Source organism: Cydia fagiglandana, chromosome 5 (assembly GCF_963556715.1).
Source record: "Cydia fagiglandana chromosome 5, ilCydFagi1.1, whole genome shotgun sequence".
NCBI classification, from domain to species: Eukaryota; Metazoa; Arthropoda; class Insecta; order Lepidoptera; family Tortricidae; genus Cydia; species Cydia fagiglandana.
In genome coordinates, this window is record NC_085936.1 from 9,520,351 (window position 1) to 9,748,610 (window position 228,260).

The 228,260-nt window shown below is 37.0% G+C and overlaps 2 protein-coding genes across 6 annotated transcripts; one reads left to right on the forward strand and one right to left on the reverse strand.

Moving 5' to 3' along the window:
- Positions 1-1,991: 1,991 nt before the first annotated feature.
- Positions 1,992-222,102, reverse strand: LOC134664441 (uncharacterized). 5 transcript variants are annotated; one of them, XM_063521098.1, is made up of 7 exons: positions 221,933-222,102; positions 152,611-152,702; positions 150,947-151,106; positions 144,503-144,605; positions 141,989-142,154; positions 136,496-136,625; positions 8,124-8,342 (listed from the first exon to the last, which is right to left on the reverse strand). In XM_063521098.1, exons 2-7 carry the CDS (start codon positions 152,629-152,631, stop codon positions 8,257-8,259), a joined length of 666 nt encoding a protein of 221 aa, XP_063377168.1. In that variant the 5' UTR covers positions 152,632-152,702; positions 221,933-222,102; the 3' UTR covers positions 8,124-8,256. The 5 variants fall into 5 exon arrangements, with proteins under 5 accessions (XP_063377165.1, XP_063377168.1, XP_063377169.1 ...); XM_063521099.1 differs by having other exon boundaries at positions 141,989-142,139; positions 221,933-222,101; XM_063521095.1 differs by lacking the exons at positions 136,496-136,625; positions 141,989-142,154; positions 144,503-144,605; ... (1 more) ...; positions 152,611-152,702; positions 221,933-222,102 and adding an exon at positions 74,854-76,020 and having other exon boundaries at positions 1,992-8,342.
- LOC134664431 (uncharacterized) lies at positions 177,610-179,624 on the forward strand. The gene is made up of 2 exons (XM_063521077.1): positions 177,610-178,593; positions 178,967-179,624. Exons 1-2 carry the CDS (start codon positions 177,766-177,768, stop codon positions 178,982-178,984), a joined length of 846 nt encoding a protein of 281 aa, XP_063377147.1. The 5' UTR covers positions 177,610-177,765; the 3' UTR covers positions 178,985-179,624.
- Positions 222,103-228,260: the final 6,158 nt, after the last annotated feature.

Below are 228,260 nucleotides of genomic sequence, written 5' to 3' on the forward strand. Positions count from 1 at the left end.
TTGGATTGCAGCCACGCAATTTGGACTGTCAGAAGGCTCGTCAGTGGCCACCTGTTTGTTTAACTCAACCTACACTCTACTATCGGGGTTATCCGCAGATGGTCTAGAACGCAAAATGACTGACTAGTATGTTGTTTTGCCTAAATCGAAATTAGTCTACATCACAAACGGTCTAGAACGCAAAATGCCCACTTTTTATATCACATACTTTTTATATTACATAGGTAAATATAAATAGGTTAGGTTCGTTAGGTATCTTCAAATGGCCGAAGGCCACACAGCAAAGAATAGGAGCCCTCTAAAGTTAAAATAAAACGGAAAAAATAATTCGGGCATTTTGCGTTCTAGACCGTTTGCGATGTAGACTAATTGCTATTTAGGCAAAACGACACACTAGTCATTTTGCGTTCTAGACCATCTGCGGATAACCCTACTATCGCAGATATAGGGCACGAAACATACGTTTCATGGTCGGTAAAGGTAAATGACATAAACACAATATTTATAAAGATATTTTATTAAACATTTTTTTTGTAAAATAGATTAATTAAAACTGACATTTACAACAAACAACTATAAAATTCTTTGTATTCTTGCTCTAACACTAATTACATTAATAGGTCTTGTTTAATATAATTATTTGGAATTGATCTCTAGTTTGAAATTAAAAATGCATTGACAATTGCGCCGTAGCGAAGAGACGAATTCAGATTTTAGAAATATAATAGCAGCTCGATTTCAATGTTAGTTCGTAGATTGAGCTGCTAATAAAATTGGTATCACATTTATAATACCTGAATATGTCTCCTGTAATGTCTACCCAAATGGGGCATTATCTATGAAAAGGGACCTTATTGTCGATGGCGCTTACGCCGCACAGCGTCGCGCGGCATTGTATTTATATCAGAGCATCGTTAATAATGGCGTAAGGGCCATTGACAATAAGGTCCCTTTTCATAGATAACGTCACAATTAAAAATATTTTGAACACGAACTTATTGTATCACACGAGGAGGGGAGGGATGAGCGATTCTACCAAGTAGGGCCTCATTATAATAACCGTTTTAATTTTGTACAAATAGATATTCAATTAGTTTAAGCGCTGGTGGCCTAGCGGTAAGAGCGTGCAACTTTCAATCCGGAGGTCGCGGGTTCAAACCCCGGCTCGTACCAATGAGTTTTTCGGAACTTATATACTGAAAACCAGCGCCATGGCTAAGGACATTAGTCATCGGCATATGCTGATTGGCATCCATTTTGATGTCTTGTACTAGAATATTATAGGTTAAGCATGTATTTCAACACCAAATAAACCATTTCTATTCTATTCTATTCTATAAATATCAATTGATATTTGCCAGTCGCTTTTCGGTGAAGGAATACATCGTGAGGAAACCGGACTAATCCCAATAAGGCCTAGTATCCCCTCTGTGTTGGAAGGTCAGACGGCAGTCGCTTTCGTAAAAGCTACACTGAGAGAAAAATCATCACCAGGAATTAAAAAACAGTTCTGTACTGGGGGAAAAATGAAGTTTTAGTAATAATTATGGACGTCTCACTATTTCTGTAAAGTTTATTTATTTCTACAAACAGCTCAGTAATCCCAAATATAATTTCAACAAACAGATAATAGAAATTGCAAGAACTAATAGAAATTGCAAAAGTCAATTTGTTCCTATTAGTTAACTCTCCTTGTCCCCGGATTAAGTTTATTTTTGTAATTCTAAGTGTGTTTTTGTTGTACTTTTCTCTCAGTGTAGTGCCTACGTCAAATCCTGGGATTAGTTGTCAAGCGGACCCCAGGCTCCCATGAGCCGTGGCAAAATGCCGGGATAACGCGAGGAGGAAGGAGGAGATATTCAATTAGGTGCACTTGTTACAGTAAAGTTTGGCTTAAAAAGGGTTATTTATTTGCAAATGTGTGTACGAGTATGTGTCTTGATGTAACATTCAACATATTATAAATCTCCAAAATATATTTGCCGTGCAGCGGATTTGTTAATATTCCCAAAATATATATATAAAATCCTGAATGTGCCTTTAAAATACAGATGTAGTGCATAATTATTTTGCTTCGTATTTTTACGGAAATGCACGAATGTGTCTTGATACTTCAGTCAGTCTCGGTACAAAAAGGACTGAGGTTGACTGAAGTGGCATGGCAAATACGAACCTTTCCGAGAAAATACGAAGGAAAACAATAATTATGCACTACATCTGTATTGCGATTGGATTGAAAACGATAATATTGGAGCGCCGCGGATTGGGTGTTGGTTTGCACTGGTTGCCATTGTACGCAGCAGCAGCAACAGTTGTTTAAATGACATCTATCAGGCACAAAAAATAGAGTAACTGCCGGATTCGAACTTTAAGATACGTCAATTAATAGAACTGACGTATTTGTTTGAAGAAACGTCACATTTGACACTGACATATCTAATCCATATCGTTTCTAGACCTATTAGTTGACGTATCTTAAAGTTAGAATCGGGCCGTCATTAATTACACAACGCTTGCTCAGTGGTCACTTGTTCAGGAAGACAGTTAAAGTTAAGTGTTACTTTTGGTACCATCTTAATATCACAAAATGTGTTACTTACAAAGAATTGTTCTTCGTATTGTCTGTAATATTAAATAGAAATAGTCCTTACTGACATCTGATAAAACGGCACTTTATGCTTTAAACCCACCATATGTACATGCAGACCTTTATTAAAAACGCAGCAAAGCGCATGGCATAAACTCATGTTTTAAGAACTGGTAGAATCACTCGGATGCGAGACGCATTTTACTATATTATACATACATATACTTGCTCTCACATATAACATAACTACTTCTTACACTAGTAACATCTAACACAAGCCTCAGCCGCAGTGCTGTGCGTGCGGCCTGGCGAGTACAGTACGAGGAAATGCAGGTGCCGCAATGATATTGTACAATTTCCTTTAGGTAAAAATTAGTACCTACTTAAAAAAAGTAAGTGGTTAAGGGGTATGACTCTTTCCCGCCTACCCAAAGCATATAAATAAATAATAATAAGAAAGAAAGTGATGTGAAAGAAAACTTACATGGTTTGAGTTTGAGCAAATTACAGATTTGCATTAGGAGCAATATATATATATACTCATTATTTATGTAGGTATGTCCACGGTATATCTCAAATATTCATACGACATGCGATGCGCGATTATATTTTACTAAAACAATGTTTTACAATATTTATTCCGTGCTACTCCAGACGTCGATAAGAACACTAGGAAAGGATTTTGGTCGAAATTTATGAAGGCGCGTTGGATGCTTTGCTTAGATTTAGGAGGGGATGATCATGCATGGTATCATGTCTCTAAATCTCATCTCTTATTGTATGCTTATCTAGCTGCTTTGCACACATACCCATTTCTATGAAGATACATGGATACTTAGATTATTACATGTACAAAATGTATCTCTACCTGCGTAGATAAAACGTTATACAGCTTCCAATAGTTCCAATTACAAAATCAATATATATCTTTAAATTTTAATAATATTTAAACTCAAACCAAAAATAAATATAATCCTTAATTATGAGTACCTAAGTAGATTTACTAACGTGATTAACAACATACCTATAATTATAATTTTGTTACAATATCATTGCGACCCGCCACAAGTGGTTAGCACACGGCCCATTTTAACGGTTTGAAACCGATTACAGATTTTCCAGGTCAAAATGTAAGCCTGCATAACTCCAGCTTGCATTTCGCAATAAAATTACATTATCGTGCACGAACGTGCCTGAAATTCTTCGTTGCGTCTTCATACTTCCCTAGCTTTTGATGAGAGAACTCGAAAATTATAGCCAGTTAAGTACTTAAATAGATAATGTGCTGTGGTAGTCCGAATTGAGATTAAAGAAAACATTAAGTATTGTCTTTCAATTCTTAAGGTACAAAAAAAATCCAGGACTATGATTTAGATAGGTAAGTAAGTAGGTACTGAACAGGAACAGTTTATAGGAACACCGTCCGCCCAACACACGTACACTCTCTGGAGTATTTTGAACTTAAACAATTTAAACACAGTGTACATATTTACTTGGCAGGGTGTCATTCCACACACAAACGAATCTAATGCTCAGGCGATCTCCGATTACACATAATTGTTACTATTGTTACAAACTCGAATCTTATGTGTCGATATCAAAGAAGAACAAGACTCAGTTTTAGGAGTTTCTGAGCTTAAGAGTTTTAGTCGTGACTAGATTCCTTTTATGAGTATTTTTGGAATGAACTGGAACCCTGTATCTCTATCTAATAAGAGTAATGAAATTTCAATTACAATTGTAAGTAAGAATCTAAACTATAAACTGTATGTAGGTAAAGCTAAATCACAAAAATGTTGAGTCATCTTAGGGACGGATCCGGGTACCTATATATAACAGCAGACAGGCTTATAATAACTGAAAGTTTTGACTAAGTAGAGTAGACTAAAAATCTGAGTCAAGCCCCATAGATTCAAATAATCGAATCTGTGTCAGCAATAACTGTTCAGAATTTCGAAGCCACCGTTTCCATTGTTTACCTGAGCATTTGAATGGCCCAACCATTGAGCGTACGGATTTTTTAGATGCTTGCTGTTTCAACATTCCAATATTTTTATTAGGTACGCAAGCGCTGGCGAATAGGATTCATGAATAAACTTATGCACCTAAAATGTGATATAGATAGAAATGGATAACATACAATAAAGAAAGTTACCAAGTCCGCCGGTCGGTGGCCGAAGCGGGAATTGAACCCGGGTTCTGTTTAGGTTAAAATGTGATTTCGATATCCATGATGAGCGTTATCAGAAAACTCACTTGTCCTAGTTTGTCTTAGTATCCGATTTCTCCACACTCTTGGCAAGCGACTGGAATGTTACAAATGTAAGCGAGAATTTCCGTCAAGAGGTGGGTCGTGAGAGCTTTACCGCGCTCATTATAAGACGGCCATAAGTTGAGACACGCTTCCTGATTTATATCGTTAATGTGATTTAACCTCAATTCATAACTACATTTAGGCTTAAAAGCTTAAGATTCTGTAGATAGGAGTTAAATAAAACATTATGGCAAGTGATTGTCAGAAACTAACTGCTGGGTTTAGGTAACCTCAGGTAGTTTAAAAATTTACACGTATTTTTATCAGTGACTTTAATCTCCTAGGCCCCTAGGGCAATAATCAAATTACTGTACAGCCCTGCGAGCTTTATATTGATTTAATGATTGATGAATTTACATCAATTAAGGTCGACAGTTTTGGGTTTCGTCATGGGATTTAAGGGTTAGCCATCATTGAAGCGGAATATACCTAAAATTAATTACGTTGGGTCGTTAAGTTAGATGAACAAATTATCAAGCGTTTAAAGTATGTACTTACCTGCAAATATATTAGGCGTTAAACTAAACTGATTCACGAAACAAAATTACTTTGAAAAAGCAGTAGGTACTTATTCCCTCTTTTATTTATGAATTATTTTTGAATTATACTCTATTAGCAGGTGTTAAAATAATATTAGGGTGTGTAATTTCCTCCCGTCCTAGCTAAACAATGCATAAATATTAATAAAAAAAAACAAACGTGCTGGTATTAAGTTCGAATATGTTTGGAATCTCTAACAACTATTGATTTGCGCAACACTGCGTAAAATGAAATACTTTCCCCGTCCTACCTGTACATTTTATTGAACATCCGAGTGCATCGTAATATAATCGAAAATAGGTGGAATCGACAACGTCTGTAAGATGGAGCTATGACGCAATACCGACAGAATAGTAACGTACTAACTTGCATGGGCGCATTCAAGTTAGTTGGAATTGCGATGGAACCACTGGGCCGTGCGCTCTGATTCTGCTATTTTCAAGCCCGCTCTTATATTGTTCTTTTAATTTAACTAGATACAAGTTTGTTTTTCAATATATTAGAGCAGTAAGTGGAAATAGACACAAAATGAATGGCAGGAATAAAATGAAACATATATAACATTTCTTTCAAGTCATAATAACAGAGATGGTATTACAATAATCAAGATGTGAACGGTTTAGACTTTGTATTAAATAAATAACACTGTGGAGTACGTATTTAAAAATCTTAACCAAGTTACCCTTTTAATGTACGGTTAATATTTATTTATTACCCCAATACTTGTATGTACTGCGGAAATAGAAGTTTTATGTATCCACTTTACTGTCATCTGTTCCGAATCCTCGTTGCATAATTATTAATTATCTACAACATCTACATCGTAGTATCCTTATAAAAAGCTCTTATGTTTAACAGCTTAAGCACAGTGTTGAAAGCTCGTTCCGTCTAAATCCTTAGGGTGATCAGTATCAAAGTAATTCATTATAATTACTTACGATATTATAACATTAGTGGTAACATCTAGTGGGGATTTTGATAAAAGGGTATGTCAAAGATTAAAAAGGATGTCGAAGATTAGTACCATTATCGAGAATTTTAAGCATGTCTCTACATATTTGATCATCAACACATTTAAAAATCACTAAACAACAACAAATTTCGCATTTAGCTATGCGTTAAAAATGAAATGTTTGGCAAGTTTAAAAAAAAAAACTTGAGTAACAACTTCTTGTTCTTCACAAAATCAGAAACAATATAATACTATGCCTTTTCAGCATAATGAGATTGTCAGTATGTTTGTATAAAACGACCTTAGCAGTATAAGAAGTGCTAAAGACGTGACTAATGCTTTATCTGACAATTCAGTATTAATTAGCAGACGTATTAAATAAAAACTAAAAAAAACTATTTTTACAAAAAGCCACGACGCTCACAAAATTAAATCAGAGTGAGTTCGGCAAAGCACAGCCTACTCTTGGACGGGAGATAGTAAGCATTAAGTTTAGTAATAGAATAGTGACCGATAGAAAATAGAAGTCTCCATATAAAATGTATTCAAAACCCCCAGTATCTGTACCCTGAGCTTCATTATGTAACTCAAATAGCATAACTACATATTTTAACAGTTAAGTTACATAATAAAGCTTCTGTGTATGAAATTGATGAGTTACGATTAATATCATTCATATAGTCGAATGTAAATAATTATTGAGCTGGTGCTGTGACAAAGGTTCAGGTATTTATGATTTGCATAATTAAATAACAATATATCTATAATTATTTAGTACAGCCCTTCCCTATAAACGACCGGGTAACAACTATGTTGTATGGGTACAGTTATATAGTAATAATATTAAAATATTTATCGCTATACATACAGGGCATTACGACTCTTTTTATTTGTAACATTTGTCGTAAATAGGGATCGTTCAATGTTCAGTATCCTTAAAACAAGTACTGCCAAAGAAAGAAATTTAATCTGTTTAAAAGTTTAATAATTACAGTAATTGATCCCATTGATCCGCTAACCTTTGAGTAATGGTCGTTTCTCTAGACAGTCCTCGTTAGCAGCTTACACAGGCCGTTAACATTCAATGATTACGTGTATCTAACAAAACCGGCGTTCCAAAAACACTGTGGAAGTGGCAGGAACATTTGACGAGGGTGAAACTGTACACTTAACTCATCGTCACATTCTCAAAACAGAATTAGGTATAAATAATTATAATTTTTATTTAATTATTCGCATCACACCTTTCCTTTTTTACCAATTAAGCAGTTTCTCTTCTAATTAAATTTCTCCCTCTGGCACAAAATATACTAACATCTAACATTTTAGACAATCTGCGATTTATTCTATCGTAGATTATTGACATTGTCTTTTAAATCCTATCCTGATACAATTCAACAAACAACATTGCATTCTTTACTAATTTATTCACAATTTCACATTATCTACCTACATCTTCCATCACTTTCAATTCACGAACAAGTAACTAACGTGTATGCTTAAGTCGAGTAACATATAATTCTCTCTGTTCACATTCGTGTCACAGCTCGGCGCATTTGGTTGCCACTGGCAGTTTTGTGCGTTCACAATTCGTTTCAACACTAGAACAGACACGGGTCTGGAGCAGGCCGAAGCGGAGACCGGAGACCGGGGTCGGGACTCACGTGAGGCCCGCTAGGCCTTGGCTCACCGAAGCGCTGCTATTTTCTCTAAGGGTTGGCGGGCTAAGGGAGTGGACGAGGGCCTCGGCGTGGGCCTCGGGAGCGTCAGAGTCAGCGTCGGGCTGATCAGGTTCGGGTTCCTCTGGTGGGGCGGCGGCGGGGCGCACGTTGTCCAGCCGCGGCTTCGGCGAGTAGCGCGGCGTCAGCGCAATGCCCCCGACAACTGGGTGCGATTTCCAGGCGGGAGCTGGAGGACGTCGTGCATCATACGCTCGTTCTCCTGGCGTACTGCGAACAAGGAGATGAAAGGCTTAACCATTGTACACACGAGTGACATTAGGACCGGGAGTTTGCTGGGAGCCACACTCGAGAGGGGCCGGGGAACATGTCATGGACACTTTATGTGGGTGTCTACAATGGGTCCTAATTTTGGTGAAGGTCTTAACATTGGGTGGGTCGCCTATTGCATGGAAACTAGATTAGAAACTTACCGTCATATTTCGAAACGATTAAAATATCTAAGACATTTTTTAGGGGAGACACTTCCTCTGGGTGTATGCGTCTGTCTACATGGGTCCTAATTTTGGTGAAGGTCCTAGCATTGGGTGGGTCGCCTAGTGCTTGGAATCTAGATTAGAAACATATCGTCGTTCGAAACGATTAGGATATCTAAGACATTCTTTAGGGGAGAATAGAGTCGGGTGCGTACTGATTCCTACGCAATAACATTTATTGGACTGATTTATATACAAATAATTAATGTATTATTCTGTTAGTGGTATTCGAGCGTGAAAATTAGTAAACTGTTATTTTGTAATTCAATTTATTTGGTGAGTAGGTACATAACGCTTGCAAGTACGGCATAAGTATAATAATTTATTTAGCTTACACTCTTACCATAATTATGTAATTTCTTATATGGAAACATTGTTGCAAAAAATGTGGGCTTTTGTATGTAAGTAGTAAACGCTGGAATAAGTTCCATAAATACCTTAAAGTTTATTTTAAGTACCGGTGTACTGATCACATACACTTGGTGAGTTCACTACCTACACCGAAAGGCATCAAACGCGTAAAAGTTTCCAACATGATGACACCTAAAACGACATTAATTTAGCCTGAACAAATAAAGTGGAATGAGCCGGGACTCCGCCTGGCCAGGGATAACGTCATTAAAACTCTACAAAAGACGCTTAACCGAACTAAAAATTATTTCGGTTTGCTATTTTGTAGCTAAATCAGCATTCAAAGGGAAAGAAGAAACACAAAATTCCTTACGTTATTCACAATGTTTTTTTTTTTCAATTTACTTACATGCTCACCAGTTCAATAAAACGAGCGCCGATTCAATTTATTGATAAATAATATTATTTTTGGGTGATAATTTGTATTTCAAAACACCGGCTCCTCAGTATTCAAGTTTTATTGAGTGATTAGAATATCATATTTAAACATTATATCATTATTGAATGTGTATAAAACGCGAGGTTTAAAGTGTTATATTATATCATTTATCTGATAAAATTAATTGCATTTTTGTGCATCCAAATCCACATGAGGTTTATCGATTAAATCCAGTAGGTACAGATGTAGCGCATATAATTCTTTACCATCGTATTTGCAGGGAAACGCACAAAGGAGGTTGACTGAAATAGCATGACAAATACAAACTTTTCAGAGAAAACCGATGGTAAAGGATTATGCACTACATCTGTAAGTCCATATTCAAATTTACCTTAATTAGGTAACCATTTCCGTTGAAATAGTTCTTGATGATTTCTTTTAAGTATCTCAACTTACAACGAAAACGCTACAAAATTTATGGTGTCTGATGATAGCAGTCTACGTAAGACGAACAAGATGTCGTTGAAAATGCATCATTCTCAAGGAATTATGATCGCGGATTCATCGTCACGGGCTGAGTGCTCGGCAAATAACCTGCTCTCCGCTGCAGTGCCGGGAATCTAACAACGTTTCAACCAGGAAAGGAATGGACAATTCAATTTCTCATGTTCTCTAAAGATTTCAGTCATGATTTGAGTAACAGATGGTATTAAATTTACACGCTCGGTAGGTAATTTAGGTAAATAACCCAAAATGTACCTAAAAAATATACTTATGGGAGAAAGCTTCACAAAACTGTAAATATTGGCGCATTTATTAAAACTTTCCCGATTCTGAGCAGAATTATGTAACATAAAATACTATTTTTGGTGCGTTTTTGAGAAAAAGCTCAGTATTTTTTTCGCAAAATATCTAAAAAAATATTAATAACTAGATAAAACCACTGAATTAAAATTCTATGTACCTACCTATATTACAAATATGTATTGTATTCGTAATACCTACGTAAAATAAAATCGAAACTAGTTAGCTACTTAGTTAATGGTTAAATTAAAAATTGTTTCAGAGTTTGTTTTTATTTTCATGCTGAAACAGGTTTAGATTTAGCAATGAGGAGAATACAATTTCATGGCTGGTGGCTTCCATTTTATATAATCCGATGAATAAAAATTAAATAAAACCTCTTTGCGGCCCCAAAAACTCTCCCGACGGGATAATGGAATCCTTTAATTTTCCCGTAGAATTGTCAGAGATTTAAATAGATCCAACTAACTGTCGTTGATCGTTTTAAAGATTCTGGTGGGTTTTTTTTACTCATAAATAACGTAGATTTTGTATGTAGGTCTTCTTCTTCTTCGTTACACTCTTGACAGAGTGGTCGTGGCCATTATGTATGTAAACTTAGTAGAGCTGCTTTCCCTGAGCATTCGCTTACCCTCTAGCCGCCCCATAACGTCAAACCTTGCCAAGCAAAATTAAATTTTATCTTGTCAACACAAAACTCAAATTAGAATGGAACAGGAGACTTTTTATAGGTCTCTGGGCGGCTAGAGGTTATTGTGGCCGACACGCTGGCTTTGATTTAGTCGGTCCATCTCATTGGCGATCTTCCCCTAGCCCTGTCACCTTCCACTCTTCCTTGCTTCCTTTGTGTGTAGGTGCAATGTTTTTTCCTCCTCCTCAGTCGTTCACTCTTGACAGAGTGGTCGTGGTTGTATGATGAGACGTATCTATTGTGGATAACGCAGCCCTCGCAATGTGCCTCCATTTGCCACGGTCTTCGGCGTTACGGGAACATTGGACTATGGTGGTTTGTGTCGCAGATTTTATCAGGTCTGTCCAGCGCGTAGGTGACCGACCTCGTGACCGCTTGCCTTCAACTCGTCCCTGGACAACGAGACGTTCCATGGAGTTTTGGTTTCGTGTAACGTGCCCGAAGTATTTGAGGATTCGTATTTGAACAGTCGACGATAATCTCTCCTTCACTTTGAGTTCTTCCAAGATCGAAACATTGGTCCGAAACGCAGTCCAAGGAATACGCAGTAGTCTCCGCCAGCACCACATTTCGAGTGCGTCAATTTTGCGTCGGTCTTTCAGACGCACCGTCCACGTTTCTGCGCCATAAAGAAATATTGGGAAGACTAAGCTTCTCATCAGGCGGACTTTCGTGGTTTTAGTGATGTTGCGGTTGCGCCAGACTCTGTTCAGCTTGTCAACGGCAGATCTTGTGATAGCACATCTCCTGCGGATCTCGTCCTCGCACCCACCATTGTTCGTGATCGTGGAGCCGAGGTATATGTAGCTTTGGACAACCTCACAGTTGCCAATCATGGAGACATCAGGTTGATTTAGTTCCGCTCGATCCACGACCATCATTTTGGTCTTATCTCTGTTGATCGCGAGTCCGAAGGAGAGGCTTGTTGTCTCTAGGCGTTCCAACAACAGTTCTATGTCTTCTTTTGTTTGAGCGAGAAGAGTTGTGTCATCAGCGTATCTCAAGTTCGATGTTTTCCGCCCTCCCACTGAAATTCCCTTGTCCCATTGCTCCAGAACAATTCTCATAATACATTCTGTATAAATATTAAACAACAGTGGAGAGAGAATGCACCCCTGCCGAACACCAGCGTGTGTCTGGAAACTTTTCGAGTCGACGTCGTCAATTCGAACTGTCGCAGTTCCGTCCTCGTAGAGTCGACGTATGAGGCGGACCAAGTGGCTAGGTACTCCCATATGAAGTAGAACGTCCCAGAGCTTGTCCCATTTCACGGTCTCGAAGGCCTTGCGAAAGTCAACAAAGCAGATATAGAGTGGGATGTTAAACTCTCTAGACTTTTCGATAATTTGTCGAAGAATTAAGATCTGCTCCCTTGTTCCACGACCTTCGACAAATCCTGCTTGCTCCTGAGCTATCTCCGGATTCAGAAAAGCTTTCAGTCTGGTGTTGATGATATGGAGAAGTACTTTGCTGGCGTGCGAAATCAAAGCTATAAGTCTGTAGTTGCTACATTTTTTTGTAGATCCCTTCTTGTGCAGTGGTACGAATACGGAGTGTGCCCAGTCCTTAGGCCATTTTTCTATCTCCCAGACACGATTGCAGATTACGTGCAGTATTTCAACTCCGTATTCGCCCATTGCCTTGAAAACCTCTATCGGAATGTTATCACCTCCTACAGCTTTGTTTTTCTTCAGGTGATAGATTGCAGCTCGAATTTCACTCATCAGCACACAAGGTTCTTTATCATTATCCTGGGCACTCTCCAAAAAACCACTATTGTTATCCGATGATGTGCTGCTGTCGGTAAAAAGATGCTCGCAATATTCTTGCCATACACCCACAATGTCCCCGATCTCCGTTACAGTCGCTCCACTTGAGTTCTCAATAGCCCAGGTTTTGGGTTTGAATTGGCGAGTAATGCAACGAATCTTCTTAAATAAATCTTTCGTTTCGTGGCGCTCTGCATTTTTTTCCAACTCTAGACAGATGTTTTTGAGATGGTTATTACGATCTCTGCGAGAAGAAGATTGAATTTGAGCACTCATTAAATTCAAATCCTGAACAGACGCACCTTTGGCTTTCATCTCACGCCGGTGTTCTACAAGAGACCAGGTGTCATCTGACATCCAGTGTTGATGTTTCCCTTTAGGTTGCATGGGCTGCGATGAGCGTACGGTGATTTTTATTTGCTCTTTTGCAGACTGCCAGAGTGAGTCAGGGTCATCATTTAGTGCTCTTATTAACTATTATTAGAGGTTCTTATTAACTTTACGAGGTATAGAGTTTCGTAACTTCAGTTTGAGATTGCACACAAGGAATTGATGGTCAGACTGACAGTCGGCTCCGGGCAATGTATGTGCGTTCATAATCGAACTTCGCCATCTAGATCTAACAAGTATGTAGTCAATCTGATTCCTGTGCTTACCATCAGGGGACGTCCAGGTGTATAACCGTCTGCGGTGTTGTTGGAATACGGTATTCATTATAGTGAGGTTATTGTCGGCAGCGAATTGGAGTAATCTCTCCCCTCGAGCATTCCTCTGGCCGAGACCATAGCTACCCACAATATGCCGCAGACCATCATCCATGCGCGTATCCCCCACTTTAGCATTGAAATCGCCAAGTATAACTAGCAATTCTTTTCTTGGTATTTTTGCAATTGAAGATTCAATGTCATTGTAAAAACTTTCTACATCTTTGGCTTCCGCCGCGCTGGTGGGTGCATACACCTGTACAATGTTCAATGGGGTGGGCGATGCATCGAGCTTCATTGTTATAATTCTATTGCTGACGGGGTTGTAACCTAGCACCGCTTTAGTCCAATGTTTAGGAATTGCAACGGCTACTCCGGCATAACTGGTAGTATCGTCTCCTGAATAATAGATGGTATGTTTATTCAAGTCCCGGTGGCCACTACTTCTCCAGTGAGTCTCGCTTAATCCGGTAATAATGGAGTCGCATCGCTGGAGCTCTGTATCCAAGATGTGTAATTTGCCTTCATCGAGGAGCCCACGCACGTTCCAAGTGCCTATACGGATGTTCCTGCGCAATTGGATTTTCCTTCCAGTCGCATAATTTCCGAGGGATGCCTGGTTGCCTACATTCCCACGGCCGGTAGCCAATTTCACACTTTGAGTCCCGGAAAACTCAGAGCGCCGGTTGCTACGCGGATCGTCAGGCGAACGTACATTTGTATTATTGGACATTTTCATCATCATCATTCAACTCTCATGGGAATAGATAATGTAGTAGTATCCCGTTGCTTTCTACATCGCGGTACTACGAACTCAGTGTCCATAGAATTCTGTTAGTGAACCGGTTCAGAATAAACTTCCTTACGCTTCACCACAGTACTGATGGCTACCGCTGCCCTCCATCAGGATTCAGACACAAAGCCTCTGTGGCTCGCCCCTTCCGCTGCACTGGCCGTATTGACATCCTTTGTCTCCGCCCAATCCACCGTTGAGGTCTTCACCCGTAACCCTGGGCAAGGGCTCTGCGATATACCCCGCAGGACTGGGTCCCTGCTGAACTTCGCCACCTACACACTCCGGCCTACTAGAGTGTAAGGTGCCCACCCCCGCGACATGGACGCGCCAGACAGGAATTGCCCAGTGAAGAGTATAGAAGGTGACTCTACTCTCCCAGGGGCCGGGTTAATGGACGTGTATGTATCCACGCCCAAGGGCAATGTTTTTTACCACGAAGAAATAATGTTGTTGGTTCATAGGCGTCCTTTTTTCATAAAAAATATGAGATTAGCCAAGTCGACTGGTTAATCGTTTAAGCCTTAAACGAAAGATTTTTGAATTTCATGGAAAACGGCGAAATAATAATTATATAATTTTTAAAATATGAGCGATAGAAATTGTCTAGTGGTATTGGCCACTCTTTTTCAATTCTATTAGTAGAATTTAAATGCCTAGTAGTGGAAATATTATTGCGCGAAATACACGAAATCGAGCGGTCGAATTTCAAAAATCGGCCCCGTGTTTTCTTTCCGCACAGACTCTATATACATAGATATAAAAACGTAGAAATGGGGTTTGGGGGTCGCGAAAAAAATTTCGTGGTCATAAAGGGCCGTGACACCATAAAGTTTGAAAAACACTGGTTTAAGGGTCATTAAAAAAGAATAAATAAGGGATCAAATGTTTTAGACCTGGCTATTTTCCTGTAGCCTTATGGAACCCTCCCGGTTTATAGCCCACCTTTTTAGATTATATCTCAGAGGTCATAAGTATAAGTAATTTGATAATATGCCATTATTTTGGTGGCCGACAAAGTTTTTTTTAAATAGTATGTACAGCGGTCTCTAAAAGTGCATGAATATTGTGTTTCTTTGTAATTATGCGGTTCGGGGCACGATGTACGTAGGAGTCGTAGATACGAGTACAGCTACAATCAGTTTGGCACTAACATAATCGCCAGCGTGAACGTAACTTACTTTTTATATATCTCGCTCGTACTCGCATAATAGCTAGTGCAAGCGTGATATACTTATAGAAAGTATATTATGTAGATATTAGCATATTGACAGTGTGGACAACTCTCAGTGACGCATGGTACGGGTAGAGGTCCAATAGGTTTAAACAAACGCTGTCACGTACACTACGTACACTACAAGAAAATACTTACTTGCTTACACTATTCCCGAAGTAAAGAAGTCCAATTTTCGTTTTGCGTTTTGTACCAGGTTCAATTTTTATTTAAATTATTGGATCGAAATTGATTTCATAGTTCCTATTATGTTCTAAAACGATTTATTTTACTGCTAACCCAATCGAGTTAACGAGTTTCTTGAGTAATCAGAAGTTGACTCACGGCATTTGGCAGCGATATGGCCAAAAAATATTTAAATTTCAGCCTGTCTTCCGAACGGTTGACTCTTACAAGAATATTTAAAAGTATCGATATCGAGTGTCCCTTTGTCTGACATTTTTCATAACACGAGTGATAAATGCGCTCCCTTCTCGCACCTTTATTTTACGCGTTAAAATGATTTACGTGATACGTTTTATTGGAAATATATCACATGTACCTTTTCCATCCGTATCAGATAACTTTGTTGACGACATAAAAATATAAGAAGAGTTTTGTACGAAAAGCTTTTCGGATATAACAGGTACCTAATAATATCCGTGAGTGTTAAAAGGAAACACGGTGCTTCTGAGCTTAAACACATTTGCGATACAGGGTAACCCCAAATAGGTTTGGACGGAAAGCTTTTAGCGTAAATGTTGGCATGGGAGCCACAAATACCAGCACTGACCGATAAAAAAAACAATGGTCAACGCTTCCGTTTGGTGCTTAACCCTTAAGCCCCGTAATGGCCCGATAGTTCGCCGGGCACTGATAGGGTTGTCCAAACTTGTTAACGAAGCCCTTCGGAGCTATCGACACTCGTGGTCTAAGAGCTAGCTACGGAAATAGGTTTGCAATTTATAGAGCAACGAAATCCCTCTGGTTAGTGTGCCATACTATCATTATTAATTAATCCGGGCGCCTGGCAACTGTTCAGCGGTGGGTGTGACAGTGGCTGGGCAACAAAGGGTTTTGGGGCAATTAGGGTAATTGAAGGTGTGAAATTTATAGAGGGGACCGAAAACGGGACCGTATAGTAATAAGGTCCTGTTTTCACCCTATGGGTAACGAAACACGATAAAATTTGACCCAGTAAATGAGATGACATGGCACTTTTTCGCGTATCGTGGACGTCACCTGGCACTATTTTTCCCCAATTAAAACGCCTGGCAATGTTATATTCGAATTAAATATATAATTAGTTATTATATCTCACCAAACTCAGAGGTACACCTTCAATTTATTTTACACCTCCCACACCCACCGCTGAACAGCTGCCAGGCGTCCGAATTAATTAATAAAGATAGTAGGGCACACTAACTAGAGGAATTTCGTTGCTCTATAAATTGCAAACCTACTTCCGTAGCTAGCTCTCCGTCTATCAGGGGTTGTTGAGCGCTAATCGACTAAACCGATCTCGATTTCACATTGGGTGCTATTAGGAACGTATCCATAGGTATGAAGCCGTGTTGTCTCGGCAAAGATTTATAGATCGCGTCAATACCATGTTCGAGGCGGGTCAAACACGTCGTGCGAGTAGGTAATTTATCACTAGCACTACTCGCAAAAGGTTGTCGCCACTACACGTGTCACGCTCGATAAGAGACAGTTAACGAACTAGAACGGACCGCATTGGCCCCACAAAATCGCTGATTAGGCTTTCTTTACATACCTACATATGGAACGTGCATTGGCGATGCGACTTGGCAATCGAGAGTCAACGAGGTGGATGTAATTTTCTCGACTATCGACTACCAGGGTCAATTTCACCAAACGAGCATTTTTGTCTAATTTCCATGGAATTTTGAAATACCAACATTACACAAAAAAAAATATGCTGAGAATTTGATAAAAAATATAATAAATATTAATTTTCTTATGGGATAAAAATATTCATAAAACTATAAAAGTTATTTAAATTTAAAATTTTGGTCAGGGCACGGGAATTAGTGTGTCCATGGAAATTAGATTTTACTAGGACGGAAATTAAAACACGGCACGGGAATTGTTTTCTTAACTTATTTTGGTACTTAAAACTATTATTTATGAATATTTTAATCTACAATAATATACTGCAACCATACTGAAGTGGCATCGGACATATTTACCTTCTTTAATTTTAGTTTCGAACGACAAATCTACGAAAGTATGTTACACTAAAAACTACGTATATGACTAATCCTTTCCTTTATTTTAATGGCAACTAATCTCTCTTTCTTAGTAAAATGTACATATTTCAAAACAATACTTTGAGTAGTTTCGTAAACTTGTCCGCCTTTACATACAAAACTATTCATTAAAAAGTGTAATTATGTATCTGCATTTAGATAGGTACAAGGTGTATGATCTGGTATATGGTCTTATAGGAAATGATACTAAGAAATAAATAGGGGCACAGTGAGAAGAAGTTATTGTGTAAGTTAATCTGAAGAAATCGAATATGCTGCCTTCATAAATTAATAACCCAAAAAATTGTTTGAACACATATGAGGTAAGGTGGGGTAAGACTATCACCGGGGTAAGACTATCACTTATATGGAATCCTCATACTGTTAGTCTTGCCCCGATCAAAATAAACTAAGTTAGTCTTACCCCGCCTTACTTTACACATAGGTATACGGGGTGTCCCTGCCCTGCGGGAAAATCTTCAAAGCGTAGGTTGGTTAAGTAATTTCTCAAAAATATCATAATCTTCCTAAAAAAAACTTGCTTACAAAATACCCCCTGGCACTGACTAAAATAACCGACTTGATTTCACATTACATCCCAAAACTTTTTTGTAGTAGAGTAGAAGAACTGCGTTGCGAGATTTGCATCTTTTTACATGAATTGAAATGATCCCATCTCTTTTTGTAGGCTGTCCTTCTTTTCGGGTAAACATACCCATACCATACTGATACTATGTATATACATATCATAATACATCTTTATTCATACTCACATCGTCCATCGTAGTGTACCTTTATTTTCCCTACTAATTGTAAGAACTAAATGGTAACGTTGTTATCGCATATATTTCTATAGGATTACAAACTTAATTATGCATTTATCTTTAGAAAGTGACTAATATTGCAGTATTATTAGATTTTTATTGGCTTAAAAAGCTAAAACCTAATTACGTTTCAAATTTGGAACTTGTGGGTATGTTAGAAGTACCTTAAAATAATATTGATTGAGAGTGATTGTGCCAGTGACAAAACTAAGGGATTTTAAAGTGTATTAATTCTTAGACTACATGCTCAAATTAAATGTTATTTAGATAGAATGTTATTGAGATTTGATGGTACGGCCGTGCCACTTTGTTTTGCTCGACTTGGCGGCGGCACTGCCGTGCCCCCAGATCCTTTGTCCTTCTTCAGGCCTCAAACTATCTCCATGCCAAATATGTATCATCAAGATGATATTGTTTCAGCGGCTTAAGCGTGACGAGATAACAGACAGACAGGCAGAGATACTTTCGCATTTATAATATAGTAAGAATAGGATATATTTATTTTTTCTTGTACCTATTAGAAAAGCTAATTTATAACAAATAATCTATTAAACGAGCAATTCTTGTATATATTTCGGGGATCTCGGAAACAGCTCTAACGATTTCGATGAAATTTGATCATATATATGGGCGTTTTCTGGGATAAAAAATCGATCTAGCTAGTTGTCTCTGGGAAAACGCGCATTTTTGAGTTTTTAGGTAGGTATATGTTTTCCGAGCAAAGCTCGGTCTCCCAGATATTTCAATTTTATACGGCTTACGCTGTCAGCTGTCAAATTTACAAAATAAAACCATTGTAAATTTGATTCATTTTGTTTCATGTAACCTTAGGTACGGGTATTATAATATGTAATAATTCCAAAAATAGTTTTATGTTTATATAATATTTTAATATTATAATATGATAAATGAATAAGTTAAGGTGGCGCAAGACTAACAGTACGAGGATTCCATACAAGTGATAGTCTTACCCCAGTGTCGTCTTACCCCACCTTACCTTACGTATTAAAATTGCCCGGGTTATTCCGGTCCACCCTGTAAGTATGTACTATAGTACTTATACTAAAAAACCGTTCATAGATTTTTGTGCATTCTCTGAGATTTCCTTAAATGTAAAATAGAAAGATATACGTCATATTATTATTACATATAATATATATTCAATGCCAATATATATATATGTAATAATAATATGACGTAAACATTACCAATTAACTTACAGTGCCCCCAATTAAAAATTTGTTGACAATAAATGTAATACTTTCTAATTCCCGTGCCACTTAATCAGCTGTTTTAGGTAAATATTCTATGGGAATTAGGGCACGGAAATTAGAATTCGTAATAAAAAAATTCGCCAAAAATTTAAATCGTTTTTAACCAAACTGTTATGTTATCGCTTACATAAAGATACATAAAGGGCTCCTAAATATGACAATTGTTTTTGAAAAGCTATGTGGGAAATAAAATTTATAAGGGGCATCGAAATTAGAAAAAAATTGTCGCCCACCCGGATTCCGAAATACTTATGCGATTTGCTCGAACACGCCGCGGCTTGACGTACATCCGCTTGCTTTAAGAATCAGCCGAATATTGCCAGTACAGGTGAGGCGGGACACGAGGCGGTTCAGATACAGACGTCGGCTGTGAGAGCCCTTTGAGTTTTGCCGACGAAATTTTACTCGCGCGCTCGGACAAAATTTAAACTTCGATCACGAGTTATTTACCACAATGAAGTTAATAGTGTATGTGCTCAGTGATAGTAAATATCATCTAGTTTAAGTATTTGACCCTAAATTAGTGATACTAATGTAGAATTTTTCGTAGGATTTTTCATTATGCTCAAAAGTAGATTCCGGACAGGGCACGGGAGTAGTAATTTGAGCCTTTAGGTATTTTTAAGTGTACTCTAAAAACCAATTAATCAGTGAATTCATATGGAACCCGGTGTAAAAGTGTGGCTTCTTTATGTAAAAAAAAAATGGTAAGTATTATTTGATGCTAACCCGCGATTTTCATCACGGACAGAAAAAAAATCGTGTTCAGAAATTGACCCACCACATACAAATAGGTACATTTTCTTTCTTTGCATGCTTAGCCAATTAATTAGTGCCGATAATTACAATTACTTTGTACTTTTTGTAAAGGACGTACCTACCTACTAGTACATAGTTAGCTCACATAATATTTATTTCAAAGATTTTTTTCACCACACTAGCTCGGAAAGGCTTACTTTGCACTTCAAAAACTGATAGCAAAGTTGCATTTTATTCGCAAGTGAGGCAAAGTACCTAATCAAATGCAAATTTTGAGTTGTTGTCTTATGCTTACTGGTACAATTGACTTTTAAATGATGATTTTGGATGATAAATATTTAATAACATTTATTTAGATTTTATTTGGTTTGGTTTTTATATTTTACCTTTAAAATTTGCTTCGGGTTGGTGTGGTGAAAAATTTAGTTTCACTCGGGGGCAAATTTTGCGCGTTATTCAAACGTCGTTTCAAAGCACGTGCTTTGAAACCTTCGCAACGCTCAAGATTCCATTTTTCGAACCACTTGCTACGCTCGTGGTTTAATTTTGGAATTTTTCGCTTGCTCGGGTATCAATATTAGCACGAGCTGTTAAACAACAACTTTGCTCCCTTATAAAACAAATAACTATTAAGATCTTTTAGCTTACATATCGGCCGGTATATGTAGGGTGACCACTGACTACTCTATAAATGAACTGTCCTGTCCATTACCTCACGGTCAGGCAACCTAGCCAAGGTTACAATCGCTATCGCTTCGACAACGAAAAGCATTGTCTCTCTATCACTCTTCCATATTAGTGCGACAGTGACAGTTGCGTTTCGATCGCTACGGAGCGTAAGCGATCGGCATCTTGGCTACGCGGCCAGTTGCTCTCAAGTCGGAGTGCACTACACGAAAGCTGTTTCCGACCACGCGCACTGGCGGCTCTCCAAACTCTTTCTGATAGGTGCTACTAGTAATACTCACACGGTCACCCATCCTGGCTATTTTGTACGCGAGTGTGTTTTTTAGGGTTCCGTACCCAATGGGTAAAGCCGTCCGTCCGTCTGTCACCAGGCTGTATCTCACGAACCGTGATAGCTAGACAGTTGAAATTTTCACAGATGATGTATTTCTGTTGCCGCTATAACAACAAATATTAAAAAACAGAATAAAATAAAGATTTAAATGGGGCTCCCATACAACAAACGTGATTTTTGACCAAAGTTAAGCAACGTCGGGAGTGGTCAGTACTTGGATGGGTGACCGTTCTTTTTTGCTTTTTTTTTTTGCATTATGGTACGGAACCCTTTGTGCGCGAGTCAGACTCGCACTTGCCCGGTTTTTAAGTTACCTATAGACTTATGGGGATACGATAGCACATTATTTTTAATTCTATCGGTAACTTGTAGCTTCATATAAAAGTATGTATCTAGAAAATAAACCTGATCTAAAGTAATGATTGTTGTGTATAAAATGTTTCGATAATGAAACCTTCCTAGCTATTGAAAATGAGGTAGACTAAGGAGTTTCTTTTGTTTGTCTTTACGTAAAATTGTAAACATTGGGTGAGCTCGAGTATAATAGACTCAATATTTTCCGATTAATTAATCTTCTTTGGACGAACGCTACGTCAGATACTGCTACGCTACGTTAAACATCACTTAACATTATTTAACCTTTATATATATGTGTAGGATTTTTACTCCATGTTTACATACTCGTACGAATGGCGAAACGAATGACGCATGATTCACTCAGGGTTTATGGCTCCTCTACACGATGGGCCAGCGCCGGCCACTCCAAGGGACGCATTTATGCGTTAGAGGGAGCAAGTGATATTGCTATCTCATTCTACCGCATGGCTGCGTCCCTTGGAGTGGCCGGCGCTGGCCCATCGTGTAGAGGAGCCATTACATACTCGTATTATTCGCGCTACGCCTCTTCAGCTCGTCACATTTTAACAAGGCTCGGAACCGGTTCATACAAAAAATACCGGTATTATTAGATTATTATGTTCTTTGGTTTATACAAAGGCAGAAGGCACTATAAAACAAAAGGCAGATGAAATTGCAAGGGTTACAAACGAGTGAATATGAAAAACTACCACCAATATGGCTAGTGAAGTTGGTAAGTTTATATTGAGTCGTTCATATATTGCTGCATTTGTACTAGACGTGTGCGCCGAATATAAAATGATCGGTGGCGGCGTTTGCCAAAAAATCGGCGGCGGCGGCGTGTTTTCGGCGTGAAATCGGCGTGACCTTGACTTTTCGGTTCCTTAAGAAAAATCATTAATTTGTTGTTTTTCTTGAAAATTTGAATAGGCCGTGAGTAAAATAGAGTTTGTAAATTGATATAGGATAAATATAATAACTTGAATTCCCTAGTAACTGGCTTGCTGTAAGCGGTCACCTGGTCCCAATGACCTATGATCCGATCTGTAACTCTCCGTTTTTTCATGCTTTTCATGAGTTATCGTATTAAAATGAGGTAAGTACGATATCAAAATAAAACATCACATATCCTAGATATGCGGACTGCTATTGTGTCTTCCCTTTAATGGTTTTCCTATCGTACAAGAACCAGGCTCACTGAGATGTATCTTTTTCTTTCTCGATTTTTCATTGCTTTTTTGCGTTTGAGCATTGCTGAGGGTCACGACATGTAATTTGTCTCCATTTCGTGCGGTCATAAGCCGTGTGGACTGCACATCTGTACACTTCTTCACAACGTTCGACCATCTCACACATGCTCCACTCCAAATATGTTTGCCATTCGCCATTCCATCATTCATCCATTCATGCGTTGGAAACCGCATAATAATTATGTCCGAAGAATCTAAAGGCTCGTCCATGGCATGTTGTGGAGAGCCAAGTGGCAATATTCTCTCTAAGAATTGGACGTAGTTTAGCGTAAAAGATCCATCCTCTAAAATTTGTGATTTAAATGAATGACTTTTCCGTTTGACATAAAGTTCAAATTTTATTAACAGATTTTTGTGGATTGGATCTTTTACCCTAAACTACGTCCAATTAAGGGGTTTGTTCTTTTGTTCTAGCTGTCCTAGGTAGAAGCAGCAATCTTCGTCAACATCACATCTCAAAAGCACCTTTCTGCCCTCCTAAGCCGAATAGCGCTATCTCAAAAACAAATGATTTTGAAAATGGAATTCTCAGTAATAGAAATAAAAGTTTAAGTTAGCAATGATTTTTGTTTTTAGATAGCGCTCTTCGGCTTAGCAGGTCAGCTTTGCACGTCACACTTTTTAAGGCTCCACTTTGCGGCACCATACTGGCATACTGAAAAGACAAGAGCTCGTATCAACCGCACATAGTTGCACGTCGAATACCTCTGTTCTTCCAGATCTTGTCGAAGTTAGCCATAGCACTCTTAGCCATGCCAGCTCTGCGGCGTATCTAGGCGGTGCAACCACCGGCACTGGTTACTATCCCAAGATATTATACTAGCTAGCTTTTCTGTAATCGCCGAGTGCGTCGGTAAGCATGTTGCTCTGTTTACTACCATTACATTACTTTGGTCTTGAAATGGTTGATATTAACTCCTCTCTAGAACTTTCATCTTCAGTTTTCATCAAAAGAGCCACCATTTCGATGTTTTTCATTCTAAAATTCAAATTAAGAGTTGAAAGCGAATTCACAACATACTATTTATAGGAAAACATACTACTTCATATATCGCTCACTCATCTTTCTTGACGCTGAAAACTGAGGATTACTCAGTTTAAATTAAAGTAATTTTCTGTTTCATTCTATAAATAATTGGTATAAATTTGACAACTGTTACATATATAATGAAAAACATCCAGATTATAATCCAAAAACCAAGTTGGAATAGCTAATTAACAACACTCAAGGTCACGCCGATCATTTATCGGCGGCGGCGGCGTGGCAAAAAAGCCCGGCGGCGGCGGCGCGCCGGCGCGGCGCACACGTATAATTTGTACCATGGCTTAATATAATATTTTAATTACTTATAAAGCTCACCCAATTCCATTTCAAACCCGTAGCTTATTTTTTATAAATAACAGCTAATATTAATAGGAATGTTGATATATATTAGCACTAAAATAATGTACTTAGTCGGTTTAATCAAATAAAATAAAACTTATACATTATCTAGTTATTTTGAAAGAAAACACACCAAAACACTGAATAGAAAATTCCTTAATATTTTTTAAATACTCATTATGTAGCAAAATGCTTTATAAACCATAAGCAAAGAAAAACGTGAAAAAGTTTTAGTCGCGGTATGTTCGCGTTCTATGAATAGAACGTAAATTGGAACAAACTGCAACGTCGGCGGGTGTTCATACGGGTTTCTCGCTAATATGGAAAGTGATACTTTTCAACGCGACCCGCTAACCTGAGGATACGTCCTTTGTGAACAAACTGACTTTAAATGATGTTTTACACTTTGTCAAAAAAATTTTATTTACCAATAACAAATAAAGTGATAATAAAAACAACATTAAAATTAAAACTAAAATTTAACAGAACTTATAAATAAATAATTTGGCCAAGTCCGAGATAGCTCGAGGCATTTAGTGTTCCGTACGGCTACCATCAGTTTGGCATTGACATAAACGATATCGTGAACGTAATTTACTTCCTATAGGTATATCTCTTTCGCACTAATATATCAGTACGAGCGAGATGCATAGAAAGTAAATTACGTTCACGCCCACGGTAGCGTTTATGTCAATGCCAAACTGATGGTAGCCGTACCGCTCGCATCATTACATTTTACTGAGGTTGTTTGCCTGTTTTTAGGATACCGTATTCAACTACACACACAGAACAATAGTACAAAGTGTCTAAGTGCGAAGGCCGAAGGCCGAGCTTTAGCAAAATGTCATCGCTTTAGCACAGAGCAATAGTACAAGTGTCTAAATGTGAAGGCCAAAGGCCGACCTCCGCGTAGCCCGAAGGCCCGAAGCGTCCAGGATGTCAGTGCTTTAATACAGAACAATAGTACAAGTGTCTAAATGCGAAGGCCGAAGGCCGAGCTCCGCGTAGGGCCGAAGGCCCGAAGCGTCCAGGCTGTCAGTTCTGTGTATAACCACTGACATCTTGCAGGCTTCAGGCCTTCGGCCCTACGCGGAGCTCGGCCTCCAGCCTTCGCATTTAGACACTTGTATTAATTACCTGTGTTTAGAACTGACCTCCTGGATGCTTCGGGCTTTCGGCCCAATGCGACTTCAGCCTTTGGATCTTGCGACTTAGACACTTATACTTAAAAATACTTGGAAAAGTTACGGGAGGCGCGCGTCTGTCGGACGCTTCGGATCTTCGAATCGCTCCTTCGGCCTTTGCATTTAGTTAGATTCTTGTACTATTGCTTTGTGTTTGAATACCGAAGTCGAGCATCTCGCGAATGCTTGATGTATTATAATAATTTAGAGTAAGGCCAAGCGCGCACCACGATTTTTTGTCCTGCGATAATTTTGTCGCAAAAATGCAACGTATGTGTTTATATGTTAGTGCGCGCATATGCGACAAAAAAATCGCAGCGATTTTAAAATTGTGATTTGTCACATTTTTCCGCGATTGTTCGCGACGCGATTGTCGCAAAGTGAATTGCAGCATGCGGAGTTGTATGGCCCCGCGCGCACTATGATAATAAAATCGCACCCCGGCCGGACCTCAGTCGGCATTTCGCTCTCCAAACCCCAACATCATCTCAAAATGAGACGCTAGATGTTGACCATTTAATTATGGAAATAGACGGGGATCACCTTTGTGTTGTAAATGCTCAAAGTCATACAGCAATCGCATATTAAAGACACGTTTCATGACAAGCGACTGGTACGAAATCCATGTTGAGAATGAACAAATCGTCGACTTTTTTATCGCAGTGCGCGCAGTGAATTTTCTGCGATATATTTCAGTGCGATTCTAAAATCGTGTCGCAAAAATTAATATCGTGGTGCGCGCTTGGCCTATAATACCTTAAATGTATACTCCTTCAATTTGAATTTAGAACTCATTATTATTTTTTATTTGATTTTGTTTCTAGTTCTATGCCATATATATAGACTTTAATATTATTTAGAACTGCTAAGAAACAAGATCGGCTTACTTTAAATATTTCGTCAATTTTACCTTTGTTTCTAAAAACTGTGATATTTAACTGTCATAAACTATTAATGTCTTCCAAAATTATTTTTTCGTAACAGGACTGAGGGGCTACCGCGAAAACCGAAATTCGCAATTTGCGGGGATCTTTCTCTTTTACTCCAATGAAGGCGTAATTAGAGTGACAGAGAAAAATGCTCGCAATTTGCGAACTTCTATTTTCGCGGTTATAGCCCTGAATCTTGTTGCTCACCGATCCGTTCAAAAATATACATAAGTACTGAATATAATTAATAGATATTATAATTATACAATTAATACAGAAATGTAATGGTACTTAATGAAAAGGAATATTGTGTATATTGTTTCGACGAATCAGATACTCTCTATAAAATCTATACATGAGGCCAAAGCTGTTCATAAATATTAAATGACTTTATTATCTCTATACGCCTTACTAACTCTATGTGTCCTATTGTGGAAAAAAAAACACAACGACAGTCAAGAACGGAATTCTTAATTTGAATTTTTCACATTTTTGAGATGCCTAGTCCATTGGTTGGAAAGCCCGTTCGAAATTGAAACTTATTTGCAATATAATAAGGTCGTATTTTGTAGATCTCTCTCATACTTATAGTAGGCTATTGAGATAAAATTAAATATCCCACAAAAATAAGCAAGCAGAATTAAACTTTTGTGTCAAAGACATAAGTCATAAATTTCAATGCCAAAGTTTTAACTAAGGATGTTTCTCGCCTAATATGAATTGACCAGTGTAAGCATCAGTTAGCTAGCCCTAAGCAACCAAAGGTCAAGCTGCAGTTGAAAAACTAATAAAGATAAAGTTAAGCTGATAATTTTCCCGCCGTCTCCATGCTTCTTTAAGTTGGGTATTGACTGGTCAGCTGCCTGTTAGCTATAGTTTTCGCGAAAATCGCCAGGACAGAGGTGAAAATTTTTGTATGAAAACTTGCAACTTTAAATGCATTTTTTGACGAAACTATTGCAGTCTAAAATGAAGTCAAAATCAGTCCATCGACTCAATTTTTTGCAAGCTTTCTAATGGTACCCCACACGATTCTTACAAATGAAAAAAGTTTCAGCCTACCCCTCTCAACCCCCTAAATTTCCCCCTTTAATAAGAAATAAGCAGTTTTGACTTATTTACAATATGAGTGGTGGTAATTGCTATAACTGTTCCAAATTTTAGGTATCTATGTCAAACGGTCTCTGAAAAAAACGTATTTAACTGATTTGCAAGACCGAAGTGATCCCATAAGTGTTCCGTAAACAAAGTTTTGTACGGAACACTAAAAATGCTCCCCAGGTTTACACTTTTAAACGACCTACATTTGTATGTTTACAAATACTTATAATATGAAAGAAATCGACAAGGGAATGGAAGAAAATGTCAACGGAATGAAAAAATGTAGCGAAATGAAACCAAATAATGGCAAGAGAATGAGAAAATTGAAGGGAGGAAAATTACAGCACATTGAAAAATTTGGAAATCAGATTGATTCTACTATATTGACATACAATTCTAAGGTTTTTAGGGTTCCGTACCTCAAAAGGAAAAAACGGAACCCTTATAGGATCACTCGTGCGTCTGTCTGTCTGTCTGTCCGTCTGTCACAGCCGATTTTCTCCGGAACTACTGGACCAATTAAGTTGAAATTTGGAACACATATGAAAGTTTGTGACCCAAAGACGGACATGTAACGTAAACGAATGAATTTTAAACATGGGGGCCACTTTTGGGGGGTAAATGAGAAAAGTAAAAAATAAAGTTTTTCAAACTATATCGTGTTACATATCAAATGAAAGAACTCATTGTAAGAATCTCAAATATATTTTTTTTATAACTTTAGAATAAACAGTTTAGAAGTAATTCAAGAAAATAGGCAAAAAATGATCATTCCCCCCCCCCCCCCCCCTTATCTCCGAAACTACTGGGTCTAAACTTTTGGAAAAAATACATAAAATAGGTCTTTACCTATAGATGACAGGAAAACCTATTAGAAATGTACAGTCAAGCGTGAGTCGGACTTAATTACTTAGTTTTTGATCCGACCCCTACGGATTTTTTAAAGACATTTCACTCACGTTTCACATAAAAAAAATACATTCGATGCGGCAGCGCAAAACCCAAACTTACTGCCAGTGGTTTACGAGTCATATACTTCCCGTATTGAGAATGCCAAATTTGCGGCACGACCTACTTTTTCCCGTATCATGTCCATGTACAGGTTTCAACAGACCTGGAATGTTATCGATTTGACCTGAAAGTCGTTCTGATCAATAGACTATATCCTTGTGTATATACATGCAGCCGCCGCCCGCGGATCTGTATACTTAAAATTCCAAAATATATTCCATTTTTCAAAACCCTTAATTTTACGGGAATATACTTCCCTTGCCGCACAGGCCGCATATAATGGGATACTAAAGAATCGATAATGAGTTTTATAATCGACAAAATATTTATTATCGTCATCGTGTCTGTACGTGTTCAAAACAAATATTATTCATCCTCATATAATTATAAAAAGGGGTCGGACTTTTAGAGTACCGTAAATCAGGGTGAGTAGGTTTCGCGGGAAGAGGTGGGTTATGAATGGGGAGAGGTTTGAGAGGGGGGGGGGAAGAAATTTTAAGGTTACTGCTACAAAATAATGTATTCCAATTTAAAATGGAGCTACCTATAGTAATACGCATAATAAAAAAAGTTTTGTACGGAACACTAATAAATCCAACCAACAATCTTCCAAAATCACCTTTGTATGAAAAACCCTCTCACCCCAATACGAGGCACTACGGGGTGAGGTGGGTTTTTCTCTTTACCGTCAAAGTTATGAAATGTTACTACCCAAAATAAAATACAAACTAAAATACAAACGTTCGAACCACTTATTATATACACCATTCAATTTTCACGTGTAAAAATAAAATTTTATCGAGGTTTGAAAGTCAAATTTCACCCAACTCACCCCATTTTACGGTAGGTAATTTTCAATATAGATGTCATAGATTTAATTGGCGCATTAATAAAATGTCGATGTCGCGGAATCGTGAACAATGCGCAGCACTATGACATGACCAATCTGAGCGCTGCGTGCCCGCCTTTCGGTGCGGTACGGGGTGATGGAATACGGACAAATAGTACCCGTGCCGCGCTAAAGAAAAAAAATACCTTTCAGTGCGTTACGCAAAAATACTTCCCATACATTTTTCTTTTGAAATAGAATATACTTGAAGTACGAATATCGAGAGTATAGTGACTGAACAGGTCATCTTTTTCTTACTCACACGAGAACATATAAAAACCACCGCCACACTGGGGGTAAGACAAGCGCTGATAGCTGCCGCACCGGCGGAAAGTCAAATACGGCCAAATGCTTCCCGTAACGCAGCGAATGTGTTACAAATTGTGTAATGTACGGAACCCTTGGAACGCGAGTCCGACTCGCACTTGTTTTTAAATATAGTGATCGAATTCTCAAAAGCAAAACTAAAATGTTCAATACCTGGAGGGAAAAGTTGACAAATAATATTACATGTTTGGATTTTCAGTCCGGGCTGAGCATGATCATCTAGATATTTGAATTAAATTAGTTAAATAGGCAAAGTACTGGTGGAACTCAGCACAGATAAAATAAGAACTAGTAATAAGAAGTTCTGATATTCATTACCACAATATTATTAAAAAGAGAATTATTATTTATCAATTACCTATAGGTAAATATGTAATTATAGTAGCTGTCGACTAAACTAAAGTTATGGTTTCAAAATTGCAATTGCAACATTTGTTGTGAGCATATTTTAAAAGACAGAAAAGTATTACGATTATACTCATATTCAATAATTTAAAATAGCCTACCATCCTGCTACATTAAGAAAACTTTCTTGCATCCCAGCCAGTTGATTAAACCTATACTCTTGTACAGGTTCCGCTTGAAAGTTGAGCAGTCTAAAAACTTAGTCAACAGTTTCAAGTGTAAGCAATCCTAGGCTATGTGATTGCTTGGCCGCAGTCCAAGTGAGTCCGCGCGGATTACCGAAGTGGGGCTTCCAATTGTGACCTCTTTTTAAGGTTCCGTACCTCAAAAGGAAAAACAGAATCCTTATAGGGTTGCTCGTGCGTCTGCCTGTTCGACCATCCCCCCCCCCCTTTATCTCCAAAACCACTGGGTTAAAATTTTTGAAAAAAAATATACACAAAATAGTTCTGGTCGTTTCTCAAAAAGTTGGCACCGCCACCTGTAAATAGGTTTATGTTAGAACTTTTTTTTCGTTATGTACTATTTTTATATATAAAAAATTAATACATATTTAGAGAGACTTTTTACACAGAGGCCTAATACATTGAAAAAAATTTAATAAATATTGATTACAAAAAAAAATATTGTAACTACGTTTATCCGTTAACCTGCCGTGTCCCAACGCGAGGTACTGATGTTCCGAGCTATGAAAACCACACAAAATATTAACTTAATTTAACGGCATTACCGTATTTTATTAACATATATCCTTAAGTTTTAAAGTATTACTATCGCATAACAATATTATACTTATATTTTAAGTTATTCGGCGTCAAAGTTTGTCCAAGGCAATTCTTAACAGTCACCTGGCGCGTCACATTCACGACGATTGTATAACCCCCACCGCACCTTTCCCGTCTCACTCCGCACGAGCTGAAGCCGTCACTCATCAGCTATCACCTGGTAGGACGAAGACGTGGTTATTGTGCTTCGCAAATAAAACACAAACGACAAAGTATCGGAAATTGGAGTTTGTAATGGGTAAGTACTCTTTATCCTGGAGTCGATATCTTGCTAATTATGTAACCTATCGCATTACTATCAAGATATGTAACGTAAACAATAGTTTAGTTTTATATGCCTAAGTATGGAGTTCATCAAGCTAATACATTTTGTGTATTCGCGATATAACTGCCATTTTCCCCATCACCTGCATATCGTCCACCTGGCTAAAACTGCCAGGTGGATGAGATTTTGCGGCAGGTTAATGTCACTGATACCACAACTAATACTCGTAACTATATAATTATATAGCGGTTATATCGCTTTTGTGTGTTAATTTAGGAATAAAAACTATCCTGTCTGTTAAAGCTGCATATTATTGAAATTTTTGTACTTTTGTCTTAAGTCTCGTTAACCTGTCCAAAAAAGTCAGGTGAATGATGCAATGGCAGGTGAACGAAGCGTCCTTCACCTGCCATATGACAGGTGATCGATAATTATTTAAAATCCACGTTACATATACTCAAACTAGATTTGTGACGTCCCACGGGAAAAGGTACCTTATGAGGGTTTTTAGTTTTAGACATATATTAAAATGTTTTGTAAAAAGTATAAGTATATGCAGATTAGTCCCGTTCTTGTCAAAACCCAGTTATGATGATGGGATCTATGAAGAATCGAGGGAACTCCTCAAATCTTAAAGGCATACATATAGTGATTTTTGTGTTTTTATTTACAAATCAAGCATATACATTCACAAAAGTGACATTGGATGAAGTGGAACTGCTGATGAAGATCAGAACGAAACTCTTCAACGACGCATAGTTCACGTTTGGCGATTTGTCCTCTTCGTTATGTTTGTTAAGCAAGATAAGTTTATAAGCTGCATTTTTGTCAATCTCGAGTTCTGATGATGGGATCCATGAGGAATCGAGGGAACTCCTCAAATCTTAAAGGCATACATATAGTGATTTTTGTGTTTTTATTTACAAATCAAGCATATACATTCACAAAAGTGACATTGGATGAAGTGGAACTGCCGATGAAGATCAGAACGGAACTCTTCAACGATGCATAGTTCACGTTTGGCGATTTGTCCTCTTCGTTATGTTTGTTAAGCAAGACAAGTTTATAAGCTGCATTTTTGTCAATCTCGAGTTCTGATGATGGGATCCATGAGGAATCGAGGGAACTCCTCAAACCTTAAAGGCATGCGTATAGTGACTTTTGGATTTACATCAGAAAATCAAGCATTTTCATTAAAAACTGTCGCATTTGATGAAGTGGAACTGCTGATGATGATTAGAACAGAACTCTTCAACGATGCATAGTACACGTTTGGCGATTTAGATTTTGACTTGGATTGGGACTGGGGCTGGGACCCGGACCCAGACTCGGGCCCGGACTCGGACCCGGACTGTGACTCAGACCCGGACCTAGACTCAAACCCGGAGTCGGACCTGGACCTGGATCCCGGCTCTTATCTGAACCTGAACCCGGACCTAACCTGACCTGACCTTGCACCAAACCTGAGTTCCACTACGTGCTGCGAGGGTTCAACATCAGCTCTATCTTGGGTACTGCGCTCCCAAGTGCTCATCAAGACGTGTCGAATGACCAAAACAGCATGTGTCTATGTTGCATCAAACCTGAGTTCCAGTAGGTACTGCGAGGGTTCAGCATCAGCTCTATCTTGGGTACTGCTTTCCCAAGTGCTCATCAAGACGTGTCGAATGACCAAAACAGCGTGTGTCTATGTTGCACCAAACCTGAGTTCCACTAGGTACTGCGAGGGTTCAGCATCAGCTCTATCTCAGTAACCACTTTTCCAAGTGCTCATCAAGACGTGTCGAATGACCAAAACAGCATGTGTCTATGTTGCATCAAACCTGAGTTCCAGTAGGTACTGCGAGGGTTCATCATCAGCTCTATCTTGGGTACTGCTTTCCCAAGTCCTCATCAAGACGTGTCGAATGACCAAAACAGCGTGTGTCTATGTTGCACCAAACCTGAGTTCCACTACGTGCTGCGAGGGTTCAGCATCAGCTCTATCTTGGGTACTGCCCTCCCAAGTCCTCATCAAAACGTGTCGAATGACCAAAACAGCGTGTGTCTATGTTGCACCAAACCTGAGTTCCACTAGGTGCTGCGAGGGTTCAGCATCAGCTCTATCTTGGGTACTGCTCTCCCAAGTCCTCATCAAGACGTGTCGAATGACCAAAACAGCGTGTGTCTATGTTGCACCAAACCTGAGTTCCACTAGGTACTGCGAGGGTTTAGCATCAGCTCTATCTTGGGTACTGCTCTCCCAAGTCCTCATCGAGACGTGTCGAATGACCAAAACAGCGTGTGTCTATGTTGCACCAAACCTGAGTTCCACTAGGTGCTGCGAGGGTTCAGCATCAGCTCTATCTTGGGTACTGCCCTCCCAAGTCCTCATCAAAACGTGTCGAATGACCAAAACAGCGTGTGCCTATGTTGCACCAAACCTGAGTTCCACTAGGTGTTGCGAGGGTTCAGCATCAGCTGTATCTTGGGTACTGCCCTCCTAAGTCCTCATCAAGACGTGTCGAATGACCAAAACAGCGTATGTCTATGTTGTACCAAACCTGAGTTCCACTAGGTACTGCGAGGGTTCAGCATCAGCTCTATCTTGGGTACTGCTCTTCCAAGTGCTCATCATGACGTGTTGGATGACCAAAACAGCGTGTGTCTATGTTGCACCAAACCTGAGTTCCACTACGTGCTGCGAGGGTTCAGCATCAGCTCTATCTTGGGTACTGCCCTCCCAAGTCCTCATCAAAACGTGTCGAATGACCAAAACAGCGTGTGTCTATGTTGCACCAAACCTGAGTTCCACTAGGTGCTGCGAGGGTTCAGCATCAGCTGTATCTTGGGTACTGCCCTCCCAAGTCCTCATCAAGACGTGTCGAATGACCAGAACAGCGTGTGTCTATGTTGCAACAAAACTGAGTTCCACTAGGTACTGCGAGGGTTCAGCATCAACTCTATCTGGGGTACTGCTCTCTCAAGTGCTCATCAAGACGTGTTGGATGACCAAAACAGTGTGTGTCTATGTTGCACCAAACCTGAGTTCCACTAGGTGCTGCGAGGGTTCAGCATCAGCTCTATCTTGGGTACTGCTCTTCCAAGTGCTCATCAAGACGTGTTGGATGACCAAAACAGCATGTGTCTATGTTGCACCAAACCTGAGTTCCACTAGGTGCTGCGAGGGTTCAGCATCAGCTCTATCTTGGGTACTGCCCTCCCAAGTCCTCATCAAAACGTGTCGAATGACCAAAACAGCGTGTGTCTATGTTGCACCAAACCTGAGTTCCACTAGTTACTGCGAGGGTTCAGCATCAGCTCTATCTTGGATACTGCTCTTCCAAGTGCTCATCAAGACGTGTTGGATGACCAAAACAGCGTGTGTCTATGTTGCACCAAACCTGAGTTCCACTAGGTGCTGCGAGGGTTCAGCATCAGCTCGATCTTGGGTACTGCCCTCCCAAGTCCTCATCAAAACGTGTCGAATGACCAAAACAGCGTGTGTCTATGTTGCACCAAACCTGAGTTCCACTAGGTGCTGCGAGGGTTCAGCATCAGCTGTATCTTGGGTACTGCCCTCCCAAGTCCTCATCAAGACGTGTCGAATGACCAAAACAGCGTGTGTCTATGTTGCACCAAACCTGAGTTCCACTAGGTACTGCGAGGGTTCAGCATCAGCTCTATCTTGGGTACTGCCCTCCCAAGTCCTCATGAAGACGTGTCGAATGACCAAAACAGCGTGTGTCTATGTTGCATCAAACCTGAGTTCCACTAGGTACTGCGATGGTCCAGCATCAGCTCTATCTTGAGTTCTGCTCTCCCAAGTGCTCACCAAGACGAGTTGGATGACCAAAACTGCATGTGCCTATGTTGCACCAAACCTGAGTTCCACTAGGTACTGCCAGGGTGAATAGACAGTAAGATTGAATGTTTACTTATTTACAGAAACTTGTTGTTAAATTGGGAATCGAATCGAAGGTGAGGTGGGTCAGAATCCAAAATTTTTATCATCATGGTGGACAATAAGGTCCCTTTTTACAGAAGATGACACATTTTTCGATTATTTTTAGAAGGCATTGAAAATGATGTGGTGGACAGGTGGATGACACTCATTACAGGTGAACGATGACAAGAAACCAGGTTAACGGCAACGGACACAGGTTAATGACGCCTCTCGATAACCTGTCAATATTTTCATTGGAATTTGTACTTATTTCTCGATAACCTGCTTCTACTATCGATAACCTGGAGACAAAATATCTTTCACCTGTCCTTGATATCATTAACCTGAATTTCAAACGCCTATATCTCCTAAACTAATTGAAGGAATTGCTTCCCTTCCACATTTTCTAATAGTTAAAGTTGCCTTTTAACGATCCCAATAAAAAAAAATGCGAAAATGCAAAATTTTTGAAAAACGTTAACGTTAACCTGGCGGTGCCAACTTTTTGAGAAACGACCTTCTTTACCTATAGATGTCAGGAAAACCTATTAGACATGTGCAGTTAAGCGTGAGTCGGACTTAATTACTTAGTTTTTGATCCGACCCCTACGGGTTTTTTAAAGACATTTCATTCAACTTCCACATCAAAAATACACTGTTAAAAATTGGATAGTGTACGGAACGCTTGGAATGCGAGTTCGACTCGCACTTTGAACATTTTTTCCATAGTGGTTTGCCACCTGGTGCAAAATGATGTTTGGATTAGGAGCTCGTTTGTTTATATGCTACACTGTGGCTTCTTTGTACTTTTGAATACCGTGTTGTTTCATCCCGTAATGAGGTTGTTTTGTATTTAAATTTTAATTAAAAAGTAATGCCAGAATTTCGCGAAGCAAATTTAAATTTTACTTTTAATAACTTAGCTATAGCCTATAATATATGATTTTTAAGTGTGCTAAAAGAAATATTATAATTTAGTAAAGGAAATGGTGTAGGATATAAATTAAAATAGGTACCATTTGTTATAAGAAAAAGGATTCAACCCACCAAAATTCGTTATAAGAATTATAAAACCATGTTCGGACTGGATAATGGGTATGGAGAGATAATGTATAACTTTAGCAAATCTACGTCCTAGCTAAGTCAGTGATTATTAGACTCAATGATATGAGTAATTTGACGATTCCACATTCAACGAGATTACAGTATGGTAAAAATATTATCCTTCTCATATGGTAAAAATATTATTCTTCTCATATAAGTCTCCCTTTATTAACATGTTTCTACGTTTTCTCATTATAATTTACTTTAATATTATATTCCATACCGGGTGTGGCCTGTAACATGAGCAAAAAATTTAACTGTAGGCTGTACTCCTCATACTGACCAACATTTGTTCAGCAAGTTTTAAAAATAACTTGTGGTTTGATTTTTAATACACTATTTAAAGTTTATTCTAAGACGCAATGTATTGCGAATTTTTTTATGTTTAAGGCGTGACAAGCAACGTCAATCACAATGATATGGCATAGCGATGACGTCCATAGAAGATAATATTTATTTTGTATGAAAAATAGGGAGTCTAAATACTTCATAATTTTTAAAAGTTGTTGAACATTAGTGTCACCGTTTGAGGAGTAAGTACAATCTATGTTTTAATTATTTGCTCTTGTTACAGGCCACACCCGGTATATTTATGCCTTAATCAAAAATATATTTTTCTAATGTTTGTCATCATATGTCATTATCCATTCTGGACTTCAACGTTAGTCGAAACATAAGTACCTATACATATATATTAATAAATCTATACAACCCCGTTAGCAAAGATCTTGCACCCTACCCTAGCAAGTCTAGCAACCCTTTGCTTATACGTTTACCGTGGCTTCCTCTGCATTACTAGGTACGTTTTACGTTATAATATATCCATTTAATATCATATTATCTGATATCGAAGCTCATAATATAATTACTTACCAGAATTACACGGCATATTCCAAAGTTTATAGTATTAATTAGCTTGTGCTGCTTTAGCGTGTAGACGGTGATGATGGTACACTGGCGTTCCAAAGTGCATGGAGATATTTCAACCGTAATATTAAGGCATTACGGTCGACATCTAGTCATTCACTATCAAACACCACTATACCTAGGTAATTAGGTATATGCGAAATTTGTATAGGATTGACAACGTAATATTCAGTTAAAACTGAACGGTCGAAAGAGAAACGTCAAGTGTATTTTACTATAAAACGTGCACATATTACGTGTTATAATGTAACCTATGCTTTGTATCTACGAGATGAAACGGAGGTTTTCTTCATTAGAGCTCGCATACACTGTCAAATTACATTAGGTCCGGTTCGTTAGTCTATAGGCCAGTCATATTTAACACAAAAAATTGCTAAATTCGCAAGCTAACGGCTAGTTCTGATTTTTTAATATGTTGTTAGGATCACTACCAGCATTGTAAATCCAAGTTTGCAGCTTCGAAAGACCTGTGCTAACTTTGCACCACTCGAAAAACCGCGAAATTTTCATACTTTTTTTAGTATTCTCAATATAGCTCCTAAACTATTCATTTTTTACCAAAAACGTCTATGAATAAACTAAAGTTAACTAAAATTGCTACAATTTAAGATCAGAATCAATTCTGTGAGTTCAATACTTACCGAGATACTGCTCTGCAAAAATGGGCAATTTTATCCAGTATAGCGAAATATTAAGATTTGTTCTATTTTCGACCCCGAAATCAGGGAAAATACTCATTTTACGGCTAAAATAATAAAACGATGTTCTAGAAAATGTAATTAGGGGAGACCGAGGTCAGTTGTGACAGAGGAGAGTTGTGACATTGTCGATTTTTTGGAATCTATTAACTAGAAACTAGGTCGCAACAGTGTGCGTTTGTTAGCTCGTAACTTGAACTAACAAACGCTCACTATTGCGACCTAGTTTCTAGTTAATAGATTCCAAAAAATTTACGATGTCACAACTCTCCTCTGTCACAACTCTCCTCGGTCTCCCCTACCATTAATTGAAGCACAGAACGACATCTCTAGACCATACCGTTTATCTTATCTTATTGTATTCGGGGGCCCTTGCGGATACACTTCGACCTATAGGGATTTTTTGTGCAATTACCCCCTAGAGAAAATCCGTGAACTACTCAAGAGCTTTTCCCACCATATCCAAGTGTCGGATGATGGAACTCATGGGTAGCGTTTTGAAGTCCTTGGGTTCCAGATACCGTTTACACACACATCTTAAAAGTCCAAAAAATGGGAAAACTGCTTTTTTCGCAAATTTGCTCTGCTTAGTTAGCTCCACCCCCCACGGCATTGTTCACAGAAGAGGGTTCGTTGTTCGACTCAGCTTTCACTCCGCTACCTCAAAGCATCTCAGTAGGAGCCGACATGATTGTTGTGGTAGATGGGTGTTTCTTACTGCACAAGGTGATATGGCATCGTAACAACTCCGTGAGGAATATCGTTGCAGGGTACGTCAAAAGTGGCAGTGGTGACTCTGGCCCCATACAATATTCTTCAACTTCATTTAATCGCGGAGATTTGGAAATTCCTCCAGGATTCGAGTTCTTTCTCCCCGCCTTCACTGGGTGTGACACTACCTCTGCCCTTTTCTGGCATGTGAGGAACAAACTGTGTAGCGCCGTTAAGAAGAACGTTGAGCTTATCACCATAGCTGAAGTATTCCTGCAACCTAATGCAGCCTACCCAGCCATCGCAGATGCCGGAGCAAAATGCCTAGTAGCTTTATATGGAGGGGACTACACAAAAAATACACTCCATGCTCCATAGCTTACGCTACAAAAAAAATATAAGAACAGCCGCCTTCGCTAAGGTTGACTTGGCCCGTTTACCTCCAACGGAAGATGGTGCAACATTCCATGCTTACCGAACTTAGCACCAAATTCAGAAGTGGTTGGGGGTGGAAAACGTTGCAACTCAATGGGGATGGGAAAAGACCAAACATCATCATTCTCATTCCAATAAAAATGACGAGTGAAGTAGTGGCACCTCCGGTCCTTTTGAAATTTTGCGGGTACAAGACAGGCTGTAGCGGAGGCGGCTGTACCTGCATAAAAGCAGCAGGCCTTAAATGCTCAGAGTTATGCAAATTTTTCTCCGGTGTCTCTTGTCACAACGTCGCCAAGCTTCAAATCGCAGAAGAAATTGAAGACGACGTCGGTATGCCTATTTTTTAGACTGAATTATCTCAAAATGAACAGCTCTAACTAAATGTTATTTTTGATACCTTTTAAATATGTTTAATAAATATTTATAATTCATACTACCCTCAAACCATTGTGAGAACTAAACAGAGCAAATTTGCGAAAAATGCAGTTTTCCCACTTTTTGGATTTTTAAGCTTAGTGAGTAAACGGTACCCACAGTCAAGCGATATCATTGTTTGCTGAATATTAAAGGTAATTACATTTGCTACAACATCGTTTTATTAAATTACCCGTAAAATAAGTATTTTTTTCTGATTTCGGGGTCGAAAATTGCCCGAATGTTAAAATTTCACTATACTGGATAAAATTGCCCATTTTTGCAGAGCGGTATCTCGGTAAGTATTGAACTTACAAAGTTGATTTTAGTCTCAAATTGTAGCAATTTTAGTTAACTTTAGTTAGTTCCTAGACCTTTTTGATAAAAAATGCATAGTTTAGGATTTATATAGATAATACCCAAAAAAGTACGAAAATTTCGCGGTTTTTTGAGTGGTGCAAAATTAGCACAGGTCTTTCGAAGCTGCAAACTTGGATTTACAATGCTGGTAGTGATCCTAACAACATATGAAAAAATCAGAACTAGCCGTTAGCTTGCGAATTTAATGTTCGATATGACTGGCCTACTAATAGTGATTTAGTAACCTACGTCCGAACGTATAAAAACGTCATTATTTATAAGTGGATCAGGTAACTGTGGACTAGAGTAACTATTTTCTTGGTTTATTTAGGTACTAAAGTAAAGTATGGGTAGGTAGCGGAGACCGAGGCGAGTTTAGACAGAGGCGAGTTGTGACGTTGTCGAATTTTTTGGAATCTAATGACTGTTAGCGAGCTCGCAACAGTGTGCGTTTGTTAGCTCGTAACTTGAACTGACAAACGCGCGCTATGCGACCTAGTTTTTAGTTATAGCAGAGATATATATAACTCCGTATAAGATAAATAAAGTCTAAGAAAAAAACGTGCCTCGGATGTCAAGCAAAAGTCACTCTCGAATAGATGGCGCCATATACCTTTGGCCTATTGTCGGTTAGATGGCGTTGGCGACACCGTTTGATATTTAACAATTTTAACACGTATCAGTGAAAGAACATGGGTCAGTGTGGAACAATAAAAATTAATAATCATATATCCGTAAACATATTTTAATTCATTTATACATTTTCAATTTTATTTTAAGTTTTAATCGTGTGTCGATAGATGGCAGTAAATGTACCGTGACTACAAAATTTACTTTGACAGGACCCCTCTATACTATCTATTCTTTTTGGTTATAGATTCCAAAAAATCAACGATGTTAGAACTGTCCTCTGTCACAACTCACCTCGGTCTCTCCTAAATTTTGGACAATAATTAAAAGTATTTATTGTACCCAGATTCAAACACTAAAATACAAACTTGAAGCATTATTTAAGGTTGCGTCTTTGTTTTACAGACTTTCTGAGGCCTTCAGTGCCCATCATCAATCATCATACCTTTGCTAAATTATAATTCAAATCTCTGCGGTCCTAAATAATTAATAAACTACTTTAGTGAAATACACACATAAATGCGTGCAAGTATAAACTGGTAAACTAACATTACTTTTTCCCAAAAATATTTGTAACAAAAACGCCAAGAGTTTCATGAACCCTTTTGACATACTACAAAGGGTTGTCTACCTAAACGTGGCAGAAAATTTTATTCACACTTCAAAGAACTTCGCTTCTCCTGTTTTCGTCCATTTCCATTTCCCTGCAACGAGGGGCTGTTTAGCGCTACCGCTGCTTAACATTTCTTCCTTCAAAAAAGTAATATCTGCGGAATTTGTTTTCTTTCAAAGATTGTTTTTATGTCAATAATGATTGAATAGCCAAGCTTTCCGTGCGTTTTGTTGATAGGTACTTTACTTCCATTTAATAGGTTATTCTTTTTTTTGTCTCTCAACCCGCTATAAGTAAATAAAAAACGTAGTTATGCAATATTGTTATCGCAAAATACATTAATTAGAAACCTTCTGAATTTAAAACTTTCAGGAGTAATATCGGTAGGTACCTATATTTGATAGATTTTGTTACACATTACTAACAACTAAAGAACTAAACTAACTACTAAAACTAAAGGTTGTCTGGAAAAGATCGCTCTTTAGCGATAAGACCGTCCTTTGTCTGACTCTACATTTAATCAATTGTTCTTTTCTTTTGTATATTTGCGTGTGCCAATATTCTATCTATCTTTCTAACTAATGAAGCAAATATACGATTAACAAGTATAAAGATATTTCGGAGGCTCCAAAATGTTTTGTATACCTAGTATAAGTATTTTAATTTCCAATTCCCACGAGGATTATATCTGAAGCGAGAAACAAAGTAAAATGTAAATGTTGCCAATCTGTTTGAGATTACTTAAGAGTTTAAGTGCCAGCCTCCTTGAGGATTTGCCTTGACCATAATCGGTATTAACTTTTCTTTTCCAGCAGTTCAACTGCTCAGATTCGGGAGTAAAATTAATTGACAAGTTAAAGCGCTATATTTGACAGTTATCTGTCGTAGATAATAAGCCGCATAGTTTGTATTTATCTTGCGTGCCCTCGGGAATACGATATACGACCGTATGCGAACAATGCTTATAAGATATCACAGCGATACGATAACGACCCATCAGTGACGTTTTTGGTTGAAGAAATATCACTTCGGACACTGATAGATCGGTATCGTATCGCTGTGACAACTTATAAGCATTGTTAGAATACGGCCGATAGGCTTTATCAAAATAACCTAAGGCTGCGTTGCGATTCAAGCAATATAATAACTTCATTCGTTTAAAAAACAAATCCCTCGCAACGTATCCTCGCACATCTTTGGTCGCAACGTACCCTAAATTGTACAAACAGAATTAACCTTAATATCCTGATAGGTACTTCATACAATTTAGCAATCGAAATTGTATTTATGTTTCTCATAATAGAATTACTGTTGCTCATATTGTACATAATAATATTTCGATATTGCTATCATTCTAAACTTCAGCATCGATCCAACATGCACCTATGATTATCTAAGAATGCGAAGTAGAATTACGAGTATTCAGGAATATACTTACTGTCTATCTTTGAACAATTTATTAGGTACCTATCCATTTAAATGTTGTTGTACTTGCAGTCTTTAAGGTACATTTAAATAAAATGTAGCGGTTTGTGAGTGAAAGATTAACGATCTGCCGAAGATAGATGCCGGACGAAGGAGGCGCCTTCAGATTTTAGCAATATTATACCAAAATGATAACAATTTTAAGGATCCCTCTGGCATCAATCCATTAGTGTCCTTTAAAATGTTGTAGGTAACAATGTTACCAATTAAGGCATGGAAATTGATTCTAAAAATGTTATTATTGAGAGAACTCATGGATTACTTTTTTTTGTTAAAACTTATAACAAATTAAAAAATTTAAAACACGATATCCATGGTCCGAGCACGCACATTCACCTCGCTCACGCTTAAACTCAATAAGAGTGAGAGAAGAACACGAACCTATGAGGTCTTAAAAAAGTGTTAGTATCGTATTTTGTAAAATATGAATACGCCTCAAGAAGTGCAAACAGCTGATCGTGGCCGCGGTACTTCTCATGGATATCAGCAAACAGACTATTTGTTCATAGGAATTGGAACTCTAGCCAAAGCTATGATATTGACTACTGACTGATACACTATATTTTAGTAACTATGGTATTATATTAAAGTGCGTCATAAGATATTACGTAATTTATAAGTGGGGATTCATTAGGATGCCGGCGTTTGGATATATGTCGGCACATTATGGCTCCTCTACGCGATGGGCCAGCGCCGGCCACTCCAAGGGACGCAGCCATGCAGTAGAATGAGATAGCAATATCACTTGCGTAATAAAAAATAAATGCGTCCCTTGGAGTGGCCGGTGTTGGCCCATCGTGTAGAGGAGCCATTAGCTATTGAAATATGTGACTGTACCAAATTACTAATTATTTTGATTTGTGTTTTTAAGTAGTCACTAGTCACACTATACAAGTAGGTATTTTCTTCTTCGTGTCTAAATGATTATCCTGTACTAATACCTACTGAAGGAGCATTCCACGGGCTGCCCCGTGTCCCGTACAGACGCATTTTATTTCCCGTGTTGCGCCATTTTTTCGGCATTAAAGCAGACTATTATTTTTTTGTGCATATTTTCGACCATTTTTCATGGAAAAGGAAACTCTTGTACATGCAAATATTGCAAATCTCCAGAAAATTCGCATTTGTGCGGGACAACTGTAGACAATTTCATAGAATGCTCCTGAAACAGAAGTTTCCGTTTTTAGTCAAAATATCAAGTTTACAACGGTATTGCTACGTAAGGTAAGAGGAACTTTTTGCGGAAATTGCGCTTTCTCGGTTACGAACAACGAAACCCGATGTATGTAGAAAGTTTGCAAAATCTCCACCTGAATTTAAAGTTGACTTTAAAGTAGAGATCTGACGGCGCGATTCGAACTTTAAGATATCGCGCCGTTAGACATTCACTAAATATGAAATAGTAAAGATATGTGACGTTCCACGGCAAAAGGTACCTTATGGCAGCTGGCGCTTACGCTTATTATTAACGCCGCTCCAATATTCAGTCGGGGTAATGGTACCTTTCGCCGTGGAACGTCACATATCTTTACTATATCTTATCTAGTGCATCTCTAATTCATTTCCCGAATCGCGCCGTGTAAAACTGTTTTCAGACGTGGTGTCTTGCAGATTTGACCTGCAAGACACCACGTCTGAAAACAGTTTTACTAGAACGCGTATGCCCAACTATCAAAGATATACTAAATGTAGGTATTAGGTACATATTTTAGGCTCGACAATACGAGTAGGTACTTTGACTTTTACAACTGTGAAAACTGTAGGCATTTCTAATAACCGTCTTTCCTAGTTTAACTTTAATTTCTAGGTATCTTCTATAAAAAAATACTCCCAATTAGGTACCAACCCACGCAAAACCTCAGGTTATCTGTATTTTAATACCGTTGTGAAAGAATTCTCGCTATTTTATTCACAAGTTTCTATAGAATGTAAATGCGAAACGAGTCACAAAAGAGCCCAGTTAGCAGTTAGTTAAAATCACCGCACGAAGTTTGGCCTACTTGTGCTGAGTTCATTTTGATATACATCTAGTGGAAGATTGAAACAAGAATCAAACAGACTTTGAACCTTTATTACCTTATTTTGATTCACCCCAGTTTTCCTCCTTCTTTATCCATTATTTGCTTATTTAAATGCGTCTATTTTTATGCTTTTCACAAATAAACAGAACGATAAACAATAGACAAGTTAAGTGTAAGTCATCCAAATAGTTGAAGATGTGTTTCAAATAAACCATTAAATTCGGTATGCCCAGTATACCTAATCATAGTGTAATCACATTAAACTAAACGTAAATGATTAAACAACAGAAATATGTAACTCTGGCTCGAATAATTCAACCAAATTATTAACAGGCATTTACTAAAATTTCATTAGGTGCGTTGTTGAATAATCCGCAATCAAACCGGCTCACAGTTTAGTGAAAGATTAATTTATGATATTTGATTTTCATTAGGTAATAAATTAAAATGTTGCTTATGTTGCATAACGTTCAATCCTCGATAGATATCAGAATGGTAATGATGATATTTATTTCATATATAACATTTTAAATATAAAATAACTTATTAAAATAAACTAAAACTACAATCAAATTAAAATTAATACTAAAATGGCAATTAGAGGTGAGATGATCTTACTTAAAAAATAATGAAAAATTCAAAGAGTTTAAGGTACAGGTCTTTGTTTCATTTATCCTTGCTTCAATTTGAAGATATGCATATTACTATTGTGTTCTTCATCAGCACAAACTCCTTAAATTGTTTAGAAATTCCTGACCACTTAGCAGAAAGTTTTCGAGCTTTATACGCGATGTTTCCAAAGAAATTTGTAAGTTTGTTTCAGGAGAGTCCGTCTAAATTCTTGGTGACAAGATCTTGGGTGACGATAATTTATCACGAATTTATTTTAAAGTTATACAAAGTAAATAATAATTACCAATTTTTTTGTGAAACACAATAGGTGCCTAGTAGATTCAATCGGGTCAAGAAATCATTCTCGGTCAGTCAGATATTGGTTATTATATGGATGATAATAGGAGAATACAATAGATATTGAAGGATTACAAATAGGTTGGAAACTTGATACCGATAACAATAATGGACCTTGTTCATATAACTTCAATGGTGCTTCACAGGGCTCGAGGGACGAAGTTAAGCCGATAAAGTGGCCAATCAAAAACGACGTCGTACTGGTAGGTATATTTATCTGGATTATTACCTAATCATGGAAACGGGATAAGGATGTTCTTACATAATATTTTTATCACATATCAAGCACACTTTATTTTGTAACATGCCTACATAACCTACATTGCAGGAGAACATTAGGTGATGTAACCTAATTAGTCGCATAATCAATACCTACTTGCAATCTAAATATTATGTTTCACTTGACGTGAAACCGACCGTAGTTCTTAATGAGAAATGGGTGCTTTAGTAATAGCTTTAAGTAAAAATTTTGCGTGCCAATTTGATTATAATTAAGTAGGTACTTAGGTACTTCTTGCTAAATTTTCGCGCCACGTGCCCAAACAACTTTGGCATTAAAATCCTCTTGGGCCCATTTTGCAAGGACCTGAGGTATTTTTACAGGAAATGGTTTGTATAATACTTACAAAATGTCTTTTAGCTTATCTCAAAAGATCGTAGCGTAATTACTTTAAAGTCGCGGTGTAAAAAATATGAGTTTTAACATGAAGTAGACCTTGTCGTAGCGGTGTTATGTAGGTAGTAAATACCCTAGCATCTATACCGAACCACTTACTGCGAATGTTGGAGAGATCGTTAAGTAAGAACGGGTAAAAGAGCCCACGGGTATGAGAGGGCCTTAAGGTTGACTGGTAGAGAATGCCTTATGGCATTAAGTCCGCCTTTTGTACTATAAGATTTTTCTTTTGTGCAATAAAGATTAAATTAATAAATAAATAAAAAACGAATTCTATGTAACTCAAGTACCTACTTACCCGGAACTTGATCAGGAGGAAGGTAATTATGTTTATAGTTTAACTGTAATAAACAGGCATGTTAATTTATAAGGCCTAACCTAATATATATACAGTGAACAGTGAAGATTCGATGATTGATAATCAACCGAAAAAAGTTAAAACTTTTTATTTATAAAGTTATATATAACAGTTTTTTGAAGCGTCACCTATGTACACTACATTTGTGTTAGTAAACGGAGCACTAAATGTATAAGCTATTATTCTGATTCTAGGTTGGTCAAAATTGTTCGACTTATCCCTCTGTTATGACTATCATAGTAGAATTATAATGTCGTTTGACCCGAGATGTCAGAGAATAATGGCGTTTGACCCGAGAAGTCAAAACTCTCGAAGAAGGGAGATCACTTACAGGAACAGCCCGGTATGAGTAGATAGATAGTCTCAATAATTCAGCAATAGATCGTAGCTTAGTAGTATGTAAAGGTATGCGTGGCTTATTAAGCTAGCTATGTTTGGCCAGTTTGTTGCTTACAATATTGGACGATAAATTTATTATCTTGTGGGACTTGGCGACCGTAACCGGACAACTAGTTAACTTGAAACTTAGTTTATTGGACTGTTTGCAGCTTAAGTTGCTTCGTATTTGTTGCACAGTAATATGATTTTATGATCTGCTTTTTTAAATTAGTTAAATGCAAAATATCTCTACCCTACGAGTATCAACATTAATATTAAAAGATAAAGACGATAAAAACGTGTAGATGCACCTGACATTACTAGGTACTATAGATACTTATCACTTACTCAAACATTGCTACTTTACTGTAGTAAACAATTGAGTCGCTTAACTTCAAACTCGGGTAAATCCATCTGTCAGATTATGCGATTTTGGTATTAAGAAAATGTAATAGGGTAGATATTTGCTGAGAGGATCCAATGGATTTACCCGAGTTTGAAGTTAAGCGACACAATTTGTCTTTGGAACCATACATTATAAAAAAAGAAGCTATTATGTGTCCTTTGAGGGAGGAAATTACGTGTCTATCAAGCGCGATTTTTACGATTCAAATGTAAGACGAACAAAAGTTACGTCGTAATTTTTCCCGTAAATAAAATGAGCACCGGGAGAGATCTCAGTCGTTGTTATGAACCTACCTACGTATAATATGGTATAATATAAAAAATATGCATGCTTTATTGTTATATTTTTGGTATAATTGTCACAATTGTGGTATAATACAAACCTAATTACTTTCTTTACTTATGTAATACCAAATTTTTCATACAGTACTTATTTATTACAAAGATTCGATTCTACTCTTTACTACCTGACTGATAAAAGAGAACGGATAATGTTTTACTAGTGCATAAATGTATTTGCTAATATTTAAATATATGAAATGTAGTAGCCCTGTAAAAAAAAGAAATATTGCTTTTTCAAGTTTTATATGATTCTTTTTATTTATTACATAATTACATGATCTCTGTAGCCCATTCCATCCTAAATACTGCTAATGTGATTTATATGAATTAATCATTACAATGAGTAGTTAATTTTAAACATAATGTTTCAAAATAAGTAAACCAAAAGTTTCAACTGTGCAATAAAAGTCCATATTTCAGAGTGCTTGACCCTTAATGTGACGGTTGAAAAGAGAGTGCATGTAGCGGAGATGAGAATGTTGAGATGGATTAGTGGCGCGACGAGAATGGATAGGATAAGGAATGAGAATGTAAGTGGAAGTCTGAAAGTTGCACCCATAAGGGAAAAAGTAAGGGCGAATCGCATGTGATGCGGATGGGTCTCTATTGGTTCCCATAATTTTTTTGTTCCGATTTATTCAGTCCATAACGTTTTCCATCATAATTTTTATTAGTCATATTGTCAATAGTCATAAATTTTAACAATATAAATTGCAGTTCCGATTTTTGCAGGTCATTATTATTGTTAGTCATAAAATTTGTTACTCATAATATTCAAAATCCAGAAGGTATACCATTACATAATGTTGAAGGCAATAAACTTGCTTACAATAGTCGTTGTAAGGTCTTTTATCGCAGGTTATAATGATAAGTAGGGGCTCTATTACATTCCCTAAATTTTAAGTTCCAATTTTTTTAGACCATAACGTTTTCCATCATAAGTTTTATTAGTCATATTGTCAATAGTTATAAAATTAAACAAAACAAATTGCATGTTTGTCTGCCTACCTGGGGATTCTTTTTTATTTGGCTTACTGATTTCCCTTCCATTTCTTATTTTTCATGTAGTTTATTAAGCCATTTCGTCCCGTCAACGAGTCGACGGAGCCCCGCTTCGCGGGGCTCCTATTTCCGCTCTGAGGGACACAAGGTAACTAACGAACCTACCTGAGAAAACAGATTTTTTATTGTTTGGTTTACTGATTTCCCGCCATTTCTTATTTTTCATGTAGCTTATTAAGCCATTTCGTCCCGCCAATGAGTCGACGGAGCCCCGCTTCGCGGGGCTCCTATTTCCGCTCTGAGGGACACAAGATAACTAACGAACCTACCTGAGGAAACAGATTTTTTATTGTTTGGTTTACTGATTTCCCGCCATTTCTTATTTTTCATGTAGCTTATTAAGCCATTTCGTCCCGCCAATGAGTCGACGGTCTAACGAACCTACCTGAGAAAACAGATTTCATTTTTCTTTACTTATATGAAGGATGTCATTAATAGTACATTACTACAGAGGCCGGGACGAAAGGGGTTGCCGGCCGAAGACATATAGACGGCCGAGCGAAGCGAGGCCGGATAGGTCTGAGCGCGGGCAACCCCATTTCCCGCCGAGGTATGTATAGTGCTTTTCTCAAACATGCAATGAAATAAATAAAATAAAAAATCCACGAAACCCAAGTTTTATTTATGTATAGAAAAAACTAAAAGTAAACTACACCCAAAATATAACCAACACGTACCTATATCACTATCACGCGTATGTTTTACACGAGTCGTATATATTTACTACCCGTATACTTTCATGTATCTTTGATTTTTTCGCCTTGTATCCGTCTGACTGTCGTTTTCGTCACATAAGTTTACAATAGTCTCTCATGTTGATATCATGTTTCACATACATCGTTGCTTTATGCATGGAGTACTTAAATAAGTATAATTTCCACAGTGTTGACGAATTTGTAGTTACATTCATTTAGAATATGCCACAAAACTGTTTCTAATAAACTGTAAGCCATTTTTCTTAGTTTCTCAAATAATAAAATTGCCATAAGCAACCATATACATACTTCGTCTTTGACTTGGCGGCAGAGGCAGCAAGTTATTTAAAATCAATTCTGCTTACGCTGCCAATTCCAACACCTACGATTACAATTAATATTAATTTCATTATTTCGTCGGAACTCATATTATATGTAGTAAAAAAATCAACAACGCACCATAAATCCAATAAAACAGAATGAACATTTTTCAACTTTACCTCCATAACAATTAAAAAAAAATAACTACGCGTGTTTGAGTAGACCTTTTTACCGCTAACGTTTAGATAAAATATTTTAAATGTTTTTATTTGTGTAGTTAAATTTATAATTTAAAATTATAGAATTTGGTTAATAATGTATTATTTATTAAATTCATGTTGATTTTATACAAATAAAACTGCAAATTATAGCAAACATTGTTTTTTGTTTTTTTTTTACAGGCGTAGTGGCAGAGTGTCATTACGAACCATAAAGTAAATACTGCCTCTAGTTTTTTTTAAATGGATGAATGCCACGATGCTGTGTCACAAATATCTGTGAAATGAAAATTAAAAAAGAGGACTTTGCCGGCCTAGGCCTGCAAGATTTGTATGAAATTCCATTATCTACCTTTTGTCCTAGCCGCACCTGAAACGTCATACTTCGCAGCCTATTATACGGAACATAACATCAATATTTCATTGCATGTTTGAGAAAAATAGCATTTTGTTTGACATAATTGTATTTTATTATGTAATTAGTTTTAAATGTTTATAATCACATATGGATTATTTCTGGAATAAAATTTCATTCATTCATTCATTCATTCATTCATTCATTCATTCATTCATTCATTCATTCATTCATTCATTCATTCATAATTATTGAAAGTCATAATGTTTAATATTATAGCTCCTAAATATTAGAATATTAGAGGATATCATTTTCTGACTATCGAAATTCGAAACAGTAAGTTTATGGGGAACAAAGAGATGACATTAAAACGATATGATTAACGACCATTAGTCCGATAAAATATATGCCTTAAAATATTTCTGAATAATTATTGATATACCTTTGAATGTTATACTCAACAATTTTATAACTTTTGAGATTACAGCGTTTAATATTATAGATGTTTATCATTAGAACTATGAAACGTTATACTTAACAAAAATTATGACTATTGATGTTTATGTCCATAAATTATATGGATATCAATTTCTGACTATCGAAATTCGAAACAATAAGTTTATGGGAAACAAAGGGATCCCGATGCGGGTGGATGAAAGTCATGTAACGAGAAAGGTATTACGAAAGAATATGGAGGGAGGTACGAGGAAAGAGTGGATGGACTGTGTGGTGTGAGAGATGATTATGAAACGAACGCAAGTGAATGAGACGACGGGCGAGAGGTATAAAAGAAAAATACAATGCTTGGCCGACCCCAAGTGAATGGGACAAGGTCAAGCAAATGATGATAATTGCAGTAACTCGTTTACAACTTTCAAAAACTTGCAAAGCCGAATCGAGGTAAAATATAACTTCCGAAAATCCCTAACATATTTTATTACTCCTGCTAACTAAAATGCAAATGTTTATTGATATATTATTATATCGTCTTGTTTTTAGGCGAAATATTTATAACGATATTTAGCAGAGGGATTTTCCGTGCGCAAATTGTTCATTTTACTTTTCTAACATTCTCCAGACGTTAGGGTTTGAGTTACTGACACAAGGCCATTATACTATTATTATGTACATAAGTAGCAAAAAGAAGAAATACTAATAAAATATAGATCCGAAAGTAAAGGTTTCCGAACCAAACAAATATAATTATTTCTCGGGTCGGGAAGCTTTTTGTTATCGGGGTCATTTGTGTCATGTACCTAAATGTATAAATCATTTCTGTATTCGTGGGGATGATAAAAAGAAAATCAGAAGGATGATTCATTGCACAAGTAAATATTTATATTTTGTACAGATTTGACTGGAAATATTTCGTAATTTACGTGTCTAGTAACTTAGTTGATTGTTTAGCTACGTATACTTATCAACATTAATTACATAACGGGGTCCTCTGATCTTAAGTCTTAACAGACGTAGGTGTGTATTCTGTATGTGGCCAAAGAGCCCTAATAGTATTTCTGCGGGTTCGTTAAGTCGTATTTTTTTTCTATTAAAAATGATACTTATAGTAATTTTTAACCACCCCATATAAAGAGACGAGTATAGTTTATTTATTCTTCTGCTACCCTACTGGCAAAATAGGTTTGCCAGACTGTAGTTGTGTCGTTTCTCTTGGGTATTTTCTGGGGTTATATAGTTTTATAGTGGCAGCTATGTGGGCGGTAATCTTATTAGCAACAGTACGACAATTCTTGAAATAAAATATCTAGTGTCAGGAGACACGCGAATAGTTTAGTAGCACCGGAGCACGAACGCTATTTCGTTTAGTTTAGTGCCTTTGCGACTGGTACAAAACACAACTAAGTACAAAAGTACCTACTTATTCATACATCCCTTATATATATTTAAAACACGCCAGCCCTAATTTACATAATGTATAGAAAGTTCATCGATTTAATATACGTTATCACGATAAAAAAGTAAAAAACGTATTGTATACACAAAATGTATGGAAATGGCCATACATAATTAACAGTGATCGGGGAATTGAATTGCCACTCGGAGAAAATGACCTAATTTTTTTTGTCGTATATTTTATAAATGTATTACCTACACTTAAATAACATTTTGTCTAACAGTTTCAAAGGTAGGTATCGCGGGTAAAGGTGTATCCATATTTTAACTTGATATACCGCGGTGTGGCATCCAAAACCCCAATCACTGATTGAAAACTCCTACCTCCTACCTAAGTACCTAGTAGGTACTGGATGCGATATTTTTGCATGTAGGTACATTTTTCTCGAGTAGCATCAAAAACACGTTAGGTTTTTATGCCAAAACAAATGTTATTGCTGTACATAAACAACAAGTTAGTTTAAAATGTAATTTGATCAATTTTTACCAACTTTACTACTACGAATTCGATTTTAATTAGAACAATTCACAATAACAAAAACAACGCTTATATAATCCGTAAACAAAATTAATATTGTTGTAACTAGGCTCTACGGGTCCAATATTATTTGAATTTAAGAAACAATAATAACTGCCTAATAAACGTAAATGCGTCTAAAATTAATTGATATGCATTATTATGTATTCACCTCTAAATGAAATATAAGTAATATTTATAACTAATCAAAATATCAAATTTAGAAATACTGTATACATTCTGAATAGTTAGATTAAATGAAGTCTCAGATTTCGAATAATAAAACCTATTTTACTAGTTCGGATCTAATAAGTGAATATTACGAATTATATTACACTTATTACGAAATATAATTATACTAGTATGCAAGCTATTTAACTTATGTGTAGTACCTATGCAGTATGCTGGCTATGTCCATCAGTATCTGTACCTAGTTCCTACCTGAGGGTCTACCGCGAAAATCGAAATTCGCGAATTGCGAGGATCTTTTTCTTTTACTCCAATGAAGGCGTAATTACAGTAAACAGAGAAAGCAGCCCGCAATTTGCGAACTTAGGTTTTCGCGGTGATATGCGTATCTAACATCTGAAGATGCAAACTTTCCCATAAATATTATATCTCTACACTAACTACAATGTTCAATACATTATATAGTAGCAGTATGTTCGGATGTTTTAGGTACCTAATACTGGCCGAGCTGAGCACTAGTACTCCATCGCATCGCAGCTGCTCGTTTGAAGGGGACACTTGTTGCGGATCCACCCACTCTGCGGGGCCTCGCTAGTCTACACATAAGTATAGCATGCGGTACTCTCGTTTAGCAAGCATTCATAAAGTGACGACAAAATAGGTTGCTGAATATTTTAGTGGCGAAGAATTTTCATGACTATAACGGCCGATTTTTACACTTTGCTAGTTGAAAATAATAATTGCAAATTGCAATGCCCTTTATTTAATAGAATGTAGTTGTGCGTGTTAACAATGTTGAAAAACTACTATTTGAGTGAATTGCAAAAAAAATGTACGTAATTAAGAAGCTGTGATTAGTCTTAACTTAATTGATTCATTTGTGTTAAGAAAATTAAGTACCTATGTAAATTGTATTGTATTGTACTTAATTCGTACACATATAAATCTATAGCATGCGCTAAGACACTTTCATGCATTTAACTTAAATAGAAATGGCTTATTAACTGTGGTAACACAATGGAATCAATTAACTTTAGACTAAGTACAGGTGCTTAACTATGTACAAATTCTTTGCAATTCACTCATTTGGTAGCATTTTTACAGAACATACCTACAATACTTACTTTACGATTACGTAATAATTTATGTCTTTATTTGGATAGATAGTTTAGTTTTCTTGAGTAAACGATGAAAGATTGTGTTTGTTGTGAAATATTTCTCCATTTATTTGTGCGGGAAACAGTCCTCGGGAATATTTTCCTATACAAAATAATATGTGATATAAGAGCATGGCCAATAATGACAAAGTCAACATTTACATATAATATGCTCCAGATACAAAACATCGATGTTAAAATATCATAAACATTTTCCTGACTTTGAAGTAGGTAGTTCAAGTGAATAATATTTACAAACCACACCCCAACCCGAAATTAACTAGTACATTTTCTAGGAATAACGAACTAAGGGATATTGTATATATATATGTCATGCTCATGTCTAGAAAAAAAAATTGGCCATGTTTTTTTTGACTACTGCTCAAGTAAAAATTTGAATTTTACGAAAAACTGTCATAGCACTGAAAAAAGAAATGTGCGCAAATTAAAATTTCTAGGTCTGGGAAGATAGCAAATGACTCAACCTATCTGCCGTTTTAATTTGGCAAACGATGTACCAAACACCCTGTATAAATTAATTCGACCTGTAAAAACCGACATGTAAAAAATATAGATAGATATGTATTTCTATCTAGGGATTTATATATTATACTTTTGTGAGAAAAGAATTGCTGTGGGAATCCAATACTGCACAAAGAACAAAAGGGAGGGGGAGATGTAGAAACTTAATCAGAACTGAATCCACGAGAGACTATTGTTTTGTGGCAGTCATGATCAAAATACGAGTAGGTAAGTACCTAGGTATTTTAGCCTCTGCCCGTGAATTCGTCCACGTATATAACAATAAACTGCCTACAGTCATATTATTTAAATTTTAACCCATTTTTTTATAGGACTTGTAGGAAAAGTACATATAAATTAGTAAGTATGGTATGTACAAGTTTTATTCCACTTTATAAAGTTTTACTAGGTAGATATTTCTCCGATTTCCTTTATTTTATCGAACAGGGTTGAAGTCTAACAGAACATATTTTGTAATTTTTCTTATTATATAGTTTTTTCTGTTATTTTTTTCTCAAGTATAATTCATTTTCGACGAAATACGAAATATCACAGAAAGACAAATAATTAATTATACAAAAAAGTGTCTCAAATCCGCCTTAAATCCAATTCCGAATATTGCGGAAGGTGTCCAAAAGTTATTTAATAAGGAGAGTAAGTATAATTTCCCGACTCTGTCCAATATTAGAGCACTCACATTTTTATTTATATGTAGACAAGTATATATACTTATGGACAAGTATATATTTAGTAGAAATTTACCCAGTCATAGAATTCGTAGTAAAATAGAGCTTGGCTGGTCTAATTATAACTTGCTGACTAGTCGACCTAACAGTGTTCTGTTGAATAAATGGGACCTTACCAGAATACGATAAGGTCGTGTTTTAAATAACGAAAAATGAAATGAGATACGAGATTTTTGCACGACGTTCCTCGAAATGCGTTAATTCGCGCGTTGTTCGACCGGCCGGGCATTTCTCTACTTGTTGCTGTTAAGCCGGCTTTTGATGTCAGATTTCAAAGCTAAGTCGCCATAAGACGATTAACGTAAAATGGCGTGATTACTGAAATCGTTAAAATTTGTCAACGGTGACAAATAATTTGAACGACCAAAGCTTTCATTTCAACCTGATGATTTTATACGATAACATTGGGGAGTAAATATTAACAAACGTATAGAAATAAATCTAGATATAATTTAATGCTAGGTAGGCAAATATCAAAAGATAAACAGTGGAACAACAAACATATGTACAAAAAAATGCAAAAATAACTTTTTAAACAACATGCCTTTTTTCTATCTTCGTAAACCTATGAGTTTCAAATAAATTTATTACATACATACATACATTAATTAATGTACCCGTAATAGGACAAAAAACAATGCAAAAATTTTGTAACTATGATAGTAGAAATAATATATCCAAGTCTAATCTCATTTTTCTCGCAAGTTTTTAAACTTATTTGGCTTAAACAAAAGAATATGAAAGAACAAGGTTGAGATAAGGTTGATGAACAAGTGAACGATAATTTAACGACACAACGTCTATAAAAGAAACCCCGCAAATTTCATCTCGGACAGAAAATGGGCAATAAGTGTAAACTGCTCTAACAAGCAACTCTATAAAGTAAATTGGTGTCGATGAACTTTGCTAATAAAGTCTTTTTGAAAAAAAAAACATACGGTACGCTAACTTTGCCGCATCTCTTTCTTATACCGGGTGTGGCCTGTAATATGAGCAAAAAATTTACCTGTAGGCTGTACTCCTCATACTGACCAACATTTGTTCAGCGACTTTTAAAAATAACTTGTGGTTTGATTTTTAATACACTTTAAAGTTTATTCTAAGACGCAATGTATTGCGAATTTTTTTATGTTTAAGGCGTGACAAGCAACGTCAATCACAATGATATGGCGTGGCAATGGCGTCCATTGAAGATAAAAAAAAATTTGTATGAAAAATAGGGAGTCTAAATACTTCATAGTTTTTAAAAGTTGTTGAACAAAAGTGTCACCGTTTGAGGATTACAATCTATGTTTTAATTATTTGCTCGTGTTTTAGGCCACACCCGGTATACGTGTTCTTATACTGTAATAAGGACATAAAATACCGGTATCACATACCACTTTCGAACTGGAAGCTCAAAGCGACCACTATTGGTTATCGGTTGCGGCAATAAAGCCTGATTCGATTTAATGCCAATAAAATGAAAAGTAACGATCAAGTGGATAAGCTTTCCCAAGGAAGGAAACCCTGGAGTTAATCTCACAGAGTAGATTGTTTTCTCATCGAGTCTTAAATAAAAATGTATGTTCTTATGAATGTATCGTGTGAAGTGTAGCAATTAAAAAATATACTATTAATAACAATAGGTAACATATTGGGAGGAGTTGTGGCACCATGAGTTATAAAATCAACTATTATTGATTTCTATGTTAAATTATATAAATTATTAGATAAATTATTATGGGTATTGGTAAATAAATTACAGCCCTACGGAAACTACATATGTGCATTTTATGTTTCAGTTCATTATAATATTATATGCGTACAAGTATTTCCCGCTTAAAACTTCGAACAATGATCTATACAAACGTATAAAACAATATCACTTTACGTATAAAATTATTATTTTCTACCAGAATTCACAAATCCTATTTTGTAACCCATGTCATCAATGTCATCAACTCATCATATATGGCGTTATGAAGATATTGAGTTACTATACGTTCCAAACGGATGCACATGTTAGATGGCTCGGCGGTCGGCTCATAATATGTACACATAATAATTATGACACGCCCATCGAATGACGTCATAACTTTTATGTAGGTCCCAAGTGCCAAGCTCGGCACTATTAAACAGACTGCCGTATTCGAACGTCAAGATATTCATTAGAGACGACACGTACTAGATCCATTCTAGATACTTTATAGTTTAGATATCAACTAGTTCTCTTTTGCAGCGCAATTCAGGCAACCAATGTCACTTTTACGTTAGATAGATTAAGATATCTATTAGATGTGAATTAGATCTCTAAGTCGTATCCTGTGGAAATCGTTCAAGGGTATCTCCAGAATCGCGCAAATGTCAAATTTGACAGGTTAGATCTTAAACATATCGTTATCGTATCATGGTGATGTCTAAAAGATGTCTAATAGATGGCTATTTCATAATCCGAATCGGGCCCAGAGTTATGGCACAGGGTGCATCCATCACTGTTCGCCTGCATAGAGAATGAGGTTAGGTAAAGGAAGGTGCGCCATTTGTGCTAATAAGCTAAGGTACAGGAACAACAAACGACGAACATGAACGTTCCTAAAGTGTCATTCTATGGAACTTGATAACTATGTAAACAAACCGCCATATTGAAATTGTCTCTGAATTATGGATTTACTAGTGACTTTTGTTTACATAGTTTGCAAGTTCCATAGAATGACACTTTATACGCAAGTTAGTTTTGCCAAGAAAGACTCGGCCTTTTTTATTCTTATATGAGGCATGAACTATGGTTTACTTTTCATTCTGATTTAGCTTATATGTAGATAATAACATAAAGCAAATATGTTCAATATATTATATTCTTGAAAAAAAGTCCAATAAAAAACTTTTAAAGTTACAGTTAAAATTACACAGTATATATTTTAGTTTAATTTGACATATGTGAAAATATACGCTTTATTTTGACGAAACCTGAGGTGGATGAGCTGTCTATATGATGACGCAGCCTGCACTGTGGATCTGAAGCTGAATATTCTGTTATTATTATGTTGGGTTTTTTTGGGACAATACTTGAATTTGACATTATTTATGTAGTGAACGCATTCATACCAGGTAGGTATATATATATTTACATATAGCTTATTACCAAAATAAAGACGCGCTTTGGTCACCAGAAACTAATAGTTACTACAGTATAAATAAAACATAAAATGTACCAATATCATAAGAGCAATATCAAAATTCACTACTGAAATGTTCAGCTTTCACACTGTAATTTTCCCTTGCACAAGTAACATGAAACAGTAATTGCTGGACTGAAATGAAAGATTCGCTTTGAGTTGAAAAGTTGTTTACAGGAAATGAGTCGTCTGGTGGTCATGTTGATTACACTATGCTATGATTTAAGAGTAAATTTCTCGGTGCCATTGAAAATATGGATATAGATACCTAAGTATGAGAACGATTTCAATTGCCCGCTCAAAAATAAAATATTTATAAAATCATAGTCGACAAGTAAGTCAAATTGAATTTATTATAAATTTTATAAGGATTTCCCAAGACTTAAAAAATATTTGTCACCGGTCTTACTTGTCTTATCTCAAACTGTTTTGAAATAGAGCCCTGTGCCACACACTCGTATTATGTACCTACACATTTGCGTGCGGAATAGACAATGCTGATTTAAAATTTCGCGCTCATACCCGTCCTTAATCCCTACACGGAAAATGCTGTTCACGTATCCCTACATACGAAGAATGTTAGCATTTTTTCTCTGTTATAATCCATCATTCAATTGGCAGTTAACGTGAGTTCGCGGCATGTAGGCGATCACAGAGACGGAGCTCCGAATCAAGCGTGAAATTAAAAAAGTTCCATATTCCTCTGGTATTTATGAGCGCTTGAGTGCACTAGGGCGCTAGTGCCTGCTTTCCTTGTTGTGGCGCCCCACAACTGTGGCTAGTTCGTTGAATGCTGTTGAAAATAGTAACAAAGTATTTAAATTTTTAAAGGGGGTTATCCGCAGATGGTCTAGAACGCAAAATGACTAATAGTGTGTTGTTTTGCCTAAATCGCAATTAATCTACATCGCAAACGGTCTAGAACGTAAAATGCCTGAATTATTTTTTCCGTTTTATCTTATCTTATTGCTATGTCGACGCTTCCGCGGGGCTCCTATTCTTTGCTGTTTGGCCTTCGGCCATTTGAAGAAACCTAACGAACCTAACCTACCTATGTAAAATGTGGTGATATAAAAAGTGGGCATTTTGCGTTCTAGACCGTTTGCGATGTAAACTAATTGCGATTTAGGCTAAACAACACACTGAGTCATTTTGCGTTATAGACCATCTGCGGATAACCCTTTTAAAGTAGGTAAATATCCGATAAAAACAAGCAACATGGTTTTATAGTTTCGCCCTGACGCCTGGAACTAAGAAAAAGAAAAGAATTGGCAGTTGGGTATGTCGAATTTTAAACCAAAAGCAGAGAGGATATAGGGTATACGGAGAGGATATACGGAGTTATATATGTCTCTGCCAATAGCCAAGATGAAAATCCTACATCGGCAAACGCCAAATCAAAAGAAGAAATGTATCGGGATGACAGATGCTACGAAAAGTCGGAGCGTTTTCTGTCAACCACCAATGTTTGTGTAAACATTCATTCATTAGGGAATTACACCGGCATTTTATTAAAAAAGTACCTACATAGGATCACATGGCACAGCATTAAACAAATAACTTGGATCAAATAAATAATGCTGAGGCTGGCAGTCGTTTTCTTCCACATTTGGGTCAAAAAGTCGCTTTTATTGGCCATCACAAACCTAGGAGTCCAGTGGGTCTTCTCCATTACCGCGTCGTTAAATCCAAATTGCTCCACGACCTCTCTGCTCGGTTAGTCCTAATGGATACGGGGCCTAGGTTTAAAATGAGCGCCATTTAAAACCGCTCCAACGTATTACTTTTACTACCCGTTATAAACAAGGAATCTAAGCACTGGAAAAAACATTTTACATCAGTTAAGTAAAGCACTATCGGTTTAAGTACAAATAACTATATTATCTCGGAGTTTTTACTGCTTTCTTAATCTCTTCTTAGTGCGTGGAAACTAAGTGTAATAAATCTGTAATATATCCTCCTTTTTAACTTTCCCCAGCTGAGGCTTGTCTCTTATTCCAGTATCGTTTATCATAGTGCTAATTTCTAAACTTTTTTGGAAATACTCGCTATTTCCCCGGATGTTATTTTGTAAATTTGAACGTATTTTCCTTCTTAGGTACCTACTTATCGATAGAAGTGAAATTCAATGGTTCAAAGATGACTCCTAATTCTTAAGATTGCGACTTAAGAAGAAAATTAATCTCGACGGCCGTGCCTACGGTATCGGATTGGGAAGATATTTTAATTCAGTTCGTCCGTTGACTTTTCTTTTTATATAGAGACCTGTAAAAGGTACACCGCTCCTCTCCCTCGTATTATGTAAACAGGCAAAGGGCATATTTTGAGACGACATTCTCTGAAACCGCGCTTTAGTAACATTTTTATGATGCATTCATACGACGCACTAGTATATATATGTATGAAATAATTATTTACTTATAGCTGGCAATTATGTTTTTAATGCACGAGATAAATTAATTGTAGACATTTTATTATGTCATATTGAACTAATCAAATATTAAATTACGCGTAAAGTATGAGTAGGTAAGTTAGCTAAATATAATTTTGTGTAATTGGTACTATCAAAACCGCAAATTATAAAGTTTAATTTGTTTCAATTATAATTTATCCGAACAATAGACGCCTATCTTAATACAAAACTACAAACTTTTCGATGAATACAAAGCTCGTTAATCTCTAATTAACGTGTCTTTAAGCAAAAACTTTGTCCGGCGTTTCCTTTTAAACAATCCTTATAATTAAGTTTATCAAAAAAGGACCGCTTTCAAAACAGCTAGTGAACAACCGACTGCCGGTTAGCAACTCGAAATACTTATCCCTACTATTGTTTATAGGTACATCTTATAAAAGATTCCCCCGTCGCGTCTGTATATATGCCTGTATAGGTACTATGTATGTTCGCGATATACTCAAAAACTACTTAACGGATTTTCACCTAATCAATAGAGTGATTTATGAGGAAGGTTTAGGTTCGGTTTTATACACCTATCCCGGTTTTATACACCTATCCCGGTTTCACAAGGGTAAACCTTAAAAAATTATACAATTTGTTAAGGTTTACAAATATTAAGAATTATTAAAAATAAGGATTCGTTTCATATTTAAGTTACATACTTACTCTATACTACATAACAATTATTTTAAATCAATAGGGTTATTAAAACTTCTTTGCTTTTAACAAATTAAGGTGGTTCGACTAGGTTTTTTTAGTACCGAACATTGAACATGACAGCTAAAATAAAAATTATTTACATGATAATTATTCCATTCATTTCATTTTATTCATAAACCATATTTTCACGGTAATCTACTGAGAAATACTTAATTATTGTGCTTAATACTTAATTTCAAACTGTGAAGTTTGAAATTTGACAGAATTACGGAGAACACAGAATTCGTAAAATACTTCTGAGAGTAATAAATACTTTAGATGAGCCACTAACTTGACATTGTGACGGGCTTAAAATGGTTACACTATAATCGTCCATCACCGTAGTATGCTTCCCGTACTGTAATTAACCTAACCCGATTGAAAATAAATGAAAAAACGTATTTATTAATGTACAAGACCGAAGTGATCCCATAAGTGTCCGTGATCAAAGTTTTGTACGGAACACTAAAAATAATATAAATATTAAGCCGTCTGTAGGTACATGTTAAACTAAAAAATAAATAACCTCGACGTTTTTACCGGTCCCTCAAGACCATTAGGTTCGATATTTAAACCAGTGCAACATAATAATTCAATTGAACAAGAAAGCCTAAACAACTTAGAAGTTCATACAGAAACATCGAGCGAAAGCTGCAAGTTTGATATTGGAACAAGGCATGTAAAGATGAAGTTTGAACTACACGGCAAGCACCGTTAAATTCTAAATATTCACAGCCATCTCAGGTGAACGGGTGCAGACGGACCTTTTACAATTTATCGACATATTATGTTTAAATATGAACCTTATCCTAAATTAGCAAGGACGGTTATGTTATTATCAAAATTTTGCAAGGTAAGGCCTGCCATTGGTATGGCAGAAGGTAAGGGTCGGTACCTCTTATGGGACGCCACGTGTGTCAGTAGGTTCGTGCGACCGTCCTATCCGAGCCATTGGTGTGAAATATGAACCATTAGATCCACTTGTTTAGCTGCAGTGTATGCGACCAAGCTACAGCCTATTGCGGATTTTTTCATTGTTTTGTATAATATACTTATAGTCTTTGAATTTCTATTAGTTTTTAACGCTTTAGAAATAAGTCGGGCCCTCATAATCCTTGGCCTTGCCGGTGAAGTATTATTCATCATTTATTAAGTTTTATCAGGTAATCGAACTGATATCCAACTGAACTCTTTAGTTTCTGATAAGACATTATATTAACCTTTTCTTTGGCGTGATTCATCAACGTACAACGCTATCTATTTTTGTTATTCCCCTTTCCCCTGTATGTTCCCTTCAATTCTCTCTTCTTCTTCCTAGCGTTATCCCGGCATTTCGCCACGGCTCATGAGAGCCTGGGGTTCGCTTGACAACTAATCCCATGATTTGACGTAGGCACTAGTTTTTACGAAAGCGACTGCCATCTGACCTTCCAACCCAGAGGGTAAACTAGGCCTTATTGGGATTAGTCCGGTTTCCTCACGATGTTTTCCTTCACCGAAAAGTGACTGGTAAATATCAAATGATATTTCGTACATAAGTTCCGAAAAACTCATTGGTACGAGCCGGGTCTGAACCCGCGACCTCCAGATTGCAAGTCGCACGCTCTCACCGCTAGGCCACCAGTGCTTCCCTATGTTCCCGTATGTTCCCTTCAATTATATTACATAAATAATTGCCATTTTGTTGGCATCATATTGCATCCTTTCTGTCCTTTAAATTAAATCATCTTTAAATAGGAAAACGCTTCATACTCTCAAATTCGCAATCTTTCTTCTCATTGTTCGTCTTTCTCTCCCATTTATACACACATACCGTCCTCATATTCTCATTTCATACACAGTTGAGACAGTGAGAAGTGAGCAGTGCAAAAGCGAGAAGTGTGTGTGGACATTTCGCCTACATCGCACGACGCGCAGGCGGCCGACGGAATCCTCGTAAATTGCAGCACTCAAAGTGCTCAAACACTTCAGTTATTATTGGATATGGCTTAATATAGGACGTCTTATGGTATTTTGACTTTGATTCTAGTTGTTTACATGCTTCGTTAGGTACTTGAAAAGTACGATATCTTTATTAGACATATTTTGAGTTATTTATAACGTAGAGGGTCCAGGGTCTCAAGGGTCCAAGGTCACGTCTCATATAAGATATCGGTTAGACATCGGTTACACGCTAATTCTGGCGTCAGTTCCGTCCATCATTCCATTCGAGTTTTGACTGATGCCAGAATGATGAAAAATGGACACGGTTAGACGATCAGTCCAGAATGACGACAGACTGATAAAATTACGACACAGACATCCGTTACACGCTAATTATGGCGTCAGTTCCGTCCATCATTCCATTGTTGCATGGACGATGACTGACGCGAGAATGACACAAAGAGGTTACACGATTAGTCACCTATCAGTTTTCTGTCATTCAAAACGGACTGACGAATATTATCAAAAACATTTTATCAGTTCAGACCATCAGTCCATCAGTCCGCGTGTTACACGATAATTCTCCCGTCATTCTGACCAGAATGATTAACTGAACTGACGCTAGAATTAGCGTGTAACCGATGATGTCTAATGATTACTATGAGAATTCGGTTGGTACAATTTTCAGTATACCTACAGAAAAAAAGAAACGTACTTAAGTGGCTTGCAAGACCGAAGTGATCCCATAAGTGTTCCGCGAACAAAGGATTGTGAAGAACACTAAAAAGCAAACTGCCCGTTCTATATTTCTCGTTGTTTAATAAACAATTATGGTGTGTTCTAGTCACATATCTGTAATATGATGAAACTTAAATTTGGTATTCAAAGGGGCTTATGAAGTTTTATCAATATTGAGGCTTAGACATCACCTGTCTGCGCTATTTGCTCCTACTTAGTTAATACGAGTAATATAATATACCTACGAGCGAGTAATATATACATACATGGTAAACGTTAGAGGCTTCAGTTTACAATGATTAAGTATATGTAACGTAATCAATTAATGAGTGGGTGACGTGGAGCAAATAATGCCAATTAACAATATTACCTACCTACCTAATAGATGATATTGCCATGATTGGTTACGTATAACATTTAATACAATGTTATTAATAGAGATGCACCGGATATTCGGTTACTATCCGGTATCCAGCCAATCCAGCCACTATTTTAATATCCGGCCGGATACCGGATAGTAACATTACTTGATTGTGAAGTAAACAAAATTGAATTTAAGAGACAGTGACAGTCAATATACATTTCATTATTAAAAAAAATTAAATATTCCACAGACATACACGCGCACTCATTTCGAACTTAGAAATGAGTTCGCGCGAACGTTCACTACGGAACCGGTCAAAATCTGCACAATGCGCAACTGAAAATCCGAAATGTATGTATAGTTCCGCCGCCCGAATATTCGGCGGTCGGATAGGTACCGAATATCCGACCGATGGGCAGGCCGAATATCCGGTATCCAGCCAAACAACTATCCGTTGCATTTCTAGTTATTAATTTGTTATTTATAAATGTTTAGTTATTAATGATGAATATTATTTATAAAAGTAATGTCACCAACTGTCAAATTTTGCTTTTTGAATAGCATATGTAAAATAAGTTACATAGAAGTGACCATAAACCAAACGTAATACGTAAATATTTCACAACAATTTCTATATCATCGGACAATTCGCTGCCAAAACAAAACAGAATCGCAATTCAGTTACAAAGATTTTTTGCTAAATCAATTAAGTAATATGACAAGAAATTCCGATACCCTAAACTCAAAAGTTACTTCGCATACTGAAAGCGTATTGAAAGGAGCGTGCTAATTTTATCCACTTCCCCTCATTTCCGACTCCGTGGAACACACTCGGAATTACAAAATATTGGCAGAGTGCGATTTCGACTTCATTTAACTTAGGAGATAGGATACGTGTTGGAGGCCAATTCGAACTTACATTGTGACATCAAAATTATGTCAGTCGCCCGTCCGTCTCGCTCGTAATAATACATGAATGGAAAAGTGCGAGCGGAATGCTTGCGCGACTACCTTCATTTACTCGTAGTATCATATTTATGCATTATGCAACCATAAAAGTTTGAATTGGCCTCTTGGTCTTTGGAATCGGTTTCGAGATTTATCGACTTCGACATAACTTTTATTAAAATCGGCAGGAAGTGTTGCACAATGACTGGCCCACCGGTTATCTCGCGGCAACGATATTAGAAAAGTATTTCTGAACGGAAATGTGCCGCAAAAATATTCACAATATAGCTCTAGGAATATTCCCTAAACAAAGGAACATTCAATCCCTACTCTGAACACAAAATAATTTATTTACTATTATCATTATGTTGAAAAGTGCAAAATTTAATAATAACCGGGCTTAAAAACCCGAGAGTTTGTAACGGAGATACAAATAATAATAATTTCAGCCTATATACGTCCCACTGCTGAGCCTCCTCTCATGCGCGAGAGGGCTTGGGCTGTAGTCCCCACGCTAGTCCAATGCGTATTGGGGACTTCACATACACCTTTGAATTTCTTCGCAGATGTATGCAGGTTTTCTCACGATGTTTGCAAAATTTAATTACCTATCCTTTAATCTTTAAGAAATCAAAATGGCACATCATTGTGTCTGAAGTCCATTTACATAACTGCTGAAAATCATGTTGCGTCAGTACGTATGTTTATAGGATATGTAAATATTAAAGCTAACCACATCCGTGTCTGTCGATTTTCGCTGTCAAAAATATCTCTGACGGTGGATCGTATTGTCTGGAACCGGAGTGTTTATAATTTGTGTGATCGACGTACTTTTTGGGCCGCAAATGTACGTTTGTCTATAGTTGTGTGACGATCGATGTTTACTGCGGTCTACTGATGCGTGTGTTACTGTTGATGGTCAACATTGACAACTCCCGTCAGTAATCCCATTCAAGTAGTGTGAGTAGATGGCGTTAATATTGATATTTAACAAGTTAACACATATCAGTGGAAGAATAAGGATCAAAGTCAAATGGCGTTCTAACAGTTTTAATCTTCTGTCGAAAGATGGCAGTATATTTACTGTGACTACATAATTTACTTTGACAATCCGCCTCTATTTCAAATTATTTTTGCCTGTGTGTTAATTATTTAATGTACTCATTACAGGGTTTAAGCCTAAAATGATGTCACAACCGAAGGAATACATACTCGTATAGGGGAGGAAGAGGAGAGGACCATTGGGCAGTCGGGAGGCTCGGGCATCCCATTTGTAAATCGTCCTGATTTAGTCCCGAGGCTGCCGACCCGACTGTTCGATGGTCCGGTCCGCTAACTCTCCTAGTTATACTAGGCTTCTACCCTTACTTCACAAGAGTAGTCCTTTTATGCTTTTAACGCCATTTTGAACTCCTTAGGGTTGAATGTCAACAAATGATGTAACGAATTAGGAAGTTGTGTACAAAAAAAGAACGCGTAGGTATCACGACTGCGGTAGGTACTCAAGACGAATTAGTAGAAGCCCCGGAATCCCGGAGATCCTCTACTTACAAAGTTTACAAGGAGTGAAGTTCAGTACGAGTACACGGCGATGGTTACACGTGTCCTAAATCCTGTTACAGTACTCACAAGCAAGTAATCAAGACTTGCGGGGAATCCGAGGAAATCTTTCACCGGAAATCAACCTTGGCTTTGGTATGCACTCGAGACCACAAATCCACTTCGAATACATTTTAAATTCAGTCTTTGCTCAAGCGTGAACGAGTGTTTGTGACCAATATTGCTTCTATGCAATCTGAATACTGCAATAGAAATTCGAGAATACTCTTTGGTGTAATAAATATGTGTTCATGGTACCATTGATACCTACTTTACTTATTTATATACACAAAGCACAAAAATATTTTACGCAGTCAGAAATTCAAAACATTTTTGCAGCCCAAATTGAAATCAAGTTTTTTTGTTAATTTCAGTAAATATTTAAGCCAAAATACTTACTGACGGGTATCATTTTATTGTATTATTGGTATTAATAAAACAATTTTTCACCAATAACGAAGGCATTTTTTTTAATTTTGGATAAATTGGTACGTGGAATATTGTCAATAATTAGTCGAGAACCGACTGAAACCGTCAAGTCGAAGCGCTAAATTTAAATGTCGATATATTTTCTTAGAGACACCATCTCCTGTTATCTCTTTGTGTTCAATCAACTCATTATTATTAGAAGTGACTTGATCTGTCGATAATATTCTATGTTACATATCAATTTACTTCCCTTACCTGACCCCACAAATAATACTCGTATAATAGCTGAGCGGCCTCCACAAAATGACCAAACGGACATGGGCGCAGAAAACGTTAATCATAATGGAAAATTAGCTTCTGGTCCGACGGCCTTCTTTCTGCCGACGACAAATGAATCGGTACGATTTGAAAGGTGCCTTTTGCGCTGCTTTTAATGTCGGCGCTTGACGCTTTTATTTACAACGTTCGCGTAAAAAATATTGGAGACATTGAAAACAAATATTACGAGAAATTGGCATCGTAGACTTTCAAGAAGGTTTGACGCGTAATACTTTGCGAGTATTATTCAATTATCATTGTTTGTATAACTTTTTGATTTTTTTTAAATATTCGTTTCGTTTACTTGTTCTCTGGTATGGCGGCATCTGTTTTCTGGTAAAGAAAATTAACGGGTAGACTTTATTTTTTGTGAAGAAGCGTCATGAACATGGTTTAGTCGTTTTTGTCGTCTTTAGGGTCTTTAGAGTTCAAGGTTTCTTCAGACAACTATAAAATTTTAAAATGGACTTATGTTTTGACTAAGTTTGGTCGTAACTCCTAATGAACAAAACTGAGTCAAGGCGTAAATTTCAGCTAAGTAGTTAAATGTGCACTACTTAATTACTTTTGTACAATTCGGCATAGGTAATAAATTAAGTAAGATAATTGTAGACGTTGTAATTCACATGTTTGATAAGAAAAGATATCCAAAATATTTACACCATTGTCTCAAACTATCGAAAAACTTTGTGGAATTGCGACCCGGATTAGATCAGACAACATCGATGCGTGACCAGGGGTCGAAGAAGGTTCGGAACACGCGTGGCATTAGTCCCTCAGGCCGATTCTGTTTTGATCTTATTCTTATAATTACCGTGGAATGGGGTTACTTTGAATCCTGGGTTTACTTTGATAAAAACTTTACTTCGTGTTCAAATCAAACTCGAATATTGCGCTTTCTGAACGCACCCTGTGGATTGTTGTTTTTACGGTTGGCAAGATTGAACGTCACTGTCAGTAAGTGATTTGTGTCCGTGGGATCAAGCACGTCGATCGATGGGAAAAATATTAAAATATGCAAGTATCCGTTTTGTGTACTTTTAATAGCCTGTATAACTTCTAATATACAATGTTCTATATAAGTATCAAATACATAAATTTCATGTAATCCATTGAATCAGGCATGTATCGGCCTATAACATCGATTCTTGTTGCAAATCATAATCATGGCGGCCAAAATGGCGACCAAAGTATCTCGGTTTTTGTGGCATGGGGTGTCATTGATCGCCTATAAGGGTTTACTTTGATCACTGATCAATGACAACCGACGACATATAGTTTTTATAGATTATTTAGATATTGAAGGGTTTTTAACTGATTTTTGTATTATTGTTTTAGAATAATGCCTGAGCATATAGGAACTGCTCTGAAAAAGTTTTAAACCGGGCTGTGACAGGAGTGGTCGAAGGTAGGCCGTCGATACGCCAAGCATCCGTACATCATCGTATTGTTATTACATATTGTTAACCAATTTTGATAGGTTTTTATTGTTCAATTATACTTCTAACCTTAAATAAGTAAAATATGAGACTGTTTTGCAATAAAGTTGATTTTTTCTAAGCTAACCTTTTTTCTCTTTGTCAAAGTAACCCCAAAGGCAATAAAATCCTTATAAATCCTAAACCTGCGAACGGATTTTTTTGTAATGTTTTGAAGTTTTAGTCCCTATAGGGGTTACTATCAAATTCCGTCGAAAAAAAGGGGGGTATTAAAGTAACCCCAAATTAAGTTTGAAGTTGATCACCACTTTAGAATTTTTTTTCAAAGAACACATTAGTATTTAAAAAAATATTATTGGTGAAATCGATAGAGGAGCAAAAACCGATATTTTAATTTTTTTATCTTTATTTTTAGATTCCATATTCGGGGAGATAATTAAATATTAACTTTGAAATTGATCAAAGTAACCCCATTCCACGGTATGGTTTTTATATTTAATCGTATAAGACCTTGACCGTGAGCACCAGTTACGAAATGTAATCAGGAATGATCTCATAAGGCATTTTACTAGCACTTTTGGCCGTGCGGAAGATGCCTGATAAGACGACTTCTGTTCGTATCAAAATGAGATGAAAAACATAACATATTTTAAAATAGAATCAGCCTCCCTCTTTTTCTCTTTTCTCACACTGGTTTAGTAGCCAGTAAAAGTAAGATCTCAAGATCCTTACAACAATGTGTAATCGAAGATTATACTTAAACTGGTTCACTTGAGCTGAGGTAAAGATCCAGCGGCAGGAATAAGCCCTAATCGTCCGTAATCGGCCAGATCAAACAAATCCGAACTTCTTGTCCCCATAGATAAAAAGTAGTTCATTCCAATGTTTAAGGATAATAAACATTTCTGGTTGTTTGTTTCTTAAAGATCAGATTAGCGAATATGGCCATGAACTTGTAGTATAGATAGGTACCTATTATATATCATCATCATCATCATATTAATGGATACAAAGGGGTGAGTGAAAGAGAAAGAACGCCCTACGTTTTATTCCCAGTGAAGTGATTGTAGTTTATGGATTTCACATCACATTTATGATTTCGCAAATGTATGTTAAGTACCTATTTTACAAGCTTTTATTTAACTTGCAATGTACCTATGTAAGTATGTATGTAATTAAATTTGCACGATTTGACCCGTACAAACATAGTTATACTGTTTGTACGGGTCAAATCGTGCAAATTTAATTTGACCCACTTCCCGATTTCCAATGAAGCTAAAAATTTGCATACAGATGAAAGTCGGGCGACAATACAATATTATGGTACCATCAAGCTGAACTGATGATGGAGACAGGAGATGGCCATAGGAACTCGGTGATAAAACACCGCATCCTAATTGTGTTTGGGGTTTTTAGAATTGTCTCGATAAGTATTAGTTGCTTGTGGAGAGAAACGTACAGTCAGCAATACAAGCTTGTACCAAAAATGATTTGTTTGCAAAAAACTTATTATGATTGATAATAAACAGCCTATAATACTCGTATGTGTATAAGTATTTAACTAAAACTTAATGAAGCAGCTAATATCATCTTTCAGCATTTGAACACTCGCTTCAACCAGATGGGCTGGAGTTCCGAGACCTATCTATTTACGGACGGGTATGGGATCGCACGCTGATAATAGTTTATTAATAATTAGGTCAAAAAATGTTCGTATTATGAAATCAATCGAGCACCGCAATCATGTAGAGTTTGCATTCAATACGCATTCGGTTTGATTGAATATTTGAATAAGCTAGCCTTGATCGAGTTGGGTCTAGTCTAGTTTATAAAATTATTTATTTACTATTTAATGATATTATTAAATTATAATAATATACATTTCTACTTTATATTATGAATTTTAATCATAAAATCTTTATGTTCTCCATGTTTGCTATTACAAGAGTCCCTAAAACCGAGTTTTGAGAAACTAAGTTAATTTCTTTAACCTTGTTAGCATTTACATTAAGAAATACGTATAAATGTAAATAAAATAATATTAGTTTGTGTGTGACGTTATTAATATCTTACTTTGTCAAGAATGTTGCAATTTTGTGCGATGTCAAAACTAATGAGAAAACTGTTTCTCTCCCCCTTTGCAGAAAAGGCACGTCTCTTATTACATATTATTTACTTTAGGGGTAGGAGTACATCAGAATGTATCTCAATCCAAAAAAATCACGTTCTTTAAGTTATATTCTTTAGTTTGTTATCTCTCCTTTAATGTCTACAAAACTCTATTATACGCAACATATTTTTGGTCAAATCCTGTGGTATGTGATTAGCACCAAGTAATTTTCATATTTTGGTTAGGTAATTCATACTTAGGTAGAATATTTGACGATTCTTTAGACGAAAACAAGTAAATTAATCGGCTAGGAAAGCAAACGGATTGTGTCGTCGGAAAAATAAATTTCTACATTTAGCACGAAACATTTTCTATTGAATTGGCGCGAAGTCTTATAAACGGAAACTTGTAAGACAAAAATAGTATACGATTGCAATTCATTGCGCGCTTTTTTCTTCAGTAATTTTCTAGAAACTTGCAATTAATGTTTAATTTCGATAATAATCGGGGATTAATATTACGAGTTCCTATTTCAAACCTATAACATGTTTTTTTTCGATAATGATGTCATCTACAATCTCAATTTGTCAAAATATTAAATTTTACGGGGTGTGCCGTAAATATTGCGTTATTTGACATCAATAAATATGCCTTTTTTGTAGACTTTTAAGGAAGATTTAGGGGTTGTCAACACTTACGGCAAAGTGATTTCCCTACTAAGGTTACAAAAACATGGACCTCTCTAATTTACAGGTAAGCAAACATTGGAATCGCTATAACATTTTCTTTCTTAATAATTATTCACTTCACGTTTTAATTTTATCATTACTAACTTCTGTACTACTTACTTTACTGCTGAATATCGACGTTTATCTCAAAACTTTTTCATGTTTGGGATATACATAAACTGGTATGACCCATCTCAAGTTTATTATTGGTCGGCCGGCGAAGTGGAGTGTTTTTAGTCGCCTGGGGAGTAGTTCCAATCGTTTCGCGCGGGTATGTCAATAGCAAAGATGTTTTTGATCTCTGACAACTTGAAGTTATAAATTGAAACTGATACATCTCAAGGTCACGGTACAGCCTGCAAGTCTGCAGTTGAAGTTCCTAAGCGGGCGAGGTGTTCAAAATCATCTTGATGACTTTATAGTAAAGGGAATAAAAGAGTTTGCAGATGATTTTCAATACCTTGCCCACTTGGCTACACTACACTTTTCGCTGCCGAATGTAATCGGTTCCCTTGAGAGTTCCACTCGCCCACGCTCGCGCCAACAACAGAAATATTTCCTGATGGGTGCTTACGCGGTGCTTACTCTAAATAAAACCTTTGAATGCATACAGGGTGTCCCAGAATTCGACGTCAAGCCGTAAACGGATGATAGACCAAGTCATAACAGGCCGCGTAGCCAAAATGCCAATCGCTTACGCTCCGTAGCGATCGAAACGCAACTGTCACTGTCGCGCTAATATGGAAGAGTGATAGAGAGACATAATGCTTTTCGTTGTCGAAGCGATAGCGATTGTGACCTTGGCTAGGCCAGTAGTTATCATAAAAATACAAAAAAAAAACCAACTCATGTTCTTTAAAAATTATGGTCACTTTAAAAATTCACTAATAAATCCACACCCTGTAATGGTTCTTTAACTCTTGTTACTACAAATTCCATAATTTATTCTAATTTTTTTATTATTGTGTAATCTTGAATAATTACAGGGTGTGGATTTTTAGTGAATTTTTAAAGTGACCATAATTTTTAAAGAACATGAGTTGGAATTTTTTTTCGTATTTTTATGATAACTGTTATGACTTGGTCTATCATCCGTTTACGGCTTGACGTCGAATTCTGGGACACCCTGTATTTCCTGATGGGTGCTCACGTGGTGCTTACTCTAAATAAAACCTTTGAATGCATATAAACGCGGGATAAACGTGCTGATATATTTAACGAGTGATTTAAGTACGCAAGATATGTTACTTACGGCGCTGGGATGGTTGAGTTTACTCAGATGTGCATTACGGGCTGTACTTACTCGTGTGTAAAGAGGAATCGTGGCCTGATTTACTTAGCACGCGCATTAGGATTAAATTCAAAGAAAATATTTTAAATCGTCTGTTTAGCATCTCTCGCATCTTAGGGCTTATCTCGATTGCGTCTTCAATTGCTACTTCGGAGCCAAGAGTGTGTTGAATTCGTCTTAGGTGTATTATTTGTTTTTTACAATTAGAGACATTGTATTTTTAGATTGAATATATTATCGTCACGTTTGGACTAAGAGTTTTTGATACATACCGGGAAATCAATGCTACGGGCTACGGCGTAGCACTACGGGCAGAGTTTAATCATGGGGATAAAATATATAAGTATTTAAAGAAAATGTATAATGCTGTGTGTAGCTATATGTTGGCAAATTTTATGCATATTAGGACTAATGGACAATAAATAGGTTATCAATTGTGTAATTATGGTCTGGCTTCGGAGTATACCGCGAGGACAGGGTGTATCGGATTAGACCTCGCCCTATTAACTAAAGACAAATGAGCAGACACCCGACAACCTATAAATTAATAACACCAGTATACCGAGGCTACGCAATAGGCGTACGTATTAGTGTTAGTCTTATAATTAACAGTTATATACCATCACAAACACTTGACATCTACTTTAACTAATCATGCAGAAGGGGGGTTGCGAACGTGCGTACATGTGTAGTCAGTTTACTGAGGCTTAATTCGACAAAGGCTCAGCGTTACCGCTCCGATTTTAATCTACACTCCTCTGTAAACCATGATCCCGAAACTTTTCGGAAGCTTTCTAACTCTAACCTCAATTCGTTCCAAATGCATTATAAACTCAGATCCGTGTAGTATAAAGGTGGTGTTTAATGAGAGCCAGGTGAACGCTTAGCATTTGTTTAAGCCCGGGAGTTGTTCGTGTATGAACTGCACAATATGTACCGCATGTGGTGGCGGTGTGGCGCAGGCACCCGGCGACGTTCGCAGCCCCTGGCACTCAGGGTCGGAGACAGTCGCATGCGAAGCGGGATGGGCGACGGTGGGGCAACATGAACGGGGCTCACTGAGAGGATGGTGCGGCGGCACGGAGAACGTGTAGTACTTGGCCGTTTGGTTGTGAGCGCGGAGCACAGAGCTGTGGGTCAGCGTGACCACCACCACGAGGACCGACGCCACCGCCAGCGCGAAGAAGGACGCGGCGACGGCAGCCACCACCCGCCGCCGGCGCGCCTCCTTGCCGGCGTCCTCGGGCGGCACCTCCGGCTCGGGCGGCGGCGGCTGCGGCTCCGGCGACCGGCTGCGGACCGACGGCCCGCGGCTGTGCGGCAGCTCCAGCGTGTGCCGGCGCGAGCGGCGTGCCCGATCGCATTCGGCAGCCGAAGAGTGGTGCCGGCGCAGCCGGTGGGGCGCTCCTGGAGCCACGCGGCATGATGCTGAGCGCAGCGTGCGCACGGGCACCATTAAATCATCGCTAGCGGCCCGCGGCACCCGAGCTGAATGCACTGACCGAAATGAGTGATCGCGTGCTGAGCTACTCGGAAAGGCTAAATCTACGGAAGCGCGCGAAGAATGCCTCGAGAATCTGTCTCGGTCACGATGGTCTACGCGCACCGACATCGTGCGGGCGGAGCGCGCGGCGGCGGCCGCGCGAGTGACGCGACCCTCCCCGCCTGATCTCGACGCCGCCGCCGCCGAGCCGCGCACTCGTGTTTACACTCGTTCTCGATCGCACAAAGAACGCTTGCAAATATTCCCATACATCACTACGGTAACGTGAAAAGTGATGTCTCGAAATGGAAGTGGCCGATTCCGAAATGTTTGCTCACCGTCTCTCGAGTTCGGACTCATTCAGCGCCTAACTCTGAGCAAATGTTTATGCAATCATGTGATTTAACAATCCAAACTCCGAAAAGGAATGTAATCATTTCACCCTTTAGCGTGGAATTTTACTGTACGGGCATCAGGTAAACAAGCAAGCGACTTCGTGACCCACTTTTGCTCTAGTGCAGATGCTTGAATGAAAAAGGTGTAATATAAAGCATTAAGGTGGCTTTGTGGTGGAATGAAAATTATGTAACATTAATATCGTTAGGAGAGCGTTTAATATCTGAAGTTCTCATGCTAGTAGAGAGTGGAGCTCAGCGGTAAATGGGGCGAGGCGGCTTTTGTTACGGAGTCCACGTTGTCAAGTTAAATTGTCTCGGAGCCGGGAAACGAAACAGATAGTCGAGAAGTTGTCGCGGGGCCGCTACATCGACACTATTCAATACGGCGCGGCGCTTCGACACGCTGCGGGTACGGGTAGGTATCGGCACACGGAGTGTGACTACGACAACTGTTGCCTGCGCTCCATACCGTGACCTATTACAGTGCGAAATTATCAACAACTTTATCATCTAATATTGAATATCCACGAACTTTCATCTCTTTTTTATATGTATAACTAAGATGTAAACTTCGACGTCAAAGTTTGCAAAAGTTTTTATAGATACCTTAAACGCTAATGGCACCTAAACCTAAAGTTTATCGTATGATATTAGTTACGGTTAAATAAGCATTACGTACTACTATTTTACATGTAACTTTGAAAAGGATATTTGCGGTACTAACTTCATTAAAATTACAGACTTGTGTGGTGAATAACTAAATGAAATGTGCAATTTACATGCAAGCTGTGGCAGCGAAATTCTATGAGTCGCCCTCAGTGTATTCACCCAAACCGGGCTTGTTCAAAATATAAATACATACGTACCTATCAATATCTTAAAATTCAATTAATGTACCTAGTAAATCATAATTTTCCAATTTCATTACAATAAATTCAAAATAGTCGCCACGAAACTGCGAGACTACTTACCTAAGCAATATACCGTCACTTCTTGGCAATACAGCAGAGCCAGGTTTAAATTAATGTTCCGAGAAAGATGACACACAACAGTCCTAAGTATTCAGTGTCTCCGCCGACGGGCCGCGATTGAAACGCAACTGACGTACAATACCCAACAACACAATGCCACGCTATCGGACCCAGAGATAAGATACAAAGCTCCGTTCCGAACCTTTGACGTGTGGAACTCAACTCAAACCAATACTCGTGACAGCGGAAAAGTAGGACTTGGAAAACTTTTGGTTGTAACTTCACTTCGCTTCATTATGAGCCTTAATGTACGTTTATAACAAGCCATGGCTATCAATCTCGCGTGGGATATTATAGGATTACGTTGTCACGTTGTCAAGTTACAGCGGTAACATTAGTCAGTGAAAGAGCCACTAATTCTTGCTTAGTGAGACTGAGATATATAACGTGTAGTGTAGGTATTAAAATGGGTCACTCGCGTTTTTTAAGTTTAAAATTTGCTTGACATGTTTCGCTACATGAAATTACACACAAAATTATAAAACCGCACAATTATAACAACTAAATATATAAAAAGGAGATAATTTCCTACCCCGTAGGCTATTACTATGGCTAAAAGTCCAAATGTGCCTACCGAAATCTGTCCGCAGTCATATCTGTACCAGAGATAGTTTGACAGGTTTTCCCATCAGATACATCTGCCATCTGCCAGACAGATTCTAGTACGTAGGTACCTATTGTATATATACCTAGCTATTAGGCATTATGAGTACCTATGCAGTATGCAAGCAAATTCTACGAAATTTTTTACACAAAAATTTGTTATAATTTTACAATACAATAGGTATTTCTACATACATAAGTAAATCAGGGCACCCCAACAACAATTATAAATTATCAAGGCTGACATCCCCTAATCGCGTTATCCCGACGGTGTTATAAATACACGGCGCATAATCTGCCTTATGAATGACTTAGGCGTTCCCGCCTTTACAATAAGCAAGTTTTGATTGTAGCTTTGCACACATAATTTCTGATTAAATTGTTATACAATTTCGGGAATCGGAAAAACGTAAACCGTTCACTCAATTTATACGATATCAGAAATGTAGATTTGTGCGAAATAAAAATAACAATACCGCGTCTCTGTACATGTTCATAAAACTATTTTATCATAGATACATAGGACCAATTATAATGAAAAGATACTGTAACGGTACAAAAGTGACAACATTTTTGAATGTTCGGTACCTGAATCGACAACAACAAAATGCAACGAAACCCAGAATAAAATAAATGACCTAGTTTCAACTCATTCAAATGGAATGTATCGATAGAAACTCAAACATCGTAACTCAGCGACCAGTTTATACTCAATGAATGAACATATTTTTGGTATAAGTACGCTATTTTTATACATTTTATTTACGCTGGCGGTAAGAGATAAAGATAGCGTGAAAGCTTGTAAAATAAATACATACCTAAATAAAGAGTTTTATAACGCAAAACATTGTTATTCTGAATTGCTAAACTACAATTTGTTCAGGTTGAGGGATGAAGCTGAAAAGAAACGAGTGAAAAAAATATCAAGTGGTTGTTTTGCAAAATATTTAACTACGGACACTTGAACAGTCGGGAGACTTAAACTATTTTTTATTTAATCAATAGATACTTTCACAAGTAAAAAGATGACAATACATATCACAGGTCAGTAATTATATAAAGTAGGCAGTATTTTGAATGATTAATTGAAATAAAATCATTAATTTAAGGCCTCAAAGGCACACACACATCTATAGTTATAATATGCCAATCAATATTATTGACTGTAAGTAGCGTTAACCCAAATTAAATTTCAAAACAATGTTGTAAGATGGTGCAAATTTCCCACCCGGGTATCCTTCAATACCCTACTAAATACAGTAATACTCGTACCTACTATGTAGCTACGACAAAAACACACCCACCTAATATTTAGTGTGAGTTCGGTTTACGTTATTAAAAACACACCCACCTAATATTTAGTGTGAGTTCGGTTTACGTTATTAAAAACACACCCACCTAATATTTAGTGTGAGTTCGGTTTACTTTATTTTAAAGTTCACATACCTACTTTCTATATCAGTTTGTGTGAGTAAAACCAAAGCTGCACAATGAACTAGCTTTATTTCCTGCGGCCATTGCGACGTCAGATATTATGTTTCCCGCCACACAATCCCCTAGTTAATGACGGTAGTTCTACTCGAAACAAATTTACCTCCCCTCAATGACCCGAACACCCTTTTTCAACAACCACTGTTGGAACAGTGACAGTTATTGGATTCCTCGCAGTTGAATAATGCATAAGGTCAGAATACTCATTCCGTTCTAGTATAAAAAGAGCATTATAACACCGAGCCTACTTCTGTTCAGCAAACTCGGCGAACTTTGGAGAGAGAAAAACTGAAGCGAAAGCAAACTTTGCGGTATGCGTGAGTAATATAACAGTTAAGAGCTAAACATTTTTAAATTGTTGTACAATTGTGTTCACAAGCGAAAACTTTGTTTAAATAAAAAGCAACAGTGTTTGTTTACATTTAAATTTATAACCCTAGCGCAGGCGGTAATCTGGTGAGCATCATTCGTGGCGTTTTCTAATTTAATGTGGGAAGTTATTTTGGTGGTCTTTAGGATTCCGTATACGACTTGAAGACACGCAATTATTAAATGTATAACGTCTGTGACCAGTGTTGCCAACTTGGCATAAATGATGCCGGATCTGGCATATTTTCACTCGCCAAAATTTTCCATTTAGCATCTGGCATATTTTTAGCATAATTTAGTCTAAACCAAGTTTGCACCAAAGTGTACTTTTGGCAGCAACAATATGCGCCATCGCCTTATTTTCATATGAATTTTGACTTTTGTGGATGGATGGACGTCGACGGACTATATAAAGTTGGTCAAGGAGATCCTGTCAGTAGAAAAAGGCGGCAAATTTTAAAAATGTATGTGTTTTAAGTGTTTAATTTCAAGTGACATTTTAGCATATTATTTCAAGAATCTTTGGCATAATTTTGGCATAATCTAGACATTAGTCTAGCATTTTTTCAAAATTGGAGTTGGCAACACTGTCTGTGACATATCTAGCCAAAACCGTAAAAAACAAACTTACTTACGAGCTATGGTGGATGGATATCAAAAATATGTAGGTATGACACTACGTTGTTTTTATTTGTTGCATCTTAAAGATAGAGTACCTATAAGCAAAGCTCCAATACATGGAGCATTATAGAAGAATGAGATACTTATTTGTAGAATGGTCCTCTTTATTACAAGCTTTTATTTACTTTCACCTGATCGTTGTCTGTCTGTAATCAAATCTTGCAAGTTAAATTTGATCCACTTCCCGGTTTTCAATTGAGCTGAAATTTTGCATGCATGTATAAATCAAATGACAATGCAATATTATGGTACCATCGAGCTGATCTGGTGATGGAGACAGGAGGTGGACATAGGAACTCTATGATGAAACAACGCAACCTAATTGTGTTAGGGGTTTTTAGAATTGTCTCGATGAGTATTAGTTGTCTGTCGTAAGAAAAGTACATTCAGCGATAAAAGCTTGTACCAAAAATGAAATTTATGCCAAAAACTTATTTATTATTCCACCATTGAACGCAAGGGCAAATACGTAATATAAATAATAATATTAATAAATAATTATGGAGAAATATAAAGATTGTATTCTCGGAACCTTCGGTGCACGAAAATGACTCGTACTTGGCTTCTGTAACATAGTTGACCTTGTAATCAAGCCATGCACATACACACACGCACACACACACTCACACATTGACACAAAATGTCAATATATGAAGTCAACTCTACCTACAACTTACTAGTAGTAGGTAGTTACTAAATTGTTAGTTATTATATGTATACTCTCATACTCTCATTTAATTTTGGCAGTAGATTTATCTCGAACTCTGGAATGAAAAGTTGCATTAAGAAGGTTTGTTTTCCGGTAAGAACATTATATAAATAGGTTTTGAAAAGAAATTATAATATTTTAGGCAAAAGTAATTAGCTGCAATAATTATTAATATAGGTAATAAAACCATCATAATTATCTACCCGAGCATTGTGTGATAAAACGTAGAATTTTATAAGGAAGCTTTCCAGAATCCAATTATGTAAATTGCGAACTCTTAAAATGTACCCACACCTGCTCACTGGCTACATAAAGACCTCTGGCCTACTTACATATCGATTAAAAATAACGGACAACACATAACGAGATATTACAACATTGAGGACGGATTGGGAGATTTGGGGCTGGATTGGAATCTTAATGAAAATATATATGCCACCCCAACATTGTTCTGTGAAACTTAAGCCCAATATTAAAATTGTTTTTGGGAACTTTGTGACATTGCCAATTTATGGGACAACAATATAGCGAGTGCCATTTTATCTTTAGCTTGAATAAAAATTCTATAAAACTAAAAATATATTTCTAATTTTAGAGGAACTGGGTAGAGTGAGTAAAAGACTCCGTGGACTGGTAATCTTAGACTGATTTATTCAATCATACCTAGGCGTTTTATACATCCTGTTATCTTTACGACACATACAATATCTCAACTGAATCAGCGCGTGCTCTATTTAATCTATACTAAGCTATCGACACGCGCTGATTATATGTATGTATAGCTGATGCTGACCGCCATACTAATGTTACCCCCTGTTGCACGGTGCCGAGGTTGTTGGCAATATTTCCCGCTGAATTGCAATACCCATGCTGCCAAATGTAGGTATCTCAAAAGAAAATTCATTGCTAACTTATTAGATAGTTTATTAAATTTAGTCTATATGGTTTATTTGTTTACTAATGAAAGATAATTTTATGTTTAATGTAACAAATAGGTATGTCAGATATTTTAACTAATTAACTTATTTAAATATGTATTTTTAAAGAAGAAGCTTTATAAGAATTAATATTTTGTAAGTACCTAAAGGGTTTGTTGGTTTGTTATTTGGGTATTATATAAAAAAAATCCTAACATGTGACATGACATGACCCTAAAAGCGGTAAGACTTACTACTTGGTTACGGGCTCAAGAGACTCATCATACGGTGCATTAACCGCCGAATCGTTTTAGGGTTCCATTCTCCTCCTTGTTGTCGTTGCTTCTTCGCAATTATTTATAGAGATCGCCAAGACAATAATAGAGCATAATTTCTCCTTTAATAAATAAAAAAACATTATTCCGAGTACGTAAACAAAATACAAATTTGTTTTTTTGCTCACCGACAAAAAAAGTACTTCCTTGAATTAAAAATAATAAAATTTTTAGGTAATCATCGATACCAATGAATTTAATGTACTTAATTAACTATTAGAGGCCTGCCACAAATAGTCCTAAACTTCAACCTAGTTCTAAACTAAGCTAGACTTGAGCAACGGGTCTTGTGCAAAAGTTTATTAATAGGTTTCAGAACTTGAAAACTTTAAATCTGAATTAGGCACTACCAACGCCTACACCATATTGTACATGTACAAGTACCATTCCTAAGCGCTTATCTTTAGGTTTAGGCAGCTTGACGACGAGAAAGGTAGCAGCGTTCGACTATTTTCTGGCGCAAACAATATACCTACGAAATAACAAAACCATTCGCGTCAAATAGCCCCATGCGCCGACGATATAGTCGCGGTATCACAAAGGGCACACCATACCAATATGTGCTTGTATAGTGCTGCATTAGCATATAAACAAGTGCAAGTTCATCCATTTAAAGCACCCTGTGGTCTCTCGAGTTTCATCAAACAATATAGACCTGTTCAAATAGAGGTTAACTCGAGTTAGTAAGAAACTCAAAGTTAACCAAGACCTGCCTTAATGGCTCTATATCACGAAAACTTGTTGCGTCGTAAAACTTGCTTGAAAGTAATGGCTTATGTAAGGAAAGATAATTCTGTTTATTCGTTACATTATGTTATTTGAATAGGTAGTTAGGTACTATTAACCCCTCGTATCCGGCCTGTCAAATATAATCATTGAAAAAGTGACCTTGACATTTAAAACAATAGATTTAAATTCACACGCACGGATCCGTGTCTAAGTATACGAGGGATTAAGTAATCATGAGTCTGGATCATAAATTATGATAAAATAAAAGCAATGAGACTGTATGTTACTTAAGAATTTATTATTTAAGACACTTTCTTTTGGGCTATATAGTAGAATATACACGTCGTAACCTTTCACAAAATAAGTTCAATAGTACGTTTACACTATGTACCGGCAATATTGAAATAAGTATTACATAAAAACGTTTAAAGTGTACTTAGTACAGGAATAAATTATGTGTTCGCAATGTTAGAAAGTGTTTGATCAAGAGCAGGAGCATCTAATTTGTTTCCGCAATTTTCACCATCGTCTCTGTCCGTAGCATAGCTAATCTCATATATTAAATAGTCATTATTGCCACAAAATATTGGCAACAAAGCGATCGTTATGCCGAATCCAATTTCCTTTAATACTTGGATACTGCACGTTCATCCAATCGTTGCTGGAGTCAGTGTTTGCCCTCTCTGATTAGATCCTTATTCCAAATTGTACAAACACGGAATTAAGTGGCCTGATTCAATTTACGCAGCTTATTCATCATTCTTTGAAGTGATTCTTGTAAAAAAATTAACAGTATCTGTAAGCTGTAAGCATAATGGAATCTAATGGATTAGGTACGCAACTAAGTGGATCCACGTGTAGCTTTTAATACTTAGTTGTACTGGGCGTATCATAAGTTAAATTTGATCTGTATAATAACCCAATGTTATTATGGAATAATATTAACATCAATAAATTGCTCTGATAATTAGATTAAGATTAATTACGATTCATAAGAGCTTGTTGCTAGGCCTACATGAATAAAGTATATTTTGAGTTTGAGTTTGAGTTATCTAAGATTTTGTTTATTGTCAACGAAATATCTGTAAACAGAACAACGTACCTTGTTAATGATCAGTAAAACGAATCAAGACAGGGCATCTAAATACACCATCTACAACTTCGACCAAGAAATAAATTACATTAAAAGCATAACACAAGGATAGGCAGGGGGACCTGAAAGCTTTTCGCGCTAGTTTTTCGATATACATAAATCTCAGTTTCTTTTACATAAACCGGTCACTTTGAGGGCAATAAAGAGGTCCGTTTACTTTCATTTGACCTTATGGAGCTAACACGTCACGGCAAGAAAGAATCCACAGTTTCTCCCATAAATATACAACTTCGCTGAGACTAAATAAGGAGAAAGACGAAGAAACAAACGCCGTTTACCGTAGGGGCCTACACCTACAACATTAAGCAAAATATTAAACTGCAGACAGTACTCCTTAAACTGACCAACATTTGTTCAGCAACTTGTAGAAATAGCTTGTGTTTTGATTTCTAGACCACTTTAAAGTTTATTCTAAGACGCATTGTATTATTTGAAGTTGGAATCTCGACACAATGCGAATTTTAATTCGTTTGTGGTGAGCGTTCCGACTGATCATCTAGCGACCTTCACCAAGGAGGAGTTTTGGCCGAAGGGTGTCAAGTTTCGGCGGTTCCGCGGCCGGCTCCCTGACACTGCGGGGTTGCGTAATGCATCGCAGCCATAATGTGATTTGTAGTGTTTAGTTTAAAAATATATTTTGATAATATGTATGCTAGTTTTAAGGTATTTATGTATGGGCCACTAGTTGCCTGAAATAAAGATTTTCATTCATTCATTCATTCATTATTAGTATTATTACAACTACAACAAAAAAATAGGTATTACCTATATAATTACAACGATGATGATGAACAGTGTACGTCATTGAAGACAATGTTTGAAGGGATATTTACAAAAACAACATAACTAAAAAATTTTACGGATTTGTTTTTTTGATGCCATCATGTTCGTCTCCAAAGGGGCTACGAAAGGTGAAAAAATGCTTGTCCAAAAACCATTCGTGTATCGAAATATTTCCTGCATAGAAATAATATCCTTAAAAAGTGAATATAAAAACAGCAGAATTAAGAATTTCAATAAAATGCACATGTTGTTTTTAAAGAACTATGCAAAAAGCTCATCAATTTTATCGGTTGGCAAGCTGGCAGCTTTCTCTCGCAGTGCATTAGTATTGCCATTCGGCGAGGGAATGCTGTCGGCATCTTTGGCACAATGCCGTGGGGGCCTTATTTAGACGTAGGTATTTTAATTTAGATTAGTTTAGTTTTTAATTTTATTATAAAGTAGTTTTATATAAGTATTTCAGATACATTGCTTGTTGACACTTTAAAATTATTTAATTAATTATAATTAAAGATCCCTTACCGGGTTCGAACCCGGGACCATCGACATCATATGCAGGGTCGTGGCAGGGGCACTACCCACTAGACCGGTCATTCGAATAGTCCGAATAGTTCCAAAACTGAGCATATTCATGCCTCTGAATGAAGACTAATGCTTATAAATTCTTTTGAGAGCTTTTCAAAGATTAAAAGTTCAATGTTAACACGAAAGTATGTCCATCTAAGAATCCCGAGAGATTCTGAAGAATCCGCTCAACTCTTAAAAATATTTCAAGTAGGTAATCGGAAATGGCTAGAATTAATATTTCAACTAAATGAATGTTCGAGAATGTCGAATGTACATATTGTACATACCTTTATTGAAATATATAATTTATTGGTTTAGAAGAAAACAATTTTGATAGTATAAAGTTTTGCAATGTTCCATATATTTTTGCAATGTGATATTTTTAATGATTACTAAAATATTTAGAACGACTCGGTAGTTTAAATTTATGCGACAAGTAGGTAGGAGCGAAGAAAATATGTCAAATTTTAGTAAAAGGTAAATATTTACAAACACTTGAAAAACATTACACATTCTTTTCTGTTAGTCGTGTAAAAAGTCCCATTATTTTTACATAGGAAGCTACGTAGGTATACATTCCTTCACCGATATCTGTGTAAAAGAAACCCGATAGTAGGTAGTTAGCAATAAAACACGGCAGTCTCTCGCGAGGTATTTAATTAAATCACTGCTCACTTAAGCCCGAATACCACAAATAGCTTTTAACTTTATGGTGCGATTTCAATTTGTAGGTAATAGGAGGCAAGGTCGGGCGATTCGTCTTGATCGAAATGTTACTTATGTTGTGAAGGGGATGACTGTGTTTTGTTTTGTGATACGTCCTCTTTTTACTTACTACGAGCTAAATACTATGTTTTGAAATTAAAACCTTTTATTCCTGATTCATCTTTCATGTAGAAAACCTTCAGAAGACCAGATATAGATTTGGGGTTTAGCAATAACATCATTAAATATACTGAACTAATTAACTCATGGCTGTTTTAGCTCATGGCAATCCAGAGAGATTATTTGCTTCGGAAACGAGAATATAATTATTTTGCTTAAATCCTTGCATGTTTAGTCACGATATCCGTAGTTAGATATTTCAGGTTCAATAATACTCGTAGTTGTAGAGATATAATACATTAAATAACATAATGATAATTTAGCCTATATGCGTCCCACTGCTGGGCACAGCATAAAAATTAAGAAATCCTAAAAATGGACAATGGATAAGTAACCAAAAATGATTGCTATTCAGCAATTCTCCCTCCATATATTTAAGCGCCAATAAAATATTTCATAAATGTCGTCACTGCGTTAATAATAAAACTTGATGACCGTACATTTAAACCCCATTAAAATAGGCACATTAAACATTATTGTTCCGGTTAAATTATGCACTCGGACTATTTCTAATTTTAAGTTCAATTCTATTTCCGCGGAATTAAACAGAAATACTTTCATCAACAACAACGGGTGAAGAACCTAAGTATTAGATAGTGTGGGTGGTTAGAAAAGTTTAATTTATATTTCCCATAAGTACATCGGTGTAAAAAGCGTCACGTATGAGTCTGTCTAGTATGAATCCTAAGATACGTTTTCTCGTAATCTGAAAAGAAAACTATTTGTAGCTTGCTAAGTACCTGCTAGGTGAGTATGAACAAGTTTCTACTTATATTTAAGCTGAAAATTCTTAAGATTTTATAACATGATGGATAAAAGGAAGATCTAGTGTTTTAAATGTTAAATCGTGGTTATAGTATAATTGGGTAGTTTCATAGTATATAAAACTGCAATGCTGTGTAATTATTAAATAACTGAAATGAAATCTAACTAAACACTAAAAACACAGTTTTAAGTCGACCGCCAGGTGGCTTGGGTTCGACGACGGTGCCGCCCTTCCACACATCGATTGAAACCACTTTTCTACCCTACCCACATATGTATTACCTAACCCTTTGCCTATGTACTTATGATTGTTTTAATGTAATAAATTTTTGTTGTTTAACACAAAAAACAAGCTTTCCAAATGGCAATTTTTGCGCTTATCAAAAAGTGCGTTGCCTTGCAAAATGAATAATAATATTAATTCATGACGTTCTATACTAGAAATATAGTTAAGTAAATTCAATGACTTTAATCGAATTTTTATGTCTCAAAGATTTCGGGGAACCATCTGTCATTAAATCCTGTAAGAAAACGCCACAACCCAGCCGTTTTTAAAATAAATATCAAGCTAAGACTGCAAGTAAGTGTCGACGTCACGTTATTAAACTGCAGATAAACATATTTTTGCTGCACAACTTTAAAGCAAACAGACGCTTTGATGCAACTTTTTTCATTTACAGTGTGAAAGAAAGTGCAGAAAATAGTTTTTATAACCAACATTTGATACTCTTTTAAATGTAGTTTCAGCTTAAAAAATTAAAAATCAGCTTACAGCATAGTGTAACATTGGGACTTGTCCTTAATTTGTGTACCTACTGTGTGTTGTGTTTTCTAATCCAGTAAGTATTTCTCGGGAAATATTTCTTGCACTCTACTATTTTACATGAGAGCTTAAAATATCGAATATTTTGATAGGACCACGTAATTAAAACTCCATTAGAAAAGATTTACCTATATGTTTGAGACTCATAAAAGCTATAGTTTATAGTTTGCTTTTCAACAGCATTTGCAAACCATGACCATAGTACTTACGTGAACAGCCCATATTTAAGCCCTGTAATCTCTGCTAGCTTTTGAGAGCTAAAACCGGCGGATATTGGACCGGACTCACAAGAGAGAGCTAACGCAAAATTCAATTGTTACACGTTTTTGGGTCAAACAGATCACTGTGTTACGTTCTTTCCTGTGGACATACACAAAGTTAAGGGCTATAAAGGTTAATTTTCTTATTTAACCCTAACCCACCTAAAAAGGTCCTCCTTTTATTTACAGAACTATGATAAAATCTTTACTTACATGGCCACAAGCTGTTAACTATTGCCCACAGGGGAGAAAAATGTACAGTTCGCGCGAACACGCTAGTTTTCTCTCCTGTGGGCAATAGTTAACAGCTTGTGGGCATGTAAGTAATGATTTTATCATAGTTCTGTAAATAAAAGGAGGACCTTTTTACGTGGATAAGGGTTAAATAAGAAAATTAATCTTTATAGCCCTTAACTTTGTGTATGTCCACAGGAAAGAACGTAACACAGTGATCTGTTTGACCCTTTTACAAAGCCGAATGCCACGACATACCACGCGGAAGTTCGATTATATTTGCAAGGGCAGACTCCAACATAAACTTTAGTAGGTTAAAGTTGGCTTGATTTTTACATAATTAGATAAAAACGCTCTCAATCTAGATGCGCAAGATAATCTGCCGTATTCGAACTTCAAGATATTCACAAGAGACGACACGTACTAGATCCATTCTAGATACGTTATAGTTTAGATATCAACTAGTTCTCTTTTGCAGCGCAATTCTGGCAACCAATGTCACTTTTACGTTAGATAGCGTAAGATATCTATTAGATGTGAATTGGATCTCTAAGTCATATCCTGAGGAAATCGTTCAAGACTATCTCCAGAATCGCGCAAATGTCAAATTTGACAGGTTAGATCTTAAACATATCGTTATCGTATCTTGGTCATGTCTAAAAGATATCTAATAGATGTCTATTTCAAAATCCGAATCGGGCCCAATATCGTTCTAGAGACGCTGTTTTCAGTAAAACCCTGAGTCCTGCACGCTATATCTAAGTTTCTTTACAACAACAACAACAACACGCTACGGTAATTAGCTAGAATTACGTTACCATATTTCAAGAATACTCAGAAGCTTGAAAACTACTTTATAACAGCAACACACTTAACTGTCCATCGGTGGGCCTTATTACAAAACGCATAAGGTCCAACGTTGGACAGTTACGAATGTGGGCGTGGGTTTAATTTTGCGACGTAATAAAAACCTTATTTTTAAAAATATAGCAAAAATCTATAAAATAACTACGCACTACGCAGTTCACTTCATAAAGGATGATAGAATATTGTATTCACTACAATACCAAGATGTTTGTCATCCAGCCACTCTTGAAACGCAGAGAAGCGAGAGCGTTCCATGGCGCAATCTATAGAGACGTCTCTCCAATTAAACGGAGTGCCAGAAACACGCGAAATACAAAGCTTAATAGGCCCGAGACAACGCTGTTGAAATAAACCTAACTGGCATATCTATTAGCGGAAGCGACTGAATAAAATCGCAACCGCAGACGAAGACAGAAATCTGTGCAGCGGTAAAGGAATATGTTCGAGCATGTGGTGTAGCCTATCATGTATATGTCATGAACAGCGACTGCGGAACTCGTCCGAAAATTCATATCAGTATCCTTGTAATTAAGGCTTCATATCGTGGCTGAGATGTAGATATATACTCTATGAATCCGTATAGGTATTTCAATGAAAGTTTAATTTTGAGTCGGAATATTTTTTACCATTGTCGCTATTTAAATAAAACATTACGTAGGTAATTTCTGCGGCATTAATCAAATGTGTCTTTTTTATAAATTGGTTTATCCAAAATGCTCAAGTTATTACATAAGAGTAATTACGGGCAAATAATAATTGAATATCAGTTAATTCAAGTAACGTTACTGTAAAATAACACAACGGCTCTCCGATATCAACACCAGAAAGGCAGACTTTATATTATTTATGTAAGTATTCTATTATTAGCGTGAATTTTTTGGTCATCCCCACAACCGTCTGCCGCCGGTCAGACACGTGATTCAAAAATACCTTTACGTCCACTGAGTGCCTACCACAATAAATTATTACAACTCATTCACATGACCTTTTAAGGAAGTACAGTAACTTAAAGAAACTAAAAAACTTACATGATTTTAAAACAAGTACAGATTTAAAAAAGTTATCATCGTTCATAGAATTTGCCTTGTCTATTGTACTAGTTTGTGTCCCCTTACTGGTACTTCGTCCACTAAAAGCATTTTAACACATTCAGGGCCAAGAACCGGACTGTCGGGTACGCTGTTCGTAGCGACCACGCGCTACATACGGCGAAACCGTGGCTACTCGCTACGAGCGTAACCCGTAGCACTTAGTGGCAACTGGCAATGAATGTATTAAAGAAACTTCTATATTATCTAGGCAGAAACCACAAAAATGAATAAATTAAAATATTCTTTAATTAGAACATTAGGCAGGCCGAGGTTAAACCTAGGAAGCATTAAATGTCGATATCTGCATAATGTTTAGATGATTCGTGTCTTTTGACTATGTTTGAGAATAATCAGATCTTCATAACTTTCATCAGAACTTTTGTGTACTTATTTGAATAATTTTGTGAACCGCCATTATTAATAACCACATATAACATGTTTTCTGTTACGCCACGAATATCGAACGAACGTACTTTATTTTGTTGGTACGGACTAAGAACACATTACGGGGGCCATTTCGGCCCGCCATATTAAAACCTGCTGACTGTCCACTCTGTCCAGGAGCGGCAAACGAATTTTTAAAATCTGATTTGGATTTGATATTATAGTGCATCTAGTTCATAGTATAATAAACTTCTTCTGATTAACCGGCCTAACTTGAACAACGCATATTTGATGTTCTCTTAATATTTATTCGAGGTATTCAATCCTGCGATACCTATACTAGCGACACGCCCCAGCTTCACACGGGTGCAATTTAAGTACTAAGCATCGTCATATTTCAACCAATTTTACACACATTTTACAATTTTACACATCTGAACTCACTACACTATTCTGTCACTGATAGTTGTTATTGGTGATTGCATTAACCTCTAGCCGCCCAGAGAACTATAAAAAGGTCTCCTGTCCTATTCTAATTTGAAGTTTGTGTTGACAAAATAAAATTTCATTTTGCTTGGCAAGGTTTGACGTATGGGCGGCTAGAGGTTAAGATCCCTAGCATAGTTTAAAATTTTAAGCATACAGACAAACGCAGCAACTTTGTTTTATACCTACTACGTAGTTTATTGAAACCTCTAGATCCTTACACTTTAAAGTGTAACAATTTATATTTCTTTCCAGTCCTATATTATACCTACTGAATATTTTTTACATAGATTCTTTACATTTAACTTGGATAAAAATAAGTACCTAATTTCAAATGTTTTACTCTGCTTGACTGTTCTTTAAAGTTCGATGGTTATGAAGGATATCAAGGTCCCTGTTGACGCTTCCCTACTTATATTAATAAACTTTCGCTCATAATTGGTACACGTGCAATTTTGCACGTGGAACTTTAAAAATCAAATCGTAATTTAATATTAATTTGAAAGCAGTGCATTCCACTCGTACTTAAATTGACACGAGGGAGATGTACAGTCAGCAGCAGAAGTTGCTTAGTGGGCGAGGTGTTCAAAATGAGGTTGACGCGACTTTATTGTTAAGAGAATAAGAGCGTATCAAGTCAAGCAAATTTTGAACACCTCGCCCGCTTAACAACTTCTGCTGCGGACTGTACGGCGGGTAATTTTTTTTTATTATGAATGGGATTACTCATGGCCACTCATGGCCAATTAATTTACTCATTTAATAAGACTTATATTAGGTATACAGCATGACAGCTAGGCAAAAATATGCTGTACTCAGTAATATCATATCAAGATCAGATTTTTAGAGCACCGTACAGAACTTTGTTCACGGTACTCTTATGGGATCACTTCGGTCTTGCAAATCGGTTAAATGCGTCTTTCTCAAAGACCGTTTGATGTAGGTACCTGAAATTTGGAATAGTTATGGCAAGTACCATCACTAACACTGTGAATAAGTCGAAACGGCTTATTTCTGATTTTAGGGGGAAATTTAGGGGTTAAGAGGGGTAGGCTGAATTTTATTTTCAATTGTAAGAATCGTGTGAGGTACCATTAGAAAGCTTGCAAAAAATTGAGTCGATGGACTGATTTTGACTTCATTTTAGAATGCAATAGTTTCGTTAAAAAATGCATTTAAAGTTGCAAGTTTTCATACAAAAATTTTCACCTCTGTCCTGGCGATTTTCGGGAAAACTATAGCTAACAGGCAGCTGACCAGTCAATATCCAACTAAAACGAGTATGGAGACGGCGGGAAAATTATCAGGTTAACTCTAACTTTATTAGTTTTTAAACTGCAGCCTGATCTTTGGTTGCTTAGGGCTAGCTAACTGATGCTTACACTGGTCATTCATATTAAGAAGTAGTTTTAGTAAGTAAGATCCTTACTTAAAACTTTGGCATTGAAATTTATGACTTATGTCTTTGATACAAAGTTTAATTCTACTTACTTACTTTTGTGAGATATTTCATTTTTTTTCTGAATAGCCTACTATAAGTATGAGAGAGTAAAAGACCTGCAAAATGCAACCTTGTTAGAAAGCAAATAAGTTTAAATTTCGAACGGGCTTTCCAACCAATGGACTATCGCAGTGTGCTCAGTAAAGAATCATATTTATTAATGGAGTTTATCAGTTCAAATTTAAATTAAGAATTCCGTTCTTCACTGTCGTTGTGTTTTTTTTTTTCACATTAGAGCACATAGAGTTAGTAAAGCGAATAGAGATAATAAAGTCATTCAATATTTATTAACAGCTATGGCGTCATCTACCTATAGATTTTACTGAGAGTATCTGATTCGTGGGAACATTACCTATTCCTTTTCATTAAGTACCATTACATTTATGTATTAATTGTATAATGTACCGTAAAACGGGGTGAAAAGACACGATTTTCAACTTCAAGGACGATTTTCACCAATAATCCAAACGATAAAAGTAAAAATTTAGACATCATTTTATGAGTCTTGGTTAGTTCTTCAATTTTGCATTTGTGAAATCAATTTTGACCCACCCAATTCAGAGAAAATCAAAGAAAACTGCCTGTTTTCTCCATATCCTTAAAACGGGGTCGATAGACACATGAAAGAGGTGAATAAAAAGATAAAGATAAAAGATAAAAATCAATTTATTCAAGTAGGATCTGTTGGATCGCCTTTGCATCGTCAATGTCTACATTTTATGTTAAACATGCACAGTTACAATAAATTTAATTAAAAGGAGTCAATAATTTAGAAGGAAATGTCAAAAAAAAATCGCAAATAAGAATAAATACATTACAATTTGGAAATGATGAAAGGAAAGTACCTACTTAATACTAAACTAAAAATTAAAACATGCAAAAATGCGATTACCTAATGGTAGTTATGTCATTGTGTATTTACAATAATTTAATCTCATGCAACATCAGAATATATAAAAATTATAAATTATACCTACCTAGTTGTACAATGGCTGAATCAGCAATGTGCATCGTCAAAAATAAAATCATAAGCGCAATAATCAAATAATCTAACATAAATAGGTACATAATTGAATTTTCAATAATTTCCAAAACAAACAGGAGAAGAAGTTTAGGTACATAACAACAGTTATTTAAAGGTCTAATTTCTATAACTATAATTAATCACTAAGCCTCATGCAGTCGTTCTTATTTTGGTTCAATTTAGGCCAAGCAGTTTTATCGTTAAGGTACTCTTCGACACTGTAGTATCCTTTTTTCATTAAGGAGGTTTTTAAATATTTTTTTAAAGTGAGCATTGGCAAATTAAGCACCTCTTTGGGCAATTTGTTATAAAATAATATACATTGCCCCAAAAATGATTTATATATTTTACGCACACGAAACTTGTGCATTGCAATTTTATGCTTATGTCTAGAACTACTCATTTTCTTAAACGAATCTATGTGCTTTAGAGCATAAACAATACACTCGTAAATATATTGAGATGCTGTTGTTAGGATATTTATTTCTTTAAATCGGGCTCTTAATGATTCTCGAGACCCCATCTTGTAAATAGACCGGATGGCTCTTTTTTGTAGAACAAATATTGTTTGTATATCCGCTGCCTTACCCCACAGTAAAATTCCATATGCCATTAAACTATGAAATTGGCTGAAATACACTAAACGTGCCGTCTCTACGTCAGTCAACTGCCTTATTTTCCTAACTGCAAAAGCTGCAGAACTTAATTTACTAGCTAATGACGATATGTGAGGACTCCACTGCAAATTTGTGTCCAAAGTTAAACCTAAAAAGATGGTTTTATCTACTAACTCCAAGCGGTCTCCATTCAAATGAACATTTATATTTTTGTCAAGCTTAACATTAGGTAATGTGAATCGCATGCACTTGGTTTTTTGGGGATTAAGTAGCAGGTTGTTCCTTGTAAACCAGTTTAAAACTTTCGAAAGAATATCATTGATGCTATCGTAATCAGTTGTATTTCTATTCACTTTAAAAATTAAAGATGTATCGTCTGCAAATAGAACAATTTTGCAACAGTTTTCGACAATGGAGGGTAAATCATTAATATAAACTAAAAAAAGAAAAGGCCCTAAAATAGAGCCTTGAGGCACTCCTAATTTGACAGGCGCTCCGCTAGATTGTGTTCTATTTATGACTACTGTTTGAGACCTATAACTAAGATATGATGAAATTAATTTTAAAGCATTTGCAGACAACCCGTAGTGCTTCAGTTTTAATAGAAGAGTACAATGTTCAACGCAGTCAAACGCCTTTGAAAGGTCGCAAAATACGCCTATTGCGTCGCAAGAATCCTCCCATATGCTATAAATATATTTAATAAGTTCTGAAGCAGCATCAGTTGTAGAACATCCCTTCCTGAATCCAAACTGTTGGCAGTGAAATAGATCATTGGCTTTAAAATAACTCTGTAACTGTTCCAGCATAATTTTTTCAAAGATTTTACTCAAGGCGGGCAGAATTGATATAGGACGAAAGTTTGTTACATTGTTTCTTTCGCCTGATTTGTATAAAGGTACAACTTTGCTTATTTTCATTAAGTCTGGAAACACTCCCTGTTTCACACAACCATTAAAAATATATGTTAAATAAGGAGAAAGTACATCAATTACGCTATCAAGAATTTTCACAGATGTTCCCCACAAGTCTTCGGTACTTTTTTTCTTAATTGTTTTAAAATGTTTGATTAATGTAAAGGGGTCAACGGTATTAAAATCGAAGATATTATTACATTCATTAACACTTGAGCACATCAGAGCTTCAGCCTGCGCAGATGATGACTTAAGAGCCTTAGTAGTGTTAGTTGCTATATTTGAGAAGAACTCTTCAAATGTCGTTGCCACTGCAAAATCTGAATTTATGACTTTACCGTTGCTAAGTAGGTTAAACTCACACTTTTTTCCCTTACATTTACCACTTTCACTATTAATGATTTTCCAAGTCATCTTCGTTTTATTATCCGATCTTAACAGCTGAGATTTAATATAATTTGATTTTGCGGCAGTACAAACTTTTTTAAAGATACGTGAATACGATTTAACATACTCGATAAAATTCTCGTTTTTATTATATTCTCTCATGCCATATAGCTCATAAAGCCTATCTCTACTTTTGCGTATCCCCGCAGTAGCCCAATCACTAAACTTCTTAGTTTTGCATTCCGAAGTTGTTTTTACCTTAAATATTCCATTAAAATTTTCAATTATTACATCCAAGAGAAGTCGGTATGCTTCGTTACAGTCGTTGTGGGAAAAGGATACTGATGGTAAAATACTTTGAATAACATTTTTAAATTTATCTAGTTTACTATCTGTTATAGGTCTATATGTTATTGACTGTCTTGTATTTTCAACTGTACTTTGGATCGTAATCATTTGCCCGCAGTGGTCTGAATTAAAACAATTAAGAAGTTTTTTGTTGAGATAGTTACAGTTGCAAAATATATTGTCTAGACATGTGGCACTAGTTGTTGAGACTCGCGTTGGCTCAAGGAACACATTACTTAGATTAAATGAGTGAAATAAACTCACTAACCTAACGCTAAATCCTGTCGGATCCAACAAGTCGACATTGAAGTCCCCACATACTATAATATGTTTTCTACATTTAGAAGCTACATTTAACGCGTTCTCCATTGCCGATTCAAATATACAGTAATTTCCCGATGGTGGTCTAATAGAAATAGGAAGTTTTACTTAGTTGTCATAGGCATCGAATTTGGTCATTATTTTGTTGATACTCAATTGGCATATAGTATATATATCTGTTAAACAGTTATTTGATACAAAAATATTTTTTCGAGTCTTTTAACCCCCAAGGCGTGTTTTTTCACCCCTTTATGGTATCTAATCACCCCATATGCGTGTCCACTGACCCCTTTTTCACGTAAAAGTGCTTGTTGATAATTATTTGCAAAAAAATGCTTAATTGTAGAGAAAATTGGTGATATTATTTATTATTTAGGTACTACAGATACTATATTACCAGGTTAGCTTACTTTAACTACGTTAATGTCACTACATTTACCGCTAGAACAAAGTTCAGACAGGCTTCATTTCTTACCTCGGTGAGGTCTTCCTTTAGAGTCAAAAAAATCTAACTTTTAGGCAGTTTGATTAACTTCTTTTGGTATCAATGTAGAGAATAAATAGTCTACTATATACGTATTCCACAAAATCTAATTTTAGAGATGTACGTTTTTAAATATAACAACTTGAAAGAAAAAGCTCAAAGTTTCTCTATTCACCCCGCGATTTCTGTTGACCCCGTTTTACGGTACCTATGTATATATTTGAACTGATCGGTGAGAGCAGCAACTAGATACTGTTCTGTTACGAAAAAAAAAAATTAAAAATCACAATTCACAGTTTTTGGAAACAAAGGTAAAGTTGACGAAATATAAAGTAAGCCGATCTTGTTCAAACTTGTTTGAGTGACAAAAATGTCAGTTAAGATTTGGTACTCATGAATTCCAGTTCTACTAAAATATTTTTGTTTTTAAAAACTGATGTACAATAAGTCCAAAATTGTCCGGTAAGTTAGGTTTATATTCAAATTATACGCAATTCTTTGTAGTAACTCCGCCAAGTGGACGGAAACAGGTACTGGACGGCAACCTGACGCAGTTACCCTACTTGAACTAAAACTTAGACATTCTCTTTATTCATAATTCTTCTTAGGCTAGGGTTTTTATAATATGAATATAAAAGTAAAATATAAAAACACTTACAAAACAATAAAAAATACATATAAACATTTTAAAAAACCTAACCTAGGGTGCCGCCGGCAAACTTAGACATTTATTATTAGGTACTTATTTCTATGACTTTTATGAAACATGAGCAAATTGATTAATACTTTACGTTAATTACATTTTGAGTCAGAAACAAGCCTAACGTCAAAAACCGAGAAATGCCGAATCACAGACTTACCTAATTGTAATATTATTCCTTTTTGAGTCGTGCCTGCCCAGTCTACAAGTTTAAAATACAACAATTGCGACTATATCAAAGATTATGAGGCTGTATGTATACCCAGTATTTTTGACGGATTTATTAGTTTTTCATGCTCGAAGTTGCCTGTCAACTCTGACGTATATTAAATTGTCAACTATTTTGGTGTTTGAAAGAATCAATAATTGGCAAAGTGCCGTGGCAGAAAAAGCCATTCTCACAAAAAAAGAATCAATAATAATGAAAATGTTCAGACAAGTGGAAGAATATACATACTTCAATATGTTATGGATGCTAGTTTAAGATGTAAAAACAACAGTTTAGCGGGATGTCAGTTTACGAAATGGTTTGTACAAATTACAGAGAAATTCATAATAATTTGTTTCTACTAGAAATGTGCCTTCACCAAACGTTTTAGATAAACGGTATTAGGCCTATATTATATAAACGTTCTTGATTTCGGTTGGCCGAAATGGGACTTACGATTTTTCCCCTTTTCACCTCCAAGATGAGGTTGATTGTTAGTGTTAGAAAGCTGTAATTTGGTATGGATATACAATCAACCCGACAAGGTGGTAAATAAAATCTTTAATCTCAAAAAAATATATTTAAGGTAGAAGCTTTGTAACTTCTACATTACCTATACTAGCCCAGAGGACTTTAATAAAAGTCCAAACTCCAAGGTCCCAGAGCTCCCAGACATTACCTTCTTATTTCCTAGTCAATAAAATGTACTTATGGGATAAATTAGTATTAGTATCCAAACTTAAAACCACCTAGGGATGTGTCGTACGGTGCTCTGAACACCGTAGTCTTGACTTCGTGCTTGGCCAATTATTAAAGTTAGAATGCTACTCTAGGGCCAAACTCACGCGCGGCCCTTGCTTGCACGTGTTCCAAAATATTTACCTATACCGGAACCGGTTAGACGAACTTTATCTGAAAGTTAAATTGCTGTTTCTACGGTTTTTCATCGCGTTTTTATGCTAGGGATATTTGCAATCCTGTGTGACTGAAAAAAAGAACTATAACGAGTTTTGCAATTTAATGTTGTTCAACAATTTCATTTAAACTCTGTTTCATATTAGGTATTAAACTGAATCCTAAAATATTGTCACTTTTACCAAATCCTTAATAGTATTTTTAGAACGGCCTAATTAAGTACCCTCATTCATAATCTCACCGTATACTCTTTGAAGTACTTGTTACTTACGGCTCGATTCGAAAAAAGACTTACGCTACGTCTTACGTAGGCGAACAACGCGCGAACGCGGCGCGGCGCGGCGCGGCGAAATCAATCCTTTGATGCCCATAGAAGTGTCCTACGTAAGCGATCTCGTTGCGAACGCGGTGCGGCGCGATTTGCACGCGAATGTCAGGCGGCGCGGCGCGGCGCGGCGCGGCGGCGGCCGCTTTCGCCGCGCCGCGCCGCGCCGCGTTCGCGCGTTGTTCGCCTACGTAAGACGTAGCGTTAGATTTCTACTAGACTTCAACAAGTTACGATACGGATAATTTAAAGATATTTGTAAGATAGGTATGTCAAATTGGACGTTTCCACGATTCTGGAGGTCCTCTTGAACGATTTCGACAAGTTATGACTTAGATATCCGAGTCACATCTAGTCGATATCGAATGTAGATCTAGTTGATCTCTAAGTCGTCTCAAGATCTTGTGATTATCTTGAAATCCGAATAGGCCTGTTAATAGTTTGGTCGATCTAAAGTTGAAAAAGGTAACATAAAATTTTCATCACAAAACTATCCGTCCCACTGTGAGCGTAGGCGCTCACAAAACAAATATTTTGGTCTCTAGTTTCTACGCTATACGATTCGAACCAATCCCATCAATGTCAAATATTTAAACTTAACTTTATCCACCGTAACCTGACGACAACCAAACTGCCGTATTCGAACTTCAAGATATTCACAAGAGACGACACGTACTAGATCCATTCTAGATACGTTATAGCTTAGATATCAACTAGTTCTCTTTTGCAGCGCAATTCGGCCAACCAATGTCACTTTTACGTTAGATAGAGTAAGATATTTATTAGATGTGAATTGGATCTCTAAGTCATATCCTGTGGAAATCGTTCAAGAGTATCCCCAGAATCGCGCAAATGTCAAATTTGACAGGTTAGATCTTAGACATATCGTTATCGTGTCTTGGTGATCTTTAAAAGATATCTATTCAAAATCCGAATCGGGCCCAAAGTCATCTTATAACTGAATTGATTGAGACTAAACATGACAGAGGCCTAACTACATCCATTTCCACTTTATTCATCAAAAATATAAAGCAGCTGCTGTCATTGGCCGAGCTCTCAACAGGTCCTTGTGACAGACACGTTAGGACATGTTTTATTCATGAGGGCGTGCCCAGCTGGCGACGTACCCCTTACCCTGGATACAGTCTGCGTGTTACAGAGTCGAGGTATTATTAGGCCAGTATATCGTGACCTGTAGTGTAGGTATTATGTATGAGTATATCTATCATCATTGTATAGCTCATATTAGGTGAACTCATCGGCTTAGGGTGATGGTATAGTTTTGTAAGTTTTATTATGTTTGTTTATTTCTTTCTTTGTTTTTATCAATAAAGTACATGTCCACAATTTATTGAATTTTAACGGCGTTTAACGTTAGTCAGGCTTTCTCCGAAATCACGAGGACAATGACCTCCTCTAAACGTTGGAGATATTTTTAAAGGATAATAGTGACTTTAATTAGATTTTTTGCTATTAAATACATTTTTAGAATTCTATTTCTCTGAAACTGAGACTGCCCGAGACTGACTGTTTGCCGGACGATAATATATCAGCCTGTCAGTTAAACTCAAAAGGTGACAGTTCCGAACAACTGACAGGCCGATATCGTCCGACGAACTGGTAATCTGTGGGTCATTTAAAAGGCGTTTTTAATCGAGATGCAAAAATGTTAGCCGCCAATGCCGCTATATTATAGCTTTGTCGCTGGATAGTCAACAAATACGACAACATGTGAACAAAAACAACGTCTTGACTGAGTTCTGACGCGTTTGATGCTGATAAGATCACGTGCTGTGTGCAGTCGACGTCAAATATATGTTTACAGTTTTGCACCTTACTCCTTTGTAATAAGGCGAAATATGTAAACATATCTTTGACGTCGACTGTACTACTGACAATGGCGTCAGAGGCAAAAGGGTAGCCCTTTGGGGTCATCCATTAATTACGTCACACGTTTAGGGGGAGGGAGGGGGTCAAGAAAATGTGACATATTGTGACATGGGGGAGGAAAATTATTTAGTTCGCTGTACATTTAAATAACAAGTTTTTAAAACGAAAATAGTTTTTAATCGTTTAATTTTCTTTCCTAAGAGGTTTTGGGTTATAAAATTACTAATATTTATATCGTCAAAAATATTTTGATAACATATTAATAATACTTAGGTATTTACTTAATTCGATTTGGCGATTCCGTAGAAAAAATGTGACGTCACACTAGGAGGGAGGGGTTTGCCAAATGTGACCAAGTGTGACAAGGGGGGGAGGGTTCAAAAAACCTAGAAATTGGTGTGACGTAATTAATGGATGACCCCTTTTCAGTCTCTGTACTACACATACCAAATAATGATTCTTTACTCGTAAAGCGGAAAATATAAATAAGTGTATATTCTGATGTGATATTATATTATTTTGTGTAAGTTCTCTCATATTTGAAAATATCTGGATTCAGAACTTCATCCTTCAAATTATATTAGTCACGCCTAAGCTAAGATATTCAAGTAAATTCTCGACCTTGTGGGTGGTTTTATGTTAGTAAAATTAAGTAAATACCCTAACATAATAACTAATCTAACTTGCTAAGCATTTGGAATGATAGCCCTGGACGCCGCGATATTAAACACCACAAACACTAGATCACGGATTATCGATGTATTATTCATGGAGAAACCAGATGCTTAACTATTTAGTAGTGAGGAGTCAGGATATTAAGAAGCTTTACATGTGAGTCTGATATGTAAATGTAGTTTAGTTAATAGGAACTTGATCGATCGGCTTCTATAAGTAGTTCGTTTTTTTAGCATTAGAAAAAAGGTAAACAATCTTGACGTGCCTTTTTATTGAAAAAACACTTTTGAAAAATAAGTCACGGCAATATGTAACAATTATGAATCATATACGATTATTTACATTCTTTTGCTTTAATAAGAAATAGTTATTGATTATTAAAAAGCCTTTTCAATTAAAAGACACGCCAAGATCGCGTATAGTCTTTTTCTAATGCTAAAAAAAACGAACTATAGCCAAGTGTCGCTTTATACAGTAAGTTACAATCATATTCTTTTAAGTCAATAATAAGGCTGGCGTCCACTAGACTCGCCGAGGCGAATCGAATCGAATTGCAATATTTCGCCTCTTATATTTTCTATGCAACTGCGTCCATTGACGAATAGCTGCGGCGCGCCGATTCGACTCTCCGCGCGTATTGCTCGTCAGGCGAATTTCTGCGGCTACGCGTTTCGACTCGACTCGGCGAGTCTAGTGGACGCCAGCCTATATCATAGTTTCTTAACAAGTCAAATCAGCATAATATACTATGCATATGTACCTAGAAAACATGTAGAATAAATTGTGTATAATTTGTTATCCCGTGCAAAGCCAGGGCGCGTCGCTATTAGTCTAATATAAGTATAAGTGTAAGCATTACATTTATGTATTCCAAAAAATGTATACAAGTACATATTTGTGTTTAAATTAGCTATAGCAGTGATGTGATAAATATGTTTGCAGAAAACAAACAGTAATAAATTTCATTGGCTTGATAAAGCTATTCAGTTATCTGAGCCATGGTGTTGACATCTGAATTATGGAATGTCGGCAACGTCCAGGTAAATTAACAGCTCGCAGCCAGGCCGGAGATGGAGATTTGCGGTACTAGCCAATCATATTCGGTCGCCAAGATTAACCAGATTGTTAACGATAAACGTACCTACGTTTAGGGAAAAAATATAATAAATTTTGATTTAAATTGGTATATTTTTTTCTTCCTCGCATTATCCCGGCATTTTGCCGCGGCTCATGGGAGCCTGGGGTCCGCTTGATAACTAATCTCATGATTTGACATAGGCACTAGTTTTTACGAAAGGGACTGCCATCTGACCTTCCAACCCAGAGGGGAAACTAAGTCTTATTGGGATTAAGTCCGGTTTCCTCACGATGTTTTCCTTCACCGAAAAGTAACTGGCAAGTATCTATAATAGAAGAACTCATTGGTACGAGCCGGGGTTTGAACCCACGACCTCCGGATTGAAAGAGTCACACGCTCTTACCGCTAGGCCACCAGAGCTTTAATTTGAATTGGTATATTAAAATTTGAAAATAAGGTCTTCAATTTGAATTGGTATATTAATATTTTAAAATAGTACGCCTTGAGGATGACTCACGCTAGACCGGGTCGGGACCGGGCCGGAGGTTCGTTTTCTATGGAAAGCACCACGTGATCACCAATCAGTCATCATAGAAAATGACGGTCATCCTTTATTCGACCAATATTTGTCAGGTAAATGTTTGTTTAATGTATGTTCAATTATAAGCGCCACTTGCACCATTCCACTAACCCGGGGTTAACCGGTTAAATCTGGAGTTACCATGGTTACCAGTACAATTTTACACTGGGTTAACGGTTTAACCGGTTAATCCCGGGTGGGATGGTGCAAGTAGCGCTTAGACGAATTAACAATCAAGAAACAAAATTTAAGTGACAGGACACTACTTACGACACTGTCGTTATTTTGGTGTCGTTGTATAAATGGAGGTCACCCTGAAATCTGAAGAAACAGTGTAGTAAACAGTTTCTTTTAAACCACCCTGAGCGCAACTAACTTACAATATTATGACGTAGGTAACTGTATGAGTAGGTAAGTTGTGTTAAACGGTGAACTAAACCCTCACAAATTGGCACTTCATTCGCACAGTTACATTTCCTATGCAAGCTTGAAGGACTACCCCTAATGAGCACTTGGACGCGATTAAGCAAGAAACGAGTGGGTGCCGTGAAGACGCCGGACCTCGTTAGCGGGTCGTCTCGTCGCCGACAGCACGTCGGCAAACCGCGCGATACGTGACAAGAATGTTAAATGTCATTTTAAAAGTACAGAAAACTAATAATAAAAGATGGCTAGGTTTATTGGTATCGACTTCTGTATTTTCCAAGTGTCAAAAAATGGCAAAAATTATTATTGTCACAGTGTCGGAACTACGTCCATATTGTAGAAAACTAATATACGGAAGCCACGAAAATAATCTTAGAGTGAAACGGTCTTTAAACATTTACCAAACATATAACATATAATATAGGTACTAAACATACATTTCGAGGTCTGTAAAAATTACATATTTTACTTCTTGAAGATATGACGTTTATTATGACATTCCCACACTTTGTTGTATTAAAGCCGGTCCAGAAGCTTAGACGAACTCTAGGGTTGAAATCAAAATAAATCGCTACGCACGAGCAGACGTACTTAGATTTTAGAACTTTTAACTGAAATAGCAAAATTATTAGTCGACTCATATGAGGACCCGTCATAAGTCATAACGTATGTGGTGCCATAATGGTGAGAGGGTGTACCTACTGCAAGCTCCAATAACATGGGATAAATGCATCACCCTTCTAACCTGTCACTGCTATTGATGACCGCAATATATCTAGTCTAATGAGTAGAGCGTTTCCATTACGAATAAAACGAATGTCTAATTTAATCATCTTTGCTTTTTATATTTTTTACAATGACAGTAAAGATTGTGTAAGTAAATTGTTTCCTAAAATTTTGACACTAAGAAAAAAATTACGAGTTAGTGCATGTTTGTTTGTTTCTTTGGCATGTCTTGTAATATAAACAGCGAGAAGCATAATGATTTGTGTGTCATAAGTGATAACTTGTTTTTATTTTTCATATCGACCATTGTATGTCTATTTTGAAAAACATTGACTTCTGATAGTAGGTAGGAGTTAATAATAGTTTCGATTAATTGTTGTAATGATTTGGCCCCAACTTTTAAAACACTACTACAAATAATATATTCTTTATTAATGCGTATAATAAGCCTAACTTCGGCATTACCCGTACTTGGTTATTATCTCAAAGTGATTAGTTCAGCTGTCTTATTATTTAGCTTTAAGTAATAAATAAGAGCAAACAAATAGGTATTTCTAATCTATCACAAACATAATTAATGACCAACTAAAAATATTATAATATTTGTTTAAATTTGCTAGATATTTGTAGGACAATAGTGGCAAAATGATGTCCATTTTGATTTTGCAACACAAGAGCTCTAATTGCACATTTCACCGCACATACTTAATGATAACTGTTAAATCATGTTGTGCTCTAGAAATAGGTCTATAAATTCTATAATACACAATACTCGTACCTTTCTAGAGTTGAAACGGTGTATTCATTTAAATCCATACCGTAATATTTCATTGATAATCAATTTAGTCATATTTCCAGTTATTAAAATGTATGTAAATAAAAGAATAATAACTCTATTATTAAAACAACTGATCGAATTTTGGCATAACCAGCCTCATTAAAATACAGATTTGTCGATAGTGCCATGTAAGTAATAACAGTAGTAGGTACAGTCACCTGCAATAATATGTTACTCTCCGAAGGCCGCAAAAATATGTCACATGCTCTTATGGCTCTACAAATAAGATCGTGTCAGATATTTTTGCGGCCTTTATTGTGAAACGTATTATTGCAGGTGACTGTACATTGTCGAAGATTACATAATACGGGGTGGAAAGATAAGTTGGGCCCTGGAGGGAAACTACCTTAAATCCTTAAGCTGGCTCATTTTATTTAAAGGAGACATTCCTTTATTTTTAAAAAGAAACAAAACTACATTGAAAGATTTTCCTAAACTCGCTTGCCTCGCCCGGGACTCGAACCGACTAAAAATTCCAAAAAATAAAAACTCGCAATTTTATTCTACTAGTCTATAAAGTTAATGTTAATGATAACATTTCCCCACGAAACATTAGGTCTTACACTCATTTGTCGTACAAAATATCCATATAATCTAATTTTTAGTTACGATTTTTTTAGACAAGCCAAATTGAAGAAAAGAAGAAAAATACTTTGAATGCAGTTTTGTTTCTTTTTAAAAATAAAGGAATGTCTCCTTTAAGTAAAATGAGCCAGCTTAAGGATTTAAGGTAGTTTCCCTCCAGGGCCCGACTTATCTTTCCACCCTGTATACCTACAAGTATAAGTACCTAACACCGTTACACATTTGGTAACCTACATCCAATTTAATTGCAAAAACAACTTCAGTTTTACTTAACTATCTAAAAATCCAAGCGCAATCGTTTTGATTGGAGTATTTATACAACAGCCATACCGCACATTCTGCCTACGTTGCTACGCCGTAGCAGCGTAGCTCGCTGGCGGTGCTACGCGAGCGATGTAGCCTTCCCTAGGAATTCTAACGACAATATGCAACGCTACACATTTTGGGCTGTGCCTTATACGCTGAGAAATATCTGATTTTTGGTTCAAAATGGTTTGACTAATTTCAAAGCGAGAGATATTGACTGTCTGATAAAGATAAGTATTATTTTTGCCCTCAAGCAGGCGTGGCTCACTCCGCGATTTCGTCGCTTTGCTACAGGTAGCTAAAAGTGCATCCGTTCGACCCCAATTTTGGGGGGTTTGCCATAAGCCGCGCGTGGCGCTGTCGCCACCTAGCGGCCATATCTATGCTGATCGTGACAGACGCGTTTTGTTAGAGAGTGAGTCTTCTGTACCTAGTACTATTATTTATTCTGTGCCTCAAGTAATAAAATAATGAGAGCTTTAGTTAATGGCAGATAAATACTTATCTTATTGAACAACCAGACCCAAGAGTAATACAATTTGGTGACAAAAAAGATAAAATCAATTTATTGTTTGCCAGCACAAGTATTTTACTCTTCACAAAATAAGTAAACATACATATTACAGCATACCTACTCACTGCCAGAGCTATTTCTAATTCAGCTCATAACTTTGGCTTGATCCTATCAAAAATGGAACCGCGCGCCTACGACTGTTTCGCCTTTAACATTCATTAAACGAACGCTGTGGGTACGAGTAACAGTATGCCTTTAATATTGCCACATATTGCCAATTCTCTGGAGCCCAAGCTTGAAAAGACGCTAGCTGCCGACGACGTCGATGTGGTTATTTCTGTACTACACTGGGGGCCCGATTCGGATTTTGAAATAGACATCTATTAGATATCTTTTAGTCATCACCAAGATAAGATAACGATATGTTTAAGATCTAACCTGTCAAATTTGACATTTGCGCAATTCTGGAGATACTCTTGAACGTTTTCCACAGGATATGACTTAGAGATCCAATTCACATCTAATAGATCTTCTTCTTCGTCGTTATCCTCACAGCTGAGGGTCGTGACCACCATAAGTAGCTCTGGCTATAAGAAGCCTCCAGGCTGCTCTGTTCTGAGCCTGAAGAAGTGCGGACTGTGTGCCACTATTAATTGCCTCCAGGAGTGGATCCGTCCAGCGAGTTGGAGCTCTGCCTCTACTTCTTGTTCCCTCGACACGGCCAATCATTATGATTTTCTCGAGGTTGTGTGATTCTCGTCTCGCCACGTGTCCAAAGAAAGAAAGAGCTCTCCTCAAGCAGATTACAGAGAGAGGAGTGAGGACTTTTAGTTGGCTTCGGATTGAAGCATTGGTGCGGCGTTCAGTCCACGACACTCCCAGCATTTTACGCCAGCACCACATCTCGAATGCGTCAATCCTATCCCTTAGCCTAGCTTTCAGCGTCCATGTTTCGGAGGCGTATAGGAAGATAGAGAATATGAGTGTACGCATTAGTTTAACTTTTGTACTGCGGTAGATGTTGCGATTCCTCCATATCTTCTCTAGGCGCGTTACTGCCGCCTTTGCAATCTGAGCTCGACGTACCACTTCGCTCTCGCAGTCTCCATCATTACGAATCAAAGATCCCAAGTAAACAAACTGTTCTACAGACTCTAGTTCGCGCAACTGGAACGTTCTCTGGGATTTTCCCGCTCGGTCGACAAACATCAGTTTGGTTTTGTTCCGATTTATCCTTAATCCGTACTCCACACTAATGGATTCCAACTTTTCCAGCAGTTCCGCTATCTCACTTTCGTTTGCGCCAATGATAGTGGTGTCATCAGCAAACCGCAAGTTGTTGATAAGGTGACCACCGACTCGGATACCACCCTTCCAACCTTCCAACACTCTGCGCATTATGTGCTCGCCAATGAGGTTGAATAACTGCGGGGAGAGGATGCAACCTTGTCTTACGCCACGTTCGGTTTTAAAAGAATGAGACAACGCATCATCGAGTCTGACTTTCGATTGCCCGTCAGCATAGACGTTCTGCACTAAAAAGGTCAGGTGTTCCGGTACTCCCATCTCCGACATGATTTTAAACATAACAGCCCAACTGATACAGTCAAACGCTTTAGCATAGTCAATAAAACAGAGAGCCATTGGGATGTTAAATTCGCGTACTTTCTGTATCAGTTGCCTCATATTCAAAATTTGTTCCCGAGTTCCTCTATTCTTCACGAATCCAGCCTGCTCTCTAGCTATTTGTCCGCTTATATAGCATTCCAGTCTTCTGTTTATAATATATAGCAGAACTTTAGCCGCGTGCGAGATGAGGGAGATGGTGCGATAGTTCTCACACTTACGTGTGGAGCCTTTTTTGTGCACAGGAACAATAATGGATTCTGTCCAGTCATCAGGCCACTGCCCAGTCCTCCATACCTTATTACATATACTGTGAAGGATTTTATTGCCTTCTGGGCCTAGATTTTTGATCAGCTGTGCAGTGATTCCGTCGCCTCCGCTAGCTTTCCTTTTGAGCTTGTTAATCGCAGCCTCCACTTCGTGCAATAAAATGTCAGGCTCTCTCTCTTTGAAATCCATCCTTTGCACTGAAGTTGTGTCTTCATTTACACTATAAAGTTGTTGACAGTAATTTCTCCATCCTTCCAGCACCTGTTGCTGGTCTATTATAGTTCTTCCTTTGTGGTCGTCAATTGTCCAACAACACAACTTCCTCTCTCTTGTAAGGAGTTTTATCTTCTGGAACATATCCCTTGAGTGGTTTGTTTTGTTGGTCCTCTCTATCTCCTCACATATGGAATCAATTTGAGCATTCCTGTCTCTTCTGCAAAGGCATTGCACTTGGGTGTTAAGCTCGAAATACCGTTGTCTTTCGCTTTCAGTGTCAAGACCACGTTCTCTCAGGGCTCTTCTTTCAGTAACGGCCGCCCAGGTTTCCTCCTGCATCCATTCTGCTCTCGGTTCAGCCTGCCGTGTGCTCTTATTGACCGTTAGGGCGCAGTCCTTAATAACATTTTTTAGCCGTTCCCACGTCGTATTAGAAGATTCCCAGGGGTCCTGGTCTATTTGTGTCAGTCTCTGTTGCAGGAGATCCTCGAACGGTAATTCATCTCCTTCGCGCAATCGGAGGGTTCTCTCCGGCTTTGCCTTCTTGACAACTTTAAGCCGTGTTTTAAATTGTGCAACGAGCAACTGATGGTCACTTCCGCAATCAGCTCCTGGACGAGTTTTTGTTGATATTATTGATGATTATTTATCTAATAGATATCTTACTCTATCTAACGTAAAAGTGACATTGGTTGCCCGAATTGTGCTGCAAAAGAGAACTAGTTGATATCTAAACTATAACGTATCTAGAATGGATCTAGTACGTGTTGTCTCTTGTGAATATCTTGAAGTTCGAATACGGCAGTGGAAAGCTAACCGTGGCTGGTTATAAATTTAAACCTAAGGTTGTAAACACAAGTAAGGGCCACTTGCACCATTCACTAACGGGGTTAAATGGTTAAACCTGGAGTTACCATGGTTACCAGTACAATTTGACACTGGAGTAACGTTTATCCGGTTAACCCCTGGTTAGTGGGATGGTGCAAGTAGCGCTAGGTAATGGAGCCGTCTGTAGTAAAAATCATCAGTACCCGGTGCCTGAAAAACGACGATTATTGGCTGATAAGGTGTATCTAAAATCTAAATATTCACTTTTGGTAAACTAGAAGGGTGTCGCAATTTGTATGTAATTTATTTCCAACATTTTCATAGAAGTTTGTAGGTATGCATATACTGTTGCTGACTGTACGTAGAAAAAGCTGCCTGCGTCTCGCGAGGTTTATTGTACTATTAGTATATGGGCTAAAAATTGGGGCAACTCATATAGATCTTAAAAACTTATGAAATAAAACGGTATAAGTTTCGATTTTTGAGAAAAATATCGACGATAGAAACTGGAAGTCGAAGTTTTTCTATATAGAAAACGAAAACGATAAAAATGGTCAATGATGTTCGATAGGGTTGAAATAAGGAACCGAAAACATTCCTTATTTCTTGTGGTAAGCCCCAAATAAATATTGGAACAGTCCACTTGAATAGGGCTTTTACTTTTTCATGCTTCGAGTAGGTAGTATTTTGCGAGGACTGGTTAAAATCCACTGATTGTATTTCAAAGGAAGGAATATAAGAAAGGAATTCTGGGAAAAAGGGCGAATAGAAGGCAAAAAGTAGAGATCTTTTCATTGAAGCCTTTTGATAACCACTAGATTTAAATATAGACTAAGACTTTTAGCCTACCTATATTTAAATTTAGTCTCGGAGATGTCTGAGAATCTTAAAACTGCTTACTTTTTTAAATACACGACTTTTTGGATATAAAGAATAAACTGGTGCCTATTATAAAACGCAAAGCATAGTAAAATGTAACAAATCTTAACATGTTAAGTATTGGATAGGGTTCCCAAATAGTTTTAAGTCATAACGTATTGTTTGTCCGAATTTAGTCATAATTGGTTTTTCTCAGAAACGCGTAACTTTTCAGGATTGCCATAAAACAAACCTAACCTAACCTAACCCATCTATAGAATAACCTTACGAAAATCCTGAAAAGTTAACGGTTTCAGTTTTATGACTAACGATAATATGACAAACAATACATTATGGCTTTAAACTTTATGGGAAACAAAGGGATCCCATTGGATAGGTACCTACTTAGCATTTACGAGTAAGTAGGTACAAACAGCTCTTAACTGTCCATCGGTGGACCTTATGCCTTTTGTAATAAGGTTTACGAACTGTCAGTTAACAGTGTGAGCGATGATACGAGTTCATTTACCTATAAAACATTAGCGTAATGTTTCATTACATTCCGGAGACGTCAAGGGTTGCCGAATGAATACTAAACGAAATGCTTTTTGACAGCTCTCGTCGTGCTCTGAATTAATGTAGAGGTTTGTCAATCTAGTTTTGATTAAGATTTCAAGTAATTTTTGCGCATAATCAACTCCCATGACACTCCACACTTTGTTCTTTTCAAGTCGCTGCAAAATTAGCTTAGACGGACTCTACCAAACGAACAACTCAAAAATATCGGCAGTTAAAGTCTGTTCAGAAAGAGAAGATTCGTGGAATATATTGGGCCCCATACATTACACGACTCATCTCTTTCCGCAATAACTCTAGCATGTTAAGAATATAATTATTATGCTTACGGCACTTTAAACTCTCGCGTTTTGTACACATAATTAAGAACCGAATTAGCATAATGACACAAACGTTACTTTGCCTTGGCTTGTGCCCTGAAAAGATAACCTCAAAGTTATCCCAGTTTGTTTGTCTCACCATTGTTCCGGACAACAGAAGGAATGTCAGGCGCAGGCATTCAGCGCGACCCGATCGAGACCTCTATAATGGCGCCGTTATCATTCGTTTTCGATCATACTGACTTGTTTTTACAAGCTTTGCCTTTAAGCATATAAACATGCTTTTGCAACTTTACCTACTACTAAACCTGCCGGCGTATTATGAATAACTTTATCCATCTTTATCCACGTGATAAAACAACTGTCACTTTTTAACACCATGGGATAGAAAGTGACGGACACCGTTTTATCACGCTGTCATGTAGACAAGAACGACCATCATATCCGCACTGGAGGTCAATTCTGATATCATGCATCTCGCACAGCTTATTCGCAAGCGAGACGCGCTCATGAATAATAATAAAATGATATCAATTTGACATCGGACTGTGAGCTTGAATTAACCTAAGTTCAAATGCATTATCAATTCGAAACACTAACAAATTGATTCAAATGATTCAACCGTGTATTTCGGCCCTACCATATCGGTGCAAGCAAGATTAAATGCGAGTACATCAATCAAAAATCTAAAAAAGATATAAATTGAAATTAATCTCTAAAAAATCTCTACAGAAAGAACTCGGCCTTCTGAATCACAGAAATGTTTCAGTGTTTATTCCTGTGGTTGATCAAATTAGAAGCCGAACCAAACGAACCACTCATCTTTTTAATCGAAAGCGAAAAAAGGCCGAGTGGATTGAAGTAATTAAAATTTCTCCAAACAGATGTTGTGAGGTAGATAAATTATGGTTCACGTCGGGCCCTGCAAGTCAGCGGGGAGATAACGTCACTCATCCGGGGTACCTGGCCATGTTTGGAGCGTAGACTACATCCTTAGACTGCGCATTATGGTAACATTCCATTTCTAACCGCAGCTGCACTACCGGTACTGAACGCGTCGCTGTCATTGTCAATGTCCATAGTAAAATGAACAGTAGTGCAGCTGTCGTTGGAAATGGACTGTCACCTTTATGATGGGTGTGCAAAGAATCGCGGTCACAACAAAAAGGTGCTCTTATACATGAATAGTGTATATTAGCCATCTATACTCGTATATTGGATTGACGGTACGTCTCTATTTTCAAAGCGTTTGTCGTCGTTTATAACCGATGTTTAACTGTGGTACTAAATTAGTTCGTATTATTAATGTCCTATCTTGAACGCAACTGAAATGAGCGGTCGATCAACGGATAGCAGCCGCATTAGTACGTAAACATTTTAACCATTTGACCCCCAAAGACATCAACTGACGCGCGCGGCCCTATACATACACAATTACACAGCGTGTTTGGTACATCGTTTGCCAAATTAAAACGGCAGATAGGTTGAGTCATTTCCTATCCTCTCAGGCCTAGAAATTTTTAATTTGGCGCACATTTTTTTTCACTTCTATTCCAGTTTTTCGTAAATTTCAAATTTTTACTCGCGTAGTAGTAAAAAAAAACCATGGCCAATTTTGTTTTTCTAGGCATGAGTAGATAGCAAATGACTCAACCTATCGGCCTTATTTGACAAACGATGTACCAAACACCCTGTATATCAACTTTCGTGCATTCCGACAAGGTTTACGTTGACGAGCACTATAGGCGTGGCATTCAAAGGGTTAATAAGTTTGAATGCGAATCTAGCGCAAATCGTCTTCCCTGCTGCGTCTATTTGGCCAGTGATCTGTGATTTAGAGCTTCTTTACAGAATCCAGATAATTGTGATGAGTGCCTACAGCTTTGGCCTTTCCTTTGCGTCGGCAAACACGGCGTAATTATCTCGGTAGCGTAGCCTTTAGGGCTTAGACAATTCTTAATCTCTCTGCCCATTAATAATAGAAGTCGTCGTCACTGGGATTACGGCTATAGTTTTTACTCGATAGGTATTTTTGGGATAGACAGGATTCAAGTTACAAGGAAGGTTACGGGGCGTGCCGGGCCGAGGCGTCCGACATGTAATTTTCTATGACGGCTGATCGGTGATCACGTGGTCATCATAGAAAACGAAGCTCCGGAAGCTCCAGCCCGGCCACAGCCCGGTCTAACGTGAGTCATCCTTTAATAATACGTGAGTGACCCGTTTAAAATAATTTCAATAACACAAGGAGCGTTTCAAATAAAGCACTTTAATTTTATTTTAACGTGAGAAAGGAACATTCATTGCTGTGCGTGAGATGCCTAATGCCATCAATAACAAATTGTTACATCAGAATTGGCCTCTGTGTACGGTGCAATTTTTATGTGCGTCGGATTAAATCGCGCGCCCGTGACGTCCCACGGGTAAAGGTAGCTTAGGGCGGTTGGCGCTTTCGCTATTAATAACGTCGCTCCAATATTATTGCGGCGCTATGTGAATCTCTAATTAATTTTCCCGAACCGCGGCGCCAGCCGCCATAAGGCATCTTTTGCCGTGGAACGTCACATATCTTTACTATTTCATATCTAGTGAATCTCTAATTCATTTCCCGAATCGAGACGTCAGTGTTTAAACGGACTACATATTATGATTCTCCATGAAGTTGCACACACGCGTTTTGACGCGCTCTCAACACCTGACATGTGGAAGCACCCTTATGTAGGTTGCGTTTGGATTAGGTATACATACATACATATAATTCAACGTTTCCTCTTTGTGACTAACAGACGGGCTGATTACAGTGATTTATATTACTTAGCCAATGTTTACGGCATTTCGTTGGGTTTAAAATGTTAAATTCGAAAATTTTTAGTTTTTTTTTTTAACTTTAAATAGGTACGGATTTTAAATTCATAGGACACAAATTATTTATCATTCACTTTGGTGTGTCGTAAAGAGGCAAAATTAATGTCAAATAAAAATTAACACATTTATTTAAAAAAAAAAATTAAACAGTAGAGTTAGACAAAGAAAAGTCTGTAACGATTTTGATAGCACACTCAGTGCAAGTGTCATTTTAAACGTCAAACTTCTATGAAATTATGACGTATAAATAACACTTGCACTGCACTATCAAAATCGTTGCAGACTTTTCTTGGTCTAACTCTAGGTAGGTTTGAACCAACATACTCGTATAAATAAATACTTACGATTTAATATTTGTCGTCTATGAAAAAGAACGCAATTTGCAGCACTAACGAGATTTATTTACAAGATAAACCTCACATACGCCCGTATAACATAAAAATCCACTAGGAACGCAGAAAACGAGCGCAAACACAAATAAAAATGTTACAAAGGAATCTTTTCTACTTGCGCTTGTGTTTGTAAATGCTGAACTTAAAAATTACTGATAACTCTGCTACTTATTCCGATGTTTTCTACATTCTTGTAGAAATTAAAGACTAAAGTTTATAAAATATTACGTATTTCTTTAAAAAAAAACTTGCTTTATGGTTTACCCGTTCTGTTAATGCTAGAGTTATCAGATGAAAAATATGAACTCATAAGTTTAATCTTAATTAGATATAATATCTCGATAATTGTACTTATTTTATTCAGCGAATCTATTCTCAAATATGCTTTTCACATTGTCTTTTAAGTCTCCCATTCTTTCATAAGTAGGTATCAAACAGAAATGACACTAATATGCATTCGAAGCGTGTAATGACAATGATAGTAGTATACAATACAAAATTACCGTCCATGTAGCATGGTCATACTAATTCAATATGCAGTTCGCATGAATGTCGGATAGACGTCTGCGTTCCTAACTCGACCGAGAGTTAACCCGCTCTGAATAGGACGTGATTATATACAGCCGACTTCCCAACAATTTACCATCACTATAGTGGCTTTAACTCATTTTGTGATACTAGTTTAATATCAGGCAATATCCGAAGTTGCTGTTGACAAAGTCAAACTTGTAATTAAGTCGGCAGTCTAAATAGGTACAATTATATATTTAGGTAACATATAACTTGACTTGTACTATGAAATTAATTTGAGAGTTAAATCTCTTCTATAACTAGCAAAGGGCCCCGAGGGTTTTGATTGATATTTAATATCTATTATCCACGACTTTGACTTACAGCAATGTTTACAAAAGTCAATGTGCACCGGAATGTAAATTTTAAAAGCAAAGAAGAACATTTTAAATAATCAAAAAATATGTTATGGGCTTACCAAAACGCGTACTAAACGAGATATTTGTACCGAGGTGTCAAGCTATCTATTCTTAAGGTTCTATAAGAGATAATTAAGGACTTATTATTTACATTTTAATCAATTTATTGAACGTGTATTAATTATGACATTGGCGCAAACATTGATGTTAGCATTGATTCCAGCACTCGTCTTCTCCTCACTTTAGTATTAGGTATTACCGTGCTATAAAAACGCCAACGCCTGGACTTCACATACCCTGAACCGTGTTTTCTAAACTTTCAAATTGTTCGGAGTATTTATCTCTGTTTTAACAGTATTTATTTTTATTCACACGCCTAATTACTACATATTTTTAAACTCCTGTAAGATAACCGACTTCGTGCAAATCCGTTGAAGGTACTTTACATAGCAGTACCTAAGTAAGTCGCTAGTTATTACTACACTATTCATTTTCAGAGAAGTATTTAAAGTAGTTATATAAAAATAGTCGTCGTCAAAGTCGAAATATGTTTTGAATTTCAACTGGGATTGTACAATAATTTAAGTTTTAAGTAAGCATCTGCTTACAGAAACGCGTAATGCAAAATTTTAAGTTCTTAACATTAACGTGGCATAAATAAAACTAATATATATTCACCCTCAAAATAACAATTCAGTCGGACTATTGTTAACCTCCGAAGAAACTTATTACTGGAACGAAATTACAATTACCAAAGCAAATACAAGAAGCCTTTAAAACCCGAGCGCTGTTTACACCTACTTTCACATAATTTAACTTTGAGATTGAAAATTTAATAAAGTGTAGGGAGCTTTGCATCAACCCGCACTATGGACTCATATCCGCGAAATAAATGAAGAACGCTCCATCAAATTACCTACTTGAACCAAAGATAATTTGAAATAGATAGTTACTGTCATGGTAAATTATGTAGCTACAGTACATTTACTGCCATCTTACGACAGACGATTAAAACTATTAGAACGCCATTTGACTTTGCTCATTATTCTTTCACTGATATTGTTTTAACTTGTTAAATATTAATATTAACCCATCTATTCGAGAGTTGGCTGAAGGTTATGGCGCCATCGCTCGAAAAGATTGCACCATACCTTTGGCCTATAGTCGAGTAGATGGCTTTAATATTAAATAAGTTAACATATATCAGTGTAAAAATAAGGATCAAAGTCAAATGGCGTCCTAAGAGTTTTATGTTCTGTCGAAAGATGGCAGTAAATCTACAGTGGCTACATAATTTACTTTGACAATCCGTCTCTATACACTCTATTTTCCTTGCTTGAACGTAAAAGAGTGGTAGCAAAAGTGAAGCTTGGATCTTGTATCTATACACTCTATTCTCCTTGCTTGAACGTAACAGAATGGTAGCAAAAGTGAAGCTTGGATCTTGTATAATGTAGGTACCTAATGAGTATGAAAGGTGGTTGGTACAAAAAGTACCTAATGCTGTGGTCATATTGTATGCAAGTACTTACCTATTATGAAAATTGCAACCCGCTTCACAAAACTTAAAGAAGACTTACAGAAGAAGAAGAAGATCTCTTTCTTACAAATCTTTGGAAATTGGCAGGAAACAGGATCGGGAAAAGATCGGGAAAAGTGTACAAATGTCAAATACACAAGTCAAAATAGAATTTATTTGGATTTTTTATTTTAAATGTTGTACAATGAGTCTTTTCCATGCGTTTGTGTGATGAAAAGTTTTGTTTTTCATTCGCTCGTGGTTCAATTCTTCAATCTTTCGCTTGCTCGAGTTTCAATATTAGCATGAGGAGATAAACAACAAATTTGCCGCTTTGTAAAACAAATCAATATTATCCAGTATAATCAAATCTACTAAGTATCTTGTACAGTTGCATGTAAATATTTTGCAGAAGTGCAATGATATTAGCGCGATTTTCAACAATCTGTATTTGTTAAGGAATAAACAGTTTTCAGAGTTTTTTAATATGAACATTTTCGAAATATTTTCTACTAGGTAAAATTTTTGAATGGTCGTTTAACAAAAAGTTCAATAAATGTTGTGTTCGTACCGAAATTTATCATCCGTTAAAAAAGTTAAAGCGAGTTTTTTAAATCAAAATAATTGGAATTCCGTGGGCTGTTTTCTAACTACGTAGGTATCTAAGTGCCTATGTATAAACCTATAATGTCACGAGGTGTGTCGTGGAATACATTCAAATATTCCAACGTGAGAAGTATTTATAAAACTTTGCGAACTCAATTTTCGCATCAATTAAAAGGTAACATGTCTACTTATAAACTCATATACCTAGTGATAATGATAATAATTTTACTCAGTATCTTCATAATCAGATAGGTATCTATCTAAAAACTGTCTAATAACCTCATCACCTTAGTACATAGTAGATTAAGTTTTGGCTCAAAATTTAATTTAAACACATGTATACATTTTGGACTATTATTTGCTTACAAATAGGTAAACTAAACGCTTTGTTTAAGAGAAAAGGGGACTACCAAAATGAAAGGAAGGGGCATAGCTAAATATGATCCATATACATTACATACAGCGGTCGTCTACTATTGTCTTAATCAAGCCACGGCTGATTTGCTATCAAGCAGATTACAAGACTTTCGGCAAAATTAAACCGACAGAAACGTCGGTGTTTGTTCCGTATTGTTTTGTACGTGCCGGTGTACAGTCGACGTCAAAAATATGTTTACACTTTTCGCCTTATTACAAAGGAGTAAGGTGCAAAAGTGTAAACATATCTTTGAAGTCGACTGTACGCTTTATTGAAGTTAAATTAACGCTCAGAAGTAAATGAGGAATTTAAACTCGTAACTTCTAAAGACGACCGAATTAATTCAATCCTCTTCGGATGTTTTCATTTCGGGAAATGTAAACAAACAGCAAAGTTGTATTATTATGATTATAATCTACTGGCGCGACAGTATCTCGCCGCGAGATAGACTTGGCCCTTAATAATTATTAATACAGTTAGTAAAAGACGGGTAGTCTATCTCGCGGCGAGATACTGTCGCGCCAATCATGTGCTAGCCCGGCTGATTTGGATAAATAGATGCTACCTAAAGCTTGTCCCAGAAAAAAATGTCGTCTGTATTCGCACCGTGTGCACATCGGACTTCTGACCAAAAGGCAAAAGGAGATTGTCATATGTAAAAAATACCTGTTTTCTTATTCTTTATAACATAATTAACTAACGCCATATCAGTTAAAAACTTTAAACCGAAATTGAAAAATGCTTAAATATGAATAACGGAGTCCTATGTACAAAACCTGATGACAGGCATTACAACAAAATCACGAAATTTCTGGAGTAATAAAGTCTAAAACTGCAAAAAAAGCGTACATACACGTTGTTTATTATATTTCTAACAAGAATATACAATAAAATAGTTGGTTTTTAACTGTTTTGTAAGATTTTGTGAAAAATAACATGCGTCATTTTTTTCTGGGACAAGCTTTAAATATGTGCAAGTTTCTTACTCTCTCGTCGTAATGCTAATAAGTCGTAGTCCGTTGAAAATTATTTGAATTCGAAATTAGTTGGTCCATTTTTAGGGTTCCGTACCCAAAGGGTAAAACGGGACCCTATTACTAAGACTTCGCTGTCCGTCCGTCCGTCCGTCTGTCCGTCTGTCTGTCACCAGGCTGTATCTCACGAACCGTGATAGCTAGACAGTTGAAATTTTCACAGATGATGTATTTCTTTTGCCGCTATAACAACAAATACTAAAAACAGAATAAAATAAAGATTTAAGTGGGGCTCCCATACAGCAAACGTGATTTTTGACCAAAGTTAAGCAACGTCGGGCGGGCGTGGTCAGTACTTGAATGGGTGACCGTTTTCTTTTTGCATTTTTTTCCGTTTTATTTTTGCTTTATGGTACGGAACCCTTCGTGCGCGAGTCCGACTCGCACTTGCCCGGTTTTTATTCAATATGCTAATGATACTTAGAGCATACTGAAAATTCCTGGATTGGCCACTTAGAAAAAATAAGTCTTCTCGTCTATCAGAATCCAGAAACTTTCAGTATGGCCCACGATTGTAATAGGGTGAATCTACTTTTTCTTGTCACTAGTTGCCATGGTTACGGTCTCCTGGGTCACTCTTAAAATACTAATTATTTTGTATTTAAATGAACCAAACTTGTATGTTTTGGTAGTTACTCGTATAAGGTCTTTCCATAATGGGACATCTACCAAGCATGTTTGTAGAACATGGTACAGCAGTTCTTTTAAGAAACTATGCTACTATTGTCTCCTGGCTGATGGGACCAGGGACCGTATAACCGGTTTTATTAAATACCTGTATATAAACTGTCAAACGAATACCGGTTAAAATGTTATACCTATATTCGAATTAGAGGTATTGCTGTCATTCCGTTTTTGTCTTTATCGCTAAACTACACTAATTGACATAATGAAATACCGGTATTCATTAATACCTCAATAATAACAGGTATTCAGTATACCGGTAATGGTTATCGTATTTAATACCGGTATTCATTGCACTTGATCAAAGAGTAACCAAAAACTTTGCGACAAGAGGTTAAAGTTGTTGTTAAGTCCTCATGCTAATATTGATCGCAGTACAAGCGAAATATTTCATAATTTAACCACGAGCGTAGCAAGTGGTTCGAAATTGCGACCGTTTCAAAGCACGAGGTTAATGAATGAATTAATGAAAAGAATTAACCCCAGAAAACATTTCCATATGAAATATGAGCGCCGCGCCGGCGCGCCGCCGCCGCCATCAAAATTTTCGCGCCGCCGCCGCCGCCAAAATTTTCGCGTCGCCGCTGCCGACACTGCTCTATCGCCGTGGCATCGGCGTGACCTTGTTAGATACTAGAGTCTGTCTAAGCTAACTTTGCACCGATTTGAACAGAACAAAGTGAGGGAGTGTTATTATAATATAAACGTCATATTTTCATAGAAATTTGACATTAACGATGATATTTACACACGTTGTCGTTGCAAATGCTATGCAGATTAGTTTGATCGGGAATTTATTGCTTTTATATAAGGTGCTAACAAATTACAGCTTGGCAAAAAAGAGTAGAAATTAAAAAGTGGCAACACTGTAGTGTCGTCCCGTTTTCTTATATAAATTGGTTTGAAAGGGACGACACTACAATGTTGCCACTTTTTAATTTCTACTCTTTTTTGCCAAGCTGTAGGTATCGATATTTTAAGAGATGGTACTTTATATAAAAACAGTTAACTTTAAATAGAAATCAAGAAAACTTTTCATATCATATTTTTGTTTTATTTACCGAACAAAAAAATAAATTAAAATTATATTAATAAAATTAATTAAAAATAATCATTACGTGCATTTAACCACATAAAGAAATAATTGGCCAAGCACGAAGTCAAGACTACGGTGTTCAGAGCACCGTACGACACATCCCTAGGTGGTTTTAAGTTTGGATACTAATACTAATTTATCCCATAAGTACATTTTATTGACTAGGAAATAAGAAGGTAATGTCTGGGAGCTCTGGGACCTTGGAGTTTGGACTTTTATTAAAGTCCTCTGGGCTAGTATAGGTAATGTAGAAGTTACAAAGCTTCTACCTTAAATATATTTTTTTGAGATTAAAGATTTTATTTACCACCTTGTCGGGTTGATTGTATATCCATACCAAATTACAGCTTTCTAACACTAACAATCAACCTCATCTTGGAGGTGAAAAGGGGAAAAATCGTAAGTCCCATTTCGGCCAACCGAAATCAAGAACGTTTATATAATATAGGCCTAATACCGTTTATCTAAAACGTTTGGTGAAGGCACATTTCTAGTAGAAACAAATTATTATGAATTTCTCTGTAATTTGTACAAACCATTTCGTAAACTGACATCCCGCTAAACTGTTGTTTTTACATCTTAAACTAGCATCCATAACATATTGAAGTATGTATATTCTTCCACTTGTCTGAACATTTTCATTATTATTGATTCTTTTTTTGTGAGAATGGCTTTTTCTGCCACGGCACTTTGCCAATTATTGATTCTTTCAAACACCAAAATAGTTGACAATTTAATATACGTCAGAGTTGACAGGCAACTTCGAGCATGAAAAACTAATAAATCCGTCAAAAATACTGGGTATACATACAGCCTCATAATCTTTGATATAGTCGCAATTGTTGTATTTTAAACTTGTAGACTGGGCAGGCACGACTACTCAAAAAGGAATAATATTACAATTAGGTAAGTCTGTGATTCGGCATTTCTCGGTTTTTGACGTTAGGCTTGTTTCTGACTCAAAATGTAATTAACGTAAAGTATTAATCAATTTGCTCATGTTTCATAAAAGTCATAGAAATAAGTACCTAATAATAAATGTCTAAGTTTGCCGGCGGCACCCTAGGTTAGGTTTTTTTGTGTATTTTTTATGATAAAATGTTTATATGTATTTTTTATTGTTTTGTAAGTGTTTTTATATTTTACTTTTATATTCATATTATAAAAACCCTAGCCTAAGAAGAATTATGAATAAAGAGAATGTCTAAGTTTTAGTTCAAGTAGGGTAACTGCGTCAGGTTGCCGTCCAGTACCTGTTTCCGTCCACTTGGCGGAGTTACTACAAAGAATTGCGTATAATTTGAATATAAACCTAACTTACCGGACAATTTTGGACTTATTGTACATCAGTTTTTAAAAGCAAAAATATTTTAGTAGAACTGGAATTCATGAGTACCAAATCTTAACTGACATTTTTGTCACTCAAACAAGTTTGAACAAGATCGGCTTACTTTATATTTCGTCAACTTTACCTTTGTTTCCAAAAACTGTGAATTGTGATTTTTAATTTTTTTTTTCGTAACAGAACAGTATCTAGTTGCTGCTCTCACCGATCGGTTCAAATATATACATAGGTACCGTAAAACGGGGTCAACAGAAATCGCGGGGTGAATAGAGAAATTTTGAGCTTTTTCTTTCAAGTTGTTATATTTAAAAACGTACATCTCTAAAATCAGATTTTGTGGAATACGTATATAGTAGACTATTTATTCTCTACATTGATACCAAAAGAAGTTAATCAAACTGCCTAAAAGTTAGATTTTTTTGACTCTAAAGGAAGACCTCACCGAGGTAAGAAATGAAGCCTGTCTGAACTTTGTTCTAGCGGTAAATGTAGTGACATTAACGTAGTTAAAGTAAGCTAACCTGGTAATATAGTATCTGTAGTACCTAAATAATAAATAATATCACCAATTTTCTCTACAATTAAGCATTTTTTTGCAAATAACTATCAACAAGCACTTTTACGTGAAAAAGGGGTCAGTGGACACGCATATGGGGTGATTAGATACCATAAAGGGGTGAAAAAACACGCCTTGGGGGTTAAAAGACTCGAAAAAATATTTTTGTATCAAATAACTGTTTAACAGATATATATACTATATGCCAATTGAGTATCAACAAAATAATGACCAAATTCGATGCCTATGACAACTAAGTAAAACTTCCTATTTCTATTCACCTCTTTCATGTGTCTATCGACCCCGTTTTAAGGATATGGAGAAAACAGGCAGTTTTCTTTGATTTTCTCTGAATTGGGTGGGTCAAAATTGATTTCACAAATGCAAAATTGAAGAACTAACCAAGACTCATAAAATGATGTCTAAATTTTTACTTTTATCGTTTGGATTATTGGTGAAAATCGTCCTTGAAGTTGAAAATCGTGTCTTTTCACCCCGTTTTACGGTACATTATACAATTAATACATAAATGTAATGGTACTTAATGAAAAGGAATAGGTAATGTTCCCACGAATCAGATACTCTCAGTAAAATCTATAGGTAGATGACGCCATAGCTGTTAATAAATATTGAATGACTTTATTATCTCTATTCGCTTTACTAACTCTATGTGCTCTAATGTGAAAAAAAAAACACAACGACAGTGAAGAACGGAATTCTTAATTTAAATTTGAACTGATAAACTCCATTAATAAATATGATTCTTTACTGAGCACACTGCGATAGTCCATTGGTTGGAAAGCCCGTTCGAAATTTAAACTTATTTGCTTTCTAACAAGGTTGCATTTTGCAGGTCTTTTACTCTCTCATACTTATAGTAGGCTATTCAGAAAAAAAATGAAATATCTCACAAAAGTAAGTAAGTAGAATTAAACTTTGTATCAAAGACATAAGTCATAAATTTCAATGCCAAAGTTTTAAGTAAGGATCTTACTTACTAAAACTACTTCTTAATATGAATGACCAGTGTAAGCATCAGTTAGCTAGCCCTAAGCAACCAAAGATCAGGCTGCAGTTTAAAAACTAATAAAGTTAGAGTTAACCTGATAATTTTCCCGCCGTCTCCATACTCGTTTTAGTTGGATATTGACTGGTCAGCTGCCTGTTAGCTATAGTTTTCCCGAAAATCGCCAGGACAGAGGTGAAAATTTTTGTATGAAAACTTGCAACTTTAAATGCATTTTTTAACGAAACTATTGCATTCTAAAATGAAGTCAAAATCAGTCCATCGACTCAATTTTTTGCAAGCTTTCTAATGGTACCTCACACGATTCTTACAATTGAAAATAAAATTCAGCCTACCCCTCTTAACCCCTAAATTTCCCCCTAAAATCAGAAATAAGCCGTTTCGACTTATTCACAGTGTTAGTGATGGTACTTGCCATAACTATTCCAAATTTCAGGTACCTACATCAAACGGTCTTTGAGAAAAACGCATTTAACCGATTTGCAAGACCGAAGTGATCCCATAAGAGCACCGTGAACAAAGTTCTGTACGGTGCTCTAAAAATACATAGAGTGCTCATGCTCACTCCATACATTAGTTTTGGTACCAAAAATACTATTCTTTTCGTAGTCAACATTAGTATCGAGTAACGGAATTATCAGTACTGCTACTTGACAATAGATGTTGCACCGACCGAAAAGTCTAATGCTCAACAACTTTCAGCTAATATTAAACAAGGATTAACTGGAACTTATTTTCAACTCCTTCTGCATTAATATTAGTTGTAAATAGTTGTTCAATACAATTTTCGTGAGTCGCGACATTTGAGACATCTAGTATCAAGTAGCGGTACTGATAATTCCGCTACTCGATGCTAAATGTCAATTACGAAAATAATAGTCTTTTTGGTACCAAAACTGATGTATGGAGTGAGCACTCTATGCTTACTATATTTGTCTATGATTTAACTGACAAGATGTTTAACACTTTCTGTTTTGCCAACAATTGTTTGTGTTAAATGTCATTATCAGGGGTCGGACAAAAAGTGCGGATGACGTAAAAATGACGTAATCTTGCACACAGGATGATGTTTGAGTTTGTATTTAAACTTCCGTGTCACGTACCTCCAAAAACGGAAAATTGCCACAATATTCGAGTAAAGATGACATTTTAGAGCGTTTTCTTATACATTAGTAAATATAAATTTTAGCTAAATATAATCGTGAAGATACAATAGCTAAACAATAACGAAGTCAATTTATTGTTCATCTGATTGACAATGTGTCAGTCAAAAACGTACTTACTCATTTCAAGTGACGATATCGTTTAATAAAGAGGTTGATAAATGATAAGTGATAATTGTTTATGAAAATTAAAAATACTATTTGAAATCATCCTATAAGTGGTTTGACGTCATCCGCACTTTTTGTACGACCCCTGGTCATTATCATCAACGTGTCATTTCATTTATCAACGTGAAGTGGCCAGTTAAAAAGAGGTCTCATTACTCTCATTTAATTATCTCATTAACAGGGTGTTTTTACGTAGCAAATTTGTTTTCCAATTTTCTCAAAGAACATCATAAAACCTAAATGTTTCATACTTAAATATACTCCAGGAGTCGAGTATTATCAGCTGTAAAAATATTGGTAGCTAATTTGTTAGCACCTTATATTAAGTTCGGATATATAACTTTTTTGGCTAATAAGTATATATTAGACTGCATGCTTTCTCTTGTCTATGCTTAAGCTAAACATGTGGCAGTAGTTAGCGATTCGGTGGCCAGGCAATGTCAATGAATAAGAAATAGGTGATATGGAGTCTAACCTAATACGTCTATTCCAGAACATATCCTCAACAATTGAATGTAAAGGTATGAGCACGATAGTTGAAGTCACGCACACAACAACAAAATCATGTAATGACAGTGAGATTTTGAAATTAATATTCTTTTTAGGCTTCCGTATTTCGTACCAATATCAAGTTGATATCAACTGTAAAAAAGTTTCTTGAAGGTTTTTTTTATAGGCTTTTAATATCGTACGTTTAAGTCGCATTCACTCATTGATTCATTCATACTATTTTTGCGATTAGTAGGTACTCTGTGCGAGCAGTGTGTGTAATCATTCACCTCTCCTGGCGATACGTACATATAATAACTATTATATTTGACTATAGCTACCCGCACTGACTTCGCACGGATAACACAAAACCTTAACAAATTGTACACCTAAACTAAAGCTTCCTCAAAAATCTTTCTATTGATAGCTGAAATCCGCATGAAAATCAGTTGAGTAGGTTTTGAGTTCATCGTGAACATACATTCATATAGTTACAGACAGACGCGGCGGGAGACTTTGTTTTATAAGGTGTAGTGAATTAGTGATAAATTCAATTAACAGTAACCTCACAATATAAAGATGTTCATTGTGCTGCTTATCTACAGTTCATGGCATGAAAAACTTTTTTCCTACCATAATTCAATAAATAATCCTTGAAATTAAAAGGTTTGAATTCTCTTCGCATAAACCAAGTTTTCAAGGCTACGCCGCCGATTCGCCGCCACCGCCAACCAATTTTGACCGGCGAACCGTCGCCGGCTAAATGCCTATCGGGCGGCGCTAGACGTGCGCGCCGGTCGAAAATAATTGGGCAACGGCGCGCCACCAAAAAATCCACGGCGGCGGCGTGGAATTTTTCAACTTTTCAATATTAAGACGTATAATGAAAAGTCATGCTTAACCCTTAAATCGACAAGGGAAAAAAATCTTAAAAAACTGTTTTAGTATCATTTTTTCGGTGTTATTATCTTATTAGATATGTGGTTGTTTATTGTAGAAAAATCATGAAAAAAATCTATTTATAATAGTTTCGAAAAAAACATAGGTATGACAAATATGTTGGATGTTGCCAGGTTCGGTGTAAATAAAAAGATACGCTGCATAATGAAAAGACGTCTAGTATTTTGGACGTTGCCGAATATACAGTACTTTATATGCATAAGGTTTTTTTTTTGTCAATATCATGTTTTTTTTTAAATTATTATAGAATAATTGCTTTAATTACAAATACACTTACTGATAATGTCAACTTATGTTATGAACTAAAGTAAAACCTACTATTTTTATATTTTTCCAAAAAGTTTATAGCTCGTAGGTGGTAAAATTTTACCAGTCATTGGCGTCATTTTATTAACATTAAATCAAACTTAGCGGGGTATCGTAGGATGCAGCAACATCTGAACAATGGTATACAATAATGCATGTAATTTTATCAATATTTTCGTAAGAACTTTCTTAAATGAAATCGGGTCTGTCTCTTGATGTCTTGATGAACGCACAGGAAAAAAAATCCGTAATAATATTTTTTTATCTATTTGGTTCATTACGTTGTAATAAGACAAATAATGACTTAGTATGGTGTTGGTGCGACATAAAATAGTAGAAATTCAATTATATAACCAGAAAAATTCCGTAAGTACGTAATTATTGCCATTTTTAAGTAAGTATTTTACGTCAAAAATGTGAGAGTTACGTAGGAAGTGGCGCCCGCAATAATTTTCAACTATTTCTTATCGGACTATAACCTATTACATATTTTAACGCTGCATAATACTGTCTTATAAAAAAATATTCGGCGCGAATTTTAAACTACCGGCGGCGGCGGCGGCGCGCGTACTCCTTATGGCGGCGGCGCGCACGTCTAATCAGCGCTCATATCTTTGAGATTATAAACTACATACATAATAAAATACAATTAAATCAACAATTAAAAAACAATTAAAAGAATCAAATGAACGCTATTAAAAATGTATTCGTCAAAATCATCACCTAACAGCTAATTTCACCAGCAACATGAAAACGGGCATTCTAAGATCCGAATCTTAAGTATTTACAACTTTACAAGCGGGCCGGACAACGTCCTTGACGAGTAGCGAAGGAACGAATCGTGGTACTACTACAACCGGTATTGGCACTTACTTATTACCGGTAATAGCTTTAGGAGTAAACTATCAAATAGTGGTATTTGTTGTCAATTGGCTAAACCGATAACACTATTGAATACCGGTATTCGAATACCTCTATTCGGAGCTTAAGTGATATAAATACCCAAATTCAAATTACACCGGTTATACCTCAATAATAACCTGTAGTCAGAATACCGGTAACGGTCCCTGGATGGGACAGAATAACAACAAGAAATAGTTGATTGACCCAATAATATTATAAATGCATAAGTACGGTTAATAACACGTGCTCGCTGCTAATGAAATCGGATATCTGTGTCATAAAGGGAAGGGAATTAAACTCGAATTATATGGCTTATTCCTGAATGCGGGCTATCGAGATTATTTTGCATTTGAATACCGTGGAAATCTGAAATTCATGATCGCAATTATTACGTAAGTATTATGATAAATCGTAATATAACACGTAATTATTGTGATCATTGGGGCTTTAGGTACTAATTACAATAACAAGGGAGAAAAAGAAATCAACAGTGCATAAGTATAATAAAGTTTTGATCATCGTTACAATATTAGGGATTTTATGTCACTCTTCTTCTTCCTGGCGTTATCCCGGCATTTTGCCACGGCTCATGGGAGCCTGGGGTCCGCTTGACAACTAATCCCATGATTTGACGTAGGTACTAGTTTTTACGAAAGCGACTGCCATCTGACCTTCCAACCCAGAGGGGAAACTAGGCTTTATTGGGGTTAGTCCGGTTTCCTCACGATGTTTTCCTTCACCGAAAAGCGACTGGCAAATATCAATAGTACATTACTACAGAGGCCGGGACGAAAGGGGTTGCCGGCCGAAGACATATAGACCGGATAGGTCTGAGCGCGGGCAACCCCATTTCCCGCCGAGGTATGTATAGTGCTTTTCTCAAACATGCAATGAAATAAATGAAATAAAAAATCCACGAAACCCAAGTTTTATTTATAGAAAAAACTAAAAGTAAACTACACCCAAAATATAACCAACACGTACCTATATCATTATCACGCGTATGTTTTACACGAGTCGTGTATTTTTACTACCCGTATATTTTCATGTATCTTTGATTTTTTCGCCTTGTATCCGTCTGACTGTCGTTTTCGTCACATAAGTTTACATAGTCTTTCATATTGATATCATGTTTCACATACATCGTTGCTTTATACAAGGAGTAAAGAATTATAATTTCCACAGTGTTGACGAATTTGTAGTTACATTCATTTAAAATATGCCACAAAACTGTTTCTAATAAACTGTAAGCCATTTTTCTTAGTTTCTCAAATAATAAAATTGCCATAAGCAACCATATACATACTTCGTCTTTGACTTGGCGGCAGAGGCAGCAAGTTATTTAAAATCAATTCTGCTTACGCTGCCAATTCCAACACCTACGATTACAATTCATATTAATTTCATTATTTCGTCGGAACTCATATTAAAGTCAAAAAATCAACAACGCACCATAAATCCAATAAAACAGAATGAATATTTTTCAACTTTACCTCCATAACAATTTAAAAAATATAACTACGCGTGTTTGAGTAGACCGTTTTACCACTAACGTTTAGATGAAATATTTTAAATGTTTTTATTTGTGTAGTTAAATTTATAATTTAAAATTATAAAATTATAGAATGTATTATTTATTAAGTTTATGTTGATTTTATACAAATAAAAGTGCAAATTATAGCAAACATTGTTTTTTGTTTTTTTTTTATAGGCGTAGTGGCAGAGTGTCATTACGAACCATAAAGCAAATACTGCCTCTAGTTTTTTTTTAATGGATGAATGCCACGATGCTGTGTCACAAATATCTGTGAATTGAAAATTAAAAAAGAGGACTTTGCCGGCCTAGGCCTGCAAGATGTGTATGAAATTCCATTAACGACCTTTTGTCCTAGCCGCACCTGAAACGTCATACTTCGCAGCCTATTATAAGGAACATAACATCAATATTTCATTGCATGTTTGAGAAAATGATATTTAGTACATAAGTTCCGAAAAACTCATTGGTACGAGCCGGGGTTTGAACCCGCGACCTCCAGATTGAAAGTCGCACGCTCTTACCGCTAGGCCACCAGCGCTTCGCCCAGGGATTTTATGTCACTATTTTATAAAATTGAAACCATCTCAAATGTATTATGAAAATAGTAAATGATTAAAAACTGCAATAATTCCTTAACTGTGTTCAAACTTTTCTATAGTCAATTATATAATCCATGTAGCAGTAACTAATAGAAAATAGTATGGAACGGTCATCAGTATCTTGCATAGAAAATGCATGGCATAGTTTTAGTAGGTAGTACTTTATAGTTAAAAAATAAGTTTTTAGCAAACATTTCTTTTTTGGTACAAGCTTTTATATCAATCAATGACGACCGGTCTGGCCTAGTGGGTAGTGACCCTGCCTATGAAGCCGATGGTCCTGGGTTCGAATCCTGGTAAGGGCATTATTTGTATGATGATACAGATATTTGTTCCTGAGTCATGGTTGTTTTCTATGTATTTAAGTATGTATATATTATATATATCGTTGTCTGAGTACCCACAACACAAGCTTTCTTGAGCTTACCGTGAGGCCCAGTCAATTTGTGTAATAATGTCCTGTAATATTTATTTATTTATTTTATCACTGACTGTACTTTTCTTTTCACAGGCAACGAATATTCATCAAGACAATTCTAAAAATACGAAACACAATTAGGTTGCGTTGTTTTATCACAAAGTTCCTATCGTCACCTTCTGTGTCCCTCATCAGATCAGCTCAATGGTACCGTAATATTGCATTGTAACCAGACTTACATAATAACTATCTATGTAAGCAAATTTTCACCTTCATCGGAAAACCGGGAAGTGGGTCAAATTTAACTTTTTAAGATTTGACCCTTACAAATATACATACTTACATACATAACTATGTACATAGTTACATTGCAAGTTGAATAAAAGCTTGTAAAAACCGACTAAGTATATAATTATCTTATCGCTTAATTTAAATATTTTAGGGTCATTAAGTGATTTTGAAAAATTCTGTTACACAATAACGAATCTCGATATACCTACGTACTCGTACTTATTTCTTAGACGAGATTATACCTAAACGAAATGGTTTTATCGCGGTTTGTCCAGCGAACAGTGAATTTCCGAAACTCGGCCATCGAAACCCGTGATCGGATTAGCAGCCCTTGCGGTCGTGAAGGCTCGCCCGACACACACTTACCCAGTAAACATCGGCTACCAAATGTTGTTTAGGATTTTTACTGGGTTTTATTAAACTTTATTGCACACATCAAAGAAAACAGTTTCAGTGAAACTCAATTGATTAAAGGCAGACAACTGGCGGTCATAACGTTCAACAGCCATCTCTTCCAGACAACCTTTGAGTAGCGAAATCAGAGAATTTTAGTCAAGCAGGTGTTGCAAAATCGTTTATGAAATCTACACACAAATATACAGTATACACGTTTTAAGTACGAGTAAATAATTATTTGTTTGACGAAAATCGTAATAACTTTTTGGTTTTCAATTAACTCTGTTCACAGCACACCAGGACGCTGATTTTGTTTTACCAATTTCATTTGGTTTACATCTCATTTTGATACGACCTTGTCTAAGCATCGCTGTAATGAATATTCTGTACAGTCAGCCAAGAAAGTGATTTACCACTTTTCGACTCTATCAACTGATTGCCTTATGAGAAAACTTTTGATTGCATTTCGTCGCAACAGGCGAGTCAATATACGAAAATCTATGTGAAAAACGTCTCTTCATTGCTTCAAATAATTGACACTGAAAATACCAGTTATTGCAATCTATTACCTTAAAATAAAGTTGAAGGTGCCAAGTATAGGCGTGCCTTTATTTATTCGCTTTCCATCGTTCACCTGAATCTGATAGCCTACGAAGGAGGCGAAGCGGATAATATAAGTTTGTGAGGCCATCACTATGACACGCGTCTTAAACTTAAATGCAGTTTCTGTAGCACATGTCAAGTTTTAACGGCAACACCCAAACTCAAAAGTGGATTGTATCTACAGAACTTGTATATAACCCTTAAGGATAACTCACGCTAGACCGGGCCGTGGCCGGACCGGGGCGGGCCGGAGCGAGCCGACACAGGGGTTAATTGTCAGGAGCGCCACCGTGACCGGGCCGTTCCGGGGCCGGGGCGTCAGGGCCACCCGACACTAGTTTATTACATTAACACTAGTGCTGTCCGAGCAATGTCCGAGCCTCTAGTGTTTGTAGGAACTCGAGTTCTTTTGAGTCTGAATTTGTAGAACAGCTTTTTACAAGACTCTGCGCTTAGAAAACTTCTCCCGAGTAGAGTCCTTTGTAGTCTTTTTTAAGAGCAAATGTACCTAATCAAGTTAGGTACGTAGGCGACAATGTTCAAACAGCAACCATAAGCCGTGTTTTTATTGCGTAAATAAAGAAAATTAAAGTCAGGTAATAGCGGCATAAAACAGTGTTACTTGTCGCGTGTAAAACTTTATATTATTTTTCTAACAGCTTCATCTACGGTTGTGAGTAGCTCTCGCCACGCAGTTAGCTCTTTAGGTGTTCATAAAATGTCCATTAAATGATGATAGAAAGTACAATCAGAGTAATATGGGTAGGTACTCCATTTCAAATAAAGTCATTGCCGTCGAAAAAGAAATGGACACTTTATTATTTAACTTGATTATTTTAATTTAATTTGATTATTTTATTGACATCACCTTATCGAAATCTAATGTAAATAGCAATGCAAAGAATGTAACAAATAATATTAATAATTATTCCTCTTCAATATTCTTAAGACCTGCTGATGCCAAAGAAGTTTTTAAAATCATAATGTCACTTAAAAATAGTAGGAGCTCTGGGTATGATGATATTACAACATATATTCTTAAGTTGATTGCGCCATGGATATGTCAACCTATAGCTTATATTATAAACCTTTCGTTTGATCAAGCGGTTTTTCCCGAGCAGTTGAAGCTGTCCGTGGTGAAGCCCTTATTTAAAAAAGGAGACCGTAAAGACCCGAATAACTATAGGCCCATAACAATTGTTCCAGTTATTTCGAAAATAATTGAGAAAGCAATGTGTGAAAGGTTAACGGGATTTTTAGAAAAAAACGGTCTATTGCAGGCAGAGCAGTATGGTTTTAGAAGAGGACACTCAACTGAATTGGCTTGCTTTGATTTAGTAAAATATGTATCTGAAAGCCTGAATAGCAAAATACCAGTATTATCAATATTTTTAGACTTAAGTAAGGCGTTTGACTGTGTTGAACATGGCAAACTTCTTGCAAAACTTGAATGTTATGGGATTAGAGGAGTTGCACTTGATTGGATAAAAAGCTACTTATCACAAAGGAAACAATGTACTGAAGTAGTTAGAATAGAAAAAGTAGGTAAGAGTTTTGTTAAAGTCAAATATCGTTCAGATTTTCGTGAAGTACAACTAGGTGTTCCTCAAGGGAGCAACTTAGGTCCCCTATTATTTTTGGTATACGTCAATGATCTACCTCGGGCTATCTCGCATACTAGCCCCGATGCATATGTTTTCGTCTAGTTCCGCGCAACAATTTTGTTTATTTTAATAAATTTTACACATGAACATATAATGACCCAGTAATGGGAACCATAATAAATATGTTTAATGTAGTTTATTTTGATCGTATAATAAAATTGCATAAGACTTTTATTGCTGAAAAAAAGGACTTTTCAAAAACGTTGTACAAATCATATTGTCCTCTCTTACAGCACTGCTGCATGCATGGGCTCGAAACAAAATTGTCAGTACATTGGCAGAGCCCTATTGTTTTCCCTGGTAATAGCCCTTTTCACATATGTTGTAATCCTACCCGTCAAAAAAAATATATAAAATCATTTTTTTTTTCTTTCAGTACAAACGGTATTTCTTGTATTTGGATTTAGTTATTGCAGAGTATTACCATATACAATTAAATTACATTAGTATAAGCATTAAATATTAGTAATTATTAAACAAAAACATTAGTTTTGAACAAACGCGAGAACCTCAAAAAATGGGGTCACCTGACGAAAACATATGCATCGGGGCTCGTAAATGTATACTTTTTGCAGATGACACAACTTTACTCATAAGGGGTGAGAAAGTTGAGACATATGAGACTATTGTAAATAATGCACTAGCTGACATTAACAATTGGACATGTACAAATAATTTAAATATCAATTTGGCAAAGACATTTTTTATTCAATTCTACTCATATAATAGTAATCCAATTCAATTAAATATCAATTACAATAATTTATCTATATCAAAATGTGAAAATATTAAATTTTTAGGATTATTCATTGACCAGCATCTAAACTGGAAGGAACATGTAAATGCGGTGTGTAGTAGATTAGATCGGTTCGTCTTTGCAATACGAAAATTAAGAAATACTGTTAACTTTGAGGCAGCTGTCACAGCCTATCACGGTGTGGTATCGTCAGTGCTAAATTATGGGCTATTACTATGGGGAAATTCGGTAGATATCGAAAGAGCATTTATATTGCAGAAAAAATGTGTCCGTGCAATATTGAGAGCCTGGGTAATTGATAGCTGCCGACCACTATTTCAGAAATTAAAAATATTACCTTTAGCATGTATGTATATTAAAAAAGCATGTTTACTTGTAAAAAACCGTCCCGATTTGTTTAAAATGAGATCTGAATTCTTCTCAAGCCAGAGAACTCAATATCAGAATCTTCTACACCAACCTCGATGCAACTTAGATATATATAAGAAGAATGCTTACAATATGTGCATAGTTCTTTACAACAACTTGCCCAACAGTATAAAGCTACTAAACGCTATGGAATATAAGAAAACATTAACTATTTTTTGTTAGAGCACTGTTTCTATAGCGTGAAGGAATATTTAGAATATAATTTGCATGAAAGTATTTAATATAAACTATTTTTATTATTAACTAATTAATTATTATGACATTTAATATTTTAATTTTAATCGGTTACAATATTTAATAGTAATTAGTAAATATATAAATATTTTTTGTAAAATTTGCATGTCGTTGTGTGCGACTGAATACTGTACATACCACATAACAAAACATCACCTTTGTATTCTAGAATAAGTATTCTTGCAAATAAAAAATCTTTATCTTTATCTTTAACAAATCAGAGAAATAATTTAAGTTGTTTTAAATGCAGCTCGCGATTGTGTTTGCAAAAAATAGATGATGTCAAATCAAGTATAAAAGAGATATACGATAATATTCACTTATAATATTATGTAATCCACTTAGCTTCAGTAAGACACAAGTCTTAATAAAAAAAAACCGGACAAGTGCGAGTCGGACTCGCGCCCGAAGGGTCCCGTACCATAATGCAAAAAAAAAAGAAAAAAAAAACGGTCACCCATCCAAGTACTGACCACTCCCGACGTTGCTTAACTTTGGTCAAAAATCACGTTTGTTGTATGGGAGCCCCATTTAAATCTTTATTTTATTCTGTTTTTAGTATTTGTTGTTATAGCGGCAACAGAAATACATCATCTGTGAAAATTTCAACTGTCTAGCTATCACGGGTCGTGAGATACAGCCTGGTGACAGACGGACGGACGGACGGATGGACGGACGGACGGACTGACGGACGGACGGACAGCGAAGTCTTAGTAATAGGGTCCCGTTTTACCCTTTGGGTACGGAACCCTAAAAAGATATAATACGCAAGGACGTAGGCATATAGTCATAGGTACGTATTAACCCTTTAACCGCCAGAGTCTGATATATAAGACATTACATATCCAGCTCATTTCGCCAAAGTCTGATAAATAAGACAAAGATCTGATTTGGTTTTTACAGCACATTTATAACTCCCGTAACTATGCCAACCTTACTCCGCGTGGTACAATTACTGTCGGTGGCGACACGAGCACGCTCGATCAAAAATTGCTGGCGGTTAAAAGGTTAAAGGCAAAATGAGTGAATATTTACCACGGCCCTTAACTGTTCACTCTGCTACCTACAAATAGAATATACTTACGTAATATAAAGAATAGGAACACATAAGAAAAAAGGGCCCACGTGTATTCCCTACATAATATTCTTATTATAAAAGTCCCGCATACAATATACGATGATATTTGAAAAGAGGGAAAATATTAAACCGTTTCCCCATTTCCAGACTTTGACTCACAGACAACCTCCCAAAGACTTTCCATTATGAAGCTTATGTGAAGACTTGGAAATGGATTTCAAGGCGTTTATTAGTTCCAGTGTTGGCCGAACGTTAATTGCAATTGACCATTAACCATTACAAATTGAACCGTAAACGGTATCGGACGGTTACAGCTGACGGTTCAATTTGTACTGGATAATGGATAATGGTTAAGAATTTTCAATTGCATTAACGTTTCGGCCAACACTGATTAGTTCTTTATAAAATGTCCATTATCCAATGGTAAAAAATTACAACCGGAGTACATACTGTAATGCTGTAAAATTTGATTTCAATAAATATCAATATCAATACTCTCCTTCGAACGATAAAATAACATGTACGTATTTAACTGAGATAAATTAAGAGGAAATTAAACTTGTATTTAATTTCATAACCTAAGTTGAGATTAAAATAATTGTACTTGTCCAAAGTACGACACGCCATGGATGTCCCATCTAGTGTATGTGACAGATGAATCCGGTATATTCTGTTCAGTTACAATGTTGACTCGAAGGTTTTTTATGCTTAATTGTAGGGCGAGTTAATAACTTATAATGCTTAATAGTAATCTTACACTTATGATATGATATGATACAGCCAAATCAAAGAAACCACTGCCACTGCTAGGAAATCGTTTGTTGTGAATTCTATTTCATTTAATTTTGTAAGGCATAACGAATATTTTACAGAATAATGATTTGGTCTTTACCCTTAGAAAAATAACAGCATGTGCAAGTTGAGAAAAAATTAAAATTCTAGAAAATTTCAGGAAGTTTTTACAGGAAACGATTCTTATACAAATTATAAGAAGTTTTCGAAATCTTACCCTTGTGGATTATTCGCAATTTTAAAAAGTTTACGACGGCCCATCAGTAATGTTGGTTGGTACTAGCAGAGATATATAAGTATAACTCCGTATCTATTCTTTTTGGCACTAGGCAGCTCAGTAGGGCCCTGGGCCTTGTGGGAACACCTAAATTATGTACTTACCCATATCATCGATGAGAGGCGCCATCCGCAAGGTGACGCCGACTAACAGCAGGCAGAGGAAGAGCAGGAGGCAGGCGGTCACCATGATGGTGTAGCGGGCCCGCCGAGGAAGCTCGTCGGGGTCAAGGACCTGTAGGAACAAACAGGATTGGAAACGATTGGGAAGTCAATATGGGCATAGTCTAATATAACATGGTCTTCTCTTCCCAGAGTGACACAAGCCTACCTACGTCACGATAACATGGCCGCTATATATAGCGCTATCGCACAATAATATAGCGCTATCGCATGATGACGTAGGCTTGTGTCAGTCACGTGACCACGAAAAGACGCGAAGAGCCAGGTGGAGTATATTATTATACCATGAATATGGGCCTTTGGGTAAGCATTTTTTTTTTCAGATTGATCAAACGGATGGCAAAATGATGATCTGGCGCACTTTCGTCGAGGCGACCGAGAAATTTGAAAAAGATTCAGACTCTAAAAGAACTGTAAAGAAAAATTAACGCAATTAGGATGGAAATAAATTGTTTACTTAGCGATTGTTTGTTGATAAATCGTGAACGCTTCTAAAGCAGGCCACTGACGAGCCTTCCAAATGGATTTACATGTCCGTTACAATGGATTCATCCAAATGGACGGCATCCTAATATTAAACATTGTACGTTTTCACGGACCGATTTTGGATTGCAGCCACGCTATTTGGACTGTTTGGCTCGTCAGTGGCCACCTTGTTTAATATAAGTATTAAGTGCAAGAATTAAGCTACGAAGCAACATTCCTTTAAACTTTTTGTGTGGACATTGCAATTGTTAGTAAAGAGTAGAATTATTGATTTATAGAGGCTTGCTGAGGCTTGCAATATTTTTAAGTTCATTCTTACAAAGTTGCTAGGGTGTTCTAAAAATATTGAACTATTTTTGATACATCACAAAAACAAGGGAGCCAAGCCATCGTAAAATATACTGCTTAAAACTTTGAAACAAGGCTTCGGAACGGAACGTGCATTTCGCTTAAAATTAATTCACTGGAAATTATTAGCATGAAGGTAGGTAGCTACCTACATTTATAACCACCTCTTATTACAAGTATTCGTAGACACGCCTGAAAACCATTTTTAGGGTTCCGTATACCTCAAAAGGAAAAAACGGAACCCTTATAGGATCCCCCCCTCCCGTTTATCTCTGAAACTAGGTACTGGGCCTAAAAATTTGAAAAAAAAATACACAAAATAGTACTTTACCTATAGATGACAGGAAAAACTATTAGAAATATGCAGTCAAGCGTGAGTCGGACTTATGTACGGAACCCTTGGAACGCGAGTCCTACTCGCGCTTGACCGGTTTTTTTAATCAACCCCTATTCTAGTTCCACCCTCAAAAATCAGACGCGGTTAATGCGATGTTATATTCCCGCTAGGGAACGGACAGTTGTATATAATATTCAAGACACGCATACCCATCAACGACAACTCATCAAAACCTTTTATAATAACTTCAATGTAATTACTGAGGTTACAATCAATAAATGATGTGCCCGTATTACCTACGGAACGGATGTAATGCCTACGTACATACGACCAATAGATTTTGGCGCTCAGCATCATAAGTGAACCTCAGAACTGCATTAAGCTATTACAGCGCGCCCACACCCTCTCTCGAGAGGAATCAATTTATAGTATATTATGTAATATTTATAAGGTCCCTTTTAAGGGCAACATTTATTGCGAACTTGGCCGTCGCGCTCACGTGAGTATCAATTTAACACAACGTTTTATAAATTGGACGTAGTTTAGCGTAAAAGATCCATCCTCTATAATTTGTCATTTAAGTAAATGAACGACTTTTGCGTTTGACAGAAAGTTCAAATTTTTTTAACAGTTTTTTGTGGATTGGATCTTTTACCCTAAATTACGTCCAATTATTTTTAAATTTTTTAAATTTTCTCGTTCAGTTTTTTCGTTTAATAAATTTTTTTATTGTAAAAGTTTTCGTTTTAGGCAAAAACGTTCTACATTGAAGATTACATTATGTAGGTACAACATAAATAAATTTGATTACAAATAGACGAGGGAACTAAATAATAATTTAAACAAGAACATAGCTTGTATTTGTATTCGTATACTCCGTCCATTGGGTATTGCTTTTGGTATATTTGGCATCTTTGGCATAAATACTGCGCGATACCACAGAATAAATAATACATAGTACTAAGTAGCGATACTAATAACCCACTTCGAAGATTAGTTACTTGTAAACATCGCTATTACAAATATACACACATGACGAAACTGACAAGCTCATTAAATTATGGGGGGTTATGCGAGTAAGCACGAGTAGGTATATGAAGCGCAATTTACATAATTAGTAATTTAATTATGTAGTTCATATTAGTTAAGATCACGCAGTTTCTCAAATATCAATAACAGATATTGCAGTATATCGAAGTAATATCGAAATTAGAATCCAAAATGTTATTATATCGAAGGTTTTCTCCAAAACCATATCAAGTTTCCAGACTTAACCCTCGTCCTGCTAACTTTTCTAAAATAATATTGACACGCCCTTGTGTGTTGGGAGTTCAAAATTAACCTCTCAAAAGTTTGCGTGAACTTAACACTTCGAAGTTCAAAGTAGATTGTAGATTGCGTTTAAACTTCGCCTTTACATCAGTTTGTTTAATAGACAGCGTTTACAATACCTAATTAACTTAATTTCGTAGTGGTTAGGTTAAAGGACGACTCACGGTAGACCGGGCCGGAACCGGGCTGTAGCTTCCAGCGCTTTGTTTTCTACTGAAAGCACCACGTGATTACCGATCAGCCAATGCATCATAAAAAATCAACTGTCTAGCTATCACGGTTCGTGAGATACAGCCTGGTGACAGACGGACGGACGGACGGACAGCAGATTCTTAGTAATAGGGTCCCGTTTTACCCTTTGGGTACGGAACCCTAAAAATGACGTGTCGGACGCATCGGCCCGGGCACGGCCCGGTCTAGCGTGAGTCATCCTTAAAATATTGCAATTTAAATGTCAGTTATTAGGGTTATGCTGTTTGACTTTTTTTGAGTAAAGATCAGTTTCTAATGTGTTTAATAAATTTGATAGCTTCTCTCTAGATTTGCATTACAAGTAGATGCTTTTGTACAATCTCTATGCAAAAGTGCTTGCCTTCTCCTAAGTATAAAGTCTTAAGACTCTTTAAGTTTTTGTCATTATGGCTACGGAATCCGAATAAGTTGAAAAGCTTTAGCAGCTGCATTTTCCGACAAACATTTTAATCTTATCTGTTTCTTCAGTGCTCCACGCTCTTATAAAATACTCAACCCGAGCGAAAAATGGCGGCACGGTGTTTTTTTAAGGCCCACTTGCACCGTCCCACTAACCCAGGGTTAAGCGTTTAAACCGTTAACCCAGTGTCAAATCGTATTGGTATCCATGGTAACTCCAGGTTTCACCAGTTAACCCCGGGTTAGTGGAATGGCGCAAGTGGCCCTAAGTCCGTTAATTTCAAGGGTATTTGTATTTGTAATGACTCCTCTATACGATGGGCCAACGCCGGCCACTCCAAGGGACGCATCTATACGTTAGAGGGAGCAAGTGATATCGCTATCTCATTCTACCGCATGGCTGCGTCCCTTGGAGTGGCCTGCGTAGGCCCATCGTGTAGAGGAGCCATAAGAAGCACGTCAAACAAGCAGTGACCTCTAGTGTATATTCACGCAAACTAGGCAAATGTAATATGTTGTAAGCCTGTAAGGTATATATTTGGTATATACAGGGCGTCCCACGGCGATGCCACATGGAGGGAAAGTACCTTAAATATCATAGATAGCATATTTTGCTGAAAGAAGACTTCATTTTATTTTTAAAACTTAGTTAAATTGCATTCATACTTTTTTAATTTTTTTTTTTTTAATGTATGGAAAAAAATTATTGCGTCATTGGAGGAAAAGTACGTTAATTATTGTAAATGAACATCTGACTGAAAGAAGACATTATTTCGATTTAAAAAAACAAGTTGAATTGCATTTTAAATAATTTCATGGTTAAACCGGGAATCGAACCCGCTACACGAGAAAAAAAAATACCTTGTACCAAAAAAATAATTCTCACATTGAAGCCTTTCGATCGGTATGACAAAGCTACAAGGTATTTTTTTTTCTCGTGTAGCGGGTTCGATTCCCGGTTTAACCATGAAATTATTTAAAATGCAATTCAACTTGTTTTTTTAAATCGAAATAATGTCTTCTTTCAGTCAGATGTTCATTTACAATAATTAAGGTACTTTTCCTCCAATGACGCGATCATTTTTATCCATACATTTTTTTTTTTAATTAAAAAAGTATGAATGCAATTTAACTAAGTTTTAAAAATAAAATGAAGTCTTTTTTCAGCAAAATATGCTATCTATGATATTTAAGGTACTTTCCCTCCATGTGGCATCGCCGTGGGACGCCCTGTATGCTTAGTGAGCGCCATCTGGTTAAAAACGCTTTTAACTAAAGCAACTCAGAGTTCACTCTATGTATACCCAAGTCATGCATATTCCGCTAGATGGCGCCTTTAAAAATGTAATATTATGTCAGTACAGAAATTGTATAAATGCAATTAATTTACTACAGAGGTCGCTACTATCGAATACTGGCAGGAATACCGGCTTGGCACGTAAGCCACTCAATAAGTTCTTTGAATTTTTCGAAGCGTGAAGCTTTTGTTATCAATGTAGCCCCGTACAAGGCAAGTAGATGAAGTATGTAGGTCATAGGTTGAAGTGCCTGGAATAAAAATTGTCAATAATAACAGTTTTACAGTGACTAATATTCGTTAGGCATGGCTCACTCCGCGATTTCGTCGCTTTGCTACAGGTAGCTAAAAGTACATCCGTTCCACCCCAATTTTTGGGAAAGCCATAAGCCGAGCGTGGCGCTGTCGCCACCTAGCGGCCATATCTGTGCTGATCGTAACAGACGCGTTTTATTAGAGAGTGAGTCTTCTGAACCTAGTACTATTATTTATTCTGTGTTAAGGGCTACGTGAATGGTCTAAATCTCAAAAGATTCGTCTTAACAAGGGCTATAATATGGTGAAAAAATATTCTGAAAAAGTCAAAAACTCCTTTCGGAAATCTCAAAAATGTAGAAAAATTACGCATTCGGTGTCTTGTCGCACTAAATCGACAATTAATCGAAAAAGAAAAGCGATATCGAAAAAATGAAAAAAAGCCCTAGGGTGGTGTGGAAGAGCGTGACACGGTGCTCCTTGCGTCAGCGCCGTCGCCATTCCCCCCATTCCAGCTCGAATACTTTCGGACTGTCCAGGCCGCGTAGCCAAGATGCCAATCGCTTACGCTCCGTAGCGATCGAAACGCAACTGTCACTGTCGCGCTAATATGGAAGAGTGATAGAGAGATATAATGATTTTCGTTGTCGAAACGATAGCGATTGTAACCTTGGCTAGGCCGGCAGGACTATTATAATATATCTCTTACGTGTATAACTTTAGCCTGTTCGTCGATGGCGGAGACAAGCAGCGTGCGGTGTTTCCTCGGCTGCGCGGCGGCGGCGGCGGCGGCGCGCTGTCGCCGTTTACGCCGACGCCGTCGCCGCTCCAGCTCGAGCGCCTCCGGACTGTCCAGATCACTGTCGAACATAACACTGTTTCATGTTAAAATAGGTCATAGACAAAATTCTCTTTGAATAGGTTTATCAATCTTACTTCATACTAAGTACGCAAAATCTCAGTAGACACGTAATTCACGAATAGATTATTTAATGTACATTTGCTAAACGTCTAAATGCCATGGTTGCACAGATTGATCAACATCATTTAACGGTGAACTTACAAAACATTCCATACACTTTTTAGTGAACGTTTTACGTAATATCAAGAGGTTAAATCAGAAATATCATGTGGAAATTAAAACTTTGGTAAGGAAAACATTTTTCTCAAAAATGGACGGCAAAGTCGACTTTGCCGTCTAAAAAATCGGTCGCGAAGCGCGTAGTTTATGGTTAGTCAAAAATTAAAAAGTTAAAAACATTGCAGTCTCGATTTTGGGACTGCAATGTTGCATACAAATTCCATTATTTGTCGAGTTCCAAACTTTTTGAAAGTTGAAATGGCCATATCAAATGAAGGCACAGGCCCAATAAACAGCCAAACAGATGATTAGTACCGCGACTATTTAGGTGTCTCAAATAGGTTGGCGTATTTTTGGCAGAAAAATACACTTCTATTTTTTTATTAAAAAAATAAAAAGGCGGCAACGGCTTTTCTCTGTGAAAATATATACGCAAGAACGTTGCTTTTATAAAATTATATTTCTTGCACCATTTTTGAGAAAAGCACTATATATGACTCGGCTGGAAGGCTACTTGCTGGCTTCGGATTCAATTAAACGGACTCCCAAGGTCGTCCGTTTAAAACGAATCCTCAGCCTGCAAGTAGCTACTTCCGAGCCTCGACAATAATGTACTATTATCGCCTTCGCAAATAACCATTTATTTTTGAAGGTTCTTAAATACGAGTATATTAGACCACCCCCGGTTACTGGTGAGTCCGATGAGCAGTAGCGCTATAGGGACCGTGCGCGTTGGTAGGTCTGCCATCTACCGTTCTCGTCGGTACGTATTTTTTCTCAAAAATGGACGGCAAAGTCGACTTTGCCGTCTAAAAAATAGGTCGCGAAGCGCGGAGTTTATGGACAGTCAAAAATTAAAAAGTTAAAAACATTGCAGTCTCGATTTTGGGACTGCAATGTTGCATACAAATTCCATTATTTGTCGAGTTCCAAACTTTTTAAAAGTTCAATTGGCCATATCAAATGAAGGCACAGGCCCATTAAACAGCCAAACAGATGATTAGTACCGCGACTATTTAGCTGTCTCAAATAGTTTGGCGTATTTTCGGCAGAAAAATACACTTCTATTTTTTTATTAAAAAAAATAAAAAGGCGGCAAGGGCTTTTCTCTGTGAGGATATATACGTAAGAACGTTGCTTTTGTAAAATATTTCTATTATATTTATGTTTCTTGCACCATTTTTGAGAAAAGCACTATACAGGGCGTCCCACGGCTATGCCACATGGAGGGAAAGTACCCTCAATATTGTAGATGGAACATTTTACTGAAAGAAGACATTATTTTAATTTAAAAAACAATTTAAACTGCATTCATAGATTTTTAAATAATTACATGGTTGAACCGGGAATCAAACCCGCTACATCAGAAAAAAAATCACCCTGTAGCTTTATCATACCGATCCAAAGGCATCATCATAAGGATTATTTTTTGCTAAATAACATAGTGTCAGAAACAAAAGGAAGACCATGAATTTTAACATTTGATGTGAAATTTAGCGAAATAATCAAAAGAGTGCGGCTATGTATTCAACAGATTGAGACTCATTTTGAGGATTAATAAATTAAATTGATTAATTTGGAATTAAAAATGTTAAAATTCATGGGCTTCCTTTTATTTCTGACACTATGTTATTTAGCAAAAAATAATCCTTATGATGAAGCCTTTCGATCGGTATGATAAAGCTACAGGTTGATTTTTCTTCTGATGTAGCGGGTTTGATTCCCGGTTCAATCATGTAATTATTTAAAAATCTATGAATGCAGTTTAAATTGTTTTTTAAATTAAAATAATGTCTTCTTTCAGTAAAATGTTCCATCTACAATATTCAGGGTACTTTCCCTCCATGTGGCATAGCCGTGGGACGCCCTGTATATGACTCGGCTGGAAGGCTACTTGCTGGCTTCGGATTCAATTAAACGGACTCCCAAGGTCGTCCGTTTAAAACGAATCCTCAGCCTGCAAGTAGCTACTTCCGAGCCTCGACAATAATGTACTATTATGCATAGTAGGTTCTGCCATCTTGTGGGCTACATCGGAAGCATAAACGACACATTTATGCCTCGCGCCAAAAATCTGGTTGCTTTTATGCTGCCCCCTATAATTCATGCACGGGGCCTATAGTTGATGATGCATATACATACTCGGGGTGCATGTGCAGCTTGAGGTTCTTATGCTTGCGGTGCTCGTGCTCGCACCAGTGGGAAGGCAGCATGTCGCCAGGGCTGCCCACCATCGACGCCTCTTCTGAAACATCAAACCTTGCTATTATTACTAGGGATGTACCGACTAGTCGCCGACTAGTCGGCAAAGCCGACTATCCGGCCACATTTGTAGTCGGCGATTAGTCGGCGACTAGTCGGCAAAAATGGCCGATTAGTCGGCACTTTATCAGTGAAAGAAAAACAGAAAAAAACGAAATCAACAGTCAATATTTACCATATGTTTTAAGTTTATTTTACTAAAATACCAATATTCAGGGTGCATACGAAAACTTTTGTTCATATAATTGACCGTTTGATCATTATCATATGTTGGTGCTGGGCTGGTGTTTTCCTCTACAGGTCAATCTCAATGGATTCTCGTGTAATTCCATGTGCAAGTTCTAGAGTTAATTTTTTTTATTACTATTCAGTTTTGTTTTTTTTTTAAATGGTGGAGCCATTACTTTTCTATGACATGATAGGTGATCACGAGCATCACGTGATCGCCTGTCATGTCATAGACCACAGAAAACGATGCGCCGGAAGCTCCGGGCCGGACACGGCCCGGCCTAACGTGAGTCATCCTTTAATGTTATTGCAAAATTTAGAGACTTAGTCAGGGCACGTTGCTCGTAAAGACGCTGACCACAGGGGATAGGTTCTTAACTGGCGACTACGTACGGGAAATAGAGCCTTGGAAATACCTCCTACAAGCTGTACTGACGGTCTGCTCAGAAAAAACTAAAGACAGAAATTGAACGAGGATTCTTTTGATAGGTCTTTGAACCTGTAGAGAACACTTTTTTGCCAAGCTAAATTATGATAAATAGCGCAACCAAGGGAGCAAAACTATTCTTTTCACCTGAACTTATACGAAACTAAGGATCTGGCCGACTAGCCGACTAATCGGCCATTCGAGCGCCGATTAGTCGGCTAGTCGGCTAGTCGGCCAAATCAATAGTCGGTACATCACTAATTATTACTCATTACTGACTTACGCTCCGCAGCGATCGAAACGCAACTGTCACTGTCGCACTAATGTGGAAGAGTGATAGAGAGATATAATGCTTTTCGTTGTCGAAGCGATAGCGATTGTAACCTTGGCTAGGCCGGCAGTAATTCATTACAATTATTATTATTTATTCAGCGTTTCAGCACGCAGACCAGGATTCGAGATATGATAACAAACACCAAAGGAAAAGAAAAAATGTGTCGGGATGACAGATGCTACGAAAAGTCACGTGATTGATTCTGTAGTCACGTATCATCGGCTTCATAGGCAGGGTCACTAGGCCAGACCGGTCGTCAAATCGTTGTCGTTATCTAGAGATTCACGCGTATTCGGGAAACGAGATAATCACAAGATCTAGAAACGTAATAGAGATCAACTAGATTTACATTAGATATCGACTAGATGTGACTTGGATATTTAAGTCATAACTTGTCGAAATCGTACAAGAGGACCTCCAGAATCGCGGCAACGTCAAATTTGACATATCTATCTTGTCGAAATCGTTCAAGAGGACCTCCAGAATCGCGGAAACGTCAAATTTGACATATCTATCTTACAAATATCTTTAAATTATCCATATCGTAACTTGCTGAGGTCTAGTAGAGATCTAATACATTTTCAGAATCGAGCCGTCAGTCCATGAAAAGTCTGCCACGTGTTACCTATTTTAAACGTCTAACTTCTAAGAAATTATGACGTATAAATGACAGCAGACTTTTCTTGGTCCGACTCTATTTAAGTTTCGATTGCGGTTTTTTCATCAACTTGGCTTGCAATATCTGACCCTATAGTACTGGCTGTTGCGAAGCGCCTTCCCATCCACATTGCTCGGCGTGCAGCGCGCGCCAGTACCGCGCCACACCCGTGTCCTCCGTGTATAGGTACTATTAAATAGTTAAAGTGCTACTCTCTGTCGTATAGACTACAGGGTACCGACCGTCCACATAGCTAGGGTTCTAAGTGACAAAAAAAGGTCGAACCTTTTTTTTCTTGATTAAAGCATGAAACTTGGCACAGTTGTTCCTTATATCAAAACAAGCCGATTTCGATCGGTAGCCCGAAGGAGCCTCCCCTCTGGGGCCCGAGAGGGGGGGGGTCAAAGTACCGCTCCGCCCGGCTTCATTCTTAAAATTCTAACAGGCACCGTTTAGCTAATAGGTCATATTTGGTATCAATTTCGGATAAATCAATAACGTAGAATTCATTTCTGGTATAAAAATTTAGCGATTTGTAGAAAAAACAAAAAAAAAACTCATGGTATCTAATTTTTTAATTGTAATTTTTGTTTCTTATTTATTGTCAAAATTAAACTGCCTGGTTTTTCTACATTAAAAAAATATGATGATAAAGCCTATTTAATGCAGATTTTAAAAACATAACTTTTACATACCTTTATTTAGAGGAAATCGCATAAAAAAAACTTATATCGTCTCGCGCCGGTGAATATCTTTTTACTGACATCGGCATCGATATAGACAACATCCGAAGTACACACTCTGGAGACCGATTAAAAGTATTGTTTATTGTTGTAGATCCTATTATAAAGATAGAAAAGCGTACAAATATTTTTTTATGTGTCGTTCAGTGAAAAAAGGGACCTTGGAAAAAATTATCACAGAGCCTCGCGTTTGTATAGAAGCATACTCGTATTTAGTTAGTGCCAACCACTCCATGGACTCCATGGTCGCTGTTCTCAATATGGGATATTACTGCAATGTTCTGCCGCCAGAGTGCAGCACTACCGACTCTGGTAAATTCATAGACTAACTTATACATGTAGATGTAGATGTAGTGTAGGGACGCCCGGTCAGAAGCAGGCGCGCTGTCGATCGCTTGTCGTGTTCATTCAGCCCAGTTCCCTGGAGTTGGAGCTTCAGGTTACTGTCCCGGCGGCATTCCCACACTATTCTCCTCAAATCTTCTTGTTTTCCTGCAGAATAAAAGGACATCTTTGAGTTCGACGTCCTTTAGTTCGTTTTCTTTTAGTGTGTCTCTACCGAATGTATTATATCGCGGTGCCGCGTACATAGTACATTCTGCTAGTAAGTGTAAGCTAGTCTCCTCCTTACTACAATGTGGATAGGAGGCGTCTCTACTAATTTCCATTATCTTGAGGTGTCTGTTGAGAGTATTGTGACCTGTAATGATACCTGTCAATAGTCTCAGACTGCTCTTACCTAGTTTCAGAAGATACCTGGTTCTCCTGTGGTCTATACCTTTGATCATCATCTTCGACTGTCTGCATCCAGTCTCTTCTTCCCATTTTCTCTGTGCTTCCATCTCTTTTATCTTCTCTATGACTCCCTTCGTGACATCCGCTGGCATAGGCAGAGCCGGTTCCGGACCTATGTATTCCGTCTCCGCCCTTATCCTCGCCAGCTCGTCAGCTTTCTCGTTTCCCGTTACTCCCTGGTGTCCTGGAACCCAAGCCACCGTGACACTTCTTTGCTTGCCTATCAAGTTGAGCTCCTCTCGACATTCTCTCACGAGAGAGGAGGTAACTGCGGTTTTTTAGTGCCTTTAGTGCTGCCTGGCTGTCTGTGTATATTACGACAGCGCCCTCTTGTTTTACGCTCTTCTTGATTATGCTTGCGCAGCGCGTTATAGCACATACCTCGGCTTGGAACACGCTAGCATATCTACCCAGTGGTACTGATTCTCTCCCAGTTTGAGGATCACTATGCCCGCTCCTGCTAGTTTCATCGAGCTTCTTCTTGAGCCATCCGTGAAGCAGATGGTCGTCGGGTGTCCGACTTCCACCTTCCAGTTTTCTCTGTCTCCTATGTGTATTCTATATTTCTTGTCAAATATCTCCTGCCTCTTTATAAGGTCATTATAGGCCATCAACATTTCAAGTTTTGATAGTGCCTCTCTTTGTATCAGCGCGTGTCTCTTGTCTACGCAGCTTCCTCTCCATTCGTTGCATGCTTTCATTCTGTACCACTGTTCGGTGGCTCTTTTCTCTACCTCAATCCAGAGTGGCTTCAAGCCTAGCATTACCTCCATTGCGTGTGTCGGGGTCATTCTCATAGCCCCCGTCATCATGAGGCACGCTAATCTCTGGACTTTGGTTAGGTCTTAGGTCTCTTTGGTTTTTTTTATTATTATGAATGGGCTTATTCATGGCCACAGACTAGCCGAGGCGTAGACGTGGCCTACGATGGAGCGAGCTCGCCCAGAAGGTGCCTGTTCACTCTTGATTTGAAGGTTGCCGGGCTATAAGAACACGTCGGCACGTTCTTTAATATGTGCTCTATACCACCATGTCACGGCTCCATATAGCATTATCTGGAGTAGGTAGGTAGGTGGGTAGTATTATCGCCTTGTAGATCCAGTGGATCATTCCTGGATTCAGTCCCCAGTTCTTTCCTACTGCCCTTTTGCATTGGAACAGTGTTCTTATAGCTTTAGCCGTCTGCTCCTTGATGTGAGTTTTGTACCTGAGTTTACTGTTTAAAGTAACGCCCAGATATTTCAACTCCTCCACCATGTCTAGTTCTATACCTTGTATCTTTATGGGTTTCATCTCCTTTATTCTTCTATTAGTGAATAGCACCAGCTTTGTTTTCGATGGATTGAGATCCAACCCTCTCTCTCTACACCATCTCAGTACCTGTCTGAGACCTCTTATCATTATATCTCTTATCGCAGTGACAACCATTCCTCTCTCTAACAGCATTCCATCATCAGAGTAAGCCTGCATGTACAAGTACATGCCTCCTCTGTAGAGCTCTTTTACCATTGAGTTTAGAAGTGGGCACCACAACAGGGGGGACAGGCATCCCCCTAGTGGGAACCCTCTTCTTGGACTAATCGTCTTTGTTACTCCTCCCAACTCCGCCGTAATGGATCTACCTTTTAGCATTTTCCCTATCCATTGCGCTATTGCCGGTCAGATGCCCTCACTCTTCAGACTTTCCTCTACGGCCTCGAAGGTTGCTGTGTCAAAAGCCCCCTCAACGCTCAGTCTGTCTTCTTGGGAATGGAAGCAAAAAGCAAATGACTGTTTCCAAACTGTTCTGACAACCCTACTGTGGCCAGAATACGATTGAAACTGACATATATACTTACAGTTTACTTCTTATTCATTGAGAACAGCGACCATGGAGTCCTTGGAGTGGTTGGTACTAATTAAATACGAGTATGCTTCTATATCGATCTTGGAAGAACTCAAAGTGAAGGAGAGATTATCGTCGACTGTTCAAATACGAATCCTCAAATACTTCGGGCACGTTACACGAAACCAAAACTCCATGGAACGTCTCGTTGTCCAAGGACGAGTTGAAGGCAAGCGGTCACGAGGTCGGTCACCTACGCGCTGGACAGACCTGATAAAATCTGCGACACAAACCACCACAGTCCAATGTTCCCGTAACGCCGAAGACCGTGGCAAATGGAGGCACATTGCGAGGGCTGCGTTATCCACAATAGATACGTCTCATCATACAACCACGACCACTCTGTCAAGAGTGAACGACTGAGGAGGATGCTTACAAACGCGAGGCTCTGTGATAATTTTTTCCTAGGTCCCTTTTTTCACTGAACGACACATAAATAATAATATATGTACGCTTTTCTATCTTTATAATAGGATCTACAACAATAAACAATACATTTAATCGGTCTCCAGAGTGTGTACTTCGGATGTTGTCTATAACGATGCCGATGTCGGTAAAAAGATATTCACCGGCGCGAGACGGTATAAGTTTTTTTATGCAATTTTCTTTTAATAAAGGTAAATAAAAGTTATGTTTTTAAAATATGCATTAAATAGGCTTTATTGTCATATTTTTTGTATGTAGAAAAACCAGGCAGTTTAATTTTGATACCAAATAAAACATAAAAATTACACTTGAATAATTAGATTATTTTTATTTATTTTTAATTTTCTTCGACAAATTGCAATTTTTTAATAACAGAAATGAATTCTACGTTATTGATTTATCCGAAATTGATACCAAATATGACCTATTAGCTAAACGGGGCCTGTTAGATTTTTTAGAATGAAGCCGGGCGGAGCGGTACTTTGACCCCCCCTCCCTGGCCCCAGAGGGGGGGGTCCTTCGGGCTACCGATCTAAATCGGCTTATTTTGATATAAGGAACTGCTGTGCCAAGTTTCATGCTTTAATCAAACAAAAAAAGGTTGTTGCACTTAACATCCTCACTAACATGGTCCCGCAACACAAGCAGCAGCGGATGCCGCAGGCGGCGCCGCGCCTGCTCGGCGTGCAGGGCGCGCGCCTCGCGCTCCACCAGTACCGCCTAGAGCCGCACCGCGCCCGACTCTTCCGTGCATACTGCTATATAGTTAGAGTGACACAGATATAGTAATACTGCTGCACTCTGTCACATAGACTACAGGGTACTGACCGTCCACATGGTCCCGCAGCAGCAGCAGCAGCGGGTGCCGCAGGCGGCGCCGCGCCTGCTCGGCGTGCAGGGCGCGCGCCTTGCGCTCCACCAGCGCCACCAGCACCGCCTCGAGCCGCGCCGCGCCCGACTCCTCCGTGCATACTGATTTGTCGACCGTCTGGAACGTTATGGAATAAGATTATAGTAAGTTGTATGGCAAGGGAGCAACATGCATATTTCTTCGAGAATAGATTGGATACAAGAAGTCGGTTCAGTTTTAACCCGATCGCTGAATATTTTATTTGCCGAGGCATAAGTAAGTAGTTTAGGTATTTATTAAGGTACCTAATCTTTATTGCGTAATACAAATACGAGAGGATATTCCTAGATAGAGCCTAAATTGAGTAAAACGATAAAATGAAATAGGTAGGTACCTAAAAGGTTTCCTAGAAACACACACAGACGCTCCAAGGCCTAAATATTAAAAATGTTAAGTATGCTCTCGTACGTAGTCGTCGACCGGATAAAAATGTTAAACCAATTTTGTATCTACATACATAAAGCCAAACATTAACTAACGGATTATTACCCAAGTCAGAGTCTAGCGCTCTGATTACTCCCCTAAGCCAGAACTCGAACTCCTTATCTCTAATGATGCGCTAACTACTAACTATACCAAGTTTACATGGAGCAATTAAAAGTTTGCTCACTACGGAAATGTTAGGAGTCGCCCGTACGGTGTCTTGTTCACAACAGCAGACTGTTGTGCTTCTTAGCATATAGAACTGCGGGAACATTCGTTCAGATTCGGAAACCATCACCAACATTTAATATTTGGTGTGGTATAAACAAGCACTGACAGAGGTAGTATGTCACTTAATTTTTCGGATGCGGTCTGCTCGCCGACTGATTGCTACAATATAATTAACAGACTAGCTATTAGAGAGCGAGAAAGACAACCACGCGTATTCGGGAAACGAGATAATCACAAGATCTAGAAACGATATAGAGATCAACTAGATTTACATTAGATATCGTCTAGATGTGACTTGGATATCTAAGTCATAACTTGTCGAAATCGTTCAAGAGAACCTCCAGAATCGCGGAAACCTCAAATTTGACATATCTATCTTGTCGAAATCGTTCAAGAGGACCTCCAGAATCGCGGAAACGTCAAATTTGACATATCTATCTTGTCGAAATCGTTCAAGAGGACCTCCAGAATCGCGGAAACGTCAAATTTGACATATCTATCTTACAAATATCTTTAAATTATCCATATCGTAACTTGTTGATGTCTAGTAGAGATCTAATACATTTTCAGAATCGAGCCGAACGCGTCATGCGTCAACGTGACTACGATTAGTAAACGACCTTCGGCTGTCAAACATCGGCCATCGGCCGTTAGACATAGACATTGAGAATCATCTCTACGTAGTACCAAGTAGTACCTACCTACCTTAGTATTTTTTGCGTTTATGTTCTGTGTTTGTGGATCTCTTTTAGCATTTCCCAAAAGTACCTATACGGCCTCAGTGGCGTCCGACAGCACGTCCAGCGGACTCTACAGCGTATCGCCCCGCTCGAGCGTCCACTTAGTTTGCACGCTGGTCAGTTTACGCACTAAGAGGGACGAGTATTTTCCCTAATAATTAGTTATAGTACCTATACTATATACTTACTTCGGTCGAGGACTGTCGCATGGTGAGCGCGCGGCCGGCGCATGTGGCCGATCATCGCGTCGTCCCGGCTGCTACCGTGCGCCACCCCGCTTCTGGAAATAAACAGGTGCCTACGTTAGATTTGGAGTCCACCAGAATCAACATAACCTCCCGTCCTCACACTATGGGTATATGGTGGACCAACGCTACCGAAGATCCGAAGTATTACCATAGCATTACAAGGGCAAAGTAGACAATAAACAATAACGAAGTATCTTCTATACCGGGCTCAAAAAACAACAGCCTACACAATACATATTCGGAGTGCACGAGCACACCAGATTAAATTGCGTTTTACCACCCAAAAATAAATTCCTAGAACTGTATTCCCTACAAATGTATGTGTATTAATTCCCTAGAAATGTTTACATCATGTTTGTTTAGAAATGTTTGTCTTTCTTATTTGATTATTTTTGTGCCAATGAGCCTTAACCTTGTTCACTGTTAATAGCGGAAGCAGTTATAAAGTTGACCCAAATTTTTTTTATTAAGCTATGAGCTTCATCACATATGTTCCTTAAGTAATTCTAAGCATTTCAAGCCTGGGAGGCAATAAGAAATGTGTGTCTACTCGGATTTGTAATGGATTCAAACTTTCAACCCCTTTTTAACCCTGTTAGGGGATGAATTTTACAAAACTCTGAAATTACTTTTCCTGACTTTTAATAATATCCCCAAATACAAAGATTCAAGTCCCGCGTTCGAAAAATTTTTTTGATATCCATACAAACTTTCAACCCCTTTTTCACCACCTTAAGGGATGAATTCAAAAACGCTGAAATTGGTTTTCTTGTATTTTAATAATATATCGTTTTACGAAGTTTCAAATTCCTAGCTTAAAATAAAACTTGAACCCCATACAAACTTTCATCCCCTTTTTAACCCCTTTAGGGGTTGAATTTCTCAAAATCGCTTCTTATCTCTTGTACACTTTATAAATGTAATCTAGTCTGCAAATTTCAACTTTCTATCTTTTGTAGTTTCGGCTCCGCGTAGCAAAAATCTCCAACCAAATTTTTCACCTTTTTATACGTTTTTCTTGTAAAATTACTATGAAACTGAAAAAAAACAAATATCAGCAATGAATTCTACGTCTTTGGTTTATACGAAAATGATACCAAACTTGCCCTAGTACCCACCAAGATCAGAATAGATTTTTTTAAAGATGACGGGTGGTGGCCGTCTTTGTACAACCCCAGGCTAGAAATGCTTAGAATTACTCAAATATCAGATGTGATGAAGCTCATAGCTTAATAAAAAAATTTTGGGTCATGTATGGCAGTGTTACATAACTGATTCCAGTATAAATTGCGCTCGTAGCTTCGCATTATAGAACAGTTTTGATGAAAAGTTTGATCTAACTTGCAATCCCGCATTGAAACAGGTCGAAAGCCTCGACACATTATACATTTACCGGCTAAGCCTTTGAAGGCGATCTAGTTCCACATAAAATGCCACTTGATGTAGACACATTGCGCACGCCACCGCTGAATGGGAACTTGAATACGGATCAACCACTGATTGCTTCACTATAGAAAGCGCACTTAGAGCATTTAATAACTGGAGTGGCCATTAGGAACTTACCCCTCTGCCGAAAAACTTGCATAATAACTTTTGTATGGACTGACATGGCTATTGGCATGTTACGTACAGTCACCAGCAATAATATGTTACTCTTTAAAGGCAGCAAAATTATGTGACAAGCTCTTATGAGTCTACAAATAAGATCGTGTCAGATATTTTTGCGGCCTTTGTTGTGTAACATATTATTGCTGGTGACTGTACAAATCATGTATGTACATTGCATAGTCTAATAAAACATGGTCTTCTCTTCCCAGAGTGACACAGGCCTACGTCACACTGACATGGCCGCTATATATAGCGCTATCGCATATTATCATATAGCGCTGTCGCATGATGACGTAGGCTTGTGTCAGTCAGGTGACCTAGAAAAGACGGGAAGAGAGTACCAGGCGGAGTATATTATTATACCATGGTACATAGGAATAGCAATACATTTGACGTTCCCTCCCCCGCAAAAATCGGCAGACTGATTCTTAAAGAAAATGACAGCGATGAAATCTCCAGTTACTAAATGCTGCAAGAAAGCGCACCATCCTATGAATTTAGAAAAGTTACTGCTCCTCATCATACCAAGCCAAGGCGGGGCGGAGGACCGTACGACACGTAACGCGCGTTAATCTCCAAGACTCATTAAGGAAGACTAAATTGGTCCGCATAATCTACAACGTACAGTGACTTACGAGCATGATTAATTACGACCTTTTAAGGGGGAAAAAAAAATCGGGATCACAAATGCCGCAAACCAACCAATTCAGGTGTATTCAAAAATTTTGTAGGATGACACTATAAGTAAATAAATGGTCCAACTCGTGACGAGGTTAACGTGATTGAATGAGAATCACTGCCGTCAAATACTACCGTATTCGAACTTCAAGATATTCACAAGACACGACACGTACTAGATCCATTATAGATACGTTATAGTTTAGATATCAACTAGTTCTCTTTTGCAGCGCAATTCGGGCAACCAATGTCACTTTTACGTTAGATAGAGTAAGATATCTATTAGATGTGAATTGAATCATATCCTGTGGAAATCGTTCAAGAGTATCTCTAGAATCGCGCAAATGTCAAATTTGACAGGTGAGATCTTAAACATATCGTTATCGTATCTTGGTGATGTCTAAAAGATATCTAATAGATGTCAATTTCAAAATCCGAATCGGGCCCTCAATCTTGTGGAGGTAATCTCCAGAATGCGGACCAGCCTTTCAGTTTTAGGTCGATTTTCACTTCGTAATACTTTGCATGTCAAGAACAAAATGCCAGAGTGATTTATTCAGTGGAACGTCGATTGATTGGTAGGAAATACCCGCCTACTTTTTTGTGTCAGTTGCAAAGTTTATTTGTTCCCTCGAGTTTCCGACACGAGGTTTCTATACGAATACATTTTATTTTAATGTGTATTACCTAATTTGAATTACTTTTTATGGTCCCGTATATACCTCAAAAAGAAAAAACGGAACCCTTATAGCATCACTCGTGCGTCTGTCTGTCTGTTCGACTGTCACAGCCAACCAATTAAGTTAAAATTTGGTACACACATGTAAGTTTGTAACCCAAAGACGGACATGTAACGTAAAGAAATGAATTCTAAACATTGGGAGCCCCTTTTGAAAAAATAAAGTTTTTCAAATTATATCGTGAGAGTTCATTATGAGAATCCCCTTTTTTATAATTTTAGGATAAATAGTTTGAGAGCGCTGGTGGCCTAGTGGTAAGAGCGTGCGACTTGCAATCCGGAGGTCGCGGGTTCAAACCCCGGCTCGTACCAATGAGTTTTTCGGAACTTATGTACGAAATATCATTTGATATTTACCAGTCGCTTTTCGGTGAAGGAAAACATCGTGAGGAAACCTGCATACATCTGCGAAGAAATTCAAAGGTGTATGTGAAGTCCCCAATCCGCATTGGGCTAGCGTGGGGACTATAGCCCAAGCCCTCTCGCGCTCGAGAGGAGGCCTGTGCCCAGCAGTGGGACGTATATAGGCTGAGATGATGATGATGATGATGAAATAGTTTAGAAGTTATTCAAGAAAACAGCCAAAAAATGTTTTTTTAAAACATTGACCTATTGGATTCGACCAATATCATAACATCTCGCCACAAACAGAAACAATAAATACTGGCTGGACAAAAACGTATAGTAAAACCACATCCAAATAGCAAATAGCCTTTGATTTTGGGATTTCATGTATGACTCAACAGTATCGGCCGAATATCGGCACGCACTAGCGGAAGCAGTTATAAAGTTGACCCAAAAAATTTTTATTAAGCTATGAGCTTCATCACATATGTTCCTTGAGTAATTCTAAGCATTTCAAGCCTGGGAGGCAATAAGAAATGTGTGTCTACTCGGATTTGTAATGGATTCAAACTTTCAACCCCTTTTTAACCCTGTTAGGGGATGAATTTTACAAAACGCTGAAATTACTTTTCCTGTCTTTTAATAATATCCCCAAATACAAAGATTCAAGTCCCACGTTCGAAAATTTTTTTGATATCCATACAAACTTTCAACTCCTTTTTCACCACCTTAGGGGATGAATTTTCAAAAACGTTGAAATTAGTTTTCTTGTATTTTAATAATATATCGTTTTACGAAGTTTCAAATTCCTAGCTTAAAATAAAACTTGAACCCCATACAAACTTTCATCCCCTTTTTAACCCCCTTAGGGGTTGAATTTCTCAAAATCGCTTCTTATCTCTTGTACACTTTATAAATGTAATCTAGTGTGCAAATTTCAACTTTCTATCTTTTGTAGTTTCGGCTCCGCGTAGCAAAAATCTCCAACCAAATTTTTCACCTTTTTACGTTTTTCTTGTAAAATTACTATGAAATTGAAAAAACAAATATCAGCAATGAATTCTACGTCTTTGGTTTATACGAAAATGATACCAAACTTGCCCTAGTACCCACCAGGATCAGAGTAGATTTTTTTTAAAGATGACGGATGGCGGCCGTCTTTGTACCCCACCCTCCCCCCCACTTCAGGCTAGAAATGCTTAGAATTACTCAAATATCAGATGTGATGAAGCTCATAGCTTAATAAAAAAATTTTGGGTCATGTGTGGCAGCGTTACATAACTGACTCCAGTAGCACAGAGTGACTGGCGAGTGGTGAAACCAAACTGTCATTCCTATTATTTGTAGAACACGGGTGAATCTATATTGATATACGGAGATGACTCACGGTAGACCGGGTCCTGTCCGGGCCGAAACGTCCGACATGTGGTCCTCTCCATAGAAAATGAAGCGCCGGAAACCGGTCTAGTGTGGGTCATCCTTTAGGAAGAGTTACGTGATAGCAGTTTGGAAAATATTATTTATTGTTCAGGCGTTTATGTAAAAATAGATTTGTCCATACCAATCTTATAATTCCAGAATTCTTAGTAATTCCAGAACGAGGTCAAATCCCACTGGTCAATCCGAGACCGCTGCTCAACAGGTCCTTTGGAACATCGGAACCGAAGTGATGTGCCGTGGGAATTTCCCGGGAACAAGGAATATTCCCATATGGGAAACTCATGGGAAATTTCCCGGTGTTCCCGGGAATATTCCCCAGACAGGGGAATATTGAAACAGATTAAGTGTATTACAATTTTAATTAAAGCTAGCTATAACGACAAGTAACTGCTGCGTTTAGTAAAATAAAGCCAAAAGCCCAAAAAACCGTAAAATTCAAAGTGGCATCCCACAAAAAAATTTGGAAAGTGGATTTGCGTACAACATTCGACGCTTTGGATGTTTAAAATAAATATATGGCATCACTGTAAGCCCCTTCAAAATAAATATATGGCATCACTTTAAGCCCCCGATGTACCTGAATTTCGAATTGATCTGACTTCGATCAATTCGAAATTTTCTCCATACAAATAGATAGGTACCTACTTATAAAAAAAATTATCTCTAAAAAATTATGGCTACAGAATTTTTTTATTGGATATTTTGATGATGGAATGCAAAAGCATTCACAAGAACCCGTCCTTAACACTCGTATGTTTCTTGGTAAAAAGCTTACGGAACTCCACTATTCTTATTAGTACCTAACTTATTTTGACCCTGATTAAACTGTGATTTGGTTGAATAGTGGCGTATTATTGTAAAAAAAATATCTTGACCGAGAAATCAATCCCAGCAACTATAGGAAAATTCTCAGGAACAATGGGACATTTCCCGGGAAGAATGGGAAATTTCCCGGGAGTATAGGTAATTTACGTAGGCGGATAAGATATAGTTTATAATGTTTAAAAAAAGTTTAAGATTTTTAAGATAAAGTTTAAGTGTTGACTGAATTTCAGATAATAAAATAGTGTATCTATGCGCCATTTCAAAATTCCCCTACTTTCTTTCATTTGGGAAATTTTCCGGGAACGTTTACGGGAAATTTCCCAACAAGGGGATTTTCCCGGGAACGGCACATCACTAAACCGAACCGTCCGAACCACTTCATTATCTAGCACTCGAACGCGGTGGCCAGATAGCGGTTTTTACTTAGGGAGACTCGGTAACACGCTCAAATTTAGTGCCTATCTGGGAAAATTGGCGCTACTGATAATACATATATCGTTAATACATATATAAAGTTTCAAAATATATTTTTCATCACTCCAGATCGTAAAGACTCTCTTGGCTCTTCAAAAACTGATGAGGAAATTGCATTTTATCTACAAGAGTGGCATAGTTACCTGATTTAATTTTGGGTATCAATAGCACGTATAATAACCACTTTGCCCCCTTGTAAAACAAATAACTAGGTACATATAAATAAATAAATATTGGGGATATCTTACACAGATCAACCTAGCCCCAGACTAAGCATAGCTTGTACTATGGGTACTAGGCGAAGATATAAACATACTTAATAGATAAATACATACTTATATACATAGAAAACACCCATGACTCAGGAACAAATATCTGTATTCATGACACAAATAAATGCCCTTACCAGGATTCGAACCTAGAACCATCGGCTTCGCAGGCAGGGTCATCAACTCATCACTACCCACTAGGCCAGACCGGTCGTAAAAGTTACAACAAAAATTGTGGTTTAAATTTAAAGTAGGTACAAAACTTTTTAGTTTTCAGTCTTTTCCCTGTACCTACTTGTAGTGTAATTTTTGTAGTTTACAAGTGTAAAAGGCTTCAAATTTGGAGTCCATGTTCCCTAGTAACGTAGACAATACCACAAGTTCATATTGAAGAGAGGAAAATATAAAAATAGCGATGCGTCATCTTAGACACAAGTACCTACCTACCTAAATAACTCTTATAACTATTCCAAAATCTGTAAGCAATATACGGAATATTCGATACACCCGTATTACCTTACAAGCTCATATCGCTATATCGGCGACACGACACGAACGCCATTGATCGGCAGCATGTGTTCCCAACTTTCCGGAGAGATTGGAAACAACTAACTTGCGCAATCCGACGTGATTTCACGGATCCGGCCCGCGATAACTGATTCAATATCAGTAGGTACTCGTATTATCGACTATCATTAACATGGGGCCGATAGTTAATATAAAGTGTGGGTGGTTCGAATTTGTCTTCTATTAGATTCTATAACATGGCTTCCGAATCTAGGGGTAATCATCTTTATAGGATCAAAACAGCAGTTAATACCTACATTGCTTGTATTGATAGCATTGAAATGCTTTTCTGTATGTGTGGGTTAGATTCCTTAAAAGGTCACTAGGTAATATTGAAAGGGTTGAACCACTGATTTATCGTATTATACATAGTTAGTTAATTACCTCTATATAATTGCAAGTGATACAACTATATTCATATCACCGGCCTAACATTTGAATAATTTAACAAGGACTTTAAAGATTGGTAACAAATACGGTTGTACATAAAAACAAGTTACCAAGTTTAATTACACAAACGGGTCTACCGCGATATAATTTCATTGTTTCGGAATTAAAAGGTAAAAACAATGAAATTATATCGCGGTAGGCCCGTTTGTGTAATTAAATATGTGTACAAAACGCGAGAGTTTAAAGTGTCAAGTTACCAAGTTGCTGTTATGTTGGTATCACGTTGGTATAATCAGATTTTACGTAAGTTCCTTAAATATGTTGAAGTGTTTTAAGACATATTTAGGTATTGAAAATTATGGGGTAATGAGAAAACCAGTACACATATTGGTAATCAATAATCATTAAAAAAAGGTGACTCTTTATTGTTAATCTATCTACTTACAATAATATATCGATCTCCCCTTACATAGTATAAGGACCAATAAGTAAATTCCTATATAATATAGGTATAACATTGTTAAAATGACCGCGTAAGGAAAAATTAGAGCATTCCATAATACAGCACCCATATGCCTGGAGCCACGTTGATGTATTGAAAATCTTTTTCTAAAATATGAACCTACCATTTTCCTAAGTCGCTATCTAGGCCACATCGACACTATCCTGTCCCAACGTTACGAATTCTAAATTTCAGTCCGCCGGTTACAAGAGAGCGGCGCGCCCGTCGAGACAACGACGTCGCTTTTATTGCAACCTACTTTCGAATACTTCCTTCGCTTTCCTGCTTTAAAAGCGGACGAAATTACATACTTACAAAGGATAAGTCTGCAAGATTCAACGCAGGTTTTTCAAACGACTAGCGCTCTTCGTAAATTAGAATATACTTTAAATGTTTAAGACCACGCCCGATCTTTGTATAAAATTTTTTTCTTTAAAACTGGCACGTTGTTTGTCTGAAAACGAGCTGAATTTTTAATTCCACCCACTCGCAACGACGAAGAGCAAGATTATCCGGCCATTTTGTGCACAAGAATAAAGGATAAAAGAAATATAGAGTGGTTAAAAGCTGTATCATGCATGAAGTATTGTGTTGTATTCTATTACGTATGAAAGCGATGTTGACATAAATCTAAATAGGTATGTAGAAATAAATGAGCGTGTCTTGGAAAATATATGTTGCCATCATTGTTTGCAACCATTTTTCTTCCGTATTTCCGAGATACCTATTTTTAGTAAAGTAATGAAAGGGTTCTTTCTGTTTATTTTTTTTACTATAAATAGCTTGGTGTCCACAAAAAATGTCCTCTTACATAATATCTACAACTTGTACATAAGTAACATAACCTTTGGACATAAAACCGTACTGATATAACAGGTACTAAGGTAAACCTTATACACCTTACTTTAAAGATCAATTATTAACACGCTAGTCCCTTCATAATTAAGTTCATAAGAACTCCAATACAGGAATAAACCACCTGCTCATATTATTCATCCGTTACTCAACCCAACACATAACACATAAATCCATTTTATGACGTTATAATATTTGACAAAATGTTGTTTAAGTAATTATGTCACTAATCACAATGTAAAGCAGTGGTCGGCAACCTTTTAGCAGCCAAGGGCCACATAGTAGTTAATGGAGGTGACGCGGGCCATACTTTGTTAATATTTATGACTTTATGAGACATTATCGTTTGTCACTAATACATACAAAATAGCCAAGGCGGCACTCGGGCCGCAAGTGACAGGTTCACGAGCCGCATGCGGCCCGCGGGCCGCAGGTTGTCGACCGCTGATGTAAAGGCCCCCGCGATCCCAGACATTAACGAGTTACTAAGCGGGGATGGTGTAAAAACCGTTTGAAACGCACTGCCGTATTCGAACTTCAAGATATTCACAAGAGACGACACGTACTAGATCCATTCTAGATAAGTTATAGTTTAGATATCAACTAGTTCTCTTTTGCAGCGCTATTCGGGCAACCAATGTCACTTTTACGTTAGATAGAGTAAGATATGAATTGGATCTCTAAGTCATATCATGTGGAAATCGTTCAAGAGTAATATCCAGAATCGTGCAAATGTCAAATTTGACAGGTTAGATCTTAAACATATCGTTATCGTATCTTGGTGATGTCTAAAAGATATCTAATAGATGTCTATTTCAAAATCCGAATCGGGCCCGCAGGCTGTTCGCTCGAGCCGGCTTATGAAATATTTCAACAGGATGCGTAGGTTTGTAAAGTTTGCTGCATTGCAGGTATCCGTTTATGTTTGTGTGGTCTCATCCAATTTACAAACACTAGTGTTTCTCGCTGTGAAAGTTATTTCGCGAGATTTCATTTGCATGGGAATGGCTGCGCCTGCAGCGGAATGAGCGCCGCGTGTGCATCATGTGTCTTCTTTTACAGCGCAGCGCGCTTTCAGCTCCCTCTCAAGCATAATATTATTATTTAATTATTTTTACATTTATAGAGGTTAAAGAATTTCTGAGAAAACACAATTACTTTAATTACAATGTCAATAAAACGTATTCTGTCTAAGATTTGCTAAGTACTAGTTAGTTCTTGGTCTTTAATTTAACTATCGATAGGTGAAAATCGCATGAAAATCCGTTGAGTAGTTTTATCGCGAACAAATAAACACTCAAACAAGTCAAACAGACAGACGCGGCGGGGGACTTTGTTTTATAAGATGTAGTGATGTTAAGAAGCAAAGATTTACGTAAAAGTTTTTTATTATTATTTATCTTAATTCTGCTGTCTGCTTTAAAAGCTCTTTTTCATTACTGATTTTTTGTACCTCCGAAACTGTACTGAGAACCAACAAACACTAGCCGGAAAAGTAATTGCGCGAAATGTAATTTGCATGGAAATGACTACTTGCAGCGAAATGAGAGCGCTGCAACGGGTGACACATGGTGCACACGGAGTACGAGTAAATGGGCTCGCGAAATATACATTGCACAAAATGCGATGCAAGGTACCTAGGAGCCGCTTTTAGTGGATTAACCGTGTTTGTTGTAGGCGAATAACGGCGCGATTCGAACTTTAAGATATCGCGCCGTTAGACATTCACTAGATATGAAATAGTAAAGATATGCGACGTTCCACGGTAAAAGGTACCTTATGGCGGCTGGCGCTTACGCTTATTATTAACGTCGCTCCAATATTCAGTCGGGACAATGGTACCTTTTGCCGTGGAACTTCACATATCTTTACTATTTCTTATCTAGTGCATCTCTTATTCATTTCCGTGAATCGCGCTGTAAGTATTAATGGCATCGTAGCTAAAGTTATATTTCTAGTTTCGGAGGTTACAAATGTTTTATATTTTCATCAACTTGAAAAAATACGCAGTGGATTTTTTATGCTAAACGAGGTGGTGTATTTAATTTCACTTCTATTAATTTATCACAGAGGGGGAACGCGGCCAGCGTCCTGGGAACAATGCCTCAGGCTTATTTAGGGCTAGATTTATGATTAATTTATTTTGTAATTTTAGTTGTAATACAATAAATGGCGGAATAATGGGAAATTTATCACATAATTAAAATTAAGAGAGTTTTTTTTTCTAGAAGGCACTAAATTAAAATTAATATATTATGTATTTACTTACATTTTGTTTTGTCTCCCAGTGTTCGATCTCCACAAATACCGATTGAATGTTTATACAATTGCGTTTATTAATAGTTTAGATGGAAAATGTTAAAATTAAAACATCTTAATTATAAATTCACATCATTATAGTGCGAGCGCTCAGGCCGGTGACTTTTTCGAAATTATAGTATCAGAACAGCCATCACATGCGGAGACTGAGTGGCAATGACAGTATCCTATCCTGAGAGTGTTGGCAGGTAATATGGATGCACCATTACTCATAGTACTCGAGTAATCTACATTTGGCAGATATATGTGGATGTTAAGAAATGGCGCATTTAGAATATCCAGATTATTTAATGTTCTGTATGTTTTATTTACAGAATTATGAGTGTTTGTCACTAACAAGTATTTTTAAGTTTTGTTGTGCCTACGAAAATAAAAAAAGCCCAATCTTTCTCGCAAATATAAAAAAACTATTTTATTTGAAATAAATAATTAATTGAAATAAATACCTACATGGGTATACAAAAGCTCTCCTGAATGATAATCTGTTATCCACTACGAGCCTGTACAAGCATACCTATGTAGCATTATGTGCCTGTATCCACGTTAGCGTTTGATGTTCGATACATTTCCACACATGACTTTTTCTTTGATGTCACATGCGGCACCCGCTTTGTTAATATTAAAGGACGAAGAAATACCTCACGGTCCATTATTTCTAAAGGATGACTCACGTTAGACCGGGCCGTGTCCGGGCCGGAGCTTCCGGCGCTTACGTTTCTATGACATGACAGGCGATCACGTGATGCTTTCCATAGAAAACGATGCGCCGAAAGCTCCGGGTCGGACACGGCCCGGTCTAACGTGAGTCATCCTTTACACATAGTATCATAATGTATTGAGATAACATTTATAATGTAATATTTGGTGGCTCTAAACCGAATTGTGGTAATAGAAAATTATTCCACAAAACGTATTCAACATTTTGGTGTTGTCTGTATTTGACAGGGTTTGGGACACACGAGTGCCTAAAACACCTTTGTACGGTTAAATTGAACTATTGTTCTATAGGTCTCTTGATCTATAGCTCATGCGGAACGCTGTCACGATATGCAGGAAGGAGGTAGCAACATTTCTATGGAACCTATAACGTGACGTGCGACGTAAACCGGAGATAGAGGTTAGGTGGCTGCCGCGGAAAGTCTTATATGTATATCGATTGCCTACCTAGAAAAAGCGAAAGACTACAGAAATTGTTTTACGTAAGATATTATTGCATAGAGTCTATACTATGAACTTCTTGGAAAAAAGAGTATCATTATACAGATTTGAAAAGGGTTAGCAATGCGCACATTGGAGTTTATTTACCAGTTAACGCGAAGACTGGGTTTTTTCTGGGGTTAAGTCGGACTAAATTGTATTGTTGTAATTTACAATAATTAGGTATTGAAATCTCTGAAACTGGAGAAATTTGCTGATCACCTATATTACTGAATCGCGATTAGAAAGGGATTGAGATAGCTGTCAATCCATATTGATTTTGACGTAAGTGTTTGGAAATCTGTTATTTCTAATCCCTTTCTGATCGCGGCATGATAATAATTAAATCGACAAGCAATCGCAATAGCAAGATAGCGACCCAGCTCCGGCGGACGTTACCACACATACTGTCACGTGTCGTTCATTTGTTTTACCGCACACACACACCCCATGTCACATGCCTTCGTTTGTTTTAGAGCAGATTGGAAGCGGTCGTTTTCCGAAAAACAACGATTTGTTCGACCCGGCGATACGTGTGTACCATAGGTACATCTGTGTGAGCCGCTTTAAAGCTTCAAAAATCCAACTTAATATGATAATGATTTGTTAATTGCTGGCAGACCAACTAGAGCGCATCAATACGTATGAGCGAGCTGCTTTGCAAGTAATAAATATCAAATTAAGTTGAAGTATTTAAAGTTTGAATCGCGCGCGCGGTAGAGTTTTTAATTTGTAAACATTTTGCCGAAAATATAATCCTTTGTCCTTATGTGCGCTCGTTTAAAATTATAATGAAACGGAATTTTTCTTTCAATGTTTGAAAAGAACACGGTGCTGTTTAAATGCATAGTATTTTAATTACGCTGTACCAAATAAACCTTTGAAGTTACTGTGATAAACAAAATATTTTAAGAAAGTTTAACAACAAAACAAGCCTTGCATTAAGCTTTTAGAGACATAACCAAGCAAATATTGTTTAAATATAGATCGGAGTCTACTTAATAACACCGATGCAAAGGTGAGAGTGTTAGAGAGATAAAAACGTACGTAAAATACTTTGTAAATAAACATAAGTAATTATAAATTCTTCTCGATTTCTGCTCTGGCATTAATCCCCTTTGTTTTCACTTTATATTAAACTTCGATCACCGAAAATATCTGCCAGTTTTATTTATATTTTAAGCAAACCTCCCGCAGTAAACAGTGAAAATCCTTATAATTTCACGAACCAATTTAAGGTGCAAACAACGGCTCAGGAATCAATCGGCCAGGCAATAACATTCTCCAGGAGAGGCGTTGAATAATAAATGTAGGAAGTTTCGCTTTCCGAGACGAGTTTCGTGAGCAAGAGTCGGCTAATTAGTCGACAGGGAAAACTTGGTAAGATTCAGAGACAAATATAGAATAAAGAATGTTTAAGTTCAATAGGGATACATTTCTAAGGCGACCTCCTAGTCGAGGGGAATGAGGACAGAGACCAACCATGTACTCGTACATCATCGTTGAGTTCATGACCACTGCGAAAAAGTGTAACGTCTAAGAAACCAGTAGGTATACATAAATACATATAAAACTTCATATGTAGAACTTTCCATCCATTACCTAGGGTTAGATATCACAGACAATCATCTAATATGCTTTCGGAGGATGTTAAAATATTATTGTTAAAATAGTATTATCTAGTAATAGGTAACGAACAATTAATATAGTAAGACTCAATTGAAGAGTGAAGTTCAGGGAAGCATAATAAAGGCCGCCGACCTGAAAAGGCCGGATTGCACCTTAATAGCTGTCATAGAATCACATTAAATATTTTTGAATTCAAGGTGATTCTTCGACCAGATCAGCTTTTTGCACATTTTTTCTTATGTAAAACCAGCAACCGTATCAGTCAGATTATACAAAGTCGCTTGCCTCATCATTATTTACCATTGGAGCTACTGACAACGTGCTATCTAGTAGCTCTTTCGGCCTGCCCACGACGTTGCCCGACTGGCTTCGGCTAAGGCGAAAACCATAAGCGGGAACGAAAGGTTCGATCGCTGTGTTTCGCTCCAACCTATGGTTGTCACCTTAGCCGAAGCCAGTCGCGCAATGTCGTGGCCAGGCCCTTTGAGAGAGTACTTTGAGATACGTGAGAACACCCTAAGACTAAGTGGCAAACATCAAAGATAGGGCACACCACTTAGTATGGCAATTGAACACCTTTATATTTTACTTGTCTCTGACAAGATTTGTTGCGCATTCAACATTCATGCCACAAGTTGGTATTTAAAGTAGCAACAAAGGCAAACTATGCGGGTGAACGCTGCCGAACTTGGCACTGACTGAGAGACTCAAAAATGTTAAGCTGGGGTTATTTGCTCGAAATTGTTGCTGGAAGCTTTTTAAGGAATGGCGGTCAAAAAACATTTTCACCTCAGCAGCTCGAACAAGGGTACTTTGCTTCTAAAAAAATGCGATTTTGCCCACTGAGTCATTTTGTCTCACTCAGTGAGCAAAATCGCATTTTGCTCACTTAGTGAGACAGTATGAGTGAGCAAAATCGCATTTTGCTCACTGAGTGAGACAAAATGTCATTCAAGTGACTTTTATAGTCAAATGTCATTTCAACATGCGGGGTCTAATACAAGTTCGATATACTTGGGTTCTATTATCTCTGTCCCTCTAGGTATGTTCTCACTGCTTAGGGTGAAAAAATTTGTGTACTACACGAGATCAAAGTTATTTACATCTCGTGCGCTTTTGAATCCCTCACTACGCTCAAGATTCTAAATTAGATTCACTCGCTACGCTCGTGAATCTATTATAGAATCTTTCGCTTGCACGGGACTCAAAATAAGCACTCGAAGAAATATCAAACTTTGATCTCTTGTTGTACAAATAACTATTAAGGATCACTCACGCTAAGACCGGGCCGAGCCCGGGCTGACGCGTCCGACATGTCATTTTCTATGACGGCTGATCGGTGATCACGTGGTGCTTTCCATAGAACACGAAGCGCCGGAAGCTCCGGCCCGGCCCCGGCCGTCTAGCGTGAGTCATTCTTTAAGCATACAAATTAACCGCGTAGTGTTTACTTTACTTTGCATAATAACTTACGTTAGCGTTCAAAGAAAGATAATCAACAACAGGTTAAGTCTGTTAATTTTTCTCTTCGTTTTCGTTTTGACATTCGTGTTATTTCCTTTTTTGTTTGTTTAATTAATGTAATTAACAGAATAGCTCGAATAAAAATAACAATAAATATTAACGTAAAGTCTTTGTTTGACATCGTACATACTCTGCATACCGGGTGTGGCCTTTAACACGAGCAAATAATTACAACATAGATTGTACTCCTCAAACGGTGACAGTTTTGTTCAACAACTTTTAAAAATAATGAAGTATTTAGACTGCCTATTTTTCATACAAAATAAATATTATCTTCAATGGACGCCATCGCCACGCCATATCATTGTGATTGACGTTGCTTGTCACGCCTTAAACATAACATAAATTCGCAATACATTGCGTCTTATAATAAAACTTTAAAGTGTATTAAAAATCAAACCACAAGTTATTTTTAAAAGTCGCTGAACAAATGTTGGTCAGTATGAGGAGTACAGCCTACAGTTTAATTTTTTGCTCATATTACAGACCACACCCGGTATATGTAATAGTTATATAACAAGAGAGCCTTAACATAACACAATATCGGTCTATCCAGTTCCCAAAGTAGCTCTAGAGCGTCATTGTAAGACCAAGTTTGTTTGAGTTCGTGACTGAAATTCGGTGCCTATAGTTTAACAAGCTGGGGTAATGGCCGACGGAAATGATCCATATAATCCACTTTACAGCGTCTCATCGGCTCGTTACGATTCAGATTTAGTCCAGGCATAAAAACTCCCAGACTTTTTTACTGCCAAATGTAGATTTAATGTAAGGATATTTCTGTTTGTATCGTGTCCTTTCGATGTTGAATGTCAAGAGAAAAGAACCACTTTTTCACTCATCAGAGTTAATGCTTTTTCTCACTGGTGCATAGGGGCTCAGCTTACGTCCAACGATTCACGAAGGCATAATAATACCTACTTGAAATAGAAGTAGGTACCTAGCCTTTCTCTTCTCTTCAGTCATGGATAGATGGGAAACTGTTTATTTCCTTATTATGGTGCGCCACACGATGGTGCCTTTTAATTAAATCTACCTATACTTAAGACTTTTTCGAGAGGTTTCTTGAGACTCAGTCTGACGGTTGTGTTCGGTAAGTCAATTTATACAACAACGATTGTTTTTAAGGCCGTTTTTAATGAACTTTCCTTGATAAATCTACTATCATTGTAAAGAAAACGCGCTTTTCTAAATCCCTGTGGCCTAACGTCAGTAGGTATACAACAAATTCAATCCCAGTTACAAACAAAATGAAAGCACAAACGGCCGATTCCTGCAAGCAAACCTCGTCCACTCAACTATTTACATTTAATATTAACGTGGAAGATCCCTCCGTGCCTCCTATATCTCCTTGTGTAGATTTACTGTTCGAGATGTGGGTAAGATGTAATACAAATGGATGCCCGGAAGGGTTAGTGAATTTTCAATGTAAGTTAGTTAGTTTAAGTTAATGTTCAGTTGATTATGGTGCATAATGTTATTAATGTTACGAGTAACTTGAGAAATACGCATACAAAATATAAACACAACCTAGGTTGCCGCCAGCAGCAGAGCAGGACCCAAGCTGCTAGTGGTGGATGCAGAGAAAGGACTCGACGGACTATCCGCGCCGTGTCCAAGACTATCGGTGTCTGTATCTGACCCTTGATCCAGCCACAGGGAATCTCCCAAGGTGTGGATCGAGTCTCCTCGCTATGAGACTGTTCGCTGCAACGATTATCGGGACAATGATCGTCAAATCAACATCCCACATGTCATGACGGTTTTCTCGTAAGCCAAGTAAGTCTAGGTACTTTCTTAGACCTGTCCTTCTCAGCTTTCTCGGTCGATCATGGGGGATGGTGCATGACGAAACAACATTACTACAATTTAACTATTATACTGGCTACATTCACGTACCTACTGTTTACCCGATAACTACATACATTTAAATAAATAAGTTCAAAGTATCATTAGGCATACGATTACTAACTATTTTTTGTCAAACCTATTATGTGAAACACATCAATAACTTGATAGCCATTGAATTATTGATGCACTGATGGCTGATGGCACAAAAACTCTGTTTACGTATGCCGATTGTCAATATCCGGCGTTGTGGAGGCTTTGATTGATGGCCTTTCACGAAATAACTATTTTGCGTGGAACGGGAGACGAGATGATAATGATAAGTATATTTTATTGAGAGCTTTATACTGGCGATAGGTTATTAGCCGTGAAAATGAGACGCAAATTGATCGCTTGAATAACGAAAGGCATAATGCGCGGTACACAAAATTAAAAAAGTAACATTTAATCTTTATAGGTACGTACCTATATAAGGTATATATAATCGACTTTTGCTTTTTCTTGAAGCTGTTTGGCGGTTTGATTCCTCCTAACATAGTTATAGTCATTTACTTTAAAAACCGGACCAAGTGGAGTCTGTGGAATCAGAACGTGTGGCACCTTATTAGAGACAAAGGAATTTTGAATAGTAGTATTAGGGTAAGAGCTGGGTCCGTAAATACAGCGATGAATGAGTTAACACATATTAAAACAAAATCATGACCCAATCTTGTCATTATTCAATTGCTTGGTTGGCAATACTAATTTTTTTCTTTAATATTATCTGACAGACTGTCTTGCTGTCAATACGTTATAAGGTAAATGTACGCTTCACCGAATGCTTAAGCCCTAAACTTACGTTTAATTTTTTTATTAGTTCTGATATTTTCTTACGAATATGTTCAATACTAAAATAGAAACATAGATAAATTTGTCCTCATTTAAACATACCTATAAATTACTGAAATGATTGGACGTGTATTAAAAACATTTTTAAAGTCATTTCTTCCAATTTCCTTGTTTGTACCGTTTACCGACCTAAGAAACGTGATTTGCACATTATACCGAATAGGGAGCCCGCATTACCGAACTAGGAAATAATTGTATGAAAATATGGTGTTGAGTGGTGCTCAAACTTCACTGCCGCCTTAAGAAAAAAAATCATAACTGACAAAAAGTAAGTTTCGAGAAAAAGCCAAAAAACTTTGCACTCCTGTTCAAATAGGTTAAATTCAAAGTACAAAGTTGAAACTTTTGTTAATGAACAAAGTAATTATGTAGAATTTTTATGCGTTGTAAATTATTCGATATCTATTTATTTAAATAAGTTATTTAGAAAAAATAGTTACTGCCTCGTGATATAAATATAATAAAAATACCTTTACTAACATTAAATGACATAAGTGTGTACTTATGGTTTTTGTGTTAGTTTTGCACTACGATTTCTAAGAAATAAAAACACAAGTACCCAGTTGTGCTTATGTTACTGACCGATCTCGAAGCTGAAAAAGCACAATTGGGTACTTTATGTTTTTTTTTGCTTCGTTAACGTTATCAAATTATAATTTATCTCGTTAAAGGAGTTCTTAAAAATACGATAAAGATTCATAATTATTTATTTAAAGAAAAAAAAGGAGATATTTTTAGAGATATTTGATTAATAATGCAATATAAAACTTAAAAAATGCACAATTAGATTGCACTACCTAAGTAAAAATGCTATGTCTAGTATAGTATAGTCCTTAATTTATTGAGATGCTGCTGATGTTTGTGGCTAGACATTATTTTCTTGAATGTCAGATCTGGCCATAAGAAGCAACCGTCTGCTCCTGGACGACTGCCGCATCGTTAAGGTGACAGTCCATTTCCAACGACAGCTGCAATACTGTTCATTTTACTATGGAAATTGATAATGACAGCGACGCGTTCAGTACCGGTAGTGCAGCTGCGGTTAGAAATGGAATGTTACCATTAGTAATCTGATAACCAAAACAAAAAAAACGCACCCACAGCCAAGAAGCAAGCACAAACAGCCTTTGCGTTCTAGAATAAAATATGTTTAGAATTATAATGTTAGATAAGCTCAAACACTCAGAAAATTCTCAATTTTATTTCATTATAACAAAACTTGCAATCATAAAATTAACAACAAAGCGATACTCATGAAACAAACATAATGAAAAATAAATAGTTGGGAAATGCCTGTTTCATGAACAAGCATGACATTGGGCGGTGTATCCCATACTAAAATAAAATTAAGCCATGTGCCAATGCAAAACTGTAAGTGTTATTTTGCAACATACATAAAGCTCGGTGGTGCCGGAGTGATCACACATAGGATCGAAACTTTACGCCACGTTATTTTAAGCCATTGTACCTTAAATTCGTGGTCAGGGTTATAATATGTTTTAGTCTCAATAGACAAGTTACTTAACACCAATATAAATAAAGAGATAATGTTAATTCCAGAAACGCATAGGTAAACATTTGAATAGGCGCGCCAAGCCTTAACGTAGGTACCTACTAGAATCTGGCGAGGTTGCGGAAGAGTACTTCGGCGTTCCTGGGACCTCGCCATATAGCAGCGAGGCGGCAACAGAGGGGTTTTAGTGGGTAAACCTGGGGTCTCATTAGCCCACAACAGGGAGTCCCACATAACCATCCCGGCCCGTCCCCGCGCCGGGTGGTATGCGTAAAGCATTTCCCCTCTTATATAAAAAAAAAAGTACCTACTAGAATGACCGTGACAAATATACCTAAAGTTATTCAAAAATTTAGGTAACATCTGGAATACGCGACGAGATGAGAAACGTAACATGGATATTACTTACTTACAAATAATTTTTGACACTTATTACAATCACGTATACACATTAACACTTCTAATATTTTTTGAAGTAGGCACAGGAGTAATTAATACGTGCGTCGTACGCGCAACCTCTTCCGAAGGAAAGTAACCAGGAGTGAACCGGCCAAAATCTGTCCTTATAGGGGACCGGAGGGGGACTACCTACTAGCCTGATAAAGCATAACTGACCACAACATTTAATAAATAAAGCACAAGTTTACTTTTTTTGCAACCGACACTAAGCAGAAAAAGCATAAGGAAGAGTCATACGAGATAGAAAAAACATAACGTGCAACTTATGTTTTTTCAGATTCCCAGAGTTATGACTAATAATTATTTTATACTAACAAGAATGAACACTTCTGTCAACTTATGGGTTTTTTACATAGAAATTTTAAAGAAAACCAATATTATGGTTTTTCTTCTTGTGAAATAATTGTTGGGCTCAAATTCAAGACAAAAGAAAAAACACAAGTCGTCAATTTAGTACTTTTCTGTCTATGAATATATACTTATGCTTTTTCTTTCTCAAAAAGGCAGTAACTTTACCAAAATGGTGTGTAGTTATGCTTGTCTAAATCGTGACCTGTTAGAGATAAAGAAATAACTGCTAGATAGAAAAATCACATTTTTCTTCCTGATTTCGAGGGTGTCAATAACTCAATTTCGCAAAAATTGTCACTTATGGTTTTTTTTCTTAAGGCGGCAGTTCAGTAGTTCACTATTAAATCCCTATACTATGCTTCGTTTTTTAGCATTATAAAGATGGTAAGCGATCTTGACGTGTCTTTTTTATTGAAAAATACTTTTGAAAAATAAGTCAGTAAGTAAGGTATGCAACAATTATAAAACATGTACGCATGTGTTTAAAAAAATTTGGCTGTTTCATAAATTTTGGCTCGTCCATTTTCTATGGAAGGGTAAATTTTTTTTCACGATTTCGGAGTTGGTCCCATAGTAAAAGTTGCTCAGTATAATCCCAAAACCTCCCTGGGAATGGGAATGTAGTTAATTTTTAGCCACCCTGTATGGGAACCCCGGAATTTCATAACAAAAGATAAAAGTTTAAAAAATCACAATCGCCCACGACGAGAGGAATCTCAAAAAAATTTTTGGACATCTAGGTTCGGACCACCCTGTATAAAATATTATTGCTTCATTATTTTTATTATCCTATTCAGTTTTTTTGTCCACATTCCAAGACTATTATCAGGCGTCCAATAAGTATGTCTAAAGTTTGAAAAGCGCTGGCATTGAAATAATGGTCACAAAAAATAAACATATAAATATCGACCTAGCCGTTATCGTAATAAGGATTATATTCTCATGAACGTCGAATAGAAACATGGCCAACGCAAACATGAGTTCGGTAGCAGAGACCATGGGTACCATTTACCGAACGGCCGTTCGGTGAACGAAACATGGAAAATATGTGGAACCTATTTCGCGAACGGATTTTGAAAATAGTATTTAAATCGTAATCAATGTGGTATAACTACAAATCTATCATTAAATTTAATACTTGAATCCATTACAAAACCGTACATGTGTAAAGTTCTTGCTAATACTGACGTAAAATATCTAAAATTATTGTTTGATAATAGTCTTGCCAAAAACCTTATTTTGATGCCAAAAAGTCGTAAAACATGAACATTTCAAACGCAGTTTTATAATAAAATATATGGGTTATTGTTGTTCGGCAATTGCTCATAAAATTACAAATACATTAAGTTATTTGTGAAATTAGGTAGTTAATCTAAATAGTTCGTAATCAACCGTTAAAAAAATAATTTCATAAACATACGCTTTCCCTGATTCCGGACGCTGTTCGATAATACCTTCCAATCAAATTGTCGGTGTACTCATCACCAAACTCACATTAAGCTTAATTTCTGATAATATGACTGCACTAAATTAATTAAATTGACTAAAATACACAAACTAATTAAGTAGTCACACTGAAAAATCATACTTTGAAACACAGAAATAAATTTAAAAGGTTTTATGACCTTAAGAAATATACGCAACTTCTTACCGATTTCTTTAAGGTTGCCCATACAAAGTGGCAATCGGCAGCAACGATCCGTTTCGATCAGTTGCCACGTCCCAACTGCGGGACAAATTGGCCGACTCTGAGGCATAGTGGAAGAGATAGGTATTTAACTCGTGGAAAAAAAATACGCAAGTAAATATCAGCTGTAAATAATCGACTTACAGCCTAAAATAGAAGAAATTCGGTAATACGGACGGATATTGAGCGTTCGGTGGAGCGTACTTTTACCTTATGTGTACTCGTATCTATATCGATATCGTGTCTATTCAAGATAAAGTATTTGGTCGGAGTACCTCACTCATATACGGGTATACGAGTAAGTATTGTATAACTTTCGAAGCAAACCCTTTCATAACATTTAATTTTACCACCATAATAATTTTATAACCAATTTTACGAATATGTAGCATGTAGCCGCTAGCACAGCCAGTCACATGACAGGCCAGGAAATTCAGAATGTCAGAAACTAGAGCAGCGGCCCCTAGTGCCAGAAGGTCCCTTCTCAAATGGAAATTTGACGTATCAGTATGCCCCATATCGTATTCGTTGACACGACACCAAGCGTGACGCACTAGCACTGTTGCTGATCAATATTTTACCTTCATTATTAAACGCAGGCCTAGATGATCATACTCAGACACTGTGTGAACTGTGTCAGTTACCCTCATGACATTTTTCCGCAAGATCCGTTTGTGCAAAGTCAACAAAAACATCATTATCCTTTTCCCCTTTCTCCTCGTATATAAAGTATTAAGTAACACATTTGAAAACAACGTCGCAATTTGTGGGCAGCGGATGACTCGGTAGATACCTACATAACATAATATACAGGATGAAATTGTTATGTTTGACCATACGCGGAGGGGTGAATATATGGGTATGAGTAAGTTCAAACATAACAATTTTAACCTATCTATACATTGGGATACAATTTAACAACAGAAATTCAATTCTAATCCAGTTTTAATGTGATTGCGCCACAAGTTCGCACATTTATCTGTTCTCCAAAATAAGTGAGGGTAAACGGCCAATGCAGCAATATTATTTAGTTTTTAAGCTGAAATGCATATAAGAGGATGTCGTCCTTTATCATGGAATAAAGATGTAACAGATGGGAAAAGCTTTTAGGTCCCGCCTGCGTAACATAAGTGGCATTTAATGTATCGACGTAATATCAGAGCCTGTCGCGTTATGTTACGGCATACGGACAAATATCCCCGTGACACGGAATTTAGAAGGCATTCTTGTTTGTGGTTGAGAGATTTTATAAATAGATAAGAGAATATGTAAGCAGGAATAATATTCTCTAATGTTGCTTTATTTAGGAATAGGATCCGCTCTGTGATTTAAAAACCATAAATGTTTGTATTAGTTAGGGCAAGTGTTTAACTCACGTATTCGAATTTTCAAATCCAAATCGCTGCCTATATGCATTAAAAGTACACCTAGCGACCGGACAGGCTTCGCACGGGTTTTTTTTGTAAAACACCTCGGTGGAAAACAAGCATACGGCCCGCCTGATGGTAAGCAGTCACCGTAGCCAATGGATGCCTGCAACTCCAGAGGTGTTGCATGCGCGTTGCCGACCTTTTACCTTCCTTTATACTTAAAGTGTTAAGGTAAGTTCATAATTATAAATAAATATTTCACTGTATTTTTACAGGTCTTTTTTACTGTATATGTATAGTCGTTAAGGCAGATGATATGTACAATGCCGTAAAACCAATTAAATAAACCATTAGTCATGCTCAGATCATTGTCACCAAATGGTATCCATGACATGACCCATTAACCCATTTAGCAATCACGACATAATGTCGTAAATATTATTGCCAGCATATAGGAGGGATTTTCGCTTTATGTGGTCTTTATCGTCTTTACCGCACTACACGCTGCGGCGTAGCGGTACAAAATAAATCGGTGTGTATTGACAGTATTGATAATACACTCTGGCAAGCCAACTTTGTCTGTAGTAAAGGCGAATCATCGCGCCTACGTTTTTCAAATACGCCGCCTTTTCTACTGACAAAGCTGACTTGCCAAAGTATAACTAAATAAATATTAAGTTTTGGATATAAAAAAGACTCTCGAAAATCAGCAAGAGCACTATCTACTCATTTCGTAGCAAAATAACACTAGTGCTAAGTCAACCCAACCACATTTAAGTGGGTGAAAATTGAAAGATTTTATTAGGTTGGCACATATGTAATTGTTACGAGTGTCATAAGCATAAAAACTGTAAAAATAAAATGCGAATACCGTAGTTATGCGTAATAATTTGCAAATAATGGGCAGATAAATATCCATTAACTTAACGCCAGACGGTATATATATATATAGCAGATTATCCGTCTTCCCCTAACTATAATGAGGGGCTCTGCTTGCGTCATCTGGACCAGCATTAATAAAATAAGGCTGTGGCTGTGGTGTGATATACTCGTGTATGTCAGCTTTAAGTGCCTATGGTCGCTCTTATCTGTGGGCTGTCTCGCTCTTCTCCAATATGGCGTCTTGATTGTAAGATCGATAAATTAGTGTTCCAATAAAGAATACAGCATTAATTAATTGCGTGTTATTCCAAGTTATCACAGTGGCGACGAGATAGACGAACCAACAAAAAAATCACAGTTTTAATTAATAACAAAGTGTAAGAAGTGATAAAGTTGAAAAAGCAAAATTGCAAAATAGACGCAGTCGATCTGCTTTTGTTTTTGCATAATGGCGGCCGCTTGACAAAAATGCAAAATCTTCACAACGTGTGCCACAATAATATTTGTTTAAAAAGCGACGAACTTGACCTTGAATTAGATGTCGGACGCCGAAATCAGTGACACTACGGACGTACGGACAACAGGATGGATTTACAAACTGTCAAAAATTGAATTGCAAGAATACTTGAATAAGCTTAAAATCACATTCGATGAACAGCAAACCGTCGACGAATTGCGACAAATATTGGTAAAATATTGCAAAAAGAAACAAAATATAAACGCGAGCCAACCCAAAATGTCACACGCACACATAACCCATTTAAATCTTCAACCATTTGATGGCACTAAATGGGAATGTTTTGAACAACAATTAGAATGCTATATTGCATTGAATGACGTGCCACAGGAGAAAAAAGTGCCCCTGTTGTTAACAAAAATAACACCTCAGGTTTTCGAAATTTTGACGTCTCTGTGTAACACAAAAAAACCTGCAAGTCTCTCTTATGTTGAGCTTACTACAATTTTGAAAAACAAATACGTACCAAAAAAGTCTATTGTTTTGGAACGTGCGACGTTCCGAAGTCGGAATCAGCTTCCAAATGAAAAAATAGAGGATTATGTTACAGAACTTCGGAAGTTAGCTAGCAAATGTCAATTCAAGGACTCCGAGGATCAATTAAAAGAAAAGTTCATCGACGGTGTGCATTCCAAACTCATTAAATTTGAATTACTAAAAGCGGATACAAGTCAGACATTAGAAGATTACATTACTTTGGCTAGAACGGTAGAAGCGGCATTAAAAGAAACAGGGCAGAAGGCAGAAGTGGAAGCTAATGTTTACTATCAGCAAACTAACAGAAACAAATCATTTCAAGGTAGACCAACAAGAGGGAAGCCAAGCATGAATAAAGCTACTAGGTGTTTCTGCTGCGGTGGTCACAATCATCTGCGTTCAGAGTGTACGCTGCGCCAAAAATATTGTTCGGAATGTGGTCAACAAGGACACATTTTTAAGGTCTGTCCCAAGAAGAAGAGTTTCAAAATTAACTGTATAGAGAAAGAGGAAACCGAGGATATCTCAGAAAACCAAAAAATGGATGAGTACCAAATGTACTATGTAAATGTAAGTAAAGTGCCTCCTCATATGTTAAGTCTTAATGTTGAGGGTTGTATGGTAGAATTTCAGCTGGATACAGGGTCTGAGGTTACCGTTATTCCATTAAAACAAAAACAAATGTTATTACCTGATAAGGACATTAAAAAATGTAATGTTTTATTTAAAAATTTTGATCAAAAGATATCACAACCATTAGGAATAATAGATAACTTGACAGTCACATTGAATAATGTAACTAAACAATTAAACAGTTTTGTAACTGAGAACACACCATGTATTATAGGGAGAGACTGGCTACAGGAGTTAGGATTATGGCCGCCCCAATTTGTAATGGCAAATGAAGCAAATGTAGTAAATAAAAATGTTAATAATGTTTCAGAAGCCAGAGCTGCAATAAAGGAAAGGTTCGCAGAAGTATTTAGTGAAGGATGGGGAAATTTTAAAGGTGAAACCATCAGCCTTAAATTAAAAAAGGATGCCAAACCAAAAAGCCTGCCGGTACGCCGAGTTCCATTTGCACTTCAAGACAAGGTAAAAGCTGAAATTTCTAGACTTTTACAAAATGGTAGAATTGAACCCGTGGAGACCAGTGAGTGGGGTACACCTGTGGTTCCAATTTTAAAGGGAGATGGTTCGGTAAGGTTATGTGGAGACTACAAATTAACCGTCAACCCACATTTAGAGGTGGATCACTTTCCATTGCCTCATATAGAAGAGATATTTAATTCCCTTAATAATGGAAAATACTTCTGCGAGCTGGACCGGAAAGAGGCGTATCATCAGGCACCATTAGACGAAGCCTCAAAAGATTGTACAGTTATTGTTACAGAAGTGGGCACATTCAGGTATAATTATCTTCCTTATGGTGTGAGCACAGGACCAGGGTCATTTCAGCGGCTCATGAGTAAAAAATTATCAGATATTCCAAATACTGCTGTATTTATAGATAATATTTATATTAGTGGTAAAGATATCCAGGATACAGTAGACACTTTATCTAAGGTTTTAGAGAGGTTACAACAAAGTGAATTTAAGTTAAAAATACAAAATTGTAAATTCTTTGAAAAAAGCATTGACGTGTTTGGCTTTACGATCGACAGCAATGGTATTCGGGTAAATAAAGAGAATATAGAACCATTACTGCAGGCCACACCACCCACAAATGTAACAATGTTAAGGTCATTTTTAGGCAAAGTTAACTATTATTCTCGTTTCTTAAAAGATATGGCCAGCATATTGACACCATTATATGAATGTACCAAAGAAAATAAATTCAAGTGGACGCACCAATGTGATAATGCTTTTGTTATGATAAAAAATAAGCTGGCTAACATGGATAATCTAACTCATTACGATCCTAATTTACCTTTAATTTTAAGTTGTGACGCATCAGAGACAGGCTTGGCTGCAGTAATTTCAAATAGAGACAGAAACGGAGTCGTAAAACCAATTGCTTATGCAAGTAAAAAACTGAATGAGACAGAGATTAAATATTCTACTATAGACAAGGAAGCTATGGCAGTAGTGTTTGGTGTGACAAAATTCTATAATTATACATATGGTAGGAGTTTTGAGTTAGAAACTGATAGTGCAGCTTTAGTACGCATTTTTGGCCCAACTAAAGCCATTCCTAAAATGGCGGCAAAAAGGTTGCAACATTATGCAATTTTTTTGTCAGCATTCAACTACAAAATTCGACATATTAAAACTGATAAAAATCCAGCAGATTTTTTATCACGGACCCCTATGCTAATTAATAAAAATCAAGATACTATGCATCCTATTTGTACCGATGCAGAGATAAGTAATATTTATTACATTCAAAATTGTGAAATTAATAACTTGGACTGGAAATCTATACAGGAGGCAACCAGAAAAGATGTAACATTAGCCAAAGTCATAAGATATACCATGGACGGATGGCCTGACTTAATGATGGACAAAGAATTGTCAACCTACGGTAATAAGAAAACTGAAATAAGTTTTGACAGAGGTTGCCTTTTCTGGGGTTATAGAATCATCATACCGGAGTCATTAAGACAGGCAATCTTAATTGAACTACATAAAAGTCATTTCGGTACTGTACGTATGAAGCAGCTGGCACGCTCTTACTTCTGGTGGCCAGGCATAGATGCAGAAATAGAGAAAATCACAAATGATTGTCTTACTTGCCTTTCAGTTCGGAATAATCCCACTAAGGGGCACCAGAAGTCGTGGCCAGTGGCTCCATCTGTATGGTACCGCATTCATGCGGATTATTGTGGACCATTTTACAATAAAATGTACTTAGTGGTGGTTGACAGTTATAGTAAGTGGCCAGAAATTATAGAAATGAGCTCGATAACCTCATCTCGTACGATCGAAGTTTTCAATAGTCTTTTTGCACGTCATGGCTACCCTGTCCACTTGGTAACTGACAACGGGCCGTCCTTTACATCGGCTGAATGTAAAGATTTCTGTAAGCTGAAAGACATTAAACATACCTTTACTCCTCCATACCACCCTGCGACCAATGGAGCAGCAGAAAGATTGGTGGATATATTTAAAAAACATGTCTTAAAAATTAAAGAAAGCAGAGGAAATACAATCCAATCTGCAATTAACTTATTCCTTTTCGATTACAGAGTAACACCACATAGTACAACAGGAGTGACGCCTGCTTCGCTCATGTACAATAGAGATCTCCGGTCCCGGTTCGCTCTGCTACGACCGCCGCCGGTTACAGAAAGAGCTCAACATATGTTAGAAAAGTAGAGGGAACTGGCATCGGGGAGTAGAAACATAGAATTTGTGGTGGGAGAAAAGGTAATGGTTAGGGATTATAGGAAAAACAGACAACCTTGGATACAAGGAGTTATAGTGGAGGAATCGATTCCTAACACGACGTATATCATAGACGTGGAGGGGTGTAAATGGAAGCGACATGTTAATCAAATGTTAAATTGTAGCCTTAGTTTATTAGAATAAGATACTCGCAGGCCATCCTAGGATGTGCACGTATGTGTGATGCCAAGAGTAAACGTAGCAATAAGAATGTTATGTGAAAAGTTAACTACAACTATATAAAATAGGTTTTTATAGTTAGCGAAAGAAGTTGTAAACTTAAGTACAGTCATTTTAAGTTTATATTGTTTTAGGAATAAGTCTAGCGTAAGGTAAAATGTAACATTCCAGAGAACTGTTTAAAACTGGTGGGGGAGAGTGTGATATACTCGTGTATGTCAGCTTTAAGTGCCTATGGTCGCTCTTATCTGTGGGCTGTCTCGCTCTTCTCCAATATGGCGTCTTGATTGTAAGATCGATAAATTAGTGTTCCAATAAAGAATACAGCATTAATTAATTGCGTGTTATTCCAAGTTATCACACGTGTCACAAGCGACAGGAAATAAAATTGACAACCTACCCTACCTAAACGCGCTATTACAATACTGCCGTATTCGAACTTCAAGATATTCACAAGAGACGACACGTACTAGATCCATTCTAGATACGTTATAGTTTAGATATCAACTAGTTCTCTTTTGCAGCGCAATTCGGGCAACCAATGTCACTTTTACGTTAGATAGAGTAAGATATCTATTAGATGTGAATTGGATCTCTAAGTCATATCCTGTGGAAATCGTTCAAGAGTATCTCCAGGCCCCTATATCACCAACGTGACAGGTGCGAATTGTTGCTGACGTCACAGGCATCCATGGGCTACGGTTATCGCTTACCATCGGGCGGGCCGTATTCCTGTTTGTCACCATCATTGTATTATTTAAAAAAAAAAATTATATCGGCAAAAACAGGTATTTCTCTTGTGATGTTTATGATGATAATGATGACAATTGTCACAAGATTTCAAAGAACCAACTTTCGGTAATTCTTGACAGCAAATAAGCAGCAAGTGTCGGAATTTCGTGACAATTGTCGTATTTCTTGTGACAATTGTCATTGGCTTCGCAAAATAAATACTTATTTACTGGCGATATAGTGGAGTTTTTTTTAATTAACATGTTGGTGGCAAACAACCACACCGCCCGTCTGATAGTAAGCGGTTACCGTAGCCTATGGAGGCTTGTGACGTCAGTAACAGTGATGTCGACAAATGCGACATTTGTCACGTTGGTGAAATAGGGCCCAGAATCGCGTAAATGTCAAATTTGACAGGTTAGATCTTAAACATATCGTTATCGTATCTTGGTGATGTCTAAAAAATGTCTAATAGATGTCGATTTCAAAATCCGAATCGGGACCATAGAATTAAGTCATTTTACCTAACTGACAACTGACCTTCTAGTGGTAAAGTCAACTAGAAATAGTAGGTAGTCATTATCCCCCCTATTCATAAAACTTTACGGGCCATTTAGTTCAATTATGTTTTATCACATTCTTACAAACACATAAGTCAAAATGACAAACGATTCATACGAGCCCCGATGCAAATTATTTCGTCTAGTTCCACGCAACAATTTTGTTTATTTTAATAAATTTTACACATGAACATAAAATGACCCAGTAGTAATGGGAACCATAATAGCAATGTTTAATGCAGTTTATTTTGATCGTATAATAAAATTGCATGAGACTTTTATTGCTGAAAAAAAGGACTTTTCAAAAACGTTGTCCAAATCATATTGTCCTCTCCTACAGCACTGCTGCATGCATGGGCTCGAAACAAAATTGTCAGTACATTGGCAGAGCCCTATTGCTTTCCCTAGTAATAGCCCTTTTCACATAAGTTGTAACCCTACCCGTCAATAAAATAAAAAAAACATGTTTTTTTCCTTTCAGTACAAATGGTATACATATCTTGTGTTTGGATTTAGTTATTGCAGAGTATTATCATATAAAATTAAATAACATTAGTATAAGCATTAAATATTAGTAATTTTTAAACAAAAACATAATTTTTGAACAAACGCGAGAACCTCAAAAAAAGGTCTCACCTGACGAAAACATTATGCATCGGGGCTCGTATAGTCATTATATGTAGGTATTGACTTTTACGTAACAAAGGCGTTACAAAATTAGCATTTGTATACATATATATTCATTTGTAAGCCTGAACATTAATGCGTGCTAAAATATATTCCAATTTATGCGCGCGAAGAATGATGGAATACATGTCAGATTTGAACCATAATTCTATAAAATAAACAAGTGAAAAATGGTGCGAAAATCAAACAAGCTTCATTATTTTTAGATACATCAAATAATTGACTCAAATACCAACTTTGATGAAGGGATGGAAAGAATATTCTTATTCTTTCGGTAACAAAAGTTCTTACACGATTACGATGCTCTGAAGGCGAGAATCGTTTTTAACTTTAAGCACTTAGTAATGTCAATTTCAGATTTTTTATTTTTTTATTGAAATTATCTACTAAATGATTATAAATTATATTTAGTTACATAAATTTCTCGCGATAGAAAATCTAATCCTAAAGAATGCCACAGCTCGACCTAAACATATTTAGAAAAGTATGATTAAAATAGAACCTATCTATAAAGCCCTCAATATAGCTTATTTGGTGTCAAACTTTCAAGTCACAAAGTTGCTCCCGAGCACCCGTCATGAATGTTGGGGTAACTTAGAGAGGTTTCTTTACAAATTCTTTAATAAGTTCTTAATGGCACCTTAGAATTACGAGTATCCACAGTTACGAAATTAGTACATTACAACACAAGTTCGAAAAGTAGGTAATTCACAACTCGTGTCGATTTAAAACACTCCTTTGGTCGTGTTTCAATTTATCGCCACTCGTTGCGAATTTCCTACTTTTCGTACTTGTATCGTAATGTACTATTACATAGGGTGCCACTTTGCGTTGTACCGGGCGGGGGCACACGTCACACCGCTGTATTAGCCCCTGTCAAGCCTTATTATTATTGCCCGTAAAGCCAATCCCTAGATATCTATGTCAATAATGATTTGTTAACCCGTGCGAAGCGAGTACCTACATGTACCGGGTGTGGCCTGTAACACGAGCAAATAATTAAAACATAGATTGTACTCCTCAAACGGTAACACTTTGCTTCAACATCTTTTAAAATTATGAAATACGTAGAGTCCCTATTTTTCATACAAAATAAATATTATCTTCAATGGACGCCATCGCCACGCCATATCATTGTGATTGACGTTGCTTGTCACGCCTTAAACATAACAAAGTTCGCAATACATTGCGTCTTAGAATAAACTTTAAAGTGTATTAAAAATCAAACCACAAGTTATTTTTAAAAGTCGCTGAACAAATGTTGGTTAGTATGAGGAGTACAGCCTACAGTTTAATTTTTTGCTCATATTATAGGCCACACCCGGTATATATAATTTGTACAGTTATCGTGGTTCTAGTTACAATGGTTCTGAAGACGAACGCTCCCTCGCGCTTGCTATACGAGAGGAATGGAGGAGCAGGTTGAGGGCCGCCATAAGAGGCCCCTTGGGCTCGGGGTGATCAACAATTCAGATTTAGACGAAAAATGTTAAAAATAGGTACTTACTGTTGCTTTGAGGGTATATTTTCGAAGAAGCAAATGAAGGATTGCAATTGAATGAAAATGTATGAACCAGCACGCGCTTGCTGGCAAAAAAATATCTAAGGTATAACCTCCTTATTCATAAAACATTACGGCCCTGAATTAGTTTAATTATGTTTTATCCCTTTCTTACAAATACATTAGTCAAAATAACAGATAAAGACAAATTCATAGCTAATTCATGCCAGTTACGCGTTTATGAATAACGCCATATAAGCCATAAAGGGGCCCACTGATTAACAGTCCGCCGGACGGTATCGGCCTGTCAGTTTTTCAGTTCTGTCAAAATTTTGTTCTAACCCCTTAAGAGTGTAGCACTGACTTCGGAAGCCGGTGTTGCTTGAAGAGCACTGATAATATAATTTTTAAGAAAAAAAAACCGACTTCCATGGGGGCCGATGAAAGATTATTGTAGATGGTACACTATGTAGATAATTTTTAAGAAAAAAAAACCGACTTCCATGGGGGCCGATGAAAGATTATCGTAGATGGTACACTATGTAGAAAAGGAGGTAAAACCATCCACTTTTCTACTAGCATTTCGCTTCTGTATAATGGCTCCTCTACAGGATGGGCCAACGCCGCCCACTCCAAGGGACGCAGCCATGCGGTAGAATGAGATAGCAATATCACTTGCTCCCTCTAACGCATAAATGCGTCCCTTGGAGTGGCCGGCGTTGGCCCATCGTGAAGAGGAGCCATGAGGGTCGTAGTTCTAGCCTAACCTAACCCACTCCTCAGACAGCAGTTCGGTTCTGTGCGGATCGCAGTTCGAACCTAATCAAACCCACTTTTCAAGTAGCATTTCGTTTCTGTAAGGCTCGCAGTTCTAACCTAACCTAACCCACTTAATGGCGCATGCCGTACGGTGTACGGGGGTTTAAGCGGGAGGAGCTAGTAAGATTGGCATCATCGTACTTTATACCTACATTAATTTTATGGTAGGTAATCATAGTTGTTTATTTAGTTAAGGTATCATAGTGGTTTTCTGGGTCAAGGTCCGGGTCCGAGACCGGGTTCGAGTCCGGGTCCGAGTCCGGGTCCGAGTCCGGGTCCGAGTCCGGGTCCGAGTCCGGGTCCGAGTCCGGGTCCGAGTCTGGGTCCGAGTCCGGGTCCGAGTCCGGGTCCGAGTCCGGGTCCGAGTCCGGGTCCGAGTCCGGGTCCGAGTCCGGGTCCGAGTCCGGGTCCGAGTCCGTGTCCGAGTCCGGGTCCGAGTCCGTGTCCGTGTCCGGGTCCGAGACCGGGTCCGAGTCCGGATCCGAGTCCGGGTCCGAGTCCGAATCCGGGTCCGAATCCGGATCCGAGTCCAGGTCCGCGTCCGAACCGGATCCGGGTCCGAACCGGATCCGGGTATGAGTCCGAGTCCGGGTCCCAGTCCAAGTCAAAATCGAAATTCGTAATCACCAAACGTGTACCATGCGTCATTGAAGAGTTCTGTTCTGGTCATCATCAGCAGTTCCACTTCATCAAATGCGATAGTTTTTAATGTAAATGCTTGATTTTATGATGAAAATACAAAAAAATACTTTACATATAGACATGTTTCACTTAAATCCCACTAAATTTGTATCTGCAATGAAAGTAACAAAAAAGAAAACAAATGATAATACCTAATAATAAATAATTATCAAACAATGATCACTAACTTTTAATGCAGCAAATCTGTATAAAACGCTTCTTCTTCTTGAATGTTGTAATTAATTAACTTGTTCCATACATTTTGTCATTAATTGTAGTCTTGTGATTTGGTATTCATTGTAGTCCTTTGTCATTAATTGTATAATCTTTAGGTTTAGTTTGTAATTGCCTTGTTAATTTATATAAGTGCATGCTACTTCTCTCAGAGCAATAATTGTGCTACCCACAAGTGGAAACTGTTCTGGCAATTGTATTAACTTAATTATTTTAACTATATGTGTAATTATATGCTGTTTGTTTCCCTATGCAAATAAATAAAAAAAAATAAAAAAAAAATCTATACGTATGCCTTTAATATTTGAGGAGTTCCCTCGATTCCTTATGGATCCCATCATCAGAACTCGAGCTTGACAAAAATGTGGCTTAAAAACTTAACTTGCTTAACGAACATAACGAAAAGGAAAAATCGCCAAACGTGAACTATGCGTCGTTTCAGAGTTCTGTTCTGATCATCATCAGCAGTTCCACTTCATCAAATGCAACAGTTTTTAATGAAAATGCTTGATTTTCTGATGTAAATACAAAAATCTCTATACGCATGCCTTTAAGATTTGAGGAGTTCCCTTGATTCCTCATGGATCCCATCATCAGAACTCGAGCTTGACAAAAATGTGGCTTAAAAACTTAACTTGCTTAACAAACATAACGACGAAGACAAATCGCCAACCGTGAACTATACGTCGTTGAAGAGTTCTGTTCTGATCATCATCAGCAGTTCCACTTCATCAAATGCAACAGTTTTTAATGAAAATGCTTGATTTTCTGATGTAAATACAAAAATCTCTATACGCATGCCTTTAAGGTTTGAGGAGTTCCCTTGATTCCTCATGGATCCCATCATCAGAACTCGAGCTTGACAAAAATGTGGCTTAAAAACTTAACTTGCTTAACAAACATAACGACGAAGACAAATCGCCAACCGTGAACTATACGTCGTTGAAGAGTTCTGTTCTGATCATCATCAGCAGTTCCACTTCATCAAATGCAACAGTTTTTAATGAAAATGCTTGATTTTCTGATGTAAATACAAAAATCTCTATACGCATGCCTTTAAGGTTTGAGGAGTTCCCTTGATTCCTCATGGATCCCATCATCAGAACTCGAGCTTGACAAAAATGTGGCTTAAAAACTTAACTTGCTTAACAAACATAACGACGAGGACAAATCGCGAACCGTGAACTATGCGTCGTTGAAGAGTTTTGTTCTGATCATCATCAGCAGTTCCACTTCATCAAATGCAACAGTTTTTAATGAAAATGCTTGATTTTCTGATGTAAATACAAAAATCTCTATACGCATGCCTTTAAGATTTGAGGAGTTCCCTTGATTCCTCATGGATCCCATCATCAGAACTCGAGCTTGACAAAAATGTGGCTTAAAAACTTAACTTGCTTAACAAACATAACGACGAAGACAAATCGCCAACCGTGAACTATACGTCGTTGAAGAGTTCTGTTCTGATCATCATCAGCAGTTCCACTTCATCAAATGCAACAGTTTTTAATGAAAATGCTTGATTTTCTGATGTAAATACAAAAATCTCTATACGCATGCCTTTAAGGTTTGAGGAGTTCCCTTGATTCCTCATGGATCCCATCATCAGAACTCGAGCTTGACAAAAATGTGGCTTAAAAACTTAACTTGCTTAACAAACATAACGACGAAGACAAATCGCCAACCGTGAACTATACGTCGTTGAAGAGTTCTGTTCTGATCATCATCAGCAGTTCCACTTCATCAAATGCAACAGTTTTTAATGAAAATGCTTGATTTTCTGATGTAAATACAAAAATCTCTATACGCATGCCTTTAAGGTTTGAGGAGTTCCCTTGATTCCTCATGGATCCCATCATCAGAACTCGAGCTTGACAAAAATGTGGCTTAAAAACTTAACTTGCTTAACAAACATAACGACGAGGACAAATCGCGAACCGTGAACTATGCGTCGTTGAAGAGTTTTGTTCTGATCATCATCAGCAGTTCCACTTCATCAAATGCAACAGTTTTTAATGAAAATGCTTGATTTTCTGATGTAAATACAAAAATCTCTATACGCATGCCTATAAGATTTGAGGAGTTCCCTTGATTCCTCATGGATCCCATCATCAGAACTCGAGCTTGCCAAAAATGTGGCTTAAAAACTTAACTTGCTTAACAAACATAACGACGAAGACAAATCGCCAACCGTGAACTATACGTCGTTGAAGAGTTCTGTTCTGATCATCATCAGCAGTTCCACTTCATCAAATGCAACAGTTTTTAATGAAAATGCTTGATTTTCTGATGTAAATACAAAAATCTCTATACGCATGCCTTTAAGGTTTGAGGAGTTCCCTTGATTCCTCATGGATCCCATCATCAGAACTCGAGCTTGACAAAAATGTGGCTTAAAAACTTAACTTGCTTAACAAACATAACGAAGAGGACAAATCGGAAAACCGTGAACTATGCGTCGTTAAAGAGTTCCTTTCTGATCATCATCAGCAGTTCCACTTCATCAAATGTCACTTTTTTGGGTGTATATGCTTGATTTGTTGATAAAAACCTAAAAATCACTATATGTATGCCTTTAAGATTTGAGGAGTTCCCTCGATTCCTCATGGATCCCATCATCAGAACTGGGTTTTGACAAAAACGGGACTAATCTGTATGCATATACATTCAATCAAAAAAAGAATTTTCAAAATCGATCTAGTAATGACGGAGATATGGAGTAACAAACATAAAAAAAAAATAAAAAAAATAAAAAAAATAAAAAAAAACATACAACCGAATTGATAACCTCCTTCTTTGAGATTTGGAAGTCGGTTAAAAAGGAGGTAAAACCACCCACTTTTTTACTAGCATTTCGCTTCTGTATAATGGCTCCTCTACAGGATGGGCCAACGCCGGCCACTCCAAGGGACGCAGCCATGCACTATCACTTGCTCCCTCTAACGCATAAATGCGTCCCTTGGAGTGGCCGGCGTTGGCCCATCGTGAAGAGGAGCCATGAGGGTCGTAGTTCTAGCCTAACCTAACCCACTCCTCAGATAGCAGTTCGGTTCTGTGCGGATCGCAGTTCGAACCTAATCAAACCCACTTTTCAAGTAGCATTTCGTTTCTGTAAGGCTCCCAGTTCTAACCTAACCTAATCCTTGTTCGGTTCTGTGAGGATCGCAGTTCTAACCTAACCCACTTAATGGCGCATGCCGTGCGGTGTACGGGGGTTTAAGCGGGAGGGGCTAGTAAGATTGGCATCATCGTACTTTATACTTACATTAATTTTATGGTAAATAGGTAATCATAGTTGTTTATTTAGTTAAGGTATCATAGTGGTTTTCTGGGTCAAGGTCCGGGTCCGAGTCCGGGTCCGAGTCCGGGTCAGAGTCCGGGTCCGTGTCCGGGTCCGAGACCGGGTCCGAGTCCGGATCCGAGTCCGGGTCCGAGTCCGGTTCCGAGTCCGGGTCCGAATCCGGATCCGAGTCCAGGTCCGGGTCCGAACCGGATCCGGGTATGAGTCCTAGTCCGGGTCCCAGTCCAAGTCTAAATCGAAATTCGTAATCACCAAACGTGTACCATGCGTCATTGAAGAGTTCTGTTCTGGTCATCATCAGCAGTTCCACTTCATCAAATGCAACAGTTTTTAATGTAAATGCTTGATTTTATGATGAAAATACAAAAAAATCTATACGTATGCCTTTAATATTTGAGGACTCGATTCCTTATGGATCCCATCATCAGAACTCGAGCTTGACAAAAATGTGGCTTAAAAACTTAACTTGCTTAACGAACATAACGAAAAGGAAAAATCACCAAACGTGAACTATGCGTCGTTTAAGAGTTCTGTTCTGATCATCATCAGCAGTTCCACTTCATCAAATGCAACAGTTTTTAATGAAAATGCTTGATTTTCTGATGTAAATACAAAAATCTCTATACGCATGTCTTTAAGATTTGAGGAGTTCCCTTGATTCCTCATGGATCCCATCATCAGAACTCGAGCTTGACAAAAATTTGGCTTAAAAATTTAACTTGCTTAACAAACATAACGAAGAGGACAAATCGCCAACCGTGAACTATGCGTCGTTGAAGAGTTCCGTTCTGATCATCATCAGCAGTTCCACTTCATCAAATGTCACTTTTTTGGATGTATATGCTTGATTCATTGATAAAAAGCCAAAAATCACTATGTGTATGCCTTTAAGATTTGAGGAGTTCCCTCGATTCCTCATGGATCCCATCATCAGAACTGGATTTTGACAAAAACGGGACCAATCTGTATGCATATACATTCAATCAAAAAAAGAATTTTCAAAATCGGTCCAGTAATGACGGAGTTATGGAGTAACAAACATAAAAAAAAATAAAAAAAAACATACAACCGAATTGATAACCTCCTTCTTTGAGATTTGGAAGTCGGTTAAAAATCAAGGTTGAATTAAATCTTAACTGAGTCGGGTTATAACAGAAAACAATTTTATAACTTATATAGGTGTAATTATTCAAAGATAATTCCAAATAATAATTAAGTAAATATAACAACGAATTGCCATCATCTCATCGATATGCTTTTATGTTATGAATTATGATTTGTATCAAACGTTTTATTGAAGAGTGTAATAAAGATTATTGTTATTGTTTTATGTATGTAACTAATATAACAAATTATGAATGAAATAGCCATACTTATTGAAGTTAGAATGATTAATATTCACAATAACAGTGCATTTGCTTATGCAAAGCTTGCAGTTCAACGTGGCAACGCGGCGAATTTTGTGAATAGTTTTTGTGTATGTTAGTTTTTAGTTTACTGTGACACTTACATTCATAAGTACATACAAATACGTTAAACAACATTAGAATAAAAATATGTCTGATACAAACAAATCTCCACTCTCATTTAACTCACAGTACATAAAACACGGACGTAAAGCAGCCGGTCTCCGATCATGATTTAACTTACTGCATATAATAAAAAATATTTGTTTAAATTTGAACTTTAATAGCTGTCAAGAGTTGAATATCACATCCGCCATATATGGCTCTGTATGCGGTAAGGGGCTGTTTGTTTTGATCCGACCTGGACGATATAGCTCAGATTGGTGCGAGTGCGAGTGAAATGTATTGGAAATCTTGTAATTAGACATCTCGCTCGCGCTTATGCAGGTGTGCATAAGCTGCACTGTGAGTCGTGTTAAGGTCGTATCATAACAACATCCAAGCCATAACGAACTGGTAAATGAGAATCGGGCTCCCACTGTTCAACGTAACGTCCAGTGTTGATTTGTCCAACCCGCTATACTAAACAGAGCTGAATACGCGATTTAGCTTTAATTAAAATATCTGGGAGACCAAGCTTTGCTCGGAAAACATATAAAAACTCAAAAATGCGCGTTTTCCCAGCAATAAGACCTAGCTAAATCGATTTTTCGCCCCCGAAAACCCCCATATGGCAAATTTCATCGAAATCGTTAGAGCCGTTTCCAACATCCCCGAAATATATAAGTAAATAAATATACAAGAATTGCTCGTTTAAAAGTATAAGATACAACTGTATTACACTGAAACTGTGATAAAATAATACGCCACAGGACTTACTTATCACTCATGTCATTGATCACTCGTTTCACCACTCATTTTGTCAATAGGTACAGTCGCCATCATATATATATATATATGAGCGGCCAAGGTGCTCACAAATATCTGAGCACGCCTCTATTATCAAGGCGTTAAAGCGCTTGTTCAGATATTGTGAACACCTTGGTCGCTCCGATATATCAGATGGCGACTGTACCTACAATGATATGTACATTAACGTTATCGCATCGCAAAATAATCTAAAAAGTTAACCTGTCAGTCAAAACAAAAATCAATGCTGCAATGGCATTTGTTTACCGCAACTTATTGTTTTGTAAACTTCCTCATATCAATCACAATATACGTAACTTAAAGATTCATAACTTTTTATTTGTCCCTAAGGGTGAGGAATGGAAAGCGCTCCAGAATAAATTGGATGGAAACAATCGAGAAAAGTGGAACATAGGAGGGATTTTAGAAGGAAATCAAATGCCCACGGAAACTGTCAGTAGTGTCACTGAGACTTGTCCTTGGCTTAGTCTTAGTACTATAACTTGTTACAGAGAGGATGATTATTATTACCTTGTTGCTCGTATAGGCCTAATTAAGTGTATGAAAAAATTCAACGCAGGATGTCCATGAAAAGAACATGGAACATCTTTTTGTTACTGAAATTAGTCCGCCATTTGTAATTTTATTTTGTGTTTTGTCCAATGAAGTTTTAGTACCTAAAATTGAACTTATAGACATGAGCAACTTTAATTGAAATAAATTAGTTTTGTTTAATAAAAGTTTAAATTATGTTGACGACTTTTTAAGTCAGTTACTCCAACCCTTTTTGGTCAACTACGTAGGTCCAATTTATCATGGGTACAGTCGACGTCAAAGATATGTTTATACACTTTGTAATAAGGCGAAAAATGTAAACATATCTTTGACGTCGACTGTACATGACGAGGAGCATGCTCAACCTCGACGTATTAAATAACGTAGATCGGCTCTAGATAATAAATATAACGTCTAATAACGTCTGCTCGTTTGTTTCCTACATCATAAAAAAAATAGTTATTTATTTTCTCCGGATCATTCAAAACCATAAATAATTCCCGAAGCGAAGCCCTTCCCTATAACAATTTTGGTAATGCGATTTCCATCAAATAAATAACAGTAATGGATTCCCATTGACAAACAGAGGAATACGTAGCTCATTCACAAAACAAAAAAACCGGGCAAGTGCGAGTCGGACTCGCGCACGAAGGGTTCCATACCATAATGCAAAAAAAAAAAAAACGGTTACCCATCCAAGCACTGACCACTCCCGACGTTGCTTAACTTTGGTCAAAAATCACGTTTGTTGTATGGGAGCCCCATTTAAATCTTTATTTTATTCTGTTTTTAGTATTTGTTGTTATAGCGGCAACAGAAATACATCATCTGTGAAAATTTCAACTGTCTAGCTATCACGGTTCGTGAGATACAGCCTGGTGACAGACGGACGGACGGACGGACAGCGAAGTCTTAGTAATAGGGTCCCGTTTTACCCTTTGGGTATGGAACCCTAAAAAACAACTCGAATGAGAATCATGGTCGCCTCGCCTATAATATAAAACTTCGCTGAACCCGCTTCGAGTTGCGTAAACAACCCCATTCAACTTGTTTACTAACCAAATAATACGTGTTAGTATTCAGACAAATAAAGAATTGAGATAATAAGCATGTTTCACTGTCATATGCTTCATTTATGTGAACGCATATGACATAAACAATTTTCAATTATGCTTTGGAGCACTTGCCCAAAAAAAGTTAAGTATTTGGATAATATAATAATTAATAGCCGATGTCAATAGAAATGACGTTAGTGAAAGAGCAGACAAGTAAATAGAATAATAAATGAAGCCGATTCAGTAAGTCCCGATTTGCTACTAAACGCTAACGCTAGTAAATAATACCTATAACTGAAATAATGCAACGTCCGTTTATTTTGTTTTTTCAGAGCAAACGTGGTAAAACGACTGTATTTTTTTAGGTATGACTATTGACTTCCACTAAAATATAGGCATTTCTAAAACGACACGTAGCCATAGTATTTCTTACAAAATAAAAATAATACATGTAATTCATTCATATGAGTGGCTTTTAATACAACACGTGTAGGTACTTAGGGCATACTGAAAATTCCTGGACTGGCCACTTAGAACAAATTAGTTGTTTCATATATCAGAATCCCAAACTTTCAGTATGGCCCACGTATCGTTCTAAAATGGGTGTCAGGTGCTTTGTTTCTAATTAAAAGTTTAAAAAGTTACAACTTCGGAAACGTAAACAATTAGCATTGTAAACTTTGTAAATTTGTTGTACAAATGGGTATCAATCAGCATTATTTTATTGAAAGGAAAAATAAATGTTTATTTTTCACGTAGAATTAATTTATTTAAGTAAATTCATAATTTTCGCGATACAATCAATAGCGTCGCATTTAGAAAAAATTGCTTATATGTATTAAAAAAAGCTATAATTAAACACTCAGTTCATTAAGTAAGTAAAAACGAAAATGTTTACGGAGACGGAGACAAAATAACATTTCTCTTTTGCAAGAAATATTTACAGACACAATAAAACGACGTTGCGTTGTTTTAGACAATACGCAATTAAGTTAAAGGTCATTAAAATAGACTCAAGGCCTCATACATAGATGTATTGTCTACATCTAAATCTACTCAATTCCTTATCAAAATACCAATTACTTACCTACATACATATTTATAGGTACAATCAATTACGTTAGTAGCCCTTATATCTGAAGTTAGTGTCAACCCACATTGCTGGCTACTTTATTAGGTCAATAAATGACAGAACATAGCAAAATATGAGTATACTTACATTTAAATATAAAAATATACCTATTCGTATAGCCCTTAGATTTTCTAAAACCAAACAACACGTAGGTAGGTAACATCAGATTAATAAATTCACCGCTGACCATAACATCGTAGCTGATAACATGAATTTCCCGGTATATAGCGGAGATGCTTCGTAGAGGCAAACGACAACCAGCCCGATTCGAATTTTAAGATATGTCAATTAAATAGGTCTAGAAACGATATGGATTAGATGTAGGTATCAGTATCAAATGTAACATTTCTTCAAACAAAAACGTCACGTTTGACACTGACACATCTAATCCATATCGTTTCTAGATCTATTAATTGACGTATCTTAAAGGTCGAATCGAGCAGAGTTAAAAATTGAATTGCAAAACAAAAAATTAGGTAAGTAAGTTAACAGGCCTATAAGTCACGATGATCCTTGCCAAATTAATAGTAGATTTCATCTATACATTTAGCAAGTAGAGTAAATACGGCTACAGTTTCATATCAATCCCTACAAGCATGAATAGAGCGAGAAACTCTTCAGATGTATCGACGCTTAGAGGCCTATTCGAACTTATACATTCATATCGACATGATCACTTTTTGGCATCACTCGCACGTGCATCTCGTTCGTGCTTGTATATTGGTGCGAGCGAGATGCAATGTGAGAATAACACCATAACAGGTTTTTGTAATCTGAATGTCTTGCATATCACACACAGAGGATACGTCTCGAGTAAAAGCCATTATCCGCACATCGTATCCCCGCTGCCCGAACTACGAGACTTAATGTCATGAGTTATATGTATAACTTATATATTATAATTATTAAAGTAGAATAAAATTGTGTGGATTAATATGGTTTCAGTCTTTGCACGGATTTGAATTGAACGAAGTGACGAAGTGTCTTTATTTTAAACGTCATATTTTCATAGAAATTTGACATTAATGATGAGATTGCCACACTTTGTGATTGCAAACAGCATGTAGGGGAGACCGAGGTGAGTTGTGACAGAGGAGAGTTGTGACATCATCGATTTTTTGGAATCTATTAACTAGGAACTACGTCGCAACAGTGTGCGTTTGTTAGCTCGTAACTTGAACTAACAAACGCGCGCTATTGCGACCTAGTTTCTAGTTAATAGATCCCAAAAAATCGACGATGTCACAACTCTCCTCTGTCACAACTCACCTCGGTCTCCCCTAGAGTTATTTTGGTCCTTTATGATACAGTTAAAACAATTAATTTACTCTGACTTAATCTTATAGAACAGTAATGAATATCAATCTAGTAGAAGTTATAGAATTATATACATCATCGACATACAAATAGAACTGAACATCAAAATACGCTCCGAGTAAAAAAAGATAACTACGCGCCGCGAGTCGTAACTTCTACGTTCGTAGCAAGTACTACGCAGCTCGTAGCCAAGAGCAATAAAACGAAATGATATTCGGCCCGATTCGAACTTTAAGATACGTCAATTAATAGATCTAGAAACGATATGGATTAGATATATTATGTCAGTGTCGAACGTAACGTTTCTTCAAACAAAAACGTCAGTTTTGACACATCTAATCCATATCGTTTCTAGATATATTAAGTGACGTATCTTAAAGTTACAATAGAATTGAGCAGTATTAATACAGTAAAATTATACATTTTGCGTTTGCGTCAAATCCGGTAGTTCTGATTTTTTGCAGGCTTGTTTATGATGTTGGCCCAATGAATAATCCAAGTTTGTGACCTCGAGCGCCGAACGCAACTTTGTCAAAAATCGAATAAACCGCAATTTTTTTTAGATTTGGGTGATTATAACCCTAAAGTACTAGTTTTTGATAGTAACTTCCTAGGGCGCTTTTAAAGTAGACTAAATTTGCTACAATAAGACACTAGAATTGTCTCTGTACATCTAATATTTTCCGAGATAAAGCCTTTCAAAATTTTATAATTTTACGTCAGTTCTTAGCTATAATCAGGGCCGGATTAAGCATGTCGGGGCCCCTAGGCAGTACGAGGCTTGGGGCCCCCACAGTCAATTCTGCACACAGCATATTCAGTACAGGGAAATAAATTTGCGTTATAATTTCAATCTTCAGCGTCGGCCAAGCCGATCTTAATCGAACGATGTCTTTTTCGCTCTTATTGCGTGGACTTAAAGCTTATTCTATCGGTTTTGGCCGATTCCGCGTCGCGTCAAGTGTGGGGAGAGCCCGTTAGGCTTAAGGTCAATTTCCAGTGGAATACCAAAGATGTGAGCTTCAGCGTCACTTTCCTATCTACCTCTATTGGCAAATTTTAAGCGAGGAAAGCTAAGCTCAACTATAGTGCCGCAAAGTTGATTTTCGCAATAGTTAATATTTTGCGAGGCTGAACAGCGATTGTCCGACCATAAGATCAAACGCCGAGCCACATGATTAGAATCCCTATCCATATCATAGTGATGTTATGTTAAAATCACTTAAATTACTAGAGTTAGACCAAGATAAGGCTGTAACAATTTTGATAGCACTCGCAGTGCAAGTGTTATTTTAAACGTCAAAACTTCTATGAAATTATGACGTATAAATAATACTTGCACTGCGTATGCTATCAAAATCATTGCATACTTTGGTCTAACTCTATTCATTCACCAGTCAAGCTAACATGTCGATGATACAACTAAAGAACCAAAAATAAACGCGAGCGCAGCGAGCGCGAATTTTTTTTCACAAATTGTGAAAACGTGTTAAAAGGCCGGGTATCGATCTTCATCAGGGCCTAAAAGTCCGAACTCCCCAGTGAGGCAAGCTTTCATGCGAAGCCGTGCTTCATCAGGTTTCAGGATATATACTTAGTTGAGCACAGACACGAACCAATGTCTATTGTATTAAAAAGCGAGACCGCAGGCCAAGCTTGGCGCAGCGAGGCCAAAGGCTAAGCTGAAGTAGAGGAGATGTGGAACACAAACCAATGGTAAATTGAGGTAAAAAGTGAGGCTAAAGGTCGAGCATTCCTATGAAAAACTGGGGACACGTTCGTCTTCTTTCTTTTTCTTAGTTTTAATCAATAGTCCTCGTGATTCTGAGTCGAACTAACCTAAAAGTTGTTGGTTGTTCGAAAAAAAATTAACTATTTTTCTTGAAAATCTCTATTATTACAACTTTACAATAGGTACGCAGAATACGCCCCGTAAACTGTAACGTATTGCTTCAATTTTATTACAGTATTTCATTAATTTAAAGAATGGATCGAAAAAAACAATAACAAAGTATACTCATTATAAGAATTAAAAAATTACTCATGAATTAGGACCCTATGGAAGAAAATTTTATTTGGTGCACGGTGAGCCGCCGGGGCCCCCTAGACGAGCCGGGGCCCCTAGGCAGTTGCCTACTTTGACTTAGGGTTAATCCGGCCCTGGCTATAATATAAGGGTTAGGTTGGTAATTTATATGGAATTCATCACCGGCACGTTCTACAAAATATTTATATTCCATAAAAAAATGTATGAGTGCCTATTTTGAAAAAATATTTAAAAATATAAAAATTTTAATATAAAATTCAATTACTAATATTAAAATTACTTTAGGTGCTGTAATTAAAGCTTTTGCGTTCCTCTAAATTGCATGCATAGTATAGTTTATGAGTATAGTGCATGAGTTGAGTATAGTTTGTTGTGGCTTTTAGTTGAAACATCGAATCGAGTCACACGTGTAAAATAAATAGTAGTAGCTAGCGACGCGTGACAATGTGCTGGATTCCCGGAGATCTCTTCCTGTCGCTAACTCGGCCGCACCGGAACCCGCCGGCCGAACACGATACGTACGGGGTAAATACACCCCGTATCTGTGTTAATACACTCTCTATGTATGTTCCATTGCTCAGTGGTGAGGATATAATATTACCTGCTATCTGTACGATGATTAAATGCTATTTACATATTTTTGATGTACTTCACAGGTTACTGAATAGGGGCCCGATTCGGATTTTGAAATAGATATCTATTAGATATCTTTTAGATATCACCAAGATACGATAACGATATGTTTAAGATCTAACCTGTCAAATTTGACATTTGCGCGATTCTGGAGATACTCTTGAACGATTTCCACAGGATATGACTTAGAGATCCAATTCACATCTAATAGATATCTTACTCTATCTAACGTAAAAGTGACATTGGTTGCCCGAATTGCGCTGCATAAGAGAACTAGTTGATATCTAAACTATAACGTATCTAGAATGGATCTAGTACGTGTCGTCTCTTAGCTCTGTAGTTTATCGGTATATATGTTGCAGTCAAAAGTGTGAACTGGTCAAAAGAACTTTTAACCGACAAAAACAGGCAAAACTGCTTTTGACTGAGCATGTTGGTCAAAAGTAGTTTTACCTGAAAATCATACCTATTTCTGGCAGCAGTTTCGTTTTTAGGGCGCAGCAAAAAAAAAACCCTAACCTACCTATCTCTGGGAACAGTTTCGTTTTTTGGACGTAGCAAAAAAAAATAACCCTAACCTACCTATCTCTGCGAGTACTTTTGACTGATAGTAACAGTCACAATTACTATTAACCAATGATTTTCAGGTAAAACTACTTTTGACCAACATGCTTAGTCAAAAGCAGTTTTGCCTGTTTTTGTCGGTTATAAGTTCTTTTGACCAGTTCACACTTTTGACTGCGACATATATAAAACTCGTGCAGTTAGTACGGCTATAGTGAGTTAGTATACATAGTAGTTAAATAATTGAACATTAACTGATTAGTTCAGTTAATATACTTACTTATTATAAGACCATAAAGTTAATTTATATAGACATTCTAATTCAACGAAGAGAATTTCCAACGGTACGTGAGAACAGAATCAAGATTCTACTTAAGAATCCAGCTATCACGAAATTGATCTTGAGTGCCGAGAATACCTTCTCCAAATATCTAAAAAATGTTTATGAAACGTTTTCTCTAAGCATTTCGAAGCTAAATAGGTACAGTCGATTTCAAAGAGGGCTATTCCAATTTAACAATTAATTCAAATTTCGATGTTACTCGTATGATACGCAGTGCACACTTATGCACACTAATGCCTAATGACATGTCTCTCGGTGCATTTCGCGGGCATAAATCAGCGTGAGAAATCGTCAAGTTTATATCATAAGTAACAAGATGTAAAACAGTATAACGGTCAAAAGGATTTTACATTAAGTACTTATTACAAAGGAGCAAAGTGGAAAGTGTAAATATTATCTTGACGTCGACTGTACCTGCTCGCGTACGTGCGCGCGTGTACGAGCTCGCGGTCAACAGCGGTCGTAAATTCAACTAACGAGCGTAAGCGAAAAACAAGAAGGTTGCAAAAATGCCAGATAAGATAAGTATCTACCAGTCAGCTAAATTGAAAACTGAAGGCTAGGCGGCATTTTGTTTATGGACTAGATCAATAAATTCAACTCCATGAGTAGTGTACACTAGGTACGGTACGGTGGAGAACAGAACGTCGAGACATACTCGTTGAAGTAGTACAGAGATTTATTAATTGACAAATGTAAGCAATTAATACGAGGCGAAAAATAAACGGCTAAGTACGCTACACTGCACCCTAAGTGGAGTTTAAGGTCTAATCTGTACAAAGCATGGGCCCGCTTTGTACAGATTAGACCTTAAACTCCATTGTATAATATGCCATACGCTTTGAATAAATGATCGTGATTATGATTTTGAATAGGAAATTATTTCAATGTGCTCAAAGACCAACAAAAGCAATCGAGTACGTAACGTTACGTTTAAATAGCAACAGCATTTGTGTGCAACATTGCTGCCGACTGCATTACTGCCGCCACTGCCGACTGCATTGCTGCAGGAAATGTCAATTAGCCAGGACGTCGATATTGATCACTAATGCAATCGGCAGCATGCTGCACGGTAATGCTATCGTAACAGCCGAACTATAAGCACTTTTAAACACCTGTTTTATCTGAGATATCTTCAAACGTAAAACGTCGTTGTCTAAACCAATATCGGCCAGACTGTACGCAACTACGCAACTTTGGATTCATTCAATAATCTCAAACGTTGCGTTATCGCAGAACTTTTGTACCATTTGCTCTCTTTTATTACCTAGGATCCCCTACCTTGACAGAAATCGTGTAATATCGTTTAGTTGGAACTTTCAAGAAAGATCCGAATCATTATTTAGCGAGAAAGAAAGCCCGATTTGCGATTGCCTTTCTTGCGATTGCGTTGTTTTTCTTGTTTCTGGGAAATGGTTTTAAGGGCTGCTCAATCACGTCAACGTGTCAAGGTGCTTTACTTTATTTTCCATTTCCATATATATATACATATACATACCTACGTTTAAAACATAATAGGTATGCGATCTATAGACATATATGGTTACTAAAAAAACTTCAGATATATTATACTGATTAACAATGGTACATTTCAATTATTGATTGTATATACGATTGTATATTGATATGATTGTAGATTAAGACCACTTAATTTGCATGTCACTATCCGACGAGGTATTTTATTCCTACTCATGTGTAAACCTGTATGCACCTGCAAATTAAGAATTATGATTAGATACATTTAATGTACCTAATTTGGACCCGGGTATGTCCTTAAACTAAGTCCAGGACCCGGATATGTCCTTAAACCACGTCCAAGACCACCGGTGGACGGGCAGCAGCGTCCCTCAAATACGGTGTACTCGACTGCGATCGCCAACCCGCCTGCCAAGCGTGGCGATTATGGCATTCACCCCCCAAAAAAGGGGGAGGCCTATGTTCAGCAGTGGACGTCCTATGGCTGAGATGATGATGATGATGATGATGATGACCTAATTTGAAATCCCATCACAAACTCCTGGTAAATTATCCCATCATAATTTAGTACCGACGAGTGGCACTGCAAGTTAAACAGGGTGGGATTAGCCCGGCTTTTCGGTATTTAAACCCGTAACATACGGTAAGATTTGGTCCGCGTCCGCCGTGGGTCATACAACAGATTTTGTGTGTTGTGCTTCGTGTCAAGCTTTTCTCGTCTGCTTCTTAATCCTAATGAATATAAGAGTATAGGCAAACTAAAAAATATAAATAAATACTTATATATAATTTAGTTACTTGATATTGGCAGTCCTTAGTAAAAATAAGGCATATTAACGCGTTCAGGCGTATCGTAAAGACTTAGTTTAGAGCCAATGTTTAGGTATGTATAGCTTAGCATCCAACCGAGCTGGCACTAAAAACAATTAGTTATAGCAACCGTTTTTTTTATAGGGTATTACTGACCATCGGGCTTTAAATCCAGGGCTCGATTCTACTCACTAAACTGAGCTACTTTTATTATGGCACCAACCCCGAAATCCCGAAAAAATTTTTTACATTTTCATACATTTTGTCTGATCAGATGTCGACGTTTTCTATGGAAAAGCCAAAAATTATTCTCCGATTTTAGGGTTGGTCCCATAGTAAAAGTAGCTCAGTTTAGTGAGTAGAATCGAGCCCTGGATTTAAAGCCCGATGGTCAGTAATACCCTATAAAAAAAACGGTTGCTATAACTAATTGTTTTTAGTGCCAGCTCGGTTGGATGCTCAAAATCAAGCCCTGGAATTAAAGCCCCATGGTCAGACACATACTGTATAATAAATCCGTTGTCCGGTCCAATCGCAATTCGACCGTCTGTTACGGCATTTAGGCGGCACGTTTCATTTCATCCGCTGTCGCCAATGATATTTATTTTATCTACAAGATAAATACGCCGGAAATATTCAGGTGCGGACTGAAATGAATAAATGCTAAAGGTTTGGAACAAATGTGCTGTGTTGAAACTTGTCACAATGTTAGTACCTACAAGGTAAAAGTAACATAGTTCTACTCTAAGCTTGAAGAGTAAACTTTTAATGCCAGCTCTAAACTTAAGAACTAAGCAACGCCTTTTTTCATGTAGAAATACCTATGTGATACCTAAATGCATTACTGCTTTAGCATCTGGGCTAGTAATTTTGATTGGATATGTATATGTACCTATATGTGGCTTTGAAAAACGAAGACGAACTTTCTATTGTCCCATAAAATTGACAATAATTTTATTAATACCACGAGCATATACATAAAAAATCTGAAATAAACAATTTTGTGCAGTAAAATTGTTGATACGCAAATTGTACAGAGAAACACAACAAAGATGTAAATAACCTGCATGCTTCCGAGCACAGAATACCCGGCCGATGAGATAGTTCGAGGCGATATTGCGAGCTCTTTGAACTAGTCCCTGCCCCTGGATACCCACAGACTCACAAAGCGATGTGCTATGTCTATTACATTCTCGTAGCTACTAAAAATTGTACAGCTCGTGCACCAAAATCAAAGAGCAACTAACAAACTAGGTAAAATTTAATCGTACTAGCAAAAAAAAAACAAAGTTTAAATCTTTTTTATCAGTTTCAGAAGAAATTATCATATGTCTATTGAGTATGTATTATAGCGGATCTATATCCCCTTGCTGAATTTTGTCATCGATAAAGAAATATGCATGGCGAACAATACAATACGTGACTGCCTGAAAATGAAAGATTTGTTTTCATTTAATCATATTTCATACATATAACCCCATTAGGTATATCATAACATCGTTTGATTAAGAAATGAATTTTCTTATCAAAAGATGCAATAATAAATGCAGTACATTCACACAAAAACGTTTATAATCCCAATTCAAAAGTAATGTTCATTGCCAGTGTACGTTTGTTTAGTTATTTCGTTCATGAAGATGAAATACGGAAAGATGAAAGCAGCTAACTAAATCAAGACGAATAAGAAAAGAAAATCGGACGGATGCCTTTAGGTACTCCAGGGACGTCCGTAACTTTCATGCTCGACTTAATTCGGCTCATATGTGAGACGTACATTCGCCATCAGATATATCAGAGCGGCCAAGGTGCTCACAAATATCTGAACAGGCTATGGTCAAGGTGTTAGAGTGTACAGTCGCCATCAGATATATCGGAGCGGCCAAGGTGTTCACAATACCTGAACACGCACTCTAACGCCCTGACAATAGAGGCGTGTTCAGATATTTTTGTGCACCTTGCCTGCTCCGATATATCTGATGACGACTGTACAACTTGTGCTGTGTGCTCAGATATTTTTGAACACCTCTACCGCTCCGATTTATCTGATGGCGACTATAAAGCTATAAATGCCAATTTTAATTTTAAGGGTCCTCTTCACGTTGGGCCAACGCCAACGCCAACGAGGGACACATTTATGTTAGAGGGAGCAAGTGATATTGCTATCTCATTCTACCACATGGCAGCGTCCCTCGTTGGCGTTGGCGTTGGCCCAACGTGAAGAGGACCCTTAAAATTAAAATTGGCATTTATAGCTTTATAGTAGTTTATAGCTTTGTAGTAGTAGTAGCTTTACAGATGTAAAATGAGAATATCAATGCGATTGACACGGAGCATTTGATCAATTACTTGCACGCGTATTCGGGAAACGAGATAATCACAAGATCTAGAAACGATATAGAGATCAACTAGATTCACATTAGATATCGACTAGATGTGACGGATATGTAAGTCATAACTTGTCGAAATCGTTCAAGAGGGCCTCCAGAATCGCGGAAACGTCAAATTTGACATATCTATCTTACAAATATCTTTAAATTATCCATATCGTAACTTGTAGAGGTCTAGTAGAGATCTAATCCCATCAAAAACATAAATGTAAAAAAGGAGAGCCAAGTTCAATACAAAAATTATGCTTGGCTGTGGGGTTCGCCGCAAAAAGAATGGAGATCTAAATGAGTGCCAAGTTCTATGGAAAATCCAAATATGTATTTATAGGAACAAAATAACATTATAAACAAGTATTAAACTCTATTTCTTTGCTTTATTGGATACCTATAACAATTGCTGTTATTTAAAAAAAATGCGAGATCTTAAAGCAGGTTAGATTTGACTTGGCCAGTTTTCATTACATCAGTCATTTTATAAAGTTATTCAACATATATATTTTGTAATTCTGATAAAAACTGGCCAAGCCAAATCTAACCTACTTTAAGATCTCACATTTTTTTAAAATAACAGCAATTGTTATAGGTATCCAATAAAGCAAAGAAATAGAGTTTAATACTTGTTTATAATGTTATTTTGTTCCTATAAATACATATTTGGATTTTCCATAGAACTTGGCACTCATTTAGATCTCCATTCTTTTTGCGGCGAACCCCACAGCCAAGCATAATTTTTGTATTGAACTTGGCTCTCCTTTTTTACATTTATGTTTTTGATGGGATATCAATACTTTTTGTAAAGAAAACTAAGCAGGTATTGAGATTTAATGTTTTTTCTTGTGTTTCCGCTGCATGTTTTTTACTTCGGTTCTTTGTATTAATTATGTGGTGCCACGCGCGGCCAACGACACACCGTTGGCCGGTTGTTTAGCGCGTATTACAGGTTTTTTGTATGGGGACCCCCCCCCCCCTATTTTTTTATTTTTAGATTTTTTCCTACGCTTACACACAATTACCGAGCTGGATTCCAAATTTCATCCTTCTATGTCATCTGGAAGTAGGTTAGGTTTAGGTACTATATGTCAGTCACAATAAAAAAGAAATTTGTATGGGGACCCCCCCTATTTTATAACTTTTTTTTATTTTTAGATTTTTTCCTACGCTTTCACACAATAACTGAGCTGGATTCCAAATTTCATCCTTCTAGGTCATCTGGAAGTAGGTTAGGTTTAGGTACTTATATGTCAGTCACAATAAAAAATGGTTTTTTTGTATGGGGACCCCCCCTATTTTATAACTTTTTTTTATTTTTAGATTTTTTCCTACGCTTTCACACAATAACTGAGCTGGATTCCAAATTTCATCCTTCTAGGTCATCTGGAAGTAGGTTAGGTTTAGGTACTATAAGTCTGTCAGTCAGTCTTAAAATTTACGACTTTTTGACCATCATATCTTTATAACCGTTTGAGCTAGCTTCATGAAATTTGGGCTTCTAGATGTCCTTATGGATATAATTAAACACACGTAGTTTTATGTGTTTACGTTAAAGATGTTTTGAGTTATAGAAGGGTCAAAAGTGGCACCAAGTGGTTCGTGTATAATTACACTTGGCGCTGGCTAGCCAGTTCCTTTGCTTGAACTTGGCTTGACACGCTGCCGCGTGTCTAGATACATTTTCAGAATCGAGCCGTTAGACTTATGTAGAATTTTCATTTCTTGCTTTATAAAATAGACTCCAAGTTACCTGCATGCATTAAACATATACTTACCTACTTAAAAAAGCTTTTCAACAATATTGTACCTACCTATTAAAATAAAATAAAATGATTGGTACTTAGTTGTTTTGTCTTGGGTAGAGAAGAAATATATTTCCGAACAAAATTGATCAAAACAACGTCCTCAATTTTTCAAGGTCGATAAATAATCTATTAGAGTTGTAAACCTCTCCCCCAATCTGGATAGGTAGTTGCTTAAAAAATAACTATAGCTAAAGTTAAGTGTCAGATGTCTGCCCGAGATTCATGGTTTAACATGGGTTTTGTAATACCGGGTGTGGCCTGTAACACGAGCAAAAAATTAAAACATAAATTGTACTCCTCAAACGGTGACACTTTTGTTCAAAAACTTTTGAAAATTATGAAGTATTTAGACTCCCTATTTTTCGTACAAAATAAATATTATTTTCAATGGACGCCATCGCCACGCCATATCATTGTGATTGACGTTGCTTGTCACGCGTTAACCATAACAAAATTCGCAATACATTGCGTCTTAGAATAAACTTTAAAGTGTATTAAAAATCAAACCACAAGTTATTTTTAAAAGTTGCTGAACAAATGTTCGTCAATATGAGGAATACAGCCTACAGTTAAATTTTTTGCTCATATTCCAGGCCACACCCGGTATAAACGAAGCAAAGAAAGAAGAAAGAAAATACAAGATAATACTCGCCCTCGGCGTAAGTTACAATAGGTAAGACCCTTTTTTATCATTTCATAATGCATCATCGCCCAAATGGTCTGATCCAATTCGTCTAACACAAAAACTTTGTGTTTTTTCGGTTACGCTACTAAATAGCTCCAATTCAGTGGAAAGATAAATCTAGAGTTTACGCTAGCCATATAGTTCAATTCTACAAACATTTAGGCTGATTATAATTTAGTGGGCATTTTAAATTTAAATTGGCATTGATAATGATTTTTATTTTATATTCACCCTATGAAAAATAAAATTACTAGGTCGGTACGTAGAGACCACTGGCGTACAAATTCATTCTAATGGATAATTCTCAATAATAAAGTAAGGGACGCAAAGAACTGAATAGGAAATATTAAATAACAATGTTCACTCAGTGTTTAACTCAGATGGTCGACGAAAAACTATTAGATTTAAAATATCTGCTTAAGCTCTAATAACAATGAACTCTCCTACCTCCACAAATTAACCTTCTCCCTTCCCGATAAAGGTTACCCAGCGCGCAGCGTGCGGTAACCAGAAGTTACAGTACCGGGACCATAACGATAACGTTATACCGTAGAAAATGGGTTTTATCTGCGTAGCCCGAGGCAGCAAAGCTCCTTTATCTTAGCCGTTGCAGTTTTATCTCGTTAACTATAATACATTTAAAGAAAAATCAGTTAACTACAAAGGAGAAATAGCCATAAAACAACCATACGTTGTATAATACATACATAGACACCGCGGCGATAAGAGTGTGTGGATTTATAAGTCTATTGAAATGGTAGGTTCAGAATGGAATCACTTTCATGAAAACTAAGGGTGGCCTAAGTAGAGTGTAACCGGGAAACCGATAAGATTAGGAGGAGATATTTAAACTCGAAAACCTGTCTTCTTCAGTTTTAACCGGGTGAAATAAAATCAGCGGCTTTAATTTGCGTGGTAATAATTTAACCATTATTCCAAAGATTTTTTACCATGACGTAAGATTAAAAAACCGGGCAAGTGCGAGTCGGACTCGCGCACGAAGGGTTCCGTACCATAATGCAAAAAAAAAAACAAAAAAAAAGCAAAAAGAAAACGGTCACCCATCCAAGTACTGACCCCTCCCGACGTTGCTTAACTTTGGTCAAAAATTACGTTTGTTGTATGGGAGCCCCATTAAAATCTTTATTTTATTCGTATTTGTTGTTATAGCGGCAACAGAAATACATCATCTGTGAAAATTTCAACTGTCTAGCTATCACGGTTCGTGAGATACAGCCTGGTGACAGACGGACGGACGGACGGACGGACGGACGGACAGCGAAGTCTTAGTAACAGGGTCCCGTTTTACCCTTTGGGTACGGAACCCTAAAAAACTCCTTTGTTATAGCGTCTCGCAAAACTATACGTACCGAAGCAGACACCTTGTTTACAATGTAGGCACACGACCAATTCAGGTACGTGCCTCTTACTGGATACTTGGATTTAAAAGCAATCGACAACTAAGTACCCCATTTACAACTCTTAATTAAAAAAAATCTTCCCTCTCCGAACGCGATTGGAACGGTTTTTCGATTTTCTCACTCAATAATTTTATGTCCGTTCGCGACTTAAATGGTTCTCCGGACATTAACTGCAAAAGGTTGGCAACTGAATTATATTAGCCGTACTTAATGGTTTCATTTCAGGGTTAAATTGGAATTAACGCAGATAAAGACGTTTTTAAAAGCGCGAATTTACGGTCGGTTTATAGTGCGAGATTTAGGTACACGTGCGTATCGTAATGTGGAACGTGATTCACGTGATCAGTGTTTTGGAAACCAGAGATATCGTGAAAGGTAGCTTTGATATTACAATTTAAGTTCCTCAGAGAACTTATATGTTTCAACATTTACATGAATAAACAAACATAAATAAACGAATATTTGGGGACAATCTTAATTAAGCACTATGGGCACTAGGCGACGATATCCACACATAGGTACATCACCTAGCAAAGTATTTCGCGAATGAATGTATTAGTAATAAATAAAGTAGTCATTATTCAAGTCAGTATCGAATGTTTGTCTACAAGAGAAAAATACGGCTCTTTAAGTAGAGACGTTATAGTAAATTACTATGTATGTATTTGCCTAAGAGTACTGTTTGTGGAGGTTCCCAGCTAATATATAGCTCATAAAAACACTACATACACTCCTCTCCTCGTCATCTGCCGCGAGGCTTTCCCGATATTATATACGGTATATATTACTGATCACGACTTAAATGTCACCCTGTACTTATTTAAATTATAAATGTATAAATTATTAAGAATTGGGGCAGGGACAAATTTTAAAGCTTAAATATGACTCTCTGACCCAAATGGGAAATAAGGCCTGAGTAGGATAAGTCATGTTATATGTTTCCCTTTCACGTCACATTTAAATACGAGTTTGCATTGTTTGTTCCACCAGAATAAAGAACTTATCATTCTTATCAAATCTATTATATTTATCCACACCACATTTTACCTACATTTCCAATTAAATCTTCCGGTTAACTAGGTTATGAATGCTACAATACGAATATCATCCCATTCATTGGCGAACTCCTACTTATCAAGTTATCAGTGTTTGAATCAATAAAACGAAAAATAGGTCAAAATTAACGCCAGATGCGACTGGGATTGGGTAAACAACGTTTGAAATAAAATATAAATTGGGCATTTTTCAATTCATAGCTGGTTAAAACAAGACTGGTTAGGTACATTAGATGCATAAAAAGTAAATACGACGACGTGTAGAATAATTAAGTAGCCTATTGGAAGTGACATTAAATTTACATTTATTTGACGTGACAGTGACATTTATTTGACGACCGGTCTGGCCTAGTGGGTAGTGACCCTGCCTGTGAAGCCGATGGTCCCGGGTTCGAATCCTGGTAAGGGCATTTATTTGTATGATGATACAGATATTTGTCCCTGAGTCATGGTTGTTTTCTATGTATTTAAGTATCTATATGTTATATACACGGTGTAACTTGAGGAAACCGAATAATTTTAACCACGCATTTCTGAGGTCAAAAGAAGGAATAAATTTAATATGCGCTTAGGTTAATTTCGCAAAAAAAGTTTTTTTTTTGTGTTGTTTTTTAAATTTTTGGAATGTATTTGTACATAAAAAATAAATGTTATTTGGTAAACTTGTTACTTAAAATTGATTTTTACATTTTTTTTCGTAAAACCTTTTTGCAAAGTGTTACTTGTCACTTTCTGACATCTATCAATCCCACCAAAAACATTCTGTAAAAAACTAGCCAAGTCTCGATGGAGCTGCTTGTTTATCTCTAAAAAGTAATGAAATCTAGACAAAGTCGTGCCAAGTCTAAGGTTCCTTACTGCGATTTCTTTATTATTATAGTTAATGTTGTGTGACTTGGCCGTTGAAGGGTACACAAGGGTACAAAACCAGGTGCTCCATGACACCATTGCACCAATCTGTCGCCAGAACCGCTACCCATTGACGATGGAAAATTGCCACTTGGAAAACGTTGATTCAATAACCAGTCAATTGTAGGCTTGATAAAGCTGCGTATTTCAATAATACTTATGTATGGGCGAGCCTGAAACAAACACTTCATTTTGGTGCAATGGCAGATTGGTGCAATGGTGTCATGGAGCACCTGGTTTTGTACCCTTGTGTACCCTTCAACGGCCAAGTCACACAACATTAACTATAATAATAAAGAAATCGCAGTAAGGAACCTTAGACTTGGCACGACTTTGTCTAGATTTCATTACTTTTTAGAGATAAACAAGCAGCTCCATCGAGACTTGGCTAGTTTTTTACAGAATGTTTTTGGTGGGATTTCACTTCTTTTTGTAGAAACGTGGGCATATTGATTTATTTTATTAGATTTTCTTACATAACACATTTTTTTTCTTTTTAGTAGTTTTTTTATTATTACAAATCTTTCCTTTCTTTTTTTCCGGTTCTGATTATTGTACAGTAGCAACAGTTTTTCGTATTGCCCATTCATTAAATCTAATAATTAAATAATAATCAGTAATCCGTCACTAATCATCATATAATGACTTGGCAATCGCACATAATGCTTTACTCGTACCGTACTCGTAAATATGTGTAATGCTCAAACTGCAATTAGCGCTAGCGTTATGTTCAATTAGAATTATTTTTAATAGGTGACGATGATCCTTTTGTCATTATGCAGCCGTGCGATGGCAAAGTCATTATACGTATTACAAATTAAAGATATCTTATTGATACGGTTTTAACACCCCCTGGCACTGATTAAAATAACCGACTTGGTTTCACATTACATCTCAAAACTTTTTTGTAGTAAAAGCGTTGCGAGACTTGCACCTTTTTACATGTAATGTTTTTGATGGGATCTCATCTCTTTTTGTAGGCAGTCCTTCTTTTCGGGTACTCATACCCATACTATGTATACACATATCATAACTAAACATATCTTCATTCATACTCACATCGTACATCGTAGTGTACCTTTACTTTACCTACTATTTGTAGGAACTGCAACAGTAACTTTGTAATATCATATATTTATATGGGATTACAAACTTACTTATGCAGTTCTTAGATCTTTAAAACTTGACTGATATTGCAATATTTTTAGGTTTTCCCTTTATGTGGCCATTAAACCCTAACTCTGTACCAAATTTCAGCTCTCTGAGTTTATGGGAAGTACTAGTTCTATTCTGATGATCATGAGTGAGTTTCATAAATGCGAAACTTTGCTTTCGCTTAACTTCGGAACTAAATGACCTACAGACTTGAAATTTTGGATTTTAAGTATGTGATTATAGCTTACTGGATGACCAAAATTTCTGCGTTCTGGTCTTATCCAGAGGTTCTCAAATAGGGGCCTGAAAATGCGGCGAAATGGTTCCAGTAAAGGATGGTACGGCAGTGTTTGCTTCGCGCTCGACTTGGCGGGGGCACTGCCGTGCCCCCCGATAAGGATATTTAGACTACGTCCCATAGCAGCAACATTACCATCAAAAAAGCCTTTTTTACATTATGTAACAACAAAAACTTGTTTATTTTTAAATTAATATTATCTCCGAAACTAGGCGTTTTAAAAAAAAGTTTATAGGACATTTTTGTCTCTAAATATGATCAGGAATACGCTGTTAAAATTATTCGGTTTACCCATGTTATACCGTGTATATCGTTGTCTGAGTACCCACAACCCAAGCCTTCTTGAGCTTACAATGGGGCTTAGTCAATTTGTGTAAAAAAGTCCTATAATATTTATTTATTTAAATAAGAGGCCGATTCTGAATTTAATTTTGTTATTATACAATCTTGACGATCGCTCACGACATGGTTGTATGATCTTAACAAAATCAAACCTTTTTCAAAATCTTTTTAGGGTTCCGTACCCAAAGGGTAAAACGGGACCCTATTACTAAGACTTCGCTGTCCGTCCGTCCGTCCGTCCGTCTGTCCGTCTGTCTGTCACCAGGCTGTATCTCACGAACCGTGATAGCTTGACAGTTGAAATTTTCACAGATGATGTATTTCTGTTGCCACTATAACAACAAATACTAAAAACAGAATAAAATAAAGATTTAAATGGGGCTCCCATACAACAAACGTGATTTTTGACCAAAGTTAAGCAACGTCGGGAGTGGTCAGTACTTGGATGGGTGACCGTTTTTTTTGCTTTCTTTTTTTTGCATTATGGTACGGAACCCTTCGTGCGCGAGTCCGACTCGCACTTGCCCGGTTTTTTCAACAGGTACTAGCTCGTTACCATAAATCAATCGCCGCCGCCGCATGTAGCTAAAGCAAATAATCTTGTATCGGGAATTACGGAAGGAAAAACGGCAAAGTTCCCCATTAATCAAGTTTACGTCACTTAGATACGAAAAAGCTGAAGGACATCAAGCATTATGAAATTTATGAATCTATATCATCACGTGACATTTAAAAAAAAATTACTCGACAGACCTATATTGCCGTGTTTGATTTGTAAATAACTATGAAATGAAAAAAAAACTTTCTGCTAAAACACAGTTTAAGAGCCCTATTTTGAAAGTTTTACTAGTAAGTACCCACCGAAGAATTCCACTACCCATCATTCACCGCCATCATCAAAACAGCTCGATGATACCAGATTATTGTATTGTCATCTGAATTATATATACCTACTCGTAAGTCTAAGGAAGATGTTCTATACAATCCGTAAAACTACATCGACTTTAGTCTTTTACTAGAGTTACACCAAGAAAAGTCTTCAGCGATTTTCATAGTCCAGGTAGTGGAAGTGTTATTTATACGTTATAATTTCATATAAAAGTTTCGCGTTTGAGATAACACTTGCACAGCGTGGGCTATTAAAAATCGCTGCAAAATGTTCTTAGTCTAACACTACCACTTTATAACATGATTTAAAAACTTCCAACATATTTAAGAGCCCTTCAACGTGCACACTAGCGCCACAGCTTAATAACAAAAACGGCCGTTTTAACTTTGGACGCATAGATTGACGAATCCAGCAATATAAAAACTAGTTTGATGTATTCAAAAGGTACTTAAATACACAATACAGTACGTAGCGGCCCCCTTTTTTCAATATCTTTCGTTAAATTTAAATAATCACGATTATTTTGCTGTGACGCTAGTGTGCACGTTGAAGGGCTCTTAATAAGAAAAAAAATCAATTCTACTCTGTGTCTGATAGTCTAGCATCCAGTAACAAAATAGATAGTAAAACTAACATATCATTTCTCCAATAATACATACAATATTTACCTGTGAAAGTGTGACGGCAGACGTACTCGTAATAAAGGCTAAACAGCCGTTCACAGAGTTAATTAACTAAATTATCCTAAGGGTCGCGAAGCCTTGGGCTCACAATTAAACGGATTCATTTACTTCACCCGCAAACTTGATTATGTGAGCATATTACTTGGCTAACTCGCTATTTGGTCTGATGATTCGATTATAACCGGAGTTTCAACACAGTGATCTTAAAGAATATTTATAATACCCGTAAATTTTGGGTAAAACTCTGTTTAGCGTAACTATATAAATTCAACATTGTTCAACGTTGGATAGTTATTTCGGTAGAGTATTAATTTCACTCAAATGTGTGTGCCCGAGGTCTAGAGTTTCAGAATAGGTTCGTAAAAAATATCTCGTTGATAATCGCATAGCTATCTCAAATTCTGTATAAAGAAAAGTGCAATACAACCGATAATAAATTGATAAATACATTTTGTAAAATGTTATTTTATAGAAATTTCATTTCTCTTGAAGTGAAAGGATAAAGTCCTTACTTTATCCACTAGAGCGTCAAATAGAAAATGGACATCCGAACAATAAATCATCCTGTCTAACGAGAAATGGGACGCTGTGGGCTCTGACAGTTATTCTATTTGAGAATCCGAGGCTTTAATAACGCGTTATTTTCGTTTTATCTCAGATAAAGACCAGTAAATAATAAACAGTGAAACTCATATAAAAATCATCACCGTGGACAACAGTTTACACAAAGTCGTAGTTTTTTCTGCAAAGTGTAAGTTTACTTCAGTAGACTCGTCACCATGTAACTAACGTGATGAAAGAGCGCTATAGCGAGAATCAGTCGGTATGTACTTAGCTATAATGTTGAAGCACCACATTCATTTTCAATTACTAGGTATCTTTTTTGTCACGCAGCTAGTAAGATGACGCTACACACTAAGATGTGTTTTTATTGCAAATGACAGTGTTCTTACTAACTTATCTTTGCCCGAAAGAAATAAAAGATAGCATGGGTATTTTCAGGATTCTGAATCTTAGCTGCATCTCTCCCTAGGGAGCAAACCCGTTTTACTACCGAATAAACTGCGATGTTGGGATTTTTATAGCTACTTTTGAAATATTTTTCAGGTGCTTATATTTTAACGGAACGTGGGTAAATACTCGTAAAAAGGTAGCGAGCGGAGTTATACTTGGTTTGAAATAACATTCTTTATTTCTTTTGTTCGTACGGGAAAGTTAACTAAGCTCTAGCCACATACCTATTCCGCGCCCGCAAATGTGAAATTCTGTTTGTGGTAGAATAGAACAAAAGGGATGAAATACTTGATATCATTTGCTTTCATAAGCTTTCTCAGTCCGTATTTAGCGCTAACAATTTATTTTCAATTTTATACATTAATAGCATAGCTCTCTCTCTGTACCTAATAAATAAATAATTAAATAAATTTGGTATTTGTATTTATTTAGGTAGTAATAGAGAACTTTCTGAATCGAGAATGAATACCAGTAGACACTTTTTGGCTAAGTACGCACCATCCTCAACTTCATAGTAGCATCTTATTTGACAAAATGGATGATGATTTTGACCTACAATTAGTTAAAACAATAACAAAGAAATGTTAAAGTAGAAATATTACATAATTAGATAATTTAATCACCCACTGAATATAATATTACCGACAGTTTAGCGCTGACGCGAAGGCTATTTATTTCATAGCTATTCTAAATAAGCCTGTCTTATTATTTATTTATGAGATGAAGATTATGTAGATTACGATACGCTGATCGATTATTAATTGAGTAAGTACAGGGATTCGACTTTTTAGGGTTCCGTAGCCAAATGGCAAAAAACGGAACCCTTATGGATTCGTCATGTCTGTCCGTCTGTCTGTCTGTCCGTGTATGTCACAGCCACTTTTTTCCGAAACTATAAGAACTATACTGTTGAAACTTGGTAAGTAGATGTATTCTGTGAACCGCATTAAGATTTAACCCAAAAATAGAAAAAAACAATAAATTTTGGGGGTTCCCCATAGGTACTTAGAACTGAAACTCAAAAAAATTTTATTCATCAAACCCATACGTGTGGAGTATGGGTTTGATGGATAGGTCTTCAAAAAATGATATTGAGGTTTCTAATGTAATTTTTGTCTAAACTGAATAGTTTGCGCGAGAGACACTTCCAAAGTGGTAAAATGTGTGCCCCCTCCCCCTGTAACTTCTAAAATAAGAGAATGATAAGACAAAAAAAATATGACATACACGGACAGACAGACGGACAGACACGACGAATCCATAAGGGTTCCGTTTTTTGCCATTTGGCTACGGAACCCTAAAAACCCCGACAAAATTGTAAAAGCGCCGTATAGGCGTATATCTTTATCTATATTATTATGATTGATAAATAAAGAAAACACTGATCGAAAATGAGGCGGGGTCTCTCACTACTTCATTTTTTGTTCGTCACCGGAGACTGCCTTAAAATCAATTGTTTCCCCTTTCAGTAATGACTTGAGGAGGCCAAAGGCTTAATTTATCACCGAGTAATTTATTATAATGTCTCTTTTTATGAGTCAAACAATTTCCTCTCTCTCCCTGTAAGAAGGTAATTCAATTTACTGCCTCCACTTTTATAACAGGAAATAAGAATGAAGAAGGAACGCTTTAAACTCGTTTTGGAATAAGCTCACATTCTCACTACCTACTTTTCACACTCATGACCCTCATGGACTTATACAGGGTGCTTCCTCTAACAGGAGCAATAAATTAAACTAACGGCTGTACTCCTCAAACTGACCAACATTTGTTCAGCAACTTTTAAAAATTATGAATCTTTTAAACTTCCTCTTTTTCATACACAATAAATATTGCCTTCAATGTACGCTGACATCAGTCTGTTTGACGTTACTTGTCACGCTTTTAACATAATAAAATTTGCAATACATTGCGTCTTAGAATAAACATTAAAGTGTAATAAAAATCAAACCATGAGTTACTTTCACAAGTTGCTGAACAAATGTTGGTCAGTTTGAAGAGTACAGCCTTTAGTTTAATTTATTGCTCCTGTTATAGAAAACACACTGTATTATACTTCATGTGTTGTATAGGCTGTGGCTGTACAAGACACGTTGACAACAAAAGAAAAGTCGACAAATGCAGGAAACTCCTGGCTAAAGGCACGTAATCTAAGAGGCCCGGTCAGATTTCAAAGCGAGCTAATCCCAGCAATAGTAGTTAATTACCACGCCTCAACGGGTGAATGCTCTCATTAGTGATGTACTGCGGGAATTAGCTACATTTCGGGAATTTTATAATAATGATATAATATAATATTAATATATATATAATATAATAATATATATAATATATTTATTATATAAGTATTTTTCCGGTAATATCAGAGTAGATTTATTTAAAGTAGTATAACACATTTTACTTAACAGTAAAGTCGCCATCAGATATATCGGAGCGGCCGAGATGCTCAAAAATATCTGAACACGCACTTATATAACGACCTGACAATAGAGGCGTATTTAAAATACAACAAAAAAAAATAAATTTTAAAATTCAATAAAATAATATAAAATAATGACATTGGTATGGCTACTAAATATTAGGCAGAGTTTAACCAAGAAAAGTCTGCAGCGATTTTGTTAACCCACGCAATATGACGTTTAAAATAACACTCACTGCGTGGGCTATCAAAATCGCTGCAGACTTTTCTTGGTCTAACTTTAGGCACTTTGTATTTCCAAAACTCTTGAGCCAGGATTTATTTAGCTATCAGCTAAGATTATTTTAGCTGATCACAGCTAAAGATCAAATCGGGTTCCTGCGATAAAGGACAGAAGATAAGAAGCTATAATTAGCAAGGGACAGTAAGATACTTTGTAAGATTTAATCGTCTCTTTTACCTGCGCTGAATTACAAATAAATAGCTTTGCTATAAGCCAGCGGTCGGCAACCTTTTAGCAGCCAAAGGCCACATAGTAGTTAACGGAGGTGACGCGGGCCGTACTTTGTTAATATTTATGACTTTATGAGACATTGTCGTTTGTCACTATTACATACAAAATAGCCAAGGCGGCACTCGGGCCGCAAGTGACAGTTTCACGAGCCGCATGCAGCCCGCGGGCCGCAGGTTGCCGACCGCTGCTATAAGCGATAAGCTTAAACGAGTACCTAGTGTTTATTTGGTCAATAAATTCCATAACGTGTAATAGGTACCTGAAAACGCTAGGTGTTAGTTAGTTCTCTATTATACTAAGTATTTAGCAAAAATATTTACAAAATAAATTGAGGTTACAATAGACTAAGATCAAAGTATCGGCCCGATTCGAACTTTAAGATACGTCAATACGTATTATGTTCTGCCGCCAGAGTGCAGCACTAGTTTGTTTAGTAAACCATAGAGTAACTTATACGTACTAGGCCTTAAATTTCATTATCTGCCTCTCTGTAGATCGAATAAGCAAGACAAGAGTGATAGAGAGGCAGAATCCGAACTTTCGATTTTAGTGTTTCGCGGTAGACCCTGTGATTGCGCTTGTGACGCCCTCTATGAAGAGTTTTGCGTAATAGTTTCAAAAGTAACCTTTTTGTTTGGAGAAACGTCACATTTGACACTGACATATCTAATCCATATAGTTTCCAGATCTATTAATTGACGTATCTTAAAGCACAGAATAAATAATAGTACTACCGTACAGAAAGGAAACTTCCTACAAAACCGAAGTTTGACAGCGGTTCAGGGTCGAATCATGCTATCCCTTTTTAATACATGACACTATCCCTTTCGGTTATTTAGGGTTGTCAAAATTCAAGTGATTATCTTATCTGTGGTCGTGCACGCAAAAGGAAGTCAAGTGGTGCCAACCCTAAAAATTGCTCGGAGCAATGCTGAGCCGAGCGGAGCCGAGTTTGGCCGAAGTCAGGAGATTCGCACCCCTGCTTAAAGTTCGATTCGGGCCGTGGCTTTTATCATTTGGATATGAATCCGTTACTTACGGCCGTGAATTTCGCTTGATTAACGGAAATCGATACGGTCGCTTTGTTAAACAGTTTGAGGGACAATGGAAACTTTTAGGCTTCTATCAGATTCAGACCACACCGTTTTTGTTAGGTGATTAGTTTACTTCAAAGCTGAAACGATAAAGTTTTAAAGTCAATACTATCGGCCCAATTCGAAAATTAATAATAAGACGTCACAGCGATACGATACCGATATGTCAGGGTAAAAAGTGACATTTCTTCAACCAAAACTTCACTTTTGTTGACACACAGATCGATATCGTATCGCTGTGACTTCTTCGTCTCGTTCGTTCATTTTATTTAAGCATTAGATTGGGCCGTATTTCTTATTAATTATTATAAACTAACCACCAACGGGCTCTAATCTGACTAGATAGTAATAGAGTTAGACCAAGAAAAGTCTGCAGCGCTTTTGATAGCCTTCTCGGTGATAGTGTTATATTAAACGTCAAACTTCTGTGAAATTATGACGTATAAATAACACTTGCCCTGCGTAGGCTATCAAAATCGCTGCAGACTTTTCTTGGTGTAACTCTAGTGCGTAATACGAAAGAGTAGTGAAGATCCTAATACGAAATGAAATGACTGCTGTGATGCTGTCTCTAATTCTCTATTATCTAACAATAATGCCATAGACAATCGTTATTTGTTTTACGACTGGGCAAAGTAGTCTTTCAACTCCGAGAAACCTAAAGGTTCCAAAAACGAAAATTGTTTCGAAAAGTGGAAACTTGAGCGTTGCGAGGGTTTTGAGGCAAGACGATTAAACAAACTTTGCTGCCGTACCTACTTTTACATATCTAGTAACTGTACGTAAGATTAAACCATTACAAATCAAATACAAATGAATACTAAGTATTAAATATGTAATCATTCAAAATCATACCTTAAAAATCTATCCCAGCAGCCATGCTTAAACAACTCAAAACTTGCTTTTAATTAAGATTTGCTTAGTTTGATGTCCCTTTTATTTATTTTCACCACACCAGCTCGGAAAGGCTTACTTTGTACTTCAAAAACTAATAGCAAAGTTGCATTTTATTCACATGTGAGGCAAAGTAATCAAATGCAAATTTTGAGTTGTTTTCTTATGTTTGCTGGTAGAATTGACTTTTAAATGATGATTTTGGATGATAAATATTTAAATTTGGATTTGATTTTGTTTGATATTTTACATTTAATATTTGCTTCGGGTTGGTGTGGTGAAAAATTTTGTGTTTCACTCGGGGACAAATTTTGTTTAACCCTCGTGCTTTGAAACCCTCGCAACGCTCAAGAGTCCATTTTTGAACCACTCGCTACGCTCGTGGTTCAGTTTTGGAATCTTTCGCTTGCTCGGGTATCAATATTCGCACGAGCGGTTAAACAACAACTTTGCCCCCTTGTAAAACAAATAACTATTAAGTAATTACTTTGCCACTCTTGTGAATAAAAAAATAAAATCCTGGAATTAATTTCCATAGCATTTTATTTCGTGTTAGCGAGGTTCCACTGTAGTAGTATAATCGCTACCTACTCTGACGCCAAAACAATACAATACGGTACATACAGGTGCGAGAATTGCGAGACTCGACTTTTCTTTTATGTTTCGATGGAAAAGCACCAAATTCCTTTTTATTTCAGTACAAGGAAAAATAACAATTTCACCGCAAAATAAACGCAATGCGCTAAAATTGTCATCAGCATCATAGTGAACAAATCCAAACTCTAAATGAACAGTCCGTATCAATAGTAGCAGGTGAAGCAACGTTCCAAAACTATCGATCCAATTACTCAGTTATCCTAGATTTTTTCAAATAGAGATATTATGTACCTACATACAAATATCTATTCAGTTCGCGTTCTAAAGTATCTTTCACATCACAACCTAATTGTTCTTCATTCAGGGACTTCTATCTTTTTCTTCAGCTATTTAAGAAGGTACATCTACCTACTTTTGACACGTAGTCTGATCAGTTACTTTTGATCCCGACTGTACAACTCGTATAGTCTGTACTGAACTAATGCATCATTTTAGCTTTCCTGACGTAACAGAGATTGATCCCAACAAGCTTGTTCAGGATATACTGAGGCTGTCGGATTCAACGCCACGTTTTCATTACCTCTGCCCAGACATTAATCATTATTCCTAGGTAGAGGGGCAAGCGTGAGCGAAGGGGTATAACTAACGTACTAACTGATATCCCGTAAGTCGGCAGAATTGTGCTGGACTAATATTTCCATGTACCATCTGTGTTAACCATGATTGTAGCAAATAAATTACAAATTACAATTAACTAACTGCTCAAAGATTAACTTAAGGCTTTATTAATTTAAGGATACCAAACCTGACATCTTTTAAATATTCTAACACCAATTATTGTACTCAAATCTACAGTTACCATCAAACCGTACATCTGACCTCGTCTAATAATTAATATACCTACATATAAGAAAAAAATATAGTTATCTAATTTTAAATTAATTGACTAAGTACTCACCAAACATTGTCTTGCAACTGATACCTAATTATTTCGCCAAGCAGATGTTCATATAGCGATTTCAAATCCGTAGCTTATGATTTTGGCTTAAGTAAAATTCACATTGACTCCAAATATTTAGGTTTTTAAGTTTTTTTTTAAATGATCTTTTTTCTTTAAAATAGTGAAAACTTGCGATAAACTTAAACACCAACGAAAAGAGTAATTTAGTACTCAAATTGTATCTAACTGACGTCATTGAAATCCATTTTTTATAATTATCATCCGACATGGAGAATTTAAATCGTATATTAACGTCGAATTAGTCCTTTCCGTATCTCCAGCGCAGCGTAAATAAATAATGAAAATAAGTTCAAAATCATCACATAAAAGTGCGATGGCACCGCGTTTATGTCAACAATACGGGTGGGTCGGAGCGCGTTTAGGCATTCGCGGGATTTTCGTGAGGTTTATGATGGTATGGTGCTTACCATGGGTCATGGTTACGCGTGGTCGTCTGGCGTGCCGCGAGCTTCACGCGAGCAGACTGTTGCTCGCGGCCGGGCGAGGGTGCGCGCGCAAGTCGCCCCCCGCGCCGGCCGCCACGCGCCTTCCCACACACTGTCATCCTCTTTGTCTCAGACTTAATTGTGGATTGTCAACTAATCAGCTCCTCGGCAGGCTGTTGAAAACATAGATGTACATGTTTTGTACTGCAAAAGCATCGTCTTACATGGCTTAGACACCTCAATAGCACCCTTAAATAACAGCGCCTCGATAGCACCCTTAACAATGTGCCTAGATGAAGTATGAAGGGAAAACTTTTCTCTGTTTTATAAATAGCAAATGACACTCTAAGTTTAAAATAAACTTGCTGTTGCTTTTTCCTTCAAAAAAGAACCTAGGAAAAATAAAGTTAAACAGTTTCATGGTTTAGCAAAGGTTCTGTGTGCTATCCTAGAATAATTCAAATTTGGAAGGGAGGTACAGCTGCAAAATTGCATGGACATATTATAAATGGAATTGATTCCTAAAGTGGCCATCCACTTTTGCAGCTTGGTGTATATTACATCCCGCAGCGCAGAAACAGTGTAGTCTAAAGCAAGCTTGTTTTTGGTGACAAAATAATTTTTTTTTATAGATACCTTCCAAGTTCCAAGCTTGCCAGAATTCGTTTGTCCGTGATACGCAAAATATAACATATGTACAGCTTGGCAAAAAAGAGTAGAAATTAAAAAGTGGCAATACTGTAGTGTCGTCCCGTTTTCTTATATAAATTGGTTAGAAAGGGACGACACTAGAGTGTTGCCACTTTTTAATTTCTACTCTTTTTTGCCAAGCTGTACTCTGGTCACTACCTACACTAGTTAATAAACTATATTTTCTGTTAAGATAAGTTTAAAAAACAACCCTTCTTTAATTTGCGCAATTATTTAAATTACTTTTACGTACTTACGTAGGTAGAGTTAAACCACAGAATAAATAATAGTACTAGGTACAGAAGACTCACTCCCTAACAAAACGCGTCTGTTACGATCAGCACACGTATGGCCGCTAGGTGGCGACAGCGCCACGCGCAGCTTATGGCAAACCCTAAAATTGGGGCCGAACGGATGTACTTTTAAGGCTCCTCTTCACGTTGGGCCAACGCCAACGCCAACGAGGGACGCAGTCATGCGGTAGAATGAGATAGCAATATCACTTGCTCCCTCTAACGCATAAATGCGTCCCTGGTTGGCGTTGGCGTTGGCCCAACGTGAAGAGGAGCCTTTAGCTACCCGTAGCAAAGCGACGAAATCGCGGAGTGAGCTACACCTGGTTAAACCAAGAAAAGTCTGCAGCGATTTTGATAGCATACGCAGTGCATTATGTGTTATTTATACGTCATGAATTTCATAGCAGTTTGACGTTTAAATAAAACTTGCACTGCGTGTGCAATCACAATCGCTACAGACTTTTCTCGGTGTAACTCTAAGTACCTACGTAAAAATTGTTAGATAATAAAAGACGGACGGTGCAAAAATAAAGCCCATATTTTTTGTGTAAACTGCGGAGGACGGTGTGATAAAAAATTAAATACTTCTGCATAACGCTCGCAGAACTCCCAAGCGGGCGGGACGCCACGCGAACGAGGTTATCTGTGCAAACACTCACACTGTTCACATTTTTTTCTCAAGAGTGATTAAATAAAGCTTTATTTCTACTAACTATAGGTACGAGTATAAGTTTAATAATTATTTTCGTGTTGGTGCCTTAGTTTAAATCAAGTCCAGTGCCCTGTTTATCAAAAGCTTGTAACTTGTAATACAAGTGGAAGTCCCTTTCTAACAAAAGCTGTCAATAAGGGACTTCCACTTGTATTACAAGTTACAAGCTTTTGATAAACAGGGCACAGGAATAAAGTTAGTTGTATTTATATAAGGACTTGGAGATAAGGAGTCATACCTCTCTCTTGATAGACCTATATCTAAACATTTGAAATATGTCATATCTTTTTACTTCTTAAACTACCTACCTACTCATTGCTTTTACCCTTTTGTCCAACGAGGGTTAATTTATTAATAGTACTTACTATAATTAGGTATTCAACTGGCGCAATTTACCTAGGCATATTCTTATATAACTTATATCCTTTATTTTGCTAATATATGTGAGGAGCAAGCTCGAATATGCATCTCAGATTTGGAATCCTCAATATCAAATATATGTTGATAGGATTGAGCGATTACAAACTAAATTCATAACATTTCTCTGCTTTAAAATGCATGTAAATTATAGTTCTGCCAATTATTTTAGGCTATGTAAGAAACATCACTTAATCCCACTTGTTAAACGCCGTGAAATTGCTGACACTTTGTATTTAATAAATATTATTAAAGGCCATGTCGATTGTCCTAGTTTACTCAGTAAAATTTCTTTCACTGTTCCCTTAAGAAGGTTAAGGCACTTTCGTCCCATTAGTATTAATCAGGCTTCCACTAAATATAGAAAAAACAGTTTCTTATGCAGGGCAGGCATGAGTTTAAATAAAGTTTTACTGAATTTAGACTTCGATGTATTTAGTGATAGCATATCGGTAATAAGAAATAAATTAATTGCATTTTTTATGGGTGATACTTCTAGCGCTGGTTCGGGCTTGGCTTACTGAAGTTATACGAGTACTACATGGGTGCACTTGTATATATATATATATTTGTATTTTCTGTATTTCGGTTTTTTCTTGAAGTTTTGTGCAGTCGGCGGTGGAAGTGCATGACCACTTTATGAATGTTTTCCATTCCTAATGTGCCTATGCAGTCTTGCAGCTAGTTGTACTGGTTGTACACAGGAACCTTGGCTTGTGCTGTTGCTTAACTTGTGTGTGTAACTGATTTGTGATTATATTTCTTCTTTATTTACCTACTTAATTTTTATAAGTGAGAACCTGTAATTGGCTCTGTGAATCTATTTTAGTTTTTGGAAATGTTTTTAGCTGTTGGTTTTCCATGTATGTAATAAAAATAAAATAAAATAAAAATAATAAAATAAAAATAAAACTGCAAACAATCTAATCGTTAAATCACAGTTTCGTTAGCGTTGAGCTGAATTCACTAAGCTCAATCTATTACTTGTATCGCATGTTTCAAAGGCATCAGATTTTAATGAAGCCGCGTCTCTTTAACCCTCGTCACACTTTGTCATGCTTGGCTTAGCACTTCACCACTGCCCCTTACCGTTCTCATTAATGGACAATCAATAAAACTGCCCAATCAAAAATAAACATTTATTCCAGAACACCGTCAAACTGGTGATGCATACGCATTATCTCCTTCTTGATCTTAAAAACGGTCAGCTCTCTGCAAAAATCTTTGTCTCTCGGATCGCTCCAACCACCGTTCACGTCCACGTAATCGAAGCTCGTGAACTGATCCTCAAACTCAATATCCACGAACAGCTCGAGATACGACGGGAACAAATGACTGCTGACCCGGTCTTGCAAATTATAAATCTGATGAACGCCTGTCTGGACTTCACACTCTATGAAGGCTCCAAAGACTATGCACTTGTCGGATTTATACGCTCGGGGAAACTTACTCGACATCACTCTGTACTTGTCGCCGTCTATGCGATTCAAAGACAAGTAGGACAAAGATTCGGCCCACGAGTAATCATCTATATCACAAAATAAGTCATAATGGGACACAATGCTATTCCACGCGGAGAGATCGAACGCTAAGACACCCGAATGAAGGTTAGGATCCCAAGCCATTACTTCTACCGTGGTCTGATCGTTATTAGCAGGCTCAATAGCCGCCAGTGACAAAAATTCGCATCCAGGTATTGTGCTTGCAATCTTTTTCATAAGGAGAGTCATGTAGAGAAAATCGTCTATGAAAATGTAATCATTTTCTATAAATACGACAATACCGTCATGGTTGCTAATAGTATTTAAGTTCTCAAATACGTGGTTAGCCGTCCACCACCAGTAGTGTTTTTTCTCAGCGTCGACTGGGTTGCGGAACCGACCATGCATATCCGGGGTGGCAGCTCCAGTGCACTTCAAATATTCTGCTTTGCTCAAGCTCTGGTCATGGGCGCAATCACCTGGCGTATAACCCGGGAATTGGTTCGGATATAGTTGCAACGAATATGGATAATAGATTTGTATGACACGGCAAAAGTCGATTGCCTTAATTAAATTGTCAACTTTTTCATCGTAACGTGAATGAGAGAATACTATAAGTGTTTCTTGTATTCCTGTTACTTGTGATAGCGACATGATCATAAACTTCAAATTTATCGTAGATTTTTGCACAAAAATCACTAGAATGACGGTGTCTTGTTTAATCGGACCGTACATATCTTCATTGAGTATAGTTTGCTTTTTATTACGATCTAGAACGATTGCTTTTATTTCAGATGTATTCAATATTCTGCTTGATACCTTATCGGGAACAAATAGTTGTTCCATTTTGCTTGATCGAATAATGTTTGATAGCTCCTGATGTCGAATAGATTTTATTTCATACACTGCTATCAGTGCGAGAACTATCAATAAAACCAGAACATTACGGATACACACAAAGCATCGCCGAAAATCTTTTTTTCCCATTGTTTTGAATGTCCACCAGAAATTAAGATTAGCTAAGAAGGCCGATATTTTACTTTTCGCATTGAACATTTGATATCACAGTAAATAAAGTTAATTAATAAAAATTCCGTCCATTAAAACTTACTTGTCTCGGTCTCGGTGATCACTACAAATTACAATTTAATATCATTTACCTATTAAAAATCTCTTGTCATTACAATAATCTGAAACGTATTAATCATCTTCTTTTTAAAGACAAAAAAATATTTGTCTATATGAATGAAACCTCAATACTATGCAGCATAAAGCTCAGTGTACACATCGATATCAATATGTCAATTCGATTTAAGTAATCGAAATTTGACCTGATGCAGGGTGCAAGCCAGCGTTAGTACTAGAGATGCCCCGAATAGTGAATTTGGCCGAATACCGAATATTCGGCCCCCTCTCTCGGCCGAATACCGAATATTCGGCGACCGAATATTCGGCATAACATGCGAACATTTTGAGTCACAATTATTACGGAAACTGTTCACCAACAAAGCACAACGTTTGCTAAGGTAAGTACATATATGTTTATATTGAACAGAATTAATGAATGTAGTTAGAGTCAATCAAATCAGACCCATGATAAAAAAATAAAATATTTTGGAATCAACAAATGCTCATAAACTTGCCTTCTTATTTAACCACTTCCCAAGAATACATTTTAGATTATTTATACCTAGTTTTTGGTTATTTTTTGTGATTTTTTTCTTTTTAGGTAGGTGTAATAGATATTCGGTATTCGGCCGAATAGTACGCAACATTCGGCCGAATACCGAATATTCTGCAAAGGGGCCGAATAGGCCGAATACCGAATAGTTGCCGAATATTCGTGGTATCTCTAGTTATGATATTGATACTTATTACTAAGTAATAAGTAAAGATTCAATAAGTAGTTAGTTACCTATAGTATAAGTAGTTACTTGTCAGTAGAAAAGGCTGCGTTCAGCTTATGATGGGGCCGTGTCGTACGGCTGCGTTCGTGGCCCACAAATGGTCTCGCCGGAAGATCAGCGCTGGCCCTCGGGTCAGTATTATGCTGAGGCGAGCCCATTTCGTGGTAAACTTTAACGCTTTCCAACTTTATTAATATTTGTAGTTTTTAGTTATACTCTTGTATGTAATCTTAGTTTTAAGTTTATCACGAATAAAATGCTTGATTCTGATTCTGATTCTGATTCTGAAAAAGGCGCGAATTTCAAATTTTCTATGGGACCATACCCTTTCGCGCCTACATTTTTTAAATTTGCCGCCTTTTTCTACTGACAAGATTTGCTTGACCAAGTACATTAAATACGAAGATAATCTGGATACTTAAAGAGGCATTCATATTTTTACATTATGAGGAATAAAAATAGATAGAAATGTACCTACTATCAAACTTGCAAACACGACGCCATCCATACCTAGTCAAGTGTGAATTTCAAATCTATGTAGAAAGTAACGGTCAGTGACCAAATATATCGTAACATTCGTAACCTTTGTTACCATAGAAATAAAATAAGAATAATGTGTTCCCATATATTTGGCCATTTTGTCCGTCACTATATATATTATGCAGACCGTATATCATTATCATCATCATCATCATTGACCTGTACATAAATGAAATTATCGTTTAAACAGCGTCCACAAGAGTGCGACACTTCCGCATTATGATTAGTAAGTCCAATGCGAGAGTGGCAGCCGCAACCGCTTAAGGC

Coding starts and splice junctions, on each gene's coding strand:
- LOC134664441 (XM_063521095.1), bottom strand. CDS start 75,368: ATGTCGGTGCGCGTAGACCATCGTGACCGAGACAGATTCTCGAGGCAT. Junction 8,343..74,853: donor GCTCACAACCAAACGGCCAA/GTACTACACGTT, acceptor CCTTGTTCGCAG/TACGCCAGGAGAACGAGCGT.
- LOC134664431 (XM_063521077.1), top strand. CDS start 177,766: ATGTCACACGCACACATAACCCATTTAAATCTTCAACCATTTGATGGC.